At 47.1% G+C, this 288,011-nt stretch overlaps 3 protein-coding genes and 1 non-coding gene across 7 annotated transcripts; 3 read left to right on the forward strand and 1 right to left on the reverse strand.

Annotated features, from left to right (window-relative positions):
- Positions 1-15,676: 15,676 nt before the first annotated feature.
- TRPM7 (transient receptor potential cation channel subfamily M member 7) lies at positions 15,677-143,136 on the forward strand. Of its 2 annotated transcripts, none has more exons than XM_038767586.1 (40): positions 15,677-15,720; positions 62,480-62,559; positions 65,385-65,423; positions 66,630-66,828; positions 67,703-67,916; positions 74,284-74,408; positions 75,222-75,393; positions 77,317-77,491; positions 77,923-78,046; positions 79,362-79,434; positions 86,039-86,139; positions 88,479-88,613; positions 89,468-89,521; positions 89,985-90,125; positions 92,595-92,729; positions 94,191-94,471; positions 95,085-95,313; positions 97,888-98,040; positions 98,133-98,276; positions 101,695-101,823; positions 107,669-107,947; positions 109,481-109,655; positions 110,566-110,692; positions 112,187-112,371; positions 115,739-115,871; positions 118,874-119,595; positions 121,617-121,696; positions 124,080-124,139; positions 125,560-125,656; positions 126,136-126,206; positions 126,804-126,838; positions 128,316-128,341; positions 129,119-129,169; positions 129,265-129,330; positions 130,321-130,604; positions 130,769-130,851; positions 132,762-132,967; positions 137,486-137,537; positions 137,640-137,746; positions 141,808-143,136. In XM_038767586.1, exons 1-40 carry the CDS (start codon positions 15,718-15,720, stop codon positions 141,939-141,941), a joined length of 5,679 nt encoding a protein of 1,892 aa, XP_038623514.1. In that variant the 5' UTR covers positions 15,677-15,717; the 3' UTR covers positions 141,942-143,136. The 2 variants fall into 2 exon arrangements, with proteins under 2 accessions (XP_038623514.1, XP_038623515.1); XM_038767587.1 differs by having other exon boundaries at positions 141,855-143,136.
- A 3,417-nt stretch (positions 143,137-146,553) lies between these two features.
- Positions 146,554-165,258, forward strand: USP50 (ubiquitin specific peptidase 50). Its single transcript, XM_038767205.1, has 7 exons — positions 146,554-146,724; positions 151,580-151,771; positions 151,882-152,077; positions 154,159-154,371; positions 158,708-158,850; positions 163,518-163,650; positions 164,959-165,258. Exons 1-7 carry the CDS (start codon positions 146,675-146,677, stop codon positions 165,142-165,144), a joined length of 1,113 nt encoding a protein of 370 aa, XP_038623133.1. The 5' UTR covers positions 146,554-146,674; the 3' UTR covers positions 165,145-165,258.
- Positions 165,259-167,561: 2,303 nt separating this feature from the next.
- Positions 167,562-240,230, reverse strand: USP8 (ubiquitin specific peptidase 8). Of its 3 annotated transcripts, XM_038767071.1 has the most exons (21): positions 240,113-240,230; positions 231,212-231,328; positions 227,656-227,823; positions 224,441-224,585; positions 221,769-221,854; positions 219,569-219,731; positions 217,863-217,905; positions 213,993-214,152; positions 208,702-208,864; positions 201,101-201,245; positions 199,032-199,246; positions 197,693-198,250; positions 193,518-193,604; positions 192,698-192,778; positions 189,397-189,647; positions 186,153-186,365; positions 179,432-179,642; positions 173,751-173,987; positions 171,089-171,231; positions 170,277-170,409; positions 167,562-168,436 (listed from the first exon to the last, which is right to left on the reverse strand). In XM_038767071.1, exons 3-21 carry the CDS (start codon positions 227,757-227,759, stop codon positions 168,251-168,253), a joined length of 3,324 nt encoding a protein of 1,107 aa, XP_038622999.1. In that variant the 5' UTR covers positions 227,760-227,823; positions 231,212-231,328; positions 240,113-240,230; the 3' UTR covers positions 167,562-168,250. The 3 variants fall into 3 exon arrangements, with proteins under 3 accessions (XP_038622999.1, XP_038623000.1, XP_038623001.1); XM_038767072.1 differs by lacking the exon at positions 231,212-231,328; XM_038767073.1 differs by lacking the exons at positions 231,212-231,328; positions 240,113-240,230 and having other exon boundaries at positions 224,441-224,575; positions 227,656-227,718.
- A 23,525-nt stretch (positions 240,231-263,755) lies between these two features.
- TRNAK-CUU lies at positions 263,756-263,830 on the forward strand. The gene has a single exon. It is a non-coding gene; the product is annotated as a tRNA-Lys (tRNA).
- The last annotated feature ends 24,181 nt before the right edge of the window (positions 263,831-288,011 follow it).

The raw sequence follows: 288,011 nt of genomic DNA on the forward strand, positions 1-288,011 counted from the left end.
AAGTAAAATTGAGGAGCTGGATGTTCCCCAATACTGCAGTTGCGAGATCCAATTTTTCTTCATAAAACTGAGTAACTAATCAGAAGCCATCATGAAGCTAAAATGAAAGGCTTCTGCTGAAGCGGTAGCAAGCCGAGACTAGATGGCTCCATCTTCACGCTTCCTAAAGATGATTTCTTACTTTGTCATTGGCAGGCATTGACTTAAAACGTTTGTCTGTGGGGCGTGATGAAACCAATCCAATAATCTGTTTTTAACGCTCATCTCCTCCTCTAAACTCCTTGTGGGCAGGGGTCACATCGACCAACTCTGTTGGAGTGTACCCTCCCGAGCGTTATGTGCGGGGCTCTCCACAAAGCAAGCGAGCGCTCAGTATATACCAGAGATCAATCGATAACCATCGACAGATAAGCAGTATGGCATGGGGTTAAGGCACGGGCCTGGGAGTCAGAAGGTTTGCTGCCATTTCTCTGCTGCATAGGGTTAGGGCACGGGTCTGGGAGTCACGAGGTTTGTTGCCATTTGTCTGCTACATAGGGTTAGGGCACGGGTCTGGGAGTCACGAGGTTTGCTGCCATTTGTCTGCTGCACGGGGATAGGGCACAGGCCTGGGAGTCACAAGGTCTGCTGCGTGACCTTGGGCGAGTCACTTAACTCCTCTGTGCCTCAGTTCCCTCACCTGCAAAATTGGGATGGAGACTGTGAGCCCCACGTGGGATGGCGAGAGGGTCCAACGCAATTTGCTGGTTTCCACCCCAGCTCTTAGAATCAATCAATCAATCAATCAATCGTATTTATTGAGTGCTTACTGTGTGCAGAGACTGTACTAAGCGCTTGGGAAGGACAAGTTGGCAACATATAGAGACAGCCCCTACCCAACAGTGGGCTCACAGTCTAAAAGGGGGAGACAGAGAACAAAACCAAACATACTAACAAAATAAAATAAATAGAATAATAAATATGTACAAACATATATACAGGTGGTGTGGGGAAGGGAAGGAGGTAAGATGGGGGGATGGAGGGGGGATGAGGGGGAGAGGAAGGAAGGGGCTCCGTCTGGGAAGGCCTCCTGGAGGAGGTGAGCTCTCAGTAGGGCCTTGAAGGGAGGAAGAGATCGAGCTTGGCGGATGTGGGGAGAGGGGGCATTCCAGGCCAGGGGGTGTATGGTGGATGTGTAGCGGGTCAAAAGCGAGGAAAATTGAGGAGCTGGATGTTCCCCAGTACTGCAAGTGCCTGATCCAATTTTTCTTCATAAAACCGAGCAACTAAGCAGAAGCCATCATAAGGCCAAAATGAAAGGGTTCTGCTGAAGCGGTAGCAAGCCGAGACTAGATGGCTCCATCTTCACGCCTCCTAAAGATGATTTCTTACTTTGTCATTGGCAGGCATTGACTTAAAACGTTTGTCTGTGGGGTGTGATGAAACCAATCCAATAATCTGTTTTTAACGCCCAACTCCTCCTCTAAACTCCTTGTGGGCAGGGGTCCCATCTACCAACTCTTGTAGTGTACCCTCCCGAGTGTTTTGTATGGGGCTCTCCACAAAGCAAGCGAGCGCTCTGTACAATGCAGAGATCAATAGATAACCATCGACAGATAAGCAGTATGGCATGGCACGGGCCTGAGAGTCATAAGGTTTGCTGCCATTTGTCTGCTGCACGGGGATAGGGCACGGGCCTGGGAGTCACAAGGTTTGCTGCCATTTGCTGCATAGGGTTAGGGCAGGGGCCTGGGAGTCACAAGGTTTGCTGCCATTTGTCTGCTGCATGGGGATAGGGCACGGGCCTGGGAGTCAGAAGGTCTGCTGCGTGACCTTGGGTGAGTCACTTAACTCCTCTGTGCCTCAGTTCCCTCACCTGCAAAATGGGGATGGAGACTGAGCCCCACGTGGGATGGGGAGAGGGTCCAACCCAATTTGCTGGTTTCCACCCTAGCTCTTAGAATCAATCAATCACTCGTATTTATTGAGCGCCTACTGTGTGCAGAGCACTGTACTAAAGCGCTTGGGAAGTACAAGTTGGCAGCATATAGAGACGGTCCCTACCCAACAGTGGGCTCACAGTCTAAAAGGGAGAGACAGAGAAAAAAACCAAACATACTAACAAAATAAAATAAATAGAATAGATATGTACAAGTAAAATAAATAGAGTAATAAATATACACAAACATATATACATATATACAGGTGCTGTGGGGAAGGGAAGGAGGTAAGACGGGGGGATGGAGAGGGGGACGAGGGGGAGAGGAAAGAAGGGGCTCAGTCTGGGAAGGCCTCCTGGAGGAGGTGAGCTCTCAGTAGGGCCTTCAAGGGAGGAAGATAGCTAGCTTGGCGGATGGGCAGAGGAAGGGCATTCCAGGCCAGGGGGTGTATGGCGGATGTGTAGCGGGTCAAAAGCGAGTAAAATTGAAGAGCTGGATGTTCCCCAATACTGCAGGTGCCAGATCCAATTTTTCTTCATAAAACCGAGTAACTAAACAGAAGCCATCATGAAGCCAAAATGAAAGGGTTCTGCTGAAGCGGTAGCAAGCCGAGACTAAATGGCTCCATCTTCATGCCTCCTAACGATGATTTCTTACTTTGTCATTGGCAGGCATTGACTTCAGACGTTTATCTGTGGAGTGTGATGAAACCAATCCAATAATCTGTTTTTAATGCCCAACTCCTCCTCTAAACTCCTTGTGGGCAGGGTCCCATCGACCAACTGTGTTGTAGTGTACCCTCCCCAGCGTTTTGTACGGGGCTCTCCATAAAGCAAGCAAGCGCTCAGGACATAGCAGAGATCAGTCGATAACCATCGACAGAGAAGCAGTATGGCATGGGGATAGGCCACGGGCCTGGGAGTCAGAAGGTTTGCTGCCATTTGTCTGCTGCATAGGGATAGGGCACGGGCCTGGGAGTCACAAGGTTTGCTGCCATTTGTCTGCTGCATGGGGGTAGGGCACGGGCCTGGGAGTCAATCAATCAATCCATCGTATTTATTGAGCGCTTACTGTGTGCAGAGCACTGTGCTAAGCGATTGGGAAGTACAAGTTGGCAACATATAGGGACGGTCCCTACCCAAAAGTGGGCTCACAGTCTAAAAGTGGGGGCGACAGAGAACAAAACCAAACATACTAACAAAATAAAATAAGTAGAGTAGATATGTGCAAGTAAGAGTAATAAATATGTACAAACAGACATATACTCTGTACTGTACTCTGTACTGTACAGACCTTGGGTGAGTCAACTCCTCTGTGCCTCAGTTCCCTCACCTGCAAAATGGGGATGGAGACTGTGAACCCCACGTGGGATGGCGAGAGGGTCCAACCCAATTTGCTGGTTTCCACCCCAGCTCTTAGAATCAATCAATCAATCAATCGTATTTATTGAGCGCTTACTGTGTGCAGAGCACTGGACTAAGCGCTTGGGAAGGACAAATTGGCAACATATAGAGACGGTCCCTACCCAACAGTGGGCTCACGGTCTAGGAGGGGGGGAGACAGAGAACAAAACCAAACATACTAACAAAATAAAATAAATAGAATAGATGTGTACAAGTAAAATACATAGAGTAATAAATATGTACAAACATATATACATATATACAGGTGCTGCGGGGAAGGGAAGGAGGTAAGATGGGGGGATGGAGAGGGGGACGAGGGGGAGAGGAAGGAAGAGGCTCCGTCTGGGAAGGCCTCCTGGAGGAGGTGAGCTCTCAGTAGGGTCTTGAAGGGAGGAAGAGAGCTAGCTTGGCGGATGTGGGGGGGGGGGGGCATTCCAGGCCAGGGGGTGTATGGCGGATGTGTAGCGGGTCAAAAGCGAGTAAAATTGAGGAGCTGGATGTTCCCCAATACTGCAAGTGCCAGATCCAATTTTTCTTCATCAAACCGAGTAACTAAGCAGAAGCCATCATGAGGCCAAAATGAAAGGGTTCTGCTGAAGCGGTAGCAACTCAAGACTAGATGGCTCCATCTTCACGCCTCCGAAAGATGATTTCTTACTTTGTCATTGGCAGGCATTGACTTGAAACATTTGTCTGTGGGGTGTGATGAAACCAATCCAATAATCTGTTTTTCACGCCCAACTGCTCCTCTAAACTCCTTGTGGGCAGGGGTCCCATCAACCAACTCTGTTGGAGTGTACCCTCCCCAGCATTTTGTACGGGGCTCTCCAACAAAGCAAGCGAGCGCTCAGTACATAGCAGAGATCAGTCGATAACCATCAACAGATAAGCAGTATGGCATGGGGTTAGGGCACGGGCCTGGGAGTCACAAGGTTTGCTGCCATTTGTCTGCTGCATGACCTTGGGTGAGTCACTTAACTCCTCTGTGCCTCAGTTCCCTCACCTGCAAAATGGGGATGGAGACTGTGAGCCCCACATGGGATAGGTAGAGGGGCCAACATAATTTGCTGATTTCCACCCCAGCTCTTAGAATCAATCAATCAATCAATTGCATTTATTGAGCGCTTACTGTGTGCAGAGCACTGTACTAAGCGCTTGGGAAGGACAAGTTGGCAACATATAGAGACAGTCCCTACCCAACAGTGGGTTCACAGTCTAAAAAGGAGAGACAGAGAACAAAATCAAACATACTAACAAAATAAAATAAATAGAATAGATGTATACAAGTAAAATAGAGTAATAAATATGTACAAACATATATACATATATACAGTCTAGATGGTTCCATCTTCACGCCTCCTAAAGATGATTTCTTACTTTGTCATTGGCAGGCATTGACTGAAAACGTTTGTCTGTGGGGTGTGATGAAACCAATCCAATAATCAGTTTTTAACGCCCAACTCCTCCTCTAAACTCCTTGTGGGCAGGGGTCCCATCGACCAACTCTGTTGGAGTGTACCCTCCCGAGCGTTTTGTGCGGGGCTCTCCACAAAGCAAGCGAGCGCTCAGTACATAGAGATCAATCGATAACCATCGACGGATAAGCAGTATGGCATGGGGTTAGGGCACGGGCCTGGGAGTCACAAGGTTTGCTGCCATTTGTCTGCTGCATAGGGATAGGGCATGGGCCTGGTAGTCAATCAATCAATCAATCGAATTTATTGAGCACTTACTGTGTGCAGAGCACTGTACTAAGCGCTTGGGAAGTACAAGTTGGCAACATATAGATAGGGCCCCTACCCAACAGTGGGCTCACAGTCTGAAAGTGGGGGGGACAGAGAACAAAACCCAACATACTAACAAAATAAAATAAATAGAATAGATATGTACAAGTAAAATAAATAGAGTAATAAATATGCACCAACATATATACAGATATACAGGTGCTGTGGGGAAGGGAAGGAGGTAAGATGGGGGGATGGAGAGATAAGACAGATAAGCAGTATGGCATAGGGTTAGGGCACGGGCCTGGGAGTCACAAGGTTTGCTGCCATTTGTCTGCTGCGTGACCTTGGGCGAGTCACTTAACTCCTCTGTGCCTTAGTTCCCTCACCTGGAAAATGGGGATGGAGACTGTGAGCCCCACGTGGGATGGCGAGAGGGTCCAACCCATTTTGCTGGTTTCCACCCCAGCTCATAGAATCAATCAATCAATCAATCGTATTTATTGAGCCCTTACTGTGTGCAGAGCACTGTACTAAGTGCTTGGGAAGGACAAGTTGGCAACATATAGAGACAGTCACTACCCAACAATGGGCTCTCAGTCTAGAAAGGGGAGACAGAGAACAAATCCAAACATATTAACAAAATAAAATAAATAGAATAATAAATCTGCAAGCAATATAAGCAAGCAAGCGCTCAGTACATAGCAGAGATCAATCGATAACCATCGACAGATAAGCAGTATGGCATGGGGTTAGGGCACGGGCCTGGGAGTCAGAAGGTTTCCTGCCATTTGTCTGCTGCATAGGGATAGGGCAAGGGCCTGGGAGTCAATCAATCAATCGTATTTATTGAGCGCTTACTGTGTGCAGAGCACTGTACTAAGCGCTTGGGAAGTACAAGTTGGCAACATATAGAGACGGTCCCTACCCAACAGTGGGCTCACAGTCGAAAAGTGGGGGGGACAGAGAACAAAACCAAACATACTAACAAAATAAAATAAATAGAATAGATATGTACAAGTAAAATAAATAGAGTAATAAATATGTACAAACATACATGCATATATACAGGTGCTGTGGGGAAGGGAAGGAGGTAAGATGTGGGAGATGGAGAGGAGGACAAGGGGGAGAGGAAGGAAGGGCCTTGGTCTGGGAAGGCGTCCTGGAGGAGGTGAGCTGTCAGTAGGGCCTTGAAGGGAGGAAGAGAGCTAGCTTGGCGGATGGGCGGAGGGAGGCCATTCCAGGTCGGGGGTGCATGGCGGATGTGTAGCGGGTCAAAAGTGAGTAAAATTGTGGAGCTGGATGATCCCCAATACTGCAGGTGCGAGATCCAATTTTTCTTCATAAAACCGAGTAGCTAAGCAGAAGCCATCATGAGGCCAAAATGAAAGGGTTCTGCTGAAGCGGTAGCAAGACAAGACTAGATGGCTCCATCTTCACTCCTCCTAAAGATGATTTCTTACTTTGTCATTGGCAGGCTGTGATGAAATCAATCCAATAATCTGTTTTTAACGCTCAACTCCTCCTCTAAACTCCTTGTGGGCAGGGGTCACATCGACCAACTCTGTTGTAGTGTACCCTCCCGAGCGTTTTGTACGGGGCACTCCACAAAGCAAGCGAGCGCTCAGTACATAGCAGAGATCAATCGATAACCATCAACAGATAAGCAGTATGGCATGGGGTTAGGGCACGGGCCTGGGAGTCACAAGGTTTGCTGTCATTTGTCTGCGGCATGGGGTTAGGGCACGGGCCTGGGAGTCAGAAGGTCTGCTGCGTGACCTTGGGCGAGTCACTTAACTCCTCTGTGCCTCAGTTCCCTCACCTGCAAAATGGGGATGGAGACACTGTGAGCCCCACGTGGGATAGGGAGAGGGTCCAACCCAATTTGCTGGTTTCCACCCCAGCAGTGTAATCAATCAATCGTATTTATTGAGCGCTTACTGTGTGCAGAGCACTGTACTAAGAGCTTGGGAAGTACAAGTTGGCAACATATAGAGACGGTCCCTACCCAACAGTGGGCTCACAGTCTAAAAGGGGGAGACAGAGAACATAAACCAAACATACTAACAAAATAAATAGAGTAGATATGTACAAGTAAAATAAATAGAGTAATAAATACGTACAAACATATATACAGATATACAGGTGCTGTGGGAAGGGAAGGAGGTAAGATGGTGGTTTTGAGAGGGGGACGAGGGGGAGAGGAAGGAAGGGGCTTGGTCTGGGAAGGCCTCCTGGAGGAGGTGAGCTCTCAGTAGGGCCTTGAAGGGAGGAAGAGAGCTAGTTTGGCGGATGGGCAGAGGGAGGGCATTCCAGGCCAGGGGGTGTATGGCGGATGTGTAGCGGGTCAGAAGCGAGTAAAATTGAGGAGCTGGATGTTCCCCAATACTGCCGGTGCGAGATCCAATTTTTCTCCATAAAACCGAGTAGCTAAGCAGAAGCCATCATGAGGCCAAAATGAAAGGGTTCTGCTGAAGCGGTAGCAAGCCGAGACTAGATGGCTCCATCTTCACGCCTCTGAAAGATGATTTCTTACTTTGTCATTGGCAGGCATTGACTGAAAACATTTGTCTGTGGGGTGTGATGAAACCAATCCAATAATCAGTTTTTAACGCCCAACTCCTCCTCCAAACTCCTTGTGGGCAGGGGTCCCATCGACCAACTCTGTTGTAGTGTACCCTCCCGAGCGTTTTGTATGGGGCTCTCCACACAGCAAGCGAGCGCTCAGTACATAGCAGAGATCAATCGATAACCATCGACAGCTCAGCAGTATGGCATGGGGTTAGGGCACGGGCCTGGGAGTCAGAAGGTTTGCTGCCATTTGTCTGCTGCATGGGGTTAGGGCACGGGCCTGGGAGTCAATCAATCAATCAATCGAATTTATTGAGCACTTACTGTGTGCAGAGCACTGTACTAAGCGCTTGGGAAGTACAAGTTGGCAACATATAGATAGGGCCCCTACCCAACAGTGGGCTCACAGTCTAAAAGTGGGGGGGACAGAAAACAAAACCCAACATACTAACAAAAGAAAATAAATAGAATAGATATGTACAAGTAAAATAAATAGAGTAATAAATATGTAGAAACATATATACATATATACAAGTGCTGTGGGGAAGGGAAGGAGGTAAGATGGGGGGATGGAGAGATAAGACAGATAAGCAGTACGGCATGGGGTTAGGGCACGGACCTGGAAGTCAGAAGATTTGCTGCCATTTGTCTGCTGCATGGGGATAGGGCACGGGCCTGGGAGTCACAAAGTCTGCTGCGTGACCGTGGGCGAGTCACTTAACTCCTCTGTGCCTCAGTTCCCTCACCTGCAAAATGGGGATGGAGACTGTGAGCCCCATGTGGGATGGCGAGAGGGGCCAACACAATTTGCTGGTTTCCACCCCAACTCTTAGAATCAATCAATCAATCAATCATCATCATCATCAATCATATTTATTGAGCGCTTACTGTGTGCAGAGCACTGTACTAAGCTCTTGGGAAGTACAAATTGGCAACATATAGAGACGGTCCCTACCCAACAGTGGGCTCACAGTCTAAAAGGGGGAGACAAAACCAAACATACTAACAAAATAAAATAAATAGAATAGATATGTACAAGTAAAATAAATAAATAAATAGAGTAATACATATGTAGAAACATATATACATATATACAGGTGCTGTGGGGAAGGGAAGGAGGTAAGATGGGGGGGATGGAGAGGGGGACGAGGGGGAGAGGAAGGAAGGGGCTCAGTCTGGGAAGGCCGCCTGGAGGAGGTGAGCTCTCAGTAGGGCCTTGAAGGGAGGAAGAGAGCGAGCTTGGCGGATGTGGGGAGGGGGGGCATTCCAGGCCAGGGGGTGTATGGCTGATGTGTAGCGGGTCAAAAGCGTGTAAAATTGAGGAGCTGGATGTTCCCCAATACTGCTGGTGCCAGATCCAGTTTTTCTTCATAAAACCGAGTAACTAAACAGAAGCCATCATGAGGCCAAAATGAAAGGGTTCTGCTGAAGCGGTAGCAACCCGAGTCTATATGGCTCCATCTTCACGCCTCCGAAAGATGATTTGTTACTTTGTCATTGGCAGGCATTGACTGAAAACGTTTGTCTGTGGGGTGTGATGAAACCAATCCAATAATCTGGTTTTAACGCCCAACTCCTCCTCTAAACTCCTTGTGGGCAGGGGTCCCATCGACCAACTCTGTTGGAGTGTACCCTCCCGAGCGTTTTGTACGGGGCCCTCCACAAAGCAAGCGAGTGCTCAGTACATAGCAGAGATCAATCGATAACCATCCACAGATAAGCAGTATGGCATGGGGTTGGGGCACGGGCCTGGGAGTCACAAGGTTTGCTGCCATTTATTTGCTGCATGGGGATAGGGCACGGGCCTGGGAGTCAATCAATCAATCGTATTGATTGAGCGCTTACTGTGTGCAGAGCACTGTACTAAGCACTTGGGAAGTACAAGTTGGCAACATGTAGAGACGGTCCCTACCCAACAGTGGGCTCACAGTCTAAAAGTGGGGGGGACAGAGAACAAAACCAAACATACTAACAAAATAAAATAAATAGCATAGCTATGTACAAGTAAAATAAATAGAGTAATAAATATGTACAAACATATATACATATATACAGGTGCTGTGGTGAAGGGAAGGAGGTTAGAAGGGGTGATGGAAAGGGGGACGATGGGGAGAGGAAGGAAGGGGCTCGGTCTGGGAAGGCCTCCTGGTGGAGGTGAGCTCTCAGTAGGGCCTTGAAGGGAGGAAGAAAGCTAGCTTGGCAAATGGGCAGAGGGAGGGCATTCCAGGCCAGGGGGTGTATGGTGGATGTGTAGCGGGTCAAAAGCGAGTAAAATTGTGGAGCTGGATGTTCCCCAATACTGCAGGCTCCAGATCCAATTTTTCTTCATAAAACCGAGTAACTAAGCAGAAGCCATCATGAAGCCAAAATGAAAGGGTTCTGCTGAAGCGGTAGCAACCCGAGACTAGATGGCTCCATTTTCACGCCTCCTAAAGATGATTTCTTACTTTGTCATTGGCAGGCTGTGATGCAACCAATCCAATAATCTGTTTTTAACGCACAACTCCTCCTGTAAACTCCTTGTGGGCAGGGGTCCCATCGACCAACTCTGTTGGAGTGTACCCTCCCAAATGTTTTGTGCGGGGCTCTCCACAAAGCAAGCGAGCGCTCAGTACATAGCAGAGATCAATCGATAACCATCGACAGATAAGCAGTATGGCATGGGGTTAGGGCACGGGCCTGGGAGTCACAAGGTTTGCTGCCATTTGTCTGCTGCATAGGGTTAGGGCACGGGCCTGGCAGTCACAAGATTTGCTGCCATTTGTCTGCTGCGTGACCTTGGGCGAGTCACTTAACTCCTCTGTGCCTCAGTTCCCTCACCTGCAAAATGGGGATTTAGACACTGTGAGCCCCACGTGGGATAGGGAGAGGGTCCCACCCAATTTGCTGGTTTCCACCCCAGCTCTTAGAATCAATCAATCGTATTTATTGAGAGCTTACTGTGTGCAGAGCACTGTACTAAGCGCTTGGGAAGTCCAAGTTGGCAACATATAGAGACAGTCCCTACCCAACAGTGGGCTCACAGTCTAGAAGGGGGAGACAGAGAACAAAACCAAACATACTAACTAAATAGAATAGATATGTACAAGTAAAATAAATAAATAAACAGAGTAACAAATATGCCTGGCACGTGGTGAGTGCCTAGCAAACAAATAATAATAATAATAATAATAGCGATAGCATTCATTAAGCGCTTACTATGTGCAAAGCACTGTTCTAAGCGCTGGGGAGGTTACAAGGTGATCGGGTTGTCCCACGGGGGGCTCACAGTCTTCATTCCGATCTTATAGGTGAGGGAACTGAGGCGCAGAGGAGCTAAGCGACTCGCCCAAAGTCGCACAGGTGACAAGTGGTGGAGCGGGGATTTGAACCCATGACCTCTGACTCCAAAGCTCGGGCTCTTTCCACTGAGCCACACTGCTTCTCATACAAGTACCACAGTTATTATCATTATTATTAGTATTATCATTAATTGGGTTGCCCCTTGAATTAATTCAGTCCCAGCAGGAGGAAGGAAAGGATCATTGCTCCAAGCCCATTTCACAGATGGGGAAACTGAAGCTCAACGGATCCGAAAACTAAAAAAATTTTAGACTGTGAGCCCACTGTTGGGTAGGGACTGTCTCTATATGTTGCCAACTTGTACTTCCCAAGCGCTTAGTACAGTGCTCTGCACACAGTAAGCGCTCAATAAATATGATTGATGATGATGACTGTCTCTATATGTTGCCAGCTTGTACTTCCCAAGCGCTTAGTACAGTGCTCTGCACACAGTAAGCACTCAATAAATACGATAGATTGAATGAATGAATGAAGAGTCCTTGTCACATAATAAGCGCTTGATAAATGCCATCATTATTATTAAAAGAGGTTTTGTTTTGTGGGACTTTTTTTTTTTCCTTTTGACGACTGGGACCCGGTTTTGTTTAATCATCTCTGTTTATTTCTTTTTTTAATTTGGTGAGTTCCCCGGGAGGAAGGGGGAGCTGCGGTTGCGGGCCCCGAGGGCCCGACGCCTCAGGCGGCCGACATGGCGGGAATGGAGCGAGGACCGCCACCACCCCTGAAGGAGGGGGGGTGCGCATGCGCGGCCTTCCCTCACGTGACCCGCCCCCTTCCGCGCGGGCGGGAACGGGGCTCGCGCGCGTGCGCCTGGGCGCCCGTCACGTGATCCGGGCCCCCTCCCGCCCGAGGGGACAGGGCTCTCTCGCGCGTGCGCAGGTCCCCGTCACGTGACCCGGGCCCCCCGTCACGTGAGCCGACCCTCCTCAGTGGGCGGGAACAGAGCACGCGCCTAGACGTCCGTTACGTGGCCCCGCCCCCTCCACACCTTCCCTCCCTCGCGGGCGCGTCACGTTCATTCATTCATTCATTCATTCATTCAGTCGTATTTATTGAGCGCTTACTGTGTGCAGAGCACTGTACTAAGCGCTTGGGAAGTCCAAGTTTGCAGCATATAGAGACGGTCCCTACCCGACAGCGGGCTCACAGTCTAGAAGGGGGAGACAGACAACAAAACAGAACATATTAAAATAAAATGAATAGGATAGATATGTACAAGTAAAATAGAGTAATAAATATGCACAAACGTATACACATATATACAGGTGCCGTGGGGAAGGGAAGGAGGTAAGCTGGGGGGATGGAAAGGGAGGGGAGGGAGGGGATTCATTCATTCATTCAATCGTATTTATTGAGCATTACTGTGTGCAAAGCACTGTACTAAGCGCTTGGGAAGTCCAAGTTGGAAACATATAGAGACAGTCCCTACCCAACAGCGGGCTCACAGTCTAGAAGGGGGAGACAGGCAACAAAACAGAACATATTAACAAAATAAAATGAATAGGATAGATATGTACAGGTAAAAACAATAGAGTAATAAATCTGTACAAACAAGCAGCGTGGCTCAGTGCAAAGAGCACAGGCTTGGGAGGCAGAGGTCATGGGTTCGAATCCCACCTCCCCAAATATCTGCTGTGTGACCGTGGGCAAGTCACTTCACTTCTCTGTGCCTCAGTTCCCTCATCTGTAAAATGGGGATTAAGACTGTGAGCCCCACATGGGACAACCTCAGCTCCTTCTGTTCCCCCCAGCGCTTAGAACAGTGCTTTGCACATAGTAAGCGCTTAACAAATACCAACATTATTATACATATATACAGGTGCTGTGGGGAAGGGAAGGAGGTAAGGCAGGGGAGGGGATTCATTCATTCAATCGTATTTATTGAGTGTTACTGTGTGCAGAGCACTGGACTAAGCGCTTGGGAAGTCCAAGTTGGCAGCATCTGGAGACGGTCCCTAACCAACAGTGGGTTCACAGTCTAGAAGGGGGAGACAGACAACAAAACCAAACATAGAAACCAAATAAAATAAATAGAATTAATACGTACAAGTAAAATAAAGAGTAACAAATCCGTACAAACATATATACATATATACAGGTGCTGCGGGGAGGGGAAGGAGATGGGGTGGGGGTATTTGGTATATTCATTCATTCGATCGTATTTATTGAGCGCTTACTGTGTGCAGAGCACTGTACTAAGCGCTTGGGAAATCCAAGTTGGCAACAACTAGAGACGGTCCCTACCCAACAGCGGGCTCACAGGCTAGAAGGGGGAGACAGACAACAAAACCAAACATATTAACAAAATAAAATAAATAGAAGGGGGAGACAGAGAACAAAACCAAACATACTAACAAAATAAAATAAATAGAATAGATATGTACAAGTAAAATAGAGTAATAAATATGTACAAACATCGATACATCTATACAGGTGCTGTGGGGAAGGGAAGGCGGTAAGACAGGGGGGATGGAGAGGGGAACGAGGGGGAAAGGATATATGTTTGTACGTATTTATTGCTCTATTGATTTTACTTGTACATATTTATTCTAGTTATTTTATTCTGTTAATATGTTTTGTTTTGTTCTCTGTCTCCCCCTTTTAGACTGTGAGCCCACTGTTGGGTAGGGACCGTCTCTAGATGTTGCCAAGTTGGACTTCCCAAGCGCTTAGTCCAGTGCTCCGCACACAGTAAGCGCTCAGTAAATATGAATGAATGAATGGGTTCCGTCACGTGACCCCGCCTGCCGGCGTACACGAGGTTGGCGCATGCGCCTTGGCGGCCGACATGGGTTCCTGAGGGCACCGTGGGCGCAGACGGGGCGTGCGCAGGCGCGCGCTCTGGGGTTCCGTCACGTGACCCCGCCCGCGGGCCCAGACGGGTTCGCGCACGCGCGCGCCTGGGCGACCGTCAGTAGTCCCTGGGGTCCCCACGGGCGGAGACAAGACGCGCGCGCTCAGGGAGGCCGTCACGTGACCTCCCCCGCCCACGGGCGCAGACGAGGTTCGCGCACGCGCGCCTGGGCGTCCGTCCCCGGGCCCCCTAGGGCTGAGGCGGGACGCGCGCCCGCTGGGGTCCGTCACGTGTCCCGGGGGCGCGCACGGCGGCTGCCCTCACGCGGCCCTTGTCGCGGCCCCGTGTGAGGAGAGGAGGGGTCGGCGTAGTTGGTGTTCCCGCGGGAGCACGTCACGTGCCCCCCGCCCGACCACGGGCGCAGAAGGGTTCGCGCACGCTTTGGGGAGGGTCCGTCACGTGACCCTGCCCAAGGTCGCAGACGCGTTCGCGCAAGCGCGCGCCTGGGAGTCCGTCATTAGCCCACGGGGGCCCCCGCGGGCTGAGGCTGGGCGCGCGCGCGCTCTGGCGTTCCGTCACGTGACCCCCTCCTTGACCGCGGACGTAGACTAGTTCGCGCACGCGCGCGCCTGGGCGGACGTCACTGGTCCACGGGGCTCCCACGGGCTGAGGCGGGACGCGCGCGCGCGCGCTGGGGTTCCGTCACGTGATCCCCCTTGCCTGCGGGCAGAGGTTCGCGCACGCGCGCGCCTGGGGGCACGTCACTGGTCCACGGGGCCCCCACGGGCTGAGGCGGGACGCGTGCGCGCTGGCGTTCCGTCACGTGACCCCCCTTGCCCGCGGGCGCAGGGGCGTTCGCGCACGCGCGCGCCTGGGCCCACGTCACTGGTCCACGGGGCCCCCGCGGGCGGGGCGCGCTGGGATTCCGTCCCTTGCTCGCGGACGTAGACGCGTTTGCGCACGCGCGCGCCTGGGCGTCCGTCACTAGCCCCCGCGGGGCCTCCTGGGCTGCGGTGGGACGCGCGCGCGCGCTGGGGTTCCGTCACGTGACCCCCCTTGCCCGCGGGCGTAGGAGCGTTCGCGCACGCTCGCGCCCGGCCGTCTGTCACTGGTCCACGGGGCCCCCACGGGCTGAGGCGGGACGCGCGCGCTGGGGCTCCGTCACATGACCCCCCTTGCCCGCGGGCGCAGGCGCGTTCGCGCACGCGCGCGCCTGGGCGCACGTCACTGGTCCACGGGGCCCCCACGGGCTGAGGCGGGACGCGCGCGCGCTGGGGTTCCGTCACGTGACCCCCCTTGCCCGCGGGCGTAGACGCGTTTGCGCATGCTCGCGCCTGTCGCTCACGTCACTGGTGTACGGGGCCCCCGCGGGCTGAGGCGGGAGGCGCGCGCGCGCGCTGGGGTTCCGTCACGTGATTCCCCCCTTGCCCGCGGGCGGAGACTTGTTCGCGCACGCGCGCGCCTGGGCGTCCGTCACTGGTCCACGGGGCCCCCGCGGGCTGAGGCGGGACGCGCGCGCGGTTCCGTCCCGTGTCCCGGGAGCGCGCACGTCGTCGTCGTCGTCGGGGTCGCGCACGGCGGCTGCCTTCACGCGGCCCTTGTCCCGGCTCCGTGGGAGGAGAGGAGGAGGCGGCTGAGGCGGCGGCGGCGGCGGCGTGGGTCCCCCTGAGGAGTGGGTCGCACAATTATGAAAAGCGGGGCCTCCGCCGAGGAGGAGTCGGTCCCGAGGAGGTGCCCGCCCGTCCGGAGGACGGACCCCGCCGCCAACGCCTTCGCCGCCGCCGCCGCCCCGTCCTCTCCCTCCCCGTGCCGCCGGCCGCGGTGTCCATCGCGGGCGCGGGGGGAGGCGGCCCCCGATAGATGGCACCGGGACCACCAGGGACACCGGGAGGAGGAACACCGCCAGGAGGAGGAGGAGGAGCAGGAACACCGGGAGGACGACCGCCGGCCGACCCCTGAGGAGAATGGTGAGGGCCCACACGGACACACACACACGGGCACACACACACACACACACTCCTTCACGAACTCCTCCCTGTCCCTGCCTGCTTTCCTTCCCTCACCCGTCCCCTACGTGCTCCATAAATACGATCGATTGATTGATTGAAGTGGCGGAGCCGGGATTTGAATCCATCGATAAGTACGACCGAATGACTGAATGAATGACTAAGCGCTCAGTCCGGCGCCGTGCGCACGGTAAGCGCTCGATAAATACGATTGAATGAATGAATGAATGAATTGCCAAGCGCGTAGTGCGGTGCTCTGCACACGGTAAGCGCTCAACAAATATGATTGAATGAATGAATGACTAAGGGCCCACACACACACACACACACACACACACACACACACTCACACTCTCCTTCACCAACTCATCCCTGCCCCTGCCTGCTTTCCTTCCCTCACCCGTCCCCTACGGGCTCCATAAATACGATCGATTGATTGATTGAAGTGGCGGAGCCGGGATTTGAATCCATCGATAAGTACGACCGAATGACTGAATGAATGACTAAGCGCTCAGTCCGGCGCCGTGCACACGGTAAGCGCTCGAGAAATACGATTGAATGAATGAATGAATGAATTGCCAAGCGCGTAGTGCGGTGCTGTGCACACGGTAAGCGCTCAACAAATATGATTGAATGAATGAATGACTAAGGCCCCCCCCCCCACACACACACTCACTCACTCTCTTTCACCAACTCATCCCCGTCCCTGCCTGCTTTCCTTCCCTCACCCGTCCCCTACGTGCTCCATAAATACGATCGATTGATTGATTGAAGTGGCGGAGCCGGGATTTGAATCCATCGATAAATACGACCGAATGACTGACTAAGCGCTCAGTCCGGCGCTGTGCGCACGGTAAGCGCTCGATAAATACGATTGAATGAATGAATGAATGGCCAAGCGCGTAGTGCGGTGCTCTGCACACGGTAAGCGCTCGAGAAATACGACTGACTGAATGAATGACTAAGGGCCCACACACACACACACGGGCACACACACACACTCCTTCACCAACTCCTCCCTGCCCCTGCCTGCTTTCCTTCCCTCACCCGTCCCCTACGTGCTCCATAAATACGATCGATTGATTGATTGAAGTGGCGGAGCCGGGATTTGAATCCATCGATAAGTACGACCGAATGACTGAATGAATGACTAAGCGCTCAGTCCGGCGCCGTGCGCACGGTAAGCGCTCGAGAAATACGGTTGAATGAATGAATGAATTGCCAAGCGCGTAGTGCGGTGCTCTGCACACGGTAAGCGCTCGAGAAATACGACTGACTGAATGAATGACTAAGGGCCCCCCCCCCCCACACACGGGCACATACACACACACACACACACACACGCTCCTTCACCAACTCATCCCTGCCCCTGCCTTCTTTCCTTCCCTCACCCGTCCCCTACGGGCTCCATAAATACGATCGATTGATTGATTGAAGTGGCGGAGCCGGGATTTGAATCCATCGATAAGTACGACCGAATGACTGAATGAATGACTAAGCGCGCAGTCCGGCGCCGTGCACACGGTAAGCGCTCGATAAATACGATTGAATGAATGAATGAATGAATTGCCAAGCGCGTAGTGCGGTGCTCTGCACACGGTAAGCGCTCAACAAATATGATTGAATGAATGAATGACTAAGGGCCCACACACACACACACACACACTCACACTCTCCTTCACCAACTCATCCCTGTCCCTGCCTGCTTTCCTTCCCTCACCCGTCCCCTACGGGCTCCATAAATACGATCGATTGATTGATTGAAGTGGCGGAGCCGGGATTTGAATCCATCGATAAGTACGACCGAATGACTGAATGAATGACTAAGCGCTCAGTCCGGCGCTGTGCGCACGGTAAGCGCTCGATAAATGCGATTGAATGAATGAATGAATGAATTGCCAAGCGCGTAGTGCGGTGCTGTGCACACGGTAAGCGCTCAACAAATATGATTGAATGAATGAATGACTAAGGGCCCACACACACACACACACACGGGCACACACACACACACACACACACACACACACACTCACACTCTCCTTCACCAACTCATCCCCGTCCCTGCCTGCTTTCCTTCCTTCACCCGTCCCGTACGTGCTCCATAAATACGATCGATTGATTGATTGAAGTGGCGGAGCCGGGATTTGAATCCATCGATAAGTACGACCGAATGACTGAATGAATGACTAAGCGCTCAGTCCGGCGCCGTGCGCACGGTAAGCGCTCGATAAATACGATTGAATGAATGAATGAATGAATTGCCAAGCGCGTAGTGCGGTGCTCTGCACACGGTAAGCGCTCAACAAATATGATTGAATGAATGAATGACTAAGGGCCCACACACACACACACACACGGGCACACACACACACACTCACACTCTCCTTCACCAACTCATCCCTGTCCCTGCCTGCTTTCCTTCCTTCACCCGTCCCGTACGTGCTCCATAAATACGATCGATTGATTGATTGAAGTGGCGGAGCCGGGATTTGAATCCATCGATAAGTACGACCGAATGACTGAATGAATGACTAAGCGCTCAGTCCGGCGCTGTGCGCACGGTAAGCGCTCGAGAAATACGGTTGAATGAATGAATGAATGGCCAAGCGCGTAGTGCGGTGCTCTGCACACGGTAAGCGCTCGAGAAATACGACTGACTGAATGAATGACTAAGGGCCCACACACACACACACGGGCACACACACACACTCCTTCACCAACTCATCCCTGTCCCTGCCTGCTTTCCTTCCCTCACCCGTCCTGTACGTGTTCCATAAATACGATCGATTGATTGATTGAAGTGGCGGAGCCGGGATTTGAATCCATCGATAAATACGACCGAATGACTGACTAAGCGCTCAGTCCGGCGCTGTGCGCACGGTGAGCGCTCGATAAATACGATTGAATGAATGAATGGCCAAGCGCGTAGTGCGGTGCTCTGCACACGGTAAGCGCTCGAGAAATACGACTGACTGAATGAATGACTAAGGGCCCACACACACACACACACACACACACACACACACACACACACACACACACACACACGCTCCTTCACCAACTCATCCCTGTCCCTGCCTGCTTTCCTTCCCTCACCCGTCCCCTACGGGCTCCATAAATACGATCGATTGATTGATTGAAGTGGCGGAGCCGGGATTTGAATCCATCGATAAGTACGACCGAATGACTGAATGAATGACTAAGCGCTCAGTCCGGCGCCGTGCGCACGGTAAGCGCTCGATAAATACGATTGAATGAATGAATGAATGAATTGCCAAGCGTGTAGTGCGGTGCTGTGCACACGGTAAGCGCTCAACAAATATGATTGAATGAATGAATGACTAAGGGCCCACACACACACGGGCACACACACACACACACACTCACACTCTTCTTCACCAACTCATCCCTGTCCCTGCCTGCTTTCCTTCCTTCACCCGTCCCGTACGTGCTCCATAAATACGATCGATTGATTGATTGAAGTGGCGGAGCCGGGATTTGAATCCATCGATAAGTACGACCGAATGACTGAATGAATGACTAAGCGCTCAGTCCGGCGCCGTGCGCACGGTAAACGCTCGAAAAATACGGTTGAATGAATGAATTGCCAAGCGCTTAGTGCGGTGCTCTGCCCTTCCTTCCTCTCCCCCTCGCCCCCCTCTCCATCCCCCCATCTTACCTCCCTCCCTTCCCCACAGCACCTGTATATGTGTTTGTACATATTTTTATACTCTATTTATTTAATTTATTTGTACATATCTATTCTATTTATTTTATTTTGTTAGTATGTTTGGTTTTGTTCTCTGTCTCCCCCCTTTTAGACTGTGAGCCCACTGTTGGGTAGGGACTGTCTGTATATGTTGCCAATTTGTACTTCCCAAGCGCTTAGTACAGTGCTCTGCACATGGTAAGCGCTCAATAAATACGATTGATGATGATGATGATGATGACTGACTGAATGAATGACTAGGGGCCCCCACACACACTCACTCACACTCACTCACTCACTCCTTCACCAACTCATCCCTGTCCCTGCCTTCCCTCACTCGGACTCCTGTTTGAGCGCTCCCTGTGCGCGCATCACTGCGCCAGCCGCCCACTCAGGCCTATGTATTGAGCGCTTACCGTCTGCACAGCGCTGGACTGAGCCCTTAGTCATTCACTCATTCAATCATATTTGTTGAGCGCTTACCGTCTGCGCAGCGCCGGACTGAGCCCTTAGTCATTCACTCATTCACTCAATCATATTTATCGAGCGCTTACCGTGTGCAGAACACCGCGCTAAGCGCTTGGCAATTCATTCATTCATTCAATCGTATTTAGTGAGCGCTTACCGTGTGCATAGCGCTGGACTGAGCGCTTATTCATTCAGTCAGTCGTATTTATCGAGCGCCTACCGTGTGCAGAGCACTGGACTAGGCGCTTAGTAATTCATTCATTCTTTCAGTCCTATTTATTGAGCTCTTACCGTGTGCAGACCACTTGACTGAGCGCTTAGTCGTTCATTCAGTCGTCTTTATCGAGCGCTTACCGTGTGCACAGCACTGGACTGAGCGCTTGGCAATTCAGTCATTCATTCAATCGTATTTAGCGAGCGCTTACCGTGTGCACAGCGCTGGACTGACCGCTTAGTCATTCATTCATTCAGGCGTATTTATCGAGCGCTTACCGTGTGCAGAGCACTGTACTAGGCGCTTAGTAATTCATTCATTCTTTCAGTTCTCTTTATTGAGCTCTTACCTTGTGCAGACCACTGGACTGAGCGCTTAGTAATTCATTCAGTCATTCAGTCGTCTTTATCGAGCGCTTACCGTGTGCAGACCACTGGACTGAGCGCTTAGTCATTCATTCATTCATATTTATCGAGCGCTTACCGTGTGCAGAGCACTGGACTAGGCGCTTAGTAATTCATTCAGTCCTATTTATTGAGCTCTTACCGTGTGCAGGCTACTGGACTAGGCGTTTAGTCATTCATTCATTCAATTGTATTTATCGAGCGCTTTCCGTGTGCAGAGCACTGGACTGACCGCTTAGTCATTCATTCATTCATTCAATCGTATTTATCGAGCGCTTACCGTGTGCAGACCACTGGACTGAGTGCTTAGTCATTCATTCATTCAGTCAGTTGTATTTATCGAGCACTTACCGTGTGCAGAGCACTGGACTAAGCGTTTAGTAATTCATCCATTCATTCAATCGCATTTATTGAATGTTTACCGTGTGCAGAGCACTGTACTAAGCACGTAGTAATTCATTCATTCATTCATTCAATCGTATTTATCGAGCGCCTACCGTGTGCAGAGCACTGGACTGAGCGCTTAGTAATTCATTCATTCAGTCGTATTTTTGGAGCGCTTCTTACCGTATGCAGAGCACTGGACTAAGCGCTTATTCATTCATTCAATCGTATTTATAGAACCCTTACCGTGTACGGAGCACTGTACTGAGCGCTTAGTAATTCATTCATTCAATCGTGTTTAATGAGCGCTTACCGTGTGCAGAGCACTGGACTGAGCGCTTAGTAATTCATTCAGTCATTCAGTCATATTTATCGAGCGCTTACTGTGTGCAGAGCACTGGACTACACTTGGGAAGGACAAGTCGGCAACATATAGAGACGGTCCCTACCCAACAGCTGGCTCATGGTCTAGAAGAGGGAGACAGAGAACAAAACAAAACATATTAACAAAATAAATAGAATAAATATGTACAAATAAAGAAATAGAGTAATAAATATGAACAAACATATATACATAGATACAGGTGCTGTGGGGAGGGGAAGGCGGTAAGGCGGGAGGATGGGGAGAGGACACAGGGAGCGCTCAATCAAGAGGACGGAATGACTGTTAAGCACTTACTATGTGCAAAACACTACTCCAGTGGCTGGATTAGATGTCCATATTGATGATGCCAGTTAATTAACACTTGTCTGTCTGTAGCCTGTGGGCCTGGGGTTGGTGGGCCGTACCCCAATTGTAGTGTCCGAGTGTTTCATCCAGTGCTCTGCACGTGGTAAGCGCTCAATAAATCCGACTGAATCAATGTTAAGTGAGTGCTCACTGTGTGCGGAGCACTGCACAAAGCGCTCAGACGCTACCATGGGGCAACAGGTAGACACCGGCCCTCCCCAGCCCCGGGCCCAGGGGTTAGAAGGGGGCAGACAGACAAGGGTACATTGGCACACCGTGAGCGCTCAATCACCTCTCCCCCTCCCCATCCCCCCCGCCCTACCTCCTTCCCCTCCGCATCGCACCTGTCTAGATGTTTGTACAGTTTTATTACTCTATTTATTTTACTTGGACATATTTACTATTCTGTTTATTTCACTACTATGTTTTATTTTGTCGTCCGTCTCCCCCTTCTAGCCTGTGAGCCCGGTGATGGGTAGGGACTGTCTCCCTATGTTGCCAACTTGGACTTCCCAAGCGCTTAGTCCAGTGCTCTGCACACAGTAAGCGCTCACTAAATCCGATTGAATGAATGAATGAAATGAATGATGACGGAATGAATGTTAAGCGCTTACTACGTGTCAGACACTGCTCCAAGCGCTGGATTGCCCACTGTTGGGTAGGGACTGTCTCTATATGTTGCCAATTCGTACTTCCCAAGCGCTTAGTCCAGTGCTCTGCACATAGTAAGCGCTCAGTAAATATGATTGATGATGATTAGATGTCCACATTGATAAAGTCTGCCAATGTACCCTTGTCTGTCTGCCTCCTTCTAGCCCGTGGGCCCGTGATTGGGGAGGAACGATCTCTAGCTGTTACCCAGTTGTAGTTTCGGAGCGCTCCGTCCAGTGCTCTGCACACAAGGAGCGCTCAATAAATACGACTGAATGAACATTAAGCGCTTAGTATGTGCCAAGCACTGTATTATCCGTACATATTGATAAAGCCTGCCAATGTACCCTTGCCTGTCCGCCCCCTTCTAGCTCGTGGGGGGACGATCTGTTGCCCCACGGTAGTTTCTAAGCGCTTCGTCCAGTGCTCTGCACACAGTGAGCGCTCAGTCAAGACGACGGAATGAATGTTAAGCGCTTACTATGTGCCAACCACTGCTCCAAGCGCTGGATTAGATGTCCATATTTATACTACCTGTCAATTTATAATTGTCTGGCTGCCCCCTTGTAGCCCGTGGGCCTGGGGCCGGGGAGGGCCAGTGTCCACCTGTTGCCCCATGGTATTTCGGAGCGCTTCGTGCAGTGTTGCGTGCACGGGGAGCGCTCAATCAAGACGATTGAATGAATGTTAAGCGCCTACTTATTCATTGAGTGAATGAATGAATGCACGAAGCGCTCAGACACTACCATGGAGCAACAGGTAGACACCGTCCCTCCCTAGCCCCGGACCCAAAGACTAGAAGGGGGCAGACAGACAAGGGTAAATTGACCGGCATTATAAATACGTACATATAATCCAGCTCTTGGAACAGTGCTTGGCACATAGTCAGCGCTTAACATTGATTCAGTCGTATTTATTGAGCGCTCACCGTGTGCAGAGCACTGGACGGAGCGCTCCGAAACTACAACGGGGTAACAGCTAGAGACCGTTCCTCCCCAACCGCGGGCCCACAGGCTAGAAGGGGGCAGACAGACAGGGGTACATTGGCAGACTTTATCAATATGGGCATCTAATCCAGTGCTTGGAGCACTGTTTTGCACAGAGTGAGCGCGTAACAGTCATTCCATCGTTTTTATTGAGCGCCGGACGAAGCGCCCGGAAAGTACAGTTGGGGAACAGCTAGAGACGGTCCCTCCCCAACCCCGGGCCTATGGTCTAGAAGGGGAGAGATAGACAATTATAAATTGGCAGACATTATCAATATGTACATATAATCCAGCGCACAGACGAGAATGACCGACCGGACCAAGACCCGGGAGGAGGGAGAGGTCCGTCCATACACATCTTCAGGTTTGCTAAGCGCACCACACTGCGCTAAGCGCCCCAACGCCATGGACTGAGCGCTTCCGCCATCCTTGCGGAGCGGTGCCTGGCCGCTGCTAAGCACTCCGGCTGGTGGGAAGCGTTTGGCGGCTCCCGCGCGCCCTACTGAACGCTCCAGTCCTATTTTCCCAGGGCTTGGTGGGTGCCGACGCTGTGCTGAGCGCTTCAGTCGGGGGTATCAAGCGCTTACATCATCATCATCATCAGTCGTATTTATTGAGCGCTTACTATGTGCAGAGCACTGTACTAAGCGCTTGGGAAGTACAAATTGGCAACATAAAGAGACAGTCCATACCCAACAGTGGGCTCACAGTCTAAAAGGGGATGTGGAGGACTATGCTAAGCACTTCAGTCGTATTTATCGAGCGTTTACCGGCTGTGGACCACTGTGTTGAGCGTTTCAGTTGTATTTATTGAGCGCTTCACGGGTGAGGAATGCTATATTAAGTGCTTCAGTCATTTTGAGCTCTTATTGGGTGTGGAACGCTGCACTAAGCGCTTCAGATGTATTTATCGAGCCCTTACTGGGTGACGAGCACTTTACTAAGCGCTTCAGTTGTATTTATCGAGCGTTTACTGGCTGTGGACCACTGTGCTGAGCGTTTCAGTTGTATTGAGCACTTCATGGGTGCGGAATGCTATACTAAGTGCTTCAGTCATTTTGAGCTCTTACTGGGTGTGGAACACTGCACTAAGCGCTTCAGGTGTATTTATCAAGCCCTTACTGGGTGCCGAGCACGTTACTAAGCGCTTCAGTCATATTTATCGAGCGTTTACTGGCTGTGGACCACTGTGCTGAGCGATTGTTGTATTTATTGAGCGCTTCATGGGTGCGAAATGCTGTACTAAGTGCTTCATTTTGAGCTCTTACCGGGTGCGGAGCACTGCACTAAGTGCTTCAGTTGTATTTATTGAGCGCTTACTGGGTGCCGAGCACTGTATTAAGCGCTTCAGTCGTATTTATTGAAACTTTACTGGGTGCTGAGTACTGTATTAAGCAAATCAGTTGTATTATTGGATGCTTACTGGTGGCAGGAAAATAGACTAAGTGCTTGGGAGAGTACAGTATGACCGAGGTGGTTGACACTTTCCCTGCCCACAACGAATTTAGAGCGGGAGACAGACATTAGTCACAGAGTTGTGTTTATTGGGCGCCGACTGTGTAGGGAGCAGTGTATTAAGCACTTGGGTGGGCCCGTGCCTCGCCCTCGACGAGCCTACAGCCTGGGCCTGCGGGAGACGGGCATCGATATAAATAATGAATCGTGTTTAGCGCTTACTGTGTGTGGGGCACTGTACTAAGTGCTTGGGAGAGTACTATATAACAGCTGGGGGACAGGGTTCCCCGCTGTTAACGAACTTCCAGGCTGCGGGAGGCTGGGGGGTTTCAGGGGGAACAGACATTAATAGAAATAAATAAATGACAGATAGGAAATCAAGTGAGGTGGGGATAAAGGGAGCAAATCCAAGTGCCAGGGCGAAGCAGGAGGGAGTGGGAGGAGAGGAAACGAGGGCTTAGTCAGGGGCGGCATCGGCGGAGGGGAAAAACGTGGGCAGATCGTGGCACGCGGCGCTGCATCATCCCCACTCCTCCGGGGCTTGGCGAGGAACGGGGCCAGGGAAGCGGGAAAGGGATGCGATGCATTGCAGCAGTCCCCGCCTCGAGGAACGCGCTTTTGGAGCCGGAGAAGGAAAGCACGCTTCGGGGCTGGAAACGCCTCGTGGGCAGGGAATGGGCAGCGTCACATTGCCGTGCTCACGGGAAGGGCCAGCTCGGTGCCCATCCGCACCCGTCACCACGGCCTCTCCAGGAGGGAGCTCTGCGGTCCCCCCGGAGTCTCCCATCTTCCCGCTCAGGGACGTCTTTCCGCCCCGGAACGTGGGGGAGGGAATTGGCAGCGCCCACGGTGGGGTGGGCAAAGTCCGGGCACGCTGCTGGAGCGAGGTAAACCAGCCGGCGGCTGCAACCACAGACAAGTTCAGAAAGTGGCTCCTTTATTTCTAATAAAATAGTCTGCCTCCTTCTCTAGACTCTAAGTCGGGGCTGGACGGATCATTAATAATAACGATGGCATTTATTAAGCGCTTCCTATGTGCAAAGCACTGTTCTAAGCGCTGGGGAGGTTACAAGGTGATCGGGTTGTCCCACGGGGGGCTCACAGTCTTAATCCCCATTTTCCAGATGAGCGAACTGAGGCCCAGTGAAGTGACTTGCCCAAAGTCACCCAGCTGACAATTGGTGGAGCTGGGATTTGAACCCATGCCCTCTGACTCCAAAGCCTCTTTTCCAGGCTCTTTTCCATTAAGCCACGCTGCTTCTCATTCCGTTTTACCGTAGTCTCCCAAGCACTCGGGACGGTGCCCTGCAAGTAGTAAGCGCTCAATAAACGTCACTGAGGATGATAGATCGATACGATCGCTTGGGCGGACGAGCCGATGCCAGTCTCCCCCCCCAGGGAAGGAGGATTCCTGAGCTCCGTTCATACCGCCGGCCCAGTGCGGCCCGGCAGATTCATTCCAACTTGTACTTCCCAAGCGCTTAGTACAGTGCTCTGCACACAGTAAGCACTCAATAAATACGATTGATTCGTCGCCGTTCTCGTTAAAAGTTAGTTTTAGTACAGAAGCTGAGCTTTTGGCCCAAGAAGCTTGCCTGACGCTGGGGAACGCATTTGCATGGTTAATTTAAACATAACTTGTGATTGCCTCGGGTATAAGATCGTTATAGATAACGGAAGGGCCAAGCCAGAGCTTGCCAATTTAAAATTTCCGAGTGAAGAGATGTTAACTAATCGTGAGTTTTTTCCCCCTCCACTTTCTTTCAAGGCTCATTTAAGCACCTGATTAAATTTTATGACTCACCCCCCGGCCCTTCTGGCTCTCGTTTTCCTCTCTCCTGTTGTTCCAGAGCCAGAATCGGGAGGCCAAAGTTATTTTAGCCCTCGGGGATTTCGGTGCCGCACTGAAAGAAGCTGGGATCTAGCAGATCTGTTTGGGATTGGAAGACTTTGGCTCCTACCGAAACAGCACTGCTGAATCCCAAGTCACTCTCAAGTCGCTAAGGGTTCCATGTCCAAAATGGGCATGGCTTGTGATACCTCCCTCCACGGGGACTAGCAGAGCAGTGTGGGGACTTAATTAGTTCCGCCGGTCCCCGCGGTGGATTATATGTTGTGGATCATCACTAAGGATATTAAACTTTTAAGAGGAAAAGGAGCGCCGAGATGTGGAATTTGGTAAAAAGCGAACGTGACGCCTTTCCCTTGGCTCATTCAGAAGGAACAGTGTTTGAGAGACCCTCCCGATGCCATTCTTGCCAATAAAAAAAAATAGGTCAGACGTAATTGAGAATTGTTGTCCTCTGGCAGAGTGTTGGCATTTAGTGCATCTGACAGAGAGAGGTGGTTGGTGGTCCTTGGGTGAGTAGCTAGGGGAGAACCGAGAAGGGGAAGACTGAGTCCCAACCACCCGGCGGGGGTGGAGACTGGAGAGCTTCTAGGAGGCCCTGAGTTGAGAGGTCGAGGAAGGGACGAATTGGGGAAATAGTGGGGGAGATTTTCCCTGTCTTGCCCGTGATCCCTTGCCCATATTCTCCTTCCGGCCCGAAGCACCCGGGAGTCAGGAGGGCATCCCTTGTCGGTTGTGTGACCGTGGGTGAGTCACTTAACTTCTGTTCCTCAGTGGGCGCGTCGGTAAAATGAGGATTAATGCTCCGAGCCCCATGTGGGACAAGGACTGGAACCAACCTGATTAGCTTGTGTCTCCCCCAGTGCTTAGAACACATAACAATAATAATAATAATAATAATGGCATTTATTAAGCGCTTACTATGTGCAAAGCACTGTTCTAAGCGCTGGGGAGGTTACAAGGTGATCAGGTTGTCCACGGGGGGCTCACAGCCTCAATCCCCATTTTACAGATGAGGGAACTGAGGCACCGAGATGTGAAGTGACTTGCCCAAAGTCACACAGCTGACAGTTGGTGGAGCGGGATTTGAACCCATGACCTCTGACTCCAAAGCCCAGGCTGTTTCCAATGGAGCCACACTGCTTCTCTAAGCATGGTATGCAGCCTCCCGCAGCATGGTGCTTTAACAGATACCATCATCGTTAGTAATATTGTTATTGGGCAGACCCCCACTCTCCCTATCTTAAAGCCCTTGTAAAATCACATCTCCAAGAATCCTTCCCTGACTGACCTTCCATTTCCCCATCCCATTTGCCCCCCAATTCCGCATCACCTGCATGCCTGGTTCTTTCCCGCTTGGAAAGTTTGATACTCTCTCCTCACCCCCAGGACCCCGAAGCACTCTGACACCCCACCCCAGCCCCACAGCATTTAGGTACATCTCCTTATCTGAACCTATTTTAATGTCAGTCAATCAGTGGTATCTTTTGAGCTGGCTCTTTGGGCAGAGCACCGTATCAACCGCTTTGGGGAGTTCAGTATAGTGGAGTCAGTAGGTGCATTCATTCATTCAGTCGTATTTATTGAGCGCTTACTGTGTGCAGAGTACTGTACTAAGCGCTTGGGAAGTCCAAGTTGGCAGCATATAGAGATGGTCCCTACCCAACAGTGGGCTCACAGTGAGACAGAGAACAAAACATATTAACAAAATAGAATAAATGTACAAATAAAATAAATAGAATAATAGGTGCAGCCTGGCCTAATGGAAAGAACGCAGGCCTGAGAGTCAGGGGACCTGGGTTCTAATCCTGACTCCATCAACTGCTTGCCGTGTGACCTTGGACAAGTCACCTAACTTCCTCTACGCTTCAGTTCCCCCAATGGTAAAATGGGGATTCAGCGTCCTACTTAGACTGTGAGTGCCTTGAGGGACAGGGGACTATGTCCAACCTAATTAACCTGTAACTACCCCGGAGCTTAGAACGGTGCCTGACACCTAGCAATTGCTCAACATATTCCATAACCCCTGCCCCCTGCAAAACTGAAAAAAGACGGACATGAAAATAATCTATTTTATTTCCCGTCTTCCCTCCTAGCCTGTAAGGCCCTTGAAGGCCCAGGGATGTGTCTACCGACTTTATTATGTTGTCCTCTCCCAAGTTCAGTTCTCTGCACACAGTAGGCGCTCAATAAATACCATGGCACGGTGGATAGGCCACGGGCCTGAGAGTCAGAAGGTCATGGGTTCTAGTCCTGCTGGGTGACCTTGGGCAAGTTACTTCACTTTTCCGTGCCTCAGTTCCCTCATCAGGAAAATGGGGATTGGGACTGAGCCCCATGTGGGGCAGGGACTGTGTCCAACCTGATTTGCTCATATCCACCCCAACACTTAGCACAGTGCCTGGCACATAGTAAGCGCTTAACAAACACCTTAATTAATAAATTACCGTCTTGTGGCCCAGACGGGCCCAAAGGTGGCAGGGGTTGGGCAACCCAGTCCGCAGAGAAGTAGGAGGACAAACAGAGAGGATAAAGGTTTCAGCTTCCCTTAAATCCTTTGTGGAAGTCAGCCAGTTTAATATAAAAATATAAGAAATTTATGTTGCATAGACTTTGGCAGTGACTCACCCTCTTAAAACGTGAGGCTCCTTACCTTTTCGTGGTAGACACACGGTAAAAGCTCCCGGACGCCTGTCGGAATAGATGAGCCCTTTTGGAAGTTTCTAAATATTTTTGAGTGTGATAGGTTGTTTCTGTGTCTTCCCTCCCCTAAGTAGGATTAACAGATAAAATCAATCGTACATTATGCTCTAGTTTGACCAAAATAGCCTCTCGGACAGAGACTGTGTGACGGAGATCCCTCCAAAATTTGTTTTTTTGTTTTTAATGTGGAAGGGTTCATTAAGATCCGTCCTAGCCTGGTTTTGTTCTTTATATAACTAAGTATAATACTTAAAATACAGTTGCCTACTTGAATTTCATGTGCACGTTGCATTTTTTTTATTCGCCTTAACTTTTTCAGGGTTTATTTCATCAGGGAACTGTCTTCCCAGGCTCTGAAATGTACTTCGAATTTACATGGCTAATTATTTTCCTTCAAGACAATTGATGTGAATTCTAACTTAAAATGTACATTTCAGTTAACTTGGTGAAAAATCTGGTTTATCGTGGAAGGGTGACTATTTTATTTCCCGAGTAGCCCCTTGGTTTAAACTTAGGTTGTGATATTAGGCTGGGGAATGGCAGAAGGTGGCTAGCTAAGCTATTTTGGGCATCCATGGGAATCGGTGGCTGCCTTCTTGGGTCCAAGTCAGTCTGTCCGTTTGTCGTATTTGTTGAGCGCTTACTGTGCGCAGAGCACTGTACTAAGTGCTTGGGAGAGAGCAGTAGAAGAGACACATTCCCTGCCCCCAGTGAGCTGACAGTCTAGAGGGGGAGAAATGAATAAATAGAATATAATAATAATAATAATAATAGAAGAAATGAATAAATTACAGCTGTGGACACGAGCACCATTTTACTTCGGATGCGGACATATTACAGTTCTCTTATCTGGGCACCTCCAACTGTTTTTACTGTCTCTTCCACCGAAAGTGCCGAGGGAATTCGTGGTGCTCTGTACAGTTTTCTCTGCCCACAGACTTGCAATTAATAATCAGTGGTATTTATTGAGCACTTACTATGTGCAGAGCACTGTACTAAGCGCGTGGGAGGCTACAAACAGGAGTAGCAGCCATGCGTCATGCCCGTAACAAGCTTTAACGTTGGCTGATTGAGTGGTGGGGCAGAAGGTAGTAGTGATCCTATTAAGCGCTTACTGTGTGCAGAGGACTGTACTAAGCGCTGGGAGAGAATACACAGAATTAGACACGGGAAAGGGTTGGGGGTGGAAGGGTTCATGGTCCATGAGTAGAAGTGGGGAGAGGGGACTGAAGACAGATGCATCAGGAATGAAGAAATATTAAAATATGAAATAAAAATGCAGAAAATCAGTGGCACATAGTAAGCGCTTAACAAATGCTATATAAAAAAACAAAGCTTGTGGCAGTAGTTTTTATCCCTGACCTTGGGTGCACAGAGTGTAGGGAAGGGGGGGGTGGGGGAAGGGAGGAGGTGGCAGTTACCATGGACGCCTGCATTCTTTAAAGTGCTTAGTAATAATGGTGACATTTATTAAGCACTTACTGTGTGCAAAGCACTGTTCTAAGCGCTGGGGAGGTTACTACAATAATAATAATAATAATGGTGGCATTTATTAAGCACTTGCTATGTGCAAAGCACTGTTCTAAGCGCTGGAATAATAATAGTGATAGCATTTATTAAGCGCGTACTATGTGGAAAGCACTGTTCTAAGTGCTGGGGAGGTTACAAGGCGATCAGGTTGTCCCATGGTGGGGGCTCACAGTCTTCATCCCCATTTTACAGATGAGGTCACTGAGGCCCAGAGAAGTTAAGTGACTCGCCTAAAGTCACCCAGCTGACAATTGGCGGAGCCAGGATTTGAACCCATGACCTCTGACTCCAAAGCCCGGGCTCTTTCCACCGAGCCACGCTGCTTCCTATGTGCCAGCCGCTGTACTAAGCGCCGGGATGGATGCAAGATAATCAGATTGGACACATTCCCTTGCCCTCAAGGGACTCGCCATCTGAATCCCCATTTTACAGATGAGGGAACTGAGGCGTGGAGAAGTGAAGTGACACGCCCAAGGTCACACAGGAGACAGGCGGTGGAGCCGGAATTAGAACTCGGGTCCTTCTGATTCCCAGACCCAGGCTCTATCCACTTGGCCACACTGTTTCTGTCTGGGCGCAGCTCCTGGGAACATCTTAATTTCGGGGCTCCCCATTTCCTTACAACAGAATAGTAGGATTGTGTGCCGGGAATTGGGTTTTAATAATGTTGGCGTTTGGTAAGCGCTTACTAAGCGCTGAGCACTGTACTAGGCGCCGGTTTTGCCCTTGTAATTTCCTAAGCACTTTGTCGTTACTCAGGTGTCACTGACTGGCAGCCATGATGCCAACTTGTACTTCCCAAGCGCTTAGTACAGTGCTCTGCACACAGTCAGCACTCAATAAATACGACCGAATGACTGAATGAGTCTGAGGTCATGGGTTCAAGTCCCGGCTCCGCCACTTGTCAGCTGTGTGATTTTAGGCAAGTCACTTCTCTGGGCCTCAGTTACCTTATCTGGAAAATGGGGATTAAAACTGTGAGCCCCCCGTGGGACAACCTGATCACCTTATCACCTGATCAGCGCTTAGAACAGTGCTTTGCACATAGTAAGCACTTAATAAATGCCATTATTATTTTATTATTATTATTATTATTATTATTAAAAGTGATGTGTGAGCTTTTTGATCCGTTTTTATCCTAGAGCTGTGCATGGCCTAGTGGCTAGACCCCAGGCCTGGGAGTTAGAAGGGCCTGGGTTCTAATTCTGGCTCCTCCCCTTGTCTGCCCAGTGATCTTGGGCTAGTCACATCACTGCTCGGGGCTTCCTCAGTTCCCTAATCGGTAAAATGGAGATTAAGACTGTGAGCTCCCTGTTGGACAGGGACTGTATCCAAACCTGAGTAGCTTTTTTTTTTTTAATAGCATTTATTAAGCGCTTACTATGTGCAAAGCACTGTTCTAAGCGCTGGATCTTCTAAGTGCTTGTATCTTCCCCAGCACCGTGCCTCAGTTACCTCATCTGTAAAATGGGGATTAAGACTGTGAGCCCCGCATGGGACAATCTGACCACCTTGTACCTACCCTAATGCTTAATAATGCTTAGTGCTTAATAATAATAATGATGGTATTTGTTAAGCGCTTACTATGTGCTGTTCCAAGTGCTGGGGAGGTTACAATAATAATAATAATAATGGCATTTTTTAAGCGCTTACTATGTGCAAAGCACTGTTCTAAGCGCTGGGGAGGTTACAAGGTGATCAGATTGTCCCACAGGGGGGCTCACAGTTTTAATCCCCATTTTCCAGATGAGGTAACTGAGGCCCAGAGAAGTGAAGTGACTTGCCCGAAGTCACTCAGCGGACAGTTGGCGGAGCTGGGATTTGAACCCATGACCTCTGACTCCAAAGCCCGGGCTCTTTCCACTGAGCCACGCTGCTTCTGTTGCAGCACTTGTCTACTGTGTGACCTTGGGCAAGTTGCTTCACGTCTCTGGGCCTCAGTGACCTCATCTGTAAAATGGGGATTGAGACCGTGAGCCCTACGAGGGACAGAGTGCTTGATATATAGTAAGCACTTAACAAATTCCATTATTGTTATTATTAGATGTTGACTATTATTATTATTATTATTATTGTTAGATGTGGACCTCCTGATTTCCCCTCATTCAAGTGTAAAACTGAGCTTGGGTCTCCGCCCTGCCCTCTGGGCTCCTCCTCAGGCCTTTTTTTAACTCTCTGGTCGGTTGACCGTTGGAAGGAGCTGATGGCGTATGAGGTTAGAAAATGAGAATATTAGCCTCTCAGTATGACTCGCCCGGATACTGAGGGACCGGGCCTGGGCTGATGATCCTCGGGCTCTTAGGGCAGGAAATTATGCTTTGGGTACTTTTCTGTCTAGGGTGACTCACGATGTGGAATGACAGATTAGGAAACGATCGCTGCATAAATTCAGATTCCCCTTGGTGAAATTTTGAAGCTGGGGAGTTCGTTGCAGCCGAGAAAGACAGAAAAGCCCCTACTCTGAGAGAATTGACTGGGAAGAGGGGAGCAGCATAGGCCATAATAATAATAATAATGATAGTTTTTGTTAAGCACTTACTGTGTGCCAAGCACTGTTCTAAATAATAATAATAATAATGATGGCATTTATTAAGCGCTTACTATGTGCCAAGCACTGTTCTAAATAATGATAATAATAATAATAATGATGGCATTTATTAAGCACTTACTATGTGCAAAGCACTGTTCTAAGCGCTGGGGAGGTTACAATAATAATAATAATAATTGGCATTTGTTAAGCACTATGTGCAAAGCACTGTTCTAAGCTCTGGGGAGGATACAGGATGATCAGGTTGTCCCACGTGGGGCTCACAGTCTTAATCCCCATTTTACAGATGTGGTAACTGAGGCCCAGAGAAGTTAAGTGACTTGCCCAAGGTCACACAGCAGACATGTGGCGGAGTCGGAATTCGAACCCATGACCTCTGACTCCAAAGCCCTGGCTCTTTCCACTGAGCCACGCTGCTTCTCTAAGGTGATCAGGTTGTCCCATGTGGGGCTCACAGTCTTCATCCCCATTTTACAGATGAGGCCCAGAGAAGTGAAGTGACTTGCCCAAAGTCGCACAGCTGACAGTTGGCGGAGCTGGGATTTGAACCCATGACCTCTGACTCCAAAGCCCGGGCTCTTTCCGCCGAGCCACGCTGCTTCTCTGCAGCGTGGGTAAAGCACTGGGGTAGGCAAGGTAATCAGGTTGTCCCACGTGGGGCTCACAGTCTTCATCCCCATTTTCCAGATGAGGTAACTGAGGCCCAGATTAGTGAAGTGACTTGCCCAAAGCCACACAGCTAAGTGGCAGAAGTGGGATTAGAACCCACGACCTCCGACTCCTAAACCCATGCTCTTTCCACTGAGCCACACTGCTTCTCAGAAGGACCTCGATTCCATTCAATTCAGTCGTATTTATTGAGCGCTTATTGCGTGCAGAGCGCTGGACTCTGCACTTGGAAGAGGACAATGTTGCCACCTTGTACTTCCCAAGCGCTTAGTACAGTGCTCTGCACACAGTAAGTGCTCAATAAATATGATTGATTGACAATATAACAAGTTCTAGTCCGGGCTCCGCCTCTTGTCTGCTGGGTGACCTTGGGCAAGTCACTTCACCCTCCCTGGGGCTCCGTTCCCTCACGGGTAAAATGATGATGATGACATTTATAATAATAATAATAATAATAATAATGGCATTTATTAAGCGCTTACTATGTGCAACGCACTGTTCTAAGCACTGGGGAGGTTACAGGGTGATCAGGTTGTCCCACAGGGGGCTCACAGTTTTAATCCCCATTTTACCGATGAGGGAACTGAGGCCCGGAGAAGTGAAGTGACTTGCCCAGTCACTCAGCTGACAAGTGGCGGAGCCGGGATTTGAACCCTTGTCCTCTGACTCCAAAGCCTGGGCTCTTTCCACTGAGCCACGCTGCTTCTCCAAGCGCTTACTATGTGCAAAGCACTGTTCTAAGCGCTGGGGAGGTTACAGGGAGATCAGGTTGTCCCACGGGGGGCTCACAGTCTTCATCCCCATTTGACAGAGGAGGGAACTGAGGCCCAGAGAATAATAATAATGATGGCATTTATTAAGCGCTTACTATGTGCAGAGCACTGTTCTAAGCGCTGGGGAGTTACAAGGTGATCAGGTTGTCCCACTGGGGGACTCACAGTCTTAATCCCCATTTTCCAGATGAGGTCACTGAGCCGGAATTCGAACCCATGACCCCTGACTCCAAAGCCCGGGCTCTGTCCACTGAGCCACGCTGCCTCTCTAATGGGGACTAAAGGCCGTGAGCTCCCTATGTGACGTGGATTGGGTCCAAACCGATTATCTTCCATCTGCCCCAGCGCTTAGAACAGTGCCTGGCACATAGTAAGTACTTAATAAAAGTGAGAGAGGAGAGACCGATGCCTCAATTCTCCTCTGCCACTGGTCCTGGAGTGGGGGCGGGATGGGGGTGCCCTTTCAGGGGATTGTTTTGGGTGTGTTTGCTTCTGTTTCTTGATTATGTTGCAAATTTGATAAGGCTGCAGGCACATTGTAACCTGAGGAGAGAATGGGGGCAGTTGCCTGTTTGCCCGCAGGCTTAGCCTCCCAGTGAGAAAGCAGCCTGCTCTAATAATAATAATAATAATGATGGTATTTAAGCACTTACTATGTGCAAAGCACTGTTTTAAGCCCTGGGGAGGTTACAAGGTGATCAGGTTGTCCCACGTGGGGCTCACGGTCTTAATCCCCATTTTACAGATGAGGTCACTGAGGCCCAGTGAAGTGACTTGCGCAAAGTCACACAGCTGACAATTGGTGGAGCTGGGATTTGAACTCATGACCTCTGACTCCAAAGCCCGGGCTCTTTCCACTGACAATTGGCGGAGCTGGGGTTTGAACTCATGACCTCTGACTCCAAAGCCCAGGCTCTTTCCACTGACAGTTGGCGGAGCTGGGATTTGAACTCATGACCTCTGACGCCAAAGCCCGGGCTCTTTCCACTGAGCCACGCTGCTTCTCTGCTCTAGATGGACTTTTACCCTTTGGATCAAAGGGCAGGGAACGTGTCTCCCATCTCTCTTCCCTCTAGACTGTAAGCTTGTTGTGGGCAGGGAATGTAATAATAATTATAGTAATAATAATAATAATGGCATTTATTAAGGGCTTACTATGTGCAAAGCACTGTTCTAAGCGCTGGGGAGGTCACAAGGTGATCAGGTTGTCCCACAGGGGACTCTCAGTCTTAATCCCCATTTTACAGATGAGGTACTGAGGCCCAGAGAAGTTAAGTGACTTGCCCAAAGTCACACAGCTGACAAGTGGCGGGGTCGGAATTTGAACTCATGACCTCTGACTCCCCACTGAGCCACGCTGCTTCTCTGCTCTAGATGGACTTTTACCCTTTGGATCAAAGGGCAGGGAACATGTCTCCCATCTCTCTTCCTTCTAGACTGTAAACTTGTGGGCAGGGAATGTAATAATAATAATAATAATAATGGTATTTATTAAGCGCTTACTATGTGCAAAGCAGTGTTCTAAACGCTGAGGAGGTCACAAGGTGATCAGGTTGTCCCACGGGGGGCTCACAGTCTTAATCCCCATTTTACAGGTGAGGTACCGAGGCACAGAGAAGTGAAGTGACTTGCCCAAAATCACACAGCTGACAATTGGCGGAGCCAGGATTTGCACCCATGACCTCTGACTCCAAAGCTCGGGCTCTTTCCACTGAGCCACGCTGCTTCTCTAGAATGTGTCTGTTGATTGTTGTATTGCATTCTCCCAAGCGCTTAGTACGGTGCTCTGCACACTGAAAGCGCTCGTTAAAGACCATCGATTTGATGGAACACATCTGCTCCTCCTCTTGAGGAATTCTTGAGCTCGCTGAGAAGCAGCGTGGCTCCGTGGAAAGAGCCACTGAGTCAGAGGTCATGGGTTCTAATCCCGGCTCCGTCACTTGTCAGCTGTGTGACTTTGGGCAAGTCACTTCATTCATTCAGTCGTATTTATTGAGCGCTTACTGTGTGCAGAGCACTGTACTAAGCGCTTGGGAAGTCCAAGTTGGCAACAGAGATGGTCCCTACCCAACAGTGGGCTCACAGTCTAGAAGGGGGAGACAGAGAACAAAACAAAACACATTAACAAAATAAAATAAATAGAATAAATATGTACAAATATAATAAATAATAATAATAAATAATAGCTTCACTTCTCTGGGCCTCAGTTCCCTCATCTGTAAAATGGGGATGAAGATTGAGAACCCTACGGGGGACAACCTGATTACCTTGTATCTACCTCAGTGCTTAGAACAGTGCTTGGCACATAGTAAGCGCTTAACAAATACCAACATTATTATTAACTTGATGATTATTATTATGATGATGATTATCAACTTGTACTTCCCAAACGCTTAGTCCGGTGCTCTGCACACAGTAAGAGCTCAATAAATACGATTGAATGAATGAATGAATTATTAGGGAAAGTGTCTCCTAATTGTGCTGTAGTATAATCTTCTAAGCACCTAGTTCAGCACTCCACGCACAGTTAGCGCCCAATAAATATCATTGAGTGATCGACTGAATGTAATCCTTGTTCATTAATTCCATCCTAAGGGGTTGGGTGGGTTCAGTTGAAAATTTGGGGAAGATTTTTGCTAGGGTCATCTGGACGTAGAAAACTATGGCCCCTAGGGAGTCTCGACCGTTTGGATCATGAAGGCTTTGGGACTGAGCAAGTGGACGAAAGAATCGATGGCGGAGCTAGTGGTTGGGGCCGCACCATTCGCACCCTTCTCCTCGGCAGACACGCGTCTTCTGGGGTGGTGGGGTGCCACAGGCGAGGCAGGCAGGAGGTCAATACACTGGGGAGGACCTGCAGAAATTTTGCAGCATCGTAGTACCATAGCTTGGCAGGTACTCACCAGGGTAATAACAGTCAATCAGTCGTATTTATTGAGCGCTTACTGTGTGCAGAGCACTGTACTAAGCGCTTGGGAAGTACAAGTTGACAACAGTAATAACTGTGGTTGGTTTTAGGATATTTAAGTCTATACCAAGGACTGGGGTAGATACAAGCTAACCAGGTCGGACCCAGTCCGTGTCCCCCATGGGGCTCACAGTCTTCATTCCCTATAGTTGTCAGGGTAATAATAATAACGATAACTGTGTTTGTTCATGTTATGGTGTTTGTTAAGCACTAAGCACTGGGGTAGATACAAGTTAACCAAGTCGGACTCAGTCCGTGTCCCCCATGGGGCTCACAGTCTTCATTTCCTATAGTTGTCAGGGTAATAATAACGATAACTGTGTTCGTGTTATGGTATTTGTTAAACACTGCGGTAGATACAAGCTAACCAGGTTGGACACAGTCCCACATGGGGCTCACAGTCTTCATTCCCTGTAGTTGTCAGGGTAATAATATAATGATAACTGTTTGTTCGTGTTATGGTGTTTGTTAAGCACTAAGCACTGGGGTAGATACAAGCTAACCAGGACGGACCCAGTCCGTGTCCCCCATGGGGCTCACAGTCTTCATTCCCTGTAGTTGTCAGGGTAATAATAATAACTATAACTGTGTTTGTTCGTGTTATGGTATTTGTTAAGCACTAAGCACTGGGGTAGATACAAGCCAACCAGGTCGGACCCAGTCCGTGTCCCCCATGGGGTTCACAGTCTTCATTCCCTATAGTTGTCAGGGTAATAATAATAACGATAACTGTGTTTGTTTGTGTTATGGTATTTGTTAAGCACTGGGGTAGATACAGGCTAACCAGGTCGGACCCAATCCGTGTCCCCCATGGTGCTCACAGTCTCCATTCCCTATAGTTGTCAGGGTAATAATAATAACGATAACTTTGTTCGTGTTATGGTATTTGTTAAGCACTAAGCAGTGGGGTAGATACACGCCAACCAGGTCGGACCCAGTCCGTGTCCCCCATGGGGCTCACAGTCTTCATTCCCTGTAGTTGTCAGGGTAATAATAATAACGATAACTGTGTTTGTTCATGTTATGGTATTTGTTAAGCACTGGGATAGATACAAGCTAACCAGGTTGGACACATTCCCTGTCCCACATGGGGCTCACAGTCTTCATCCCTGTAGTTGCCAAGGTAGTAATAATAATGATAACGGTGTTTCACTCGTCTTTGGGTATTTGCTGTCAGGCACTGTGTTAAGCACTGGGATAAATACAAGCTAACCAGGTTGGACACTGTACAAGTCCAACATGGGGGCACATCGTTCATTCATTGTCGTATTTATTGAGCACTTACTGTGTGCAGAGCACTGTACGAAGTGCTTGGGAAGTACAAGGCAACGTGTAGAGACGGTCCCTACCCAACAACGGGCTCACAGTCTAGAAGGGGGAGACAGACAACAAAACAAAACATCGTCTTAGTCAATCAATCGTATTTATTGAGCACTTACTGTGTGCAGAGCACTGTACTAATCCACATTTTACAGAAGGAACTGAGGCCCAGAGAAGTGAAGTGACTTGCCCAAAGTCATTTAAGTGCTTATTTTGTGCCACACACTCTGGTAGATACCAGATGATCAGGTTGGACGCAGTCCACGTCCCATGTTCCACACAGTCTTAATCCCTATTTTACAGATTTGTTTTGTTGTCTCCCTGTTTTAGACCGTGAGCCCGTTGTTGGGCAGGGACCGTCTCTATATGTTGCCAGCTGTGTGACTTTGGGCAAGTCATTTCACTTCTGTGTGCCTCGGTTCCCTCATCTGTAAAATGGAGATGAAGGGCAGGGCAGGAACTGTCTCTATATGTTGCCGGTTTGTACTTCCCAAGTGCTTAGTACAGTGCTCTGCACACAGTAAGTCCTCAATAAATATGATTGAATGAATGGATAAATGAAATGAGGTAACAGGCCCAGAGAAGTGAAATGACTTGTCCAAGGCCAAACAACAGATGTGTGGCGGGGGCAGGATTCGAACCCAGGTCCGCCTGGCTCCCAGGACTGTGCTAATTGCTCTGTCTGATTGCTGTGCCAAATTGCTTCGGGACTAGTTTGGCCAATAAAATGTTGGGGCATAGCTTCTTAGAGTTTCCAGAGGCTTTCCTTATGAGTACATTAATTATGGCAATGGAGCATTTGGGAAGAGATCAAGAAGAATAAGGAAGATCTGCATTACCCTGGAAAAATTCATTTTGTAAATTAAATCGGGGAAGAGGAGTATTAAACTTTCAAAGTTATAGGGGTTCTTCTTTAATGATAATAATGATGATGATGATGGCATTTATTAAGTGCTTACTATGTGCAAAGCACTGTTCATTCATTCATTCAATCGTATTGAGCGCTTACTGTCTAAGCACAGTCTAGAAGGGGGAGACAGACAACAAAACAAAACATGTGGCTTAACAAATGCCATTATTATTTATTTATTTATTACTCCCAGGCCTGTGCTCCCTCCACTAGGCCACACTGCTTCTCCACCTGTGGCTTTGCCACTCCAGGGTCTTGCTGACTTGCCCTCTGCTCTGTGTCTCATTCCCAGGTGGATGCACTTTAATAATAATCATCAATGATAAGAGTTAATTGTGGTATTTGTTAAGCACTGACCATGCGCCAGGCACTGTACCAAGTGCTGGGTAGATAGAAGCTAATCAGTTTGGACACAGTCCCTGTCCCCCATGGGGCATACAGTCTGAATCCCCAATTTGCAGACGAGCAAGCTGAGGCCCAGAGAAGTGAAGCGACTTGCCCAAGGTCACCCAGCAGACAAGTGGCGGAGCCGGGATGAGAACCCAGGTCTTTCAGACGCCCCAGGCCCGGTATCTAGCCACTGGGCCACACTGCTCTACCAGTCCTCTGGTAAATAAATAATTCCTCTAGACGGTTAGCTCATTGCGGATGGGACATGGGCCTACCAACTCTGTTATACTGTTGTATTGTCATTCATTCATTCATATTTATTAAGTGCTCACTGTGTGCAGAGCACTGGACTAAGCGCTTGGGAAGTCCAAGTCGGCAACATAGAGAGATGGTCCCTACCCAACAGCCGGCTCACAGTCTAGAAGGGGGAGACAGACAACAAAACATATTAACAAAATAAATAAATAGAATAAATATGTACAAGTAAAATAAATAGAGTAATAAATCCGTACATATATACATATATACAGGTGCTGTGGGGAGGGGAAGGAGGTAAGGCGGTGGGGATTCCTTCACTCATTCAATTGTATTTATTGAGCGCTTACTGTGCGCAGAGCACTGTACTAAGCGCTTGGGAAGTACAAGTCGGCAACATAGATGGTCCCTATCCAACAGCGGGCTCACAGTCTAGAAGGGGGAGACAGGCAACAAAACAAAACATAGTAACAAAATAAAATAAATAGAATAAATATGTACAAATAAAATAGAGTAATAAATCTGTACAAACATATATACATATATACAGGTGCTGTGAGGAGGGGAAGGAGGTAAGGCGGTGGGGATTCATTCATTCAATTGTATTTATTGAGCGCTTAGAGTGTGCAGAGCACTGTACTAAGCGCTTGGGAAGTACAAGTCGGCAGCATAGAGAGACGGTCCCTACCCAACAGCGGGCTCACAGTCTAGGAGGGGGAGACAGACGACAAAACAAAACATATTAACAAAATAAAATAAATAGAATAAATATGTACAAATAAAATAGAGTAATAAATCCGTACAAACATATATACACATATACAGGTGCTGTGGGGAGGGGAAGGAGGTAAGGTGGGGGAGAGGAAGGAGGGGCTAAGTCTGGGAAGGCCTTTTGTCCTCTTCCAAGCGCTCAGTCCAGCGCTCTGCACACAGTAGGCGCTCAGTAAATACCACCGATGGATTGCTAAACGCAGTTCCAACTTCTCCTCAGTCTGGCGTCTGCTCGAAACTGTGTCTTGGTTTTGCAATGCAAAGAAGGCCGAAGGGCCAGCCGGGTTTTGGAGGGCCCAGGGCCCGCAGGAGGATAAGCAGAGGGTTAGAGCCACCTAATTACACTTTATCTGTTTAGGCCAGTTGCTCACTCATTCCTCCTCTCAGCAGCTATCTGGGCAGAGCGGAGCCTAAAGTCTCTCTACCTGGGGATCAGCTTCCTAGGATGGGCCCCTCTCCTGTCTCCCGGTTGAAGGAGCTAATAATAATGATGGTATTCATTAAGCGCTTACTGTGTGCAAAGCACTGGGGAGGTTACAAGGTGATCAGGTTGTCCCAAAGGGGGCTCACAGTCTTCATCCCCATTTTACAGAAGAGGGAACTGAGGCACAGAGAAGAGAAGTGAAGTGACTTGCCCAAAGTGCCACAGCTGACAATTGGTGGAGCCGGGATTTGAACCCATGACCTCTGACTCCAAAGTCTGGGCTGTTTCCACTTAGCTTCTCTGGCCCTCAGAATCAATCAGTCGTATTTATTGAGCGCTTACTGTGTTCAGAGCGCTGTACTAAGCGCTTGGGAAGTACACGTTGGCAATATATAGAGACGGTCCCTACCCAACAGTGGGCTCACAGTCTAGAAGAAGCCCCCCCCCCCCCCCAAGCTACTTTGAATTTACATATTATAAAATGTAAATTTTATGCTCTGTAAATATTACAGAAACCTGTTTCTGTTGCTTCCTCTAAACTGGGGGGATCGCAGCCTAGGGCTTGGAAGCTACATCCAGCTCTTCTTCGCAAAGCCAAATATATGTATCTAGCTGTAATTCTATTTATTGTGATGGTATTGACACCTGTCTTGTTTTGTTTTGCTGTCTGTCTCCCCCTTCTAGACTGTGAGCCAGTTGTTGGGTAGGGACCGTCTGTATGTTGCCGAATTGTACTTTCCAAGCGCTTAGTACAGTGCTCTGCACACAGTAAGCGCTCAGTAAATGAGTGAATGAGTGGGGGGCCCTCATTGAACACCCTGCAACGCCCATGCTGCTCCCCCTCTGAGGCAGCCAACCTTCCTTAATAATAATAGCAATATTTGTTAAGCGTGTCCTAGGTGCCAGGCACTGTATTAAGCACTGGGGTAGATGCGAGCTAATCAGTTGGGACACATTCCCTGTCCCAAATGGGGCGCACAGTCTTAATCCCCATTTTACAGATGAGGTAACTAAGACGCAGAGAAGCAAAGTGATTTGCCCAAGGTCACACAGCAGACAAGTGGCGGAACCAGATTAGCACCCAGATCCTAGGGGAAGCAGCATGGCTCAGTGGAAAGAGCCTGGGCTTGGGACTCAGAGGTCATTCATTCATTCATTCAATCGTATTTATTGAGCGCTTACTGTGTGCAGAGCACTGTACTGAGCGCTTGGGAAGTACAAGTTGGGGTTCTAATCCCAGCTCTGCCACTTGTCAGCTGTGTGACTTTGGGTAAGTCACTTCACTTCTCTGGGCCCGTTTCCTCATCTGTAAAATGGGGATTAAGACTGTGAGCCCCACGTGGGACAACCTGATCACCTTCTATCTATCCCAGCACTTAGAACAGTGCTCGGCACATAGTAAGCGCTTAACAAATACTATTATTATTATTATTTATGATTCCCAGGCTTGTGTTCTATCTGGTAGACCATGGTTTCTCCTGCTGCTCACCACACCCTTCCACCCCTCCTGGCTCCAGAGAGTCAGTGGTATTTATTGAGCGCTTACTGTCTGCCGAGCACTGTACTGAGCGCTTGGGAGAGGGCAGTAGAACAATAAACAGATATTCTCTGGCCGAAGAACCAGCAAGAGTCTGTGGGGGTTCCCCTCCGCAAAAGGGTAGGAACACCCTCCTTTTTAGGAGACATGGCATCTGTTAAAACGGGGTGCATAGCACTTGGGGGGGGAAAATAGTTATGAATTAGATTGGTCCAAGGGGCCCCAACCGCCTTGTCTTTTAGACTGGACGCTCCCTGTGGGCAGGGAGCTCTCCCAAGTGCTTAGTCCACGGCCCAAGGAGCTTACAGTCTAGAAGCGAGAAGGTGGACATTTGCAGAAATTATAGATGGGGAAACGGGAGAGTATTGTGTTACGGAGGTAAATGCTGTTTGGAGGTAGGATAGGGAGGGGCCATCTCTCTATGTTGCCAACTTGTACTTCCCAAGCGCTTAGTACAGTGCTCTGCACACAGTAAGCGCTCGATATTGCTCTATTTATTTTACTTGTACATATCTATTCTATTTATTTTATTTTGTTAGTATGTTTGGTTTTGTTCTCTGTCTCCCCCTTTTAGACTGTGAGCCCACTGCTGGATAGGGACTGTCTCTATATGTTACCAACTTTTACTTCCCAAGCGCTTAGTACAGTGCTCTGCACACAGTAAGCGCTCAATAAATACGATTGATGATGATAAATACAATTGAACGAATGGGGTGAGGATCAAGTGAGAAGCAGGGTGTTCTAGTGGATAGAACCTGAGCCCACAGTGGGGTAGGGACCGTCTCTATATGTTGCCACCTTGTACTTCCCAAGCGCTTAGTACAGTGCTCTGCTCACAGTAAGCGCTCAATAAATACAATTGATTGATTGATTGAGTCAGAAGGCCCTGGGTTCTAATTCCGGCTCTGCCCCTTTTCCGCTGCGTGACCTCGGGCGTGTCATTTCACTTCTGGGCCTCAGTTCCCTCTTCTGAAAATGGGAATTGAGACTGTGAAGCCCATGTGGGTCAGGGACTCTGTCCAACTGTATCTACTCCAGTGCCTGGTACATAGTAAGCGCTTAACTAATACCATTAAAGAAGTGCCTAAGGGGTACACATATCCATAATTTATTTACTTATAATGATGTCTGTCTCCCCCTCTACCCTGTAAGCTGGTTGTGTGCAGGGAACGTGTCTACCGACTCTGTTACACTATAATCTGCCAAGCATTTAGTACAGAGCTCTGCACACAGTAAGCGGTCAGTAAATACTGTGATTGATTGGTATGGATTGAAGGATGTACACGTTGCAGAAGGGAGGAGAACTGGGGGAATTGAGGGTTTAGTCAGGGAAGATCTCTTGGAGGGGATGTGATTTTTAAGTAGAGCTTCAAGGTGGGGAGATAAGTGGTCTTTTGGATTTGAAGTGGGGAAGGAGTTAGAAGCCCGAGGGAGGATGTGGGTGAGGAGACCACTGGCATTTGATAAGTGCCACTGCTTTTTCTGCAGCGGAACGATGCCATTTCAAAGGATTTCTTTTCAGGGGTGATCAGTTTTCAGTCTCACTCATCCTTATAAGAAATCTGTCCTCATTTTCCTGACCCTTGCTGAGAAGCAACTACAAGGACGTACCTTTCACCTAACTGATTTGCATCGACACTTGTCTCATTTAAAAGCTCAGTTGTCTGCCTTTTGATCAGAGTCATTTTGGTATCTTTTGGCCCCATATTGGTATCTCAGACTGGAATTTTCTATGTCAGTTCTTTTTGGCATTCGTGGAGGATTTTCTTCACTCGAGAGCCCTGCTGTCAGTCGAATGGGAGCCAAGAGATGTGTGTTCTAATCCTGGTTCTGTCTGTAGCTGGCTAATGTGGGGGAAGACTGCACAGGCAGCGTGGCTTTCTAGACTGTGAGCCCACTGTTGGGTAGGGACCGTCTCTATATGTTGCCGACTTGGACTTCCCTAGCGCTTAGTACAGTGCTCTGCACACAGTAAGCGCTCAGTAAATACAATTGAATGAATGAATGATTGAAATCTGAAGGGGTTATGCTTTGAAGGGTCATTTCACTGTGGTTTTTAACTCTGGAAAGAAGCAACGTGGCCTAGTGGATCAAACCCAGAACTGGGAGTCAGAAGGACCGGGGTCCGTCACTTCTCTGGGCCTCAGTTCCCTCATCTGGAAAACGGGGATTGAGACAGGGAGCCCCACGTGGGGCAGAGACTGTGTCCAACCCGATTATCTTGTATCTACCCCCGCGCTTAGTACAGTCCCCGGCATGTAAGTGCTTAACACATACTACTATTATTATTATCATTATTAGAGTTGTGTGTCGAGGGGAATGGGTCTCATGACAGCAGACCTACCAGGCTCACTTGGCAAAGCTCCATCACCCGAAAATGTAGTTGTCCTTCAGGCTCGCTGCTAACGGCAAGATTGTTATCAACGCGTGGAATGCCTGACCCCACAATTCCTTCCAAATCATGTGCTGGTCAAGATTGCCCTGTGCTGCCTTTTATGCTCATTACCTGCAGGGCCTGATGCCATTTTAGGTTTCTCTTGGGGTCACTCTCTCCCTGAAGCTCCTGCTAGAATAGAAAAGCGGGATCACCCTTGTTAATTGGAAATAGCATTCTATTGTTATGAGAAATAATCTGCCAAGCATCTTGCTTCCGTTTATTTTGGTCGAGCGCCGCGATCAAAGCACGTCGTCGTTTTGTGGTGTCACTGCAAAGTTAGAAAAAAAATTCAGTGTAAATCATTACTTCAGCATTCCTGCTGCACACATTTGACTTCAGACATGCTCACCTCTCCCATTTAATAATAACCATAATAGTCACTGTGGCATTTGTTAATCAGTGGTGTTTATTGAGCGTGTACTATATGCAGAACACCATACTAAGTGCTTGGGAGCATACAATATATACCTGTATATGTGTTTGTACATATTTATTACTCTATCTTGTACATATTTATTCTATTTGCTTTATTTTGTTAATATGTTTTGTTGTTTGTCTCCCCCTTCTAAACTGAGCCCGCTGTTGGGTAAGGACCGTCTCTATATTCATTCAATCGTATTTATTGAGTGCTTACTGTGTGCAGGGCACTGTACAAAGTCTCTGTATGTTGCCAACTTGTACTTCCCAAGCACTTAGTACAGTGCTCTGCACACAGTAAGCGCTCAATAAATACGATTGATTGAATGAATGAATGAATACAATAAAAGAGAATTAGCAGATAAATTCCCTGCCCATAATGAGCTCATAGTCAAGAGGGGGAGATAGACACTAATATGTGCTTACTCTGTACTAAGCACTGGGGTAGATACAAAATAATCAGCTTGAACCAGACTGTTTCTCACATGGGGCTCACAGTCCAAGTATGAGGGAGAATAGTTATTGACTCCCCATTTTGCAGATCTGGGGACTGAGGCACGGGGAAGTCAAGTGACTTGTCCAAGGTCACACAGGACAAGTGGCAGAGTCAGGATTAGAACCCAGGTCCCCTGACTCCCAAGCCCTCGCTCTTTCCATTAGGCCCCACTACTCCTCCACAAAAACGTCTCTAGATCCCACCGCATCCTCCAGCTCCCTGCCCCACCTCCCTGCTTTCGGTCCTGCCCAGACTGCTTGAATCAGTCAGTCAAGCAGTGGTATTTATTGAGCGCCTGCTGTGTGCAGAGCACTGGACTAAGCCTTGGGGGAGGACAATGCAACAGAACTGGTGGACACACTCTGCCCGCATTGAGCTGACGTAGAGTCTAGAGGGATGGTTTGTGTTACAGCCATCGCCTCCACCTGCTCTTCTCCGGCTCCCTTCTTGACCTTCTTCAGTCTGGTTTCCGCCCGCTTCGTTCCCCCGACATTGAAAGCCGGCCCTTCTTGCCGATCCTCCTCAACGGCTTTCGATACCATGATGGACGCCCCGTCTCCTGGCATCGCTATCCAACCTTGAGCAGCACAGTTCTCACTTAATTGTCCCGCTCTCCGGGATGCTTCTCGGTCTCTTTCCTTGATTCTCCCTCCTCCTCGGGCCCCCTGACTGTGGGTGTCCAGTAAGGTTCCGTTTTGGGTCCCCCTCTCTTCTCACTTTACACTACTCACCCCCATGGGGAGGGCATTCACCTTCCCCTCACCTCTGCAACCCTCTTCGCCCCTTCTGGACTGTAAGCTCATTATGGGCAGGGTATGTATCTCCTAATTCTGTCGGATTGTCCTTTCCCAAGCTCTTGCTTACAGTGCTGTGCACATAGTAAGCACTCAATAAATACCACTGATTGATTGAAATAGAAATCGGCTGATTAACCTTAAACTCCCTTTCTGACTGGGCTCCCCGTGTGGGACGGGACTATGTCTGTAATTACTCCAGTGCTAAGCGTGGTGCTTCTTTTGTTTTTAAAGGTACTCTTAAGCGCTTTGTGCCAGGGAATGTACTAAGTGCTGGAGTGGTTACTAGCTAGTCGGGTTGGACACAGTTCATGTCCCACTTCACTCTGCTGCGCGGGTCATCATTTTTTTTCAAAAAGAGTTCAGTCAGCATCTCCCCACTCCTCAGAAACCTCCAATTGGCTGCCCATCCAACTCCTCATTGAGCAGAAACTCCTTACAATCAGCTCCCCCTCCTGCCACAACCCAACCCACATACTTTAATAATAATGGCATTTATTAAGCACTGTTCCAAGCGCTGGGGAAGTTACGGGGTGACATTTATTAAGCGCTTACTATGTGCAAAGCACTGTTCTAAGCGCTGGGGAGGTTACAGGGTGATCAGGTTGTCCCATGGGGGGCTCACAATCTTAATCCCCCTTTTACAGATGAGGTAACTGAGGCACAGAGAAGTGAAGTGACTTGCCCAAAGTCACACAGCTGGCAGTGGAGCTGGGATTTGAACCCATGACATCTGACTCCAAAGCCCGGGCTCTTTCCACTGAGCCACGCTGCTCCTCTAACACAAACCTACTCTCTGTACCTCAGTCTCATCTATCTCTCTGCCAGCCCCTTACTCACATTCTCCCTCTGGCCTGAAACTCCGTCCCCTTTCATATCGGAAAGACCACCAATCTCCCCACCTTCAAAACTCCCCTAAAATCACATTTCTTCTCACGGGCCTTCCCTGACAGCCCTCATGTCCCCTAATTCATCCTTCCCCCTGCGCCCACTATTCACTTGGCGGTGTACCCTTTAAAAACTTTTTAATGGTATTTATTAAGCGCTTACGGTGTGTCAGGCACCTTACTAAGCCTTGGGGTAGTGTACAGGCTAATCAGGTCAGACACTGTCCCATCTCACATGGGGCTCACGGTCTCAATCCCCATTTTACAGATGAGATGACTGAGGCCCAGTGAAGTGACTTGAACCAAAGTCACGCAGCAGGCAAGCAGTGGAGCTGCGATTAGAACCCAGATCCTTCTGAATCCCAGGCTCATACTCTTTCTGCTAGGCCACACTGCTTCTCAAGCCTCGGTGCTTGGCACAGAGTAAGTGCTCAATAAATACTGTCGGTATTATGTTATTCATTCTATTGTGTTTATTGAGCGCTTACTGTGTGCGGAGCACTGTACAAAGCGCATGGGAGAGTACACTAAAACAAAAAACACATATTTCCTGCCCAAGCGAGCCTCATAGCACAAGAAGGAACTTTTTGTGGTTCAGTTGGGATTTAAATTAAATCCATCCAAATAATAATTGTAGCGTTTGGAAGCGCTTGATACCCACCGAGTACTGTACTAAGCACTGAGGATAAATACAAGACAGATCCGACAAAATCCCTTTCCCTCATGGGACTCACAGTCTTTCAAATTAAATTAAAAAGACAGCATTTTGTACAAGTTCTAAATGATGAAAAAGGCTTGTATGTTGTATTTCATACTTTCTTGTCTCCGAAAATCATTATTGAAAGAGTTTATTAAATGCTTATCACCACTAGGATGTTAAAAGCAGTTTAGCAGGTCTTCATCGGTGTTTATATATGAAAATACATGAGTGTAGCATGGTGTACTATCTATTCAAATGTACAGTAATTGGAGGTACAATGATGAAAAATTGCAGATATCTTTTTACGTTACATATATAGCTTAGTTGGGGCCCTCTCTTTCCTATTTTCTAGGATTGAAGTAGCCATAAATATTTTATGTTCTAGTCCTTGAGTCGACTGGGGACCTCAATTAGCGTAGCACAATTCTTCCTAATGGGATTTCCTTTTAAATGTTGAATTCATGGAAGATGAAGTAGTTCCTCCTGCTATTTTTTTAAAATGGTACTTGTTAAGCGCTTACTATGTCCCGGGAACTGTACTAGAGGTCATGGGTTCAAATCCTATTCTGTCAGTTGTCAGCCGTGTGACTTTTGGCAAGTCACTTAACTTCTCCGGGCCTCAGTTCCCTCATCTGTAAAAATGGGGATTAAGACTGTGAGCCCCCCGTGGGACAACCTGATCACCTTGTATCCCCCCAGTGCTTAGAACAGTGCTTTGCACATAGTAAGCACTTAACAAATACCGCCATTATTATTATTATTATTATTATTATTATTATTAATAAGTGCTGGATTAGGTAGAAGATAATCAGGTTGGACACTTTTTTATGATCTTGGTTAAGCCCTTATGTCTGTCTTCCCCTCGAGACTGTAAGCCCATTGCAGGCAGGGAATGTGTCTGTTACCTTGCTCTGTTGTAGGCTCCCAAGCGGTTAGTACAGTGCTCTATACACAGTAAGCTCTCAATAAATGTGACTGACTGACTGATTGGCTCAAAATCCACAGCCGGCAGTTGGCAGAACGAATTTGAACCCAGGTCCCCCCCACTCCCAGGTCAGTGCTCCGTCATTAGACCACGTTGCCTCTGTCGGGCTCCCCAATATATATTTTTTTCCTTTGCCCGTTCCCCAATGCTCCTCAATTCACCTCCACGTTCAAACTGAGACGTTGGCACCCCGAATCGTACTAAGGTCATCTTTAGCGATTTAACTTACCTCTAAGTCACGCTGCTTGCTCATTTATTAATTCCTGAGACTCATTGAGTGTAAATCGGTTGTACTTCTTGGAATGCCTCTGGAGATCCGGTGGAGATTGGGGTGGAATTCTGCCTCAGAGCGATGGTTCAGAAACCTGACCGGCAGTCAAGTGGGCTTGGATCACGGAATGGTCTCATGATGGATCACGTGTCCCTCTAATGGAAACTCCTCTTTTAACATATCAGATATTAGGATTAGGCCTCTGTTTTACGCAGCCAAATGATCTGTTACCTCTGTTTTACGCAGCCAAATGATCTGTTACAAGGGGAGGAAAGATATACTTGTAATGTCCCACAGATTGTTCTTGTAAAAAAAGGTTGTTTAGTGAGCTTTGATATATACGTGTCTTCAAGCTCTTTGTGCTTAACTGTGAGGCCGAAGCTCATGATTGTGTAAAATAACACATTTCATTCATTCAGTCTTATTTATTGAACGCTTACTGTGTGCAAAGCACAGCACTGAGCGCTTGGGAGAATACAGTGTAATAATATACAGACACATTCCCTGCCCACATGAGTTTTCAGTCTAGAGGAGGAGGGGTAAGGACATAATAATGATAACAAGAATAATAATTGTGATATTCATTCAGTCTTATTTATTGAACACTTACTGTGTGCAAAGCACAGCACTGAGCACTTGGGAGAATACACTGTAATAATATACAAACACATTCCCTGCCCACATGAGTTTTCAGTCTAGAGGAGGAGGGGTAAGGACATAATGATAACAAGAATAATAATTGTGATATTCATTCATTCAGTTTTATTTATTGAACACTTACTGTGTGCAAAGCACAGCACTGAGCGCTTGGGAGAATACACTGTAATGATATACAGACACATTCCCTGCCCACATGAGTTTTCAGTCTAGAGGAGGAGGGGTATGGACATAATAATGATAACAAGAATAATAATTGTGATATTCATTCATTCAGTCTTATTTATTGAACACTTACTGTGTGCAAAGCACAGCACTGAGCGCTTGGGAGAATACACTGTAATAATATACAGACACATTCCCCTGCCCACATGAGTTTTCAGTCTAGAGGAGGAGGGGTAAGGACATAATAATGATAACAAGAATAATAATTGTGATATTCATTCATTCATTCAATCAGTCTTATTTATTGAACACTTACTGTGTGCAAAGCACAGCACTGAGCGCTTGGAAGAATACACTGTAATAATATACAGACACATTCCCTGCCCGCATGAGTTTTCAGTCTAGAGGAGGAGGGGTAAGGACATAATAATGATAACAAGAATAATAATTGTGATACTCATTCATTCATTCAGTTTTATTTATTGAGCACTGAACTAAGCGCTTGGGAAATACAAGTTGGCAACATATAGAGGTGGTCCCTACCCAGCAACGGGCTCACAGTCTAGAATGGGGAGACAGACAACAAAACATAACATATTAACAAAATAAAAGAAATAGACTAGTAATAGAAGTGATATTAGTTTTTACATTACATTCCACCCGACTATAAGTATTCCCGCCCAGTTTTTGGATTCGAATTGAGCGTTCTTGAACTCTGAACTTGATGTCTTTGACCCACTCGGGACGGGAGGCGGTGAGTTTGTGGATTGTCTGCTGGTTGTAAGGCTGCTTATTGGGCATTTTGGAGGGGAAGGTTGTTACTGAACGCTTACTATGTGCAGAGCCCTGTACTAAGTGCTCGGGAGAGGACAAAACAACAATAGTCAGTGGTATTAGAATTAATAGGCATTAACGGGTGCCTTCAAGAGATGTGGCTTAGTGGCCAAAGCCACCAATCGCCGCTCCGCCGCTTGGCTGCTGTGTGATTTTGGGCAAGTCACTTCACTTCTCTGGGCCTCAGTTACCTCATCTGTAAAATGGGGATGAAGACTGTGAGCCCCACGTGGGACAGCCTGATTACCTTGTATCTATCATCATCAATCGTATTTATTGAGCCATTACTGTGTGCAGAGCACTGTACTAAGCGCTTGGGAAGTACAAGTTGGCAACATGTAGAGACAGTCCCTACCCAACAGTGGGCTCACAGTCCCCAGCGCTTAGAACAGTGTGTTGCACATAGTAAGCGCTTAACAGATATCATCATTAGTATTGTTATTATTAAAGCCTGGGCCTGGATGTCCGAAGGACCTGGGTTCTAATTCTGGCCCTGCCATTTGTCTGCCGTGGGACTTGGGGCAAGTCATTTAACCTCTCTGTGCCTCAGTTTCCTCATTGGTGCAGTGGGGTATAATAATAATAATAATAATGGGATTTATTAAGCGCTTACTATGTGCAAAGCACTGTTCTAAGTGCTGGGGAGGTTACAAGGTAACCAGGTTGTCCCACTGGGGGCTCACAGTCTTAATCCCCATTTTACAGATGAGGTAACTGAGGCACAGAGAAGATATATACATACCACAGTCACTTTGACTTTCTGCTAATTTCTAATTTGTAAATTACCTTAGAAACTAATGTAATTGTCCTTCTGAAGTGTGGACTTTAGAAGCATCTTACTGATAAGTTTGGCCTTCTTCTAGAAAACATTTTGTGGTCAAAAATACTTCAATGAAAACAGACTGACATAGCACCAAGTATAAGGCTAATATTTGTGATTACAGATCTCCCTCAAAGGAGTCTTAGACTTCATCTCCCACCAGCATCTAGTTTAAAAACATCTTCAGATCGTGGATATTAAGACTGAGCCCCATGTGGGACAGGGACTGTGTCCGACCTGACGATCTTGCATCTACTCCGGAGCTTAGAACAGTGCTTGGCATATAGTAAGTGCTTAGCAAATATCATCATTATCAATAAACGGGCACTTTCCCGGAGGCTCCGCTGAGGGAGGGGAGGATCAGTTAGAGCATGCTTCCTGGAGGAGGGGGTTTTTGAGGAGGCCTCTGAAGGTGTGGGAGGGTTGTGGTTTGGCTGGTTTTCGGGGAGGTGGGGAGGCAGGGAACTTTCTGCAAGGGGATTATTTGTTCCCACCCCCCGCTCTTGAGAGTGCTGTTTATTTTGTCGTTTGAGACACGTGGGCTGGTGACTCCCCAAGTTTATTTTCCCTTCTAGCCGGGGTCCCGGTTCCCTGTTCGGGGGAATCAGTCGGCCCGGCCGCTCAGAACAGCCTTTCGGGGATCGAGCCGGGAAACATAGGGTCCTGCGATGGTCAATCAGTGGTATTCATTGAACCCCTTCTTTGTGCAGAGTCCTATACTAAGCACTTGGAAGAGTCCAGTACAGTTATCCCCATTTTACAGATTATTTGTCGAGTGCTTACTGTGTGCCAAAGCACTGTCCCAAGCGCTTGGGAGAGTCCAGTACAACAGAACCAGCCGGCGGGTTCCCTTCCCACAGTGAGCTTACAGCGGAGAGGGGGAGATGGGTATCTAATAGATAACAGATAGCTAATAGATAACAAATGCCATCATTATTAATAGATATAACCGAGCAGCTTTCCGAACTTATCTGTCGTTGCCACCACGGGCTCGCAGGCCTTCTGGAGGGGATGTGACTTCAGAGTTACCCTCCCAAGGACCCTGAGCCGGGTAAATACGGGGCACCCGCCCTTTGCTGCTGGCTTGGGGGTGAGATGGGGCAGAGAGGACAGGCACCCCGTCTTTCTTTTCTCCCGCTTCTCATCACCCCCTCGCCCCCTCCACCCCAGTAGTGAATGGAAGGGAATATGCCCCTTCCCCTAGACTGTAAGCCCACTGTTGGGTAGGGACCGTCTCTATATGTTGCCAACTTGTACTTCCCAAGCACTTAGTACAGTGCTCTGCACACCGTAAGCGCTCAATAAATACGATTGATTGATTGATAAAGAGCCGAAGACGGCAAGGAATTAGTGTTGGCATGGTCCCCCTCGTCGGCCTGTTGGTAGACAGACGGTAATTCAAGAGACTCTGAGTTCTAGTGTGATTAAATAGGGTGGTCCCCGTCAAGACAACCATGCCAGTTGCTAAGATTCATTTCACACCTGATCTCCTGCTGTACTTTGCCATCTCCGGCTAGTAAGTGCTTAACAAATAAATACCATTTAAAAAAGGAAAGCAGATTGGTCTGGAATTGAATATTGGAAAAAGATTCAGTGCCAGAATTCCCTTCCCAGCTGGAATTGCTTCTAAGTGGATGGCTTGGTGGTTGGTTGGCACCGAGCTGCCCGGACCTCCTTTATAAAATGGGGATTAAGACTGCGAACCCCATGTTGAGCAGGGACTGTGTCTGTTTTATTGTATTATACTCTCCCAAGTGCTTAGTACAGTGCTCTGCACACATTTAAACCCTCAGTAAATACCATTCATTGATACAGACTGTGTCCAGCTTGTACTTCCCAAGCGCTTAGTCTAATGCTCTGGACACAGTAAGCACTCAATAAATACGATTGAATGAATGAATGAATGGCAGGGGCGGCTTGAGCACCTCTATAGATGTTTGTACAGATTTATTACTGTATTTATTTTACTTGTACATATTTACTATTCTATTTATTTTATTTTGTTAACGATGTGCATCTAGCTTTACTTCTATTCATTCTGATGACTTGACACCTGTTCACATGTTTTGTTTTGTCGTCTGTCTCCCCCTTCTAGACTGTGAGCCCGTTGTTGCGTAGGGACTGTCTCTATATGTCGCCAACCTGTACTTCCCAAGCGCTTAGTCCAGTGCTCTGCACACAGTAAGCGCTCAGTAAATACGATTGAATGAATGAATCTCGCTCTTGTCGAAACCTGCCATTGTGAAAAACCGTCCATTAAATCGACGGGTGTTATAAAATGGGGTCTGCAGACAAGCTTTCTATTTGTCATGGATTTTAGAAAAGATAAGATCAGAGGCACTTTGTACCTCCACCAGGTATCGCCAGCTTTTTGCGGGGGGGGGGTAGGGAGGAGACCTGGCGTTTTACTAGTTTAAAAACTTGAGTTGAAAACAGACTTTTCATTCATTCATTGTCGTATTTATTGAGCACTTACTGTTTGCAGAGCACTGTACTAAACGCTTGGGAAGTACCAGTTGGCGACATATAGAGATGGTTCCTACCCAACAGCGGGTTCACAGTCTAGCAAGACTGTCCCAGACTTGACAGCTACTTTCATAAAATGACATCTGCGTTCGTGGTCATCATTCAGATACAAACATCTAAATTTTCATAGGTATTTTTACTCGTTGAAAACTTAGATTTCAATATAATGCTTTCTTGGGATGTGAACTTAAAATGCTGTCCAAGTGAAACACTGACCAGTATTTAAATGTGGTAAATTCAGTGCTAGGTACTAGTCTTCTAAAAGCCTTTTAAAATTGAGCTTCCAAAGTCATGATTAATTTTTTATTTGGGCATTTGGTTGTATGAAACAGTTTTCTAGTGTGATAGAATGTTTTAAGTGGTTGAACCTGAGATATTTTGCTTTAAATCGTCATTTGGAAAGATGTGGTGTTTGGTTTCGCCTTATCCTTCGGCAGAACTGTGTTTCTTGGGGATTTATTTGAAATCCTTGAAAAAGTCCTCCTACTCGGAAGTTATTAGTGACCTTTAACTGAAAAGTTTAGTAGGTTATCTGTGGTATGGCTTATTCCTGGTTTTTTTTTCCATAGTGTGAGGCTTTGCACTGATTACATTTATATAGCGTTAGAGTCCAAAACACAAGCTGGTTTTATCTTGTTGTACATATCTATTCTATTTATTTTATTTTGTTAGTATGTTTGGTTTTGTTCTCTGTCTCCCCCTTTTAGACTGTGAGCCCACTGTTGGGTAGGGACTGTCTCTATATGTTGCCAATTTGTACTTCCCAAGCGCTTAGTACGGTGCTCTGCGCATAGTAAGAGCTCAATAAATACGATTGATGATGATGATGATCTTGGGCAGTTTACTTAAAAAGCAGGGGGCAGAGAGGGGAGCAATAACATGACCTAAAGAGGGATTTGCATTTTAATTGAATGTGAAGTGGCATTGCCTGCATCAGTCCATTGAGGAGAAATCCTGAATTTGAAGCGGATTGATATTAGAGTGGGAAGTTCCTGAATCCGCTGTATTCCGTTGAGAAGCGTTTTCCCACTCGGACTTGCAGGGGATGGCAGTGGTGTGGGGGAAGGAAATGCAACCACGGATTTTCCGAAGCAGCCGAGTCGTTCTTCGTCTTGGAGAGTCCGACCCCTTCCCTCGCCGCCTCTAGGATCCTCTGTGATGCCAAGGAGCGGGCAAACGGACCCTCTTTTTGGGGGAGGTGGCAGGGTTAAGAAGGGGGTGGCATGTGGGCCCTTTTTAGAGGTTGAGGGTGCCCTGACCCTCCTTGGACTTGCATATAAAGCAGCGAGGCTTGGTGGATAGAATCAGAAGGACTTGGGTTCTAATCCCGGCTCTGCCACGTGTCTGCTGTGTGACCCTGGGGAAGTCACTTCACTTCTCTGGGCCTCAGTGACCTCATCTATAAAGTGGGGATTGAGTGTGAGTCCCATGAGGGACAGAGATTGTGTCCAACCTGATTAGCTTTTAGCTGCTCCAGCATTTAGAACTGTGCCTGGTATATAGTAAGCGCTTAACAAGTACCGTTATTATTATTATTAGGGCCTTCTGACATCTTGGTGTTTATTTTGTTAGTATGTTTGGTTTTGTTCTCTGTCTCCCCCTTTTAGACTGTGAGCCCACTGTTGGGTAGGGACTGTCTCTGTATGTTGCCAATTTGTGCTTCCCAAGCGCTTAGTACAGTGCTCTGCACACAGTAAGCGCTCAATAAATACGATTGATGATGATGATGATGACTCCCTGGGCCACTGTTTCACTCGATGTCAGTTTCAGATCAGGCAGGTGGGCAGTGAGCTTTAACTTGACAGGGAAACGCGAGGCCAATTGTCTGCCGTGTGACTTTGGACAAGTCACTTCACTTCTCTGGGCCTCAGTTACCTCATCTCTAAAATGGGGATTAAAGACTGTGAGCCCCCCGTGGGACAACCTGATCACCTTGTAACTTCCCCAGCGCTTAGAACAGTGCTTTGCATGTAGTAAGTGCTTAATAAATGCCATTATTATTATTATTATTATTATTATTAAATCAGCAGGCACGTTCCCTGCCCAAGGTACAAGTGAATCAGGTCGGGCACAGTCCACGTCCCACATGGGGCTCGCCTTCTTAATCCCCATTTTACAGATGAGGTGATTGAGGCACGGGGAAGATAAATAACTTGCCTAAAGTCACACAGCAGACAAGAGAAGCAGTGTGGCTCAGTGGAAAGCGCACGGGCTTTGGAGTCACAGATCATGGGTTCAAGTCCTGGCTCCACCATCTGTCAGTTGTGTGACTTTGGGCAAGTCACTTAACTTCTCTGTGCCTCAGTTACCTCATCTGTAAAATGGGGATTAAGACTGTGAGCCCCACGTGGGACAACCTGATCACCTTATATCCCCCCAGGGCTTAGAACAGTGCTTTGCACAGAGTAAGCGCTTAACAAATACCATCATCATTATTATTATTATTAAGTAGCGGAAGAGGGATTAGAACCCAGGTCCTCTGACCCTCAGGCCCCCACTCATTCCACTAGACCAGAGAGCTTCGCTATCATAAGGACTCCAAAATTGGTCCTTTCAGTTGTGATAGAAGTTTTTTACTGTAATTAAATTTAAATACGCACCGCTCCAAGAATGCAGACCAGTTGAGGAAGAACACGGTCCGTAGAATTGTCACCGTTAATCTGCTGCCAAATTACCGCTTTCTTGTGAATGGCGGTTTACCCCCTGTGGGCGCTCAGCAAGCCCCGTTTGGGGTGGTGAAAATGGTTAAAATGCTTAAATCCTGACATTTTGAACTTTTGGTAATTTTAAATAACCCTTTAGAGTAAATGAAGCCAGCTATTTAAATTGTTTACTCGAGTATTTGGAAGAGCCCAGACAGTCCCCGCTAGCCGAATACTACTTTTACACCGTGGCTCCGCCTTTGAGTAATTCCTGCTTCTAAGCAGCATTTAAAAGGAAAATCTACTTTTCTATATATAGGAGATTCATTCATTCATTCAGTTGTATTTATTGAGCGCTTACTGTGTGCAGAGCACTGTACTAAGCGCTTGGGAAGGACAAGTCGGCACCATATAGAGACGGTCCCTACCCAATAGCGGGCTCACAGTCTAGAAGGGGGAGACAGACAACAAAACAAAACATAGTAACTAACTAAAATAAATAGAATATGTACAAGTAAAATAAAGAGAGTAATAAATATGTACAAACATATACATAAATGCAGACCAGGTGAGGAAGAACACAGTCCTTAGAATTGTCACCGTTAATCTGCAGCCAAATTACCGCTTTCTTGTGGATGGCGGTTTACACCCTGTGGGCGCTCAGCAAGCCCCGTTTGGGGTGATGGAAATGGTTAAAATGCTTAAATCCTGACATTTTGAACTTTTGGTAATTTTAAATAACCCTTTAGAGTAAATGAAGCCAGCTATTTAAATTGTTTACTCGAGTATTTGGAAAAGCCCAGACAGTCCCTGCTAGCCGAATACTACTTTTATCCCGTGGCTCTGTCTTTGAGTAATTCCTGCTTCTAAGCAGCATTTAAAAGGAAAATCTACTTTTCTATATATAGGAGATTCATTCATTCATTGTCGTATTTATTGAGTGCTTACTGTGTGCAGAGCACTGTACTAAGCGCTTGGGAAGGACAGGTCGGCAACATATAGAGACGGTCCCTACCCAACAGTGGGCTCACAGTCTAGAAGGGGGAGACAGACAACAAAATGAAACGTAGTAACAAACTAAAATAAATAGAATAAATATGTACAAGTAAAATAAATAAATAGAGTAATAAATATGTACAAACATATACATAAATGCAGACCAGTTGAGGAAGAACACAGTCCTTAGAATTGTCACCGTTAATCTGCAGCCAAATTACCACTTTCTTGTGAATGGCGGTTTACACCCTGTGGGCGCTCAGCAAGCACCATTTGGGGTGGTGAAAATGGTTAAAATGCTTAAGTCCTGACATTTTGAACTTTTGATAAATGCGATTTAATGAATGAATGAATGAATTATATGCCCCCAAGTGCTCTGAACACAGGTCCTTAAGTGCCATTGATTGAAGTGGAATAGGAGGAGCGTTGATGGCAACAGAAGAGAAGTCACTCAACTGAGCAACCCTTCGGTCGGTGGTTTTTATTGAGAGCTTTCTGTGTGCAGAGCACTGTACTAAGCGGTGGTGGTGGGGGGGTGTTCAGTACAAGAGGTTGGTGGACACGTTCCCTGCCCGCAACAAGCTGCCAGTCCAAAAGGGCACGTGAAGCAGCGTGGCTCAGTGGAAAGAGCCCGGACTTTGGAGTCAGAGGCCACGGGTTCATATCCCGGCCCCGCCACTTGTCAGCTGTGTGACTTTGGGCAAGTCACTTCACTTTTCTGTGCTTCAGTTCCCTCATCTGTAAAATGGGGATGAAGACGGTGAGCCCCCCGTGGGACAACCTGATCACCTTGTAACCTCCCCAGCGCTTAGAACAGTGCTTTGCACATAGTAAGCGTTTAATAAATGCTATCGTTATTATTATTATTAAGGGGAGACGGACACTAGCATCAATACATAAATTATAGTCGGGTACATAAATGCTGCGAGGCTGAGGGTGGGGTGAATACCAAGTGCCCAAAGGGAACAGATCCAGTGATGAGGAACGTTAGGAGCTAACAGAAAAGGAAGAAAGGAAACCTGCAAATAGGGACATTTTAAATAAGTGACAGCTTTGGGTCCAATCAGCCAATCTGTGGTATTTATTGAGCACTTGGGAGAGTACTGCAACCACATTAATCCGGTCCCTTATCCCATCCCGCCTTGATTATCGTATCAGCCTCCTTGCTGACCTCCCAGCCTCCTGTCTCTCCCCACCCCGGTTCGTACTTCCTTCTGCCGCCCAGATCATTTTTCTGCAAAAACAGGCAGTTCACGTTCCCCCGCTCCTCAGGAATCTCCAGCGTGGTTGCCACCCACCTCTGTATCAGACAGAAACTCCTCACCATTGACTTCAAAGCACTCAATCCCCTTGCCTCCCTCACTTCACTGTTCTCTTGCTACAACCCAGTTCGCGCAGTTTGCTTCTCTAATTCTAACCTACTCACCGTACCTCGATCCCATCTAACTCACCGCCCACCTCTGGTCCTCATATCCGACAGACAATTACTCCCCCCTTTTAAAGTCTTATTGAAGGCACATTTTCTCCAGGAGGCCTTTCCTAAGCCCTCTTTTCCTTTTCTTTTCCCTCTCCTCCCCCTCTCCATCCTCCCTGCCTTACCTCCTTCCCTTCCCCACAGCACCTGTATATATGTATATCCCCCTCTCCACCCCCGCATCTTACCTCCTTCCCTTCCCCACAGCACCTGTATATATGTATATATGTTTGTACATATTTATTACTCTGTTTATTTATTTATTTTACTTGTGCATATCTATTCTATTTATTTTAGTTAGTATGTTTGGTTTTGTTCTCTGTCTCCCCCTTTTAGACTGTGAGCCCACTGTTGGGTAGGGACTGTCTCTATATGTTGCCACCTTGTACTTCCCAAGCGCTTAGTACAGTGCTCTGCACACAGTAAGCGCTCAATAAATACGATTGATGATGATGATGTATATATGTTTGCACGTATTTAATTACTCTGTTTTACTTGTACATATTTATTCTATTTATTTTATCTTGTGAATATGTTTTGTTGTCTGTTTCCCCCTTCTAGACTGTGAGCCCACTGTCTGGTAGGGACCGTCTCTATGTGTTGCCAACTTGTACTTCCCAAGCGCTTCGTACAGTGCTGTGCACACAGTAAGCGCTCAATAAATACGATTGATTGATTTTTCTTCCGCTTCCTTCTGCATCGCCCAGACTTGCTCCCTTTACTCATCCCCTCTCCCAGCCCCGCACCACTTACGTCCATATCTGTCATTTATCGATTCATATTGAAGTCCGCCTCACCCTCTAGACTGTAAACTTGTTGGGGGCAGGGAATGCGTCAACCAACTCTTTTATCTTATACTCGCCCAGGCGCTTAGTACGGTGCTCTGCGTTCAGTAAGTGCTCAGTAAATTTGATCGACAGATTGATAGAACACCTTTTTCTCCGTTTTCCTCCCCCTAAATCTCTCGTTCAGGTTCTCGTCCCGTCTCGTGTGGCTCTTGTCACGTCTCGTGTGGACTGCTTAGAGCCTTAGTATTAGTCTCCTGGCGTTCAGCCTTTCCCCACTGCCGCAGAAAGAAACATTTTCCTGGCATACCGGTTCCATTATCAGTCTATATCTAGATTTGTTTATACCCGTCCTTTGGGGGTCAAAGATGACGTCGCTGATGGGGAGATTGGATCGCAGGATGTGGGTGTGCCTACCAAGACCAATGTGTCACTGACAGTTATTGCCACGTTTTGTGCGTGTGAAGCTTGCCTCTTGGCTGCCCTGCTGCCCTGTATTTTTTTTATTAAGTGCTTACTATGTGCCAGGCACTGTACTAAGTACCAGGGTAGATACAAGCTAATCGGGTTGAATCTCCTTTTCAAATCGTAAGTCCCTTGAGGGTGGGTACCTGGTCTGTTTTCCTAACATGTACCCTAGTGCTGTGAGCCTATGGAATTTAGTAAATAATAATAATAATAATAATGATGGTATTTGTTAAGCGCTTACTATGTGCAAAGCACTGTTCTAAGCGCTGGGGTAGATACAAGGTAATCTGGTTGTCCCATGAGGGGCTCACAGTCTTCATCCCCATTTTACAGTTGAGGGAACTGAGGCCCAGAGAAGTGAAATGACTTGCCCAAAGTCACACAGCTGACAATTGGCGGAGCCGGGATTCGAACCCACGACCTCTGACTCCAAAGCCCGGGCTCTTTCCACTGAGCCACGCTGCTTCCCGCGCTGCTTAAATAGTGGGAAGAATAACAGGAATCAGGGAAGAAAGCCCCACATATAATATTCCAATGTCCGTTTTATCCAAGGCGGCTGGCTTTATTTTTTTCCCCTAGAGATTTTGTTCTGGAACGCTCATCATGTAAAAAAACCAGAAGTAATTTCATTTGCCTTTTTGAATAATTTATCAGATGCTCTTATATTCTGATTCCTACATATATTGAAATGCTCTTTTCTTTTTTTTCCCCCCCTTAGTCCCAGAAATCCTGGATAGAAAATACTTTCACCAAGAGGGAATGTGTATATATTATTCCAAGCTCAAAGGACCCTCACAGGTAAGCAGGCTAATGGCTTTCCTCTGCGAATATCTAAGACCCTCTAACTCTTAGCATTTATGAAGGCCCGTAGTCTAATATACGTTAGGATACTGGATATTCTAGACTGTAAGCGCATTGTGGGGAAGGCAGGCTCGTCTGTTGTACTCTTATATTGTACTCTCCCAGGTGCTTAGTACAGTGCCCTGCTCGCAGTAATCACTCAGTAAGTAGGATTGACTGATTTTTAAGTATTGTGAATTATTTTCTATTATTGTGGGAGGGTAGGGTACACACTCTTGCATAGTCGGAGTGGTTCCCTGAATCAGTCGATCGATGGTATTTATTGAGCGCTTACTCTCTGTGCACAGCACTGTGCTTAGCGCTTGGGAGAGTACAGTGCAATGGAATTAGTGGACACGTTCCCTGCCGAGCTTACAGTCCCGAGGGGGGGACAGACATTCATAGAAATAAATGAATTTTGGATATGGGCGTAAGTGCTCTGGGGTTGAGGAAGGGGTCCCCTCCCCACAGCACCTGTATATATGTTTGTACGTATTTATTACTCTATTTTATTTGTACATATTTATTCTATTTATTTTATTTTGTTAATCTGTTTTGTTTTGTTCCCTGTCTCCCCCTTCTAGACTGTGAGCCCACTGTTGGGTAGGGACCGTCTCTATATGTTGCCAACTTGGACTTCCCAAGCGCTTAGTACAGTGCTTCGCACACAGTAAGCGCTCGATAAATATGAATGAATGAATGAAAGGGGTGCAAGACTACAAAGTACTCTTTTTAGCAACATTTTAAACTTCCCTGTTTTCACTGACGTGTGCCGTGAAAGCAAGCTACAGAGGACGACAGGCAAGTTAGACGCTAAGACCATGGACCACATCCCCTTTGGCCAGATCCACCACAGTCCTTCCAGCCCAAAATTCCCTTCCTGAGTGAATGGAAAACCGCTCGGAAGGAGAGCGTTAAGCCATCTTCGTGGCTCTGGATGGGCCTTCGCACAGCCTGACTTTGGCCCCTACCCCCCAGGCCAGGAAGGCCGAGGACCGGCTTCCAGCTCCACAAATGGCAGCTCAGGCCGGGCCCCGGAATTTTGGGTTCAAACAGCTTGTTTTTAATCAATCAATCAATCAATCAATCGTATTTATTGAGCGCTTACTGTGTGCAGAGCACTGTACTAAGCGCTTGGGAAGTCCAAGTGGGCAACATATAGAGACAGTCCCTACCCAACAGTGGGCTCACAGTCTAGAAAGTGGGCTCGCAGTCTAGAAAACAAAACAAAACAATACGAAAAAACACACACGCAAAATCAGAAAGCAGGATATTTTAACAGACCAGTCATTAAAGTGCTTAGAACAGTGCTTTGCACTTAGTAAGCTCTTAAGAAACACCATTATATAAAGCCCCCTCATCATGTTGCCCATCCTTCCCCTCTATAAAGCGAGAGCCTCGTAGGTGAGTCCAAGGTCTTTCATATTTCATATGCCCCCCTTCCCTCCCAACCCCTTTTCCTTTTCCAGTCCATCAGTGGTATTTATTGAGCTCTTACTGGGTGCACTAAGCACTTGGGGGAGGACAATATAAACAGAGTTGGTAGACATATCCCCGGCCTACAGTCAGCTTACAGTCCATTCATTCAATCGTATTTGTTGAGTGCTTACTCTGTGCAGAGCATGGTATTAAGCACTTGGGCACTACAGTTCCGCAACAGAGACAATCCCTGCCCACAATGGGCTCACAGTCTAGAAGCGGGGAGACAGAAATCAATAAAAATAAAAAGAATTATATATATAATTTATATATGTATTTATATAGATATACACACACATCAGAACAAGAGAAGCAGCGTGGCTCAGTGGAAAGAGCACGGGCTTTGGAGGCCGAGGTCATGGGTTCGAATCCCGGCTCCGCCACATGTCTGCTGGGTGACCTTGGGCGAGTCACTTAACTTCTTAACTTCTCTGAGCCTCAGTTACCTCATCTGTGAAAGGAGGATTAAGACTGTGAGCCCCACGTGGGGCAGCCTGCTCACCTTGTATCCCCCTGGTGCTTAGAACAGTGCTTTGCACATAGTAAGCGCATAACAAATGCCATTATTTTTATTATTATCAAGTAAACCAGGCATTAATATAAGTAAATAGAACTGCAGATATGAACATATATGCACAAGTGCTGTGGGGCGGGGAAGGGGGTAGAGCAGAGAGTGAGTCGGAGCAAGGATGTGGGGTTGGAGGAGCTGAGGAAAAGGGGGGATTAGTCTGGGAAGGCCTCCCGGAGGAGGTGAGCCTTCAGTAGGGTTTTGAAGGGGGGAAGTCTAGACGGGGGGGCTTATACGCTACTGTTTCCTTAACCTGGAATTTATTTTAATGTCCACCTCCCCCCGTGGACAGTAAGCTCCCTCTGGGCAAGAGTCCCGTCTACCAACTCTGTCATATCGTACCCACCCAAGGACCAGGCTCCGCGCACAGTCAGCGTTCAGTAAATACCCCGGATTGACTGATTCAGAGAAGGAACTGTCTTTTGCACGATTTATCGCACACAGAGGGTTTGGTCATCAGTGTCTTCAAAGCTCTCTATAAAATATACTGCCTGGTGTGGAAGTTCAGGGCTAGAGAATTGCATCGGGCAAAGGTAATGTAAACACGTGCAGATCAGCATGTACTCATTGCCGTCACCTTTGCCCCATGTTACTCTGGTCCCTTGTCCTCTGTTAAATACGATGACAGATCAAAATATCCCAATGAAAACGAGGCTCGAAGACCTTCTCTGGGAAGCCGGAGGGCTTTCTGCGGCATGGTAAATTTGAGGGCGTTTTTTTCTGTTTGTTTTCACAGATGCCTTCCAGGATGTCAGATTTGCCAGCAGCTTGTCCGGTAAACCGGCCTGTTTTCTTAATGACCTACCGTGACCCTTCGGGATAAAGAACTGTAGGAGGAGAGTGCATCATCACAATCAAAAAAAAAAATCTCACTTAAAAACCCAACATGACTCCCGTTAAATGGAGCGGGGTTTTCTTTCTCACTTAGCATTTGCGTCAAATGGTCCCAATAGCTGTGATGGTGTAACTTTTATCGTGCACTAATTCATTTGACTCTCTGCGAAGCCCAGAGCGCTACTAATTGGAGTTTCTGCTGTAAAGAGCGCCCTTGTCAGTCGAGGCGAAGAGAAGTTTCCACCGGCAGGAATTGGCCGTTGTCAGAACTGTGGGTGGGGGGCGGGTTTTTCTGGGAGTCGTAGTGAGGGTTTCGGGGATAGGGCTAATCTCATTAGCCAGCGATTGTCCTTCGAACAGGTTCAGGGCGAGGGAACTTGGAGGGGCAGGCACTCTGAACCCCTAAACTGAGCAAAGCCAGGATTCCGCTGGCAAGCTTCCCGAGGGCTTTGGTCCTAGTCATCTATCGTATTTATTGAGCGCTTACTGTGTGCAGAGCACTGTAGTCATGCGCATATTGAAAACCGGGCATCGGAACAGGCTACTAAAGTCAGTGCTTTAAAACAAAAAGCAGTGATCTGTGTGTTTCCGACCCACGGGGGCATTCATCCAAACCGGGCATGAAGCCAAAAATAAGCTCGGAGTTCCCCGGACCCCGCTGTCTTTCGAACCAGTCGGCTACTGACCCGTCGCCATGTGGACCCGGGCACGGAGATCAGCACACCGACACAGACACGTAGACATATCAGGCAGGCGCTTGGCCCGTCCAATAACCATTGTCCCTCCTCTTTATACCAGGCCCCGTGTGGACCGTGTCTAACCACCTGATCCTGATCCCTGCGCTTAGTACAGTGCATGGCACGGCGTGCTTAATAAATAGCCGCTATTATTGGCCCCCACGGTCCCCCACTTCAGACAGATAGACGGGTGCCCACGAACAAAGAGGACAGCAGACATCCTGGACGGCAGACAGCCCGTTCACTCCCACCCTTCTCGGGTCCGGGGAGAGGGAAGGAGAGACAGAGGTGGAAGGCTGGTGAGGGGAAGAAGGGGAGAAGAGAGATCATCTAACGGGCTGCTTCGTACTGTAGTCGCCTATAAAAATCTCACAAAAGCACGGCCCGCTGACGGTGACCGTCTCCTTCAGGTGCTTTTGCGGTCGCCTGGTCAGACAGCACGCCTGCTTCACCGCGAGTGTGGCCACGAAATACTCGGAGGTGAAACTGGGTGAACACTTAAATCAGGAAGTCGAGGAGTGGTCCGTGGAAAAGCACACAGAACAGAGCTCAACCGACGCTTACGGGGTCATCAATTTCCAAGGCGGTTCGCATTCCTACAGAGCCAAGGTATTCCGTCGGGATCCCTCTCCCGTCCTCCCCTTGGGGCGGTGGCACAAATGGAGAAGCAGGGGATCCGCGAGTCCTCGGCCCAATTCCGAGTTGGTCTCTGATGACTCTCAGCAGCGCTTTTTCTACCCACACCTCATTGTGTTGTTGCAAAGGAAATGTACACATGTATGGTGTAGTGGATGGGTTTTGTTCTTGCCTCCGCACTTGTCTGTGTGACCTTGGGCAAATCCCTTCCCTTCTCTGGGCCTCAGTTACCTCTTCTGTAAAATGGGGATTGTGTCCAACCCGATTTGCTTGTATCTACCCCAGCACTGGTACAGTGCCTGGCACATAGTAAGCACTTAGCAGATACCACGATTATTATTGATAATAAGCAGCGTGGCTCAGTGGAACGAGCACGGGCTTTGGAGTCAGAGGTCATGGGTTCGAATCGCGACTCCGCCACATGTCTGCTGTGTGAACTTGGGCAAGGCACTTAACTTCTCTGAGCCTCAGCCACCTCACCTGTAAAATGGGGATTAAGACTGTGAGCCCCCCGTGGGACAACCTGATCACCTTGTATCCTCCCCAGCACTTAAAACAGTGCTTTGCACATAGTAAGTGCTTAATAAATGCCATTATTATTATTATTATTATTGAACAAATGAATGAAGTGCCATTTTTTTAAAAAAGTTAGTTTTTTTAAACTAATATTGGCTTCATAAGAAAGCTAAATTTCCCTAATGAACGAGGTGACTCAAGTCATTATTGCTTCCAGTTAGGTAGTTTTCAAAGTCGTTTTTTGGCCCCTCTGTCCAACTGTTTTTCCAATCACGATTGCTGTGGTATGACGATGTAATATCCCCCCCGCCCCACCTTCTTTGTTCTGCAGTACGTGAGGCTATCGTATGACACCAGACCAGAAGCCATCTTGCAACTTATGCTGAAGGAATGGCAGATGGAATTGCCCAAGCTCGTCATCTCCGTCCACGGGGGAATGCAGAAATTTGAACTTCACCCGCGCATTAAGCAGCTACTTGGCAAGGGGCTCATCAAAGCTGCAGTCACCACAGGTGCCTGGATTGTGACCGGAGGAGTGAACACAGGTAACGTGGCGTAAAATCCCCGTCAATCACTCAGTCCATCGCATTTATTGAGCGCTTACTCTGTGCAGAGCACTGTACCAGGCGCCTGGGAGAGGACAGCACAGCGATCCAGCAGACACGCACAGTCTCAGTTTCAACAACCTCCTTGGGTTGAAATTCACGGCAGCAAAATCGGAATCCGCAAGTGAACCATGTTGCGTCCTGAAAGGACAAGTCTAGACACGCTCCCTTCGAGGGCGTGCGAACCCTTCCAGAAGGTAGCCTCAATTTCTTTAGTTTGCAAGGCCATTTTGGACACAGAAGGAAAACCGGGATTGTGCGGCTCCCAAAATGTAACTAGACCAGTCGGAGCACCGGCGTGAAGGTGTACGAACGGACTAGAAGCTCACTGTAGGCAAGGAATGCATCTAACTGTCGTATTGTGCTCTCCTTCGATATCGTTAAGTGACAGGGCCTTTTCCAAAAATTTGACTTAAAGCAGCAGGTAAAGCTTTTATACCCTTGCAAATTACAGAGTCTAGTCAAACCCTAGCACGGATCATCAGTTGTTGTGCAAAAGGGTGGAAACTGTCTGTTGTGTCTGCACAACAGTATAACCTAAAATGAATTGCCGCCCTAGGAGCCAACGAAGAAAAACAGGCTGTTTATGGTATCGCTATTGCGTTTTTTTGCAAACTTTTAAATTTTCTTCTTCCTGCGCTTTATATTCATTTGAAAGGAAAAATTATTTCTCCCCTGGCGAAAGCATTTTGCACCTTGCACGCTCCTGTTTACGGGTACACCAGGTTCACACCACCGCCCTATTTCCACTTCTTTTAGTGGAATTTGTTGTTTAATCAGTCAGTAGATCAGGGGTATTTAATGAGGGATTACTATGTGAGGAGCACTGTTCTAATAATAATAATAATGGCATTTATTAAGCGCTTACTATGTGCAAAGCACTGTTCTAAGGGCTGAGCGCTTTGGAGAGTCCAGTCCAACAGAATTTAGCAGACAGCACCTCTGCCAGAATGAGCTGACACTTTAGAGACCATAAAGTTTTGAAAACCCAGTTAAAGTACCAATCTTTTATCGCCTGGTAGACCGAGCACTTGGAAGATTCATTCATTCATTGTCGTATTTATTGAGCGCTTACTGTGTGCAGAGCACTGTAGTAAGTGCTTGGGAAGTACAAGTTGGCAACACGTAGAGACGGTCCCTACCCAACAGTGGGCTCACAGGCTAGAAGGGGGAGACAGAGAACAAAACCAAACATATTAACAAAACAAATAGAATAGATATGTACAAATAAATAAATAGAGTAATAAATATGGAAGATCTTTCATTCCTGAGAAGGACCCATCCTAACCTTCAATTGCGTGGATTTTCGGGGCAGGGCGGAGGTGAGAGACGGATTTATTTTAACGGTCTGCAGTCGTCCGGGGCCTAAAGTTTTCCCTCAACCCTTGAGAGGCAGCCTTGTCGACTGGGTAGAGCGTGGGGCCGGGAGTCAGAAGGTCTTGGGTTCTAGTCCCGGCTCTGCCACGTGTCTGCTGGGTGACCTTGGACTTCTCTGGGCCTCAGTTCCCTCATCTGTAAAGTGGGCCAGAGCACTGTACTAAGCGCTTGAGAAGTTAAGTCGGTTCCCCCTCCTTCCTCTCCCCCTCCTCCCCCTCTCTCCATCCCCCCTCGCCTTACCTCCTTCTCCTCCCCTCAGCACCTGTATATATGTTTGTACGTTTTTATTACTTTATTTCTTTTATTTGTACATATTCTATTTATTTCATTTTGTTAATATGTTTTGTTGTCTGTCTCCCCCTTCTAATAATAATAATAATAATGATGGCATTTGTTAAGCGCTTACTATGTGCAAAGCACTGTTCTAAGCGCTGAGGAGGTTACAAGGGGATCAGGTTGTCCCAGGGCGGGCTCACAGCTTTAATCCCCATTTTGCAGATGAGGTAACTGAGGCCCAGAGAAGTTAAGTGACTTGCCCGAAGTCACACAGCTGACAGTTGGCAGAGCCGGGATGTGAACTCGTGACCTCTGACTCCAAAGCCCGGGCTCTTTCCACTGAGCCACGCTGCTTCTCTAGACGGTGAGCCCACTGTTGGGTAGGGACCGTCTCTGTATGTTGCCAATTTGTCCTTCCCAAGCGCTTAGTACAGTGCTCTGCACACAGTAAGCGCTCAATAAATACGATTTAATGAATGAATGTGAGCCCCATGTGGGACATGGACTTTGTCCAGCCTGATTAGCTCTTTTCTACCTTAGGGCCTAGCACATAATAAATTCTTAACAAATGCCATAACAGCCCCCAAAAACCCCCTTTCTGCTCAGTGGTGCGGTTGCAACTCTGCATCCGGCAGGGCCTGACAGAACCTTGCCAAGGAGGTGGTATTAATAATAATAATAATAATAATAATAGCATTTATTAAGTGCTTACTATGTGCAAAGCACTGTTCTAAGTGCTGGGGGGGATACAAGGTGATCAGGTTGTCCCATGGGGGGCTCACTGTCAATCCGTCCGGGCGGGGCCAAGACCTCCACCCGTGTACTTCCCAAGCGCTTAGCACAGTGCTGTGCACACAGTGAGCGCTCAATAAATGCGATTGAATGAATGAATTAATGAATTTAGCTTTAATTCTGTCTGTTCTGACGACTTGACACCCGTCCACGTGTTTTGTTGTCTGTCTCCCCCTTCTAGACTGTGAGCCCGTTGTTGGGTAGGGACCATCTTTACGTGTTGCCAACTTGGACTTCCCAAGCGCTTAGTACAGTGCTTTGCACACAGTAAGCGCTCAACAAATACGAACGAATGAATGAATGAATCCCCATTTTACAAATGAGGTAACTGAGACACAGAAAATCAATCAGTCGTATTTGAGTGCTTACTGTGTGCCAAACACTGTACCGAGCGCTTGGGAAGTACAAGTTGGCAACATAAGTGAAGTGACTTGTCCAAGGTCACACAGCCGGCGATTGGCGGAGCCGGGATTTGAACCCATGACCTCTGACTCCAAAGCCCGGGCTCTTTCCACTGAGCCACGCTGCTTCAAGGAGGTGGCCCGAAGCACTGGAGTGCGCTTTGCAGAATCGTAGAACCGAAGAACCGTAAAGCACGTCTCGTTCGGGCTTCTCTAGATATGGAGAAAATCAGATAGCGTTCCGCCCTCCTGCTCACCATCCCATCAGAAAAAAGCCCCTCCCAAACGTGATGCAAAAGATTGGCCTTTTCTTCTCCAAAAATCCATTCCCCTCACCTTTTCTCCTAAAACTGATTTCCCAGCCCCCGCAGCTATTTGTATACCTCTCCTCTGCCCCCTCTCCAGTGAGAAGCAGCGTGGCTCAGTGGAAAGAGCCCGGGCTTTGGAGTCAGAGGTCGTGGGTTCAAATCCCGGCTCCGCCACTTGTCAGCTGTGTGACTTTGGGCAAGTCACTTCACTTCTCTGGGCCTCAGCTCCCTCATCTGTAAAATGGGGATTAAGACTGGGAGCCGCCCATGGGACAACCTGATCACCTTGTAACCTCCCCAGCGCTTAGAACGGTGCTTTGCACATAGTAAGCGCTTAATAAATGCCATTATTATTATTATTATTATTATTATTAGTATTACTTCACTTCTCTGCGCCTCAGCTTCCTCATCTGTAAAATGGGGATTAAGACTGGGAACCCCCCATGGGACAACCTGATCACCTTGTAACCTCCCCAGCACTTAGGACGGTGCTTTGCACATAGTAAGCGCTTAATAAATGCCATTATTATTACGTCCTTTATAAAGTTGTTAGGTGTAGACCCCAGGACCGGACAATTTTTGCATATTCTACGCTGCCAACTTGTATTTCCCAAGCGCTTAGTACAGTGCTCTGCACACAGTTAGGGCTCAGTAAATACGATTGAATGAATGAGTGAATATCCCGGATGAACTGTATAGTCTTCTAGGGGCCGGGCAGTGCTCTGGACTTGAGGTCACATCTCCTCCAAGGGGCCATCCCCGACTGTGTGACCGTGGGCAAGTCACTTCACTTCTCTGGGCCTCCGTTCCCTCGTCTGTCAAATGAGGATTACAACTAGAGAAGCAGCGTGGCTCAGTGGAAAGAGCCCGGGCTTTGGAGTCAGAGGTCATGGGTTCAAATCCCGGCTCTGCCACTTGTCAGCTGGGTGACTTTGGGCCTTCACTTCTCTGTGTCTGTTACCTCATCTGGAAAATGGGGATTAAGGCTGTGAGCTTCCTGTGGGACAACCAGATCACCTTGTAACCTCCCCCATGCTTAGAACAGTGCTTTGCACATAGTAAGCACTCAATAAATGCCATCAAAAAAACCCCTCATTATTACAATAGTATTAGAATTATACGTGCTTAGTACAATGCTCTGCACACGGTAAGCATTCAATAAATACAGCGGAGTGAATGAACTGTGAACCCCATGAAGGGACTGTGTCCAACGTGATTAGCTTGTCTCTGCTCCGGCGCTTAGTACCATGCCTTCTGAATCCCAGGCCCGTGTTCCGTCCAGTAGGCCACCCTGCTTCCCAGAGCTTAGTACAGTGCTTTGCACACAAGCACAGACAATCCTCCCTGGGGTAGGTACGTGTTTCCTCCCTTTCCTTTGGAAGCGATAGAGTTCGGATTGTCTTTGTGGACTCGTTCATCGTAAGAAGCGGAAGTCTCTGTGTGTTTCCGGAGGCTGCCTCTTGCCTTTCGGTCCTCTTGAAACGAGTAATAGAAAACGTCCGCGCAGCAAGTGAGGGCTAATTGTAGATAGCACCATTCGTTCATTGTCGTATTTATTCACCGTCCTTCTCGTCTCTCCAGCCCGTAACCTAGGCGCCGTCCTCCACTCATCTCATTCAACCCGTCACTAAATCCTGTCAGTTTGTTGTCTGTCTCCCCCTTCTAAACTGTGAGCCCGTTGTTGGGTAGGGACCGTCTCCGTATGTTGCCAACTTGTACTTCCCAAGCGCTTAGTCCAGTGCTCTGCACACAGTAAGCGCTCAATAAATACGACAACGAATGAATGAACCTTCACAACATTGCAAAACTCTATGCCCTTTCCTCTCCATCCCCACTACCACCGTGTTAATCCAAGCACTTATCCTTTCCCGCCTTGATTACTGCATCAACCTCTTCGTTGTCCTCCCCCCCACTCGAGTTCACATTTTACCCCGCTGGCCGGGTCATTTTTCTACAAAAACGTTCAGCTCACGTTTCGCCACTCCTCGAATGGTTGCCCATCAGACGGTTTCCACGTCAGACGGAAACTCCTCACCACAGGCTTTGGAGCACACGATCACCTTGCCCCCTGAAGCCCTACCTCGCTGCTCTCTTAATAATAATAATAATGGCATTTGTTAAGCGCTTACTATGTGCAGAGCACTGTTCTAAGCGCTGACTACAACCCAGCCCGCACACTTTGCTCCTCCGACGCCAGCCTACTCAGCGTATGTAGATCCCGTCTCTCTCATTGCCGCCCTCTCTCCCAAGTCCTTCCTCTGGCCTGGAACGCCCTCCCTCTTCATATTCGACGTATTTATGTTCGTACAGATTTGTTGCTCTGTTTTACTTGTACATATTTACTAATTATTTTGCTAATGATGTGCATATAGCCTTAATTCTATTTGTTCTGACGAACCTGACACCTGTCTCCATGTTTTGTTTTGTCGTCTGTCTCCCCCTTCAACACTGTGACTCCTTTGTTGGGTAGGGACCGTCTCTGTAGGTTGCTGACTTGGACTTCCCAAGCACTTAGTACAGTGCTCTGCACACAGTAAGCGCTCAATAAGTACGACTGAATGAATGAATGAATGACGGACAATTGCTCTCTCCCCCTTCAAAGCCTTACTGAAGGCCCATCTCTTCCCTGACCAAGTCCTCATTTTCTCTTCTTTCACTCCCTTCTTTGTCACCCTGATTTGCTCCCTTTATTCACCCCCCCACCCCAGCCCCGCAATATACCATACCGTAAGTGAGTTCTATTAATGTCGGTTTCCCCACCTAGACTGTACGCTCGTTGTGGGCAGGAATTGTGCTTTTAATAAGGCTTTAAGGTGGGAAGAGCGATGGTTTGTTGGATGTGAAGGTGAAGGGGAGTTCCCAGCCAGAGGCAGGACTCGGGCTGGGACCGGTGGTGAGGTAGAAGAGATGTGTGACAGGTAACCATTTTAGCCATCCCTCTGTCTCTCAGGAGGTTATATAAGCGCTTAGTACAGTGCAAGCGCTTAGTACAGTGCTCTGCACATAGCGCTCAATAAATACGATTGATGATGATAACCATATATCGTTATACTGTACTCTCCCAAGCTCCGAGTACGGTGCTCTGCACACAGTAAGCGCTCAATAGATGCGTCTGATTGAACTGAGCCCTGAAGCATTTTGATATGTCAACAGGTGTGGCAAAACACGTTGGTGACGCCCTCAAAGAACACACTTCCCGATCATCTCGGAAGATTTGCACTATTGGAATAGCTCCCTGGGGAGTTATTGAAAACCGAAATGATCTTCTCGGAAGAGACGTAAGGATGAGTACTCGGTCGGCGACCGTTGGGAGGTTTTTGTATTTCACTGTCGCCTTTGGGAGCTTCAAGAACTCGTACCACCAAAGGTTCAGCGAGAACCTATCTCGGGTACCAGTGCGGTAGTTAGAAGGGAAAATCCAGTGTTTACGTAGGGTAAGGGCTCCTTGTGATTCATTTAAAAGTCCTGTCCAGGAAGGTGTGGGATCGGAAATCCAATTAAGGAGGTTAGAGAAACAGCTCAGCATTTCTAATGAATTACACGAGATTGTTTGTAATATTTTTTCACAACGCTTTTCTGTGACCTCATTTTGTCCTCAACATCCCGGTGAGATTGTGCCGGGCAGCTCTTATTCTTATTTTAGAGTTTAGGTCCTGACAAGTTGTATGATTTGCCTAAGGCCTTAAGGAGAAGGATCGTGGCCCAGTGGGTAGAGCGCAGGCCTTGGGGGGGTCAGAAGGACCTGGGTTCTTATCCCGGCCCCCCCCACGTATCTGCTGGGTGACCTTGGACAAGTCACTTCGCTTCTCTGAGCCTCAGTTCCCTCATCTGGAAAACGGGTTTGGGGACTATGAGCCCCGTGCGGGACGGAGACCACGTCCAACTTGAAACCTTGTCCCTACCTCAGGGCTCTGATACAGTGCCTGCCACGTAATAAGCACTTTATAAATACCATTTTTTAAAAAACAGGGACATCTGCCTTCAGTTTCAATTAGAGCTATCCAAACCAGTCACTCTGTGGGATCGAAGGGAGCGAAATGTGGAATTTCTTTGCGGACCAGCCTCTGTTTCATTTTGGGTGTCTTGTTTAGGTGGTTGCTCCGTACCAGACTCTGTTGAACCCTCTGAGCAAATTGAATGTCCTCAATAATCTCCACTCCCATTTCATACTGGTGGATGACGGCACCGTTGGCAAGTACGGGGCCGAAGTGAGCCTGCGAAGAGAACTGGAAAAAACTATCAATCAGCAGCGAATTCATGCAAGTATGTGAGGGCCCGTGAGTTTGCCACCGTGGCTTTGGTTCTCTGCTGCTGACGTAGAGGGATCGGGCGACCCTGAGCAAGTCAGTTAATGTTGTACCTCAGTTTGTTCAAAAGTAAAATAAGGGTTCAGTGCCTGTTCTCCCCTCCTCCTTAAACGTGAGCACCATGAGGGACAGGGGCTGTCCGACCTTATTAACTTGTATCTATCCCAACGCTTGACACATAGTAAACACTTAATACCCTAATACCAATAATAATAGGATTTGGGAAAGCACTAAGAAAGGGAGAATTAAAACCAGTTCATCACCCGTGGCTTTAATTTCTCAATTTTTTAGTACTCTTACTTACTCTTTGACTCTCCTCCGGAGATCACATTGCTTAGTTTGTCTTTCCCAGAAACCCGTACCCGTGTAGCCTGCTGCTGGGAGGCGGTGATCGATCTGTGGATGTCCGCCTGGTTGCTGATTACTATAAACCAAGGGTGGACGATCCTGGGGACCCCCTCTCTAGACTGGAAGCTCGTTGTGGGCAGGGACTGTGTGTGTTATAGCCTTCTGTCGTTCTCTCCCAAGCACTTAATCCAGCGCCCTGCACACAGTGCTCTGTAAATATGATTATTTGACCCAACTGCATGGGTAACTAATAATTTAATGCAGGAGAAGAGGGGTCTTAGGTTGCTCCCAGAAACGGAAAGCATCCGGGCTTCAGCTTTCCACTCTTGGATCCCAAGGACTTGTTGCTGAGGTTTGTTGGATTACTAACCGCCCCTCTTCATTCCTTTGAAAATAAGTCTCTCTTCTGTGGCAGGTTCCAGTTGCGTAGTTCACTCGGGCATGGACTTTGGTTATTCAGCAAATGACTGTTATGTAAAAACTAGATCCAGGTGTAACGGGGTACTTCTTCCTGACCTAAACCTAGGGTTTGCCAATTTCTAAATTGTAGTTAGCCTTCTTACCGCCCCCAGTTTTTTTGTTTTAAGCACCTGCCACGTGCCAAACACTGTACTGAGCACTGGCGTTGATACAGGCTAACCAAGTTGGACACCGTCCCCGTCCCACATGGGGCTCACAGTCTCCACGCCCATTTTACAGATGCGGCCCAGAAAATTGAAGTGACCTACATAGCAGACGAGTGGCAGAGCTGGGTTTAGAGCCCAGGCCCCGGGCCCCATCCATTAGACCCCGCTACTTCTCCAAATCCCACACTAGATTGTAAGGTCCTTGGGTTTACCAACCCAATTTCACTGTTCCCTCCCGAGTTCTTCAGACAGTGCTCTGTATCTAGTAAATATTCAATAAATACCATTGCTTGATGATCATCATCATCATCAATCGTATTTGTTGAGCGCTTACTATGTGCAGAGCACTGTACTAAGCGCTTGGGAAGTACAGATTGGCAACATATAGAGACAGTCCCTACCCAACAGTGGGCTCACAGTCTAAAAGGAGGAGACGGAGAACGAAACCAAACATACTAACAAAATAAAATAAATAGAATAGAGATGTACAAATAAAATAAATAAATAAATAAATAGTGGATGGATGGATTCGCCAGCTTAAACCTTTGGAAAATGCCGCTCTCTCCAATAAAAAGCAATGAAAAGCAGCGTTGCCCATTGGATGGAGACAGGCCCGGGAGACAGAAGGGGGTTCTAATCCTGGCTCTTCCATGTGTCTTCTGCATGACCTCGGGCTAGTCACTTCACTTCTCTGGGCCTCAGTTCCAGCTTCTGGAAAATGGGGATGAAGACCCTGAGCCCCGTGTGGGACAGGAACTGTATCCAACACGATTTGCGTGTATCTACCTGCCCCAGTGCTTAGTTCAGCGCCTGGCACGTAATAAACGCTAACGGCTATTTGATTGGGAGAGTGATCACGATCTGCGGCGAACTGTGATGATGTCCGTTTTCCCCCCCTTCTTTAGGAATTGGCCAAGGTGTCCCTGTCGTAGCCCTCATATTTGAAGGTGGTCCCAATGTGATCCTCACTGTTCTGGAATACCTTCAAGAAAGCCCCCCAGTTCCAGTGGTAGTATGTGAAGGGACGGGCCGAGCAGCCGACATATTGGCATATATTCATAAACAAACGGAGGAAGGAGGGTAAGCGGAATCTTTTTTTTAAAAAAAATCACATTTTAATGATCAAAATGTTAATGTTGGTGAATTTCTTTCAGGCAACAAGTTTTGATCCACCAGGCACTGGGCGGGTATCTTCTTTATCTCTGGGATGCTGATTCCCACAGAACTTTCCCGGGCTTCTCAAAAGCCGCGAATCGCTAAGGCAAAGGAGAAACACTCAATCTTCAGGCACAGTTGAAAATTGCTGTGAAGAGAGTGTTTTGTCCAAAGAATTCTCCCTTGCTGGTCCTCAGAAAACATCTTCCACATTCTCCAGATGCACTTTGGCTTTAAAACCCTGGCAGGAATATTCAGTTTTAAGCTAAAGAACAAAAATGCCAGTGGTGACTGCAACGCTCTATTGAATTACAGTAACTGTTCTTTCCCAAATCTTGTATTTTTTTTAATCTTAGAAACCTCCCTGATGGAACAGAACCTGAAATCATTTCAACAATCAAAAAGACCTTCAATTTTGGTCAGAGCGAAGCCGCCCATCTGTTTCAGACGCTGATGGAATGCATGAAAAAGAAAGAACTGGTTAGTAGATTTCAGTGGTGGAAGTTTTTTCAAGTAAAACTTCCTTCATGTGTTTTTTTGTTTTGCTTTGTCTTTTTTAAAATGGTACTTCTCGAGCAGTGGGGTAGATTGAAGACGATCAGGTTGGAATCATTCATTCATTCAGTCGTATTTATTGAGCGCTTACTGTGTGCAGAGCACTGTACTAAGCGCTTGGGAAGGACAAGTCGGCAACCTATAGAGATGGTCCCTACCCGACAATGGAGTCACGGTCTTGAAGGGGGAGATAGACGACAAAACAAAACATGGAGACATTTGTGATCCCTGGCCCACATTGAGGCTCACAGTCTAGATAGGAGGGCGAAGTAGTTAATCCCCATTTTGCCGATGAGGAGACTGAGGCCCAGAGAAGTCTCGCTGGTTGTCCACGGTCACACAGTAGGCAAATGGCAGAGCCTGGATTAGAACCCAGATCCGCTGACTCGCAGGCTCAGGTTTTTCCACTAGTGATGCCGCTTGTCAAGAGAGGTTAAAATGGGACGGTGGCTAAATCAAAATTGGAAATCTGGGGAAACAGTGTGCTGTAGCAGGAAAGAGCCCAGGCTTGGGTGTGAGAAGACCTTGCCTACCTATTAATCCTGACTCCGCCACTTATTCACCTGCTGTGTGACACCCTGGGCAAGTCACTTAATGTCAGTTTCCTCATCTGCAAAATTAGGATTCAATCCCTGTTCTCCCACCTACTTAGACCACGAGTCCCATGTGGGGCCTGATTTGCCTGCATTTATCCCAGCGCTTAGTAAACCATATATATCATTTGAAATGCATTCGCCATAAGGGTTTGACAGCAAATCCAAACAGGGTGCACCTGAACTCCCAGATCTGACGAAAGTGTTTGTCATTTCCTGCCAAAACTCCCATTCATTCATTCAATCGTATTTATTTATTTATTTATTTTTAAATGGCATTTATTAAGCACTTACTATGTGCAGATCACCGGTACAGAGCACTGTACTAAGCGCTTGGGAAGTCCAAGCTGGCAACCTATAGAGACGGTCCCTACCCAACAGTGGGCTCACAGTCTAGAAGGGGGTGACAGAGAACAAAACAAAACATATTAACAAAATAAATAGAATAAATATGCACAAATAAAATAAATATTTATCCCATGTTCCCAACCGTCCTTTGCCGTTCCAAACATCTGTCCACCCTCTAGCTTTCGAAGGCTTCAAAAGACATTATCATCGACCTGGTTGCGTTTGGGCCAAGATTTGCAGTTTTCATTTGGCTTAGGGGCACGGAGTGGATTAAAATATGTGCTCTGCTCTCTAACCAGATTACCGTTTTCCATGTCGGCTCCGACGAACATCAAGATATCGACGTGGCAATACTCACCGCTCTGCTGAAAGGTGAGGTCCCTCCGTGACCCCCCCTTTTTCTTTTTTTACCAAAGGGTGACGTGGTCATTCCGGTTGAGAAGCAGCATGGTTTAGTGGAAAGAGCACGAGTTTGGGAGTCGGATTTTAATCCCGGCTCCGCCACTCGTCAGCTGGGTGACTTTGGTCAAGCCACTTAACTTCTCTGTGCCTCAGTTACCTCATCTGTAAAATGGGGATTAAGGCTGGGAGCCCCATGTGAGCTCACCTTATACCTGTTTACCTGTTATATCTTATATCTGTCTTATATCTCTTTGTGTCTGTTTATATCTCACCTGTTTACCTTATATCTACCCCAGCGCTTCGAACAGTGCTTGGCACGTAGTAGGCACTTAACAAATACCATTATTATTAATATCATTAATATTATTATTATCCCAGAGGAGCTGAGGAGATGCTGTTGCAGTTGGCCTCTAGTTTGAGCTGACCAGCTGGACCGAATTTTTGCCTCGTCAATCAGGTCGGCACTGTAGGCGAGGAGACTACAACTAAGCCACCAGTTTATGGGAAATTATTGGGACGTCGTCACTGAGACAAGGCCTTATGCGACAATAACCCAGTCAGTATGTCAACCTGTTTTTGAAAATTTAGGGATTAATTTATTTGAATCAGAAGCCACCCACCCCGGGCAGGGGATGTGTCTGTTGAAGATCCCGTTCAATCATTTATTCAGTGCTTCCTGTGTGCAGAGCACCGTACCAAGTGCTTGGGAGAGGACAAAATAACAATATAACAGACACATTCCCTGCCCACAGTGAGTTACAGTCCAGAGGGAGCTTACAGGCTAGTTGTGGTGTGCTCTCCTAAGCGCTTAGTACAGAGCTCCGCACACAGTAATCACTCAATACGAGTGACTGAGAAATAGTTTGAGGCAGTGAAGTAAAACCACAGACAAGCAAATATTATCCTGGACCATTAGGAGAGCGCTCGGCGCACGGTAAGCGCTTGATAAATATGATTGATTGAGACAGCAACATCTTTGAGAAATTAGATGGCTCGCTTGGCCTTATTTATTTATTTATTCATTCATTCATTCATTCATCTATTTATTTATTTGTTTATCTATTTATTTATTTATTCATTTATTCATTTATTTTCATTTGTTCATCCATTTATCCATTTATTTATTTATTTTTATTTTTTATTTATTGAGGATTTACTGTGAAGAGCACCGTGTTAAGCATTTGGAAGAGTTATCTATTTATTCATTTATTTTTATTTGTTTATCTATCCATTTATTTATTTATTTATTTATTTTTATTTTTTATTTATTGAGGATTTACCGTGAAGAGCACCATGTTAAGCATTTGGAAGAGTTATCTATTTATTCATTTATTTTTATTTGTTCATCCATCCATTTATTTATTTATTTATTTATTTATTTATTTTTATTTTTTATTGATTGAGGATTTACCGTGAAGAGCACCGTGTTAAGCATTTGGAAGAGTTATCTATTTATTCATTTATTCATTTATTTTTATTTGTTTATCTATCCATTTATTTATTTATTTATTTATTTTTATTTTTTATTGATTGAGGATTTACCGTGAAGAGCGCCGTGTTAAACATTTGGAAGAGCTCGTTGGGGGCAGGAAATGTGCGTCTGTGGTATTGTACTCTCCCAAAAGCTCAGCACAGTGCTTTGCGTGTAGTAGGCACTCAATAAATACGGATGAATGGATGCAGTACAACAGTAAACAGAGACAGTCCCTGCTTGCAATGAGCTTACGGCCTAGAGGGGAAGTAGTCACGGCATTCACGTACTGCCCACCGCCCGCAGTAAAAGCAGAGACACAGCTCGTGATTGTTTCTACATGTTCATGATGAGGAAGAGATTATTGGAGGTGCGTCAGTCTCTTCAGCCCAATTTACCTATATTAACATTCACGCAGCCTTTTGACATGGGCATGGGCATCTTTGAACTTGCCGGGGCTTTTAAGTAAATGGGATGGGGCTAGTAGCAGTGACTGACTCACAAGAACATCATCCTCTCCTTCCTTCTGGGATAAAACAAAGAGGTTTCAGCAAGAGTGAGTGATGAAACAGGCCCGGGAGTCAAAAGGACCTGGGTTCTTATCCCGGCTCCATCGCTTGTTCATTGTCGCATTTTTTAAGCGCTTCCTGCGTGCAGAGCACCGTACTAAGCGCTTGGGAAAGTGCGGTACAACAATAAAGAGTGACAATCCCTGGCCACAACGAGCTCAGTCTAGAGCCGGGGAGACAGATATCAGTACAAATAAATAAAATTGTGGATATATACCTAAGGGCTGGGGGGCTGGGGAAGAGAAAAGGCAGCAAGGCAGGGCGACAGAGAAGGGAGTGGGAGATGAGGAAAAGCGGGGCTTAGTCTGGACGAGAAAAAATGTGTGTGATGAAACACACCTGGAAGTGAGGAAACATATACTACATTTCTGAAACACAAGATGGTGAAACCCCAGCAGGGTAGGGTGTGGGGCAAATTCTTCTTTTCATTTGTTTTTTTGTTCGTTTTTTACGGTAACTGTGAAGCGCTTACTGTGTGCCAGGCACTCAGGCCTTCCCAGACTGAGCCCCCTCCTTCCTCTCCCCCTTGTCCACCTCTCCATCCCCCTCGTCTTGCCTCCTTCCCTTCCCCACAGCACCTGTATATATGATTGTACATATTTATTACTCTATTTATTGTATTTTACTTGTACATATCTATTCTGTTTATTTTATTTTGTTTATATGTTTGGCTTTGTTCTAGACTGTGAGCCCGCTGTTGGGTAGGGACCGTCTCTATATGTTGCCAACTTGGACTTCCCAAGCGCTTAGTACAGTGCTCTGCACACAGTAAGCGCTCAATAAATACGATTGACTGATTGACTGATTAATAAGCGCTAGTATGGAAACAAATTAAGCAGGTTGGACACAGTCCCAGTCCCACATGGGGCACACAGTCTTAATCCCCATTTTCCAGATGAGGGGCCCGAGGCGCAGAGAAGTGAGGTGACTTGCCCAAAGCCCCACAGCAGACTAGTGGCGGGGTCGGGATTAGAACCCAGATCCTTCTGACTCCCGGGCCTGGGTTCTACCCGCTGTACCACACTGCTTTTCTAATTTCCCCCTTGAAAAGCCTGTCCTAGGACGTAGGACAGTGCTCTGCATACAGTAAGTGCTTAAGGAAACTTGTCGGCTTAGGTCTATAATTCTGTTTATTTATATTAGTGCCTGTTTTACTTGTTCTGTTTCATATATATATATATATATATATATATATATATATATATATGTAAAATTCTATTTACTTATATTGATGCTATTGATGCCTGTTTACTTGTTTTGATGTCTGTCTCCCTCCCTTCTAGACTGTGAGCCCGCTGTGGGCAGGGATTGTCTCTCTTTGCTGCTGAACTGTACTTTCCAAACGCTTAGTCTGTTGTATCGTGCCCGCCCAAACACTTAGTACAGTGCTCTGTGCTTAGTCAGTGCTCAATAAATACTGTCGATTGACTGCCTGATTAATAAATACGGTTACGGCTATTCCAAGGGAAGCCACCCCGAAAGGTATGACAGAGGGAGTCTTTGTCCAAGATCCCGTGGAAATGAGCGCTGTAAAAAGGATGTAAAAACGTTGCCCGCAACTGAGCTTCTCTGTCGCCCTGCCTTGCTGCCTTTTCTCTTCCCCCGCCCCCCAGCACTTAGGTATATATCCATAATTTTATTCATTTATATTGAGGTCTGTCTCCCCGACTCTAGACTGGGCTTGCCGTGGCCAGGGATTGTCACTCTTTATTGTTGCATTATAATAATAATGATAATTTTGGTATTTGTTAAGCGCTTACTATGTGCAGAGCACTGTTCTAAGCGCTGGGGAGAATACAAGGTAATCAGGTTGGCCCATATGAGCCTCACAATCTTAATCCCCATTTTACAGATGAGGTAACTGAGGCAGAGAGAATAATAACCATGGCATTTGTTAAGCGCTTACTACGTGCAAAGCACTGTTCTAAGCGCTGGGGGGATGCAATGTGATCAAGTTGTCCCACGTAGGGCTCACAGTCTTAATCCCCATTTTTACAGATGAGGTAACTGAGGCTCAGAGAAGTTAAGTGACTTGCCCAAGGCCACACAGCAGACTTGTGGTGGAGCCGGGATTCGAACCCATGGCCTCTGACTCCAAAGCCTGGGCTCTTTCCACTGAGCCACGCTGCTTCTCTTCTCTGTACTCTCCCAAGCGCTTAGTACAGTGCTCTGCACACATTAAGCACTTAGTAAATACGGTTGAAGTTACAGAGAAGTGAAGTGACTTGCCCAAAGTCACACAGCTGACAGTTGGCGGAGCGGGATTTGAACCCATGGCCGCTGATTCCAAAGCCTGGGGTCTTTCCACTGAGCCGGGCTGCTTCTCTTCTCTGTACTCTCCCAAGCGCTTAGTACAGTGCACTGCACACACTAAGCGCTTAATAAATACAGTTGAATGAATGAACAGGTGATGGAGCCGGGATCTCCGTCTCCCCCTTTTAGACTGTGAGCCCACTGTTGGGTAGGGACCGTCTCTATATGTTGCCAACTTGTCCTTCCCAAGCGCTTAGTACAGTGCTCTGCACACAGTAAGCGTTCAATAAATACGATTGATGGTGATGATGATGATTAGAACCCACGTCCTTTTGGCTCCCACGCCCGTGCTCTACTCACTGGGTCATGCTGCTTCGCTCTGTAAGATTTATGAAATTAGCAGGATCTAAATATATGAGGCTTCACAGATTGAGAATTTCAGCTAATTTTTTTCAGTCTTGTTTCAGTGCTTATTCTTTGTCAAACACTGTTCTGAGCACTTGGGTCGATATAAATTAATTAGGTTGGACTCGGTCCCTGTCCCGCATGGGGCTCACAGTCTTAAATAAGAAGGGGAACAGGTATTTACTCCCCGTTTTACAGATGAGGAAACTAAGGCACAGAGAAGTTAAGGGGCTTAACCAAGGTGTACACAAGCAATTGGCGGAGTTGGGATTTGAACCCAGGTCCTCTGATCCCCAAGCCCGTTCTCTCTCCACTTAGGCCGTGCCGTTCCTTAAGGATTAAAACAGAAAACATTTTCTTGATTTAAATGCATCTCTCCCCAAACAAATCATTCATCCTATGTCGACCAAATGCATTTAATAAGTGTTATTACACTCTTGTTAAACTCTTACTCTGAGCCAAGCCCTGTGCTAAGTGCTGGGATAGATAAAATATTATCAGGTCAGACAGTCTATTCATGGTCTAAGTAGGACTATTAGATAGACTGCAGTTCGGAGTTGTCTGTTCATATCATTGCTCTAATTCTTCAAAAGTGCTTTGGCCAGTTGTGGAAGAGCAGAAATCTCAGTGGGCAAAGTGATTTCCCCAGCACGTAATGCTAATTAATCAAGCAATAATATTTATTGGCTATTTTCAGAGCACTATAGCGGGTATTTGGGAGAGCGCAATGGTTTTTGTTTTTGTTTTTGTTTTATGGTGGTATTTGTTAGGCGCTTACTATGTTCCCAGTACTCCATTCATTCATTCAGTCGTATTTATTGAGCGCTTACTGCGTGCAGAGCACTGTACTAAGCGCTTGGGAAGTCCAAGTCGGCAACATATAGAGGCGGTCCCTACCCAACAACGGGCTGTCAGTCTAGAAGGGGGAGACAGACAGTAAAACAAAATATATTAACAAAATAAAAGAAATAGAATAGTCAATATGTACAAGAATCGCCCGAGGTCCCCCAGCGCTCCTGTGGCGGAACCAGAATTAGAACCCAGGTCCTTCTCCCAGACCAGTGCTCTATCCTCTAGACCACGCGACCTTAGAAAAGGCAGTTGTTAGACAAAACAAAATATATTAACAAAATAAAATAAATAGAATAGTAAATATGTACAAGAATCGCCCGAGGTCACCCAGCGCTCCTGCGGCGGAACCAGAATTAGAACCCAGGTCCTTCTCCCAGGGCAGCGCTCTATCCTCTAGACCACGCGACCTTAAAAAAGGCAGTTGTGAGACAAAACAAAATATATTAACAAAATAAAATAAATAGAATAGTAAATATGTACAAGAAGCGACCAAGGTCACCCAGCGCTCCTGTGGCAGAACCAGAATTAGAACCCTGGTCCTTCTCCCAGGCCAGTGCTCTATCCTCTAGACCACGCGACCTTAAAAAAGGCAGTTGTTAGACAAAACAAAATATATAAACAAAATAAAATAAATAGAATAGTAAATATGTACAAGAAGCGACCAAGGTCACCCAGCGCTCCTGTGGCAGAACCAGAATTAGAACCCTGGTCCTTCTCCCAGGCCAGTGCTCTATCCTCTAGACCACATGACCTTAAAAAAGGCAGTTGTTAGACAAAACAAAATATATTAACAAAATAAAATAAATAGAATAGTAAATATGTAAAAGAATCGCCCGAGGTCACCCAGCGCTCCTGTGGCGGAACCAGAATTAGAACCCAGGCCCTTCTCCCAGGGCAGTGCTCTATCCTCTAGACCACGCGACCTTAAAAAAGGCAGTTATTAGGAGCTTCTGTTTGATTTGGGGGTCCTGGAGTCAGGGAGGTGAATTTTGAAAGCAAACATAACTTTCTTTATTCGATTTAGGTACTAATGCGTCTGCGTTCGACCAGCTTGTCCTGACACTTGCTTGGGATAGAGTCGACATTGCCAAAAATCATGTGTTTGTTTATGGACAGCAGTGGCTGGTACGTAAACCATCTTTTATGAAAATGGACACTTGGAAGTTATAGTATATATATATATATATATATATATATATATATACACACACATATATATATATACTATACTACTATCGATTCGATGCTCGATACTACTATATATATACTACTATACTACTATCGATTCGATGCTCGATACTACCGACTATATATATACACACTATCGAATAGTCGGTAGTATCGAGCATCGAATCGATAGTAGTCGATTCGAACTATATCGACTAGCATATACGACTATAAGCGAATAGTATATACGATTCATTCAGTTGTATTTATTGAGCGCTTACTGTGTGCAGAGCACTGTACTAAGCGCTTGGGAAGCCCAAGTCGGCAACATAGAGAGACGGTCCCTACCCAACAGCAGGCTCACAGTCTAGAAGGGGGAGACAGAGAACAAAACAAAACATATTAACAAAATAAAATAAATTGTATTTATTGAGCGCTTACTGTGTGCAGAGCACTGTCTTAGTTATGTCTGTTCATATCTGTGTCCCCCCTTTTATTATCGTGGTATTTGTTAAGTGTTTATTATGTCAGGCACCGTGCCAGGCGCTGGGGTGGATACAAGCAAATCAGGTTGGACACATTCCCTTTCCCCGTCCCCTGTGGGGCTCACAGTCTGTGTGTCCATTTTCCAGATGAGGGAACCGAGGCCCAGAGATGTGAAGTGACTTGCCCAGGGGCGCACAGCAGACAAGTGGCAGAGCCGGGATTAGAACCCATGACCTTCCGATTCCCATGCCCGGGCTCTAGCCACCAGGCCGTGCTGCTTCTAGACTGTGAGCTCGTGTGGGGGCTCACAGTTTTAACCCCCACTTTACAGATGAGGTAACTGAGGCCCAGAGAAGTGAGGTGATTGGCCCAAGGGCACAGCGGGCAATTAGGTTGCACACAGTCCCTGCCCCCTGGGGCTCACAGTCTAAGTAAATAATAATAATAATAATAATAATGGCAGTTAAGCGCTTACTATGTGCAAAGCACTGTTCTAAGCGCTGAAGCACTGTTCTAAGCACTGAAGAAGTGGGGCCCACAGATAATAATAATGATGGTACTTGTTAAGCGCTTACTATGTGCAAAGCACTGTTCTAAGCACTGAAGCACTGTTCTGAGCACTGAAGAAGTGGGGCCCACAGGTAATAATAATGATGGTACTTGTTAAGCGCTTACTATGTGCAAAGCACTGTTCTAAGCGCCGGGGAGATACAAGGTGATCAGGTTGTCCCACGGGGGGCTCACAGTCTTAATCCCCATTTTACAGATGAGGGAACTGAAGCCCAGAGAAGTGAAGTGACTTGCCCAAAGTCACCCAGCTGACAAGTGGCGGAGCCGGGATTTGAACCCATGACCTCTGACTCCAAAACTCTTTCCACCGAGCCACGCTGCCTTCCCCAAGATCGCACAGCAAGGAACTGGCCGCAGTGGGACTGTTAACTCAGGCCCGGCTCTTTCCATTAGGCCACACTGCTTCTCCTCAGTCATCCTCTTGCTCTTGACTAAGCTCATTCACTCATCCATTCATTCAGTCGTATTTATTGAGCGCTCACTGTGTGCAGAGCACTGGACTAAGCGCTCGGGAAGTCCAAGTCGGCAACATCTAGAGGCGGTCCCTCCCCAGCAACGGGCTCACGGTCTAGAAGGGGGAGACAGACAACAAAACAAAACATGTGGACCGGTGTCGTCAGAATAAATAGAAATAAAGCTAGATGCGCATCATTAACAAAATAAATAGAATAGTAAATATGGACGAGTAAAATAGAGTAATAAATCTGTACAAACATATATACAGGTGCCGTGGGGAGGGGAAGGAGGTAGGGCGGGGGGGGATGGGGAAGGGGAGAGGAAAAAGGCTCAAGAGTTATTGACCCTTCCGTGTTTTCATATGTGGTGACTAGTCAGCCAAACCCACCTCAACTGTCAATCAATCAATCAATCATATTTATTGAGCACTTACTGTGTGCAGAGCACTGTACTAAGCGCTTGGGAAGTACAAGTTGGCAACATAGAGAGACAGTCCCTACCCAACAGTGGGCTCACAGTCCGATGTGACACCTGTCTACGTGTTTTGTTCTGACGTCCGCCTCCCCCTTCTAGACTGTGAGCCCGTTGTCGGGTAGGGGCCGTCTCTATATGTTGCCGACTCGTACTTCCCAAGCGCTTAGTACAGTGCTCTGCACACAGTAAGTGCTCAATAAGTACGATTGAACGAATGAATGATCGTAGGGTTTTTGAAGGCAGCGCAACTCATCAGGCGACTGTCCCTCAATTCCTTTAAGTATCTGACGTTTCTCCCGGTGTTCTCGCAGGTGGGCTCGCTGGAGCAAGCGATGTTAGATGCTCTCGTAATGGATAGAGTGGCATTTGTCAAACTTCTGATCGAAAACGGAGTGAGCATGCACAAGTTCCTAACCATTCCCAGACTGGAAGAACTATATAACACCGTAAGTCCAACTTTTCATTGTGGGGAGATAAAAAGCCCCTCACTGTTTTTTTATGCGGACCGCGGGGCAGGCCCTGTACTAAGTATCGGGGTAGACACGAGCTAATCAGGTTGGACACAGTTCCTGGGGCTCACAGTTTTCATTCCCGCTTTACAGATGAGTCCCAGAGAGGTTAAATGATTTGCCCAAGGTCACACAGCAGTTACGCGGCGGGGCTGGGATTAGAACTCAGGTTCCCCCCCCCCCCCCCCCTTTTATTTTAAAAGGTATTAGTTAAGTGCTTATTTGGTGCCAGTTACTGTACTAAGCACTAGGGTAGATACAAGCTAATCAGATTGGACCCAGTCCCTGTTCCACACAGGGCTGACAAGCTTAATCCCCATTTTACAGATGGAGATTAAAAGTTAGTGGTATTATTGCCCCACTGTTTAATCCTTCAAGGTTTCTGTAAGTCTCCAACCAAATCCTTGACCCTGGACCTGACCGTTTCTAGTACGAATTGTTGTGTCAGTTTCTTATTCACTGATGTTCCGGCCCCAAGGATCGTTCACCCCTGAGTTTTGCAATTTCAAAAAAGGCTTTGCCTCCAGAGCGCATTTTTCTCCCGCTGCTACTCCACAAGGGTCTCTTCAGTTTCCTCAGAAAGCTTCCTCGTGCACTTTAAATGGAGGGGGGAAGTCTTTCCCGTCGGGAAGATCCCGTTCTATGGAAGGGCAAAATACTGTGAGATGAAGGAACCATTAACATTGGAGATTTCCCCGTTCTTTCTTGAAATTCCTTAAGTGAGTCATGCCAAGGAATTTTGACATTCACAATACCATTTCCTGTCTTTTTCTTTACTTTTAACTATAAAGAAACAAGGTCCGACTAACCCGATGCTGTTTCACCTGGTCCGGGATGCCAAACAGGTATGCTTGTGACAGAGACGGAAAACGAATTAAATTCATTCAATCGTATTTATTGAGCGCTTGCTGTGTGCAGAGCACTGTACTAAGCACGTGGGAAGTACAAGTTGGCAACATATAGAGACGGTCCCTACCCAACAGTGGGCTCACAGTCTAGAAATGACTAAAACGAGTGTCAAATTTATTCTGTTTGTTTTTGGTTTTTTTTTTTAAGAATTACCCAAAGAAAGATTGAGACTAAAGTCAGCGTTTAAAGATAGAGAAAACGTTTGAACGAGCCCAGCTTCAGCCCAGTTGGTTTTTATCTTCCGTCCTAGATTCCTAAATGACGTTTGTCTTCTCATTTGAGATCCCCGAATCAGAATTGAAAATCTGTTGGAAATAATGGCATTATTCTGCAGACACATGATAGTAAATGACGATTGCTGGGTCACACTGCCCACTCAAGGTGATGTTTTGTTTCTAGGGGAACCTTCCTCCAGGATATAAGATCACCCTGATCGATATAGGACTTGTTATCGAATACCTCATGGGAGGGACCTACAGATGCACCTATACACGGAAACGTTTTCGCGTCATCTACAACAGCCTCAACGGGAGCGATCGGGTACGTGGACTTCGTGCCGGCCACAAATCCAGTGAACCGTGAGGCGTTCATCAGCGTGCAGGGCACTGAACTAAGCGCTCGGGAGAGGACAGCCACAACAGAGTTGGTAGACAGGATAATAATAATAATAATGATGGCATTTATTAAGCAAAGCACCGTTCTAAGTGCTGGGCGGATGCAAGGTGATCAAGTTGTCCCATGGGGGGCTCAAAGTCTTAATCCCCGTTTTACAGATGAGGTCACTGAGGCCCAGAGAAGTGAAGTGACTTGCCCAAAGTCACCCAGCCGACCAGTGGCGGAGCCGGGATTTGAACCCATGACCTCTGACTCCAAAGCCCGGGCCCTTTCCACTGAACCACGCTGATCCCTGCCCACCAGGAGCTTATCGTCCAGGGAAAGGAAGACAGACGTTAAAATAAACTAGTGTTCGGGGAAATGACAGAGTAAGAATATGAGCATAAGTGCTGCGGTACTGAGGGCTGGTGAATGTTGAGTCCAGCGCTTAGAACAGCGCCTTGCACATAGTAAGCGCTTAATCAATGCCATCATTATAATTATTGAGTGCTTAGTGGGGCAGATCCAGATGAATAGGTGTTGCAGTTTGGGGAGCACCAGGAGAGGAAATGAGGGCTCAGTCAGGGAAGACCTCTTGGAAATGTGGTAATCAATCAATCAATCAATTGTATTTATTGAGTGCTTACTGTGTGCAGAGCACTGTACTAGGCGCTTGGGAATTACCAGTTGGCAACATATAGAGACGGTCCCTACCCAACAGTGGGCTCACAGTCTAGGCGATGATGTAGAAGGTGGGAAGAGTGGTGGTCTGTCATCATCATCATCATCAATTGTATTTATTGAGCGCTTACTGTTTGCAGAGCACTGGACTAAGCGCTTGGGAAGTCCAAGTTGGCAACATACAGAGACGGTCCCTACCCAACAGTGGGCTCACAGTCTGAAAGGGGGATAGGAAGAGGGAGAGAGTTCCAGGCCGAGAGGAGGATGCGGGCAGGGATTCAGCGACGGGCTAGATGAGAGTGAGGTAGTTTCTGAGGAGCTGAGGATGTGATTTTAGCAGGAGGTCCACGTGCCTTAAAGCCGTCGGTAATGCGGAGGTGAATAGGCAACCGTGGGAGATTTTGAAGAGTGGGGTGATACGGACTGAACCGTTTTTTAGAAAAATGCTCCGGGCAGCAGGGTGAAGTGTGGACTGGAGTGGTGGGGAGAGACAGGAGGCGGGGAGGTCCGCGAGGAGGCTGATGGAATAGTCAAGGCAGCACAAGAGGAGTTAGTAGACTGACGTGGGAGCGGGCCGGATGGGGAGGAAAGGGCAGATTCCGGAGATGGGGTGAATGTCGAGGCAACTGGATTTGGATTTCTCCCCCTTCTAGACTGTGAGCCCGTTGTTGGGTAGGGACCGTCTCTGTAGGTCGCCAGCTTGTGCTTCCCAAGCGCTTAGTACAGTGCTCTGCCCACCGTAAGCGCTCAATAAATACGATTGAATGAATGAATGGTGGCAGATTGCGTGGGTCGAATGGGAGAGATCAGGTGAGGGTAATGCCGTGGTTACCGGCTTGTGAGCTGGGGGAGGGGTGTTGCCTACAGTGTTGGGAAAGTCAGTCAGTTGTGTTTGTTGAGCCCTTACTATGGGCAGAGCATCACACTTAGCGCTTGGGAGAGTACAGTAAACAATAAACCGCGTTCCGTGCACATGGTGAGCTTACAGTTTAATAATAATAATAATAATAATAATGATGATGATGATGGCTTTTATTAAGCGCTTACTAGGGGGAGGCAGACATTGTTATAAATAAATGACAGATGTGTGCTTCAGTGATGTGGGGCTGGGAGAGAGGTTGAATAAAGGGAGCGAGTCAGGGTGATGCAGAAGGGAGTCGGGGAAGAAGAAAGGAGGGCTTAAGTCAGGGAAGATCTCTTAAGCGTTTAGTGCAGTGCTCTGCACACAGTAAGCGCTCAATAAATACGATTGATTGATTGCTTGATTGGAGGAGATGCACCTTCGATGAGGCTTTGAATGGGGATTGTCAGATATGGGGAAGGGGGGCATTCCAGGCCAGAGGCGGGACGTGGACGAGAGATCACTCGATCCTTCAATCAGTCTTATTTATTGCTCACTTCCTGCCTGGAAAGCATTGTCCTAAGCCTTGAGAAGAATACAATATAACAATATAAACGGACACATTCCCTGCACACAACAAGGACACAGACATCAGTATGATTGAATAAGCTACAGATAAATTAGAAATACAATTTACAGATATAAATTACAGATGGAGGTACAGTGAGTAGTTGAGTCAGGGGAAGGGCAGGGTTTGGGTGAGAAGAGATTCCAAGGGGGCCAGGGAAGAGGGGTTGTGCCATAGCGGTCATTTTCGTCGATCAAAACCTTCACCGGATTCCCGTAGTTGGCAGCGGAAGCCGTCGGAGAAAAATAGCTCTCGTTTTTTGCAGCGGTCCGGTCGCAATACGTCCAGCAGCACTCCTCAGTTGCGCAAAAGCCACGAGTCTTTCGGCAACAGGTTAGATAAGAAGGAGAAAATGCGTCACAACCATTTCATCAAAACCGCCCAGCCTTACAGGCCGAAGGTGAGTGAGATCCACCGACTCGGGACCCGGTTCGGCCCCATTCCGCAGAAGTCTCTGGAACGAGTCTTTACCTTTTCACGATTGCAGAGATGTGTGCAGTCTTGGGTGGTGAGAACAGACCCGGGAGTATCTTGAAACCCCTGGCGTTCCTTGAGGCTGTCTTGTTGTGGAATAATTGTGCTTTAAAATAATGCTTTTATTACGTTTTCCGTAGTGTCAACGGACACCACAAAATATGCATCTTTTTTGACCATTTAGGACGAATAATGCGTGCCAGAAATGAATTATGGTACTTGTTAAGCACTTACCGTGTGCCACGTACTGTTCCAAGAGCTGAGGTAGTTGCAAGTTAATCAGGTTGGACACAGTCCCTGTCCCCCATGGGGCTTACAGTCTTAATCCCCATTTTACAGATGAGGGAACTGTGGCCCGGAGATACTAATAATAATAATAATGGCATTTATTAAGCGCTTACCATGTGCAGAGCACTGTTCTAAGCACTGGGGAGGTTACAAGGTGATGAGGCTGTCCCACGGGGGGCTCACAGTCTTCGTCCCCATTTTACAGATGAGGGAACTGAGGCCCAGAGAAGTGAAGCGACTTGCCCAAAGTCTCACAGCTGACAGTTGGCGGAGTCGGGATTTGAACCCATGACGTCTGACTCCAAAGCCCTTGCTCTTTCCACTGAGCCACGCTGCTTCTCATGAAGCAGATGTGGTTGACATTCATTTTACTTGTACATATCTATTCTATTTATTTTATTTTGTTAGTGTGTTTGGTTTTGTTCTCCGTCTCCCCCTTCTAGACCGTGAGCCCACTGTTGGGTAGGGACTGTCTCTATATGTTGCCAGCTTGTACTTCCCATGCGCTTAGTACAGTGCTCTGCACACAGTAAGCGCTCAATAAATACGATTGAATGATTGATTGACTTGCCCGAGGTCATACAGCAGACACGTGGCAGAGCCAGGATCAGAACCCAGGTCCTCCTGACTCCCAGGGCCTTGCCGTCGCCAATAATGAGGCTGTAAAAAAAAATGTTTTAGCACATTTTCCGTAGTGTCAGGAGGTGAGACAAAATCTGCGTCTTTTTACTGTTCGAAACAAATAGTGTGTGCCAGAAATCTATTCCAATGTATAAGAGACTTGGTGTTGGTGAGTGGGTGGGGTGTTAGACAGCCTTTGATTATATACTTGAGTGTATTTATTCGAAGTAAAGCACTCAGGCCGCCGAACGGCCTAGGGTGGTGTAATTTCAGGAAACGGTAGGCTCAAGGATAAGAGATTCCAGGCCACCTAGCTTCAGTTTAATTAATTCGTTCATTCAATCGTATTTATTGAGCGCTTACTATGTGCAGAGCGCTTGGGAAGTACAAGTTGGCAACAGATCCAGATCTTCCGAATACCACAAGTTCCTCATTAAGCAGTTTTTCCCCTTTGCGTTGTTTTTTAACTTTTTCCCAGATCGACACCAGCACGGAAGAAGGAAAAAAGAAAAGGACCAAAGACGAAATCGTAGACATCGACGATCCCGAAACCAGGCGCTTTCCCTACCCGCTGAATGAACTGCTACTGTGGGCCGTGCTCATGAAGAGGCAAAAAATGGCCCTGTTTTTCTGGCAGCACGGGGAAGAATCGATGGCCAAAGCCTTAGTTGCCTGTAAAGTGTATCGCTCGATGGCTTACGAAGCAAAGCAGAGTGATCTTGTTGACGACACATCAGAAGAACTGAAGCAGTATTCCAAGTAAGGGCCCGTTTGCTCTCTTCGGCCCCGTTCGTTTGTTGTTCAACAGCAGTAGGTAAAAGACGGTGGCATTTAATAATCCCTTTTTAGTTTGTCCGGTAAGAGGCTGGAAAAGTAGAATCCCCGTCAATCTGTGCGTCTGTTTTCTCAGGTGCCGGGCAGTTGTGTATCTTCACGTGCATAGCGTTTAGCGGTAGTGCTTTCAGATAGTTGTCCTCATGAAAAGTATTTTTTTCATGATATTTAAGCGCTATTTAGCGGGCACTGGAGTAGGTACGGGATAATCAGGTTGTTCACAGGCCCGATCTCCATTTTACATCGGAGAGAACCAAGGCACAGCCAAGAAAGGGGACGTGCTCAAAGTCACTCAGGAGGCCAGTCCCAGGATTAGAACCCAGGGCCTGTTGCTCCCAGGCCCGTGCTCTATCCACTAGGCCACGCTGCTTCTCTGCAGTGTGTATTGTGACAAGATGAACATTTATGGATCCCGATTTGGAGGACAAAGACGTGCCCTCCCGAGTCTAGCAAACAGAAGGTACCTGGAAAGCGAGTTCGTTAATATATTTCCCTGGTAAAATTGGGGGTTTTTTTGTTTGTTTCTTCCCGCGCCTAGTGATTTCGGTCAGCTGGCAGTGGAGCTGCTCGAACAGTCCTTCAGGCAAGACGAAACGATGGCCATGAAGCTGCTCACCTACGAGCTGAAAAACTGGAGCAACTCCACCTGCCTCAAGCTGGCCGTGTCCTCGAGACTCCGCCCGTTCGTCGCCCACACCTGCACGCAAATGCTGCTCTCCGACATGTGGATGGGAAGGCTGAACATGCGGAAGAACTCGTGGTACAAGGTAACCACACCGTTCCCCACGCTGTCCCGTCCGTTCGGTGTTCACACTAACTGCCAGTGTGGTTTAACGCACGTGTGGGTGAGGAGACCAAACCGAAAAGGAATCGGGGTTTCCACGAGCGATTATCCCAGGCTTTTGAGGTGCCGTGTAATAATAATAATTGTGATATTTGTTAAGCGCCTACTACGTGCCAGCCACTTTACTAAGCACTAGTGTGGGGGGAACAAGCAACTCGGGTTGGAACACAGTCCCTGTCCCACATCGGGCTCACAGTCTAAATCCCCGTTTTGCAGGTGAGGGAAGTGACGTGACTTGCCCAGGGTCACCCAGCAGACAAGTGGCGGAGCCAGGATTAGAACCCAGGTCCTTCTGACTGACAGGCCGGGCTCCGTCCACTAGGCCATGCTGCTTCTCCACCACAGCGTGGCTCAGTGGAAAGAGCCCGGGCTTTGGAGTCGGAGGTCATGGGTTCAAATCCCAGCTCCGCCCCTGGTCAGCTGTGTGACTTGGGGCAAGTCACTTCACTTCTCCGGGCCTCAGTTCCCGCATCTGTAAAATGGGGGTGAAGACTGTGAGCCCCCCCCGTGGGACAACCTGATCACCTTGTAACCTCCCCAGCGCTCAGAACAGTGCTTTGCACATAGTAAGCGCTTAATAAGCGCCATCGTTATTATTATTATCCCATCCTGGTTGGCGTAATGGGGCAGAGAACAAGTCTTCACCCTTGGAAAAATGAACCTGGAACTCTCAAGGCGGTGAGCCAGTGGCTCAAGACTTGGACAAGAGGCAAGGGAAGGCTGGCAGGGAGCGGGACGCTCAATCAGTCACTCAGTGGTATTTATTGAGTGCTCGCTTGGTGCAGAGCACTGTACTAAGCACATGGGGACGTACAATATAACAGTCGGTAGAGGCGATCCCTGCCCACAGGGCGCTATTTATTGAGTAATGGCTCTGTGCAGGGCACCGTACTCAATAGTTGGGAGAGTGCAATAGAACAATATAACAGACAGATTCCCTGCCACAAGGAACTCCCAGTCTGTAGACTTCAAGGAAAAGGCACCAGCTCATTCGTTCCCAGTCCCCTCCTTTCGCTCTCCAAAACACTGACGATGGGGCCATCCAGGCCATCCCCCTTTGCCCAAGGATAGCAGTGGAAAGCTGAAAAAATGACTTTTTGTTGTGTTTTTTCCAGTGGAATATTTGCATTGCATCCCCGCCTCCTCATTCCAGCAGGAAACCTGAGGACTGAGGACGGGAATTCAGCCTTCTTCTGTCCATCCTGTTTCAATCAGTCCATCAATCGTATTCATTGGGCGCTTACTGTGGGCAAAGCTCTGTACTAAGCGCCTGGAAGGGCACGCCAAGCAGACGCAGTCCCTGCCCTCGACGAGCTCACAGGCTAGAGGGTTTCCAGGGTAACGATGCCAGAATCCATCCGGCTGTCCTGCAGGATCTGAGCAGTGGGGAGGAGGGAATCCCGATTATCCCGTGGTCCCCTGTGGCTGAAATTTACTCCATCCCATGACACTCCTCCCATCCCACCACCCAAGAGTCGAGGCCATGTTTTCATTGTTTCCATGCGTTTTGAGATGGCTTGAGATATATATATATATATATGTATACACACACACACATATATATGTATATATATGTACATATATACATATATATGTGTGTGTATATATATATATACATGTATATACATATATATTTTAAGCCTAAGAATTTCCTACAAAATATTTCTGCTGTATTTTTTTTTTTTTGTCTTGTCCCGTAGCCGGAAGCATTATCTTTAACGTTCCTTTTGATATGTCTTCCTAAATAAGGTACAGAAATGTAGAAGGCAGAAAACAGGCAAGTAGCGTTGAATCAGAGGCACACCTAGCTGAGTACGGATACTAATAAGTTACTAAAAGTAGTGACAGAGGATTAACCACCAGAAACACAGTTCCAAAACTACCGTTGCTTTGTGCCCTGCGGTTCGGCAAGGCAGCACGTCAAACTCGGTGTAGGAACGAGCCTTTTGTGTTGTGTTGCGTTTCATTGTCGAGGTGCACAATGGGCAAGCAAAGGACATACGGTGGAGCCTTTTCACAAAGGTTTTATTGAGGGGGGTTGAGACGATCAAGGAGCCACCGTCGCATCTGTCAGTTTTAGTCACCAAAAGTTGCCCGGCTTGATCCCGGGTGCCCTCTGATTATGAATTTTGGAAATCGGTAGCATCTTAACTGTGACCACGTAGTCCGCCAGGATAAAAAAGACTTTCTGCTTGACCATCAGTCGCCATGTAAAATCACAGGTTTAAAACGATTTCCACCGTGGCTTCACCGAATGTCCTTTGTAAAGCTCAATCTGGGCCTCGCTTTCAACTGCATAGATGAATAACCCCAAACTAATATTTCCTCCATCATCTTTTTTTTTGCTCACCACCCGAAAAAGCAAAAAACGTTCATTGTTGTTATAGCTTCGTCATTTCGGGGTGAACTGACTCATCTTCATGACTTCTTTCACTGAGTTGGAAATGAGTCTTATTTTTCCTCAGAAAATAAATCTGATCTCTCCCCCAAATTGTAGGTGATACTGAGCATCCTAGTCCCCCCGGCCATATTAATGCTGGAATATAAAACCAAGGCTGAGATGTCACACATTCCGCAGTCCCAAGATGCCCATCAGATGACCATGGAAGACAGCGAAAACAACTTCCAGAACATAGAAGAAATTCCAATGGTAACGGGGAAAGGGAGAGAGGAAAGCCGGTTTGAGGGGGGTAAAGCCTGCTGGAAATAAATGTCATAGATGCCTTTTTGTTTTGTTATTAGGAGATATTTAAGGAAGTCAGAGGTATGGAGAGCACCGAAGGGAAGCACGAGATGGAAACCCAGACGAAACCGAAAAAACTTCCCATCACCCGCAAGTTCTACGCATTTTACCACGCACCGATCGTGAAATTCTGGTTCAACACGGTGAGTGTTGGAAAATCTCGACACGGTTCATTTATTCATTAAGGAACAAAATGCTTTGGGCTTCGATGGGGGCAGAGGGGAACAGAACCAATGTGCCTTTCCTCTGTAAGTGCCTGCTATTCATGGGGCTCGGATCCTGTCTGGCCATTCAGATGTCCTCTGCCCAAGAACCACGTCACAAAAAAGGAGCTCACACTGGGGTGTGGAACATCCCATTTGCTTTCATTTGATGCTTGGCTCCCTCGTATATGAAGTAGGAAGAGAATGAAAAGTGCAGACGTTGGCAGCAATTTCTTAAAATCAAAGGTTTTTTTTCTCCCCCTCAGATGTGGATTTGGATTGGGCATTGAAAATTTCCATTTCTTCACGAATGATTCTTGAGGGTTTTCTTCATTATTTATCTATCTACCCATTGATTTATCTTTTGGGTAGAATGCATTCCTGAAGCATTTTCCCACCCTTCAACTCTGTTGGTCGCGGGTCCTGTTCCCGGCTCCGCCACTTGTCGGCTGTGTGACCTTGGGCAAGTCGCTTTACTTCTCCGAGCTTCAGTTTCCTCTTCTGTAAAATGGGGATTGAGATTGGGGGCCCCACGTGGGACCGGGACTGTGTCCAATGCGATTTGCTTGTATCCACCCCAGCGCTTAGTACAGTGCCTGGCACCCCGTAAGCGCTTAACAAATACCAGAATTATTGTTATTGTACTTTAAGGGCTTAGTACAGTGCTTTGTGCACAGTAAGCGCTCAGGAAGCAACACTGATTGATTGATGTTATATGCAATTTGATCGGATCACGTTATTAACGTAGAACCTTTCCTGTCCCTGGGCAGATAAAAGGTTGTAATGGTATAATCCAAATGTTCTCGGCTTGCAGGCTTTTAGTTAAATACTCAGTTGATTAGTTAGAGAGCACAGCAATTCAGGAACCTTACACTTTGCAAAGGTTGTGATTCTTAGGAGGAAAAAAATCTCTTGGGCTATAATGGTGGCCAGATTTAAGGAAATTTAATGCCATCTAAAAGCCCTAATATCAGAAACTAGTGTGTCTCCAGCTGCTCATAGTAGCGGTAGCATTTATTCATTCATTCATTCAATCAATCATATTTATTGAGCGCTTACTGTGTGCAGAACACTGTACTGAGCGCTTGGGAAGTCCAAGTTGGCAACATATAGAGACGGTCCCTACCCAACAGTGGGCTCAAAATTAAAGGTAGTAATGGTATAATCCAAATGTTCTCTGCTTGCAAGCTTTTAGTTAAATACTCAGTTGATTAGTTAGAGAGCACAGCAATTCAGAAACCTCACACTTTGCAAAGGTTGTGATTCTTAGGAGGAAAAAAATCTCTTGGGCTATAATGGTGGCCAGATTTAAGGAAATTTAATGCCATCTAAAAGCCCTAATATCAGAAACTAGTGTGTCTCCTCCAGCTGCTCATAGTAGCGGTAGCATTTATTCATTCATTCATTCAATCAATCATATTTTTTGAGCGCTTACTGTGTGCAGAGCACTGTACGAAGTGCTTGGGAAGTCCAAGTTGGCAACATATAGAGACGGTCCCTACCCAACAGTGGGCTCAAAATTAAAGGTAGTAATGGTATAATCCAAATGTTCTCTGCTTGCAGGCTTTTAGTTAAATACTCAGTTGATTAGTTAGAGAGCACAGCAATTCAGGAACCTCACACTTTGCAAAGGTTGTGATTCTTAGGAGGAAAGAACTTCTTGGGCCATAATGGTGGCCAGATTTAAGGAAATTTAATGCCATCTAGAAGCCCTAATATCAGAAACTTATGCATCTCCAGCTGCTCATAGTAGCCATAGCATTTATTCATTCATTCATTCATTCAGTCGTATTTATTGAGCACTTACTGTTTGCAGAGCACTGTATGAAGTGCTTGGGATGTACAAGTTAGCAACGTATAGAGACGGTCCCTACCCAACAGTGGGCTCAAAATTAAAGGTAGTAATGGTATAATCCAAATGTTCTCTGCTTGCAAGCTTTTAGTTAAATACTCAGTTGATTAGTTAGAGAGCACAGCAATTCAGGAACCTTACACTTTGCAAAGGTTGTCATTCTTAGGAGGAAAAAAATCTCTTGGGCCATAATGGTGGCCTGATTTAAGGAAATTTAATGCCATCTAAAAGCCCTCATATCAGAAACTAGTGTGTCTCCAGCTGCTCATAGTAGCGGTAGCATATTCATTCATTCATTCATTCAGTCGTATTTATTGAGTGCTTACTGTGTGCAGAGCACTGTACTAAGCGCTTGGGAAGTACAAGCTGCAAGTGCTTACTTGTGCAGAGCGCCGTACTAAGAGCTGGGAAAGAGTACGCAAGGGGGATTAGACTGTAGACTCTAGACTGTAAGCTTGGCGGCAGGGAATGTCTGTTATGATGTAGTTGTACTCGCCCAAGTGCTTAGTACAGTGTCATGCACACAGTAAGGGCTCAATAAATTGATGGATAGACATGGACCCTATTCCAAAAGGGGCTCTGAATCCACAAATAAAGGTGGAGGAGAGGAGTTGAGACAGACACACCAGGAGCAACGAAGCTGTGCCACTTTAAAACAGCGTAATAGAGGAGGTCAGAGACACCAAGTCAAAACAAAAGCCACCAAGGAGCAATGAAACAGTAAACCTTTAAAAGAGCACAAGAGAGAAGGTCAGAGACACACTATACAAAAGAGAAACAAAAGTCATTCATTCAGCCTTATTTATGGAGCGCTGAACGTCACCTGAGCCGTTTTTCACCCGGCTCTTGAGGCTTTTGAAATGCGGAGCCGTTTCATGCTTTAAATGGGAGCGAGGGAACCGATCGATCAATCAGCGAGTGGTATTGATGGAGAGCTTACTGCGTGCGCCACACTCTACTAAGCGTTTAGGGGAGTACAGTAGAGCAGAGTTGGAGAGTTGGGAGACACGTTTCCTGCCCGCAACGAGCTTCCCGTCGAGAGGGGGGACAGAGATGAATAGAAATAAATCAGTTCACAGATATGTCCGTAAGTGCTGTGGGGCCGAGGGTGGGGTGAATAACAGATGCCCACGATCAGTCAATCAGTCGAGTTTATCGGGTGCTTACTATATGCAGAGCGCTGTGCTAAGCGCCTGAGGGAAGAGTACAATACAATATGACCGAATGGTCACGTTCCCTGAGTGTAACAGGTTCGCGGTCCAAAGCGGGAGTCAGAAGGGAAGGAGAGTCCTGGGAAAGAGGGTTTAATCGGGGAAGGGCCCTTGGAGAAGGTGGAGGAAGTGCAGGTTAATATGTCTGTCTGGTTTGGAAGACTGGTTTTCACTGTATTTTGGGGTTTAAAGGATACAAATCATCCTCCAGAGCGCCTGTCTCTTTCCCTCTTAGTCCCCCCCTCCATTTTACCTCAGAACCACAGAATAAGCTCTCGATTTTTCTTGATTGCAGCTGGCCTATTTGGGCTTTCTGATGCTCTACACGTTTGTGGTCTTGGTAAAGATGGAGGAGCTGCCGTCCGTCCAAGAGTGGATCGTCATTGCTTACATCTTCACGTCCGCGATCGAGAAAGTCCGGGAGGTACGGTGGGGCGGTGGCGTGCTGCCCTTTGAGTCGGGCTAGAACTGTACGCCTGTTAACGGCCTCTCAAAATTACCCAGGCAGGTGAATTACCAGATGCCGACCAGGAGAAGCAGGGTGGTCTAGTGGTTAGAACACGGGCCCGGGAGTCGGAAGGCCCTGGGTTCTGATCCCGGCTCCGCCATCCATCGGCTGTGAGACCGTGGGCGAGTCGTTTCACTTTTCTGGGCCTCGGTTCCCTCATTTCCCAAACGGGGATTCAGTACCTGTTCTTCTTACTTAGACTGTGAGCTCCGTGTGGGACCTGATGATCTTGGATCTACCCCGGCGCTTAGCAGAGTGCCTGGCACATAGTAAGTGCCTAGCAGATACCATAAAAAAAAAAATCAACCGGTCGTATCTATTTCGCGCCAACTGTGTGCAGAGCACTGGACAAGCACTTGGGAGACAGAATAGAAAGGAGTTGGTAGATGCATTCCTTGCCCAAAATGAGCTGGCAGTTTGGGCATATAGATGGCTATTGTGAATCCTCCACCGGTTGGGCTGCGAAGCCTCAGCCTCGTGGAGAATCAGTGCCCATCCAGAAGATCCGGGGACCACTTGGCCCGAATTGTCTACTCCAGGGATCAGACAATCAGTCGGTGGTATTTACTGAGCGCTTACCGTGTTCGGATCCCTGTCCTAAGTGCTCGGAAGAGTAAAACAGAACGGAGTTGGTAGGCACGTTCCCTGCCCGCGACAGTCTAGAGGGGGAGAGATCAATCAATAGACGACAATCAATCCCCCCGGCCTTACCTCCTTCCCTTCCCCACAGCACCTGTATATATGTGTATATGTTTGTACGGATTTATTACTTTATTAATTTTATTCGTACATATTTATTTTATTTTGTTAATATGTTTTGTTTTCTGTCTCCCCCTCCTAGACTGAGTTGGGGAGGGACTGTCTCTATACGTTGCCAACTTGTCCTTCCCAAGCACTTAGTACAGTGCTCTGCACACAGTAAGCGCTCAATAAATACGATTGATTGTACTTCCCAAGCGCTTAGTACAGTGCTCTGCACACAGTAAGCGCTCAATAAAGACGATTGAATGACTGAGTCAATCAATCAATCAGTGGTATTTATTGAGCGCTTACTCTGTGTGTAGCACTTCTTAAGCGCTTGGAAGAGTAGAACAGGCCGAGTTGGTGGGCTGGTTCCCTGCCCACAGTGAGTTTACATTCTAGAAGGGAGAGATCACTCAATCAATCAATCAATCATATTTATTGAGCGCTTACTGTGTGCAGAGCACTGTACTGAGCACTTGGGAAGTACAAGTTGGCAACATATAGAGACGGTCCCTGCCCAACAGTGGGCTCACAGTCTAGAAGGGGGAGACAGAGAACAAAACAAAATGTATTAACAAAATAAAATAAATAGAATAGATATGTGCAAGTAAAATAAATGGAGTAATAAATATGTACAAACATATATACATATATCCACTGATCAAATTCGCTCGATCAGGTGAATTCACTGAGCGCGCCCCGTTTGGAGAACACCGTACTAAGCGCTTGGAAAATGACATATAGCCGAGTCAATCAATCAATCAATTGTATTTATTGAGCGCTTACTGTGTGCAGAGCACTGTACTAAGCTCTTGGGAAGTCCAAGTTGGCAGCATATAGAGACGGTCCCTACCCAATAGTGGGCTCACAGTCTAGAGTCGATAGGTTCCCTGGCCACAAGGAGCTTACCGTCCGGAGGGGGTGGTGGGGACCTCCCTAACTGACTCGGGGCCTCTCTGGTTCAGCAACCTTGTGGAGTTTTGGGGTCACTCGACTGCGTCAGTCAATCAATCGTATTTCTTGAGCGCTTACTGTGTGCAGAGCACTGTACTAAGCGCTTGGGAAGTCCAAGTCGGCAGCATATAGAGACGGTCCCTACCCAACAGCGGGCTCACAGTCGAGAAGTGTGAATTCACAGCGTGAATCACGGCTTATGCCAGCCCCGCGGAGAAATACCGGACGCTGACCAGTCACCCAGCTTGGTTTTCAAACCCGCCTGCCAAGATTCCCCGAGGGGAGACAAGGCGGCTGCTGTTCTTCCCCAGCCACCCGTGGTAATTGTAGCTACGGGAAATGTGGACTCTCCCTCCGAGAAACCCTTTCCACCTCTTCTCCGTGCCGACACACAAAGGGCAGGCACCCACCGAGTCAGTTTGTCCGACCTATTCAGCTTGCAGCCACCTCAGCATTTAGGGCGGCATTTGATGCAGAGCAAGTGCTTAGCAGATACCATTTTAAAAAAAGAATCAGTGATGTCTGTTGAGCGCTTGGGTAGATCTTAATCGTCCTAATCTTATTTAGATCGTAATTTTGGGGAATCAAGAGTATTGAGTCCTAGGTGGGACAGGGACTGGGTCCAACCTGATTACCTTGTATCGACCCCAGCTCTTAGAACAGTGCCTGGCACATAGTAAGCGCTTAGCACATACCGTTATTGTTACTATAATAATAACAATCCCCATTTTACAGGTGAGGTCACTGAGGCCCTGAGAAGTGAAGTGACTCTCCCAAGGTCCCTCCAGCAGACAGGTGGCAGAGGCGGGATTAGAACCCAGGTCCTCGTGATTCCCACGCCTGGGCCCTATCCACTAGGCTATGTGCTTCTACAAGACTTGGTTGTCTTCAATAATAACAATAATAATAATAATAACAACGGCATTTATCATCATCATCATCGTCAATCGTATTTATTAAGCGCTTACTGTGTGCAAAGCACTGTTCTAAGCGCCGGGGAGGTTACAAGGTGATCAGGTTGTCCCACGGGGGGGCTCACAGTCTTAATCCCCATTTTCCAGATGAGGTCCCTGAGGCCTAGAGGAGTGAAGTGACTTGCCCAAAGTCACGCAGCTGACAATTGGCAGAGCCGGGATTTGAACCCATGACCTCTGACTCCAAAGCCCGGGCTCTTTCCACTGAGCCACGCTGCTTCTCATGCAGGCCAGGGCTCGTGGGGAGGGGCCAGCCGGGACCGGGCATTCTCCCACCCCTGTTCCCTTCAGTGGTCACTTTCTTTGTTAAGTTCAATCAGTGGTATTTATTGACTATCAATCAATCAATCAATCGTATTTATTGAGCGCTTACTGTGTGCAGAGCACTGTACTAAGCACTTGGGAAGTACAAGTTGACTACTTACAGTCAGTCATATTTAGAGAAGCAGTGTGGCTCAGTGGAAAGAGCCCGGGCTTTGGGAGTCAGAGGTCGTGGGTTCTGATGCCGACTCCGCCACGTGTCTGCTGTGTGACCTTGGCCATGTCATTTAACTTCTCTGAGCCTCAGTTCCCTCATCTGGAAAATGGGGATTCAGTCATTCATTCATTCAATCGTATTTATTGAGCGCTTACTTTGTGCGGAGCACTGTACTAAGCGCTTGGGAAGTACAAGTACAAGCTTGGGAAGTACAGAGAAGCAGCGTGGTTCAGTGGAAAGAGCCTGGGCTTTGGAGTCAGGGGTCATGGGTTCGAATCCCAGGTCTGCCAATTGTCAGCTGTGTGACTTTGGGCAAGTCACTTCACTTCTCTGGGCCTCAGTTCCCTCATCTGTAAAATGGGGATGAAGACTGTGAGCCCCCTGTGGGACAACCCGATCTCCTTGTAACCTCCCCAGTGCTTAGAACAGTGCTTTGCACATAGTAAGCGCTTAATAAATGCCATCCTTATTATTATTATTATTACAAGTTGAAGGCTGTGAGCCCCACGTGGGACAACCTGTCTCCCCCCCAGCGCTTAGAACAGCGTTTCACACATAGTAAGCACTCAACAAATGCCATTATCATCATCATCATTATTATTATTATTATTATTATTATTATTATTATTATTATTATGATTCTTGAGAGCAGAGCTCTGTACTAAGCACTTGGTAGAGTACAAAGCAATAGTAAACAGAAACATTCCCTGTCCACAACGAACTTACAGTCTAGAGGGGGAGGTTGACATTAATAGAAGTAAATTGCAGTTCTATAAATTGCAGCTTTGTAAATAAATCACTAAGCGCTTGGGAGAGTGCCACGTACCAGAGTTGGCGGACTCATTCCCTGACCTCCGTCTAGAGGGAGAGACGGATGTGGATAGTCTCTGACCACAAGGAACTTAACGTCTAGAGGGGGAGACGGATGCGGATTGTAAGTGCCGTGGAGCGGACGGGTGGAAAAAGGGAAAAGTCAGGCGGATGCAGACGGGAGTGGGAGAAGAGGAAATGGCTTTAATAGGAAGCCTATTAAAGGGAAGGCCTTTAATAAAGCTCAGAAGGTGGGGAGAGCGATCATCTCCGGGATGTGAAGCATGGAGGACGGTCCAGGCCAGAGGCAGGACACGGGCGAGAGGTCGGCCGTGATATAAGCGTGATGGGAGCGGTTTCCTCTGGTACATGCACACAGAGCATTGAGGCAGCCCCCGAGAGACCGTAAATTCGTTCAAATTTTCCTGGCACACGTCTGCTTCCAAGTACTAAACAGTAGCTCTGCATCCTTGGAATAAGAATATATACTTTTATTATATTATAATATTATTATTATATGTATGGCTATTATATCATTAGATAGCATTATATTATTATATTATATATTATATTATATTATTATGCATTATATCACATCATATAATATATTATTATTGTATGTTATATTATATTACATTATATAATATATTATTATTATTACAATATCACATTACATCATATAATTTATTATATATTATTAATTATAATATATTATATAATGTAATGTGATGTTATAATATATAATATATTATTATTAGGCATTATAATATTACACTACATTATACAATATATTATTATATATTGTTAATTATAATATAATATATGATAATAATAAAGGCATTTATTAAGCGCTTACTATGTGCCAAGCACTGTTCTAAGCGCAGGGGAGGTTACAAGGTGATCAGGTTGTCCCACTGGGGGCTCACAGTCTTCATCCCCCATTTTCCAGATGAGGGAACTGAGGCCCAGAGAAGTGAAGTGACGGTACGGCAAAGAATAAACTGCTTCGTAGGGAGAGGTGTAGGGCTGGAAAGGTCCTTAAAATCCATCACATTTATTGAGCGCTCACTAAGCGGCAGGAACTGTACTATGCAGAGAAGGAGCGTGGCTCAGTGGAAAGAGCCCGGGCTTTGGAGTCAGAGGTCATGGGTTCAAATCCTGACTCCGCCAGTTGTCAGCTGTGTGACTTTGGGCAAGTCACTTCACCTCTCTGGGCCTCTGTTACCTCATCTGGAAAATGGGGATTAAGGGTGTGAGCCCCCCATGGGACAACCTGATCACCTTGTAACCTCCCCAGCGTTTAGAATGGTGCTTTGCACATAGTAAGGGCTTAATAAATGCCGTCATTATTATTATTATTATTACTAAGCGCTGGAGTAGATGCAAGCTAATCAGGTTAGACACACAGTCCACATCCCACATGGGGCTCAGAGTCTTCATCCCTGCTTTACAGCTGAGGAAACTGGGGTAAGTCACTTGACTTCTCTGTGCCTCAGTTCCCTCATCTGTAAAATAGGGATTAAAACCATGAGCCCCCCGTGGGACAACCTGATCACCTTGTAACCTCCCCAGCGCTTAGAACAGTGCTTTGCACAGAGTAAGCGCTTAACAAATACCATCATTATTATTATTGTCCGAGGTCGCGCTTCTCTGTGACCATGTGTTTTTTGGAGGCTGTCCTCCGAACGTGTGTTGTAAGACGCAGATGAATATTTTGGTGACGAGGGAAAACGATAACCTCGAATGGGTGATTATTTTTTTTTTTCCATGTTCATTTATTTCATTTATTTATTCTTGGCAGATCTTCATGTCCGAAGCTGGGAAAGTCAACCAGAAAGTTAAAGTGTGGTTCAACGATTACTTCAATATCAGCGACACCATTGCCATCATCACGTTCTTCATTGGATTTGGACTCAGATTTGGAGCCAAGGGGAACTTGGAAAATGCATACGATGATTACGTTTTTGTGGCTGGAAGGCTGACCTATTGCCTCAACATCATATTTTGGTATGTGCGTTTGCTGGATTTTCTAGCTGTAAATCAGCAAGCCGGACCGTACGTCATGATGATCGGCAAAATGGTAAGTTGATGGGGTTCTGACCTTACTCGGGCGTTCAGAATGTATTTTTTTCTTTTAATAATCGAAGGTGCTCATTTTTACCTGGAGGCCCATAAAGCAGAGCGGGCCAAGTCCTTGTTTTCACGTCCACTCTCGGTTTCGCCGTCTTTGACGCTACCGCTTTTAAGACTGCTTTATCAGGCCACCCGGGCAGATGGATGAGCGCTTAGAACAGTGCTTTGCACATACTAAGCGCTTAATAAATGCCATTATCATAAGCGCTTAATAAATGCCATTATCATTATTATGATAATAGACCTGGGGAGAAAGTAAATCCAGAATTTAAAAGTCGATGAAGTCTTTTGTGTAGTCTTTTGTTGCCTCGGTGTTTTGTTTTTTTAGCAGCATTTCATTCATTCAGTCGCCTTTATTGAGCGCTTACTGTGGGCAAAGCACTGTACTAAGCACTTGGGGGAATACAGTGTAACAATAAACGGACACATTCACTGCCCACAATGAGCTCCTACAGTCTACGGGGGAGACGGACATTAATATAAGTAAATAAATTCAGCCAGTCAGTCGTACTTATTGAGCACTTCCCGTGTGCAGAGCACTATACTAAGCGCTTGGGAGAGTACAATGCAGTAATAAGCAGACACATTCACTGCCCACAATGAGCCCTTACAGTCTACGGGGGAGACGGACATTAATATAAGTAAATAAATTCAGCCAGTCAGTCGTACTTACTGAGCACTTCCCGTGTGCTTAGCACTATAATAAGCGCTTGGGAGAGTACAGTGCAGTAATAAACAGACACATTCACTGCCCACAATGAGCTCTTACAGTCTACGGGGGAGACGGACATTAATATAAGTAAATAAATTCAGCCAGTCAGTCATACTTATTGAGCACTTACCGTGTGCAGAGCACTATATTAAGCACTTGGGAGAGTACAATGCATTAATAAACAGACACATTCACTGCCCACAACGAACTTACAGTCTACAGCGGGAGAGGCAGACATCAGTAGAAATAAATAAGTAAATGACAGATATGTACATAAGAACCGTTGGGCTGGTGGGTGGGGAAGACCAAAGGGAGCAAGTCAGGAAGATCAGCGCTTAGAACAGTGCTTTGCACATGGTAAGCGCTTAATAAATGCTATCATTATCATTATTATTATTATGCAGAAAGTGGGAGAAGAGGAAAGGGGGAAGGCCTCTCGGAGGAGGTGTGCTTTGGCTCTGAAACGGGGGGAGAGTAATTATCTGTCGGATTTGAGGAGGGAGGGCGTTCCAGGCCAGAGGCAGGATGTGGGCTAGAGGTCGGCGGCGAAATAGGCAAGATGGAAACACAGTGAGAAGGTTGGCACTAGAGGAGCGAAGTGTCTTGGTTTTGCTTTTTCACTATATGGCCAACGTGGTTTGTTTATAAGTGTATAGATCCCCTTCGCTTTATTGGGTAGGAGGAGACCCCCGTGAAGTCCTTGTTACCGTAAAAGCAGCAAAAAATGTGTCTTAGTTGTGGCCTGATGTTCTTTCGTTTTTTGACTAGGTGGCCAACATGTTCTACATCGTCGTGATCATGGCCCTGGTCCTGCTGAGCTTCGGCGTGCCCCGGCAGGCGATCCTCTACCCCCACGAGTCGCCGTCGTGGACGCTGGCGAAGGATATCGTTTTCTATCCGTACTGGATGATTTTCGGTGAAGTGTACGCCTACGAGATCGATGGTAAGAGCGGAGAGTGTAGGATTCATCTTTCCCGATCGGTCGGAACTGGAGCTAGAAGCAGCCCAGTTAATCCCCGTAGCTTCGAAGGAATGGCACTGCCAGCGAGTGTGGGGAGGGTGAAGAAAGGAAGGGGCATTCCATTTTTAATTCTGAGAGCTGGACTTCAATCAGTGGTATTTAATGAGCGCTTACTGAGTGCAATGCACTGTACTGAGCGATGGGGAGGGTACAGTATAACAGACATATTCCCTGCCCACAAGCTTACAGTTTAGAGGAGGGGGGCAGACATTAATCTAAATAAATTACGGATATGGACATAAGTGCTCTGCACACAGTAAGCGCTCAATAAATACGATTGAATGAATAAGTGCTCTGGACGTCTTAAAGGATGGGGTTGTGGTTTTGAGTCCAGAAAGCACGAAGCTTTAGAGACTGCAAGTAATTCTCCTAGCCTTTTTTTAAAAAAAACTGGGGAGTGGGGGCAGGGGAGAGTCTGTGAGGAAATGTTTTTGTGTTTGATTTTTTTCATTTATTTTATTTTTATTTATAAGAGCTCACGCTCTTAATTGGGCAAGTCGCTTGGCTTCTCTGGGCCTCAGTTTACCTCATCTCCTCCCCACAGCACCTGTATATATGTATATATGTTTGTACGTATTCATTACTCTATTTCATTTGTACATATTTATTCTATTTATTTTTTGTGAATATGTTTTGTTTTGTTGTCTGTCTCCCCCTTCTAGACTGTGAGCCCGCTGTTGGGTAGGGACCGTCTCTATATGCTGCCAACTTGTACTTCCCAAGCGCTTAGTACAGTGCTCTGCACACAGTAAGCGCTCAAGAAATACGATTAAATGAATGAATGAATTGCGATCAATTTGAGGTCTCAAAAATGCTCTCCCTTTTCTCCAAGTGTGCGCGAATAATTCCGAAGCGAAGGAGCTCTGCGGGCCCGGAACCTGGTTGACGCCGTTTCTTCAAGCTGTCTACCTCTTTGTTCAGTACATAATCATGGTTAATCTTCTGATTGCGTTTTTCAAGTGAGTGCGTCCTTTGTCGTAAATGGTTTCTTACGTGGGTGCCGAGGCGGGTTTCGGAGGGAGGCTTAAGCAAAACCCGGGGAAACCACGGCGTCCTGGCAGAGAAGCGGGTGCCGTTCAGCAGTTAACGGCGGACACCTGCTTGTCTCGATTAGGGAAAGTAAGAAGCACTGCAAAGATAGGACGCTTAGCTCCCGGAGAGAGGGGGTCGATGACTTTGCGTCTTCGGAAGGACAAGAAATCCCCCAAGGTTTAAGATCTTCGGGCGGTTTCATTTGAATTCTATTTATCCTGATGACTTGACACCCGTCCACATGTTTTGTTGTCTGTCTCCCCCTTCTAGACTGTGAATTTGTTGGGGGAGGGACCGTCTCTAGATGTCACCAACTTGTACTTCCCAAGCGCTTAGTCCAGTGCTCTGCACACAGTAAGCGCTCAATAAATACGATTGAATGAATTTGAAACTCGGTCCGCCTTCTGCGTCACCCTGACGCTTGGATTTGTGGACCCTTATCCACCCCCCATCCCTCCGTCCCAGGGCACTTGGGTCCGTAGCCATAATTCATTGATTTCTGTTAACGTCCGTTTCCTCCCCTAGAACGTAGGTTTGTCGTGGGCAAGGAAGCGTCTGCCAACGCTGTCCTATCGCCCTCTCCGAAGCGCTTAGAAAGCGCTCAATAATAATAATAATGATGGCATTTATTAAGCGCTTACTATGTGCAAAGCACTGTTCTAAGCGCTGGGGAGGTTACAAGGTGATCAGGTTGTCCCTCGGGGGGCTCACAGTCTTGTACTTCCCAAGCGCTTAGTCCAGTGCTCTGCACACAGTAAGCGCTCAATAAGTACGACTGAATGAAAAGAATAATGTTGGTATTTGTTAAGAATAATAATAATGTCGGTATTTGTCAAGCGCTTACTGGGTGCAAAGCACTGTTCTAAGCCCTGGGGTAGATACAAGGTAATCAGTTTGTCACACGCGGGGCTCACAGTCTTCATCCCCGTCAATAAATACTATTTAACTATTACTAATTACTATTAACTATTAATTAACTATTAATTAACTATACTATTACCTATATTATATATATTATATATTAACTATTATACTATATTATAATGTATTATATTATTAACTATTTAACTATTATACCATATTATAATATATTATTAGCTATATTATATTGTGTATTAACTATACGATTAACTATTAATTAATTACTATTAAACTATTACTAATGCTATTTAGTATTTAATAAATACTAATTTAAACGTTTGAAGGACGACCCTGGTGGTGGAAAGAAAGGAGAGGGCCGCCTTGGTAACTCTTTTGAGGAGCTATGCGGTCGGGCTCCGATTTGTGAGGTAGCTTCCCGTTTTTGAGCGGCCGCTCCCGAGGGCCGTCTAGGGGGAAAAGCAGGAGGACGGATGCCAATGGCTCGGCACCCCAGGGATTTCACCTCCTAAACTTGCTTGTCTCCTCTCTCCCCCTTCTAGCAACGTGTACTTACAAGTCAAGGCCATTTCCAACATCGTCTGGAAGTACCAGCGCTACCACTTCATCATGGCTTACCACGAGAAGCCTGTGCTCCCTCCCCCTCTCATTATCCTCAGCCACATGGCCTCCTTGCTCTGCTGCGTCTGTAAAAGAAGAAAAAAGGACAAGGCCACCGACGGGCCCAGTAAGAACACGGTCTATTGAACGTGATGCTTTTCCCTCCCAGCGTAGCGACAAGCCGAAGGCCAAATCGTATTTTGATGGGCCGGGCTCTCCGTTACGGAGTAGATCCCCAGCAGTGGCTTCTGTCGGGCGGGGGCCGATAGTAGGGATTAAAGGGAATCCCAAAAGAATTAGCATGGCCCCGGGGAAAGAGTCCGGTCTCGGGGGGCAGAGGACATGGGTTCTAATCGCGGCTCAGCCGCTTGGCTGCTGCGTAACCTTGGGCAAGTCGCCTCACTTCTCTGGGCTTCGGTTTCCTCGCTTGTAAAATGGGGACCTGTTCGCCCTCCCATTTAGGTTATGAACCCCATGTGGGCCAGGGACTGTGTCCAACCTGATTATCCTGTATCTATCCCAGTGCTTAAAACGGTGCTTGGCTCATTCATTCATTCATTCGTATTTATTGGGCGCTTACTATGTGCAGAGCACTGGACTGAGCGCTTGGGAAGTACAGGTTGGCAACATATAGAGGCGGTCCTTACCCAACAACGGGCTCCCAGTCTTGAAGAAGAACCAAACATGTGGTCAGGTGGCAAGTCATCAGAATAAAGAGAAGTAAAGGTCGATGCTCATCATCGACAAAATAAATAGAATAGTAAATATGTCGAAGTAAAATAAGTAGAGTAATAAATCTGTACAAACATATGTACAGGTGCTGTGGGGAGAGGAAGGAGGTAGGGTCGGAGGGATGGGGAGAAGGAGAGGAAAAAGGGGGCTCATAGCGAGGGCTTAAATGCCATCACAGTTACTGTTATTAACTTGAAGAAGAAGACATTCCGGGCCTCAAGCCATAATAAAAATAATAATAATAATAATAGTAATAATGATAATAACGATAATAATAATAATAATAATAATAGCATTTGTTAAGCATGTTCTATGTGCCAAGCACTGTTCTGAGCGCTGGCAATACAAGGCAATCAGGTTGTCCCACGAGGGGCTTACGGTCTCAATCCCCATTTTACAGATGAGGGAACTGAGGCACAGAGAAATTGTCACTTGCCCACAGTCACACAGCTGATAAGTGGCGGAGCTGGGATTAGAACCCGTAACCTCTGACTCCCAAGCCCGGGCTCTTTCCACTGAGCCGCGCTGCTTCTCTGCAAGTCTTACAGTCGTAAGGGGAGAAAAACAACATGCGATTGGCCAAAAAAGTGAATAGGTGGCAGAGCCACAAATCCCAAAAAGATGCAAGTAACAGAAATCTGCAAGCAGGATGCGCAGAGATAAACATCAGTGCTGAGGGAGCTGGATTGGATGGTTTAATCAGGGCAATGAGGAGAGGCCAGGGAAGATGGATAGTAATCTAGAGGGGTTTCAGATTTTAACGTGGGTTTTCTTGGGCAATTCTGTTTTGAGAAATGATTTATTTCCCATCTGGGCAGCTTGTCGTGGACAGGGACTATGTAATAATAATAACGATGGTATTTGTTAAGCGCTTACTATGTGCAAAGCACTGTTCTAGGCGCTGGGGAGGTTACAAGGTGATCAGGTTGTCCCATGTGGGGCTCACAGCTTTAATCCCCATTTTTACAGATGAGGTCACTGAGGCCCAGAGAAGTGAAGTGACTTGCCCAAAGTCACACAGCTGACAATTGGCGGAGCCGGGATTTGAACCCATGGCCTCTGAGTCCAAAGCCCGGGCTCTTTCCAGTGAGCCATGCTGCTTGGTTCCTAGTAAGCGCTTAATAAATACCATAATGGTTATTATGGGCTTACAGTCTAGAGTTATCTCAATAAGTATGATCTGATTGATAATGGACGGAACCCGGGCCTGGGTTCTAGTCCCTCCTCTGCCACTTACCTGCTGTGTGACCTTGAGCAAGTCACTTTTCTGGGCCTCAGTTTCCTCAGCTGTAAAACGGGGATGATGACTAGGAGCCCCATGTGGGACATGGACTGTGTCCAAACTGATTAGCTTCCCCCTGCCCCAGAATTTAGGAAGATAGCGCCTGGAACATAGTAAGCGCTTAGCAAACACCATTAAATAATTAAAAACAAACCAAAAAAACCTATCCGCCCTCACCTGTAAAGTAGGAATTATTACCGTGAGGCCCATGTACGACATGGACTTTGTCCAGTCTGATTTAGTCCAACCTGCATCTACCCAAACGCTTAGCACATCGGCACTTGACAAATGCCATAAAAACCCCCTTCGGATTTACCCGACTAAAGGCATATACGCATTTCACTACCGTCTGCCACATTTAACATTTAATCGAAGAAACACCCCTTTCGATACATTTTAGAGTAATACCGTACATTCCACTCACTGGTACCTTCTTTCCGGAGAGTTTGAGGGGCTAAAAAAAAATGTAGAAAGCAAACTGTCCCGGAACTTCTGGAGATCCGAATACGCCCAGAGAAAGAGGTGAGGATAAAACCAAGGTAGAACTTGTCCAGAATTGGGGAAAAGTTGTGACTGTGGGGAAAAGGCTGTGAGCCCCACGTCACCTGATCACCTTGTATATCCCCAGCGCTTAGAACAGTGCTTTGCACATAGTAAGCGCTTAATAAATGCCATCGTCATCATCCCAAGCGCCTAGTGCGGTGTCTGCACATAGCAAGCATTCAATAAGTACGATGGATTCACTATATTAGTGGCCTGTCTCCCCCCACTGTAGACTGTAAGCTCACTGTGGGTAAGGAGCGGGTCCGCCAACTCCTATTATATTGTGCTTTTAATGGTATTTATGAAGCGGGTACCACGTGCCAGGCGCTCTACGAAGCGTTGGGGTAGATAGAAGCCGGTCAGGTTGGACCCAATCCCCATCCCCCATGGGGCTCACAGTCTTCGATCCCGTTTTTGCAGTCGAGGTAGCTGAGGCACAGAGAAGTGAAGCGATTTGCCCAAGGTCACACAGCAGACAAGGGGCGAAGCCGGGCTTTGTATCTTTGCATCTCCCCTGCCCGGGCTGTCTCTACTCTTATCCTGTTCGACGTGCTGGGATAAAAAAGCAGCTCATCAGGTTGGACGCTGTCCCTGTCCCACACGGGGCCTCACAGTCATCATCATCATCATCAATCGTATTTATTGAGAGCTTACTATGTGCAGAGCACTGTACTACGCGCTTGGGAAGTACAAATTGGCAACATATAGAGACAGCCCCTACCCAACAGTGGGCTCACAGTCTAGAAGGGGAGACAGAGAACAAAACCAAACATACTAACAAAATAAAATAAATAGAATAGATATGTACAAGTAAAATAGAGTAATAAATATGTACAAACATATATACATACAGTCAACTTAGGAGCGAGCTGTATCTCAACAGGATCTCGATTGATTAAAACTAAACCGGTCCCGCCCGTGCCCTGTCTTGCCGTAGAACTGTTTTTAACCGAAGAAGACCAGAAGAAGCTTCACGACTTCGAAGAGCAGTGTGTGGAAATGTACTTCAGCGAGAAGGATGACAAATTTCACTCCGGAAGCGAGGAGAGAATCCGGATCACCTTTGAAAGGTGAGGTTAATAATGATGGTGACGATGGCACGCGTTAAGCACTTGCTACGTGCCGGGCACTGTACTAAGCGCTGGGCACTGTGCTAAACTTAATAGTGAATGGGGTTTTCATCCCTCTTGGCCAGTAATGAGGGAGAACAAGTTCTGAGTGCATGTTGCCGATTCATTGCACGACAGCTGAATTGTGAAAGTGCAGCGGGGTGGTATGTTTGTACATATTTGTCACTCTATTTATTTTACTTGTACATATCTATTCTATTTATTTTATTGTGTTAGCATGTTTGGTTTTGTTCTCTGTCTCCCCCTTTTAGACTGTGAGCCCACTGTTGGGGAGGGACTGTCTCTATATGTTGCCAACTTGGACTTCCCACGCACCTGTATATATGTATATATGTTTGTACATATTTATTACTCTATCTATTTATTTTACTTGTACATATCTATTCTATTTATTTTAATTTTGTTAGTATGTTTGGTTTTGTTCTCTGTCTCCCCCTTTCAGACTGTGAGCCCACTGTTGGGTAGGGACTGTCTCTAGATGTTGCCAACTTGGACTTCCCACGCACCTGTATATATGTATATATGTTTGTACATATTTATTACTCTATCTATTTATTTTACTTGTACATATCTATTCTATTTATTTAATTTTGTTAGTATGTTTGGTTTTGTTCTCTGTCTCCCCCTTTTAGACTGTGAGCCCACTGTTGGGTAGGGACTGTCTCTATATGTTGCCAACTTGGACTTCCCACGCACCTGTGTATATGTATATATGTTTGTACATATTTATTACTCTATTTTACTTGTATATATCTATTCTATTTATTTTATTTTGTTAGTATGTTTGGTTTTGTTCTCTGTCTCCTCCCCCTTTCAGACTGTGAGCCCACTGTTGGGTAGGGACTGTCTCTATATGTTGCCAACTTGGACTTCCCACACACCTGTATATATGTATATATGTTTGTACATATTTATTACTCTATTTATTTTACTTGTAGATATCTATTCTATTTATTTTATTGTGTTAGTATGTTTGGTTTGGTTCTCTGTCTCCCCCTTTTAGACTGTGAGCCCACTGTTGGGTAGGGACTGTCTCTATATGTTGCCAACTTGGACTTCCCACGCACCTATGTATATGTATATATGTTTGTACATATTTATTACTCTATTTATTTTACTTGTATATATCTATTCTATTTATTTTATTTTTGTTAGTATGTTTGGTTTTGTTCTCTGTCTCCCCCTTTTAGACTGTGAGCCCACTGTTGGGTAGGGACTGTCTCTATATGTTGCCAACTTGGACTTCCCACGCACCTGTATATATATATATATATATATATATATATATATATATATATATGTTTGTACATATTTATTACTCTATTTATTTATCTATTTATTTTACTTGTACATATCTATTCTGTTTATTTTATTTTGTTAGTATGTTTGGTTTTGTTCCCTGTCTCCCCCTTTTAGACAGTGAGCCCACTGTTGGGTAGGGACTGTCTCTAGATGTTGCCAACTTGGACTTCCCAAGCGCTTAGTACAGTGCTCTGCACACAGTAAGCGCTCAATAAATACGATTGATGATGATGATGGTACTCAGACGTATACACTGTCCGTACATCTTTTGTGAAGGTGTACACTAGAGTGTCAGTGTATACTTCTGTCGAACCGTTGAAATTAGACCCTGCAGCTGCGGGACATAGCAGCACGCTCTTGAAGCAGCATGGCTCAGTGGGAAGAGCGTGGGCTTTGGAGTCAGGGGTCATGAGTTCAAATCCCGGCTCTGCCAATTGTCAGCTGTGTGACTTTGGGCACGTCACTTCACTTCTCTGGGCCTCAGTTACCTCATCTGGAAAATGGGGATTGACTGTGAGCCCCCTTGGGACAACCTGATCACCTTGTAACCTCCCCAGCGCTTAGAACAATGCTTTGCACGTAGTAAGCACTTAATAAATGTCATCATCATCATCATTATCATTATTATTTTTACCTTCTCTGTAACTGAGGCACAGAGAAGTTAATAATAATAATAATAAGTCATTATTATTAACTTCTCTGTGCCTCAGTTACCTCACCTGTAAAATGGGGATGAAGACTGTGAGTCCCCCGTGGGACAACCTGATTACCTTGTATCCACCCCAGCGCTTAGAACTGTGCTTTGCACATAGTAAGCGCTGAACAAATGCCATCATTATTATTATTATTATTATTATTACTATTGAATGTTTGCACGTTAATGTTCCCAAAATCTTTTTTTCCAATTTTCTAAATCCAGAAATCGACGGGGGCAGGTTCGGTGTCTAGTCAACCTGATCACCTTGTAACCTCCCCAGCGCTTAGAACAGTGCTTTGCACATAGTAAGCGCTTAATAAATACCGTCATTATTATTATTACTATCTTTAAAAAAATTACCTAAGGCATGAATGTAGATGCTGCTGCAGAATGTGAGGTGTGTTTTTTTTCCTCCCCAAATAGGAAATTCCCAGGTTAACGTTTTTTTATGGCGTTTGTTGAGCGCTCACCACGTGCTTGGAACTGAATTAAGCCCAGGAGGAGGTACAAGCTAATCAGGTTGGCCACAGGCCCGTGTGGGGCACACAGTTTTAATCCCCATTTTCTAGAGGAGGGAACTGAGGCCCGGAGAATCAATCAATCGTATTTATTGAGCGCTTACTGTGTGCAGAGCGCTGTACTAAGCGCTTGGGAAGTACAAGCTGGCAACATATAGAGACAGTCCCTACCCGACAGTGGGCTCAAGTGAAGCGACTCACCCCAGGTCACCCAGCAGACAAGTGGCGGAGCTGGGATTCGAACCCGGGTCCCCCGGACCCGTGGTCTATCCAGTAGTCCACGCCGCTCCGTACGTCCCCCACTCCTCAACTCTGCGTGAGCTATCTGGCCCGTCGCCGCAAGCCTCGAATCACGCCGAGAATTTGCTTTCCACGTTCCCAACTTGAGAAAAAAAAACCCCCCACACGGGTCATTTTCCTTCCAGGGTGGAACAGATGTGCATCCAGATCAAAGAAGTCGGCGACCGAGTCAACTACATCAAGCGCTCGCTGCATTCCCTGGACTCTCAGATCGGCCACCTGCAGGATCTCTCCGCCCTCACGGTGGACACCCTGAAGACGTTCACCGCCCAGAAGGCCTCCGAAGCCAGCAAAGTCCACAACGAGATCACCCGCGAGCTGAGCATTTCCAAACACCTGGCCCAGAACCTCATAGACGAGGGTCCCCCGCATCCTTCCGTGTGGAAGAAGCACAGCGTGGGCAGCACCCTGAGTTCGTCTCTTCCCCAGGGAGGCGTCGAGGGGAGCGGCGCCTTCCTGGGCAACGTTTTCGCCCGCGACGAGCGGGACGCCCCGTTTAAGGTGTTCGGGCCGGACTTGGCTGCCGTCCCCCGGAGAGGAGAGCCCTACTTCCCGGAGCCCGGCGCCTCGAGCAGTGCCTTACTTCCAAGTGCCGTTTCCCCGCCGAGGCTCCGGCACCGAGCTCACGGGGAAGAAGCCGCCAGGGCGGTGGGCCGGACCCCGAAACTGGGCAACTCCTCCAGCAGCGTCCCCCACCCGGCGTCCCCGACGGCCAAGTTCTTCGTCAGCACCCCCTCGCAGCCCAACGGCAAGCACCAGCCGGGACCGCCGGCGGCTAAAGGCGAAGAGCCCGCCTGCTCCAAAGCCGTCCAAGGCGAGAGCGCCGTGGAATTCGGCGCCTTTGTGGGTAAGCTCAACCGGTAACGCGACAGTCTGTGCAACTATGGCCCGGTGCTCACGTAGCTATAATAAGGGTGACGGTATTTATTAAAAGCTTCGTATACGTCAAGCACCGGTCCGGGCGCTGGGGTTGTCCCACGGGCAGCTCACACAGTCTTCATCCCTTCATCCCAGTCTTCAGACTGAGCCCCTTCCTTCCTCTCCCCCTCGTCCCCCTCTCCATCCCCCCATCTTACCTCCTTCCCTTCCCCACAGCACCTGTATACATGTATATATGGTTGCACATATTTATTTATTTATTTTACTTGTACATTTCTATCCTATTTATTTTATTTTGTTGGTATGTTTGGTTTTGTTCTCTGTCTCCCCCTTTTAGACTGTGAGCCCACTGTTGGGTAGGGACTGTCTCTATGTGTTGCCAATTTGTACTCCCCAAGCGCTTAGTCCAGTGCTCTGCACATAGTAAGCGCTCAATAAATACGATTGATTGATTGATTGATTGATCCCCATTTTCCAGAGGAGAAGTGAAGTGACTAGACCAAGGTCCCACAGCAGCCAAGCGGCGGTGCCGGGATGAGGATCCCGGGCCTCTTCGCGGGAGAGGTTGAGCCCCGTGGACTGTAGTTTTGTCGCTCTCAGGAGGTCAGAGTTGACAAATCCGACCCCGCCTTCCTTTAACGGAGGGTGGCTCCGCAAGAACACGAGCTTACCCTTTCCACCGCCCCAGAAATGAAAACTCAGTCCCAGCCAGACCTGCCGTGGTGCCAAGCAGCGGAAGAGACAGCTTCCATCATACCATCATTATTATTCATGTTATTATTATTATTATTTATTGAAGCGCTTACTAGGTGCAAATTAAGTGGACCAGAATCCCTTGGGCGGGGAGGATAGGTGCTTGGGTTCAGCTCCACCGTTAGGAGCCTGGAGCTAACCTGGCTGGTGAAACGGGGGGGCTCCCTCCCTCGGATTCAGTGACCTTCAGTCTTTCAACCCCTGGCAACCCCAGAATAAGATAATAACAATGAACAGTAATAATTTTGGTACTCACTAAGCGCTCACTCTGTGCCAAGCACTCTTCTGAGCACTAGGATAATAATAATAATAATGATGGCCTTTGTTAAGCGCTTACTATGTGCAAAGCACTGTTCTAAGCTCTGGGGAGGATACAAGGGGATCAGGTTGTCCCACGGGGGGCTCCCAGTCTTCATCCCCACTTTCCAGATGAGGGAACTGAGGCCCAGAGAAGTGACTTGCTTACTGTGTGCAAAGCACTGTTCTAAGCTCTGGGGAGGATACAAGGGAATCAGGTTTTCCCACGGGGGGCTCACAGTCTTCACCCCCATTTTCCAGATGAGAGAACTGAGGCCCAGAGAAGTGAAGTGACTTGCCCAAAGTCACACAGCTGACAATTGGCAGAGCCGGGATTTGAACCTACGGCCTCCGACTCCCAAGCCCGGGCTCTTTCCATTGAGCCACGCTGCTTTTCTAGGTTGGACACGGTACCTTGTCCCACATGGGACTCACAGCCTTCATCCCCGTTTTCCAGATGAGGGAAATGAAGTGACTTATCCAGGGTCACACGGACGTGTGGCGGAGCTGGGATGAGAACCCAGGTGGTTTGGATTCCCCAGGCCCGGGCTCTAGCCACTAAGCCACCCTGCTCTTCTCAAATGCCACAAGACTCAAACCCCCCGGACACTAGGAAGCATTTTCTGCAGGCAGAAAACCTGCCAAGTTGCTAAGAGCCCGTCTGTATCCCTGCCTCCCTCAGGTGCAGTGAGGGGGAGGATATGGGAAACAGCCCACGGTATTACTGTGAGGAGATAATTCCCTGCTTCCCGGTATTCCCCCAAGTAGACCCGTCTTCCACCCCCATCCAAAAGCAGGTCACTGCGGTGGGCAGGCCGGCTGCGTTCCTCACTGTCCGTCTACTTAAGGCTGGTGGCCGCCAGCGACTGACCCTGGAGAAGCCCGCTAACAGGAGAGTTCTCCTTTCCTCACTTCTCTTATTTTCCTCTATTAATAAAGGTCACAGAGACAGCATGGAGTTGCAGAGATTCAGAGAGGCCACAAACAAGATGAAAGAAATCATAGCTGCGAAGACTCTGGTAAGGACTACATTTTTGGGGGGCGGTGGTTTTTTACAACCCACTAATCCAAGGTTCTGGTTACGTAAGGGCGAAAAATACGCTTTATTGGATCTCTGTCTCACTCAGAGATTATGTATCTCCCCCACCTTCAATCAATCAGTCAATCAATCGTATTTACTGAGCACTTACTGTGTGCAGAGCACCGTACTAATCGCTTGGGACGGACAAGTTGGCAACATAGAGAGGCAGTCCCTACCCACCAGTGGGCTCACACCTTTGAAGCCCTTCTAAAATCGTAGTTGCTTCAGGAGGCCTTCTTCTGTTCATTTATAATCACCCCACCTTATTTTCTTATCTGTCATTCATTCATTCATTCAGTCGTATTTACTGAGCGCTTACTGTGTGCAGAGCACTGGACTAAGCGCTTGGGAAGTATAAGTTGGCAACATATAAAGACAGTCCCTACCCACCAGTGGGCTCACACCTTCGAAGCCCTTCTAAAATCGTAGTTGCTTCAGGAGGCCTTCTCCTGTTCATTTTTCATCACCCCACCTTATTTTTTTATCTGTCATTCATTCATTCAGTCAGTCGTATTTACTGAGCGCTTACTGTGTGCTGAGCACCGTACTAAGCGCTTGGGAAGTATAAGTTGGCAACATATAGAGACAGTCCCTACCCAACAGCGGGCTCACAGTCTAGAAGGGGGAGACAGACAACAAAACAAAACATATTAACAAAATAAAATAAATATGTACAAATAAATAGAATAATAGATCCATACAAACATATATACATATATACAGGTGCTGTGGGGAGGGGAAGGAGGTAAGGCTAGGGGGATGGGGAGTAAGGGAGTAAGTTTGTCTAGAAGGGGGAGACAGACAAAAAAAAAAAACCCAAAAAAACCAAAACATATGTCCTGCTAGATTGCCAGCTCCTCGGGCAGGGATCAATTCACAGGCCATGGGTTCTAATTCCTGCTTCTCTGGTACTTGCTACTTGCCACTTGTCTGCCCTGGACAGGGAACGTGTGTGCTTAGTTCAGTACTCTGTAATAATAATAAATAACGGTGGTATTTATTGAGCGCTTACTATGTGCCAAGCACTGTTCTAAGCACTGGGGTAGGTACAAGGTAATCAAGGTGTCCTCGTGGGCCCAATCCCCGTTTTTATCCTTGAGTCTTAATCCCCATTTTACAGATGAGGTAACTGAGGCAAAGAGCTGTGAAGTGACTCGCCCAGAGTCGCACAGCTGCTAAGTGGCGGAGCCGGGATTAGAACCCATGACCCGTGACTCCCAAGCCCAGGCTCTTCCTGCTAAACCGTGCTGCTTCTAATAGGTACTAGATCAATACTTTTAATTGATCAGTTGATTGATTGAAGTTGTGGTGGGGCTTTAGGAGGGACCTTCTTAAAGGGGCGATTGAATCCAACCTTGCAAACAGCTACTGGGATTTCACTGGCCAGTGGAAGTCTTCCACTCGGTCTGCTTCCTCCGAAGCCGTAGAATAAATGGAATAAATGAAACCAGATTATTTTTTTTTTAACTCCTGGCCGGGTCTGATGATCTCCTGGGTTCTCATCCCAGCTCCGCCAGGCCTGTGACCCTGGATAAGTCGCTTCATTTCCCTCATCCGGAAAATGGGGACTAGGGCTGCGAGTCCCACGTGGGACAAGGTACCGTGTCCAACCTAGAGAAGCAGCGTGGCTCAATGGAAAGAGCCCGGGCTTGGGAGTCGGAGGCCGTAGGTTCCAATCCCGGCTCCGCCAATTGTCAGCTGTGTGACTTCGGGCAAGTCACTTCACTTCTCTGGGCCTCAGTTCCCTCCTCTGGAAAGTGGGGATGAAGACTGTGAGCCCCCCGTGGGACAACCTGATCACCTTGTAACCTCCCCAGCGCTTAGAACGGTGCTTTGCCCCTAGTAAGCGTTTAATAAATGCCATTTAGAAACAAAAAACCAAGTCCTCTGACTCTCAGGCTTGGGCTCTTTCCATTAGGCCACACTGCTTCTCACCAGTGTAAGGGTCATTAAAAATGTCCATCGAAGCACCCCTTCTCCGAGCTATCTCGTGGCTCCCGTTCTGGCAGCAGGACCTCAACAGGGCTTGCCACAGGAGGGTGGGAATGGAGATTTGGGTGGGTTTTTCTACCTTGAAATACCGTTGGTTCCGTGCAAAGCCCCCATCTCTTACTGCAGCTCGGAGAACGGGGAGCCCGTCAGAATTGTACTGGAAGGGATGTAAAATACGTCCCGGTGACGGAACAAGGAGAGTAGAATCCGGGCCCATTCCCTGAGGTTATTGTGGTCGCTGATATCTTGAAGGGAAATTCCCAGCACTCAGCCCTCGAATTCCAGTGCGTTTCGACTGGCAAGTTCCCTACTCTTCTCTCCTCGAATAGGAGGCGCAGAAGGACATAAGAAAGCCCATACTGGAGGACATCGAGATGACGAAACATCAGGTAAAGGCTGAAAGCTGAAATGAAATATCACAGTAATACTGATAATAATAATAATGCTGGCATTTGGTGAGCGCTTAGTATGTGCGAAGCACTGTTCTAAGCACTGGGGGGGATGCAAGGTGATCAGGTTGTCCCGCGTAGGGCTTGCAGTCTTAATCCCCCTTTTATAGATGAGGTAACTGAGGCTCAGAGAAGTGAAGCCTCTTGCCCAAGGTCCCACAGCAGAGAAGCAGCATGGCTCAGTGGAAAGAGCCCGGGCTTTGGAGGCAGAGGTCATGGGTTCGAATCCCAACTCTGCCAGTTGTCAGATGTGTGACTTCAGGCAAGTCGCTTCACTACTCTGGGCCTCAGTTCCCTCATCTGTAAAATGGGGATGAAGACTGTGAGCCTCCCCCCGTGGGACAACCTGATCACCTTGTAACCTCCCCAGCTCTTAGAACAGTGCTTTGCACATAGTAAGGGCTTAATAACTGCTATTATTATTATTATTATATGTGGCGGAGGCAGGATTAGAACCCATGACCTCTGACTCCCGCGCCCCCCCCGCCCCGCCCCCGTGGGACAACCTGATCACCTTGTAACCTCCCCAGTGCTTAGAACAGTGCTTTGCACATAGTAAGCGCTTAATAAATGCCATTATCATTATTATTAGTATATGTGGCAGAGGCAGGATTAGAACCCATGACCTCTGACTCCCAAGCCCCGGATCTTTCCACTGAGCCATGCCTGACGGCGCAGGGGAGGGCCGTGCGTCTTCTAAACGGTATTTGTTAAGCACGTTCTGTGCGTCAGGTACCGTACTGAGCGCGTGGGTAGCTACCAGCTAATCAGGTTGGTCACCGTCCATGTCCCACATGGGACTCAAGTCTCACCCCCCATTTTGCAGGTGAAGTCACTGAGGCCCAGAGAAGTCGAGTAACTGGCCCCAGGTCACACAGCCGGCATGTGGCGGAGCTGGGATTCGAACCCAGATTTCTGTCCAGAATTATGCCCCTCTTCAGGACCACCCTCCAGGGTGCTGACTGAATATTGCCGTCACGTTAGCTTCTTCTCTAACACATTTTGAGGCAGGCGCTCCTGAAACTGGTCTCTCTCTCTGCCGCTCTGCCTGGACCGTCGATCGATCTGCTGAGCCCGGCTGTCAACCCTCTGATGGGGATTCAATACCTAAATTCTGCTTCCTACTTAGATTGTGAGCCCTCATATGGGCAGGGACTTACCTTTTATCGACCCCGGCGCTCAGAACAGTGCCTGACACATAGTAAGCACTTAGCAAATACCATTAAAAAAAAAAACACCGAACCCAAACGGTACGCATGCCGTGGAACGTCAACTGGCTGTACTTCCAGAAGCGTAGGTGGGTGTGGATTCCAAGGTTTCTCGGGAATCTGGGGATAATGGAGCGCGTATCTCTCGGCAGAGCGGGACCTCCTTTGGCAGCCCCCTGAGACACGTCAGCTCCTACGCAGGGTTTACGGAGCTCCACAAAATCTCCCCGTCGCCTCGTTCGGAGCAAAGTGAGTCATTTTGCCTTTGAGGCGTCAGTCAGTGGCGTCGCGGGGGCCCGGCCCCCATCTCTGACTTCCAAGGATCTCGGGAAGGAGGGTGAAGCGTCGGGCACCTCTCCCGTTGAGCCCGAGGGCGAACGTGGGGATGGAGGGAGGAAGAAAAGGGATGGAGGGAAAGAGTGGGAGAGGGAGAGGTACAGAAGCTGGCAAGTTCCGCCGCCTGGCCCCTCTCTTTCCTTCCAGCGATATCTACGAGCTGAACCCGCGCCCTTACCGTAAACCTTCCTGCAGCCGTTTAAAAGGAAATTTTAAATGTCTTACTGATTTATTTTTTCGGTGGTGGGGAGGGGTTTGGGGTTTCATCTACGAGTATTGTGTATCTAGTACAAACTTAGGAAAACGTGGAAGTCGGTCGGAGATCCAGCGTTTGAGTCTTTCCAAAAACACAGGCCCAAACCTCAAGGCTAACGGGTTTTGTTTGACTCCAGTGCAGAGCAAGAGCGGGCGGGCGTCAGCAGAAGACCCTCACGAAGTGGACTCCAAGGCCGCCTTGCTCAAGGTCCGTACGGAGAAATCAGCCCTGGGGGGCACCTGGTGATCTTATATCTGCCCACTGCTTGGCACCTAGTAGGCCCATAACAAGTACCCCAATTATCAATGTAGTGTCAATGATTGTGATCGAATCCCCATTTTATAGCTGAGGAAACTGAGGCCCGGAGAAGTAGCACAGCAGGCAAATAGCAGAACCAGGAGTTCTGCTACTGAAATTGAGGGGCTTTCCAGGTGCCGTCACCCTTTGAAAAACGATGAGAAATGGTGCGCGGCTTTTAAAATCGGTGTTAAAAGACGTGATCCGTTTACGCACGCAGTCATGCGATTCAGACGGTAACATTACCGACTGTCAGCTGAGAAGCTCTAAACCTGTTAGGTCGCAACTACCGAGATCATCCATTTTACGATCTCTGTAATCCTCTGGAATTATGGTCAGCCGTTATTCGATTAGCGGGGCTTGTGTAAAGTGGCAGTTCTTTCCGAATGCGTTTGAGGAGTTTCAGGATATGAAGCAAAGCGATTAAGTAAATGCGTACTTGTCTCGAGGCTGTGATTTTTTTCCAAAAGCTTCTGACTTTTTTTCCCCTTCTCCCTTTCCCCGAAGGACTGGCTTCAAGAAAGACCGACAACCAGTCAGATGTGAGTAGGCTACTCGTCGATCCTGATAGACTCAGTGTCCCGTTCGTATTGCTTCTCTATCATCTCGGTTTTTCCTGGGTCCAGGGCACAGCAGAAGTCATGAAGTAATTACCTCGGGCTTTAATCCGGAAGGTTGACAGAGAAGTTACAAAATTTTCCAACTCAAAGAAGGAGGAAATGCAAATGTGCGGGGGATATGACCTGCATTGCTTAGAGGACCAGATTAGCACCCGACCTTTCTCCCGCTAGTTTACACTTGCGAAGAATTAGCGGGGGGCCTAAGATTTAGGATTTTCATCTGAATTCACCCATCTTCGTTTTCCGACTTCCCATTTTCCCCCCGAGGGATTGGCCTTTCGCGCCACTCCCTTCCCCAAATAACCCCCCACCGCCCCAACATCATTCATTTGCTCCTTCCCTCCTTGAGTGACTCCACTTCTTCCTTTGATTTCCCTCTGAGCTCTAAGCTGAATGACGGTTTGTCTCCTCCGGGTTTCTTATGCGGGCCGAGCGGTCCAAAGTCCCCAGGGATATAAAGATTCTCCTGGAAACCATGGCAACCGTGGGCTCTTCAATTCTGTAGGAGCTGAGTGGTTTGGAAGAAATGTAGAACTGTAATGGTCTCTCATTGGGGGATTTTTATTTTTCTGTGGTTGTGGTCAGTTTGTGTCCCGGTGAGTGGGTTTCTTCCGAAAGACTCCGTCTTAGTTACAGCGATGTTACGATTTCTTTTGCACAGACAGAGCTGAACCTATTAAACTACAGTCCTAGGCCTCTCTAGACTGTCAGCTCATTATGGGTGGGAAAGGGGTTTGCCAAATCTTCTATTGTCCTCTCCCAAGTGCTTAATACAGCTCTCTGCACACGGTAAGCGCTCAGTAAATACCATTAACTGATCTTCTAGACTGTGAACCCGTTGTTGGGTACGGACCGTCTCTATATGTTGCCGATTTGTACTTCCCAAGCGCACACAGTGAGCGCTTAGTAAATGAATGAATCGAATGTGAGCACGTAAGGGCTCTGGCAGGATTTAGCTAGGCTACTGGTGGCGTGAATGCTTAAAACCAGAAACGTATTCAAGTTTTTGGATGCCGTATGTCACTGACTTGGGATGTTATGAGAAAACCGATGACAAAATAGTGGAAACATTGCCCGGTTTTCCCAGTTCTCTTCCCATGCCCTGAGGAGATATTAGAACGGGCGGCCCGGCGTGTGGAGCGACGGCCGACGTTTCCTTGGGCCCAACCCCCTCCTCAAGTCGAGATATCCAGTTGTAGGGAGTTTTGCCTATATTATAGGGAATATTATACTATATATTATATATATTATATATGTTATAATATAGGGAATATTCACTGAGCGCCCAGGGGAAACCGACAGTCTGTTGTGCCGGGAGATCAGGGAATTAGTTGAGAGCCCAACGTAAGCGTCTTCGAGGAAGACGATCGCAGCTAACATCTCTGTGGCTTCTCCCCAGGCCTTCGGAAGAAGAAGCGTTAAATGGTAAGTTGGGAATTCTGTTCATTGTTCTACAGCTGGAATTTCCAGGTTCCCGGGTGAGGACCAGTTCTCGAGCTAATCTTTTAAGGCCTCTTTTTGAGGGACAGCCACAGACGGTTGAAAAGCAGCATGGCCCACGGGGTAGAGACCGGGCCTAGGAGCCGGAGGACCAGGCTCGGCCACGTGGTCTTCTGGGTGGCCTTGGACTTCTCTGGACTTCAGTTCCCTCGTCTGCGAAATGGGAATTAAACCCTCCTTCCTCCTCCTTAGACTGTGAGCCCCATGTGGAACAAAGGCTGTGTCCAAACCAGTTAACGTGTGTCTTCCCCAGTGCGTCGAACAGTGCAACAACAGTAATACAACAACGATAATAATAGTGATTATTATTACTTGTACTTCCCAAGCGCTTAGTACAGCGCTCTGCACACAGTAAGCGCTCAGTAAATACAACTGAATGAATGAATGATAACCTCCAAGAGCCAATTCCTGGTGCTCCCTCTGTTTGCCTGTGGAGCCCAGCTTCCTACAGTGAAGATCTTCTTGTTTCCATCCCCTTTGCGCATCCACCCCGTCGCTCCCCAAATTTATAGCGGTGCCCCAAACTCCGAAGCCCAGGAATGGCTTGATCCTTCTCTTCCTACCCAGAGTGTCTTCCCGCAACCCGCAGACGTTTCGGAGCAAACCTCCGGGCATTAAAGGCGCTTTAGGAGTTTGGTTAGCGATGAAATTGAAAGTCGTAAGGTAGTAATTGACCAGTGCGCCTTATTCCTCCCGTTCTAGGCATCGCGTCGCCTTTTAAGCCGATTATGGATACAAATTATTATTACTCGGGTAAGTCTGGACCACGCGGGAAAGATAAGAGAAAATAAAGAAGCCCGGGGGTAATCTCGTTGAAAGGGATTGATTTCTCTGTTGTTGTCCCGCAGCGGTGGAAAGAAACAACTTGATGAGGCTGTCGCAAAGTATTCCGTTCACTCCGGTGCCTCCGAGAGGTAAGTAAAGGCCGTTCGGTTCTTCCGAGCGCGCATTTTTACTGATGTTGTTGGAGAAAATGCTATCGTGGAGGTGGGAAGCGCTTTTAATAATAATAATAATAATAATAATAATGGCATTTATTGAGCGCTTACTATGTGCAAAGCACTGTTCTAAGCGCTGGGGAGGTTACAAGGTGATCAGGTTGTCCCACGGGGGGCTCACAGTCTTCCTCCCCGTTTTGCAGATGAGGTAACTGAGGCACAGACAAGTGAAGTGACTTGCCCAAAGTCACAGAGCTGACAGTTGGCGGAGCCGGGATTTGAACCCCCTGACCTCTCAGGCACTGTACTAAGCGCTTGGGAAGTACACGCTGGGCACACCGTAAGCGCTCAATAAATACGAATGACTGTAGAGGCGGTCCCTATGTATATATTTTATTCTATTTTATTTTGTTAATATGTTTTGTTCTCTGCCTCCCCCTTCCAGACTATTGAGCCCACTGTCGGGTAGGGACCATCTCTATATGTTGCCAACTTGGGCTTCCCAAGCGCTTAGTACAGTGCTCCGCACACAGTAAGCGCTCCACAAATCATCATCATCATTCGTATTTATTGAGGGCTTACTGTGGGCAGAGCACTGGACTAAGCGCTCGGGAAGTCCAAGTTGGCAACATATAGAGGCGGTCCCTACCCAACAGTGGGCTCACAGTCTAAAAGGGGGAGACGGAGAACAAAACCAGACGTACTAACAAAATAAAATAAATACGAATGATGATTGATTCTAGACCGTGAGCCCGTCGTTGGGTAGGGGCCGTCTCTATATGCTGCCGACTCGTACTTCCCAAGCGCTTAGTACAGTGCCCTGCACACCGTAAGCGCTCAATAAATACGACCGAATGAATGAATCTGTACCTATCCCAGCGCTTCGAAGAGCGCCTGACCCATTGTGAGCGCCCAGAGGGCCCCGGGGTCATCGTCAACGGTTTATTTTGTCCCTCGGCCCGGCAGGTGAGCCGGTGACCGTGTACCGCCTGGAAGAGAGCTCCCCCGCCATCCTCAACAACAGCATGTCGTCCTGGGCGCAGCTGGGCCTGTCGGCCAAGATCGAGTTCCTGAGCAAAGAGGAGATGGGAGGAGGGCTCCGCCGCGCCGTCAAGGTCCTCTGCACCTGGGCCGAGTACGACATCCTGAAATCCGGCCACCTCTACATCATCAAGTCCTTCCTGCCCGACGTGGTCAATACGTGGGCGGGGGTTTATAAGGAAGATACCGTCCTGCATCTCTGCCTGCGGGTAAGCCCGGCCCGCACCTCGCCCGCTGCTGCTGAGGCACCAACCTCGCGGCCCCGACCCGTCCCGGCCTCTCTCTGGGACCCCGGCGGTCCAGAAGAAGGAAAACGGGATGGCGCTTGGTCCCCTCACTGAACCGCCTCTTCCTCTTGTCTCTCGCTTCCAAGGAAATTCAGCAACAGAGAGCGGCCCAGAAACTCACGTTTGCTTTCAACCAGATGAAGCCGAAGTCCATCCCGTATTCCCCACGGTACATCCTTATTCATCATCATCATCATCATCATCAATCGTATTTATTGAGCGCTTGCTGCGTGCAGAGCACTGTACTAAGCGCTTGGGAAGTACAAGTTGGCAACATATAGAGACAGTCCCATTCCATGGCTCTGTCTCTTCACATAATCATCATCAGTCGTGGCGTCTGTGAATCAATCAATCAATCAATCGTATTTATTGAGCGCTTACTATGTGCAGAGCAGTGTACTAAGCGCTTGGGAAGTACAAATTGGCATCACATAGAGACAGTCCCTACCCAACAGTGGGCTCCCAGTCTAAAAGGGGGAGACAGGGAACAGAACCAAACACACCAACAAAATAAAATAAGTAGGATAGAAATGTACAAGTAAAATAAATTAATTAATAGAGTAATAAATATGTACAACCATATACACATATATACAGGTGCTGTGGGGAAGGGAAGGAGGTAAGACGGGGGGATGGAGAGGGGGACGAGGGGGAGAGGAAAGAAGGGGCTTACTACGACTTATTACTTATTACTTAAGGGGCTTATTACTGTGAAGCGCTTACTACATGCCAGACACCGTACTAAGGGCTGGGGTGGGGACGAGCGTGGCTCAAATTAATCGTGGTGTTTGTTAAGTGCTTACTATGTGCCAGACACCGTACTAAGGGCTGGGGTGGGGACGAGCGTGGCTCAGATTAATCATGGTGTTCGTTAAGCGCTTACTACGTGCCAGACACCGTAATGAAGGCTGGGGCTGGGGACGAGCGTGGCTCAGTGGAAAGAGCACCGGCTTGGGAGTCAGAAGTCGTGGGTTCCAATCCCGGCTCCGCCGCTTGTCGGCTGTGTGCCTTTGGGCAAGTCACTTAACTTCTCTGTGCCTGTTACCTCATCTGTAAAATGAGGATTAAGATTGTGAGCCCCCCATGGGACAACCTGATCACCTTGTATCCTCCCCCGCGCTTAGAACAGTGCTCTGCCGCTTGTCGGCTGTGTGCCTTTGAGCAAGTCACTTAACGTCTCTGTGCCTGTTACCTCATCTGTAAAATGAGGATTAAGATTGTGAGCCCCCCCATGGGACAACCCGATCACCTTGTATCCTCCCCAGCGCTTAGAACAGTGCTCTGCCCGTAGTAAGCGCCTAACAAATACCAGAATTATTATTATTATTATTAGCAGATCGGGTTGGACGCAGACCCTGTCCCACTCGGGGCTCCCAGTCTCAGTCCCCATTTTACAGATGAGGGAACCGAGGCACAGGGAAGTAAAGCGACCTGCCCTAGCAGACGTGTGGTGGAGCCGGGATTAGAACCCATGACCTGGGATGGATGCCGGAACGCGAGTTGGCCCGGGGTTGGTTTCCCAGGGTTTCTTAACCGGCCGGCTAGGAAGGGCCTTTTGAGATACCCACTAGGAATAATCACCTTAGGCTTAATAATTAGTCAATAGGTAGTATTAATTGGATTTTAATACTAGTTAGTAGTATTGCACTGGTAGTAATAATAATAATAATGATGGCATTTATTAAGCACTTATATGTGCAAAGCACTGTTCTAAGCGCCGGGGAGGTTACAAGGTGATCAGGTTGTCCCACGGGGGGCTCACAGTCTTCATCCCCATTTTCCAGATGAGGTAACTGAGGCCCAGAAAAGTGAAGTGACTTGCCCAAAGTCACCCAGCTGACAGGTGGCGGAGCCGGGATTTGAACCCACGCCCTCCGACTCCAAAGCCCGCTGCTTCTCTAGCGCAACGGAACCCGGCAGCCCGGACCGTCTCTCTAGGTTGCCAACTCGGACTTCCCAAGCGCTTAGTCCAGTGCTCTGCACACAGTAAGCGCTCAATAAATACGATTGATTGATTGACCGATTGCGGGACTGCCCGGTAACTTAACGATTCTAACGGGCGGCCGTCTCCGGCCTCAGGTTTCTGGAGGTTTTCCTGCTGTACTGCCATTCGGCCGGCCAGTGGTTCGCCGTGGAGGAGTGCATGACCGGCGAGTTCAGGAAATACAACAACAACAACGGCGACGAAATCGTCCCCACAAACACACTGGAGGAGATCATGCTGGCCTTCAGCCACTGGACCTACGAATACACCCGGGGGGAGTTACTCGTTCTGGACTTACAAGGTCGGTTAGTTTTTTTTATTTTATTTTATTTTATTTTCCCACGCTAGCGCAGAGGAGATGGTAAAATGGTGAAAGTGTAAAGTCACTGGGGGCGGGGATTCTGCTCCTTAACTATTTAGTACTCTCCTAACTCCTTTCTGCGTCGCCCTGCCTTGCTCCTTTTAGGCATCTCCCCCCCTGCCCCAGCCCCCCAGCACTTATGTCTCCATCTCTAACTTATTCATTTATTCTATTATTTATTTACTTGTACATATCTAATTCCATTTATTTTATTTGGTTAATATGTTCGGTTTTGTTCTCTGTCTCCCCCTTCTAATAATAATAATGATGGCATTTGTTAAGCGCTTACTAGGTGCAGAGCACTGTTCTAAGCGCTGGGGGGATACAGGGTGATCAGGTTGTCCCACATGGGGCTCACAGTTTTAATCCCCATTTTACAGATGAGGGAACTGAGGCTCAGAGAAGTTAAGTGACTTGCCCAAGGTCACACAGCAGGCATGGGTCGGAGCCGGGATTCGAACCCATGACCTCTGACTCCAAAGCCCGGGCTCTTTCCACTGAGCCAGACTGTGAGCCCACTGTTGGGTAGGGACCGGCTCTAGATGTTGCCCACTTGGACTTCCCAAGCGCTTAGTCCAGTGCTCTGCACACAGTAAGCGCTCAATAAATACGATTGATTGACTGATTGATTAATTATTAATATCTGTCACTTCCTCTAGACTGTAGGCCTGTTGCCAGTTGCATAGTCTGCCAGCTCTGTTATACTGAACTCTCCCAGCGCTTAGCACAGTAACCACTCCATAAACACGATGGATTGATTAATCGTCACAGTGAGTGCCTAACAACTACCGTTTAAAAGAAAAGCAAAAAGCAGAGCAGGCACTTCACAGATACCAATATCGTCCATTACATTCATTCGCTCAGTTGAATTTGCTGAGCGCTTACTGTGTGCAGAGCAAGCACTTCACAAATACCATTATCGTCCATTACATTCATTCATTCAGTCGAATTTGCTGAGCGCTTCCTGTGTGCAGAGCAAGCACTTCACAAATACCATTGTCGTCCATTACGTTCATTCATTCAGTCATCATCAATCGTATTTATTGAGCGCTTACTGTGTGCAGAGCAAGCACTTCACAAATACCATTGTCGTCCGTTACGTTCATTCATTCAGTCGAATCTGCTGAGCGCTTACTGTGTGCAGAGCACTGTACTAAGCGCTTGGAAAGTTCAGCTCGGCAACAGAGACAATGCCTCCCCAACAATGGGCTCACGGTCCAGAAGGGGGAGGATAGAACAGTTCTTTTTACGAAAAAGCTGATGACTTGGTAGTCCCCTATCAGTTATGATGTGGCCTAGTGGCTAGAGCCCGGGGCTTGGATTGGAGTCAGGAGGACCTGGGCGCTCTGCCGCTTGTCTGCTGTGCAACTTTGGGCAAGTCACTTGACTTCTCTGGGCCTCAGTTACCCCATCATGGGCAAAGTGATTTGGGCAAATCACTTCTCTGGGCCTCAGTTCCCTCATCTGTAAAATCGGGATTGACTGTGAGCCCCACGTGGGACAACCTGATTACCTTGCAGCCCCCCAGCGCTTAGAACAGTGCTTTGCACGGAGTAAGCGCTTAATAAATGCCATCATTATTATTATTATTATTATTATCATGATTATTATTACTGTCTGTCAAATGGAGATTAAGGCTGTGGGCCCTATGTGGGAAGAGGGACTGTGTCCATCATTCTTGACCTCAAATACAGTGCTTGGCACATGGTAGGCACTTACAAATGCCGTTTTTTGTGTGTTTTCGGTTTTTTTTAATATAAAATGTCCTGACCCTCCCACCACCCCACCCTTTGGGCAGACGTATCTTGGCCATCTTGCCCCAGCTCGGTCGTTTAGTGAGCGCTTTCTTGAGCGCTTACGGTGTGCAGAGCACTGTACTGAGCGCTTGGGAAGTACAATTCGGCGACATAGAGAGACGGTCCCTACCCAGCAACGGGCTCACAGTCTAGAAGGGGGAGACAGAGAACAAAACAAAACATGTTTAGTACAGTGCCTGGGATATAGTAAGCGCTTCCCCCCATCTTACCTCCTTCCCTTCCCCACAGCACCTGTATATATGTATGTTTGTACATATTTATTACTCTATTTATTTTACTTGTACATATCTATTTATTTTATTTTGTTAGTATGTTTGGTTTTGTTCTCCGTCTCCCCCTTCTAGCCTGTGAGCCCACTGTTGGGTAGGGACCGTCTCTAGATGTTGCCAACTTGGACTTCCCAAGCGCTTAGTACAGTGCTCCGCACACAGTAAGCGCTCAATAAATACGATTGATTGATTGCTTAACAAAGACCACAGTCCTTATCATCGTTGTTATCAATTATCAGTCAACTCTACTCAATAAAGTTGGTCCTGTTTTAGTTGGGCAGTTGGCTTTTTGCGATTTCTACTGCCTCCTTGTCGGTGCCAAGAGCAAGGCGGTTGGCTGTCGCCCCGAGTGCCATGCAGAACTAGTTGTTCCTCTTACCCAGTCAGGGACTTTAATAATAATAATAATAATAGTAGCATTTATTAAGCGCTTACTGTGTGCAAAGCACTGTTCTAAGCGCTGAGGAATTTACAAGGTGATCAGGTTGTCCCACGTGGGGCTCACAGTCCTTAATCCCAGATGAGGTAACTGAGGCCCAGAGCAGTGAAGTGACTTGCCCAAAGTCACCCAGCTGACAAGTGGCGCAGCCGGGATTTGAACCCATGACCTGCGACTCCAAAGCCCGGGCTCTTCCCACCGAGCCACGCTGCTTCGGCCTTTCACCTGGAGAAAAAGGCTCTTCCCCGCAGGCCCTTCTGGCGCTGTGGCGGGAGGAATAAAGGGTGTTATTTGGAGGGAAGAGCAAACCTAAAGACAATTCAGTCAGTCTTGGAGCCCTTACCGGTTGCAGAGATCTTGGAAGCGCTTGGAAAAGCACAGTTCAACAGAGTTGGTAGATGTTTTCCCAGCCCACAGGGAGCTTACAGTCCAGAGAGACGCTAAAATAAACCGCAGATGTGGACAAAAGTGCCGTGGGGCTCAGGGTGGGGTGGATATCAAATCATCACCATCAATCGTATTTATTGAGTGCTTACTATGTGCAGAGCACTGTACTAAGCACTTGGGAAGTACAAATTGCGCTTGGGAAGTACAATTGCAATATCAAATGCCCAAAGAATACAGATCCAAATGCAAGGGTGACACAGAAGGGAGAGGGAGGAGGTGAAATGTGAGGGCTTAGCTGGGGACTGCCTCCTTGGAGGAGATGGGATTTTAAGAAGGTTCTGAAGGCGGGGAGAGCCATTGTCCGGGTGCCACCATCATCATCAATCGTATTTATTGAGCGCTTACTCTGTGCAGAGCACTGTACTAAGCGCTTGGGAAGTACAAATTGGCAACATATAGAGACAGTCCCTACCCAACAGTGGGTATAAAAGGGGGAGACAGAGAACAAAACCAAACATACTAACAAAATAAAATAAATAGAATAGGTATGTACAAGTATAATAAATAAATAGAGTGATAAATATGTACAAACAGGGAGTTCCAGGCCAGAGGCGGGACGTGGGCGAGGGGTTGGCAGCCAGATAGGCGAGATGGAGGTTCAGTGAGTCGGCTGGCGGCAGACGTGCAGAGTGTGCCGTCTGGCTTTGTAGGAGGAGATCAGTGAGACGAGATACGAGGGAGCGAGGTGATGGAGCATATTAAAGCCGACGGGGAGGAGTTTCTGTTTGGTGTGGAGGTGGATGGTCAGATTATTGAGGAGGGGCGAGAATTGACGGAACATTTTTGTAGGTAACCAATCCGGGCAGCAGAGTGAAGTGTGGACGAGAGGGTGGGAGGTCTAGGAGGGATAGGATAAGCGTTTGGATCGACGGGGTAGCGGCTTGGATGGAGAGGAGAGGATGGATTTTAGCAGGGCGACCAGGCCAGTTTACTTCAGGGATGTGAAAATCCAGGGCAGGCAGTTCTCACGTGGACGAGAGGGTGGAAGGTCTTCAAAAACCCTGATCTCTTTTCCATCCTCGCACTGGAAGTGAAAAGTCAGTGTCACGAGAAGCAGCGTGGCTCGGTGGAAGGAGCCCGGGCTTTGGAGTCGGAGTTCACGGGTTCAAATCCCGGCTCTGCCAATTGTCAGCTGTGTGACTTTGGGCAAGTCACTTCACTTCTCTGGGCCTCAGTTACCACCTCTGTAAAATGGGGATGAAGACTGTGAGCCCCCCCCCCCCCCCCCCCCCCCCCCGTGGGACAACCTGATCACCTTGTAACCTCCCCAGCGCTTAGAACAGTACTTTGCACATAGTAAGCGCTTAATAAATGTCATTTAAAAAAAAGAAAAGGAGGGATAGGATAAGTGTTTGGATCGACGGGGTAGCGGCTTGGACGGAGAGGAAAGGATGGATTTTAGCAGGGCGACCAGGCTAGTTTACTTCAGGAATGTGAAAATCCAGGGCAGCAAGTTCTCACGTCTCTTTCTTTCGTACGTGTGAAGGTGTAGGTGAGAATTTGACCGATCCATCAGTGATCAAAGCAGGAGAAAAGAGGTAAGATCGGATTCTTTGGTTTGTCCTGCAACCCCTCGCTTCCTTGGTGGTTCGTGGCCTCCCCGTGGCTCCCGATCCCAACCGTCTTTTCCTCTCTGCAAGGTCCTCCGATATGGTGTTTGGGCCGGCAAATCTAGGCGAGGATGCCATCAGGAACTTCAGAGCTAAGCATCACTGCAATTCCTGCTGCAGGAAACTGAAACTTCCAGGTGAGCGCGTTCTCCGTCTCATCTCGTTGTCTTTTGAGACTCCTCCGGGCAGCTGCTTTGGGGAGCTGAAAGGAAGTATCTGGTTCCTCCGAGGGATTTTGCAATTTCGAGAGAAGCAGTGCGGTCCAGGGGGTAGAGCCCGGCCATGAAAGTCAGGAGGACCTGGGTTCTAATCCCGGCTCCGCCACTTGTCTGCCGTAGGACCCCGAGCGAGTCGCTTCACTTCTCTGGGCCTCAGTTTCCTCATCTGGAAAATGGGGATTGAGACTGCGGCCCCCAGGTGGGACCGGGACCGTGTCCAACCCAATTAAACTTGTGTCTGCCCCAGTGCTTAAGAACAGTGGGCAGGGAATGCGTCTGTTATAGTGTTAGATCGTACTCTCCCTAGCGCTTAGTACAGTGCACACAGTTAAGCTCTCGATTAATACGACTGGCTGGCGCTTAACAAATAGCATTGTATATATGTATATATGTTTGTACATACTTTTTTACTGTATTTATTTAACTTATTTGTACATATGTATTCTATTTATTTTATTTTGTTAGTATGTTTGGTTTTGTTCTCTGCCTCCCCCTTTTAGACCGTGAGCCCACTGTTGGGTAGGGACTGTCTCTAGATGTTGCCAGTTTGTACTTCCCAAGCGCTTAGTACAGTGCTCTGCACATAGTAAGCGCTCAATAAGTACGATTGATGATGATGATGATTAAAAACAGACAAAGAGCAAAATTCAGTGCAGAAACGTGATAAACATGAGAGAAGCTCCCAAGTCTGCCGGGCCTGACGGGTCTTCAGTTGAAGTCGAAGGCGTGAAATACACACAGATGCCCCGACACTAACTTTTCACTTCCAGTGCGAGGATGGAAAAGAGAGCAGGGTTTCTTAAAGGTAATGAGGACCAAGAGAGATCAGACTTCAGAGAGCTAATAGGTCAGAACGAATTTATTGAGCGCTCTCTGCGTGCAGAGCACTGTGATACGCGCTCGGGGGAGGACAACAGACGGGTGGAGTTGGCCGGCGTGTTCCTCGCCTACGAGGAGGCTAGATTTTAGATCTTGGAAACTCTCGGGGCTAGTCAGAGACCCCGGAATGAGCAAAGATGGGATGTGGTTGGAGATCTACCAAACCGGCTCAGGGCGTCCGCGACTTCGCCCAGTCGGGCTTGTTTCGATTTCACTGTCCCTTCAGCCTCAGCGGAAGCGGGTTTGGAACCCATCAAGATGGGCATGTAAATATTCTTAGACTCTACTGTTTCCCCCATCTCTAAACCTCCCCCTGTAGACGGTAAGCTCCTTGTGGGCAGAGAGCACGTCTACCGACTGGGTTGGAGCGAACTCTCTTAGACTTGGGAGCCCCGGTTAGGACAGGCACCGTGTCCAACCTAATTCACTTGTACCTTCCCCAGCGCATATAAACGGTATTTGACACACAGGAAGCACTTCACAAAAACCATAAAAAAAACCCAACCGCTCCCGAGCGCTTAGTACAGCGCTCTCTGCATGCTAAAGTGATAAATACTGTGGATCGATGAATCGATTTGGCGAAAGAGCTGTCGTCAGGGCATTGGCAATCGTAGTTATGCCGCACCTTAACCCTCGACGCATCTAGTGGTCTCGTTTGTAAAATTCTAGGGTAAATCCTATCCCAGTTTCTTTCTAGCTGGTGTGTCCGTTATTCTTAATAATAATAATAATAAAAAATGTGGTATTTGCTAAGCGCTTACTATGTGCCAGGCATTGTGCTATGAACCGGTGTGGATACAAGTAAATCGGGTTGGACACAATCGCTGTCCCATGAGGGGCTCACGGTCTCAATCCCTATTTTACAGATGAGGTGACTGAGGCCCAGAGAAGTGAATTAGCTTGCCCAAGGCCGCACAGCAGACAGGTGGCGGAGCCGGGATTAGGACCCGTGACCTTCTGATTCCCCGGCCCGGGCTGTAGCCACTAGGGCATATCACTACTACTACTAATAATGATGGCATTTATTAAGCACTTACTATGTGCAAAGCACTGTTCTAAGCGCTGGGGAGGTTGCAAGGTGATCAGTTTGTCCCACGGGGGGCTCGCAGTCTTCATCCCCATTTTACAGATGAGGTAGCTGAGGCCCAGAGAAGTTAAGTGTCCCAAGTCACACAGCTGACAATTGGAGGGAGGCCCAGAGAAGTGAAGTGACTTGCCCCAAGTTACACAGCTGGCAATTGGCGGAGCGGGATTAGAACCCACGACCTCTGGCTCGCAGTCTTCATCCCCGTTTTCCAGATGAGGGAACTGAGGCACAGAGAATAATAATAATAATGATGATAATAATAATAATAATAATGATGATGATGATGGTGATGTTGGTATTTGTTAAGCGCTTACTATGTGCCAAGCACTGTTCTAAGCACTGGGGGAGGTACAAGGTCATCAGGTTGACCCACGTGGAGCTCACAGTCTTAATCCCCATTTTACAGATGGGGTAACTGAGGCCCAGAGAACTGAAGTGACTTGCCCAAAGTCACCCAGCTGACAGTTGGCGGAGCCGGGATTTGAACCCATGACCTCTGACTCCAAAGCCCGGGCTCTTTCCACTGAGCCACGCTGCTTCCCTCTGCTTCTTCTAATCCCGGCTCTGCCACCTGTCTACTGTGTGACCTCTCATTCATTCATTCCGTCGTATTTATTGAGCGCTTACTGTGTGCAGAGCACTGTACTAAGCGCTTGGGAAGTCCAAGTTGGCAACCTAGAGAGACGGTCCCCACCCAGTAAGGGCAAGTCTAGACCTTGGGCAAGTCGCTTCACTTCTCTGGGCCTGAGTGACCTCATTCTATTTATTTTTGTTAGTATGTTTGGTTTTGTTCTCTGTCTCCCCCTTTTAAACTGTGAGCCCACTGTTGGGTAGGGACTGTCTCTATATGTTGCCAGTTTGTACTTCCCAAGCGCCTAGTACAGTGCTCTGCACATAGTAAGCGCTCAATAAATACGATTGATTGATTGATTGATTGATCTGGAAAATGTGATTAAGACTGTGGACCTCCCCCCATTCCCCAATGTGTCCATGTCAGGGACTGTGTCCAACCTGATTAGTTTGTCTCATCACCAGCGCTTAGTACATTGCTTAGCGCGTAGCTTTAACAGATATCATCTAAAAAAAAGTCCAATTGCACTCTCCCATCGGTGTAACAGAATTCACCTGCGTGTGAAAAGATTCCGTCGGTTTAGGGACTGTTCCGTTTGCCTCTGTATTTATCGCTCCCTCGTTTCCAAATGGTATCCGTTAGGCGCTTACTAGGTGCCAGGCACTGTGCTAAGCGCCGGGGTCGACACGGGCTCATCAGGTTGGACTCGGTTCCAGGTCCACGAGGGCCCCCCGGGAACCAGAGTAGGAGGGAGAACTTGTACCGAATTCCCATTTTACAGAAGAGGCAGCTGAGGCCCAGAGAAGGGGAGCTAGTCGCCCGAGGGCACACGGCAGATATCATCATCATCAATCGTATTTATTGAGCGCTTACTATGTGCAGAGCACTGGACTGAGCGCTTGGGAAGTACAAATTGGCAACATATAGAGACGGTCCCTACCCAACAGTGGGCTCACAGTCTACCAGGGCTCATGTGGCGCGGGCGGAATTAGAACCCGAGTCTCCCGACTCCGAGGCCCGGGCTCGTCCCACTAGGCCGTGCCGCTTCTCTTCTGCCGACGTGGATAACCTGTATATATGTTTGTACATATTTATTACTCTATTTCTTTATTTTACTTGTACATATCCATTCTATTTATTTTATTTTGTTAGCGTGTTTGGTTTTGTCTCCCCCTTTTAGACTGTGAGCCCACTGTTGGGTCGGGACCGTCTCTATATGTTGCCAATTTGTACTTCCCAAGCGCACACAGTAAGCGCTCAATAAATACGATTGATGATGATGATGCTGATAACTGGGAGTCGGTCGAGGGCGACGTTCCCGATTCCGCGTCTTTACCCGGGTGTCGCGAGAGCGGGTTCGGTGTCGGGCAGAGTGCTCTCTTTCCGGGCCTCGGGAATACTGACTCTCTTGGGACTTTTGTCTCCCCCGGGGGGTGAACGCAGACCTGAAGAGGAACGATTACACCCCGGACAAAATCGTGTTTCCTCAGGACGACAACCCAGACGTCACGATCCAGCCCGGCGGCGGCGGCACCAAAGAATCAGATCCTCCTAATTCCATCCGCCTGATGCTGTAGCTCTGACGGGACGCTGGGTCTTTTTTTTTTTGTTTTTTTTGTCTCCGCTTCACGCGCGTGTGACCCCCCCACCATCCACCCCCCACCCCACTGTTGCTTTCCCTTCAGCAGGAAGATACTGTGGTAACGGAGAACAGGGAGTGGCGAGTGGATTTTCCGTGCCCCGATCCCGGGACGGGCCCCCCTCCCACCCGCCCGGGGCGGTCAGTTGGAGGTGGCCGGAGGCCGCCCCGTTTCGACGGTAAAGGGATAAGTAGCTTCCCGGAGGGCTCTTTTCAGCGGAAGATGCCCCGCGTCCGGTTGAGCGAGGACCTCGGAAGAGGTAAGGCGGACGGAGGCGGGGAAACGGAGCCGAGGCGCGTCCCGGCGGCGTCCGGCGAAAGGAGGGGAGGCCCTCGGTGCAGAGAGCGGAATCGCCGGGGCTTCCCGAACCGGGCCGGGACCCGGGAAGCGAGCGCGGGACGATCCCGATTTTTATCCAGCCGCCCTTCGGCGGGAGCAGGTGAGACCCCCCCATCCCGAAAACCGGTCACCACCTCCGTAGCCGGAACGGTAGCCGGGCAAAAGAAGTTGCCTTGTAAGGGAAAAAGACAGACAAGAAAGGAAGGGCTTTTCCTGGCAGTTGGAGAAGTTGCTTTTCCAAGGATGGCCCGCGGCGGGGTCCCGAAGCCGAACGCGCCCGGCTCCGTTTAAAACGGCGTCGGAGCACGTCGAGGCGCGCGCTGCGTCGTTTATGGTACTTTATTTAAGAAATGGATGGAGTTTTGGACGATCGTTAACGTGACGTCGGGAGATTGCAATGCGACCGTAGGCCAATAAAAGTGTCATTTTAAAGCGTCCGCCGATATTGTCGAACGGCCAACAGGGAAGATCTGTTGTCGGACTGAAGTGTCATGCTTCAATTTTAGCTTCGGTTTTTTGGTTGTTTTTTTTTTTTTTTTCCGTCTGTTGGTTTTCTAGGTACTTCACTGTAATTTTTAATTGAGGGGCGGTGTACAGCTCTATATTTTTATCCTGTAGTGTATCTTATAGATACAGACGTAAGGCACGAACAAACTAGCTGTTGAAATGGACTTTTTCTGTTGATTGGGGGCGAGAGAGGAGAGGCGTGTTCCCGAGAGATGTAACACTGTATACATTTTGTATATCATTAAATCTTTAAAAGAATCTAAATAAATTTATTCTTGTTTACAGACTCCGGGCATGTTTGTTGTCCAAAATGGGTATCTCCCAGGTTTTAAGAGGAGGGAATTTGAGACCCCCCCCCCCCACAGTCATTTCAATAGAATTTCATTTCATTAGAATAGATTGTATATATCTATTCTATTTGTCCGTATCTATTCTATTTATTTTATTTTGTTAGTATGTTTGGTTTTGTTCTCTGTCTCCTCCTTTTAGACTGTGAGCCCACTGTTGGGTAGGGACCGTCTCTATATGTTGCCAATCTGTACTTCCCAAGCGCTTAGTACAGTGCTCTGCACACAGTAAGCGCTCAATAAATACGACTGACGATGATCTCAAGTCAGACTTGGACCGCATGAAAAGCAGCGTGGCTCGGTGGAAAGAGCCCGGGCTTTGGAGTCAGAGGTCGTGGGTTCAAATCCCGGCTCTGCCACTTGTCAGCCGGGTGACTTTGGGCAAGTCACTTCTCTGGGCCTCAGTTCCCTCATCTGGAAAATGGGGGTTAAGACTGTGAGCCCCCCGTGGGACAACCTGATCACCTTGTAACCTCCCCAGCGCTTTGAACGGTGCTTTGCACACAGTAAGCGCTTAATAAATGCCATTATTATTATTATTATTATTATTATGGAAAGCAAAGCCTCGATCAGCCCATCGCTTTGCCCAAAAGCGGCTGAGGATCATAAGACGTGCAGATCAATTGAGCGTGGCCTGCTGGGAGGAGCCCGGGCCCGGCTTCCAAGTCGGGTGCGCAACCTCGGGCGAAGTCGCTTCTCTTCTCTGGGCCTCGGTTTCCCCCATCTGTAAAATGGGGATTCAGCCCTCCTCCCTCCCTCTTAGCCCCACGTGGGACGGGGGACCGTGTCCAACCTGGTTAACTCGTATCTTCCCCAGTGCTCAGCACAGCGTTTGACACATAATATGCACATAACGAGCACCCTACCCCCCCCCCCCCAAAAAAAAACCCCCCAACTTCTCCCGCCGCCTGTCGGAAATGAACGCCCCGGATTAATCTGTTAAATCAGCCGGCCAACTCCCACCTTGCTGGTAGGAACGTAGGTGAAATGCAGTCGGCAGTCATCATCATCATCAATCGTATTTATTGAGCGCTTACTGTGTGCAGAGCACTGTACTAAGCGCTTGGGAAGTACAAATTGGCAACATGTAGAGACAGTCCCTACCTGACAGTGGGCTCTCCCACCCGCGACGCTCTCCGCCTCTCAGCCCCCCGTAACCTGGGGTTGTCCACGATCCCCAACTCCGACGACGGTACTCCGTAAGCGCTTACTACCCACTGTTGGGTAGGGACCGTCTCTCTCTGTTTCCAACTTGTCCGTCCCAAGCGCTTAGTCCAGTGCTCTGCACACAGTAAGCGCTCAATAAATACATTTGATTGATCGATTACTACGTGCCAGGCACTGTTCTGAGCCCCCGGGGTAAATCCAAGCTAAGCGGGTTGGACGCAGTCCCCGCCCCACCCGGGACTCGCAGTCTCCATCCCCGTTTTCCAAGGGCTTGGGAGTCGGAGGTCATGGGTTCAAATCCCGGCTCCGCCAGTTGTCAGCTGGGTGACCTTGGGCGAGTCACTTCTCTGCGCCTCAGTTCCCTCATCTGTCAAATGGGGATGAAGATTGTGAGCCCCCCGTGGGACAACCTGGTCGCCTTGTATCCTCCCCAATGGGGATTAAGAATCACGTGGGATCACCTTGTATCCTCCCCAGCGCTTAGAACAGTGCTTTGCACCAAGGAAGCGCTTAACAAATGCCGTCATTATTATCCTTTTTATTTGCAGATGAGGGAACGGAGGCCGGGGAGAAGCGAAGCCCAAGGTCACCCGGCGGACCAGCGGCGGAGCCCGGAGGAGATCCCAGGTCCTTTCAACTCCCAGGCCTGGGCGCTTCCCGAGCGCTTAGTACAGCGCTCTGCACACAGTAAGCGCTCAATAAATACAATTGATTGAATGGACCACGCTGCTTACCTGTCAGTCCCGTCACCCCGATGGATGGTTCTGTTTCACTCATCACGGGAGAGTGACCGGTTTCCCGGCTCTTAATAACTACCGTCATCATCATCATTATTATTAGACTGTACTAAGCGCTTGGGAGAGGGCAGTACAACCATCACCAGGCACGTTCCCTGCCCACATCGAGCTGGCGGGCTTAGAGGATCAACCGGGGTGAGTTTCCCAAGGGGGGTCTGCGTTCCCTCCGCCCACCGTCGTTCGGAAAACCGGACGACGCGGACTCACGGACTGTAGTAGATGTCGAAGTCGCCGTCCGTCGGCGGCCCGGGAGCCACCTCGGAGCGGAAAGGAGGAGGCGGTGGGAATGGCCGGCTGGATTTTACCTACGTTCGTACCAGCAAGGTGGGAGTTGGGCCAACTGGTTTAACAGATTAATCCGGGACATTCATTTCTGACAGGCGGCAGGAAAAATTGGGGATTTTTGAGGGGGGGAGTGGAGGGTAGGGTGCTCATTATGTGCGTATTGTGTCAAACGCTGTGCTGTGCACTGGGGGAGATACGAGTTGATCAGGTTGGACACAGTCCCTCGTTCCACGCCCACCCTTCCCCGGGTGCCATGTTCACGCGGCCGTTTGGGCAGAGAAAACCACTTTCACAGTGGAGATTAATCCACTTCTCGCCCCGAATGCCCCCCTCTAGACCGTCGGCTCGTTCTGGACGCGGAGCGTGTCCGCTAATTCAATCAATCGATCGTATTTATTGAGCGCTTACTGCGTGCAGAGCGCTGTACTAAGCGCTTGATTCTCATTGTAGAATTGTACTAATTCTGCCGCCTTGCCCGACGCTTAGCACAGTGCTCGGCCCATCGTGAGCACTCAGGAAATCCCACTGGATCGCGCTGCTTGAAGGCAGAGTCGGGGGCCGGAATCGGCCGCTGGTGATGGCCCGCGGCTGCACGGTCCCAAGCGCCTAGTACAGCGTTCCACACGCACGGCGCTCAGTAAATACCGGGGATTGATTGATCGAACGTAACGGGCGGGGAACGCGCCCACCGACACGGTCACACTGAAGCGCTCCGCACACGGCGCGCGCTCCGTAAACACCAGCGTTCGTTCATTCAATTGTATTTATTGAGCGCCTACTGTGTGCAGAGCACCGTACTAAGCGCTTGGGAAGGACAAGTTGGGTTGACCTCCCCTGAAAACTGGGGAATCTTTCTGCACTTCTTCTGCTTCCAGGGAGCCTGAAGGACAACCGAGGCTCAACCGAGGACCGGAGCCTGTTCCCCGGATTTCCGTGGGGAGACGTCGGGGGAGACCAGAGCCACCTCACAAAGCAGGTTTGTTCCGGAATCCCGCGGGGAAAACGGGGAAAAGGGGAAGGGGATTGTGACACCCGCCAGAAGGGGCCCCAGGAGGCCGGGGCGAAGCCACTCCGGGGCCGGGGCGGGCGGGGGGCCGGGGGGGACGACAAGGTGGCATCCCGGCGGGAAAGAATCGGCAGAAAAAGGCCAGCGAGCGAGAAATGAAGTTGCGGAGCCCCGGCCCGGCCTCCTGAACCGCGGCGGACGTCCTCCTTTTCCCCCTCCGAGATGGCTTCCGGGCCGCCCGCGGACGATGACTTCGACATCTACTACAGTCTGTGAGTCCGCGTCGTCCGGTTTTCCCAACGACGGTGGGCGGGGGGAGCGCAGACCCCCCCCCCTCGGGACACTCACCCCGGTCAACCCTCTAAGACCACCAGCTCGATGTGGGCAAGGGAATGGGCCTTACCTCCTTCCCCTCCCCACACCACCCGTTTGTACGTATTTATTGCTCTATTTATTTTCCTTCCCCTCCCCATACCACCTGTATATATGTATATATACAGGTATTTATATATTTTATATATGTATATATTTATATATTTTATATCTGCACGTATTTATTACTCTATTTTCTGTGTACATATTCATTCCATTTATTTTATTTGGTTAATGTGTTTTGTCTTGCTGTCTGTCTCGCCCTAGGGACCGTCTCTATATGTTGCCAATTTGTACTTCCCAAGCGCTTAGTACAGTGCTCTGCACACAGTAAGCGCTCAATCAATACGATTGATGGTGATGATGATGAATGTGAGCCCGCTGTTGGGTAGGGACCGTCTCTAGGTGTTGCCAACTTGGACTTCCCAAGCGCTTAGTACAGTGCTCTGCACACAGTAAGCGCTCAATCAATACGATTGATGGTGATGATGATGAATGTGAGCCCGCTGTTGGGTAGGGACCGTCTCTAGGTGTTGCCAACTTGGACTTCCCAAGCGCTTAGTACAGTGCTCTGCACACAGTAAGCGCTCAGTCAATACGATTGAATGAATGATTGTTGTATTGTCTGTACACGGTAAGCGCTCAAGAAATACGGCTGAATGAAGGAATGAATGATTGTTGGATTGTCCTCTCCCAAGCACTTAGTACAGTCCTCTGCACACAGTAGTGATGATGATGATGGTATTTAAGTGCTTACTATGTGCAAAACACCGTTCTAAGCGCTGGGGAGGATACAGGGTGATCAGGGTGTCCCACGTGGGGCTCACAGTCTTCATCCCCATTTTACAAATGAGGGAACTGAGGCCCAGAGAAGTGAAGTGACTCGCCCCAAAGTCACACAGCTGACAAGTGGCTCCTTCCCTTCCCCACAGCACCTGTATATATGTTTGTACAGATTTAGTCCTCCATTTATTTATTTATTTTACTTGCACATATCTATTCTATTTATTTTATTTTGTTAATATGTTGGGTTTTGTTGTCTGTCTCCCCCTTCTAGACTGTGAGCCCACTGTTGGGTAGGGACCGTCTCTATATGTTGCCGACTTGGACTTCCAAGCGCTTAGTACAGTGCTCTGCACATAGTAAGCGCTCAATAAATATGATTGATGATGATGATGATGATGAACCCGTGACCAAATACGATTGAATGAACGAATGAACCCTGTAAACACCCAGACCAAGCATTTTAGGGATCCCGACCCTCTGAACAAAACACTCCAGCTCATCGTGGGCAAGGAACGTGTCAACCAACTTTGCTACATTGAATTCTCCCAAGCGCTTAGTACAGCGCTCTGCTCACAGTGAGCGTTCGGTAACTACGATCGGTTGATTCTGTCGTCGCTTGGGAATCGGTTCCTCTCTTTTGGGTTCAGCCGACGGTTTTTACGGGGCGCGTTTGGGGCGCGAAACACTGTACTGAGCACTTGAGAGCACTTATATGTATATATGTTTGTACATTTTTTTTATATGTATATATGTACATTTTTTTTACTCTATTTTATTTGTACATATCTATTCTATTTATTCTATTTTGTTAGTATGTTTGGTTTTGTTCTCTGTCTCCCCCTTTTAGACTGTGAGCCCACTGTTGGGTAGGGACTGTCTCTATATGTTGCCAATTTGTACTTCCCAAGCGCTTAGTACAGTGCTCTGCACATAGTAAGCGCTCAATAAATACAATTGATTGATTGAGAGGGGGCAATGCAGTCGGTTAACATGAGCCCTCAAGCCAGCAGATTTGCCCCCGTCTTCATTCCTCACGTGCCTGCTTCTTTCGTGACGGTTTGCATCTTTATTCTGGTTTCTAGCTTCGTCTTCCTGTTATCTGCTTGCTTCCCGGTGGTGCGCTCCGAGCGATTCCTCTCGGGTGGGCTGGTTTCACGCTCCCGATCTCCGTTCCGTGCGGTTCTTCACGCGGAACCTTGTGTCGTGATTGGATTGTTTTTAGACTGTGAGCCCACTGTTGGGTAGGGACCGTCTCTATATGTTGCCGATTTGTACTTCCCAAGCGCTTAGTACGGTGCTCTGCACATAGTAAGCGCTCAATAAATACGATTGATGATGATGATGATGATGATAGCGTCCCACGGGTGTCTGACTTTTTGTCCGCGTTCCTTGAGGACAGAGGGTTTGGTTTACTCTCCCGCCGCCGCTCCCCGGAGGGAGCACTGTGGGGACGACGACTACTACGAGGAGTAATTAGAGGGTCGTGTCGAAGGCCCATCTCCTCCAGGAAGCCTTCCCTGACTAATCCCCCTTTCCCCCTTCTCCCACCCTTTTCCGTGTCGTCCCGATCTGCTCCCTTTCTTCCCCCATCCCACGGCTTTGACGTCCGTATCCGTAGTTTCTTAATGTTTCCGTTAACGTCTGTCTCCCCCTCTGGACCCTGGGCTCGTCGTGGGCAAGGAACATCCCTACCGTCCTATCGTCCTCATCAGTCATCATCGATCGTATTTATTGAGCGCTTCCTGTGTGCAGAGCACTGGACTAAGCGCTTGGGAAGTACAAGTTGGCAACATAGAGAGGCGGTCCCTACCCAAGAGTGGGCTCACGGTCTAGAAGGGGGAGACGGAGAACAAAACCAAACATACTAACAAAATAAAATAAATAGAATAGATAGGTACAAGTAAAATAAATAAATAAATAGAGTAATAAATATGTACAAATGTCCTCTCCCAAGCGCTTACTGCAGTGCTCGTCATACAGTAGGGGCTCAATAAATACCACTGACTGATGGCTTGATTGATTGGCCCACTGTTGGGTAGGGACCGGCTCTATATGTCGCCGACTTGTACTTCCCAAGCGCTCATACGGTGCTCTGCACACAGTAAGCGCTCAATAAATACGATTGAATTGAGGGGCTTCTGAACAACCTTTGTTTGAAAGCTGGAGAATTCGACAGCACAGACTCTCTCCCTAAAAATCCATGAGCTAGACCACCCTCTTCCCAGAACATGGGGTATAAAAAGGGCACGTTAACAAATTCATTTCGGCACCGTTATTTTCGCACCTTCCTTGGGGAGGGAATACAGATTTATTCCTCTCTTTATTTTACTTGTACATATTTACTATTCTATTTATTTTGTTAATGATGTGCATTTAGCTTTAATTCCGTCTGTTCTGACGACTTGACACCTGTCCACACGTTTTGTTTTGTTCTCTGTCTCCCCCATCTAGACTGGGAGCCCGTTGTTGGGTAGGGATCGTCTCTATATGTCGCCGACTTGTACTTCCTAAGCGCTCAGTACAGTGCTCTGCACACAGTAAGCGCTCAATAAATACGACTGAATGAATGAGGGGGAAGTGTGGAGGACCCGACAGCTGGTTTGGAGCCGGGTAAGGGAAAGATTCCTCAAATCCACCACGCTTTGCTTGATTTGCAATGAATAATTGTGGTGTTTGGTTAGCGCTTCCTCCGCGCCGAGCCCTGTATTAAGCGCCGGGGGAGATACGAGATCATCAGGTCGGATGCTGAGGTCACGAAGGCCCAGAGAAGTGAAGTGACTTGCCCGGGGTCACCCAGGAGACAAATGGCGGGAGAACAGGTTTCGAATCCTGCGAGCCCCACGTGGGACAACCTGATGACCTTGTATCTACCCCAGCGCTTAGAACAGTGCTTGGCACATAGCGCCCAACAGATGCTGTCATTATTATTTTCCGGACGAGGAAACTCAGAGATGGAGGTCACATGGCAAACGAGGGGCGGAGCCGGGATTAGAACCCTTTCATTCATTCAATCGTATTTATTATAATAATAATGGCATTTATTAAGCGCTTACTATGTCCAAAGCACCGTTCTAAGCGCTGGGGAGGTTACAAGGTGATCAGGTGGTCCCACGGGGGGCTCTCAGTCTTCATCCCCATTTTCCAGATGAGGCCCGGAGAAGTGAAGTGTGACTGTGAGCCCACTGTTGGGTAGGGACCGTCTCTATACGTTGCCAACTTGTACTTCCCAAGCGCTTAGTACAGTGCTATAATAATAATAATGGCATTTATTAAGCGCTGACTATGTGCAAAGCACCGTTCTAAGAGCTGGGGAGGTTACCAGGTGATCAGGTTGTCCCACGGGGGGCTCTCAGTCTTCATCCCCATTTCCCAGATGAGGCCCGGAGAAGTGAAGTGTGACTGTGAGCCCGTGAGCCCACTGTTGGGTAGGGACCGTCTCTATACGTTGCCAACCTGTACTTCCCAAGTGCTTAGTACAGTGCCATAATAATAATAATGGCATTTATTAAGCGCTTACTATGTGCAAAGCACCGTTCTAAGAGCTGGGGAGGTTACAAGGTGATCAGATTGTCCCACGGGGGGCCTCTCAGTCTTCATCCCCATTTTCCAGATGAGGCCCAGAGAAGTGAAGTGTGACTGCGAGCCCACTGTTGGGTAGGGACCGTCTCTATACATTGCCAACTTGTACTTCCCAAGCGCTTAGTCCAGTGCTCTGCACACAGTAAGCGCTCAATAAATACGATTGATTGAAGTGACTTGCCCCAAGTCGGAGCCGGGATTGGAACCCGTGACCTCTGACTCCAAAGCCGCGGCTCTTTCCCCTGAGCCCCGCCGCTTCTCTATTTACTGAGCGCGGAGCGCCGTAGGAAGCGCTTGGGGGGTCCAAGTTGGCTCTGCCACTCATCCATCCGTCCGGCCCCGCTCCTGGCCACCCCTTCCCGAACTGCTTTTGTTTTTCCTTTTGGACAGGAGCGAGGGCTCAAGCCCCGGGGCCGGCTCCCGGGAGAGGCCGGCGGGGGCCGGGCCGCGGGCCCCGGGCGTGACCGGCCTGCGCAACCTGGGCAACACGTGTTACATGAACGCCGTCCTGCAGTGCCTCGCCAGCGTCACACCTCTGGTGGACTATTTCCTCTCCGGGAAGTACGTCACGGCCCTGCACCAGTAAGTCCCTCCGTCCGTCCCTCCGTCCGTCGGTCCGTCCGTCCTTCCCGGGGCCGGCGCGGGAAATCCAAGCGGTCCCTTCCCTCTCCCCCCCCCCGCCCCGCGGCTAGGGACCGAGGCGAGGTGGCCACGGCGTTTTCCTACCTGCTGATGGACATGTGGCTGGGGGAGGCGGACTGCGTCGCCCCCGAAGTGTTCCGCCTGGCCGTGGGCAACCGCTGCCCCGCCTTCGGGAAGAAGAGCCAGCAGGACGCCCAGGAGTTTCTCAGCTTCGTCCTCAACGCGTTGCACGAAGCCCTGAGGAAGGTAAGGGCGGCGGCGGCTCCCCCAGCACCCCCCGATTTCATTTCGTGTGCGATCCCGCCCCGCCACCCCAGGCGAGCGCCGTCTTTCCCCTAGATCGTAAGCTTGTCGCGGCCAGGGAACGTGTCTGTTGGATGGCACTCCTCCGAGCACTCGGTACAGAGCCGGGCGCACCATCAGCGCTCAGTAAATCCCAGCCTATTCGCCCCCAGGGAACGTGTCTGTTGGATGGCACTCCCCCGAGCACTCAGTACGGAGCCGGGCACACCATCAGCGCTCGGTAAATACCAGCCTATTCGCCCCCAGGGAACGTGTCTGTTGGATGGCTCTGGTACGGTGCTCTGCACATAGTGAGTGCTCAATAAATACGATTGATGATGGTGATGATGATGGCTGTGACATTAGCAGTTCAAGGTAATAATATTAATAATATCGGCATTTATTAAGTGCTTATGTGCACAGCACTGTTCTACCCGCTGAGAAGGTTACAAGGTGATCAGGTTGTCCCACAGGGGCTCACAGTCAATCTCCATTTGCCCTCCCTCCGCACGTCCGCCAAGCTCGCTCCCTTCCTCCCTTCAAAGCCCTACTGAGAGCTCCCCTCCTCCAGGCAGCCTTCCCAGACTGTGCTCCCTTTTTCCTCTCCCCCTCCCCATCCCCCCCACCCTACCTCCTTCCCCTCCCCACAGCACCTGTATAGATGTTTGTACAGATTTAGCACTCTCTTTATTTTACTTGTACATATTGACTATTCTATTTGTTTTCTTAACGATGTGCATCTAGCTTTATTTCTATTTATTCTGATGACTTGACACCTGTTCACATGTTTTGTTTTGTCGTCTGTCTCCCCCTTCTAGGCTGTGAGCCCACTGTTGGGTAGGGACCCTCTCTATATGTTGCCAACTTGTACTTCCCAAGCGCTTAGTACAGTGCTCTGCACACAGTAAGCGCTCAATAAATACGATTGAATGAATGAATGGCACTCCTCCGAGCTCTCAGTACGGAGCTGGGCGCACGATCAGCGCTCAGTAAATCCCAGCGTATTCGCCCCCAGGGAACGTGTCTGTTGGATGGCACTCCTCCGAGCACTCAGTACGGAGCCGGGCACACGATCAGCGCTCAGTAAATACCAGCCTTTTCGCCTCCAAAGCCTTGAATTTACTGATGATTTTGAGCCGCAGCGTCCTCAGGGAACAAATGAGGGGGAATAACCCCTTGCTAGATTAACCCATCCCTCAGTCGGTGGTGTTTATGGGTTCGAATCCCGGCTCCGCCACGTGTCTGCTGTGTGACCTTGGGCAAGTCACTTCACTTCTGAGCCTCAGTTCCCTCATCTGTCAAATGGGGATGAAGACTGCGAGGCCCACGGGGGACAGACCGATCACCTTGTATCCCCCCCCAGCGCTTAGAACAGCGCTTGGCACATAATGAGGGCTTAACAAATGCCATCATCATCATCATCTACCTAGGCGCTTAGTAAAATGGGGATGAAGACTGTGAGCCCCACGTGGGACAACCTGATTACCTTGTATCTGCCCCAGCGCTTAGAACAGCGCTTGGCACATAGTAAGCGCTTAACAAATGCCATCATCATCATCATCCACGCAGGCGCTTAGTAAAATGGGGATGAAGACTGTGAGCCCCCCGTGGGACAACCTGATTACCTTGTATCTGCCCCAGCGCTTAGAACAGCGCTTGGCCCATAGTAAGCGCTTAACAAATGCCACCATCATCATTATTATTATTCTCTGGGCCTCAGTCACCTCACTGGTAAAATGGGGATGAAGACTGTGAGCCCCACGCGGGCCAACCTGATGACCTTGTATCTGCCCCAGCGCTTAGAACAGCGCTTGGCACATAGTAAGCGCTTAACGAATGCCATCATCGTCGTCCACGCAGGCGCTTAGTAAAACGGGGATGAAGACTGTGAGCCCCACGTGGGCCAACCTGATGACCTTGTATCTACCCCAGCGCTTGGCACATAGTAAGCGCTTCAAAAATACCAACGTTAATCATGATGGTTCTTATTAAATGGCGCGATTATTCTTAATATGAACCCCGTTTCTGAGTCGGTCCGTTGGCAGCCCCACAGGCGGAGGGCGAGCGAGAAGGTCTGCCGAGGGGGCAAGGCGGGTGCCGCCGCCACCGCCGCCGACTCGTCCATCGTCACCCAGCTGTTCGAAGGCCAGCTCAGCTACCACGTCGTCTGCTTGAAGTGCAACAGCTGCAGCTACAAGCGCGAGACCTTCACCGTGCTCTCCCTTCCCGTCCCCTCGCACTATCAGTGCTCTCTCCAGGTAAATCCCGGGTCTCCCCCAGGCCGGGAAGCCCGGGAGCGCGTCCGTCCGCGAGGCCGTGAGCCCCCAAAACTCCCAAATCCACGACGGCCTGGCCTCCGAGAGAGAGAAAAATCGACCGTGGGGAGGGAGTGTGTCTGTTGCATTGCCGTTTTGTGCTCCCCCAAGCACTTAGCACAGTGCTCCGTAAAGCAAGCACTCAATATTCATTCCTTCTGTCGGATTTATCGAGCGCTTACTGTGTGCAGAGCACTGTACTAAGCGCTTGGGAAGTCCCAAGTTGGCCACATCTAGAGACGGCCCCTACCCGACGGCGACTCACAGTCTAGAAGGGGGAGACGGACGACGAAACCAAACAGATTAACAAAATAATTAGAATAAACATGTACAAATAAAATAAATACACTTGACTGACTTGCAGGGGTCATCCTCATCGATTGTATTTATTGAGCGCTTACTGTGTGCAGAGCACTGTACTAAGCGCTTGGGAAGCACAAGTTGGCAACGTAGAGAGACGGTCCTTTGATTTTGTTTCTTTGTTTTTCTTTCCACGGCAAGGCCCCCGTGGACTCGGGAAATTTCTTGGCTGCCGAGTTTGAAAGTGGGCTCCCTCCAGCTGAGTGATGATGATGATGATGATGGCATTTATTAAGCGCTTACTATGTGCAAAGCACTGAAAGTGGGCTCCCTCCAGCTGAATGGTGATGATGATGGCATTTATTAAGCGCTTACTGTGTGCAGAGCACTGTACTAAGCGCTTGGGAAGCCCAAGTTGGCCACATCTAGAGACGGCCCCTACCCAACAGCGGGCTCACAATCTAGAAGGGGGAGACAGATGACAAAACAAAACATATTCACCGAATAAAATAATTAGAATAAACATGTACAAGTAAAATAAATACGCTTGACTGACTTGGAGGGGCCGAACGCCCATTTGATTTTTTTTGTTTGTTTGTTTTTCTTTCCACGGCAAGGCCCCCGTGGACTCGGGAAATTTCTTGGCTGCCGAGTTTGAAAGTGGGCTCCCTCCAGCTGAGTGATGATGATGATGGCATTTATTAAGCGCCTACTATGTGCAAAGCACTGAAAGTGGGCTCCCTCCAGCTGAATGGTGATGATGAGGGCATTTATTAAGCGCTTACTATGTGCAAAACACTGAAAGTGGGCTCCCTCCAGCTGAATGGTGATGATGATGGCATTTATTAAGCGCTTACTATGTGCAAAGCACTGTACTAAGCGCTCTCAGGAGAGAACAAATGAGGTAACTGAGGCTCAGAGAAGGGAGATGTCCTGCCCAGCCCCCCCTATTCATTCAATTGTATTTATTTATAGAGCGCTTACTGTGTGCAGAGCACTGGACTAAGCACTTGGGAAGTCCAAGTTGGCAACACATAGAGTCGGTCCCTACCCAACAGTGGGCTCACAGTCTAGAAGGGGGAGACAGACAACAAAACAAAACATATTAACCAAATAAAATAATTAGAATAAACATGTACAAATAAAATAAATAAATAAATAAGTAAATATGCTTGACTGACTTGGAGGGGCCGACCACCCCTTAGATTTTTTTTTTCTTTCTTTCCACGGCAAGGCCCCCGTGGACTCGGGAAATAATTTCTTGGCTGCCGAGTTTGAAAGTGGGCTCCCTCCACCTGAATGATGATGATGATGGCATTTATTAAGCGCTTACTATGTGCACAGCAGTGTACTAAGCGCTTGGGAAGCCCAAGTTGGCCACATCTAGAGACGGCCCCTACCCAACAGCGGGCTCACAGTCTAGAAGGGGGAGACGGAAGACAAAACAAAACATATTAACAAAATAAATTAGAATAATTATGTACAAATAAAATAAATAAATTAATAAATACGCTTGACTTGACTTAGAGGGGCCGAATGCCCGTTTTTTTTTTTGTTTTGTTTTGTTTTTCTTTCTTTCCACGGCAAGGCCCTCGTGGACTCGGGAAATTTCTTGGCTGCCGAGTTTGAAAGTGGGCTCCCTCCGGCTGAGTGATGATGATGATGTTGATGATGTTGATGGCATCTATTAAGCGCTTACTATGTGCAAAGCACTGTTCTAAGCACTAAGTATAGAGAGGCGCCCCCCCCCCCCCAAATCTATTAAATTATTTCTGCTCTCCCAAGAGCATAGTACAGTGCTGTGCACACAGAGAGCACTCAGTAGGCTTTGGAGTCAGAGGTCATGGGTTCAAATCCCGGCTCCACCACTTGTCAGCTGTGTGACTTTGGGCAAGTCACTTCATTCCTCTGGGCCTCAGTTCCCTCATCTGGAAAATGGGGATTAAGACTGTGAGCCCCCCCGAGGGACAACCTGATCACCTTGTAACCTCCCCAGTGCTTAGAACAGTGCTTTGCACATGGTAAGCGCTTAATAAATGCCGTCATTATTAAATGTGATTTTCTGGCTGACGTACATATCTATAAATTATATATTAAAAATTGCTTTTTCATATGAACGTCCGTGACCCCCTCTAGACTGTAAGCTCGTTATGAGCGGGGAACGTGTTGGCTAATTCTGGTGCTCTCCCAAGCGCTTAGTACAGTGCACGCAGCACTCAATACACGCGACCAAATGATAGCGAGGACAGAGAGACCGAGAGGCGCAACGTGTGAACATTTCTTTGCTTTATTGGGCCTCTTTTGAAGGGGAAAAAGGCGCCGTTTCTTTTATTTTCAATTAACACGATCCCAGCCGAGAGGAGGTTTATCGCAGAAAGGCTGTTTCAGTCACTCAGTGGTATTTATTGAGCTCTGACCGAGTGCAGAGAAGCAGCGTGGCTCAGTGGAAAGAGCCCGGGCTTTGGAGTCAGAGGTCATGGGTTCAAATCCTGGCTCTGCTGTCAACTGTGTGACTTTGGGCAAGTCGTTTAACTTCTCTGGGCCTCAGTTCCCTCATCTGTAAAATGGGGATTAAGACTGTGAGCCCCCCATGGGACAACCTGCTCACCTTGTAACCTCCCCAGCGCTTAGAACAGCGCTTTGCACATAGTAAGCGCTTAATAAATGCCATCATCATTATTATTATTATATGGGACAACCTGATCACCTTGTAACCTCCCCAGCGCTTAGAACAGCGCTTTGCACATAGTAAGCGCTTAATAAATGCCATCATCATCATTATTATTATAATTATATGGGACAACCTGATCACCTTGTAACCTCCCCAGCGCTTAGAACAGCGCTTTGCACATAGTAAGCGCTTAATAAATGCCATCATCATTATTATTATTATATGGGACAACCTGATCACCTTGTAACCTCCCCAGCGCTTAGAACAGCGCTTTGCACATAGTAAGCGCTTAATAAATGCCATCATCATCATTATTATTATAATTATATGGGACAACCTGATCACCTTGTAACCTCCCCAGCGCTTAGAACAGCGCTTTGCACATAGTAAGCGCTTAATAAATGCCATCATCATTATTATTATTATATGGGACAACCTGATCACCTTGTAACCTCCCCAGCGCTTAGAACAGCGCTTTGCACATAGTAAGCGCTTAATAAATGCCATCATCATCATTATTATTATAATTATATGGGACAACCTGATCACCTTGTAACCTCCCCAGCGCTTAGAACAGCGCTTTGCACATAGTAAGCGCTTAATAAATGCCATCATCATTATTATTATTATATGGGACAACCTGATCACCTTGTAACCTCCCCAGCGCTTAGAACAGCACTTTGCACATAGTAAGCGCTTAATAAATGCCATCATCATCATTATTATTATAATTATATGGGACAACCTGATCACCTTGTAACCTCCCGAGTGCTTAGAACAGCGCTTTGCACATAGTAAGCGCTTAATAAACACCATCATTATCATTGTTATTATAATTATATGGGACAACCTGATCACCTTGTAACCGCCCCAGCGCTTAGAACAGCGCTTTGCACAGAGTAAGCGCTTAATGAATGCCAATATTATTATTATTACTAAGCGCTGGGGACTGTGAGCCCATTGTTGGGCAGGGACTGTCTCTACCCAACAGTGGGCTCCCAGTCAGTTGAATTGTCCTCTCCCAAGCACTTAGTACAGTGCTCTGCCCCGGGTAAGTGCTCAATAAGTGCCATGGATTGATTCATTTCTGTCGGATTATCCGCTTAGTCCAGTGCCCATAGTCAGCGCTCAACAAATTACTCGGGTTAATGTCTGCCTTCCCCTCCAGACTGCCCGCTCGCTCCGGGCAGGGACCGCGCCTGCCAATCCCGCTGCGCCGGACTCTCCCAACCGCTTAGCACAGTGCCGTGCCCATAGTAAGCGCCCCCGAAGTAGCGGGGGACAGCGTGTGCGCCTCTCTCCCCGCAGGAATGTCTGGAGCGTTTCTTCCAACAAGACACCCTGCGGTGGAATGACCAGATTTACTGCTCCTGCTGCGGCGCCAAGCAGGACGCGGCAGTGAGGGCCGGTGTCGTCAAAGCGCCCAACGTCGTTATTTTTCATCTGAAGAGGTGGGTGCGAGGGCCCCGTCGGCCGCAGAGCCCGGGCCTGGGCGGCGGGAGGACCTGGGTTCTAATCCCGCTCTTCTCCGGGCCTCGGTTCCTTCATCCGTACAGCGGGGGTTAAGAGTGCGAGTCCGGTGCGGGGACCGTGGCCGACCTGGTCGGCTTGGATCTTTTAGACCGCGAGCCCGCTGTTGGGTCGGGACCGCCTCTCTGTGTTGCCAGTTTGTACTTCCCAAGCGCTTAGTCCAGTGCCCTGCACATGGTAAGCGCTCAATAAATACGATTGATGACGATGATCTATCCCAGCGCTTAGAACATAGTAAGCATCGTCAGGAGCTGGCCGGGAGGACTGTCTTCCCCCGCAGCGCTCAAAACTGGGATTGGGAGGGGAAAATCGAATCAAAAACAGGCGCATTTCCCGGCCCAGAACGAGCTCCTGATCTAGAGGGGGGGGATGGACACGAATAGAAAGAAATATAAATGAATATATATAATAATATATAAATAAGTGAATAAATTCGGTTTTCTCCCGTCTGTTCTCCTTCCGAGCCCGTGGTGGGGGACGGGGGAGAGGCTGGAGTGAGGCATAACCGGTTGTATTTATTGGGCGCTTTCCATGTGCGGAGCGCTGAGCTAAGCGCTTAGGAGCAGACCTATCAGTTCTGCGACCTGTTTCCCGCCCGCAGTGAGCTTATCAGTCAATCAGTGGTATTTATTGGGCGCTTAACCCCGGGCAGAGCACTATACTAAGCTCTTAGGGGAGTACGGGGCGGGGTGGAGTTGGTGGACACGTTCGCCGCCCACAAAGAGCTCACGGTTTAGAGGGAGTCAGATAGTGATGGTGATGATGGTCTGATTTGTTGGGCGCCTACCGTGTGCCGGGCACTGTACTAAACGCCGGGGGAGATTCAAGATCATCATCAATCGTATTTATTGAGCGCTTACTGTGTGCAGAGCACTGTACTGAGCGCTTGGGAAGTCCAAGTTGGCAACATCTAGAGACGGTCCCTACCCAACAGTGGGCTCACGGTCGAAAAGGGGGAGTCCATCATCAGGATGGACCCGGTCCTTGTCCCACACGGGGCTCTGTCTGAGACGGCGGGGGTGGGATGGGGGGAACCCGGGGGCCCCCGTCCCCGCCAGCTCTTCCGTGTGACCCGCCGTCTGGTCCCTTCTCTTCAGTCTCAAAAATCAGGCGGTCAGTCGTCTTCGAGTGCTCGCTTTGAGCAGAGCACTGAACTGAGCGCTTGGGAGAGCTCAGTACGGTACAGTGGGTAGGCACGTTCCCTAAAAAGTATTTACTTAGCTTAAAATCAAAGGCTCCGAAAGGATGTTGGAGGACGTGGTGTGATTTAGAGGAAAGAGGCAGGCCTGGGTTCTTATTCCCGCTCCACCACTTTCTTTCTTTTTTTTTTTTGTAGGTGCTTATTATGTGCCAGGCACTGTACTAAGCACTGGGATAGATAACAAACTAAGCAGGTTGTCCCGCATGAGGCTCAGTCTTCAGCCTCTATGTTGCCAATTTGTACTTCCCAAGCGCTTAGTACAGTGCTCTGCACATAGTAAGCGCTCAATAAATACGATTGATGATGATGATGATGATCCTCTGTCCTTCCAGGCAGGACAGTCCATCGCCACTGTGGGCAAGGAACGTGGCTCACAACTCTGTTGTAATAATAATAATAATAATAATAATAATAATAATAATAATAATAAATGGTATTTGTTAAGCGCTTACTATGTGCCAAGCACTGTTCTAAGTGCTAGGGGGGATACGAGGAGATCAGGTTGTCCCACGTGGGGCTCACAGTCTTAATCCCCATTTTACATTCACTCATTCATTCATTCAATCGTATTTATTGAGCGCTTACTGTGTGCAGAGCACTCTACTAAGCGCTTGGGAAGTACAAGTTGGCAACATATATTCATTCAATCATATTTATTGAGCGCTTACTGTGTGCAGAGCACTATACTAAGCACTTGGGAAGTACAAGTTAGCAATATTCATTCACTCAATCGTATTTATTGAGCGCTTACTGTGTGCAGAGCACTGGACTAAGCGCTTGGGAAGTCCAAGTTGGCAACATATAGAGACGGCCCCTACCCGACAGTGGGCTCACAGCCTAGAAATGAGGGAACTGAGGCACAGAGACGTTGTACAGTATCGTACTCTCCCGAGAGCCTTAGACAGTGCTCTGCACAGCGTAAGCACTCGATCGATTCCTTTGATTGATTAACTGAGGGCAGGGACCGTGTCTGCTAATTCTGTCGGTCCAACCCGATTTGCCTGCATCCACCCCAGGGCTTAGTACAGTGCCTGGCACAGAGCAAGCGCTTAATGCCACAATTAATATTATCATCACTTTTTAGCAATATAACAGAATTGTACTTCCCAAGCGCTTAGTCCAGTGCTCTGCACACAGTAAGCGCTCAATAAATACGACTGAATGAGTGAATGAACATTCCCTGCCCACAGTGAGCTTTCAGTGTAGATGGGGAGACAGGCGTTAATATAAATGCACAAATTACAGAAATGTACCAAAGTACTGTGGGGTTTTGTTGAGCGCTTGCCGTGTGCCAAGAACTGTACAAAGTTCTCCGGGGCACATAATACAAGATGATAATAATAACGGTATTTGTTAAGCGCTTACTATGTGCCACACGCTGATCGGTTCGGATACAGTCCATGTTGCACATGAGGCTCACGTATTTTTTTGATTGATTAATGACTCCCCATCTGCCGTTTTCCCTTGTTCAAATTAATGATTTTAAGTCACGGCAGACACGAAACGGGTCCGAGGGTCCGACTGATTGACCATCTCCCGAGCCTTTAGCGTGTTATCGGGTCCACCACACGTCTGCTGTGTGACCTTGGGCAAGTCACTTCACTTCTCTGAGCCTCAGTTCCCTCATCTGTCAAATGGGGATGGAGACTGTGAGCCCCACGGGGGACAGACCGATCACCTTGATCCCCCCCCGCGCTTAGAACAGCGCTTTGCACATAGTAAGTGCTTAACAAATGCCATCATTAGCATTTATTGAGCGCTTACTGGGTGCAGTGTACTAAGCAGTAGGGAGAGTACAATACAGCAGAGTTCCCGGCTAAGGTGTTTGCTTTAGTTTTCCGCTGATTTGTCCTGGTCCCGAAGTAGTAATAGCCTTCCATGTTTCCACCCGGACTGTCCCCCCATTTTTTCTTTTTTCTTCAATGGAATTTGTTAAGCGCTTGCAATGGGCCAGATGTTTTATTGAGACCATGGGACAGGGACTGTGCCCAACCCGATTTGTTTGTAGCCACCTCAACGCTTAGTACAGAGCCTTTTAGACTGTGAGCCCGCTGTTGGGTAGGGACTGTCTATGTTGCCAACTTGGACTTCCCAAGCACTTAGTACAGTGCTCTGCACACAGTAAGCGCTCAATAAATACGATTGATTGATCGACTGTCTCCATATATTGCCAACTTGTACTTCCCAAGCGCTTAGTACAGTGCTCTGCACAAAGTAAGCGCTCAATAAATGCGATTGATTGATTATCCAAAGGAAAATGACAACCTCTCCAAAACCCTGTGGGTGTTTTCTGTCTTTCGGCTGTCAGGGGCCCCCTGATGCGAGCAGGACTGTTCATTGTTTATCAAAACCAAGTTAAACCTGAGGGCGGGACCTCAGGTCACTTTCACAGCTCAAAATCCTAATCCCTTCGTCCTTGTTGTATTTCTGGGGTAAATACTGTACCAAAGGGGTGCTTTCTTCCTTATTGATTCTGTAAATCAATGCAGAAATGCACTCCTGCAGCCCCGAGTGGGGAGCAGCTTGGCCTCGTGGCCCTGGGAGCCCAAGGACCTGGGTTCTAATCCCGACGCACCTATGTGTGGGCAAGTCACTTCACTTTTTTGGGCCGCATTTCCCTCCTCTGCGTAATGGGGAGTCTAATCCCTGTTCTCCCTCTTACTTCGATCTGATGATCGTATATCTACCCCAGTGCTGAGTACAGTACTAGGCACACAGTGAACACTTAAATCAAACTATTATTATTATTATTATTATCCTAAAATCAAACCCAGCAGCACTAGGGCAGAAACTCGTGTCGGGCGAACTGGTTTTTCATTCTGTTTTCAGTGACAATTCAAGCAAACACCTCTAATAATAACAATGAATAGCAATTACGGTACGTGCTTGCTGTGTGCTCGCTCTGGGCCAAGAACTGTTCTAGGCCCAGGGGACCATCATCATCATCATCATGAGTCGTATTTATTGAGCGCTTACTATGTGCAGAGCACTGTACTAAGCGCTTGGGAAGTACAAATTGGCAACGTATCCACGTTTATCGAGTGGGATCCAGTCCCTGTGCCGCCCGGGGCTCACGGTCTTCGTCCCCGTCTTACAGGTGAGGAAACTGAGGCCCAGAGAAGTGAAGTGATTTGCCCAAGGGCACACAGCACGTAAGGGCCGGGGCTGGGATTGGAACCCAGGTCCTCCACTAAGCCTTGCTGCTTCTCTACTTGTCCAGACGTTTCTAGTTTGGGTTGGTTTGGTCACGAGGGCTCGATTTATTTCCTCCGTAGCGTCACCTGCAACATTCCTTCAATCTTACTGTGTGCAGGGCACTATACTAAGCGCCTGGGAAGTACAAGTTGGCAAGATAAGCATCATCTCCTTCCCATCTCCCCCCTCCAGGTTCGAGTGTTACGGCAAAATGAAAAGGAAACTGAGGACAAATATCCATTACCCCCTCGTCAACCTGGACCTCTCCCCTTTCATCTACCCGTCGTGTCGGAAGCATCCAAAATATACCCTCTGGGCTGTGGTGGTAAGTCGACCCGATTCTTCTCAGTTTTGGCCCCGAGGAACCGCGAACGACAGGTGGTGGTCGGTCAGTGGTGTTTATCGAGTGCTTACCGGGTGCAGAGCAGTGTACTAAGCGCTTTGGGAGAGGACAGTTTTGAGACAACTGCCTAGAGCCCCAGCCACCTGCACTTGGGTGGGGATTTGGGAGATGCCATTATCAGAAACGAAAAAAAAATGCTGGCCTGTGGACATTTACACAATGCTGCATTTAACTACCCAATATTTCTGTAAATAATGGTGGCAATGGAACTGATATTTTTCCCCCAACTAAACTATTTGCTGGGCTGCTGAGCAGGGAGGCCTTGCACAGCGATCGATGGTATTTGAGCGCTTACTATGGGCACAATCCAGCAAAATTAGCAGGTAGGAGTTTACAGTGCAGAGGAGCTCAGTCGTGCATTGAATGGGTGTGTTTATTGAGCACCCCTCCATCATCATCAATCGTATTTATTGAGCGCTTACTGGGTGCAGAGCACTGTACTAAGCACTTAGGAAGTACAAATTGGCAACATATACAGTCCCTACCCAACAGTGGGCTCACAGTCTCCAACAAAAAATACACCTGTGCCCCTTGGTCCATCCCTTATGATCCCAAGTTCTGGCCACTCTCTCCCATTTAATGCCTCTTCGGACGAAATTAGCCCCCTGCTAAAAGACCTGACCCATCCTGAATTGAAATTAGGCCTCTAAACTCTGATGCTTCAGTTTAGAAACCGAGTAGAATATCACCATCATCAATCGTATTTATTGAGCGCTTACTATGTGCAGAGCACTGTACTGAGCGCTTGGGAAGTCCAAATTGGCAACATATAGAGACAGTCCCTACCCAACAGTGGGCTCACAGTCTAAAAGAATATATTGTCTCGGCCTTCTCTGCTTGGACGCCGTGGCCCATCTTGTTCTTTGTTTTATTTCCAAGGCTTCTTAGGGGAGGGTGTGATTCCTTCGTTTCTGTTGGGGATAGGGGAAGGAGGGGAGGTTGCTCCCTTTCAAGTCGGAGGGAGGATGACAGGGATTGAAAGAGTAAGATAGCGGTGTGGTGGATGAGCACCGAGTCGTGCTGTGACAGGAAAGAGCCTGGAATCAGCGTGTTAAAGGAATTGCAGGCTGAGGTATCCCACTGAAGGCAGCCCTTTATATTCGGGGCTCAGGACGGGAGAAAGCGTCACAACCCCTAAGCCCGCGCTCCCTGACTTTACCCTGGAGTGGCTCGATCTGTGGCGGGGACAAAAACCAAGCTGAGCCGGGCTTTTCGCTCCGTCTGTTGCAGAACCACTTCGGCGACTTGGACGGCGGCCACTACACGGCCTTCTGCAAGCACGCCGGCACCCAGAGCTGGTTCAGCTTCGACGACACGCGGGTCCTTGCGGTGCCGGAGGCCGCCGTCCAAACCGCGGCCGCCTATCTCCTCTGCTACAGCTGCCAGCCCTTCTCCGCGCCCAGCCTCGGGTGCTAGGGGAAGGACGGCGGCGGAGACCCGCGGGCTGCGTTTTTCCGCATCCACACGCCGCCGGGGTTTGGACAGGAGGAGCCGAGAGGTCCTTGGCATTAAACCTGGGCTCCAACCACTGTCGCTCTCTCTGTGTATGTCTTCCCTGGGGTGTAGAACGAGCCACCTCCAACTTTTCTACGTGAGATCGCGCCTTCCTAAATGAAAAACTTCCTCTTAGCATCACTTTTATGCTAGCGCTTCCCCCATCAGAGGCCCTGTAGACTTGTTGTGGGGCACAAAACGTGCCTGTTTTTTGTTCCGTTATTCCCTCCCACGTGATCAGAACAGAGCCCTGCACACACAGTAAGTACTCAACAGATGACTGACTCCATCATCATCATCATCAATCGTATTTATTCAGCGCTTACTATGTGCAGAGCACTGTACTAAGCGCTTGGGAAGTACAAATTGGCAACATATAGAGACAGTCCCTACCCAACAGTGGGCTCACAGTCTAAAAGGGGGATATATATATAGATATATATCCATATATCCATATAGATCAGTCAGTGGTTATTTGAGCGCTCACTACCCGCAGAGCACTGTTCTAAGCGCTTGGGAAGTACAAATTGGCAACATATAGAGACAGTCCCTACCCAACAGTGGGCTCACAGTCTAAAAGGGGGCTATATATAGATATATATCCATATATATATATATATCCATATAGATCAGTCAGTGGTTATTTGAGCGCTCACTACCCGCAGAGCACTGTTCTAAGTGCTTCGGAAAGTACCCGACAGCATCGTTAGCAGACATGTTCTCTGCCCCCTAACAGGCTTATAGTCTCGGGGAAGACAGATATTCATTTCAAGACTGGCCGACTTCAGTCGTTTAGGATGAGGATGGTATTTGTTAAAGCGCTTACTATGTGTCAGGCCCTGTACTATTGGGGTAGCTATGAGATAATCAGGTTCCACGTGGGGCTTACGATTTAGTTTAAATTGCAGGGAGAACAGGGATTAAACCCCCCCATTTTGCCGAGGAGGGAAATGAGGCCCAGAGAAGTTAAATGACTTGCCCAAGGTCACTGAGCAGGTAAGTGGCAGAGCTGAGATTACAGCCCAGTTCCTTGGCTCTAACCCCCCGGCCCCCGCTGCTTGTCGGCCAGCGGGTTTTTCAGCTGGAGCGGATGGCCCACGGTTGAAAAGCATCCTTTTTAAAGCCCCTGGTGATAGGCTAATTCTACTTGAGCACCACTGGTCTTCAACTCCATTAAAATAATTAATGGAGTTAATTATTTAATAATTAAAATAATCTCTCTTGCAAAGCGACGGGAGACCATGGAAGGCCACAGCTGCGTCACCTCCAGCATTCAACAGCTTTAGTTCAGGTGCTCAGGGCGGCTCCATGAAAATCTGACCCCCCCATTAGGGGCACAGCATGGGTAAGTGGAGTCAGAAGGACCTGGGTTCTAATCCCAACTCGGCCACTTACCCACTGGGTGACTCGGGGCAAGTCCACTTCTCGGGCCCTCTGCAACCTCATCTGTCAAATGGGGATGAAGACTGGGAGCCCCAAGTGGGACACGGATTGTGTCCAACCTCTTACCCTGTACCTACCCCAGGGCTTAGAACAGCGTTTGGCACATAGTGAGTCCTCACAGCTATCACAGTGTTCATTTTTACTTTGTATTTACCCCAGCCCACAGTGAATGCTTAACGAATACCATAAGAAAATAAAAAAGAGCCAGTAGTTGTTGACTGCTTGCTCTCCAGCCAGGTGGGGAGAGATTCGCGTGACGTAAGGCGCCGAAGATTCCCAGGGTCGGAGCCTGGAGTAATAATAATAATAATAATTGGCATTTGTAGGCCTCTACCTACCTCTTTGACCTGTCTGGCGTTTTCTTGACCTCTGACCCCTCGGCTTTCAGAAGCCACAGGGAGCTTCGCCGCCGGCACGCAACGGTACGTTCACTGACCGAGTCTATAAACGTTTCTGAGGCATCTCGGGACTGGAAGCTCCTCGTGGGCAGGGAACCTGCGGGCTCGTTCTGTGGTAAAATACTCTCCCAAGCTCTTAGTACATAATAAGTGCTCAATACATACCACTGATTGCTTGACTGTAAGCTCGATATGAGCAGGGAGCCTATCTGCTAATTCTCCCAAGCACTTAGGGCACTGTTCTGGGCATAGAAAAGCGCTCAATAAATACAACTGACGCTCAGTGTGGGTGGGGAACATGCCTGCTAGTTCTGTTGTAGGCCTCTGCACATCACAAAAATACAACAACTCTCCTGCTTGTACCTCCCAAGCGCTTAGTACAGTGCTCTGCACACAGTAAGCGCTCGATAAATACGACTGAATCCACGGGACTTCCACCCTTTGGCCCCAGGGAACTGCGCGAGGCATCCACCGGAGAACGCAGGTTTGAAATGATGCTTTCCGAGTCCGATTTTAATGCAAGTGTACATTAAATTGCTCTTAAAAAAAATTAAAAGGAATGTTCTCGTTTTTCTTCGGAAGCCAGTCCAAGTGCACGGATGTAGCCCGGAGCCAACAGAAAAGGAGCTTTGCCCCGTGAGGTCTGTAAGAGAGCTTTGCAGCTATGTAGACTAGGCACAGGCGAAGCAATTCGGAGTGCTAATTTCATAAGAGAACCCCCCCGTTTCTTTTTATATCTATATATATATCTATATATATATACACACACAGAGTTCTGATGTGCAAGTACGCAATCGCTATATACACATTACATTCCTACCTGCTTTACATCAACCCTATTGTAGCCACTGCAGGAGTCACCTTAGGGTTAGAAATGTGAAAAGGCTACAGCGGGAGGGGCCGAGACGAAAGTATCCGATAGTATTAGAGTCTGGGGCTCTAATAATAATACTTCAGAGACTGGGAATCGCTAGGTTATAATTTGGGAGTCAGCCTAAAAATAAGTTGTTCCGATATCTGAAAGAGATTTTCTTTTTTTTTATTACTATTATTAGTACTGAATAGATGTCAGCAGCCGGCTTTCCGATAAAGTCCTTAGCACTGACCTGCGTTAACGGGGCTCCCAGGTGACGGCGAGAAGCCATTCTGCGTCGCGTGCGGCTGGGAAGATGGAGGAAAAGCCCCCCTTACGTGGCTACATCGGCCGCTCGCAGCTCCAGGGAGGTGTAGAAGAGGATGTAGGCGGCCGCCGACTTCACCGAGGAGACGGAGATGTCGGACACCTCGTGGTCGTCGAACTTGAACCAGCGCTGGCGGGCGGCGTTCTTGCAGTAGGCGGTGTAGTGGCCGCCGTCCAGGCCTCCGTAGTGGTTCTGCGGCCAAACCGGACCCCCGAACGCCCGTCAAAAAACCTCTCCCCCCGGGCCGTTTCTCTCTCCGGGTATTCGTTCGGCGCTTAACTATTTATCGATTTTACTTGTACATACCTATTCTATTTTATTTTGTTAATATGTCTCCCCCTTCTAGACTGTGAGCCCGCTGTTGGGTAGGGACCGCCTCTATATGACGCCAACTTAGAAGCAGCGTGGCTCAGTGGAAAGAGCGCAGGCTTTGGAGCCAGAGGTCACGGGTTCAAATCCCGGCTCCTCCACCTGTCAGCTGTGTGACTTTGGGCAAGTCACTTCACTTCTCTGGGCCTCAGTTCCCTCACCTGGAAAATGGGGATGAAGACTGTGAGCCCCCCGTGGGACAACCTGATCACCTTGTAATCTCCCCAGTGCTTAAAACAGTGCTTTGCACATAGTAAGCGCTTAATAAATACCATTTTTTAAAAAAAACTTGTACTTCCCAAGCACTTAGTACAGTGCTCTGCACCCAGTAAGTGCTCAATAAATACGGTTGATTGATTGCACTAAGTGTTGGGGCTCGGAGTCGTCACCCCCATTTCACAGATGTGGAAACCGGGGCCCGGAGAAGTGAAGTGACTTAGCCGCGGTCCCCCAGAAGATGAGGGGCAGAGCCGGAATTAGAACCCAGGCCCTCCCGCGCCCCCACTCTATCCCCTAGGCCATGCCACTTCTCGTTTCTCCGACTGCCGCTAGAAGCGTTATGGGTAGCAGCGTGGCTCAGTGGAAAGAGCCCGGGCTTTGGAGTCAGAGGTCATGGGTTCAAATCCCAGCTCTGCCGCTTCTCAGCTGTGTGACTTTGGGCAAGTCGCTTCACTTCTCTGGGCCTCAGTTCCCTCATCTGGAAAATGGGGGTGAAGACCGTGAGCCCCCCGTGGGACAACCTGATCACCTTGTAACCTCCCCAGTGCTTAAAACAGTGCTTTGCACGTAGTGTAAGTGCTTAATAAATGCCATTATTATTATAGCATCAATCCTCCCGCCACGTTTTACAGCGGACTGTGGCCGAAACTGTTCCTCTGGCCAAATTGACCTGAGCCTTATTACGTATTGAGAAGCAGCGTGGCTCAGTGGAAAGAGCCCGGGCTTTGGAGTCAGAGGGCATGGGTTCAAATCCCGGCTCCGCCACTTGTCAGCTGGGTGACTTTGGGCAAGTTGCTTCACTTCTCTGGGCCTCAGTTCCCTCATTTGTAAAATGGGGATGAAGACTGTGAGCCCCACATGGGACAACCTGATCACCTTGTAACTCCCCAGTGCTTAAAACAGTGCTTTGCACATAGTGTAAGTGCTTAATAAATGCCATTATTATTATTATTAAAAGCGTCAATCCTCCCGCCACGTTTTACAGCGGACTGTGGCCGAAACTGTTCCTCTGGCCAAGCTGACCTGAGCCCTATTACTTACTGAGAAGCAGCGTGGCTCAGTGGTAAGAGCCCGGGCTTTGGAGTCAGAGGTCATGGGTTCAAATCCCAGCTCTGCCGCTTCTCAGCTGTGTGACTTTGGGCAAGTCGCTTCACTTCTGTACCTCAGTTCCCTCATTTGTAAAATGGGGATGAAGACTGTGAGCCCCACGTGGGACAACCTGATCACCTTGTAACTCCCCAGTGCTTAAAACAGTGCTTTGCACGTAATAAGCACTTAATAAATGCCATTATGATTATTATTATTATAAGCGTCGATCCTCCCGCCACGTTTTACAGCGGACTGCGGCCGAAACTGTACCCCTGGCCAAGCTGACCTGAGCCCTATTACTTACTGGGGGGGAATTTTTACACTAGGCAAGGCCATAACGCTGGTCAGTACTCACGGAGACAGAAAACAGGTTGTATCTCTTCAAACCGCTCTTGGAGCCGATGACGTAGGGGGACAGGTCCAGGCTCTCCAACGGGAAATCGACCGACGTCTGTAGCTTTTGTTTCCACCGCCCCTCGTACGAGAAACTGCAGAGCGCAAAGGAACGGCCGGCGGAGTCAGAGAGCCGTGCGGAAAGAACGAGGGCGGACGGACGGGTGTCCGTCGCTACTCTAGAGCTGAAGGTCGTCCATTTCTTCAAGGCCCCGGCCGTCGGACCCCCCTCTCTACGACCCTCAGCCTTCTGCTTCGTGGGCAGCCCAGCCTCGGTCCCTCCCTCCCGGCTCTTTTCAAAAGCCGCGGCACTAAAAACACTTTTGAGGCCCCGGGTGCGACGGAGAAAGGATAACGGGAAGGCGAGCCGCCCCTCCAGATCCACGCTGGGGAACGGGCCGATGGAGTTGAGGGATTCCACGGGTTTGGCAGCCCAGGATTTTAGGCTGCTCGACGGTGACCGCGATGGGGAGGACAGGAAGACGGGAGGAATAACGTCCGGGATGCCCGTGAAAAACGCTCCGGTTTACCACACAATAACGACGATAAACTGCCGCATCTGTCCCACGCTCACTTTGTGTCAAGCACCGTTCTGAGCGCTAACAGGCTGGTGGGACACATTGCCCGTTCCGCATGGGGCTCACCGTCTTCATCCCCGTTTTACAGATGAGGTCACTGAGGCCCTGGGAAGTGAAGCGACTTCCCCAAGGTCCCGTCCCGCTTCCCCAGCCCTCAGCCGTCTGGGCCGCTCACCTCTCCCGCTTCGGCTCTTACCGTTTCAGGTGGACTAACAACACTGGGGGCAGCTTCCAGATTTCGATTTTTTTCAGGGAGTCTCTCCGAGTCTTGCAGTGACTGCAGTAAAATCGGTTGTTATCGGTGAGTTTCTCCTCTTTGGAAAATAACCGGAGGCAATCCTGCGGGGCCCAACACGGAAGACAGACAGTGCTGAGAGTTACGGGCAGCAAAATAAATGGCAGTGCCGAATGGCTTCAGAGGCAGACGAGCCCACGGAGGTATAATTGGGTGGGGAAATTCGGGCTCACGCGTTACGGATGATTGCTCTCCCTCACTTCAAAATCTTCCCGAAGACACATCTCAATCAATCAATCAATCAATCGTATTTATTGAGCGCTTCCCCGGCTAAGCCCTCCTCTCCTCTCCCTCCCTTCTGTGCCGCTCTTGCTTGCTCCTTCATCCATCCTCCCTCCCGTCCCCACAGCACATATGCATAGATCTGCAATTTATTTCTATTAATGTCTGTCCTCCCCCTTAGACTGTAAGCTTGTTGTGGGCAAGAATGTGTCTGTTGTTATATGGTACACTGCTCTGCACACAGTAAGCGCTCAATAAATAATAATAATAATAATAATAATGATGGCATTTATTAAGCGCTTACTATGTGCAAAGCACTGTTCTAAGCGCTGGGGAGGCTACAAGGTGATCAGGTTGTCCCACGTGGGGCTCACAGTCAATCCCCATTTTACAGATGAGGTAACTGAGGCACAGAGAAGTTAAGTGACTTGCCCAAAGTCACACAGCTGATAATTGGCGGAGCTGGGATTTGAACCCTTGACCTCTGACTTCAAAGCCCGTGCTCTTTCCACTGAGCCACACTGCTTCTCTGCGACTGAATACGGCTAAAATGAATGAATGAATACGGCTAAAATGAAATTATTTATAAAATAATAAATACGGCCGAATGAATGAATGAACTCTTCCTGAAGCTATTTAGAGCAACCGACAGATAGCATGGAATGAAAAACGGTTTTCTAATTTCAGTCTTTTTAAAAAGGGCCGAGTATACTATGCCTAAAAGGGTGTTCGTTTGTTACGAATTTAAACGTGGTTTCAACTTTGGGAAAGGTCAGATATCTTCGAATATGGAAGTTTTCCACCCCACACCCGAAAACAAATGCGCTCTCCTTTCATCCGCGGGCATCCGCGGAAAGAGGATTTCCGTCGGGTTGCATAATTGAATCTCCTTTACCCAACCGGGCGGAAACTCCGGATTTCCCAGCCAGGGGCCTTTAGAAGTTAGTTAGCGGTCGGATTTACGGAGCGTCCTCTTGGGAGCGTGCAGGGTGATTTAAGGGCTTGGGAAACACAGGAGCAAGAAGCGACATTCTCTGCCTGCCAGCAGTTTCCATTCGGAGGGAGACAACTTCTTTTTTTTTTATGGTATTTGCCTTAACAAATAATAATAATAATAATGGCATTTATTAAGCGCTTACTACGTGCAAAGCACTGTTCTAAGCGCTGGGGAGGTTACAAGGTGATCAGGTTGCCCCACGTGGGGCTCACAGTCAATCCCCGTTTTACAGATGAGGGGACTGAGGCCCAGAGAAGCGAAGTGACTTGCCCAAAGCCACACAGCTGACAGTTGGCAGAGCCGGAATTTGAACCCGTGACCACTGACTCCAAAGCCCGGGCTCTTTCCACTGAACCACACTGCTTCTCCATACTACAGCTTACTATGTACCAGGCGCTGTATTAAGCGCTGGGGTGGATACAAGCTAATCAGGTTGGACAGGGGCGCCCAGTCATAAAGAAGCATAGAGAAGCAGCGTGGCTCAGTGGAAAGAGCCCGGGCTTTGGAGTCAGAGGTCATGGGTTCGAATCCCGGCTCCGCCACATGTGTGCTGTGTGACCTTGGGCAGGTCACTTAACTTCTCTGAGCCTCAGTTCCCTCATCTGTAAAATGGGGTTAAGACTGTGAGCCCCACGTGGGACAACCTGATCACCTTGTATTGCCCCCAGCACTTAGAACAGTGCTTTGCACATAGTAAGTGCTTAACAAATGCCGTTATTATTATTATTATAAAGGCCCATTTTCCAGATGAGGTGACTGAGGCCCAGAGAAGGGACTTGCCCGAGGTCCCACGGCAGACGAGGCACAGAGCCGGGATGAGAACAGTGCTTTGCACATAATAAACGCTTAACAAATGCCAACGTTATTATTATTATTATTATTATAAAGGCCCATTTTCCAGATGAGGTGACTGAGGCCCAGAGAAATGACTTGCCCGAGGTCCCGCGGCAGACGAGGCACAGAGCCGGGATGAGAACCCAGCTCCTCCTGACTCGCGGGCCCTCGCTCTAACAGCTCGGCGAGACCGGAGAAGCCGCGTGGCGTTTCAGAAGGGGCACAGAGCACGGGCCCGGGAGTTGGGACGGCCTGGATCCTAATCCTGCGTGACCCTGGGCAAGTCACGTCGCCCCTCTGGGCCTCGGTTACCTCCTCCGGGAAATGGGGCCTGAGACGGGGAGCCCCACGTGGGGCGGGGACCGTGGCCAAGCTGACTGGCTCCTAGTACGCGCTTAACGAATACCGTTTAAAATAAAGCAACCCGGGAGGGGACGGGGGGGATGAATGAGCGGGCGCATAAATATGCACGTGAATATCGGGACGAAACGGGCTTTGCGCGGGTATTACCTGCAGTGAGCACTTGCTGGTGGACGCGAGCGGCAGAGACAAGTACATGAAGGCCTCGAACGTCCGCGACCGCTTGTGACACGTGAGGCACTGGACCGTCGACTTGAACTGGCCTTGGAAGAGTGCCACGATGATGGACTCGTTCAGCTGCTTGTGCTTGTGCCAGGCCAGCTCCGCCGCCCTGCAGTCGTCCAGCTGGTCGTTGGTCTCTTCCTTGTGCCTCTTCCGGTTGTCAGCCTGGAAAGGAGCGGCGGTGGGTGGGTTAATTATAATAATAAGGGCATTGATTAAGCGCTTTCTATGTGCCAAGCCCTGTTCTTCGCGCTGGGGAGGTTACAAGGTGATCAGGTTGTCCCGGGGGGGGACTCACCGTTTCCATCCCCATTTTCCAGATGAGGGAACTGTGGAGAAGTGAAGTGACTTGCCCAAAGCCACCCGGCTGACAAGTGGCGGAGCCGGGATTTGAACCCGTGACCTCTGACTCCTAATAGTAATAATAATAATGGCATTTATTAAGCGCTTACTATGTGCAAAGCACTGTTCTACGCGCTGGGGAGGTTACAAGGTGATCAGGTTGTCCCACGTGGGGCTGACAGTTTTCATCCCCATTTTCCAGATGAGGGAACTGTGGAGAAGTGAAGTGACTTGCCCAAAGTCACCCAGCTGACAAGTGGCGGAGCCAGGATTTGAACCCGTGACCTCTGACTCCTAATACTAATAATAATAATGGCATTTATTAAGCGCTTTCTATGTGCAAAGCACTGTTCTACCCGCTGGGGAGGTTACAAGGTGATCAGGTTGTCCCACGTGGGGCTGACAGTCTTCATCCCCATTTTCCAGATGAGGGAACTGTGGAGAAGTGAAGTGACTTGCCCAAAGCCACCCAGCCGACAAGTGGCGGAGCCAGGATTTGAACCCATGACCTCTGACTCCTAATAGTAATAATGATAATGGCATTTATTAAGCGCTTTCTATGTGCCAAGCACTGTTCTTCGCACTGGGGAGGTTACAAGGTGATCAGGTTGTCCCACGGGGGGCTCCCAGTCTTCATCCCCATTTTCCAGATGAGGGAACTGTGGAGAAGTGAAGTGACTTGCCCAAAGCCACCCAGCCGACAAGTGGCGGAGCCGGGATTTGAACCCGTGACCTCTGACTCCGAATAGTAATAATAATAATGGCATTTATTAAGCGCTTTCTATGTGCAAAGCACTGTTCTACGCGCTGGGGAGGTTACAAGGTGATCAGGTTGTCCCACGTGGGGCTGACAGTCTTCATCCCCGTTTTACAGATGAGGGAACTGGGGCCCGGAGAAGTGAAGTGACTTGCCCAAAGTCACCCAGCTGACAAGTGGCGGAGCCTGGATTTGAACCCGTGACCTCTGACTCCTAATAGTAATAATGATAATGGCATTTATTAAGCGCTTTCTATGTGCAAAGCACTGTTCTACGCGCTGGGGAGGTTACAAGGTGATCAGGTTGTCCCACATGGGGCTGACAGTCTTCATCCCCATTTTACAGATGAGGGAACTGTGGCCCGGAGAAGTGAAGTGACTTGCCCAAAGTCTCCCAGCTGACAAGTGGCGGAGCCGGGATTTGAACCCATGATCTCTGACTCCAAATAATAATAATAATAATAATAATGGCATTTATTAAGCACTGACTAGTTGCAGAACATTGTACTCAGCCCGTGGGATAGTAGTAATAATAATAATGATAGCATTTCTTAAGTGCTTACTATGTGCCAAGCACTGTTCTAAGCGCTGGGGAGGTTACAAGGTGATCAGGTTGTCCCACGGGGGGCTCACAGTCTTCATCCCCATTTTCCAGATGAGGGAACTGAGGCCCGGAGAAGTGAAGTGACTTGCCCAAAGTCACACGGCTGACAACCGCATGGCTCAGTGGAAAGAGCCTGGGCTTTGGAGTCAGAGGTCAGGGGTTCAAATCCCGGCTCCGCCAACTGTCAGCTGTGTGACTCTGGGCAAGTCACTTCACTTCTCTGGGCCTCAGTACCCTCATCTGGAAAATGGGGGTGAAGACTGTGAGCCCCCCGTGGGACAACCTGATCACCTTGTATCCTCCCCAGCGCTTAGAACAGTGCTTTGCACATAGTAAGCACCTACGAAATACCATCATCATTATTATTATTATGAACTGGCGGAGTCGGGATTAGAACCCATGACCTCTGACTCCAAAGCCCAGGCTCTTACCACTGAGCCACACTGCTGGGTTGTGGCAAACCGCTGATTAACCTGGAGGTTTGTGTGCGACTTCCCAAAGCAAGGTCACGGCCGAACTCTTTCCAGAGACTCGAGGGGCATGGATCTATCTATCTATCATCTATCTATCATCTATCTATCTATCATCTATCTATCTATCATCTATCTATCATCTATCTAATCTATCGTATTTGAGCGCTTACTGTGTGCAGAGCACTGTACTAAGCGCTTGGGAAGTCCAAGCTGGCAACACCTAGAGACGGTCCCTACCCAACAGTGGGCTCACAGTCTAGAAGGGGGAGACAGACAACAAAACCAAACATATTAACAAAATAAAATAAATAGGATATTAAAATCAATCAATCAATCGTATTTATTGAGCGCTTACTGTGTGCAGAGCCCTTCTCTGGGCCTCGGTTTCCTCAACTGTAAAATGGGGATTCAATCCCCGTTCTCCCTCCTACTTAATCAATCAATCGTATTTATTGAGCGCTTACTGTGTGCAGAGCACTGGACTAAGCGCTTGGGAAGTCCAAGTTGGCAACAACTTAGTGCAGAGTCTTGTACTTAAGACTCTGAGCCCCACGTGGGGCAGTGACTGTGTCCGACCTGACTTTCACCTACCCCAGCGCTTAGAACAGTGTCTGACGCAGAATAAGAGCTTAACCACTACCCAAAAAAACAAAAACAAAAAGCAATAAATGAGGTACGAGAGGTTTTGAAGGGTGAAAACACCAGCATGATCCAAAGGGGCTTTATGGATGAGGTGGGTAATGAGTCACTAGGAGGGAGAAAGAAAAGCACTGGGACGATACACGTACTAAGTGTACTTTCCCAAGGGTTTAGTACAGTGCTCTGCACACAGTAAGCGCTCAATAAATACGATTGATTGATTGATTGAGCCCTCAATAAACACACCTGATCGATGGTACCTTCAAAGACCCCAATCGCCCGAGTTCTGGGATAGATACACCACTGGTCTGACCAAAGTGAAGGCGTTTCTGATGCTGGCATCCAAATTATCTGGACAATTTGAACCCGCTTCCGCATTTCCCTACGCCCAGAATTCAGGGGATTGTCCGGGTGACCGAAGCCCCCGGATGATCAAGCGATGGATTTCTACCGCTCCGGGGAATTTGCGGGAGTTGAGATGACGGATGGCTAGGAATTAAACCTCTGCAACTCAGTTCTGTGAGTTCCTTTGCGGAAAAGGTGGATGAAAAATAGTTGCAGTCTTCTCTGGAGGAGACTGTGAGCCCGCTGTTGGGTAGGGACTGTATGTGTTGCCGACTTCTACTTCCCAAGCGCTTAGTACAGTGCTCTGCACACAGTAAGCGCTCAATCAATACGACTGATTGATTGAATAACAGGCTTTTGGTGAAAATCTTTAAGTTTTTCTCACCCAACTCAGCCTCTCTGTTGATTGGGACTTGGCCCTCGATTCTCCTGCCATAACCTTTTGGAACACTTACATAGAGGGTTTTTCTCCCGTAACACCGACCCTCTTTTTTTTTTTTGAATTGGTATTTATCATCATCATCATCATCATCATCAATCGTATTTATTGAGCGCTTACTATGTGCAGGGCACTGTACTAAGCGCTTGGGAAGTACAAATTGGCAACATATAGACACAGTCCCTACCCAACAGTGGGCTCACAGTCTAAAAGGGGACTATTTATTTTGTACCAGACACTGGTACATTTTGTACATTTATTTTGTACATTTATTATGTACCATCATCATCATCAATCGTATTTATTGAGCGCTTACTATGTGCAGAGCACTGGACTAAGCGCTTGGGAAGTACAAATTGGCAACATATAGAGACAGTCCCTACCCAACAGTGGGCTCACAGTCTAAAAGGGGGAGACACTGTACTAAGCACTGGGGTAGACATACGCTAATCAGGTTGAACACAGTTCCTTATCCCACCTGGGGCTCCCAGTCTTCCTCCCCATTTTACGGAGAAAGGAAGTGACTTGCCCAGGGTCACACAACACTGTGCGAAGTGCTGGATTAGATACAACCTAATCAGTTTGGACTCAGCCCCGGCCCCATAAAGGGCTCACACACTTAATTCCAATTTTACAGACTTAGTTTCTGAGACTTCTTTAAACTGAAGCTGGAGCCAGGATAATTCAGTCGTATTTATTGAGCGCTTCCTGTGTGCGGAGCACTGTAGTAAGCGCTTGGAAAGTATAATTCAGCAACAGATAGAGACAATCCCTACCCAACAACGGGCTTCGCACATAGTAAGCGCTTAATAAATGTCATCATTATCATTATTATTATTATCACAGTTTAGAATCCAGATCCTTCTGACTCCTGGGCGAGGCCACTCTACTTCTCAGCTTTGAGCAGAGCTGAAGCAGTCAAAACTGTCTCTGTGTGTTGCCGAATTGTACTTCCCGAGCGCTCAGTACAGTGCTCTGCACACAGTAAGCGCTCAATAAATACGATTGATTGATTAAAAAACAAAACAAAACAACAACAAAAAAAACCCCACACACACACACGCCCACCTCCCCAGGCTGAGAGAAGCAATGTGGCTTAAAGGAAAGAGCCCGGGCTTGGGAGTCCGAGGTCGTGGGTTCTAATCCCCGCTCTGCCACTTGTCAGCGGTGTGACTTTGGGCAAGTCCCTTCACTTCTCCGGGCCTCAGTGACCTCATCTGTAAAATGGAGACGGAGACCGTGAGCCCCACGTGGGACAACCTGATGACCGTGCATCCACCTCAGCGCTTACAACAGTGCTCAGCATACAGTAAGCAATTATGAAATACCATTATTATCATTGTTATTATTATTTAGAGGGTCATCATCATCGATCGCATTTATTGAGCGCTTACTGTGTGCAGAGCACTGTACTAAGCGCTTGGGAAGTAGAAATTGGCACAATATAGAGACAGTCCCGACCCAACAGTGGGCTCACAGTCTAAAACGGGGAGACGGACAACAAAACCAAACATACTAACAGAATAAAATAAATAGAATAGATATGTACAAGTAAAATAGAGTAATAGATATGTACAAACATATATACATATATACAGGTGCTGTGGGGAAGGTCACTAGAAGACTGCGCATCTCAAGGGAAACTGACCTCGCAGGTTACTGCGGCTTTCTGCATGCAGAATACAAGTTACTTGCATTTTCTTTTCCAGGGTCGTCGCCCTGCCCACAGCTAACTCTATAAACTCGCGGCTCAGAAAACGTTAACGCTTAATCCCGTATGATCGGTGGATGGCACTTTTATAGACTGTGAGCCCACTACTGGGTAGGGACTGTCTCTATATGTTGCCAACTTGGACTTCCCAAGCGCTTAGTCCAGTGCTCTGCACACAGTAAGCGCTCAATAAATACGACTGATGATGACGATGGCACCGATAACGCCGAGGAACTCGATTTCCCGGCAACACGTCTTGGGGCTCCTGAATCCCCCCGCTCCGCCTCTGGAGCCCTTACTTTATTTAGGTCTTCGTGAAGTCCATCCATGAGGAACAGGAGCAGCTCTTGGGAGTCTTGCTGGCTGTAGCCCGAAAACTGGTCGTTGATCTTCCCAATGGTGATCTTAAAGTCCTTTGGGCTGATGTACCTATACTGGCCGGTCCACAGGGCTTTCATGATGATGCCAAACTCCTCGGCCACCTCGCCTTTATGCCCCAGCAGGTTTGACCTTGGCCAACAGAGTGTCGAAGTGATCGAGAGTTAGCGGGCAGAGCCGTGAGGTGCTTCCAAAAAAACCAAACCCAAGCAAAACGCCTTCCTATCACTAATAATATGCTAAGGATCAGACATGCCAAAATCAAAATCATATCTGTTCTATTTATTTTATTTTGTTAGTATGTTTGGTTTTGTTCTCCGTCTCCCCCTTTTAGACTGTGAGCCCGCTGTTGGGTAGGGACTGTGTCTATATGTTGCCAATTTGCACTTCCCAAGCGCTTAGTACAGTGCTCTGCACATAGTAAGCGCTCAATAAATACGATTGATGATGATGAAAGAAATTCCTTCAGAGTACCGATAAAGAATACAGCACTCCCAAACACTCCACCCCTGATAATAACAATAATAATGGTACTTGTTAAGCACTTACTATGTACCGGTAAAGAATACAGGATCTCCCAAACACTCCACCCCTGATAATAACAATAATAACGGTACTTGCTAAGCACTTACTATGTACCGATAAAGAATACAGGACTCCCAAACACTCCACCCCTAATAATAACAATAATAACGGTACTTGTTAAGCACTTACTATGTGCCAGGCACTGTTCTAAGCGCTGGGGACGATACAAGCTCAGCGGGCAGAGCCTTGAGGTGTTTAAAAAAAAACCAACCCCAAGCAAAACGCCTTCGATTAACTAATAATATGCTAAGGATTAGACATGCTAAAATCATAAAGGAAATTCCTTCAGAGTACCGATAAAGAATACAGCACTCCCAAACACTCCACCCCTAATAATAACAATAATGATGGTACTTGTTAATCAATCAATCAATCGTATTTATTGAGCGCTTACTATGTGCAGAGCACTGTACTAAGTGCTTGGGAAGTACAAATTGGCAACATATAAGCACTTACTATGTACCGATAAAGAATACAGCACTCCCAAACACTCCACCCCGATAATAACAATAATAACGGTACTTGCTAAGCACTTACTACGTACTGATAAAGAATACAGGGCTCCCAAACACTCCACCCCTAATAATAACAATAATAACGGTACTTGTTCAGCACTTACTATGTGCCAGGCGCTGTTCTAAGCGCTGGGGATGATACAAGCTCAGCGGGCAGAGCCTTGAGGTGTTTAAAAAAAAACCCAACCCCAAGCAAAACGCCTTCGATTAACTAATAATATGCTAAGGATTAGACATGCTAAAATCTTAAAGGAAATTCCTTCAGAGTACCGATAAAGAATACAGCACTCCCAAACACTCCACCCCTAATAATAACAATAATGATGGTACTTGTTAAGCACTTACTATGTACCGATAAAGAATACAGGACTCCCAAACACTCCACCCCTAATAATAACAATAATAATGGTACTTGTTAAGCACTTACTATGTACCGATAAAGAATACAGGACTCCCAAACACTCCACCCCTAATAATAACAATAATAACGGCACTTGGTAAGCACTTACTATGTGCCAGGCACTGTTCTAAGCGCTGGGGACGATACAAGCTCAGCAGGCAGAGCCTTGAGGTGTTTAAAAAAAAACCAAACCAAGCAAAACGCCTTCGATTAACGAATAATATGCTAAGGATTAGACATGCCAAAACCATAAAGGAAATTCCTTCAGAGTACCGATAAAGAATACAGCACTCCCAAACACTCCACCCCTGATAATAACAATAATAATGGTACTTGTTAATCAATCAATCGTATTTATTGAGCGCTTACTATGTGCAGAGCACTGTACTAAGCGCTTGGGAAGTACAAATTGGCAACATATACGCACTTACTATGTACTGATAAAGAATACAGGACTCCCAAACACTCCACCCCTGATAATAACAATAATAATGGTACTTGTTAAGCATTTACTGTGTACCGATAAAGAATACAGGACTCCCAAACACTCCACCCCTGATAATAACAATAATAATGGTACTTGCTAAGCACTTACTATGTACCGATAAAGAATACAGGACTCCCAAACACTCCACCCCTAATAATAACAATAATAACGGTACTTGTTCAGCACTTACTATGTGCCAGGCACTGTTTTAAGTGCTGGGGACGATACAAGCTCATTCATTCATTCAATCGTATTTATTGAGCGCTTACTGTGTGCAGAGCACTGTACTACGCGCTTGGGAAGTCCAAGTTGGCAACATTTTTAGACTGTGAGCCCACTGCTGGGTAGGGACTGTCTCTATATGCTGCCAACTTGGACTTCCCAAGCGCTTAGTACAGTGCTCTGCACACAGTAAGCGCTCAATAAATACGACTGATGATGATGATGATGATGATGTAGAGACGGTCCCTACCCAACAGCGGGCTCGCAGTCTAGAAGAATCAGGTGGGACACAAGTCCCCATCCCACATGCGGCTCACGGTCTTTAATCCCCATTTTCCAGATGAGGTAACTGAGGCCCGCAGAAGTGAAGTGACTTGCCCCAGGTCCCACTGCAGACAAGCGGCGGAGCCGGGATGAGATCCCAGGTCCCTCTCACTCCCAGATCCGAGCTCTAGCCACTAAGCCGTGCTGCTTTAATCCATCAATGGCCTTTACTGAGCGCTTACTGTAGCAATAATAATAGCAGTAGTATTTGTTGAGCGCTTACTGTGTGCCAGACACTGTACAAAGCACTACGGTAGATAGAGGACGATTGGGTTGGACACAGTCCCTGTCCCACATGTGGCTCACAGTCTTTATACGGTGCGCAGAGCGCTGTTCTAAGCGCTGGGGGGGATACAAGGTGATCAGGTTGTCCCACATGGGGCTCCCAGGCTTCACCCCCATTTTCCAGATGAGGGAACTGAGGCCCAGAGTCACACAGCCCACAACTGGCGGAGCCGGGACTAGAATCCAGGCCGTTCTGACTCCCAGGCGTGGGCTCTAGTCACAAGGTCACAGAGAAGCAGCGTGGCTCAGTGGAAAGAGCACAGGCTTTGGAGTCCGAGGCCATGGGTTCAAATCCCGGCTCCGCCCACTGTCAGCTGTGGGACTTTGGGCAAGTCACTTCACTTCTCCGGGCCTCAGTAACCTCATCTGGAAAATGGGGATGAAGACTGTGAGCCCCACGTGGGACAACCTGATCACCTTGTATCCTCCCCAGCCCTTAGAACAGTGCTTTGCACATAGTAAGCGCTTAATCAATGCCATTATTATTATTAATAAATAAATCAATAGAATAATAGGTTCTAATCCCCGCTCCGCCACTTGTCGGCTGTGTGACCTTGGGTGAGTCCTTTTACTTCTCTGGGCCTCAGTTCCCTCATCCGTCAAATGGGGATGAAGACTGTGAGCCCCCCGTGGGACAACCTGATCACCTTGTAACCTCCCCAGCGCTTAGAACAGTGCTTTGCACAACAGACAAGACAAAAACAGACAAGGCCTCCAGGAGGCCTTCCGAGACTGAGCCCCTTCCTTCCTCTCCCCCTCGTCCCCCTCTCCATCCCCCCCATCTTACCTCCTTCCCTTCCCCACAGCACCTGTATATATGGATATATGCTTGTACATATTTATTACTCTATTTATTTATTTTACTTGTACATATCTATTCTATTTATTTTATTTTGTTAGTATGTTTGGTTTTGTTCTCTGTCTCCCCCTTTTAGACTGTGAGCCCACTGTTGGGCAGGGACTGTCTCTATATGTCGCCAATTTGTACTTCCCAAGCGCTTAGTACAGTGCTCTGCACATAGTAAGCGCTCAATAAATACGATTGATGATGATGATGATGATGAAGTTGTTCCTCCCCCTCCCCTATACCACCTCCTCCTCCTCTGTTCCTAAGCGGCATTTCCAGTAAAGTCGCCCATAGGACTCCAAATGCAGGGCCAACTGTAAGGTGCACTTCAACCCTGCCTTATAATAATAATGATAATAATAATAATAATAATGGCATTTATTAAGCGCTATGTGCCAAGCACTGTTCTAAGCGCTGGGGAGGTTCCAAGATGATCAGGTTATCCCACGGGGGGCACACAGTCTTAATCCCCATTTTCCAGATGAGGTAACTGGGGCCCAGAAAAGTGAAGTGACTTGCCCAAAGTCACACAGCTGACAACTGGCGGAGCCGGGATTTGAACCCATGACCTCTGACTCCAAAGCCCGGGCTCTTTCCATTAAGCCACGCTAATTCCGATCTTAAGTGCTTGGCTTGGTGGTTTGCATACAGTTAAGTGCTCACGGCGGGGGGGGGGGGGGCTCACAGTCTTCACCCCCATTTTACAGATGAGGTAACTGAGGGACAGAAAAGTTAAGTGACTTGCCCAAAGTCACACACCTGACAATGGGCAGAGCAGGGATTTGAACCCATGACCTCTGACTCCAAAGCCCGGGCTCTTTCCACTGAGCCACGCTCGTTCATTCATTCAATTGTATTTATTGATGCTATTTATTGATGACAAATTGATTTATTTACTATTGATTTATTGACGCTATTTATTGATGACAAATTGATTGACTGATTATTGATTGATGCTGTTTCTTGATGACAAATTGATTTATTATTGATTTATTGATCATTATTGATTTATTGATGGTAAACTTATTGATTTATTGATCGTATGCTCGTTGTGGGCAGGGAACGTGTCCACTAATTCTGTTGTACTGTGCTCCCCCAAGCACTCAGTACAGTGCTCTGTACATGGTAAGCGCTCAACGAATACCATTGATTGATTGATTCCATTAATGCCTGTGTCCCCCTCTAGTCTGTAGGTTCTCTATGGGCAGAGAATGTGTCTGCCATGTCTGCTGGATTGTCCTCTCTCAAGTGCTTAGTAATAATAACAATAATAATGGTATTTGTTAAGCGCTTGCTACGTGCGAAGCACTGTTCTAAGCGCTGGGGGGGATACAAGGTGATCAGGTTGTCCCACAGGGGGCTCACGGTCTTCATCCCCATTTTACAGATGAGGGAACTGAGGCCTAGAGAAGTTCAGTGGCTTGCCCAAGGTCACACAGCTGACGAGCGGCAGAGCTGGGATTCGAACCAGTGACCTCGGAGTCCCAAGCCCATGGTCTTTCTGTGTTCCGCACACAGGAAGGGCTCGATAAATGTCACTGATCGACGGATTAGATTTACGTAAACTCGTGACGGGCGGGGTTCCACGTCTGCCACCTTCCCAGACTGAGCCCCTTCCTTCCTCTCCCCCTCGTCCGTCCCCCCCATCTTACCTCCTTCCCTTCCCCACAGCACCTGTATATATGTATATATATTTGTACATATTTATTACTCTATTTATTCATTTATTTTACTTGTACCTATCTATTCTATTTATTTCATTTTGTTAGTATGTTTGGTTTTGTTCTCTGTCTCCCCCTTCTAGACTGTGAGCCCGCTGCTGGGTAGGGACCGTCTCTCTATGTTGCCAACTTGGACTTCCCAAGCGCTCAGTACAGTGCTCTGCCCACAGGAAGCGCTCAATAAATACGACTGATTGATTGATTCCTCTCCCTCTCCTCCCCCTCCCCATCCCCCTGCCTTACCTCCTTCCGCTCCTCACAGCACCTGTATATATGTTTGTACGGATTTATTACTCTATTTTTTGTACATATTTATTCCATTTATTTTATTCTGTTAATATGTTTTGTCTTGTTGTCTGTCTCCCCCTTCTAGACTGTGAGCCCACTGTTGGGTAGGGACTGTCTCTATATGTTGCCGACTTGTACTTCCCAAGCACTTAGTACAGTGCTCTGCCCACAGGAAGCGCTCAATAAATACGACTGATGATTGATTTTACTTGTACATATCTATTCTATTTATTTCATTTTGTTAGTATGTTTGGTTTTGTTCTCGTCTCCCCCTTCAAGACTGTGAGCCCACTGTTGGGCAGGGACTGTCTCTAGATGTTGCCAACTTGGACTTCCCAAGCACTTAGTACAGTGCTCTGCCCACAGGAAGCGCTCAATAAATACGATTGATTGATTTTACTTGTACATATCTATTCTATTTATTTTATTTTGTTAGTATGTTTGGTTTTGTTCTGTCTCCCCCTTCTAGACTGTGAGCCCGCTGTTGGGTAGGGGCCGTCTCTAGATGTTGCCAACTTGGACTTCCCAAGCGCTTAGTCCAGTGCTCTGCCCACAGGAAGCGCTCAATAAATACAATTGATTGATTGATTTTACTTGTACATATCTATTCTATTTATTTCATTTTGTTAGTATGTTTTGTTTTGTGGTCTGTCTCCCCCTTCTAGCCTGTGAGCCCGCTGTTGGGTAGGGACCGTCTCTAGATGTTGCCGACTTGGACTTCCCAAGCGCTTAGTCCAGTGCTCTGCCCACAGGAAGCGCTCAATAAATACGACTGATTGAATGATTGATCGCCACACTCTGCCGTAGGTAGGGGACTCTCCCAGAGCGTTCTCACACGGCAAATTCTCGCTCAATCCCACCGGCTGACTGGCTGACTTCCCAAGCGCCTCGTCCAGTGCTCTGCACACAGTAAGCGCTCAATAAATACGATTGATTGATGGATGGATGGATGGAGAGGGTACTCTTACCTGTTGATGTCTTCCTGGTAGAAGTTCCTGTTGAAATAATCGGCCAGGTGCGGGGCATTGCACAGGCACTGCAGGATGGAGTTCATGTAGCAGGTGTTCCCCAAGTTGCGAAGGCCGGTGAGCGCTGGGCCCGCCCCGCCAAACACCGGGTTCAGGTTCCGGATCTGAGAGGCGGACAGCCGGGAGATTTCCGCCTTCGGGTGGCACGGGGGCCTACAAGGAAAAACAAGGGGACATTTGGAAGTTTCTGTTTTCCCGACGGCATTCCTTAATTCCTTCCTTACGAGTTCAGACCCAGTCCCTGTCCCACATGGGGCTCACGGTCTTAATCCCCACTTTAAAGATACTAATAATAATGTTGGTATCTGTTAAGCGCTTACTATGCGCTGGGGTCGATACAAGGTCATCAGACTGTCCCACGTGGGGCTCACAGTCTTCATCCCCATTTTACAGATGAGGGAACTGAGGCCCAGGAAAGTTAAGTGACTTGCCTAAAGCCACACGGCTGGCAAGCGGCGGAGCCGGGATTCGAACCCATGACCCCGGACTCCTAAGCCAATGGATACAAGGTGATGAGGTTGTCCCACGTGGGGCTCACAGTCTTCAGCCCCATTTTACAGGTGAGGTCACCGAGGCCCAGGGAAGTGAAGTGACTTGCCTAAGGTCACCCAGCTGATAAGCGGCGGAGCCGGGATTCGAACCCGTGACCTCTGCCTCCTAAGCCAATGGATGCAAGGTGATCAGACTGTCCCACGTGGGGCTCACAGTCTTCAGCCCCATTTTACAGATGAGGTCACCAAGGCCCAGAGAAGTGAAGCGCCTTGCCCAAGGTCACCCAGCAGACAAGCGGCGGAGCCGGGATTTGAACCCATGACCTCTGCCTCCTAAGCCAATGGATGCAAGGTGATCAGACTGTCCCACGTGGGGCTCACAGTCTTCAGCCCCATTTTACAGATGAGGTCACCAAGGCCCAGAGAAGTGAAGCGCCTTGCCCAAGGTCACCCAGCAGACAAGCGGCGGAGCTGGGATTCGAACCCGGGTCCTTCTGACTGCCAGGGCTCTCTCCGTGAGGCCACGCTAACAGTGCTTGGCACAGAGTAAGTGCTTCAAAAATACAGTTACGATACATTTTTGACGCCTGTCTCCACGTTTTGTTTTGTTGTCCGTCTCCCCCTTCTAGACTGTGAGCCCGCTGTTGGGTAGGGACCGTCTCTATATAATAATAATAATGATGGCATTTATTAAGCGCTTACTATGTGCAAAGCACTGTTCTAAGCGCTGGGGAGGTTACAAGGTGATCAGGTTGTCCCACGGGGGGCTCACCGTCTTCATCCCCATCTTACAGATGAGGGAACCGAGGCCCAGAGAAGTGCAGTGACTTGCCCAAAGTCACACAGCTGACAACTGGCAGAGCCGGGATTTGAACCCATGACGCCTGACTCCAAAGCCCGGGCTCTTTTCCACTGAGCCACACTGCTTCTCTACCGACTTGGACTTCCCCAGCGCTCAGTCCAGTGCTCTGCACACAGTAAGCGCTCAATAAATACGATTGAGCGAATGAATGATATCACAAAAACAATCAAGAGTCAGGGCTCAAGGGCCCACCTTTAAATGCCATTATTCATTCATTCAATCGTATTTATTGAGCGCTTCCTGCGTGCAGAGCACTGGACTAAGCGCTTAGGAAGTCCAAGTCGGCAACATCTAGAGACGGCCCCTACCCGACAGCGGGCTCACAGGCTAGAAAGGGGAGACAGACAACAAAACATATTAAACAGAACATATTGTTGCCAACTTGGGCTTCCCAAGTGCTCAGTCCAGTGCTCTGCACACCGTAAGCGCTCAATAAATACGACTGAATGAATGAATGACAAGGCCGGGGTGCCTCTTCGGACTGTGGCGGGAACAGGCTGAGGAGGAGAGTACCTCCAACGCTTTTTGGGGCCACCTCTAATAATAATGTTGGCATTATTAACAATAATAATAATAATATTATTGTTTTATATTATATTTATATATTTTATATATTATATATTTATGCTGTATATAATTATATTATTACTATTATAGCGCTTAACAGATACCATCGTTATAGTAATAATAATAATGGCATTTGTTAAGCGCTTACTATGTGCAAAGCCGAAGGGAAGACAGGAGAGATCTTTTAGGCTGTGAGCCCACGGTTGGGAAGGGACCGTCTCTATATGCTGCCGACTTGTACTTCCCAAGCGCTTAGTACAGTGCTCTGCACACAGTAAGCGCTCGATAAATACGATTGATTGATTGATTGATTGATTAATATTACTACTCGTGGATTCCGGCTCCCGACTCGGCGACTCCGAGGTTTTGTTACTCTGTTTTGTTGTGTTCCCTGTCTCCCCCTTCTAGCCTGTGAGCCCGCCGTTGGGTAGGGGCCGTCTCTAGATGTTGCCAACGTGTCCTTCCCCAAGCGTTTAGTACAGTGCCCTGCACACAGTAAGCGCTCGATAAATATGATTGATTGATTAATATTACTACTCATGGATTCCGGCTCCCGCCTCGGCGACTCCGAGGTTTTGTTACTCCGTTTTGTTGTGTTCCCTGTCTCCCCCTTCTAGACTGTGAGCCCGCCGTTGGGTAGGGGCCGTCTCTAGATGTTGCCAACGTGTCCTTCCCCAAGCGTTTAGCACAGTGCCCTGCACACAGTAAGCGCTCGATAAATATGATTGATTGATTAATATTACTACTCATGGATTCAGGCTCCCGACTCGGCAACTCCGAGGTTTTGTTACTCTGTTTTGTTGTGTTCCCTGTCTCCCCCTTCTAGACTGTGAGCCCGCCGTTGGGTAGGGGCCGTCTCTAGATGTTGCCAACGTGTCCTTCCCGAGCGTTTAGTACAGTGCTCTGCACACAGTAAGCGCTCGATAAATACGACTGATTGATTGATTAATATTACTACTCATGGATTCAGGCTCCCGACTCGGCGACTCCGAGGTTTTGTTACTACGTTTGTTGTGTTCCCTGTCTCCCCCTTCTAGACTGTGAGCCCGCCGTTGGGTAGGGGCCGTCTCTAGATGTTGCCAACGTGTCCTTCCCCAAGCGTTTAGCACAGTGCCCTGCACACAGTAAGCGCTCGATAAATACGATTGATTGATTGATCGATTGATGCTCTGCACACAGTAAGCGCTCGATAAATACGACTGATTGATGGACCGATTGAAAACGGGACGGGATAGTCCCTCTCGGAGGGGTCGGAGCCGCTTACTTGGTCTCCCGATTGACGGCGGGCGTTGCGACTGGCTTCCTCTTCTCCTCCTCCTGAATGGCCTGGGTTATATCCGGGGACGAGTACGAGCGCTTCAGCTTGGACGGCTCTCGGTCGCGCTCCGTGGATACCTTGGGCTTGGCTTTGGGGGACGGCGGCGTGGACGGAGGGGCCATCTCGGGCGGGTAAATGTGAACCGAGTTGGTCGGTGAGTGGTAATAGCGAAAGGTGCCGGTGGTGGGATCCAGGAACTTCACGGGGGAAGGGGAAAGACACGATAAAGGTCGGAAAAAAAAGATACAACAAAGTCACCCTCTACATATAGACATCATCATCGATCGTATTTATTGAGCGCTTACTATGTGCAGAGAACTGTACTAAGCGCTTGGGAAGTACAAATTGGCAACATATAGAGACGGTCCCTACCCAACAGTGGGCTCACAGTCTAAAAGGGGGAGACAGAGAACAAAACCAAACATACTATCAAAATAAAATAAATATATATACATATACACACACGTCAAAAAAGATCAAACAAAATCCTACATCCTCCTCCTCCTCTCCATCCCCCCCGCCCTATGTCCTTCCCCTCCCCACAGCACTTGTATATATATTCATGCATTTGATCGTATTTATTGAGCGCTTACTGTGTGCAGAGCACTGTACTAAGCGCTTGGGAAGTCCAAGTTGGCAACATATATGTTTGTACAGATTTATTACTCTACTGTACTCTACTGAAGCAGAGTGGCTCAGTGGCTCTATTTATTTATTTTACTTGCACATATCTATTCTCTTTATTTTATTTTGTTAGTATGTTTGGTTTTGTTCTCTGCCTCCCCCTTCTAGACTGTGAGCCCGCTGTTGGGTAGGGATCATCTATGTTGCCAACTTGGACTTCCCAAGTGCTTAGTACAGTGCTCTGCACACAGTAAGCGCTCAATAAATACGATTGATTGATTGATTTTACTTGTACATATCTATTCTATTTATTTTATTTTGTTTATATGTTTGGTTTTGTTCTCTGCCTCCCCCTTCTAGACTGTGAGCCCACTGTTGGGTAGGGACCGTCTCTATATGTTGCTAACTTGTACTTCCCAAGCGCTTAGTACAGTGCTCTGCACACAGTAAGCGCTCAATGAATACGATTGATTGATTGATTGATTGGAAAGAGCCCGGGCTTTGGAGTCAGAGGTCATGGGTTCCAATCCCAACTCCACCACATGTCTGCTGTGTGACCTTGGGCAAGTCTGTTCACTTCTCTGCGCCTCAGTTACCCCGTCTGTAAAATGGGGATGCAGACTGTGAGCCCCACGTGGGACAACTTGATCACACTGCATCCCCCCAACGCTTAGAACAGTGCTCTGCACATAGTAAGCGCTTAACAAATGCCATCATTATTATTATTATTACTGATTTTACTTGTACATATTTACTGTTCTATTTATTTTGTTAATGATGGGCATTTAGCTTTAATTCTATCTGTTCTGACGACGTGACACCCGTCCACATGTCTTGCTTTGTTGTCTGTCTCCCCTTCTAGACTGTGAGCCCGTTCATTCACTCAGTAGTATTTATTGAGCAATTACTGTGTGCAGAGCACTGTACTAAGCCCTTGGGAATCAATCAATCGTATTTATTGAGCGCTTACTGTGGGCAGAGCACTGTACTAAGCGCTTGGGAAGTCCAAGTTGGCAACATATAGAGACGGTCCCTACCCAACAGTGGGCTCACAGTCTAGAAGGGGGAGACGGAGAACCAAACCAAACATGGGAACAAGGGAATCACAACTGCCTCGGAGGAAGAGCCAGCCTGGCTCACTACTTCATAAAGAAGGACGAGCCAAGGACTGGATGATAGCGCATAGTACTGTCCGTCTCCCTCTTTAGACTGTCAGCTCGTTATGGGCAGGGTACATGTTTGCTAATTCTTTTGAACTGAACTCAGGCAAAAACTCCTCACCCTTGACTTCCAAGCCGTCCATCACCTCACCCCCTCCTACCTCACCTCCCTTCTCTCCTTCTCCAGCCCAGCCCGCACCCTCCGCTCCTCTGCTGCCGCTCACCTCCTCACTGTGCCTCGTTCTCACCCATCCCGCCGTCGACCCCTGGCCCGAAATGCCCTCCCTCCCCACATAATAATAATAATGGCATTTATTAAGCGCTTACTATGTGCAAAGCACTCTTCTAAGCGCTGGGGAGGTTACAGGGTGATCAGGCTGTCCCACGGAGGGCTCACAGTCTTAATCCCCATTTTACAGATGAGGTCACTGAGGCCCAGAGAAGTGAAGTGACTTTCCCAAAGTCACACAGCTGACAGTTGGCAGAACCAGGATTTGAACCCGCGACCTCTGACTCCAAAGCCTGGGCTCTTTCCAGTGAGCCACGCTGCTTCCCCCACATCTGCCAAGCTAGCTCTCTTCCTCCCTTCAAAGCCCTACTGAGAGCTCACCTCCTCCAGGAGGCCTTCCCACACTGAGCCCCTTCCCCTCCCCACAGCACCTGTATATATGTTTGTGCGTATTTATTACTCTATTTATTTATTGATTGATTGATTTTACTTGTACATATCTATTCTATTTATTTTATTTGGTTAATATGTTTTGTTTTGTCATCCGTCTCCCCCTTCTAGACTGGGAGCCCGCTGTTGGGTAGGGTCCGTCTCTCTATGTTGCCGACTTGGACTTCCCAGGCGCTTAGTACACTGCTCTGCACACAGTAAGCGCTCAATAAATACGATTGATGATGATGATGATGACTCTAGAGCCCGGGCCCGGGAGTCAGAACGACCTGGGTTCTAATCCCGGCTCCGCCACTTGTCCGCTGCGAGACCCCGGACAAGTCGTCATCATCATCATCATCGATCGTATTTATTGAGCGCTTACTGTGTACTTACTGTGGGAAGTCCAAGTTGGCAACATATAGAGATGGTCCCTACCCAACAGCGGGCTCACAGTCTAAAAGGGGGAGACAGGGAACAAAGCCAAACATACTAATGAAATATGTTAAAAAGTCGCTTTACTTCTCTGGGCTTCAGTTTCCTCCTCTGCAAAATGGGGCTTACGGACGAAGACAGGGACTGTGTCCAATCTGACTAGCTTGGATCTACCCCAGTGCTTAAAGCTGCGCTTGACACAGAGTAAGCGGTGAACAAATACCGTCGTTATTGTTATTACCATTATCCCAAGCGCTCAGTACAGTGCTCTGCACGCAGTAAGCGCTCTGTCCATACCACTGATTGAACCAACACAGACACACGCCCCACATTAATCTTCTTGCCGCTTTGTTGTCGTCTTGACACTTACCTTGGCCCAGCCTGCAGGCAACCCAGGTACTACCCTTCCCATTTCTTCACTTCGGGCTCTTGTCAGGGGCTCTCGTTGAGACTTTGGGAAAAAGAAAAGAAAAAAGGCATCACCACACACAATTTCAGTTTACGGTCATCTGCTCCTAACACCCTCGTGTTAGGCAGAACACCATGCCGACTCCATCTTTAGTTCTACCTGAGTCCAGTGAGGGTCCTCCCCCGTCTCAACTGTTCTTCCTTTGTACGTACTACCCACCCGTCTCTCCGTTTCATCAGAAGAACAGAAACTTTGGAGAAACCGCGCTGGTTCCTCCGGAAAACCGAGAGGTCTGCGATTATTGCTTCAACTCGCCTCCTCCACACGACTTATCGTGCATCACTGGGGAAGAAAATGAGCGAGTACGACTCCATGATAGAAAAAGTCTTTAAGAGAGCTCGTGTTTCTTGGTGCTTATAAAAAAAACACCGACTGCCTCCATCCTCACACGGAGATAACCCAAGGGCAAGAGGCTACTTACGGACTGCCGAAGAATTACAAACGAGCCGGTACTGTTAAGTACCATCAAAGTTTCAAAACGTTGGACTTTTGGAGGGAGGCCATAAGTTTGCTTCGCCTCCTCATCAAAAACAGGGCAGTCGTAGACAGTTAACAAGAAACAGCTGCCGAAAATGACACAGATCCATCTTGGGTGGATTTGAAGAAACCAACCCAGGATTCCCGAACATGGAGTGAAGATAAGCATATGTTGCTGCACTCTATGGTGATTTCTCTGGTTTTCATTTCTTTCCCCCGGCGTACTGAATTGAACTTCACTCACTTTGTATCTTTCGGGATCTTCGGGCGTATCTTTAGAGGTTCCGGCTTGGGGCGCGTCACTTTCTGGCTGCTCTTTAACTCTAACATGCTGGCAAACGGTTGGAATAGAAAAAAATGAAAGAAGCGCAGCTCCTCCCCGCCCGTATACACACGAATTCCCGAAAACTTCAAAAGGGGGGAAGGGACCCGTCTGGCGGATGGGTCAGAATCCAACTGCTCCTTCTCGCTGAGGGCAGGGAGGCTGACTCGGGCTCTCCTTGGGACTCGATCTGGGAATGGGGGATGTTTGACAGATGGGGCTGGAAAACCAACACGGATGACGAAACCCTGTCTCGGTCAACCAGGGGCCGGGAAGAGAGAACACAGGCGCTGAGGGCTTAGGAAACTGGCACAAACAACAGCTGGATGTCAACACTGGGAAGGTTTCATGGGATGCCCGTGGCCTGAAAAGGGAATGTGCTATTACTCTACTTATTTATTTATTTTATTTGTGCATACCTATTCTATTTATTTTATTTTGTTAGTATGCTTGGTTTTGTTCTCTGTCCCCCCCACTTTTAGACTGTGAGCCCGCTGTTGGGTAGGGACTGTCTCTATATGTTGCCAACTTGGACTTCAAAAGCGCTTAGTCCAGTGCTCTGTACACAGTAAGCGCTCAATAAATGTGATTGATGATTGATTGATTGATTGAACCGGCTTCTTGGTCTCGGAGGAAGACTCGGTCGTTTTGTATGCAAAAGCCCCGGGACGGCTAACCGGGAAGAACTGTGACTCCTTTTAAGCAAAATTTGGGTTTGTCTAGAAATGAGCCTTTCTTCCGGAATAATAATGAGGATGATGGCATTGATTAAGCGCTTCCTATGTGCCAGGCACTGTTCGAAGCGCAGGGGAGGTTACAGGGTGATCAGGTTGTCTCTCGGGGGGCTCACAGTCTTAATCCCCATTTTACAGATGAGGGGACTGAGGCCCAGAGAAGTGGAGCCGGGGTTCGAACCCATGACCTCTGACTCCAAAGCCCGGGCTCTTTCCACTGAACCATGCTGCTTCTCAGGAATGGATAAACTTCTTGATATGACTTTGATATGACAGTGAGCCCACTGCTGGGTAGGGACCGTCTCTATATGTACCAACTTGTACTTCCCAAGCGCTTAGTACAGTGCTCTGCACACAGTAAGCGCTCAATAAATACGATTGATGATGATGATGACTATCCTTAACTTCCCGGGCAAGCCTAAAGCACCGTTTTCAGAAAGACGAGGAAACCGGTGACATCTGTGCTGCTGTTTCTGCCTTCCATTTGAGACTGTCCAAACCCAGCGATGGAGTCTTCTTTGTTGTTGTTGTTGTTGTGGTTTTTTAATGGCATTTGTTCAGCAGCACATGCTGCAGAGCAGCTTGGCCTAGTGGGAACAGCCCGGGGCTGGGAGTAGGAAGGACCTGGGTTCTAATCCCGGCTCTGCCACTTGTACGCTGTGTAAGTCGCGTCACTTCTCTGGGCCTCAGTTACCTCATCCGTAAAATGGGGATGAAGACCGTGAGCCCCTGTGAGCCGGGGATGGTGTCCCACCTGATTAGCTTGCACGTACTTAGAACGGTGCTTGGCACATAGTAAGCGCTTAACAAATGCCATCATTATTATTATTGTTATTATTATTATACTCCAGTGCTAAGAACAATGCTTGGCATGTAGTCAGCACTTTACAAATACCATAATTATTATTATTGGAATAATAATATATTTATTATAATATATTAATAACATAGTTCAATATAATAATATTATTATAATACTATATTATAATAATGTGATTAGTATGATTATTATAGTAATATTAATAATAATAACAGTGCTTACTATATGTCAAGCACTGTCCTCCGTGCCAAGGTGGATACAAATTCACCAAGTTGGACACAGTCCCTGTCCCACCTAATAATAATAATGATGGCATTTATTAAGCGCTTACTATGTGCAAAGCACTGTTCAAAGTGCTGGGGAGGTTACAAGGTGACCAGGTTGTCCCACGGGGGGCTCACAGTCTTCACCCCCATTTTCCAGATGAGGTCACTGAGGCCCAGAGAAGTGAAGTGACCTGCCCAAAGTCACACAGCTGACAATTGGAGGAGCCGGAATTTGAACCCATGACTTCTGAGTCCAAAGCCCGGGGCTCTTTCCACTGAGCCACACTGCTTCTCTAGCAGCGTTGTACTTTACCTTTCTTTTATCCTACGACAAGAGAAATGTATCGGTAGGTTTTTCCCTAAAAACAAAAGCCAGCATGATTTCGATCCGAGCGCTTCGGTTGCACTGAACGGAGCCCGTTCATTCATTCAATCGTATTTATTGGGCGCTTACTGTGTGCAGAGCACTGTACTAAGCGCTTGGGAAGTCCAAGTCGGCAACATCTAGAGACGGTCCCTACCCGACAGCGGGCTCACAGTCTAGAAGGGGGAGACGGACAACAAAACAAGACATATTAACGACTGATTGATTGATTGATTTTAGACTGTGAGCCCACTGTTGGGTAGGGACTGTCTCTATATGTTGCCAATTTGTACTTCCCAGGTGCTTAGTACGGTGCTCTGCACATAGTAAGCGCTCAATAAATACGATTGATGATGATGATGATTGATTGATTAATAACACAAAGGGAACTAACAGGGATTGAAGAGTGCCCGCGTTGAAGCGTGACTTTTTGACATACGATCAAGTTCCGTTAGAGCAATCTTCACCGAGACAGAACCATCTGTCTGCCTCGCTCGAGCCACGCTCGGATCATCCAAACTAAGTCCGCGTGGCTCAGTGGAAAGAGCCCGGGCTTTGGAGTCAGGGGTCATGGGTTCAAATCCCGGCTCCGCCAATTGTCAGCTGGGTGACTTTGGGCAAGTCACTTCAATCAGTCAATCAATCGTATTTATTGAGCGCTTACTGTGTGCAGAGCACTGGACTAAGCGCTTGGGAAGTACAAGTTGGCAACATACAGAGACAGTCCCTACCCAACAGTGGGCTCACAGTCTAAAAGGGGGAGACAGAGAACAAAACCAAACATACTGACAAAATAAAATAAATAGAATAGATATGTACTGGTAAAATAAATAGAGTAATAAATATGTACAAACATATTTATTCATTTCACTTCTTTGTGCCTCGGTGACCTCATCTGCAAAATGGGGATTTATGACTGTGAGCCCCAAAATGGGACAACCTGATCACCTTGTAGCCCCCCAGCACTTAGAACAGTGCTTTGCACATAGTAAGCGCTTAATAAATGCTATTATTATTATTATTATTATTATTATTATTATTATTAATTCCTCCATCCCCATACTCACGAGACCTGACAACCCGTGTCTGCTGTGTGGTCCAAGGCGGCTGTTTAACTTCTCAATGCCCCGATGTCCTCATCCGTTAAATGGGCATTCGACCCCTGTTCTCCTCCTACTTAGACTGTAAGCCCTCGGTGGAACAGGGACTGTGTCTGATCTGATTGACTTGAATCTATCCCGGCGCTTAGTACACTGGCACAGAGTCGGCACTTAAAATGAACCAGACTTCCTTATTATGATCATCATCATCATCAGTCCTTTTAGACTGTGAGCCCACTGCTGGGTAGGGACTGTCTCTATATGTTGCCAACTTGTACTTCCCAAGCGCTTAGTACAGTGCTCTGCACACAGTAAGCGCTCAATAAATACGATTGATTGATCAACAGGTCCACTTTGTACATCAATCAGTGGTATTTACCAAGCACTTACTGTGTGCAGAACACTATACTAAGCGCTTGGGAGAGATTAGCAGCCCCGTTCCCTGCTAGTAGGGAGCTCTCCATTCATTCGATCGGATTTACTGAGCGCTTTCTGTGTGCAGAGCACTGTGCTAAGCGCTCTCCATCTCCATCCCAGATGAGATGAAGTTGCCAAGGCCACTTCACCGTCTAAGGGCTGGGCTCTTGACGCCTCAGAGCCATCAGGCAAGAGAGGGAATGGGCCGCTGGTGATTTGGGGGTTCGCATTCGGCCTCCCGAAATCATCATCATCATCATCAATCGCATTTATTGAGCACTTACTACGAGCAGAGCACTGTACTAAGCGCTTGGGAAGTACAAATTGGCAACATACAGAGACATATGGCTTCTCTATTTCCCTCGGGGGGCGATCCGTCCGTTCTTCCCCACTCACCTTGCTGGAGCTTGGCTCTTCCATCCCAGAAGGTTGGGCCGGACCTCCTACGGGCTTTTTCGGCATTTCTGGCGTTTGAGGACCCGTTTCTCTATCTTCCGTGGAACCTCTGTCGGATATTTCGGCTTCTGGGCTCTCATGGTCGCTCTGGTTTTGCCTTTTTGCTCCCGCGCCTTCTGCGGGCCTTCCCTCCGGCGTTCCCTCCTCCTCTCCTCCCTTGGCCTGCCCGCTCTCTCGCGGTTCTCTCCCTTCCCCTTCCCGGTTCTCCGGGATCTTCCGCTCCTGCTCTTCCCGCCTGAGCTTCTCTCTCTGCTCCTCTTGCTGCCTTTCCCGCCGCTCCTTTTCTCGTTTGCTCTTCTCGATCAGGGAGGCGGTCTCGGCGTGAATGCGGCTTTTCTCTTCCTCCGTCAGGACGGCGGCCGGGTCAAATGCGGGCTTTTTGGAACGGTCGGGAACCATCTTCCCGTTCTGAAGAGCCCTCGGGTCGGGCTCGGCGCTCTCGGCCCTGGCTTTATGAGCATCGGGCGGTTTGGCCGTGGGCTTTTTAGAACGATCAATCTGGAGCAATAAAAACAATGGCAGTGTTCGTAGAAGACCAGGCAAGAAGTCCTGTTCTCGAAACCCCGTGTTTTGATAGAAAGAGAGGTCATCGTGACTCCTCGGATAATTCTTCCCAGCTGCATCGCTTTGGGCCGGGATCCGATACCCATTTGCCTTTAATTCCACCCTTCCCCAATAATCTGTCCCGACCTAACGGGAAGGGCAGGGGCTGGGAGCGTGTGACCTTGGGTAAGTCCTCTGAGCCTCAGTAACCTCATCTGTATCCCCCCAGCGCTTAGAACAGTGCTTGGCACATAGTAAGCGCTGAACAAAAGCCATCATTATTATAGAGAATAAACCGTTGCAGGAGAGGTGTAGCGGGGCCTGATTGTTTTATTTTGTTGCCTGTCTCCCCCTTCTAGACTGGGAGCCCGCTGTTGGGTAGGGCCCGTTTCTATATGTTGCCAACTTGGACTTCCCAAGCGCTTAGTCCAGTGCTCTGCACACAGTAAGCGCTCAATAAACACGACTGAATGAATGAATGAATGAATCTGTAAATTGGGGATTAAAACCGTGGGCCCCAGGTGGGACGGGGACTGTGTCCAACCTGACGTGCATCTACTCCAACGCTTAGAACAGTGCTTGGCACATAGTAAGCGCTTACCAAATACCATCATTACCATTATTACTCTGTATCCGTCCCGGCGCTTAGAACGGCACCCGAAACGCGGTGAGCGCTTCCCAAACGCCCTAAAACAAACGCCCGCCGGCAGCTCTGACTCGGTTGTAAACCACCCACCTGAGGAACGTTCTTCACAGTACTTGTTGCCTGAATCACAGGGGAACCGCGAGCCGCAACTGGTCCTCCTGAAGTTGAAGTATCGAGCGGTCCCGTTCTTTCTTCCCGGTTGCTTTGCCCGTCCGGATTTTCATTTCCCGTTACAGGAGACGGCTGGACCGGGGCAGCCGGGGCAGGAGGGGCCGGCTCTTCGAGAGACGGGTACGTGAAATCCACTGAAACCCACAAGAATTGGTCCTGAGTTCCGTCTGCCCCAAAGAAGAGGGGTGATTTATTGACTTTGCAAGGGTAGAACAGTGCTTGGTACATAGTAAGCACTTAAATACCACCATTATTCATTCAATCGCATTTATTGAGCGCTTACTATGTGCAGAGCACTGTACTAAGCACTTGGGATGTACAAGTTGGCAACCTATAGAGATGGTCCCTACCCAACAGTGGGCTCACAGTCAAGACGATTATTATTATTAATAGTAGTAAGTTTATTATTATTACTATTATTATAATCTAACAGTCGGAATAGCAGATGTTGAAAATGAAATCCGGAAAACGGCCCTTCGAAAGAGATCCCGCCAGACATTGTTAGAGAAGCAGTGTGGCTCAGTGGATAGAACATGCGCTTAGCGCTTAGGACAGTGCTCTGCACACAGTAAGCGGTCAATAAAGACGACTGAATGAATGAACACGGGCTTGGGATATAATCTAACAGTCAGAATAGCAGATATGTTGAAAATGAAATCCGGAAAACGGCCCTTCGAAAGAGATCCCGCTGGACATCGTTAGAGAAGCAGTGTGGACCGGTGGATAGAACATGCGCTTAGCGCTTAGGACAGTGCTCTGCACACAGTAAGCGGTCAATAAAGACGACTGAATGAATGAACACGGGCTTGGGATATAATCTAACAGTCAGAATAGCAGATATGTTGAAAATGAAATCCGGAAAACGGCCCTTCGAAAGAGATCCCGCCGGACATCGTTAGAGAAGCAGTGTGGACCGGTGGATAGAACATGCGCTTAGCGCTTAGGACAGTGCTCTGCACACAGTAAGCGGTCAATAAAGACGACTGAATGAATGAACACGGGCTTGGGATATAATCTAACAGTCAGAATAGCAGATATGTTGAAAATGAAATCCGGAAAACGGCCCTTCGAAAGAGATCCCGCCGGACATCGTTAGAGAAGCAGTGTGGCTCAGTGGATAGAACATGCGCTTAGCGCTTAGGACAGTGCTCTGCACACAGTAAGCGGTCAATAAATACGACTGAATGAATGAACACGGGCTTGGGATATAATCTACCAGTCAGAATAGCAGATATGTTGAAAATGAAATCCGGAAAACGGCCACTCGAAAGAGATCCCGCCAGACACCGTTAGAGAAGCAGTGTGGCTCGGTGGATAGAACATGCGCTTAGCGCTTAGGACAGTGCTCTGCACACAGTAAGCGGTCAATAAATACGACAATGAATGAACACGGGCTTGGGATATAATCTAACAGTCAGAATAGCAGATATGTTGAAAATGAAATCCGGAAAACGGCCATTCGAAAGAGATCCCGCCGGACATCGTTAGAGAAGCAGTGTGGCTCAGTGGACAGAACATGCGCTTAGCACAGTGCTCTGCACAAAGTAAGCGGTCAATAAATACGACTGAATGAATGAACACGGGCTTGGGAGTCAGACGGACCTGGGTTCTAATCCTGGCCCTCCCACGTGTCTGCTGTGTGACCTTGGGCAAGTCATTTCACTTCTCTGGCCCTCAGTGACCTCATCTGTAAAAATGGGGGATTAAGAGTGTGAGCCCCACAGGGGACAGGGACTGCATCCAACCTGACTTGTATCTACCCCAACGCTTAGAACAGCGCTTGGCACATAGTAAACCCTTAACAAATACCATAATTATCACAATAAGCGCTTAACAAGTACTATAAATGTGGTTAGTTATCACTGCCGTTACGGAGCGGATTTCTTGCTCTCAAATATGAACGCGCAACAGAGAAACAGGGATATTTGGTCCAGACTTCCTAGCCATTTCTGAACGGTGTTTGGTTTAAGCGAGACCCGAGCACTCACGTGAGATGGAAATCTCTTCCCCCTTGCCACGGGGAGGTGGTGTTACTTTGGCGTTCGTGGTGAACTGAGGGTAACAGAGCAGCCAGTTTTCATAGCCTCCTTCCAAAACTAAGGGCTCGTTCCGCAGGACGGTCGGACTTTCCCACTACGACAAGGAAAAACGATTTGCATGATGTACATTTGACACCCCCCTTTGAAAACTACTTCCTGATGTGCTAAAAAACAGGAAAGACGCTGAATTCTGAACACTGTCAGAGCACCTGAAGAAACTTGCAAAGTTCATTCATTCAGTCGTATTTATTGAGCGCTTCCTGTGGGCAGAGCACTGTGCTAAGCGCTTGGGAAGTCCAAGTTGGCAACATATAGAGACGGGCCCTACCCAATCAATCGTATTTATTGAGCGCTTACTGTGTGCAGAGCACTGTACTAAGCGCTTGGGAAGTCCAAGTTGGCAACATCTAGAGACGGTCCTGACTCAACAGTGGGCTTACAGTCTAGAAGGCGGGGGAGTGGGTACAATTTACAGCTTTTCGGTAGCAGTCAGACTTTCCTACAACAAACACTGCCCTAAAATGCTCAGTGAGCTCCATCGGTTTACGGATGGGCAAGACTAACCCACAACGTCCCGTAAGAAAGCAGAAGGGATGCTCCGATCCAAAAATATGGGATTCAAATTCTCTTTATTCCCCAAAAAGACGAAAGCGACCAACGGGCTTCAATACCCTGCCCACAGAGAGCGGTTTTTACCCCGCAGCCCACATCTGTCACTAAAGGGTGAACGTCACCACGATTTGCCTCGCCTGCTGTGGCCTCTGGACCCAAAGAACTCTACCTCTGTTCCTCACTAAAAGATCTTAACAAGACAGAAGTTAAACCAGAGAAAATAAGTCCCAAATCATACGTGTGGTTTTTTTTTTAGCTCCTTCTTTGAAAAGCGACATCGGATTTCACTTTTTCGTATTAAAAGGAGAAGCAGCGTGGCTCAGCGGAAAGAACACGGCCTTTGGAGTCAGAGGGCATGGGTTCAGATTCCGGCTCTGCCAACTGTCAGCTGTGTGACTTTGGGCATGTCACTTCACTTCTCTGGGCCTCAGTTCCCTCATCTGTAAAACGGGGATTAAAACTGTGAGCCATACCCATAATTTATTCATTTGTACGGCTGTCTGTCTCCCCCTCTAGACAGTAACCCCACGGTGGGCAGGGAATGTGTCTGCCAACTCTGTTACATTATACACGGTAAGTGTCCAATAAAGGTGATTAATTGATTGGTCTAGAGGTCCGCAGGCTGAGGCCAGTGCTGTCCTACAGAAGCATCACCTCACTCAAGTTTCAGTCAAGACAGACTCTTTCCTAGAGTCCTCGCCAAACATTCAGTTTTGCGAGTGTCTCAATGCCCCTAGGTCATAAGCTCGTTGTGGGCAAGGAATAGCTCTGTTTATTGTTCCCATTACAATGAACGCTCAAAAAATGCTATCGAGTGACAGGCCGCCTCCCCATCGCCGAATACCTCTGCCGTGACAACCGGAAAAAGGACTGCATCCTGAACTTGTTTGTTCTTGACGACTGACTGGATAATCAGGCCCCTCCACTGACCTGGATTTTTAGAGTTATTAGGGTGGACACCAGTGTCATCAGAGGAGATGATGAGTTATCTGCCCTCCTGCTCCACCCGGCCTCACCCGGGCATCAACTTGGACGTTTGATCGCGTTATCTCTGATCGCTCTACAATCCCTAACCTCCCCAACTCTGAAACCCCATTCCCTGACCAATCTCCTCACCTGCCTTCTCTCCCCTTCCCCGCAAAAGTTATCCTGTTCCCCAGAGATCTCCCATGCCCTCTCCCATCCCCTCTAGACCGTAAGCTCATTGTGGGCAGGGAATGTGTCTGTTTATTGTTCTATTTTACTCTCCACTCAGTAAGCACTCAATCAATACGACCGCCTACCCGAGGCATCTTGTCCGCTGTGGTCTCCCTACCCAAGCTGCCCTCTCGACACACAAATCCAGGTGCTCGACCCCGCCTTCTCTTCCAAACTCAAGTCCCTCGCACGACTGCCTCTCCGTCGATCTTTCGATCCCGCGGCCCTGGATCACCTCCCCGGGATGGCCTCCGTTCAGACGTTTGCGCCACGGAGCGTGAAAAGGCAGGAACCCAGGCCTCACCTGACTCAAATTCATCCTCACCTGCTAAAACCCTGCCCTCTCCTCGGCCCAGTACCGATACTTCTCTTCCATTCCTGACCCTCCCTCCTTAAATCCCGCGGAGCTCGGCCTCTTCCATCTCTGACCTCGGCTTACCAACTTCCGTATCGACTAAATTGAAACCATCGGGGATGAGCTTCCACAAATCTCCCCAGACTCCGTCCAATCCCCACATCCACTGTCATCCTTCCCAGATGCCTCCCAAAAGATCTCCCTTCTTTCAAAATCTTCCCCATCTATGTGCTCCTCCAGCCCCATTCCCTTCTCCCTTGTGTCTACCCTTCTTCCCTCCCTACTGCTATCTCAATAATAATAATTAAAAACAATTGTGGTATTTGTTAAGCGCTTAGATACAAGTTAATCAGGTTGGGCACACCTACTCACACTCCAGTGATTCCTTACCTGCTTTGAGAGACTCCTACTTATCTACTATGATAAAAAAAACCCTCCCGCCACCCCACTGCCCCTTCCACTTGTCACCCCAAATGCTTCCTGTCATTCCTGTCCAAACTCCTTGAACGAGTTGTTCACTGCTGGCACCTCCACTTGCTCTCCTCCATCTCCCTTCTCGCTTTGGGCAGGGAATGTGTCTGTTCTACTTTGTTGTCCGTCTCCCCCTTCTAGACTGTGAGCCCGCTGTTGGGTAGGGATCGTCTCTATATGTTGCCAAATTGGACTTCCCAAGCGCTTAGTCCAGTGCTCTGCACACAGTACACGCTCAATAAATATGATTGAATGAATGAATGACTGTCTCTGTGGCCGACCGTACTTTCCAAGCGCTTAGTACAGCGCTCTTACACAGCAAGCGCTCAATAAATACGATTGAATGAGCGAATAAATGAGTAAGTGCTCAGTAAATATGACTGATTGGACTACCCCCTTCTCCTGGAAAGATGATCACATTTCATTCATTCATTCAATCGTATTGATTGCGTGCTTACTGTGTAAGAGCACTGTACTAAGCGCTTGGGAAGTACAAGTCGGCAACGTGTAGAGACGGTCCCTACCCAACAATGGGCTCACAGTCTAGAAGGGGGAGACGGACAACAAATCAAAACATGTGTATGGGTGTCAAGTCGTCAGAACAAATAGAATTAAAGCTCTGTGCACAAAATAATTAGAATAGTAAATAATCATTCAATCGTATTTACTGAGCGCTTACTGTGTGCAGAGCACTGGACTAAGCGCTTGGGAAGTCCAAGCCGGCAACATATAGAGACGGTCCCTACCCAACAATGGGCTCACAGTCTAGAAGGGGGACACAGACGACAGAACAAAACATGTAGACGGGTGTCAAAATCGTCATTACAAAAGAATCAAATCTTGTATTCATGGACATGGTCCACTTCCGATTCTGTGGCCTCGCCTTTATGATCTCTTAATAAAGGCAACACAAATAATAATAGTGTTTACTACTATTATTATTATGGTAATTGTTAGGCAATTACTATGTGTCAACCAGCGAAGCAGCGTGGCTCAGTGGAAAGAGCCCGGGCTTTGGAGTCAGTGGTCATGGGTTCAAATCCCGGCTCCGCCAATTGTCAGCTGGGTGACTTTGGGCAAGTCACTTCACTTCTCTGGGCCTCAGTTACCTCATCTGGAAAATGGGGACTGACCGTGAGCCCCCCCCAACCGTGGGACAGCCTGATCACCTTGTAACCTCCCCAGCGCTTAGAACAGTGCTCTGCACATAGTAAGTGCTTAATAAATGCCATCATTAAGCACTGTTCTAAGTACCGGGAGAGAGACTAGTTAATCAGGTCGGACACGGTCCGTGTTCTACAGGGGGCTCACAGTCTAAGGAGGAGGGAGAAAAGGCACTGGATCCCCATTTTTACAGATGTTGAAACCGAGGCACGGGGCAGCAGTAAAGTGACTTGGCCAAGGTCACACGGCAGGCAACAAGGTAATCGGGTTGTCCCACGTGGGGTTCACGGTCCTCATCCCCATTTTGCAGATGAGGTGACGAGGCACAGAGAAGCTAAGTGACTTGCCTAAGGTCATATCCCTCCCCATCCCCCCCGCCTTACCTCCTTCCCCTCCCCACAGCAACTGTATATATGTATATATGTTTGTACGGATTTATTACTCTATTTATTTTACTTGTACATATTTATTCTATTTATTTTATTTTGTTAATATGTTTTGTTTTGTTGTCTGTATCCCCCTTCTTGACTGTTAGCCCGTTGTCGGGTTGGGACCGTCTCTATATGTTGCCAACTTGGACTTCCCAAGAGCTCTGCACACAGTAAGCGCTCAATAAATACGATTGAATGAGTTGTACATATTTATTACTCGATGTATTTATTTATTTTACTTGTACATATTTCTTCTATTTATTTTATTTTGCTAATATGTTTTGTTGTCTGTCTCCCCCTTCTTGACTGTGAGTCCGCTGTTGGGTAGGGCCTGTCTCTATATGTTGCCAACTTGGACTTCCCAAGCGCTTAGTACAGTGCTCTGCACACAGTAGGTGCTCAATAAACACGATTGAGTGAATTGTACATATTTATTACTCTATGCATTTATTTATTTTACTTGTACATATTTATTCTATTTATTTTATTAATATGCTTTGTTTTGTTGTCTGTCTCCCCCTTCTTGACTGTGAGCCCGTTGTCGGGTTGGGACCGTCTCTATATGTTGCCAACTTGGACTTCCCAAGCGCTTAGTACAGTGCTCTGCACACAGTAAGAGCTCAATAAATACGACTGAGTGAATTGTACATATTTATTACTCTATGTATTTATTTATTTTCCTTGTACATATTTATTCTATTTATTTTGTTTATATGTTTTGTTTTGTTGTCCGTCTCCCCCTTCTGGACTGTGAGCCCGCTGTTGGGTAGGGACCGTCACTAGATGTTGCCAACCTGTACTTCCCAAGCGCTTGGTCCAGTGCTCTGCACACAGTAAGCGCTCAATAAATACGACTGAATGAATGAATGGAAGTGGTAGAGCCAGGATTAGAATCCAGGTCCTCTGACTGCCAAGCCCACGGTTTCCCCTCGGTCCCGCCGCCGACTCCCCCGCCTCTCACTCCAAACTACGGGGGTCCCTCAAGGCTCAGTCAGTTCTGAGCCCCCTTTTATTCTCCTTGTAGATGAATTATTTCAGTTACTTCATCTGTAAAATGGGGATTGAGACTGTGAGCCCCGTGTGGGGGCCGTCCCAGACTAAGCCCCACTTTTCCTCCTCTTCCACTCCCTCCTGCATCACCCTGACTTGCTCCCTTCGCTCTTCCCCCTGCCTCAATCCCACAGAATTTATGGATATATCTGTCATTTTCTTGATTTAGACTGATGCCTGTTTCCCTGACTTGCTCCCTTCGCTCTCCCCCCCCCCTCAATCCCACAGAATTTATGGATATATCTGTCATTTTCTTGATTTAGATTGATGTCTACCTGTACTGATGCCTGTCTCCATTCATTCATTCAATCGTATTTATTGAGCGCTTACTGTGTGCAGAGCACTGGACTAAGCGCTTGGGAAGTCTAAGACGGCAACATCTAGAGACGGTCCCTACCCAACAGCGGGCTCACAGGCTAGAAGGGGGAGAGAACAAAACCAAGCATATTAACAAAATAAAAGAAATAGAATAAATATGTACAAATAAAATTAATTAGTAATAAATCCATAATAAATACATCAATAAATTAGTAATAAATCCGTACAAACATATATACAGGTGCTGTGGGGAGGGGAAGGAGGTAAGGCAGGGGGGATGGGGAGAAGGGGAAGAGGAAGAAGGGGAGCTAGACTAGTCTCTAGACTGTGAGCTTCCACTTGTCACCCCAAATTCTTCCTGTCATTCCCGTAGACTGTGAGCTTGTTGTGGGCAGGGATTGTCCCTCTATTTTTGTTCTGTACTTTCCTAAGCGCTTAGCAGAGTGCTCTGCACACAGGAAGCGCTTAAATACGACTGAATGAATGAATGAATGACAGGGACTGCGTCCAATCCGATATGGCTGTATCCACCCCAGAGCTTAGAAGTGGTAATAATAATAATAATAATGTTGGCATTTGTTAAGCGCTTACTATGTGCAAAGCACTGTTCTAAGCGCTGGGGGGATACAAAGTGATCAGGTTGTCCTACGTGGGGCTCACAGTCTTACTCCCCATTTTACAGATGAGGTAACAGGCTCAGAGAAGTTAAGTGACTTGCCCAAGGTCACACAGCAGACATGTGGCGGAGCCGGGATTCGAACCCATGACCTCTGACTCCAAAGCCCGGGCTCTTTCCACTGAGCCACGCTGCTTCTCTGGGCTTGGGAGTCGGAGGATGTGGGTTCGAGTCCAGGCTCCGCCACCTGTCAGCTGTGGGACCTTGGGCAAGTCGCTTCCCTTCTCTGGGCCTCAGTTACCTCATCTGTACAATGGAGACGAAGAACTGTGAGCCCCATGCGGGACAACCTGATTACCTTGCATCTACCCCTGGGCTTAGAACAGTGTTCGGCACGTAGTAAGCGCTTAACAAATGCCACAATTAACAACTGAGTAAAGACCCTCTGCTTCGGGGATCTCACCCACCCCGACGGGTTCCACTATGCCGACGACCTGCATCTGCATCTCCGGCCAACCTTTCCCCCTTTCTGCAAATCTCAAAGCGTCTCTTTTGCCCAGTACCCGTTCATTCCGAGCCCCACATGGGACCTGATTATCTCGTAACTTCCTCAGTGCTTAGTACTGTGCCTAGAACATACTAAGCACTTAAATACCACAATTACTATTACTATTATTGTGTAGCCCTTATATACCTATCTTTAAACTCTGTTGCTAACCCTTACCTGTAACATTAATGCCTGTCTCCCCCACTTGACCCTGCTAAATCTATACTAAATTTACTAAATCCACTAACTAAACTTTAATACTTACTAAATAACTAGTTTACCTAATTTACCATACCATCTCAAACACTTATGGCAGTGCTCTAGACGGTAAACTCATTACGGGCAGGGAACGTGCCTGCTAATTGTTGTACTGTACACTCCCAAGCATTTAGTACAGTGTTCCGCACACGGTGAGCGCTCAATAAATATGCCTGAATGAATGAATGAGCACACACTCAATCTCCTTAAGGGCTGGGACCCTATCTGATTCTCTTGTACTAAGCACTTAGTACAGCGCTACATTCTAAGTCGGTGCTCAATAAATACAATTGACTGATTTTAGTCCCACGGCATTTATGTCCACATCCTCAATCTGTTCATTTATATTAACGCCTGTCTCCCCTTCTGGACTGTAAGCTCCTTGTGGGCAGGGAAGGTGACCACCACCTCTGTTATACTGTACTCTCCCAATAAATACCACGGATTGACAGCACGGGGATGACTGTAATCACGATCCTTGCTCAACCGACTGACGGCACGAGGACGAATAATACCGCGCTCCTCACCGACCTTAAAAAGTGCATCTTTCAGGCTGCGTAGCGTTGTTCCGAGAAGTAAATCTTTCGCCGAGCTAAACCAGTCAAGCAGCACCACAAAGTCCACCGAGCCCCGATTTTTCCAGGTTTCCTTCGAAGTCTCTGGGAGGTTCGCTTCGATCCGATGCGTGGTCGTTCTGAAAGTTTTGCAAAAAGCTCGTCAGACGGCTGGCCCTCCCGATGCACCCCGAGGCTGACGCACGTTGGACCATTAGCTCATTGTGGGCAGGGAATGTGTCCGTTCATTATTCTACAGTGCTCGCCCAAGCACTTAGTACAGTGCTCTGCACATAAAAAGAGCTCAATAAGTACGCTTGACCCAACGAGGATTATAGAGTGCGGTCCGATAGCTAGAAAGTGCGGCCAGGAATCGAGACTATCGGACGATGCAATGAAGTTACCTCCCAAAGTATAAACGACAAGACTGTCCTGGGAACTTAAGCCTTCAAATGTTTGGACCATTCCACAGTAGGACGAAAAGCAGCGTGGCTCAGTGGAAAGAGCCCAAGCTTTGGAGTCGGGAGGTCATGAGTTCCAATCCCGACTCTGCCACTCATCAGTTGTGTGACCTGGGGCAAGTCACTTAACTTCTCTGGGCCTCAGTTACACCATCTTCTACACTGTGAGCCCGCTGTTGGGTAGGGACCGTCTCTATATGGTGCCAACTTGTACTTCCCAAGCGCTTAGTACAGTGCAATGCACACACTGAGTGCTCAATAAATACGATTGATTGATTGATTAATCTGTAAAATGGGGGTGAAGACTGTGAGCCCCACGGGGGACAACCTGATCACCTTGTAACCTCTCCAGCACTTAAAACAGTGCTTTGCACCTAGTAAGCACTTAATAAATGCCATCATCATCATTATTATTATTTCGTGAGATTTCTGATTCTCCGACAGACGTGCTCTTTCTATATCGGAGTCTACGCGTTATGGTGGCTAAGGCCCTGCCAGAAATAACAGGAAGATTTAGGAGATGCAGCGTGGCTTGGTGGAAAAGAGCAAAGGCCTGAGCGTCGGAGGACCTGGGTTCAACTCCCAGGTCTGCCAACTGGTTGCTGTGTGACCTTGGGTAAGTCACTTACCCTTCTCTGTGCCTCAGTTCTCGTGTTCTCCCTCCCCTTTAGAATGTGAACCCCAGGGACAGCGTTCAACCTAATTAACTGGTGTCTATCCCACCGCTTAGAACAGTGTTTGACACACAGCAGGTGCCTAACAAACACTATTAAAAAAACCCAACTCCAAACTCTTCCCAGAAACCTGGCTATTCCTGGTTGGATAGGGGATCCACACAGGCACGTCTTCCACCACTTTTGCCTGGAAACGGGCAAGTAAACAGTTTTTCATCCGGGGGGTGGTACTGAAAAATTTGGGAAGGGCAGGTTAAAAATTTGGTAGGCTAGTGAAAATACTTTGCGACCCCATCTACGAGGTTGCCATGTCATAATTCCATTATTTTACAATGCGATTTATCATCAGCCTTCTAAGAGCCTTTTAGAACAGGCAACCAGTCGCCTGAAATTATACGGTTGGAAGGGGACCTGGGTTCTAATCCCGGCTCTGCCAAATGTCCCCCCTCTCCATCCCCCCCATCTTACCTCCTTCCCTTCCCCACAGCACCTGTATATATGTATATGTTTGTACATATTTATTACTCTATTTATTCATTTATTTTACTTGTACATATGTATTCTATTTATTTTATTTTGTTAGTATGTTTGGTTTTGTTCTCTGTCTCCCCCTTTTAGACTGTGAGCCCACTGTTGGCTAGGGACTGTCTCCATATGTTGCCAACTTGTACTTCCCTAGCGCTTAGTACAGTCCTCTGCACACAGTAAGCGCTCAATAAATACGATTGATGATGATGATGATGACCGTGGGCTTGTCATTTAACTTCTCTGGGCCTCAGTTTCCCTCCTGCTTGGAGCGTCCCATACGGGACAAGAACTGTGTCCAACCTAATTCACCTGCATCTACCCCGGCGCTTAGAATAATAATGATAATAATAATAATAATGGCATTTATTAAGCGCTTACTATGTGGAAAGCACTGTTCTAAGCGCTGGGGGGGATACAAAGTGATCAGGTTGTCCCACGTGGGGCTCACAGTCTTCATCCCCATTTTACAGATGAGGTAACAGGCTCAGAGAAGTTAAGTCACTTGCCCAAGGTCACACAGCAGACATGTTTGACATATAGTAAGCACGTAAATACCATCTAAAATAAAAAGGCAAACAGTCATCTGGCCTTATTACCCTAGCTTTGTCAAACAAAAAAGCACAAATCGCCTATCAAATTAAACTGAAAGGAGCAGGAAGTGGGAAGAGTCAAAGCTGTCATTAACTATCATCATCAATCATCAATCGTATTTATTGAGCGCTTACTGTGTGCAGAGCGCTGTACTAAGCGCTTGGGAAGTACAAATCGGCAACATATAGAGACAGTCCCTACCCAACAGTGGGCTCACAGTCTAAAAGGACCAACTATCATTGGTCTTCCCCCTCCCTCGCCTTCAAGGCTGATTCCAGGGGGAAGAAGCTTGGCTCAGGGGAAAGAGTCCGGGCTTTGGAGTCAGAGGTCATGGGTTCGAATCCCGGCTCCACCAATTAGCTGTGTGACTTTAGGGAAGTCACTTCACTTCTCTGGGCCTCAGTTCCCTCATCTGTAAAATGGGGATTAAGACTGTGAGCTCCCTGTGGGACGGCTTGATCACCTTGTAACCTCCCCAGCGCTCAGAACAGTGCTTTGCACATAGTAAGCGCTTAATAAACGCCATTATTATTATTACTGATTGGGACCACCAAAATGGGAAGATGCCTCCCATCCATCCATCCATCCATCTATTCATTCAATGGTATTTATTGAGCGTTTACCACGTGCACAGCACTGTACTAAGTGCTTGAGTCCAATAAACAGAATAAGCAGACGTGTTCCCTGCCCGTAACAAGCTTACAGTCTAGAAAGGGAGGCAGAAACACGAAGAAATACTTTCTAATATATAATTTTAAAGATATGTACATAAATGCCGTGGGGTCCTTTGACTCCCACTGAATGAATCCACTAGCATTCCCCACCCCATTCAGCAGGTACCCCAGGCAGCACGGCCTAGTGGATAGCACCCAAATGGGAGTCAGAAGGACCTGGGTTCTAATCCCGGCTCCACCACCCGTCAGCTGTGTAACCTTGGGTAAGTCACTTTATTTCCCAGGGCCTCAGTTTCCTCATCTGGAAAATGGGGATTAAGACCGTGAGCCCCGTGTGGGATGGGGCCTTGATAATAATAACAATGATGGCATTTGTTAAGCGCTTACTCCGTGCAAAGCACCGTTCTAAGCGCTGAGGGGATACAAGGTGATCAGGTTGGCCCAGGTGGGGCTCACAATCTTCATCCCCCATTTTACAGATGAGGGAACTGAGGCACACAGAAGTGAAGTGATTTGCCTCAAGCTGACAGGTGGCGGAGGCGGAATTAGAACCCATGACCTCTGACTCCCAAGCCCGGGCTATTTCCACGTTGCTTCCCAGGTTGTGTCCAACCTGATCAACCTATATCTACCCCAGTGCTTATCATCAATCGCATTTATTGATTATTTATTATTATTATTATTTATTGATTATACGATTGATGATGATGATGATGCTTAGAAGAGTGCTTGGCACATAGAAAGCGCTAAACAAGTACTATTATTATTATTATTATTGTTGTTATCATTATTATTATTCACAATGGCACCATCCAGGCCCGGAAACATCACACGCCTGTCATTTCTACGGCGGCAAGTGTTCCTTAGGTGGGCGGACAGGAAAAGGAAGGGAAAAAGAAATGGGAAACGAGGAAGGATGGGTCTCCGCTAACCCAAAGGTGAGTCTCCGACGTGGTCCACTGTCATTCGGTCGGTCAGCGGTATTTACTGAGCGCTTACTGGATGCAGAGCACTGTACTAAGCCTTCCCAGACTGAGCCCCTTCCTTCCTCTCCCCCTCATCCCCCCCATCTTACCTCCTTCCCTTCCCCACAGCATCTGTATATATGTATATGTTTGTACATATTTATTACTCTATTTATTTTACTTGTACATATCTATTCTATTTATTTTATTTTGTTAGTATGTTTGGTTTTGTTCTGTCTCCCCCTTTTAGACTGTGAGCCCACTGTTGGGTAGGGACTGTCTCTATGTGCTGCCAACTTGTACTTCCCAAGCGCTTAGCACAGTGCTCTGCACATAGTAAGCGCTCAATAAATACGATTGATGATGATGATGATGATATGACACATCCATGTGACCTTGGTGACAATCACCTGTGACGGCCTGTGTGGCTCAAAGGGTCAGTGTGAGACCCCAGTCCATACTGAGCACCCATACACCTGCCCCTTGGGATGCCGTTATTCTTCATGCTGACGGAGCCTGATTCCATTTCCTCACTCCTTACGAAACGTTTGCTGAAAAATGGTCCCTCCTTTTGTGGTAGAAGGAGGTTAGGAGGTGATTTTTTCTTGTTTTTAGGTATTTGCTAAGCACTTTCTACGTGCCAGCCGCCGTTCTAAGCCCCAGGGCAGACGGAAGGTGATCGGGTTGGACACGGTCCACGTCCCACATGGGACTCCCTATGTTGGTCCCCAGAGAAGTGACTTGCCCGTAGTCACGCAACAGATAAGTGGAAGAGCCGGGACTAGAACCCGGATCCTTCTGATTCCCAGCTGTGAGCCCGTTGTTGGGTCGGGACCGTCTCTATACGTTGCCAACTTGTACTTCCCAAGCGCTTAGTCCAGCGCTCTGCACACAGTAAGCGCTCAATAAATACGACCGAATAATGCTCCATCCACAAGGTCATTAGTTAATTATAGTACCTGTTAAGCACTTACTATGTGCCATAGTATTTGTACATATTTATTACTCTATTTATTTTACTTGTACATATCTATTCTATTCATTTTATTTTGTTAGTATGTTTGGTTTTGTTCTCCGTCTCCCCCTTTTAGACTGTGAGCCCACTGTTGGGTAGGGACTGTCTATGTTGCCAACTTGTACTTCCCAAGCGCTTAGTCCAGTGCTCTGCACACAGTAAGCGCTCAATACGATTGATTGATTGATTGCCAAGCACTGTTCTAAGCGCTGGGGCAGATACAAGGTGATCAGGTTGTCCCGCGTGAGGCTCACAGTCTTAATCCCCCTTTGACAGCTGAGGGAACTGAGGCCCAGAGAAGTGAAGGGACTTGTCCAAGGTCACGCGGTTTCCCATCCCGCTAGAGCCACATTCACCTACCCTGGTTTGATGGCTTCCTCGGGGACACTCAGAGAGCTGACAATAGAGGAAGCTTGAAAATCTTTCACACTGCGGGCATCCATTATGATCAAACTGACGCTCTTATCCGTCATCATTGTGAACAGTTTCTCAGCTGTAACTGCTCCCCGGGATACGGAGTCTGGAACAGAAATAACCAGAAATCAGTCCAATTTTGACCGTTCGCTCCTTTCCCTGAATGAAAAGGAAATTTGCAATGTCAATCCTGTTACACCCATTCTATTTGCTAAGGAAGATCTACTGATGTATACGAGGTATAACGAAAGAAATACTGAACATCCGTCAAGCCACCGCATTACCCGGTATAGTAATACGGATTTTTAAATGTTTAGTGCTTCGGGTTTTTAATGATTTGAATGAATGTAGGCTAGATAGTAACGATGGCATTTATTAAGCGCTTACCATGTGCAAAGCGCTGTACTGAGCGTGGTATCACTTGAGGCTCAAGACCACCCATTCACTGCTGGGCAGGTTGGTAAAGCGGGGCTTGAAGGGAGGTTAAAAAGAGTCAATTTGGGGAATTTTAGAATTCGGATTAATCCATTTTGAGCACCTGCAGTGAGCAGCGCACTGTACTGTGTGCAATGGATGTAAAAGACATAATCCCTACCCATGAGAGGATGATATTCCCATTGGAGGGAACGTTTTTACCAACTCTGTTATACTGTATTTTCCCAAGCGCTTAGTACAGTGTTTTGCACACAGTAAGCACTCAATAAATTCACCTGATTATGATTTACAGATGGGAGAAAGAGCTTAAAGACTGTAAGCCCACTGTTGGGGAGGGACCGCATCTATATGTTGCCAACTTGTACTTCCCAAGTGCTTAGTACAGAGCTGTGCACACAGTAAGCGCTCAATAAATACGATTGATTGATTGCGGGCAGGGAATGCGTCTGTTTATTGTTCTATCGTACTCTAACAAGCGCTTAGTACAGTGCTCTGCACACAGTAAGCGCTCAATACGATTGATCGATTGACTGATTAAAGCGCCTGATACTTTTTTTTTTTAATGATGGCATTTATTAAGCGCTTACTGTGTGCAAAGCACTGTTCTAAGCGCTGGGGTGGTTACAAGGTGATCAGGTTATTCCACAGGGGGCTTACAGTCTTAATCCCCATTTTACAGATGAGGCAACTGAGGCCCAGAGAAGTTCAATGACTTGCCCGAAGTCACAGAGCTGCCAACTGGCAGAGCCGGGATTTGAACCCATGACCTCTGACTCCAAAGCCCGGGCTCTTTCCACTGAGCCATGCTACATTGCTTGCGTCGTGAAAAGAAAAAATGATCTGACCTATTTCTCCTCCTTAGCCCCGTGTGGGATAACCATGTGGGATATTTAGCGGGCCGAAATAGCTCAGTTGGGAGAGCGTTAGACTGAAGATCTGAAGGTCCCGGGTTCTGGCACGTGTTGTATTTTAGGGGAGGTAGCGTGGCTCAGTGGAAAGAGCCCGGGCTTTGGAGTCAGAGGTCAGGGGTTCAAATCCCGGCTCCTCCAATTGTCAGCTGGGTGACTTTAGGCAAGTCACTTCCCTTCTCTGGGCCTCAGTTCCCTCATCTGGAAAATGGGGATTAAGGCTGTGAGCCCCACGTGGGACAACCTGCTCACCTTGTAAACTCCCCAGCGCTTCGAAAAGTGCTTTGCACATAGTAAGCGCTTAATAAATGCCATCATTATTATTATTATAACGGACAGTGTCCACCCTGATTAGCCTGAAGCTACTCTGGCACCTAGTAGACTGCCTGGTTCCAAGAAAGAGCTTAACAAATACCATTAAAAATAAAAAAGGCGATGGTGAATCTCAAGCGGCAGAAGACGGCCGGGCGCCTGGATTTTTGGCACCCGGTAAAAGAGCGGTATATTTCAGAGTTGGTGAGATGAGAGCCATCATCATCAATCGTATTTATTGAGCGCTTACTGTGTGCAGAGCAGAGCCAGCGTGGAGACTAGTGATGATCACATCTAGTGTGGCTCCAAGTTGGAGAACTTGTGAGTGGCAAGAGGTAAAAATAATAGACAATGATATTTGTTAAGCGCATACTACGCATCAAGCACTGTTCTAAGCGCTGGGGTAGATACAATCGAATCCGGTTGGACACAGTCCCTGTCCCACATGGGGCTCACAGTCTTAAAATCCCCATTTTTCCGGATGAGATCAGTCAAGTGACTCGTCCGAGGCCACACGGCAGGCAAGTGGTGGAGCCGGGATTAGAATCCAGGTCCTTTTGACTCCCGGGATGAGGCTCTATCTACTAAGCCACGCTGCTTCTCCAAATAATAATTTTGGGAAGGAAGCCTGGCGGAAGTTGGGAAGGGGGAGGAAGCGGCCGGTTGGCGGGACGTGGAGAACACACGTATGGCACGGACGTTCCTGAGGTGAAGGAGAGGAAAATGAACAAAAAATGAACAAAATGAATGAAAATGAACACTGAAAATGAACAAAAAGTCAGTCCTCGTGGTGGGCAAAGAACGTGCCTGTTATAGTGTACTCTCCCAAGTGCTTAGTGCAGGGCTCCGCACACAGTAAGCACTCAATAGTCAACCGTATTTATAATAATAATAATAATGATGGCATTTATTAAGCGCTTACTATGTGCAAAGCACTGTTCTAAGCGCTGGGGTAGCTACAAGGTAATCAAGTTCAGGCGTAATCGCCATTTTCCAGATGAGGTAACTGAGGCCCAGAGAGGTTAAGGGGCATGCCCAAAGTCACACAGCTGACAAGTGGTGGAGCCGGGATTTGAACCCATGACCTCTGACTCCAAAGCCCGGGCTCTTTCCACTGAGCCACGCTGCTTCCCCTAGTGCTTGCGGTGTGTGGAGCCCCGCAATAAACGCTTGGACGAGTGCAATATAACCATCTAAAGGACACACTCCCTGCCCACAACGAGCTTCCATTCTAGAGGCCGCAGAGACGGGGCGGGGTAAGGCGCTAGATGACGACCGATACTTGTCGGTCCTGGACGGAAGAGGGAGATCAATCAATCAATCAATCGTATTTATTGAGCGCTTACCGTGTGCACAGCACTGTACTAAGCGCTTGGGAAGTACAAGTTGGCACCATATAGAGACAGTTCCTACCCAACAGTGGGCAAAAGCTTTGTGGCTCAGTGGAAATAATAATAATAATATTGGCATTTGTTAAGTGCTTACTATGTGCAAAGCACTGTTCTAAGCGCTGGGCACTGTTCTAAGCGCTGGGCACTGTTCTAAGCGCTGGAAAGAGCCCGGGCTTTGGAGTCGGAGGTCCTGGGTTCAAATCCCAGCTCCGCCAATTGTCAGCTGGGTGACTTTGGGCAAGTCACTTCACTTCTCTGGGCCTCAGTTCCCTCATCTGTAAAATGGGGATTAAGACTGTGAGCCCCCCGTGGGACAACCTGATCACCTTGTATCCCCTCCAGCGCTCAGAACAGTGCTTTGCACATAGTAAGCGCTTAACAAATACCATCATTATTATTATTATTATTAAAAAGAGAAGGTGAAGGAGGGTGAGGTGAAGAGAGGGGACGAGAGGCCGTGCGGCTCCTTGGGGGAGCGGGGCGGGGGGACGCGATGGCGTCTACGGTGTAACGGGCCTCGGTGACTGTTGGGGAGACGGTGACCGGGGGGCTTCCCGAGTAGCCCAGACGGTCCTTGCTACTTGGGGTTGGTCGGGGGAGCGTCTATCTGGGGCCCGGACAATCGGGGTTTGGAACAAGTGGATCCGAACGGAAGACATGAATGAAACATTTAATTAAAGGGGCTGACCCGATTCTGATGATTGAAAAAAAAGAACAGAAAAGTCAAATAATGGATACTGATTTGGGTGAACAAAGCAAACTTCACTGACCTTGCTCAACTTTTTCACTTCTTTCCTTCTTTTCCCCATTGATCTGTTCCAAAGAAACGGGTAATTAGTAAATAAAACAGTAGGCGGTAGGCATTTTATAAAACCAAGGCTAAAATACCACGGGCAAAGCATCTGGACCGTCTCTAGATGTTACCAACTTGTACTTCCCAAGCGCTTAGTACAGCGCTCTGCACACAGTAAGCGCTCAATAAATATGACTGAATGAATGGACATTAACAGAAGGCTGAAACTCTGACCAGTTTTACCACACTGACTATTTGTACTTCCCAAGCGCTTAGTACAGTGCTCTGCACACAGTAAGCGCTCAATAAATATGACTGAATGAATGGACATTAACAGAAGGCTGAAACTCTGACCAGTTTTTACCACACTGACTATTTGTACTTCCCAAGCGCTTAGTACAGTGCTCTGCACACAGTAAGCGCTCAATAAATATGACTGAGTGGACATTAACAGAAGGCTGAAACTCTGACCAGTTTTACCACACTATTTGTACTTCCCAAGCGCTTAGTACAGTGCTCTGCACACAGTAAGCGCTCAATAAATATGACTCAGTGAATGGACATTAACAGAAGGCTGAAACTCTGACCAGTTTTTACCACACTGACTATTTCTTTAGCTTTCCTATTTACTTTTCCGCCTGACGCCTCGAACGCAGTGTGAGAATACCACAAGAATATTTTACAGATCCTCTCTTTTGCCGAACTGTCGGAAAACAGGGGTGCGATTCTATACAAAACGGATGAGAAAAAACTTTTCCCAGGCCAGCTACTGCACTAAAATTTCAAAGAGAAAGATTAGGAGGGTAGTTCAAATACAATCAGCAGTGGTAAAAAAAAAACTGACCGTTTCGTGTTTTAAATCAATAGCTATTTCGCCTACTTCAACTGCCCGACTACAGGACAATTTGAGAGCACTGTTCTAGAATAAAAGCTCATATTTATAGGAATTGGGCTTCCGCTTGTGGCATTTAAATCCCTTTAATTTTAATTGTCTGGGATCAAATCAAATCAGATCAAATGACAACTGATCGATTGTCGTACAACACAATGGGCCCGCACCTTGTTGACCCCATTGCCGTCTCTTCCAAATTCTGGTCAACTCTGTCTCACGCGCCTTTTCTGCTCTACTGCTGTCAAGTCAGCTTTTCTCCAACTTTCTGGCTAGCTTCTCATCACCTCCAAAGCCTGGCTGATTCTACCACGGACACTACTGCCCTTTTTTTTTTAATGGCATGTATTAAGCGCTTACTACGTGCAAAGCACTGTTCTAAGCGCTGAGGAGGTTACAAGGTGATCAGGTTGTCCCACGGGGGGCTCACAGTCTTCATCCCCATTTTAGAGAAGCAGCGTGGCTCAGTGGAGAAGAGCCCGGGCTTTGGAGGCAGAGGTCATGGGTTCAAACCCCAGCTCCGCCAATTGTCAGCTGTGTGACTTTGGGCAAGTCACTTAACTTCTCTGGGCCTCAGTTCCCTCATCTGTAAAATGGGGATTAAGACTGTGAGCCCCCCGTGGGACAACCTGATCACCTTGTAACCTCCCCAGCGCTTAGAACAGTGCTTGGCACATAGGAAGCGCTTAATAAATGCCATTACTATTATTATTTTCAAAATGCCTTTTTTTTTTTAAACATAAAACAGTCTCAGAGTCACTGCCAATTCCTTCAGTTTACAAATTTCACAATACCTTCTGACTTCTGCCTTTTGGGTCCAAAACCTTCTCCGAAGTAGTCTTTGTTGAAACCTTTCCACCATCTCTTCCCGCTTCCTGCTTTTTCTGCTGTTGCAGCTGCTGTTCGGCCTGTCTGTCCTTTTCTTCGAGCTTCTTCCGAACTTCGGCCTCCTCGTATCTAGTGGAAAAGAGAAGTCACGTTGTCGTTTGCGTGACAACCGTAGTTTTGTGCCTGGATTTCCAGGGTTCTAGAAACTTCGCATCTCCCGTGAAACCCTTCTGTAGTCACGTGCACCCCATCCCCAGTTTAAATTTGTAAAAATCGACAATGCCAACGGGGTTCTCTTTCAAGCTGTTTATTAATATGCTGTTCATCAGCTTCTTCTCGGGAACTATGTAGTGATAAAAAAAGCGCTTGGAAGTAAATTCACCACCTCAAACTGAAGCTGTTCAACACCCCCCTGGCTCTCCCTTAATAATTCTGCTTCAGTTTCATAGAAAGGGCGCTTTCTCTCTCTGTGAGGAAAATAATCCAAGTTTTGAGAATCTGGCAGCTGGCTCTGAGTGGGAAATGATCAGAACGATTCCCCGAAAAACAATCCCTGACAAAGGGTCGCCCTAATTTTTCTCTCCGAACAAGGAGGTGAATTGTTAGGGATGAGAAACGAAATGAAGAAAACTGAAAGGGACCTCAGCTTTATTCAGTTCCATTCCTTATTCCAACTTCCAAATATACAGTTCCAACACCACAATCCCATACAAGCCAGTGAAGCTTCGAAGCATTAGTGAACCAATCAATCAATCAATCGTATTTACTGAGCACTTACTGTGTGCAGAGCACTGTACTAAGCGCTTGGGAAGTACAAGTTGGCAACATATAGAGACAGTCCCTACCCAACAGTGGGCTCACAGTCTAGAAGGGGGAGACAGAGAACAAAATCAAACATATTAACAAAATAAAATAAATAAAATAGATATGTACAAGTAAAATAAATAGAGTAATAAATACAAACATATATACATATATATACAGGTGCTGTGGGGAAGGGAAGGAGGTAAGACACTTGAAAGTACTGTAATTAAATAAATGAATAAAAAATGAACAAATACGAGGAGGAGATAGCATTAACTTCCATTGCTGTTAGACCCTCATAATGTGGCAGGCCGTAATCTGGTCCAGAAATGTTCTGCTCAGTTCACTGAAGCTGTATCATTTGCTCCTAAAAGTTGAGGTGAACTGGTCAATCAATCAATCATATTTATTGAGCGCTTACTGTGTGCAGAACACTGTACTAAGAGCTCATGAGGGTATAATAAAACGGAGTTGGGAAGACGCGCATCTGGCTCCACGCCCGTTTTACCAAAGTCATGCGAACATAGTAAATCATAATAATAATGATCGTGACATTTGTTAATAATAATAATGGCATTTATTAAGCGCTTACTATGTGCAAAGCACTGTTCTAAGCACTGGGGAGGTTACAAGGTGATCAGGTTGTCCCATGGGGGGGGGGGGGGGGGCTCACAGTCTTAATCCCCATTTTAGAGACGAGAGAACTGAGGCCCAGAGAAGTAAGTGACAGCTGACAAGTGGCAGGGCCGGGATTAGAACCCATGACCTCTGACTCCAAAGCCTGAGCTCTTTGCACTGACCCACGCCGCTTCTCAGCAGAGAGGGAAAAGGTACATTTCTCCCCGTTGGGAAACCGACCCCCGGTCTCCCACGTGACAGGTGGGGATACTCACCACTATACTCCTCATCCCCCTCTCCATCCCCCCATCTTACCGCCTTCCTTTCCCCACAGCACCTGTATATATGTTTGTACATATTTATTACTCTATTTATTAAACCACAAGGATGAGGAGAAATACCAGAACGAAGGCTCAAATAGAGAAGTAGGGTACCGTGGCTAGAGGAGCTGAGTTTTGGGCTAGGGGCGGGTCACTTTCAACTTCTCCATCTCTTTTCCTCAATTTCAAAATCGGGATCAGGTACCTAGACTTCCTCTTTCTTAGGCGTCTCAGTATTGGACTGTCTCCAACCCGATCGTCTCTCTAGCGTTCAGCTCAGTGCCAAGCGCCTGATAAATACCCTCGTTAGAAATGTACGTGTCTGGCAGAGCGTCCCCCGACCCTATCGGGGGCGGATTTAGGGGCGGATGTTTTCGGCTACCTCATTAGCACTATTTGGCAGAGTTCATAATAACATCTGTACCTGAGTTTAAGGCTTTCAGAGAGTCTTTCAGCTTCTTCGATGGCTTTCCTGATGTTCGTAGCTCCGAGGATTGAATGGAAGTAGTCCTAAAATTATAGGAAAACCCCCCCAGAATGTTAGTACTGTCCAATGGCAACCTCCAATAGAAATTCTACAAGTACTATAATTTTAAAAGGAGAAAAACGCCTATGCCCGGACGGTAAAATGTCTTGGGATGCCTCACTGTTACGGCTTTAAATAAGGCACGAAACTTGGATTTGCTTTCCAGTGTTTAGACCCCGAACATCACTATTTAAATGCAAGGCTAAAATAGTTAATCTATAAAATGTTCTGAAGATATTGCCTCAAAGTTACCATAAAAACTGCCTTTCGTATCATTATTATTAAAAAAAAAACCCTTCCGTAGATTTACCTATGAGCTGCTCTTTGATTCAGTGGAAAAAGCGCTGGTTTAAAAAGCCTGGGTTTTATATTTTAAGACGTTATCATGCGGAATGCTTTCATTCAGGGAGACATTATAAGCAAAATTCAGGACTACATCTCCACTTTCATCATCATCATCAATCGTATTTATTGAGCGCTTACTGTGTGCAGAGCACTGTACTAAGCGCTTGGGAAGTACAAGTTGCAAACAAGGAATACATCTGCTGTATTGTTCTTTTGTACTTTCCCTGCGTAGCTTAGTGGAAATAGCCCAGGCTCGGGAGTCAGAGGTCGTGGGTTTTAATCCCACCTCTGCCACTTGTCAGCTGTGTGACTTTGAGCAAGTCACTTCACTTCTCTGTGCCTCAGTTACCTCATCTGTAAACCGGGGATTAAGGCTGTGAGCCCCCCGTGGGACAACCTGATCACCTCGTAACCTCCCCAGCGCTTAGAACAGTGCTTTGCACATAGTAAGCGCTTAATAAATGCCATTATTATTATTATTATTACTGTTATTATTATCTAGGACTTTGAACAATCTTGCTAGTTGGAGAATTACTAATAGCAGAGACTAAAACAATCATTTATTGTCCTACCTGCCTAAAAGCACAGTGAAGGACTGATTAGTGTTCTCCTTTTCATTAATAAATCGGATGCAGTTAAAAAAATATTTCAATTACAAGGAAAGCTGGTGAAAAGTTCATTTTCCCTTTCAGGTCACTGCAGCGATTTTACTGCAATAACTCATTCACTGGAACCAGTACATCTCGCTGTCTATGCCATTTTCATGCTGACAGATAAAATCACGGTTTCCTTTTCATTTCCTTCTTTAACCACGGCCTCATAAAATTACAGATACTGCACTACAAAATTCGACCAAAAGCCTGCTATTTGCTACCCACTTTTTTCAGTTTATAAATAATCTAATGCTGTGGCCCTGAAAAATTAATGATCAACCAACTGCCGGCTGTCTGACTATGGACAAGTCACTTCACTGGGCCTCAGTTACCTCATCTGTAAAATGGAGATTAAGACTATGAGCCCTCCGTGGGACAATCTGATCACCTTGTAACCTGCCCAGCGCTTAGAACAGTGCTTTGCACATAGTAAGCGCTTAATGCCATCATCATTATTATTATTATTATTATCGATACTACAAGTCATACATGATTTTTGGTGGCAACGCATTTGACTCAGAACCTCAGAGGTACTTAAATCTAACCCAGTACAACACAAAAGCAAAATAAGAGAGTTGAGAACAGATAGTATATATTAGTAGCCTTTGGGTAATTTTATTTATTAGGCAGATCCTAATTTATTTATTAGACAGATTTATTAGGTGACAATCATCATGGTCAGAACGAAGTTAACCTCCTGCTAAGATGCTCTGCACAGCAAGCTATAACATTTAGCTTTACAAAATGGGTTGTTTTGAGAGGAAAAACAAGTTTGTCTCATTTTAACCAAGGCAACCCAACCCTGGAGGCAAAGAATAATGCACATTTTCCTAGTATATTAGGGCAGGACCTACAGCCTGCAGTCAATATTTTCCCTCAGCTCTGATGCTTCTTAATCCTCAACACCCTGCCAACTCCCTCGTCTGCCCTGTATCCATTTCTTCTTGTTTCCACTTCCCACCTCACTTTATTTATCGTTGCGGCAGTTCAGCAGTTCCCTTCTCTTACCCATCTGAATTTCCTCTCCCCGTTCCCGGGAGAGGGCACGGATCGACTGGCTAGAGAACTCAATCCGACCCAACACAGAGAGCTAATCCTGACCGAGCACAGTGAGAAATGGGATTGATGGATGTGGGAACCTACTTTAGAAGTTATAAAAAAAAATAGACTTTTTATTTTTTTTAAAAAAAAAGCAAGACCACCAAACTTCAGGGCTTGAACCCTGAATCTTGGAAAAGGATTATCGTAGGGGAGCGTGTCCGTAAATGTTTCACGTGCCTGGTGAGAAGTTTGTCATTCAATGTCATTCTTGGGTTGCAGGTGGCAGAGGTCCATTGCAATAGAAAGCAAATTTGCAGGTTGGTGCTAATTTGTTTCCTCAGTTACTGGGGCATTTTTATTTATAAAAATATAAAAACAGACCAAGACCTGAGTTGCTTTCCCTAAGTCTCAAGAGCATAAGTTTTACTTGGCTACGCAAGGTTCCATCGAAAATTCATAAAAATTAGACCTTTAAGTAACTCCATTAGGTAAATATCCCCTGAGCACAGAAGACAATGAAATGTAATATACCTGCTGCTGCTTGAAATCAGGTCTTATTTTTATAAGATTATACACAGCCACGTATTTCATATATAGGACATAGGCCTTCTCTTCATCACGATCCAACCTGCTTTCTTCTGCTGCCTTGAAGATTTTCAGGGCGCTCTGCACGTAACTTGAAATTGAGAAACAGTTAATTACACAGAGCCAGGCAGAACCTACAAAATATACTTTGGGTCATCGCAATCATAATAATTGTCCCTGATAAGTCCTGACTATGTGCCAGGCACTGTACTAAGCGCTGGAGTAGATACAAGCAAATATTTATTCTATTTATTTTATTCTGTTAATATGTTTTGTTTTGTCGTCTGTCTCCCCCTTCTAGACTGTGAACCCGCTGTTGGGTAGGGACCGTCTCTAGATGTTGCCGACCTGTACTTCCGAAGTGCTTAGTACAGTGCTCTGCACACAGAAAGCGCTCAATAAATACGACAATGAATGAATGAAGCAAATCGGGTTGGACACAGTCCATGTCCCACATTGGGAAGCAGCGTGGCTCAGTGGAAAGAGCCCGGGCTTTGGAGTCAGAGGTCATGGGTTCAAATCCCGGCTCTGCCGGTTGTCAGCTGTGTGACTTTGGGCAAGTCACTTCACTTCTCTGGGCCTCAGTTACCTCATCTGTAAAATGGGGATTAAAACTGTGAGCCCCCCGTGGGACAACCTGATCTCCTTGTAATCTCCCCAGCGCTTAGAACAGTGCTTTGCACATAGTAAGCGCTTAATAAACACCATCATTATTATTATTATTATTACATTGGGTTTACAGTCTTTTTTTTTAATGGTAAGCGCTATGTGCCAGGCGCTGCTTGAGCAATTACATAGAGCCAAATAGAACCTACAAGATATATTTCATCATCATCATCATAACTGTGGTATTTAAGTGCTTACTAAGTACCAGGCACTGTACCAAGCGCTGGGGTGGATACGAGCTAATCAAGTTGGACACAGTCCCTATCCCGCACGGGGCTCACGATCTAAATACTTTCCAAGCGCTTAGTACAGTGCTCTGCACACAGTAAGTGCTCAAATAAATGCCACTGAATGAATGAATGAATAAATAGGAGGGAGCAAATTTCAATCCCCATTTCACCAAGGCAGGAACTGACGAAGTCAAGCCACAGAAACTGCATTCCCCTGCCGACGTCCCCCAAAACCCGTCCCGGCCCTGGAATCCCGAGAGTTTCTACTGGACCTCGCTGTCGGGCAGGGCCTGGGGGAGACACCCTCCGACCTGTATATATGCTTGTACATATTTATTACTCTATTTATTCATTTATTTTACTTGTACATATCTATTCTATTTATTTTATTTTGTTAGTATGTTTGGTTTTTGTTCTCTGTCTTCCCCTTTTAGACTGTGAGCCCACTGTTGGGTAGGGACTGTCTCTATATGTTGCCAACTTGTACTTCCCAAGCGCTTAGTACAGTGCTCTGCACACAGTAAGTGCTCAATAAATACGATTGATTGATTGATTGATTGACAGACAACTCACCTCCTCCAAGAAGCCTTCCCTGACTAAGCCCTCCTCCTTTCCTGGTCTCCCACTCCCTTTTCTATCGCCCTGACTAGCCCCACAGCACTTATGTCCATCTCTGGAACTTATTTATGTCTATTAATGTCTATCTCCCCCTCTAGACTACACGCTCACTGTGGGCAGGGAACGTGCCTGTTTACTGTTCTGCTGTACGGCCCCACATGCTTAGTACAGTGCTCGGCACACAGTAAGTGCTCAATAAATGACTGACTGGCCTTCCCTTAAAGTCAATCTAAATGAGACTGTGAGCGCTCCTTTTAGACTGTGAGCCCACTGTTGGGCAGGGACCGTCTCTATATGTTGCCAACTTGGACTTCCCAAGCGCTTAGTACAGTGCTCTGCATACGGTAAGCGCTCAATAAATACGATTGATTGATTGAGGAAGAGTTCTATTCCTCATGGTTACAGATGTCAAAAGCAACAAATGAACTCCAGACTGTAAGCTCTCTGTGGACAGAAGGACTGTCTCTATATGTTGCCAATTTGTACTTCCCAAGCGCTTAGTACAGTGCTCTGCACATAGTAAGCGCTCAATAAATACGATTGATGACGACTGATGATGACAGGGAATGTATCCACCTACTCGACTAGACTGTTCTCTCCCCAACACCGAGTAGTGAGCGGCACCCAGTCGGCGCTCAATAAAGAAGCAGCGTGGCCTGGGCTCTATCCTGGGAGACAGAAGGTCCCGGGTCGTAAATCCGGCTCCGCCACTTGTCTGCTGTGCGGCCTGGGGCATGGCACTTCTCTTCTCTGAGCCTCAGTTATCTCATCTGTAAAATGGGGATTCCACCGTGAGCCCCGAGGGGGACGGGGATTGTGTCCAACCTGATTAGCTTGTATAGTAAGCCCTTAAATACCATTTTAAAAAATAAATACCTCTGACTGAAGGGATCATGTCTACCTACTCCGGTGCACTGTACTCTCCCAAGTGCTTAGTTCAGTGTTCTACCCACAGTCAGCGCTCAGTCAGCGCTTAGAACAGTGCTTTGCACATAGTAAGCGCTTAATAAATGCCAATCAAAAAAATTAAAAAAAAAATACCACTGATTTACAGAATTAAATACCACTGATCGACGGAATTTGAGTGGGTGTCATTTTATTTCTCACCTAAGGCTTCCCAGCCCCAGAAATACTCAGTTTACTCTAGTACGAGTAAACTCTGTGCATGACTGAACTTTTTTAAAAATACTCATCCCACAATATTAGAAGCTTAACATTAACCCAAGAAGCAGAGCTATCACTTTATTTACAAAACTGCTTATCTTTTCAACTACTATCAAATGAACTGAATGGCTCCTCTGGCTTTTGATAATAATAATAATAATTATAATTGTATTTGTTAAGCACTCACTACGTACAAAGCACTGTTCTAAGCACTGGGGAGGTTACAAGGTGATCAGGTTGTCCCATGGGGAGCTCACAGTTTTAATCCCCATTTTACAGATGATGGAACTGAGGCACAGAGAAGTGAAGTGACATGCCCAAAGTCACACAGCTGACAGTTGGCGAAGCCGGGATTTGAACCCATGACCTCGGACTCCAAAGCCCGTGTTCTTTCCACTGAGCCACGCTGCTTCTCCTTTTAATAAGAAAAGGTGAAATCTGGTGTCGCTTTTCAAAGTAGGATCTAAAAAAAACCATACGTACGATTTGGTACTGATTTTCTCTGGTTTAACTTCCGTCTTCTTGTTGAGATCTTTTAGTGAAGAGCAGAGGTAGAGTTCTTTGGGTCCAGAGGCCACAGCAGGCATGGCAAATCGTGGTGACGTTCACCCTTTAGTGACAGATGTGGGCTATGGGGTAAAAACCGCTCTCCTGAAAGAAAAAAAAAAACGGGGGAAAAAATATATTTTGATCCCTTAAGATGATACTTGAGAGTGAAACCTTTTGGAGTTACACTTTACTGAAATGAACTCTATCTACCCTTTATCAATTTCCTTTGATTCACTCATTCAATCGTATTTATTGAGGGCTTACTGTGTGAAGCGGAGGCCTTCCAGACTGAGCCCCTTCTTTCCTCTCCCCCTCGTCCCCCTCTCCATCCCCCCGTCTTACCTCCTTCCCTTCCCCACAGCACCTGTATATATGGATATATGGTTGTACATATTTATTACTCTATTTATTTATTTATTTATTTTACTTGTACATTTCTATCCTACTTATTTTATTTTGTTGGTATGCTTGGTTCTGTTCTCTGTCTCCCCCTTTTAGACTGTGAGCCCACTGTTGGGTAGGGACTGTCTCTATGTGATGCCAATTTGCACTTCCCAAGCGCTTAGTACAGTGCTCTGCACATAGTAAGCGCTCAATAAATGCGATTGATTGATTGATTGATTGATTGAAGCGCTTGGGAAGTACAAGCAATCAATCAATCGTATTTATTGAGCGCTTACTAAGCGCTTGGGAAGTACAAGTTGGTAACTTATAGAGACGGTCCCTACGGGCTCACGGCCTTTGATCTTCTCTCCAGTTTCTCCAAACTTGTCTAAATCTTGGAGGCCCAAGGGCGGTCCGTTAAGAGCTGAAGAGATCGTAGACCCACCGGCTCAGGTGATAAAATTTTTCAAAAGAGAGTCATCATCATCATCAATCGTATTTATTGAGCGCTTACTGTGTGCAGAGCACTGTACTAAGCGCCTGGGAAGTACAAGTTGGCAACATCTAGAGATGGTCCCCCTCTCGCTCTTCGCATCACACTACGATTGGGTTGGTGCTCAGCCGCAGGCAACCCGCCTCGCTCCTCACCCTACGTTTGGCTGGGTTACGGGCAGACCCATTCCTCAACACCAGCATGGCCCGGGCATCAGGAGGCCCTAGGTTCTCATCCCGGCCTCCGCCACTTAATAATAATAATAATAATAATGGCATTTATTAAGCGCTTACTACATGCAAAGCACTGTTCTAAGCACTGGGGAGGTTACAAGGTGATCAGCTTTTCCCACGGGGGGCTCACAGTCTTCCTCCCCATTTTACAGACGAGGTAACAGGCACAGAGAAGACTTGCCCAAAGTCACCCAGCTGACAGTTGGCGGGGCCGGGATTTGAACCCAGGACCTCTGACTCCAAAGCCCGGGCTCTTGTTTGTCCGCTGTGTGGCCTTGGGCAAATCGCTTCGCTTCTCTGGACCTCGGTTCCCTCACCTGGAAAATGGGGATTAATCAATCAATCAATCAATCGTATTTATTGAGCGCTTACTGTGTGCAGAGCACTGTACTAAGCGCTTGGGAAGTCCAAGTTGGCAACATATAGAGACAGTCCCTACCCAACTGTGGGTTCACAGTTTAAATAAATACGATTGATTGATTGATTATTATTATTATTACAGAGATGAGCTTACGGGTCCAGAGATGAGCTTACAGCTTAGAGGTTAACTAAAGCCCAGAGAAGCCAAGCGAGTTGCCCAAGGTCACAGAGCAGGCAGGTGGAGGAGCCGGGACTAGAACCCAAAACCTTCCGACTCCCAAGTCTGCGCTCTATCCACTGGGCCATGCTGCTTCTTCAGTACAACTGTAGTACAAACCTTGGCCGAGTTTAACACGGAGAGCTCAGCTCTTGAGCCCGCCCCTCCATCCCGGGCAGTCAGTCCTATTTCCTGAGCGCTTTTACTGTGTGCAGGACGCTCAACTAAGTGCTGGGGAGAGGACAACAGAACGGACACGTCCCCTGCCCACAACAAGTGTACAGCCTGACGGCTGTGAAACCTCACTCACTGGAAAGAGACTGAGAGAGCAGAGATTGGGAACCTCTAGACTGTAGCCTCACTGTGGGCAGGGAATGTGCCCACTAATATTGTTATAATAATAATAATGGCATTTATTAAGCGCTTACTATGTGCAAAGCGCTGGGGCAGATACAAGGTCATCAAGTTGCCCCACGGGGGGCTCACAGACTTAATCCCCATTTTCCAGATGAGGTAACAGGCACGGAGAAGTGACGTGACTTGCCCCAAGTCACCCAGCTGACAAGTGGTGGGGTCGGGATTTGAACCCATGACCTCCGACTCCGAAGCCCGGGCTCTTTCCACCGAGCCACACTGCTCCTCCTTGTTATAAGAGAAGCGGCGTGGCTCAGTGGAAAGAGCCCGGGCTTCGGAGTCAGAGGTCATGGGTTCAAATCCCAGCTCCGCCCACTGTCAGCTGTGGGACTTGGGGCAAGTCACTTCACTCCTCTGGGCCTCAGTTCCCTCATCTGTAAAATGGGGGTGAAGACTGTGAGCCCCCCGGGGGACAACCTGATCACTTTGTAACCTCCCCAGTGCTTTGCACATAGTAAGTGCTTAAAAAATGCCATCATTATTATGGTTATTATACTGTACTCAGCAAGCACGAAGTACATAGCGCTCTGCACATGGTAAGCACTAAATAAATACGACTGACTCCTTTACCCAAACTCTTCATTCTGAGTTGGGGGGTAAGGAGATTCATACCCTGGAACCCATGGAGAGAGGGAGAGACAGAGAGGCACACATATTCATATTATTTCTCTCTCTCCTTCCCAAGAATGCAATAAGGATCTGAACTGAGAAGGAATGGATAGATAATTGCACCTGTTTATTGAATGGCCTCCGTGCCTCCGGCCTTTTCCCACTTCCAATCAATCAATCGTATTTATTGAGCGCTTACTGTGTGCAGAGCACTGGACTAAGCGCTTGGGAAGTACAAATTGGCAACATATCGAGAAAGTCCCTACCCAACAGTGGGCTCACAGTCTGTCTACACCACACACTCTCCATCGCCTCAAAAGGCGGCTCGGGATTCCGCTATCTACTCTTCAAGAGCCTTCGTGGACCTCCCGCTGCCCTGGGCATCGAGCAACAACTCTTCACACCTGGTTTCAAGGCTCTCCACCAACTCTCCCCACCTGCTACATAACAACTAATAATAATAATTGTGGTGTCAATCAATAAATACGATTGATGACGATGGTGTCTGTTAAACGCTTACATCGTGCCCGGCCCCGCGCTGACGCGCTGGGGAAGATCCGAGGTAATCGGGTTGGGAACGGGTCCCACGTGCGGCTCAATCCTCATTTTTAGACTGTGAGCCCACTGTTGGGTAGGGACTGTCTCTATGTGATGCCAATTTGTACTTCCCAAGCGCTTAGTACAGTGCTCTGCACATAGTAAGCGCTCAATAAATACGATTGATTGATTGATTGATTGACAGAGGAGGTGACTGGGGCCCAGAGAAGTAGAGTGACTTACCCAAGGTCACCCAGCAGACGTGGACACAATAGGAGCCGGGGCCTTCTGACCCGCAGGACCGTACTCGATGGAACACCAGCTGATTTCCCAGCTGACTCTTTCGGTTCTTCCAAACTCCTAAACCAGAAGTGAAAATGAAACTTGCCTCAAAAGAAAACAGGGGGGCAGGGATCAAGGCTCTTTTAAGAGAGGAAGCAGTGCAGCGTAGTGGAAAAAACCCGGTGCCTGAGAGTCAGAGGACCTGGGTTTTACCCCTGGCTCTGTCATGTATCTGCTGTGGGACCTTGGGTCACTCCCTTCCCTTCCCTTTCCCTCGGTTCTCCTGTTCTCCCCCCACTTCTCGACTGTGAGTCACTTCAATCAATCAATCGTATTTATTGAGCGCTTACTGTGTGCAGAGCACTGTACTAAGCGCTTGGGAAGTTGGCAACATACAGAGACAGTCCCTACCCAACAGCGGGCTCACAGTCTAAAAGGGGGAGACGGAGAACAAAACCAAACATACCAACAAAATAAAATAAATAGAATCACACATCCCAGGTTTAGAATTGCTTTCCATTCACTCAACAGAAAAGGAAATTTCACCAACAGTCTTTCTGCCTGACTGGTAAAGCAAAGGCAGAAGCAGCATTGCCTAGGGGGTGGACCTGGGTTCTAATCTCAGCACTGCCCCGTGCCTGCTGGGTGACCTTGGTAAAGTCACTCAGCTTCTCCATGCCTCAGTTTCCTCATCTGCAAAATGGGGATTCAATACCAGGTCTCCCTCCCCGTTCAATTGTAAATCCCACGTGGGGTAGGGATTTTGTCCAATAGGATGATCTTCACTTCATCATCATCATCGTCAATCGTATTTATTGAGCGCTTACTATGTGCACAGCACTGTACTAAGCGCTTGGGAAGTACAAATTGGCAACTTCACTTCTCTGGGCCTCAGTTCCTTCACCTGTAAAATGGGTATTAAGATTGCGAGCCCCCCCGTGGGACAACCTCATCACCTTGTAACCTCCCCAGCGCTTAGAACAGTGCTTTGCACAGTGTAAGTGCTTAATAAATGCTATCATTATTATTATTATTATTAGGGACCATCTCTGTATGCTGCCAACTTGTACTTCCCAAACGCTTAGTACAGTGCTCTGCACACAGTAAGCGCTCAATAAATACAATTCATTGATTCTCCCTCCTAATTAGACTGTGAGCCCCAAGCGGGATGGGGACTGTGTCAACCTAATTTGCTCATATCTACCCCATAATAACTATGGTATTTGTTAAGCCCTTACTAGGTGCCAAGCACTGTTCTAAGCACTGGGGTAGATACAAGTTCAACAGGTTGGACACAGTCCCTTTCCCACATGGGGCACACATTCAAATCCCCTTTTACAGATGAGGTAACTGAGGCCCAGACGAGTGAAGTGACTTGCCCACGGTCACACAGCAGACAAGTGGTGGAGCCGGGATTAGAACCCAGTTCCTTCTGACCTTCCAGTCCCGGCATACATAAGGCCGACGTAATCATTCATTCATTCATTCAATCGTATTTATTGAGCGCTTACTGTGTGCAGAGCACTGGACTAAGCGCTTGGGAAGTACAGGTTGGCGACATATAGAGACGGTCCCTACCCAACAACGGGCTCACAGTCTAGAAGGGGGAGACAGACAAAACAAAACATGTGAACAGGTGTCAAGTCATCAGAATGAATAGAAGTAAAGCTAGATGCACATCATTAACAAAATAAAATAAATAGAATAGTAAATATGTACAAGTAAAATAAATGGAGTAATAAATCTGTACAAACATCTATAGAGGTGCTCAAGCCGCCCCTGCCATTCATTCATTCATTCAATTGTATTTATTGAGCGCTTACTGTGTGCAGAGCACTGGACTAAGCGCTTGGGAAGTACAAGTTGGACACAGTCCGTATCAATGAATGGTATTTACTGAGGGTTTAAATGTGTGCAGAGCACTGTACTAAGCGCTTGGGAGAGTATAATACAACAATAAAGCAGACACAGTCCCTGTTCAACATGGGGTTCGCAGTCTTAATCCCCATTTTATAAAGGAGGTCCAGGCAGCTCGGTGCCAAACAACCACCAAGCCATCCACTTAGAAGCAATTCCAGCTGGAAAGGGAATTCTGGCACTGAATCTTTTCCCAATATTCAATTCCAGACCAACCTGCTTTCCTTTTTTAAATGGTATTTGTTAAGCGCTTACTAGCCAGGGGGGCAGCAGGATGGGGCTGTCCGAACCCTAGCGTCTGGGAAGAGTCTCTTAAGAGAAGCAGCGTGGCTCAGTGGAAAGAGCACGGGCTTTGGAGTCAGAGGTCATGGGTTCAGATCCCGGCTCTGCCAGTTAATTAATTAATTAATAATGGCATTTATTAAGCGCTTACTATGTGCAAAGCACTGTTCTAAGCGCTGGGGAGGTTACAAGGTAATCAGGTTGCCCCACGGGGGGCTCACAGTCTTAATTCCCATTTTACAGATGAGGTAACTGAGGCCCAGAGAAGTTAAGTGACTTGCCCAAAGTCACACAGCTGACAATCGGCAGAGCCGGGATTTGAACCCATGAGCTCTGACTCCAAAGCCCTGGCTCTTTCCACTGAGCCGTGACTTTGGGCAAGTCACTTCACTTCTCTGGGCCTCAGTTCCCTCATCTGTAAAATGGGGATGAAGACTGTGAGCCCCACGTGGGACAACCTAATTACCTTGTATCTCCCCCAGTGCTTAGAACAGTGCTTGGCACATAGTAAGCGCTTAACAAATGCCATTCTCATCCTACCCAGACTGGATTACTGCATCAGCCTCCTCTCTGATCTCCCATCCTCCTGTCTCTCCCCACTTCGGTCTATACTTCAAGCTGCTGCCCGGATCATCTTTGTGCAGAAACGCTCTGGGCATGTCACTCCCCTCCTCAAAAATCTCCAGTGGCTACCAATCAATCAGCGCATCAGGCAGAAACTCCTCACCCTGGGCTTCAAGGCCGTCCATCCATCCCCTCGCCCCCTCCTCCCTCACCTCCCTTCTGTCCTTCTCCAGCCCAGCCCGCACCCTCCACTCCTCCGCCGCTAATCTCCTCACCGTACCTCGTTCTTGCCCGTCCCGCCGTCGACCCCCGGCCCACGTCCTTCCCCAGGCCCGGAACGCCCTCCCTCCTCACATCCTCCAAGCTTCCTCCCTTCAAACCCCTACTGAGAGCTCACCTCCTCCAGGAGGCCTTCCCACACTCAGCCCCCCTTCCCTCCCCCCCTTCCCATCCCCCCCGTCCTACCTCCTTCCCCTCCCCACAGCACCTGTATAAGTTTGTACAGATTTATTACTCCATTTATTTTACTTGTACATATTTACTATTCTATTTAATTTGTTAATGATGTGCACCTAGCTTTACTTCTAATAATAATAACACTGATAGCATTTATTAAGCGCTTCCTATGTGCCAAGCACTGTTCTAAGCGCTGGGGAGGTTACAAGGTGATCAGGTTGTCCCACGGGGGGCTCACAGTCTTAATCCCCATTTTACAGAGGAGGGAACTGAGGCTCACAGAAGTGAAGTGACCTGCCCGAAGTCATACAGCTGAAGCAGCGTGGCTCAGTGGAAAGAGCACGGGCTTTGGAGTCAGAGGTCATGGGTTCAAATCCCAGCTCCACCAGTTGTCAGCTGTGTGACTTTGGGCAAGTCACTTAACTTCTCTGTGCCTCAGTTACCTCATCTGTAAAATGGGGATGAAGACTGTGAGCCCCCCGTGGGACCACCTTATCACTTTGTAACCTCCCCAGCACTTAGAACAGTGCTTTGCACATAGTAAGTGCTTAATAAATGCCATCATTATTTATTATTATTTATTATTATGTGGCGGAGTTGGGATTAGAACCCATGACCTCTGCGTCCCAAACCCATGCTCTTTCCACTGAGCCACACTGCTTCTCCGTACTTGGACACAGTACTTGGAAAAATATAACCACAGACACAGTCCCTGCCCATAATAAGAGGTGGGGGGGGGGGGTTGGCACATAGGAAGCGCTTAGCAAATACCATCATCAACCAACGTGCCGTTCCTCCAACACTGGGGCCAAACTGTTATAACAATACAGCATTGTGCACTTCTGCCCTTTCCATTTATAAAGCTTTACCGCGTTTCCACTGGCGCGAAAAACACAACGCAAGCAACGACCTAAGCCTAACCGGGCTTGGGTGAATTTCCAACTTCCCGGAATTCCCAGGCAGCTTTCACTCTGTGCCACTTTGCTCCCTGCTGACTCACATGACCACCACAGGAAGGCATAAAGAACTTTTTAGATTACATGTACCTTTTTCTTAAAAAAAAATGAAGGCTGGTATACTGCGCTTTGAAGTTTCCTCCTGTTACGCTGTCAGCCCTCAGACCGCCCTCACATCAATTTTAATCGGATTTTATTCACTGCGGCAGAGCCATCTTCCTGCATAATTCACGGGATACATTTGAGCGTGCCAGTTTATAGAGGAGTTCACATTTCCAGGAAGTATTACTGCCTGGTGGAGACCTTGTGTGATCTGTTCCTCTTCCAGTCGAGCGCGTTGACGGAGAATTATAAGTCCCCAAGGAAACGGGGACCCTTCCCAAAGCCACCTGGGATTTGTTCCCAAAAGCATCTATAGCATCAAAACGCACAGTCCGCTTGTTTGGCAAAACCACGGAGGCGAGGGAGACTAAACTTCTTCCTCAAATCTGACGTTCTTCAATGGCTGCAGCACAAACCCCGGACGGCGCTGGGGCGGGCCCGCAATCAATTAATCAATCAATCAATCAATCAATCATAGAAGGAGGCCATCTTACCTCCTTCCCTTCCCCACAGCACCTGTATATATGTTTGCACATATTTATTACTCTATTTATTTTACTTCAATTGCATTTATTGAGCGCTATGTGCAGAGCACATAGTACATACTATAGTAGATATATATAGTACATGCTATAGTACAAGTACACAGTACTTGTACATATCTATTCTATTTATTTTATCTATTCTATTTATTTTATTTTGTTAGTATGTTTGGTTTTGTTCTCTGTCTCCCCCTTTTAGACTGTGAGCCCACTGCTGGGTAGGGACTGTCTCTATACGTTGCCAACTTGTACTTCCCAAGCGCTTAGTCCAGTGCTCTGCACACAGTAAGCGCTCAATAAATACGATTGATGATGATGATGATTTATTGGGCGCTTACTGTGTGCAGAGCACTGTACTAAACGCTTGGGAAGTACAAGTTGGCAACATTCATTCATTCATTCAATTCAATCATATATATAGACAGTCCCTACCCAACAGTGGGCTTACAGTCTAGAAGACCCGCAGACCTCGAGTGGGTGTGAGGCTTCAGGGCAAACCCGCGATCCGTCGGGGGTACTGTCTGAGCGCTTACTGTGTGCGCGGCACTCTACTAAGCGCTGGGGAGAGTGCGATCCAACAGAATTAGCAGGCACGTGCCCTGCCCCCAGTGAGCTTACGGCCCGGATAATAATACGTTAAGATGGGTAATTTATGATATAAATTAGGATATAGAGTGCAGTAAAGGCTTCCCACTGCCCCTTACTGCAAAATGCTTCAATTCCTCAAACTCTGCCACCCTGCCAGGGAAGGGGAGCCCCTCAAGGTCACGGCATGGCCTGAGAAAAGGACCCAAGGGTTCCCCGGTCCCCTTTAGAGGGGCAGCAGCGTGGCCCAGCGTGGGAGTTGGAAGGACCTGGATTCCCATTCCGGCTCCACCACACTTGCCAGTTGTGTGGCCTTGGGCCAGTCACTTCCTGTTCTCCGGGCCTCGGTTTCCCTCCTCTGGAAAATGGGGATGAAGTCCGTGAGCCCTGTGAGGGACAGGGGTGGTCCAACCCCACTTGGCTCCACTCTGACACTCAACGCAGTACCTGGCTCATAGTGAGTGCTTAGCGAATACCAGAAGAGAAAATTCGAAAAAGAGGGATGCCCTGAAATGGCAATGCCTTCATTCATTCAATCGTATTTATTGAGCGCTTACTGTGTGCACAGCACTGAACTAAGCGTTTGGGAAGTACAAGTTGGAAACATATAGAGACGGTCCCTACCCAACACGGGCTCACAGTCTATAAGGGGGCGACAGATGACAAAACGAAACATATTAACAAAATAAAATAAATAGAATATCTACAAATAAAACAGAGTAATAATGGGGAGGCAGACGTTAAGATAGGTAATTTATGATATAAATTAGGATATATAGTGCAGTAAAGGTTTCCCACCGCCCCTTACTGCAAAATGCTTCAATTCCTCAAACTCTGCCACCCTGCCAGGGAAGGGGAGCCCCTCAAGGTCACGGAATGGCCTAAGAAAAGGACCCAGGATTCCCATTCTGGCTCCACCACACTTGCCAGTTGTGTGGCCTTGGGCCAGTCACTTCCCTTCCTCCGGGCCTCCGTTTCCCTCCTCTGGAAAATGGGGATGAAGTCCGTGAGCCCTGTGAGGGACAGGGGTGGTCCAACCCAACTTGGCTCCACTCCTACGCTCAACGCAGTGCCGGGCTAATAGTGAGCGCTTAGCGAATACCAGAAGAGAAAATTCGAAAAAGAGAAAAAGAGGGATGCCCTGAAATGGCAATTCATCCATTCATTCAATCGTATTTATTGAGCGCTTATTGTGTGCAGAGCACTGTACTAAGCGCTTGGGAGGTACAAGTTAGCAACATATAGAGACGGTCCCTACCCAACAGCGGGCTCACAGTCTAGAAGGGGGGGGACAGACAACAGAACAAAACATATTAACAAAATAAAATAAATATGTACAGATAAAATAGAGTAATAAATACGTACAAACATATATACAGGAGCTGTGGGGAGGGGAAGGAGATAAGGCGGGGGGGATGGGGAGTAAGACAGTAAGTTTGTCTGTCTAGAAGGAGAAGAGATATATATATATACACGTATATATGTATATATGTTTGTATTTATTACTCTATTTTACTTGTACATATCAATTCTATTTATTTTATTTTGTTAATATGTTTTGTTCTCTGTCTCCCCCTTCTAGACTGTGAACCCGCTGTTGGGTAGAGACCGTCTCTCTATGTTGCCAACTTGTACTTCCCAAGCGCTTAGTACAGTGCTCTACACACAGTAAGCGCTCAATATATACGATTGATTGATTGTACTTCCCAAGCGCTTAGTACAGTGCTCTGCACACAGTAAGCGCTCAATAAATACGACTGAATGAATGAATGAACGAGACAGACAACACAACAAAACATATGGACAGGTGTCAAGTCTTCTAAACTGTGAGCCCAATAAATACAAATGAAGTCTCGGCTCCGCCAGCTGTCAGCTGTGTGGCTTTGGGCAAGTCACTTCACTTCTCTGGGCCTCAGTTCCCTCATCTGTCAAATGGGGATTAAAACTGTGAGCCCCCCCGTGGGACAACATGATCACCTTGTAACCTCCTCAGCACTTAGAACAGTGCTTTGCACATAGTAAGCGCTTAATAAATGCCATCATTACCATTATTATTATTCTCTGGGCCTCAGTTACCTCATATGTCAAATGGGGATGAAGACTGTGAGCCCCCAGTGAGACAACCTGGTCACCTTGTAACCTCCCCAGTGCTTAGAACAGTGCTCTGCACTGTTATTATTATTATCATTATTATTATTATTATTCTCTGGGCCTCAGTTACCTCATATGTCAAATGGGGATGAAGACTGAGGGCCCCCCGGGGGGCAACCTGGTCACCTTGTAACCTCCCCAACGCTTAGAACAGTGCTCTGCACATAGTAAGCGCTTAATAAATGTCATCATTATCATTATTATTATTCTCTGGGCTTCAGTTACCTCATCTGTCAAATGGGGATGAAGACTGTGAGCCCCCCAGGGGACAACCTGGTCACCCTGTAACCTCCCCAGTGCTTAGAACAGTGCTCTGCACTGTTATTATCATCACTATTTTTATTATTATTATTCTCTGGGCCTCAGTTACCTCATATGTCAAATGGGGATGAAAACTGTGAGCCCCCCGGGGGACAACCTGATCACCTTGTAACCTCCTCAGCGCTTAGAACAGTGCTTTGCACACAGTAAGCGCTTAATAAATGCCATCATTATCATTATTATTATTCTCTGGGCCTCAGTTACCTCATATGTCAAATGGGGATGAAGACTGGGAGCCCCCCGGGGGACAACCTGGTCACCCTGTAACCTCCCCAGTGCTTAGAACAGTGCTCTGCACTGTTATTATCATCACTATTTTTATTATTATTATTCTCTGGGCCTCAGTTACCTCATATGTCAAATGGGGATGAAAACTGTGAGCCCCCCGGGGGACAACCTGATCACCTTGTAACCTCCTCAGCGCTTAGAACAGTGCTTTGCACATAGTAAGCGCTTAATAAATGCCACTATTATTATTATTATTATTCTCTGGGCCTCAGTTACCTCATATGTCAAATGGGGATGAAGACTGGGAGCCCCCCGGGGGACAACCTGGTCACCCTGTAACCTCCCCAGTGCTTAGAACAGTGCTCTGCACTGTTATTATCATCACTATTTTTATTATTATTATTCTCTGGGCCTCAGTTACCTCATATGTCAAATGGGGATGAAAACTGTGAGCCCCCCGTGGGACAACATGATCACCTTGTAACCTCCTCAGAGCTTAGAACAGTGCTTTGCACATAGTAAGCGCTTAATAAATACCATCATTATCATTATTATTATTCTCTGGGCCTCAGTTACCTCATCTGTCAAATGGGGATGAAGACTGTGAGCCCCCAGTGAGACAACCTGGTCACCTTGTAACCTCCCCAGCGCTTAGAACAGTAGTTGGCACATAGTAAGCGCTTAATAAATGTCATCATGAAGTCATCAGAATATATGGAAGTAAAGCTGGTTGGTTCTCGCGGCCGTTTGTGGCTTACCGTGGGCAGGGCCCCGCCTCACTGGGGTCTCCCCGGGAGGGCCTGGCCCAGGCTGAGGCCCCGGCCTCGGTGGGCTGAGGCGTTGGTGGCCATGGCGGCCATGAAGGCTTGGGCGGAAGTGTAGGCCTCTTGCTCCCTCTTCGCTCCCGGCCTGCACCGCGCCTGCCCAGCAACTGCCCGCAGGAGGGAGGGGGGCGCCCGGCCCCGCCGCCGACCAATCAGGAGCGTCCGAGGTGGGGCGCCACTCTGGTCGTACGCATGCGCGAAGGATAAGGCCCTGAGGGCGGGGGGAGAGGAGGGCGCGCGGGGAGCCCCGCTCCCGCCGCCGACCAATCAGAAGCGTCCGTCGCGGGGAGGGGCGGGGCGCCACTCTGGTCGCGCGCATGCGCAAAGCTTGACGCCCTGAGGGCGGGGGGAGAGGAGCGCACGAGGGAGCCCCGCTCCCGCCGCCGACCAATCAGAAGCGTCCGAGGCGGGGCGCCACTGTGTTCACGCGCATGCGCGAAGGTTGAGGCCCTGAGGGCGGGGGAAGAGGAGCGCACGAGGGAGCCCCGCTCCCGCCGCCGACCAATCAGGAGCATCCGTGGCGGGGAGGGGCGGGGCGCCACTGTGTTCGCGCGCATGCGCAAAGCTTGACGCCCTGAGGGCAGGGGGAGAGCAGGGCACGGGGAGAGGAGGGCACGGGGGAGCTCCGCTCCCGCCGCCGACCAATCAGAAGCGTCCGTCGCGGGGAGGGGCGGGGCGCCACTCTAGTCGCGCGCATGCGCGAAGGGTGAGGCCCTGAGGGCGGGGGGAGAGGAGCGCACGAGGGAGCCCCGCTCCCGCCGCCGACCAATCAGAGGCGTCCGTTGCGGGGAGGGGCGGGGCGCCACTGTGTTCCCGCGCATGCGCTAAGGATGAGGCCCTGAAAGGGGGGGGGGAGAGGAGCGCACGAGGGAGCTCCGCTCCCGCCGCCGACCAATCAGGAGCGTCCGAGGAGGGTGGGACACCCTGGTCTCGCGCATGCGCGAGGGATGAGGCCCTGAGGGCGGGGGAAGAGGAGCGCACGAGGGAGCCCCGCTCCCGCCGCCGACCAATCAGGAGCATCCGTGGCGGGGAGGGGCGGGGCGCCACTGTGTTCGCGCGCATGCGCAAAGCCTGACGCCCTGAGGGCAGGGGGAGAGCAGGGCACGGGGAGAGGAGGGCACGAGGGAGCCCCGCTCCCGCCGCCGACCAATCAGGAGCGTCCGGGGCGGGGCGCCACTGTGGTCGCGCGCATGCGCGAAGGGTGAGGCCCTGAGGGCGGGGGGAGAGGAGCGCACGAGGGAGCCCCGCTCCCGCCGCCGACCAATCAGAAGCGTCCGTCGCGGGGCGCCACTGTGTTCGCGCCCATGCCCGAAGGATGAGGCCCTGAGGGCGGGGGCAGAGGAGCGCACGAGGGAGCCCCTCTCCCGCCGCCGACCAATCAGGAGCGTCCGGGGCGGGGCGCCACTGTGGTCGCGCGCATGCGCGAAGTGTGAGGCCCTGAGGGCGGGGGGAGAGGAGCGCACGAGGGAGCCCCGCTCCCGCCGCCGACCAATCAGAAGCGTCCGTCGCGGGGCGCCACTGTGTTCGCGCCCACGCCCGAAGGATGAGGCCCTGAGGGCGGGGGCAGAGGAGCGCACGAGGGAGCCCCTCTCCCGCCGCCGACCAATCAGGAGCGTCCGAAGAGGGTGGGACACCCTGTTCTCGCGCATGTGCGAAGGATGAGGCCCTGAGGGCGGGGGGAGAGGAGCGCGCGCGGGGAGCCCCGCTCCCGCCGCTGACCAATCAGGAGCGTCCGAGGCGGGGCGCCACTGTATTCACGCGCATGCGCGACGGATGAGGCCCTGAGGGCGGGGGGAGAGGAGCTCACGAGGGAGCCCCGCTCCCGCCGCCGACCAATCAGGAGCGTCCGAGGCGGGGCGGCACTCTGGTTGTGCGCATGCGCGGAGAATGAGGCCCTGAGGGCAGGGGGAGCGGAGCGCACGAGGGAGCCCCGCTCCCGCCGCCGACCAATCAGAAGCGTCCGTCGCGGGGAGGGGCAGGGCGCCACTGTGTTCGCGCGCATGCGCAAAGGGTGAGGCCCTGAGGGAGGGGGGAGAGGAGAGCACGAGGGAGTCTCGCTCCCGCCGCCGACCAATCAGAAGCGTCCGTTGCGGAGCGCCACGTGTTCACGCGCATGCGCGAAGGATGAGGCCCTGAGGGCAGGGCGAGAGGAGCGCACGAGGGAGCCCCGCTTCCGCCGCCGACCAATCAGGAGCGTCCGAGGAGGGTGGGACACCCTGGTCTCGCGCATGCGCGAAGGGTGAGGCCCTGCGGGCGGGGGCAGAGGAGCGCACGAGGGAGCCCCGCTCCCGCCGCCGACCAATCAGAAGCGTCCGACGCGGTCAGCCACTGTGTTCACGCGCATGCGCGGAGGATGAGGCCCTGAGGGCAGGGGGAGAGGAGCGCACGAGGGAGCCCCGCTCCCGCCGCCGACCAATCAGAAGCGTCCATCGTGGGGAGGGGCGGGGCGCCACTGTGTTCGCGCGCATGCGCGGAGGATGAGGCCTTGCGGGCGGGGGGAGAAGAGCGCGCACGGGGAGCCCCGCTCCCGTAGCCGACCAATCAGCAGCGTCCGTCGCGGGGAGGGGCGGCCCCTGTGGGACAGCCTGATCACCTTGTAACCTCCCCAGCGGATAGAACAGTGGTTTGCACATAGTAAGCGCTTAATAAATGCCATTATTATTATTATTGTAACCTCCCCAGCTCCTAGAACGATGCTTTGCACATAGTAAGCGCTTAATAAATGCCATCATTATTATTATTATTATTGTAACCTCCCCAGCGCCCAGAACAGTGCTTTGCACATAGTAACCGCTTAACAAATGCCATTATTATTATTAAATTAGGAGGCCCTGAGGGCGGGGGGAGAGGAGCGCACGCGGGGAGCCCCGCTCCCGTAGCCGACCAATCAGGAGCGTCCGGGGCGGGGCGCCACTCTGGTCGCGCGCATGCGCGAAGGATGAGGCCCTGAGGGAGAGGGGAGAGGAGCGCGCGCGGGGAGCCCCGCTCCCGCCGCCGACCAATCAGGAGCGTCCGTGGCGGGGAGGGCGGGGCTCCACTGTGGTCCCGCGCATGCGGGAAGGGTAAGCAGTGTGCTCAATGGAAAGACCCCGGGCTTTAGGGTCAAATGTCATGGGTTCAAATCCCGACTCTGCCAATTGTCAGCTGTGTGACTTTGGGCAAGTCACTTCGCTTCTCTGGGCCTCAGTTACCTCGTCTGTAAAATGGGGGTTAAGACTGAGCCCCACGGGGGACAATCTGATCACCTTGTAACCTCCCCAAAGATTAGAACAGTGCTTTGCACATAGTAAGAGCTTAATAAATGCCATTATCATTATTATTATTGTAACCTCCCCAGCGCTTAGAACAGTGCTTTGCACATAGTAAGCACTTAATAAATGCCATCATTATTATTATTATTGTAACCTCCCCAGGGCCTAGAACAGTGCTTGGCACATAGCGCTTAATAAATGCCATCATTAATTATCATTAATGGCATTTATTAAGCGCTTACTATGTGCCAAGCACTGTTCTAAGCGCTGGGGAGGTTACAAGGTGATCAGGTTGTCCCACGGGGGCTCACAGTCTTAATCCCCATTTTACAGATGAGGTAACTGAGGCATGGAGAAGTTAAGTGACTTGCCCAAAATCACACAGCTGACAATTGGTGGAGCCAGGATTTGAACCCATGGCCTCTGACTCCAAAGCCCGGGCTCTTTCCCGTGAGCCACGCTGCTTCTCCGATGAGAGAGAACACAAATTATTTTCCAGTTCTTGTTAGATGCATAATTGCTCCTTGTTAGCTATAATCGTCAGAAATGGCTATAATAGCTATGCCACTTGAGAGTTTTTAATGGTATTCCACAGAGATCAGATTTGCCGCCTGCCAGTTTTATAACTCCACTGCCTAGTCCCTTTCCTCAAAACCAAACCAAACGGAGATTTGGTAATAATCTGGTAATTATTATTATATTAGGAGGCCCTGAGGCCGGGGGGAGAGGAGCGCGCGCGGGGAGCCCGCTCCTCTAGCCAACCACTCAGGAGCGTCCGGGGCGGGGCGCCACTTTGGTCGTGCGCATGCGCGATGGTTGGGGCCCTGAGGGAGGGGGGAGAGGAGCGCGCGCGGGGAGCCCAGCTCCTGCCGCCGACCAATCAGGAGCGTCCGGGGCGGGGCGCCACTCTGGTCGCGCGCATGCGCGAAGGATGAGGCCCTGATGGAGGGGGGAGAGGAGCGCGCGCGGGGAGCCCCGCTCCCGCAGCCGGCCAATCAGGAGCGTCCGGGTCCGGGCGCCACTCTGATCGCGCGCATGCGCGAAGGTTGAGGCCCTGAGGGGGGGGGCAGAGGAGCGCGCGCGGGGAGCCCCGCTCCCGCCGCCGACCAATCAGGAGCGTCCGTCACGGGGAGGGGCAGGGCTCAAACTGTGGTCCCGCGCATGCGCGATGAGGCCCTCGTTGGAAGGAGGGCGGGGGGACCGGCCTCTCGTGGTCGGCGATGGCCACCAGGGGGCGCTGGGCTCCCCGTGCATCCGGACAGGCCAGGGGCGCCGACAGATTCATTCATTCATTCAATCGTATTTATTGAGCGCTTACTGCGTGCAGAGCACTGTGCTAAGCGCTTGGGAAGTACAGTTCGGCAACAGTGACAACCCCTACCCAACAACGGGCTCACAGTCTAGAAGGGGGGAGACAGACAACAAAAAAAGAGGCATAATAAACAACAAAAAAAAGGCATAATAATAATAATAATAGCATTTGTTAAGAGCTTACTATGTGCCAAGCACTGTTCTAAGCGCTAGGGAGGATACAAGGTGATCAGGTTGTCCCTCAGGGGGCTCACAGTTTTCATCCCCATTTTACAGATGGGGGAACTGAGGCCCAGAGAAGTGAAGTGACTTGCCCAAAGTCACCCAGCTGACAATTGGCGGATTCGGAATTTGAACCCATGACCTCTGACTCCAAAGCCCGGGCTCTTTCCACTGAGCCACGCTGCTTCTCTATCAAAACGGATAAAGTAGATTTATAGCTATATACACATCATTAATAAAATTAATGAGTGATAAATACGTACAAATATACACAGTGCTGTGGGGAGGGGAAGGGAGTAGAGCACAGGGAGGGAGTGGGAGTGATAATAATAATAATGATGATGGCATTTGTTCATTCATTCATCCATTCAATCGTATTTATTGAGCGCTTACTGTGTGCAGAGCACTGTACTAAGCGCTTGGGAAGTACAATTCAGCAAAAGGGACAACCCCTACCCAACAAAGGGCTCACAGTCTACAAGGGGGGAGACAGACAACAAAACAAGAGGCATCAATACCATCAAAACGGATAAAGAAGATTTATAACTATATACACATCATTAATAAAATAAATAGAGTGATAAATAGGTACAAATATACACAGTGCTGTGGGGAGGGGAAGGGAGTAGAGCACAGGGAGGGAGTGGGAGTGATAATAATAATAATGATGATGGCATTTGTTCATTCGTTCATTCATCCATTCAACCGTATTTATTGAGCGCTTACTGTGTGCAGAGCACTGTACTAAGCGCTTGGGAAGTACAATTCAGCAAAAGGGACAACCCCTACCCAACAAAGGGCTCACAATCTAGAAGTGGGGAGACAGACAACAGAAAAAGAGGCATCAATACCATCAAAACGGATAAGTAGATTTATAGCTATATTCACATCATTAATAAAATTAATAGAGTAATAAATATGTACAAATATACACAGTGCTGTGGGGAGGGGAAGTGATAATAATAATGATGATGGCATTTGTTCACTCATTCATTCATCCATTCAATCGTATTTATTGAGCGCTTACTGTGTGCAGAGGGGGAAGGGAGTAGAGCACAGGGAGGGAGTGGGAATGATAATAATAATAATGATGATGGCATTTGTCCATTCGTTCATTCATCCATTCAATTGTATTTATTGAGCGCTTACTGTGTGCAGAGCACTGTACTAAGTGCTTGGGAAGTACAATTCGGCAACAGAGACAACTCCTACTCAACAAAGTGCTCACAGTCTAGAAGAGGGGAGACAGACAACAAAACAAGAGGCATCAATACCATCAAAACGGATAAAGAAGTTTTATAACTATATACACATCATTAATAAAATAGTGATAAATATGTACAAATATACACAGTGCTGTGGGGAGGGGAAGTGATAATAATAATAATGATGATGGCATTTGTTCATTCGTTCGTTCATTCATTCAATCGTATTTATTGAGTGCTTACTGTGTGCAGAGCACTGTACTAAGCGCTTGGGAAGTACAATTCAGCAACAGAGACAACCTCTACCCAACAAAGGGCTCACAGCCTAGAAGGGGGGAGACAGACAACGAAAAGAGGCATCAATACCATCAAAACGGATAAAGTAGATTTATAGCTATATACACATCATTAATAAAATTAATAGAGTGATAAATATGTACAAATATACACAGTGCTGTGGGGAGGGGAACGAAGTAGAGCACAGGGAGGGAGTGGGAGTGATGATAATAATAATAATGATGATGGCATTTGTTCATTCATTCATTCATCCCTTCAATCGTACTTATTGAGCGTTTACTGTGCGCAGAATCAATCAATCAATCAATCGTATTGATTGAGCGCTTACTGTGTTTAGAGCACTGGACTAAGCGCTTGGGAAGTACAAGTTGGCAACATAGAGAGACGGTCCCTACCCAACAGTGGGCTCACGGTCTAGAAGGGGGAGACAGAGAACAAAACCAAACATATTAACAAAATAAAATAGAATAGATATGTACAAGTACAATAAATAAATAGAGTAATAAATCCGTACAAACATGTATGCATATATACAGGTGCTGTGGGGAAGGAGAGGGGCTGCCCGGATCATTTTTAGACTGAATGATCTTTTAGACTGTGAGCCCACTGCTGGGTAGGGACTGTCTCTATATGTTACCAACTTGTACTTCCCAAGCGCTTAGTCCAACGCTGTTGGGTAGGGACTGTCTCTATGTGTTGCCGACCTGTACCTGTACTTTTATATATATTCTTGTACATATTTATTACTCTATTTATTTATCTTACTTGTACATATCTATTCTATTTATTTTATTTTGTTAGTATGTTTGGTTTGGTTCTCTGTCTCCCCCTTCAAGACTGTGAGCCCGCTGTTGGGTGGGGACTGTCTCTATGTGTTGCCGACCTGTACTTCCCGGGCGCTTAGTACAGTGCTCTGCACACAGTAAGCGCTCAATAAATACGATTGATTGATTGATTGATTGATTGATTCAGAGGCCTTCCCAGACCGAGCCCCTTCCTTCCTCTCCCCCTCGTCCCCCTCTCCATCCCCCCCGCCTTACCTCCTTCCCTTCCCCACAGCACCTGTATATATGTATATATATGCTTGTACATATTTATTCCTCTATTTATTTATTTACCTTACTTGTACATATCTATTCTATTTATTTTATTTTGTTAGTATGTTTGGTTTGGTTCTCTGTCTCCCCCTTCTAGACTGTGAGCCCGCTGTTGGGTAGGGCCTGTCTCTATGTGTTGCCGACCTGTACTTTCCAAGCGCTTAGTACAGTGCTCTGCACACAGTAAGCGCTCAATAAATACGATTGATTGATTGATTGATTCAGAGGCCTTCCCAGATCGAGCCCCTTCCTTCCTTTCCCCCCATCCCCCTCTCCATCCCCCCATCTTACCTCCTTCCCTTCCCCACAGCACCTGTATATATGTATACATGTTTATACAAATTTATTACTCTATTTATTTATTTATTTATTTTACTTGTACATATCTCTTCTATTTATTTTATTTTGTTAGTATGTTTGGTTTTGTTCTCCGTCTCCCCCTTTTAGACTGTGAGCCCACTGTTGGGTAGGGACTGTCTCTATATGTTGCCAACTTGTACTTCCCAAGCGCTTAGTACGGTGCTCTGCACACAGTAAACGCTCAATAAATACGATTGATTGATTGATTGATTGATTGATCGATCATTTTTCTACAAAAACGTTCAGTCCACGTTTCCCCGCTCCTGAAGAAACCCCCGTGGTTGCCCACCCACCTCTGCATCAGACAGAAAGTCCTTTTCTTCGGCTTTGAAGTGGTCAGTCACCTTGCCTCATCTTAACTCATCTCCCCCTCGTCCCCCTCTCCGTCCCCCCATCTTACCTCCTTCCCTTCCCCACAGCACCTGTATATATGTATATATATGCTTGTACATATTTATTACTCTATTTATTTATCTTACTTGTACATATCTATTCTATTTATTTTATTTTGTTAGTATGTTTGGTTTGGTTCTGTCTCCCCCTTCTAGACTGTGAGCCCGCTGTTGGGTAGGGACTGTCTCTATGTGTTGCCGACCTGTACTTTCCAAGCGCTCAGTACAGTGCGCTGCACACAATAAGCGCTCAATAAATACGATTGATTGATTGATTGATTCAGAGGCCTTCCCAGACCGAGCCCCTTCCTTCCTCTCCCCCTCGTCCCCCCTCCATCCCCCCATCTTACCTCCTTCCCTTCCCCACAGCACCTGTATATATGTATATATATGCTTGTACATATTTATTACTCTATTTATTTATTTACCTTACTTGTACATACCTATTCTATTGATTTTATTTTGTTAGTATGTTTGGTTTGGTTCTCTGTCTCCCCCTTCAAGACTGTGAGCCCACTGTTGGGTAGGGACTGTCTCTATGTGTTGCCGACCTGTACTTCCCAAGCGCTTAGTACAGTGCTCTGCACACAGTAAGCGCTCAATAAATACGATTGATTGATTGATTCAGAGGCCTTCCCAGACCAAGCCCCTTCCTTCCTCTCCCCCTCGTCCCCCTCTCCACCCCCCCATCTTACCTCCTTCCCTTCCCCACAGCACCTGTATATATGTATACATGTTTATACAAATTTATTACTCTATTTATTTATTTATTTATTTTACTTGTACATATCTATTCTATTTATTTTGTTTTGTTAGTATGTTTGGTTTTGTTCTCCGTCTCCCCCTTTTAGACTGTGAGCCCACTGTTGGGTAGGGACTGTCTCTATATGTTGCCAACTTGTACTTCCCAAGCGCTTAGTACGGTGCTCTGCACACAGTAAGCGCTCAATAAATACGATTGATTGGTTGATTGATTTATCATTTTGCTACAAAAACGTTCAGTCCACGTTTCCCCGCTCCTGAAGAAACCCCCGTGGTTGCCCACCCACCTCTGCATCAGACAGAAAGTCCTTTTCATCGGCTTCGAAGCGGTCAGTCACCTTGCCTCATCTTAACTCATCTACCCCTCGTCCCCCTCTCCATCCCCCCATCTTACCTCCTTCCCTTCCCCACAGCACCTGTATATATGGATATATGTTTGTACAGATTTATTACTCCATTTATTTATTTATTTATTTATTTATTTTACTTGTACATATCTATTCTATTTATTTTATTTTGTTAGTATGTTTGGTTTTGTTCTCTGTCTCCTCCTTTTAGACTGCGAGCCCACTGTTGGGTAGAGACTGTATATGTTGCCAATTTGTACTTCCCAAGTGCTTAGTGCAGTGCCCTAAACACAGGAAGCGCTCAATAAATACGATTGATTGATTGATTGATTGATTAACTCACCTCGGTACTCTCCTGCTACATCCCAGTCCACACACTTCGCTGCTCTTGTGCTAACCTTCTCACTGTACCTCATTCTCATCTACTGAGCATCTGACTTCTTGCCCGCGTCCTATCTGTGGCCTGCACATGGTAAGTGCTCAATAAATAGGATTCAATCAATCAATCAATCAATCAATTGTATTTATTGAGCACTTACTGTGTGCAGAGCACTGTACTAAGCGCTTGGGAAGTCCAAGTCGGCAACATAGAGAGACAGTCCCTACCCAACAGTGGGAATGACTCTCCCCCGCCTTCAAAGACTTATTGAAGGCCCATCTCCACCAAGAGGCCCCCCTTTCCTCTTCTCTCACTCCCTTCTGTATCGGCCTGACTCGCTCCCTTTATTCATCCCCACTCCCAACCCCACAGCACTAAGCCCACATCTATTTATTTATTTATATGAATGCCCGTCTCTCCCTCTAGACTGTAAACTCATTGTGGGCCGGGAATGGGTCTGTTATATAGCGTTGCATTGTACTCTCCCAGGCCTGACTCGCTCCCTTTATTCATCCCCACTCCCAACCCCACAGCACTAAATCCATATCTATTTATTTATTTATATGAATGTCTATCTCCCTCGCTAGACTGTAAACTCGTTGTGGGCCAGGAATGGACCTGATATATAGCGTTGCATTGTACTCTCCCAGGCCTGACTCACTCCCTTTATTCATCCGCACTCCCAACCCCACAGCACTAAATCCATATCTATTTATTTATTTATATGAATGTCCGTCTCTCCCTCTAGACTGTAAACTCGTTGTGGGCCGGGAATGGATCTGTTATATATCATTGCATTGTACTCTCCCAGGCCTGACTCGCTCCCTTTATTCATCCCCACTCCCAACCCCACAGCACTAAATCCATATCTATTTATTTATTTATATGAATGTCCATCTCTCCCTCTAGACTGTAAACTCATTGTGGGCCGGGAATGGGTCTGTTATATAGCGTTGCATTGTACTCTCCCAGGCCTGACTCGCTCCCTTTATTCATCCCCACTCCCAACCCCACAGCACTAAATCCACATCTATTTATTTATTTATATGAATGTCTGTCTCCCCCTCTAGACTGTAAACTCGTTGTGGGCCGGGAATGGGTCTGTTATATATCGTTGCATTGTACTCTCCCAAGTGCTTAGTAATAACAATAATAATAATGGCATTTGTTAAGCCATTATTGGGAAACAGCGTGGCTCAGTGGAAAAGCGCACGGGCTTTGGAGTCCGAGGTCATGGGTTCAAATTCCGGCTCCGCCAATTGTCAGCTGTGTGACTTTGGGCAAGTCACTTCACTTCTCTGGGCCTCAGTTACCTCATCTGTAAAATGGGGATGAAGAATGTGAGCCCTCCGTGGGACAACCTGATCAGCTTGTAACCTCCCCAGTGCTTAGAACGGTGCTTTGCACATAGTAAGCGCTTAATAAATGCCATCATTTTTTTTAAGTGCTTACTATGTGCAAAGCACCGTTCTAAGCGCTGGAGAGGATACAAGGTGATCAGGTTGTCCCATGTGGGGCTCACAATCTTAATCCCCCATTTTACAGATGAGGTAACTGAGGCCCAGAGAATAATAATAATAATGATGGCATTTATTAAGTACTTACTATGTGCAAAGCACCGTTCTAAGTGCTGGAGAGGATACATGGTGATCAGGTTGTCCCATGTTGGGCTCACAATCTTAATCCCCCATTTTACAGATGAGGTAACTGAGGCCCAGAGAATAATAATAATAATGATGGCATTTATTAAGTACTTGCTATGTGCAAAGCACCGTTCTAAGTGCTGGAGAGGATACATGGTGATCAGGTTGTCCCATGTGGGGCTCACAATCTTAATCCCCCATTTTCCAGGTGAGGTAACTGAGGCCCAGAGAATAATAATAATATTGATGGCATTTATTAAGCACTTACTATGTGCAAAGCACCGTTCTAAGTGCTGGAGAGGATACAAGGTGATCAGGTTGTTCCATGTGGGGCTCACAGTCTTAATCCCCATTTTCCAGATGAGGTAACTGAGGCACAGAGAAGTGAAGTGACTTGCCCAAAGTCACACAGCTGACAAGCAGCGGAGGCGGGATTAGAACCCATGACCTCTGACTCCCAAGCCCGGGATCTTTCCACTGAGCCACGCTGCTTCATACTAAGTACCATAATAATAATCTGGTAATATTATTACAAGTACCATAATAATAATAATAATAATTGTTATTATTATTATTACTATTGCACATTGAAACTCACCCCATCCCCACAACACTTTATGTACCTAGCCGTCCACTCAATTTCCCCTACCTGTAATTTATTTTAATGCCTTTCATTCATTCATTCAATCGTATTTATTAAGCGCTTACTGTGTGCAGAGCACTGCACTAAGCGCTTGGGAAGTACAAGTTGGCAACGTATAGAAACGGTCCCTACCCAACAGTGGGCTCACAGTCAACCAACTCTGTTGTATGAATAATAATAATAATAATAATAATAATAATAATAATGGCATTTATTAAGCACTTACTATGTGCAAAGCACTGTTCTAAGCGCTGAGCACTGTTCTAAGTGCTGAGCACTGTTCTAAACACTGTACTGTTCTAGTACAGTGGTCTGCAAACAGTAAGCGCTCAATTAATACAACCGACTATCTTTGAATTCCTCCCTCTCATTCAACCTACATATTCAATCCATCACTAAATCCTGTCCAACCTTCACAACATTGTTAAATCCATATTTTCCTCTCCATTGACTATCTTTGAATTCCTCCCTCTCATTCAACCCACGTATTCAATCCATCACTAAATCCTGTCCCACCTTCACAACTTTGCTAAATCCATATTTTCCTCTCTATTGACTCTCTTTGAATTCCTCCCTCTCATTCAACCCACATATTCGATCCATCACTAAATCCTGTCCCACCTTCACGACTTTGCTAAATCCATATTTTCCTCTCCACTGAAACGGCTACCACGTTAATCCAAGCACTTATTCATTCATTCATTCAATAGTATTTATTGAGCGCTTACTGTGTGCAGAGCACTGTACTAAGCGCTTGGGAAGTCCAAGTCGGCAACATATAGAGACGGTCCCTACCCAACAGCGGGCTTTCAGTCTAGAGGGGGAGACAGACAATTACCGCATAGGAGGAGGAGGAGGAGGAGGAGGAGGAGGAGGAGGAGAAGGAGAAGAAGAAGAAGAAGAAAAAGAAGAAAGAAGAAGAAAGAAGAAGAAAGAAGAAGAAGACAGAAGAAATAAGAAGAAGAAATAAGAAGAAGAAGAAGAAGAAGAAGAAAGAAGAAGAAAGAAGAAGAAAGAAGAAAGAAAGAAGAAGAAGAAGAAGAAAGAAGAAGAAAGAAGAAGAAGAAGAAGAAGAAGAAAGAAGAAGAAAGAAGAAGAAGAATAGTGGTATTTATTTAGTGCTTACCACGTGCCAAACACTGTTTTAAGTGCTGGGATAGAAACGAGGTAATCGGGTTGTCCCACGTGGGGTTCACAGTCTTAATCCCCATTTTACAGATGAGGTAACTGAGGCACAGCAAACTTAAGTGTCATCATCAATCGTATTTATTGAGCGCTTACTATGTGCAGAGCAAGTGTCTTGCCAAAGGTCACACAACAGACAAGTGGCGGTGCTGGGATTAGAACCCATGACCTTCTGACCCCCAGATCCGAGCTCTAGCCACTAAATCATGATGCTTCTCCAATAATAATAATAATAATTATGATATGGGTTTTGTTCTCTGTCTCCCCCTTTTAGACTGTGAGCCCACTGTTGGGTAGGGACTGTCTCTATATGTTGCCAACTTGTACCTCCCAAGCGCTTAGTACAGTGCTCTGCACACAGTAAGCGCTCAATAAATACGATTGATGATGAACTACCCGCGCCTTCCACTCAAGAGCAAAAACTCTAGCCACCGGACTTGTTTAATATACACACTGCGTGACTCAGAGTTGAAAGTTTCCCTACTTGAAAGCACCGAGTTTCTGAATAATTTTTTCAGGCCTGGCCACGCTTCTCCCCTTCTACCCCAGTTATATCTCCTGAAATACTGCCTCAGCACTTAACGTGCTGATGACACAACTGTAGACTCACAACTACCTGCGCCTTCCACTCGAGAGCAAAAACTCTACCCACCGGACTTGTTTAATAGGCACACTACGTGACTCAGAGTTGAAAGTTTCCCAAGTAGCCTGTAGATAATAATAATGATAATAATAATAATAATAATAATAATGGCATTTAGTAAGCGCTTACTATGTGCAAAGCACTGTTCAAAGCACTGGAAGTTGATACAAGGTGATCAAGTGGTCCTATGTGGGGCTCACAGTCTTCATCCCCATTTTACAGGTGAAGTCACTGAGGCACGGAGAAGTGAAGTGACTTACCCAAAGTCACACAGCTGACAATTGGCAGAGCCGGGATTTGAACCCATGACCGCTGACTCCGACGCCCGTGCTCTTTTCACTGAGCCATGCTGCTTCCCCTCTATTTGAAAGCGCGTAGTACAGTGCTCTGCACACAGTAAGCACTCAGTAAATACTTTTGATTGATTGATTGAAAGCACTGAGTTCCTGAATAATTTTTTCAGGCCTGGCCACGCTTCTCCCCTTCTACCCCGGTTCTATCTCCTGAACTACTGCCTCAGCACTTACGTGCTGATGACACAACTGTAGACTCACAACTACCTGCACCTTCCACTCAACAGCAAAAACTCTAGCCACCAGACTTGTTTAATAGACACACTGCGTGACTCAGAGTTGAAAGTTTCCTAAGTAGCCTGTACATCTATTTGAACGCACTGAGTTTCTGAATAATTTTTTTCAGGCCTGGCCACGCTTCTCCCCTTCTACCCCAGTTCTATCTCCTGAACTACTGCCTCAGCACTTACGTGCTGATGACACAACTGTAGACTCACAACTACCTGCGCCTTCCACTCGAGAGCAAAAACTCTACCCACCAGACTTGTTTAATAGACACACTGCATGACTCAGAGTTGAAAGTTTCCCAAGTAGCCTGTAGATCTACTTGAAAGCACTGAGTTTCTGAATAATTTTTTCAGGCCTGGCCATTCTTCTCCCCTTCTATCCCTGTTATATCTCCTAAAATACTGCCTCAGCACATACGTGCTGATGACACAACGGTAGACTCACAACTACCTGCGCCTTCCACTCGAGAGCAAAAACTCTACCCACCAGCTTGTTTAATAGACACACCGCATGACTCAGAGTTGAAAGTTTCCCAAGTAGCCCGTACATCTACTTGAAAGCACTGAGTTTCTGAATAATTTTTTCAGGCCTGGCCACGCTTCTCCCCTTCTACCCCAGTTCTATCTCCTGAACTACTGCCTCAGCACATACGTGCTGATGACACAACTGTAGACTCACAACTACCTGCTCCTTCCACTCGAGAGCAAAAACTCTAGCCACCAGACTTGTTTAATAGACACAGTACGTGACTCAGAGTTGAAAGTTTCCCAAGTAGCCTGTAGTTAATAATAATAATACTAATGATGGCATTTATTAAGCGCTTACTATGTGCAAAGCACTGTTCTAAGTGCTGGAAGGTGATACAAGGTGATCAGGTTGTCCCACGTGGGGCTCACAGTCTTCATCCCCATTTTACAGATGAGGTCACTGAGGCACGGAGAAGTGAAGTGACTTGCCCAAAGTCACACAGCTGACAATTGGCAGAGCCGGGATTTGAACCCATGGCCACTGACTCTGACGCCCGTGCTCTTTCCACTGAGCCACGCTGCTTCCCCTCTATTTGAAAGCGCTTAGTACAGTGCTCTGCACACAGAGCACTGTTACGTTATGTTCTGTTATTTAATGGTTTGTATGCATTTATTACTCTATTTTACTTGTACATATTTATTCTATTTATTTTATTTTGTGAATATGCTTTGTTTTGTGCTCTGCACACAGTAAGCACTCAATAAATACGATTGATTGATTGATTGAAAGCACTGAGTTCCTGAATAATTTTTTCAGGCCTGGCCACGCTTCTCCCCTTCTACCCCTGTTATATCTCCTAAAATACTGCCTCAGCACTTACGTGCTGATGACACAACTGTAGACTCACAACTACCTGCGCCTTCCACTCGAGAGCAAAAACTCTACCCACCAGACTTGTTTAATAGACACACTGCGTGACTCAGAGTTGAAAGTTTCCCAAGTAGCCTGTACATCTATTTGAATGCACTGAGTTTCTGAATAATTTTTTTCAGGCCTGGCCACGCTTCTCCCCTTCTACCCCAGTTCTATCTCCTGAACTACTGCCTCAGCACTTACGTGCTGATGACACAACTGTAGACTCACAACTACCTGCTCCTTCCACTCAAGAGCAAAAACTCTACCCACCAGACTTGTTTAATAGACACACCGCGTGACTCAGAGTTGAAAGTTTCCCAAGTAGCCTGTACATCTATTTGAACGCACTGAGTTTCTGAATAATTTTTTTCAGGCCTGGCCACGCTTCTCCCCTTCTACCCCAGTTCTATCTCCTGAACTACTGCCTCAGCACATACGTGCTGATGACACAACTGTAGACTCACAACTACCTGCGCCTTCCACTCGAGAGCAAAAACTCTACCCACCGGACTTGTTTAATAGACACACTGCGGGACTCAGAGTTGAAAGTTTCCCAAGTAGCCTGTACATCTACTTGAAAGCACTGAGTGTCTGAATAATTTTCACCGGACTTGTTTAATATACACACTACGTGACTCAGAGTTGAAAGTTTCCCAAGTAGCCCGTACATCTACTTGAAAGCACTGAATATTTTTTTCCGGCACGTCTCCTCCGCTGCGGATGCGGCCTTCCCCAAAAGCTCGCATCCATCATGCAAAGGATTTTTTATTTTCTCTCACACAGAAACAACTCCGGTCCTGAGAGCAAAATCAGTATTTTTTGGCAGTTGCATTCTGGCATCTGCATTGTTTCATTATGGAAAGAATGACATACCTCAGCCCCGGCTCGCAGCCAGCCGGATCCTTGCCGACTTGGACTTCCCAAGCGCTTACTACAGCGCTCTGCACACAGTAAGCGCTCAATAAATACGATTGATTGATCCCCAGTGCCTTGAGGGTCTCTCACACCGAGGTCCGTGGGTCTTTTTTCATTCCAGATGGGAAACTGGGAAGTCTTAGCCGCTAAACCGGCTCCGTGAGCTTCGGTGCCTTAAATATTCTTCCAGGCAAGCAGCAGGACTTTGGGCTGCTTGCATTCCCGTGAAATTTGGAGAGTGTCTGAATTTCTGGAAAAGCAATTTTGGAAGCAGCCAGTCCATCTGGATTAAGGGCTTGGGAGAGGACAATATAACCCAGGGCTTAGAACAGTGTCCGGCATATAGTAAGCGCTTAACAAACACCATAATAATAATAATTTCATTCATTCATTCATTCATTCATTCAATTGTATTTATTGAGCGCTTACTGTGTGCAGAGCACTGTACAAGCGCTTGGGAAGTACAAGTTTGCAACATATTAATTCATTTATTCATTCAATCGTATTTATTGAGCACTTACTGTGTGCAGAGCACTGTACTAAGCGCTTGGGAAGTACAAGTTTGCAACATATAGAGACGGTCCCTACCCAACAGCGGGCTCACAGCCTAGAAGTCACATCTAATTATCTTAAAACGTCTTAATCTAATCTAATCATCTTAAAATTTCTGGATTGGAAGCAGCCAGTCCATCTGGATTAAGGGCTTGGGAGAGGACAATATAACCCAGGGCTTAGAACAGTGTCCGGCACATAGTAAGCGCTTAACAAACACCATAATAATAATAATTTCTGGATAAGCAATTTGGAAGCAGCCAGTCCATCTACTCTATTTATTTATTTATTTTACTTGTACATATCTATTCTATTTATTTTATTTTGTTAATATGTTTGGTTTTGTTCTCTGTCTCCCCCTTCTAGACTGTGAGCCCACTGTTGGGTAGGGACTGTCTCTATATGTTGCCAACTTGGACTTCCCAAGCGCTTAGTACAGTGCTCTGCACACCGTAAATGCTCAATAAATACGATTGATTGATCTGGATTAAGGGCTTGGGAGAGGACAATATAACCCAGGGCTTAGAACAGTGCCCGGCACATAGTAAGCGCTTAACAAACACCATAATAATAATAATAATTTCTGGATAAGCAATTTTGGAAGCAGTCAGTCCATCTGGGTTAAGGGCTTGGGAGAGGACAATTTAACCCAGGGCTTAGAACAGTGCCCGGCACATAGTAAGCGCTTAACAAACACCATAATAATAATAATTTCTGGATAAGCAATTTTGGAAGCAGCCGGTCCATCTACTCTATTTATTTATTTATTTTACGTGTACATATCTATTCTATTTATTTTATTTTGTTAATATGTTTGGTTTTGTTCTCTGTCTCCCCCTTCTAGACTGTGAGCCCACTGTTGGGTAGGGACTGTCTCTATATGTTGCCAACTTGGACTTCCCAAGCGCTTAGTACAGTGCTCTGCACACAGGAAGCGCTCAATAAATACGATTGATTGATCTGGATTAAGGGTTTGGGAGAGGACAATATAACCCAGGGCTTAGAACAGTGCCCGGCACATAGTAAGCGCTTAACAAACACCATAATAATAATAATAATTTCTGGATAAGCAATTTTGGAAGCAGCCGGTCCATCTACTCTATTTATTTATTTATTTCACTTGTACATATCTATTCTATTTATTTTATTTTGTTAATATGTTTGGTTTTGTTCTCTGTCTCCCCCTTCTAGACTGTGAGCCCACTGTTGGGTAGGGACTGTCTCTATATGTTGCCAACTTGTACTTCCCAAGAGCTTAGTACAGTGCTCTGCACACCGTAAGCGCTCAATCATCATCAGTCGTATTTATTGAGCGCTTACTATGTGCAGAGCACTGTACTAAGCGCTTGGGAAGTACAAATTGGCAACATATAGAGACAGTCCCTACCCAACAGTGGGCTCACAGTCTAAAATAAATACGATTGATTGATCTGGATTAAGGGCTTGGGAGAGGACAATATAACCCAGGGCTTAGAACAGTGTCCGGCACATAGTAAGCGCTTAACAAACACCATAATAATAATAATTTCTGGATAAGTAATTTTGGAAGCAGCCAGTCCATCTGGATTAAGGGCTTGGGAGGGGACAATATAACCCAGGGCTTAGAACAGTGCCCGGCACATAGTAAGCGCTTAACAAACACCATAATAATAATAATAATGGTACGTATTTAATGGTTTGTACCTATTTATTACTCTATTTATTTTACTTGTACATATTTATTCTATTTATTTTATTTTGTGAATATGTTTTGTTTTGTGCTCCGCACACAGTTAGCGCTCAATAAATACGATTGAATGAATGAATGAATGAATCCCCACCGCCTTACCTCCTCCCCCTCCCCACAGCACCTGTATATATGTATATATGTTTGTACGGATTTATTACTCTATTTATTTATTTTACTTGTACATATTTATTTTATTTTGTTAATATGTTTTGTTTTGTCGTCTGTCTCCCCCTTCTAGACTGTGAGCCTGCTATTGGGTAGGGACTGTCTCTATGTGTTGCCAGTTTGTACTTCCCAAGCGCTTAGTACAGTGCTCTGCACTTAGTAAGCGCTCAATAAATACGATTGATTGATTGATTGATTGACCGTCTCTGTTGCCAACTTGTACTTCCCAAGCGCTTAGTCCAGTGCTCTGCACACAGTAAGCGCTCAATAAATACGATTGATGGATGGACAGGCAACAAAACATATGGACAGGTGTCAAGTCGTCAGAATAAATAGAATTATAGCTATATGTACATCAGAGCTGGGTTCGAATTCCGGCTCCGCCAGTTGTCAGCTGTGTGACCTTGGGCAAGTCACTTCACTTACCTGGGCCTCAGTTCCCTCATCTGCAAAATGGGGACTAAGAACGTGAGCCCCACGTGGGAATCAGAGGACGTGGGTTCTAAACCCAGCTCTTTATTGAGCACTTATTGTATATATCAGTGCTCAGGATCCATTTAAATAATAATAATTATAATAATGTTGGTATTTCTTAAGCGCTTACTATGTGCCAAGCACTGTTCTAAGCGCTGGAAAGCGCCTCGGTACAAGGCTGATGAGCTTATCGGACTTCTCCTTGTGGGCAGGGAATATGTCTATTTACTGTGAGTCCACTGTTGGGTAGGGACTGTCTCTATATGTTGCCAACTTGTACTTCCCAAGCGCTTAGTACAGTGCTCTGCACACAGTAAGCGTTCAATAAATACGATTGATTGATTGTAGTATTGTAGTTTCCCAGTGCTTAGTAGAGTGCTCTGTGCTTAGAACAGTGCTTGGCACATAGTAAGCGCTTAACAAATACCATCATTATTATAGTAAGCACTCAATAAATACAACTGAATAAGAGCCCGGACTTTGGAGTCAGAGGTCATGGGTTCAAATCTCGACTCCACCAACTGTCAGCTGTGTGACTTTGGGCAAGTCACTTCACTTCTCTGGGCCTTGGTTCCCTCATCTGGAAAATGGGGATGAAGACTGTGAGCCCCCCGAGGGACAACCTGATCACCTTGTAACCTGGCTCAGTGGAAAGAGCCCGGGCTTGGGAGTCAGAGGTCATGGGTTCAAATCCTGGCTCTACCACTTGTCAGCTGTGTGACTTTGGGCAAGTCACTTCACTTCTCTGGGCCTCAGTTCCCTCATCTGTAAAATGGGGATGAAGACTGAAAGCCCCACGTAGAACAACCTGATCACCTTGTAGATTCCCCAGCGCTTAGAACAGTGCTCTGCACATAGTAAGCGCTGAATAAATGCCATTATTATTATTATAACCTCCCCAGCGCTTAGAACAGTGCTTTGCACATAGTAAGCGCTTAATAAGTGCCATTCTTATCTTATTTAGCATGGCTCAGTGGAAAGAGCCCGGGCTTTGGAGTCAGAGGTCGTGGGTTCAAATCCCGGCTCCACCACTCGTCAGCTGTGTGACTTTGGGCAAGTCACTTCACTTCTCTGGGCCTCAGTTCCCTCATCTGGAAAATGGGGATTAAGACTGTGAGCCCCCCAAGGGACAACTTGATCACCTTCTAACCTCCCCAGCGCTTAGAACAGTGCTTTGCACATAGTAAGCGCTTAATAAGTGCCATTCTTATCTTATCTTATTTAGCATGGCTCAGTGGAAAGAGCCCGGGCTTGGGAGTCAGAGGTCATGGGTTCAAATCCCGGCTCTGCCACTGGTCAGCTGTGTGACTTTGGGCAAGTCTCTTCACTTCTCTGGGCCTCAGTTCCCTCATCTGTAAAATGGGGATTAAGACCGTGAGCCCCCTGAGGGACAACTTGATCACCTTGTAACCGCCCCAGCGCTTAGAACAGTGCTTTGCACGTAGTAAGCGCTTAATAAATGTCATTATTATTATTATTAACTGAATGAATGAAGGAATGAATTCGGCTTGGGATGCTCGAAACCCACAGGCCCATAGAGGAGCCCCAAAATGACGGAGAGGCCCGGCATTTCTGGACAATTTACGGAGGAAAAATAGCCTGCAGCTTTGGGCCTTCTTACGTTTATTCCCTCGGAAGCAAAACCAAAATCGGTTCCAGACACTGAATCATTCATTCCTCTCTGCTCCCCGGCCACTCCTGAGTTATACGGCTTTTAATTTTCCATCCCACCCAAAAACAAAGGAGGATCATTTCAATCTCCCGACGGTTTGGGGATTTTTTTGCTCCCAAGCAACCCCCCAGAAGCGTAGAGCTAGGGCGGACGGAGAAGCAGTGTGGCTCAATGGAAAGAGCATGGGCTTTGGAGTCGGAGGTCATGGGTTCAAATCCCAGCTCTGCCAATTAATAATAATAATAATGGTATTTGTTAAGCGCTTACGATGTGCAAAGCGGTGGGGAGGTTACAAGGCGATCAGGTTGTCCCACGTGGAGTCACAGTCTTAATCCCCATTTTACAGATGAGGGAAGTGAAGTGATTTGCCCAGTCACACAGCTGACAATTGGCGGAGCTGGGATTTGAACCCATGACCTCTGCCTCTCAAGCCCGGGCTCTTTCCACTGAGCCACGATTACTTTTTTATTCGTATTAATATCTGTCTTTCCTTCTAGACTGTCAGGTTGTTATGGGCAGGGTACATGCCTGCTAATTCTGCTGTATTGTACTGGCCCAAGTGCTTAGTACAGTGCTCAGCACATAGTAAGCACTCGATAAGCAGTGTGGCTCAATGGAAAGAGCACGGGCTTTGGAGTCAGAGGTCAGGGGTTCACATCCCAGCTCTGCCAATTAATAATAATAATAATAATAATAATAATAATAATAATGATATCAAGCGCTTACTATGTGCAAAGCACCGTTCTAAGCGCTGGGGAGGTTACAAGGTGATCAGGTTGTCCCACGAGGGGCTCACAGTCTTCATCCCCATTTTACAAATGAGGGAACTGAGGCCCAGAGAAGCGAAGTGACGTGCCCAAAGTCACACAGCTAACAGTTGGCGGAGCTGGGATTTGAACCCATGACTTCTGACTCTAAAGCCCGGGCTCTTTCCACTGAGCCACGCTGCTTCTCCGATTATCAGCTGTGTGACTGTGGGCCAGTCACTTCTCTGTGCCTCAGTTCCCTCATCTGTAAAATGAGGATGAAGACTGTGAGCCCCCCGGGGGACCACCTGATCACCTTGTAACCTCCCCAGCGCTTAGAACAGTGCTTGGCACATAGTAAGCGCTTAACAAATGCCATCATTATTATTATATCTGTCCCCCCCACTTCTAGACGGTAAGCTCGTTGTGGGCAGGGAATGTGTCTGTTCTTTTAGACAGTGAGCCCACTGTTGGGTAGGGACCGTCTCTATATGTTGCCAACTTGTACTTCCCAAGCGCTTAGTACAGTGCCCTGCACACAGTAAGCGCTCAATAAATATGATTGATTGATTGATTATTGTATTGTCCTCTCCCAAGTGCTTAGTGCAGTGCTCTGCACACAGTAAGTGCTCAATAAACATGATTGAATGACTGATTGAATGAAATTCACCTTTGATATGAAAGCTTCATCCCCTACACTTCTTTTCCAAAGTCTGCCTTCTGCCAGGCTAATAATAATAATAATAATGACATTTGTTAAGCGCTTACTATGTGCAAAGCACTGTTCTAAGCGCTGGGGGTGATCAGGGTGTCCCGCATGGGGCTCACAGTCATCATCCCCATTTTCCAGATGAGGTAACTGGGGCTCAGAGAAGTGAAGTGACTTGCTCAAGGTCACACAGCAGACATGTGGGGGAGCCGGGATTCGAACCCATGACCTGTGACTACAAAGCCCGGGCTCTTTCCACTGAGCCACGCTGCTTCTCTGCTAATCTTTTGACTCTCCCAAATTCCCAAGCCTCCTGTCCCTCTGGGCTTCCCATCGCTGGACTCCTAGTCCGCTCCCTTTCACTGTCCACTCCAATCAATCAATCAATCAATCAATCGTATTTATTAAGCGCTTACTGTGTGCAGAGTACTGTACTAAGCGCTTGGGAAGTCCAAGTTGGCAACATGTAAAGACAGTCCCTACCCAACAGCGGGCTCACAGTCTAGAAGGGGGAGACAGACAACAAAACAAAACATATTAACAAAATAAAATAAACAGAATAGATATGTACAAGTAAAATAAATAAATAAATAGAGGAATAAATATGTACAAACATATATCATCATCATCATCATCAATCGTATTTATTGAGCGCTTACTGTGTGCAGAGCACTGTACTAAGCGCTTGGGAAGTACAAGTTGGCAACATATAGAGACGGTCCCTACCCAACTGTGGGCTCACAGTCTAGAAGGGGGAGACAGACAACAAAACCAAACATATTAACAAAATAAAATAAATAGAATAGATATGTACAAGTAAAATAAATTAAAAAATAGAGTAATAAATATGTACAATATATATACATATATACAGGTGCTGCGGGGAAGGGAAGGAGGTAAGATGGGGCCCTCTTGCCTTCGGATGGCTCAGTTGGTAAAGCGTGAGATTCTTAATCTCAGGGTCGTGGGTTCGAATTCCACTTTAGGCGCAGTTCTTAAAAGCAGCATAGCCTAGTAGAGCATGGGCTTGGGAGTCAGAAGACGTGGGTTCTAGTCATTCAATCACATTTATTGAGCGCTTACTGTGTGCAGAGCACTGTACTAAGCGCTTCCCCGGGTCTGTCATCTGTCTGCTGTGTGACCTTGGGCAAGTCACTTCACTTGTCCGGGCCTCAGTTCCCTCATCTGTAAAATAGGGATTAAGACTGTGAGCCCCATATTCATTCATTCATTCAATCGTATTTATTGAGCGCTTACTGTGGGCAGAGCACTGTACTAAGCGCTTGGGAAGTACAAGTTGGCAACATATTGAGACGGTCCCTATATGGGACAGGGACTGTGACAAAAATGATACCTTGTATCTACCCCAGTGCTTAGAACAGTGCTTGGCAAGGAGTAAGCGCTTAACAAATCCCATAATAATAATAATAATAATAATAATATAATAAATAATAAATAATTATATATAACATAATTGATATAATATATTACATATAACATCATTAATAGAATTATAACATATCATTATATGTATAATATGATATATTATAAATATATAATATAATTAATATAATTATAATATATAAGTGTGTATATAATATAATATATTATAAATATATAATATAATTAAAATGATTATAATATATGTGTGTTTAATATAATATATTATAAACATATAATATAATTAATATAATTAGAATATATAATTGTATGTATGATATATTATAAATATATAATATAATCAATGTAATTGTATTATATATTTATAATACATTATACATACGGCAATAATTAATACAATTATGATATAATCGTATGCATGATATGCTATATTATAAATATATAATATAATTACTATAATTGCACTGTATAATTGTATGTATGATATAATATAGTAAAAATATATAATATAATTATAACGTATATATATCTATATGTAATATAATATATATTATAAATATATAATAATAAGTCGATAATGGCATTTTTATTAAGTGCTTACTATGTACAAAGCACTGTTCTAAGCGCTGGGGAGGTTACAAGGTGATCAGGTTGTCCCACGTGGGGCTCACGGTCTTCATCCCCATTTTCCAGATGAGGTCACTGAGGCCCAGAGAAGTGAAGTGACTTGCCCAAAGTCACCCAGCTGACAAGTGGTGGAGCCGGGATTTGAACCCATAAATGGTTTTTATTTTGAGTAGTTTTTTTTGTGGGGGGAGTGTTATGGTATTTCTTAAGCGTTTACTATATGCCAGGCCTGCTCTGCACACAGTAAGCGCTCAATAAATACAATCGAATGAATAAATGGTGAGGATTTTTTTTTTGTTTTCATTAATGGTTTTATTTTGTTAATGGTTTTTATTTTGAGTAGTTTTTTTGGGGGGGGAGTGTTATGGTATTTGTTAAGCGCTTACTATGTGCCAAGCACTGCTCTGCACACAGTAAGCGCTCAATAAATGATTGAATGAATGAATGGTGAGGATTTTTATTTTGTTTTTATTAATGGTTTTATTTTGTTAATGGTTTTTATTTTTAAGTAGTTTTTTTTTTTTTGGGGGGGGGGGAGTGTTATGGTATTTGTTAAGCGCTTACTATGTGCCAGGCACTGCTCCTCACACAGTAAGTGCTCAATAAGTACGATTGAATGAATGAATGGTGAGGATTTTTATTTTGTTTTTATTAATGGTTTTATTTTGTTAATGGTTCTAATTTTGAGTAGTTTTTTGGGGAGGAGTGTTATAGTATTGTACATATCTATTCTATTTATTTTATTTTGTTAGTATGTTTGGTTTTGTTCTCTGTCTCCCCCCCTTATAGACTGTGAGCCCACTGTTGGGTAGGGACCGTCTCTATATGTTGCCAACTTGGACTTCCCAAGCGCTTAGTACAGTGCTCTGCACACAGTAAGCGCTCAATAAATACGAATGATTGATTGATTGATGTGCCAGGCACTGCTCTGCTCACAGTAAGCGCTCAATAAATACGATTGAATGAATGAATGGTGAGGATTTTTATTTTGTTTTTATTAATGGTTTTATTTTGCTAATGGTTTTTATTTTGAGTAGTTTTTTGGGGGGGAGTGTTATGGTATTTGTTAAGCGCTTACTATGTGCCAGGCACTGCTCTGCACACAGTAAGCGCTCAATAAATACGATTGAATGAATGGTGAGGATTTTTATTTTGTTTTTATTAATGGTTTTATTTTGCTATTGGTTTTTGAGTAGTTTTTCGTGGTGGTGGTGGGGGAGTGTTATGGTATTTGTTAAGCGCTTACTATGTGCCAGGCACTGCTCCTCACACAGTAAGTGCTCAATAAATACGATTGAATGAATGAATGGTGAGGATTTTTATTTTGTTTTTATTAATGGTTTTATTTTGTTAATGGTTTTTATTTTGAGTAGTTTTTTTGGGGGGGAGTGTTATGGTATTGTACATATCTATTCTATTGATTTTATTTTGTTAGTATGTTTGGTTTTGTTCTCTGTCTCCCCCTTTTAGACTGTGAACCCACTGTTGGGTAGGGACTGTCTCTATATGTTGCCAACTTGTACTTCCCAAGCGCTTAGTCCAGTGCTCTGCACACAGTAAGCGCTCAATAAATACGATTGATTGATTGATTGATGTGTCAGGCACTGCTCTGCACACAGCAAGCGCTCAATAAATGATTGAATGAATGGTGAGGATTTTTATTTTGTTTTTATTAATGGCTTTTTTTTGCTAATGGTTTTATTTTGAGTAGTTTTTTTTGGGGGGGGAGGAGTGTTATGGTATTTATTAAGCGTTTACTATGTGCCAGGCACTGCTCTGCACACAGTAAGCGCTCAATAAATACGATTGAATGAATGAATGGTGAGGATTTTGATTTTGTTTTTATTCATGGTTTTATTTTGTTAATGGTTTTTATTTTGAGTAGTTTTTTGTGGGGGGGGGAGTGTTATGGTATTTGTTAAGCACTTACTATGTGCCAAGCACTGCTGTGCACACAGTAAGCGCTCAATAAATACGATTGAATGAATGAATGGTGAGGATTTTTATTTTGTTTTTATTCATGGTTTTATTTTGTTAATGGTGTTTATTTTGAGTAGTTTTTTGTGGTGGGGGGGAGTGTCATGGTATTTGTTAAGCGCTTTCTATGTGCCAGGCACTGCTCCGCACACAGTAAGCGCTCAATAAATACAATTGAATGAATAAATGGTGAGGATTTTTATTTTGTTTTTATTAATGGTTTTATTTTGTTAATGGTATTTATTTTGAGTAGTATTTTTTTGGGGGGTAGTGTTATGGTATTTGTTAAGCGCTTACTATGTGCCAGGCACTGCTCCGCACACTGTAAGCGCTCAGTAAATACGATTGAATGAATGAATGGTGAGGGGTTTTATTTTGTTTTTATTAATGGTTTTATTTTGTTAAAGGTTTTTATTTTGAGTAATATATTTGGGGGGGGGAGTGTTATGGTATTTGTTAAGCGCTTACTATGCGTTATGGTATTTGTTAAGCGCTTACTATGTACCAGGCACCACTCTACACAGAGTAAGCATTCAATAAATACGATTGAATGAATGAATGGTGAGGATTTTTATTTTGTTTTTATTAATGGTTTTATTTTGTTAATGGTTTTTATTTTGAGTAGTATTTTTTTTTGGGGGGGGGAAGTGTTATGGTATTTGTTAAGCGCTTATTATGGGTTATGGTATTTGTTAAGCGCTTACTATGTCCCAGGCACTGCTCTGCACACAGTAAGCGCTCAATAAATACGATTGAATGAATGGTGAGGATTTTTATTTTGTTTTTATGAATGGTTTTATTTTGTTAATGGTTTTTATTTTGAGTAGTTTTTTTTAGGGGGGGAGTGTTATGGTATTTGTTAAGCGCTTACTATGTGCCAGGCACTGCTCCGCACACAGTAAGCGCTCAATAAATACGATTGAATGAATGAATGGGGAGGATTTTGATTTTGTTTTTATTAATGGTTTTATTTTGTTAATGATTTTTATTTTGAGTAGGGTTTTTTGGGGGAGGGGAGTGTTATAGTATTTGTTAAGCGCTTACTATGTGCCAGGCACTGCTCCGCACACAGTAAGCACTCAGTAAATACGATTAAATGAATAAATGAACTGTTTGCCATTCCTCTTTTGGCTGGAGAGAAAAAGATGCAGAAGATGTGGGTCATATTTTTAAAAATGTGCATTTGGGGATGATTTTTAAGTATTTTTGCCTTGCAATGTCTTTCCCAAACCTTACTCAACTCCCACCTCACCTGCATCTTCCAGCCCTTGGCAAGGCTTGCTGTCACCAGACCGTGATTCATTCATTCAATCGTATTTATTGAGCGCTTACTGTGTGCAGGGCACTGTACTAAGCGCTTGGGAAGTCCAAGTTGGTAACATCTAGAGACGGTCCCTACCCAACAGTGGGCTCACAGTCTAGAAGGGGGAGACAGAGAACTGAACAAAACATATTAACAAAATAAAATAAATAGAATAAATATGTACAAATTAAATAGATAAATAGAGTAATAAATTCGTACAAACATATATACATAAATGCAGGTGCTGTGGGGAGGGGAGGAGGGAGAGAGGAAGGAGGGGGCAGAACAGTGCTTGGCACATAATAATAATAATAATAATAATAATGATAGCATTTATAATGATAGCATTTATTAAGCGCTTACTACATGCAAAGCACTGTTCTAAGCACTGGGGAGGTTAACAAGGTGATCAGTTTGTCAATCAATCAATCAATTGTATTTATTGAGCGCTTACTGTGTGCAGAGCACTGCACTAAGCGCTTGGGAAGTCCAAGTTGGCAACACATAGAAGCGGTCCCTACCCAACAGTGGTCTCACAGTCTAGAACGGGAAGACAGAGAACAAAACAAAACATATTAACAAAATAAAATAAAAGAATAAATATGTACAAATAAAATGAATAGAGTAATAAATCCATACAAACATCTATACATATATACAGGTGCTGTGGGGAGGGGAAGGAGGTAAGGCGGGGGGGGTGGGGAGGGGAAGGAGGGAGAGAGGAAGGAGGGGGCAGAACAGTGCTTGGCATATAATAATAATATCATCATCATCAATCGTATTTATTGAGCGCTTACTGTGTGCAGAGCACTGTACTTAAACGCTTGGGAAGTACAAGTTGGCAACATATAGAGACAGTCCCTACCCAACAGTGGGCTCACAGTCGAAAAAGGGGAGACAGAGAACAAAACCATACTAACAAAATAAAATAAATAGAATAGATATGTACAAGTAAAATAAATAAATAAATAAATAGAGTAATAAATCTGTACAAACATACATACATATATACAGGTGCTGTGGGGACGGGAAGGAGGTAAGATGGGGGGATGGAGAGGGGGACGAGGGGGAGAGGAAGGAAGGGGCTCAGTCTGGGAAGGCCTCCAATAATAACAATAATAATAATTATTATTATTATTGTTATTATAGCATTTATAATGATAGCATTTATTAAGCGCTTACTACATGCAAAGCACTGTTCTAAGTACTGGGGAGGTTAACAAGGTGATCAGTTTGTCAATCAATCATATTTATTGAGCGCTTACTGTGTGCAGAGCACTGTACTAAGCGCTTGGGAAGTCCAAGTTGGCAACATATAGAAACGGTCCCTACCCAACAGCGGGCTCACAGTCTTCATCCCCATTTTCCAGATGAGGTAGCTGAGGCCCAGAGAATAATAATAATAATAATAATTGTCATTTGTTAAGCGCTTACTATGTGCAAAGCACTGTTCTAAGCGCTGGGGAGGATACAGGGTGATCAGGTTGTCCCACGTGGGGCTCACAGCCTTAATCCCCATTTTCCAGATGAGGTAACTGAGGCCCAGAGAAGTGAAGCGACTTGCCCAAAGTCACCCAGCTGACAGTTGGCAGAGTCGGGATTTGAACCCATGACCTCTGACTCCAAAGCCCGGGCTCTTACCACTGAGCCACGCTGCTTCTCTGGTCATAATAACAGGCACTGCTCCACACACAGTAAGCGCCCAATAAATACGATTAAATGAATGAATCAACTGTTTGCCATTCCCGTTTTTGGCTGGATGGAAAAAGGTGCAGAAGATGTGGGTCATATTTTAAAAAATGTGCATTTGGGGATGATTTTTAAGTATCTTTGCCTTGCAATGTCTTTCCCAAACCTTACTCAACTCCCTTCCTCACCTGCATCTTCCAGCCCTTGGCAAGGCTTGCTGTCACCAGGCTGTGATGAAACAATTAAAAATGAGAGAAAATTAACCTTAATCAACTCCCTCCTCACCTGCATCTTCCAGCCCTTGGCATGGCTTGCTGTCGTCAGACCGTGGTGAAACAATTAAAAATGAGAGAAAATTAGCTTAGCCTGTCAAAACTTGTCAGTCTTGTTGCCAATGCCTAGGCAGGCCAAAAAATCCTTTTGAGAACACGGTTAAAAGGATAAAACCGAACAGGATTGTGTTTTTTGTGACACCCGATTCGAGATTTTGCATTTTTCAAAACTACGCTTCCAGTGGAAAGCAAACCAGGACCATTGAGTTCATTTTGAGCTAATAATAATAATAATGTTGGTATTTGTTAAGTGCTTACTATGTGCAAAGCACTGTTCCGAGCGCTGATATTTTTATTATTATTTGAGCGGGTGGGATCGCTGACTTGTGGATATGTCAGTCAGAGGGATCTGGGTTCTAATAATAATAATAATAATAATGGCATTTATTAAGCGCTTACTATGTGCAGAGCACTGTTCTAAGCGCTGGGGAATTTACAAGGTGATCAGGTTGTCCCATGTGGGGCTCACAGTCTTAATCCCCATTTTACAGATGAGGGAACTGAGGCACAGAGAAGTTAAGTGACTTGCCCAAAGTCACACAGAATCCCGGCTCCTTCACTTGACTGCTGTGAATTATTATTATTATTATTATTATCATTATTATTATTATTATTATTATGTGCCAAGCACTGTTCTGCCCCCTCCTTCCTCTCCCCCTCCTTCCCCTCTGCCTTACCTCCTTCAATCAATCAATCAATCGTATTTATTGAGCGCTTACTGTGTGCAGAGCACTGTACTAAGCGCTTGGGAAGTCCAAGTTGGCAACATCTAGAGATGGTCCCTACCCAACAGCGGGCTCACAGTCTAGAAGGGGGGGGACAGAGAACAAAACCAAACATATTAACAAAATAAAATAAATAGAATAGCTATGTACAAGTAAAATAAATAAATAAACAGAGAATAAATACGTACAAACATATATACATATATACAGGGGATCTTCCCCACCCCACAGCACCTGTAAATATGTATATGTGTTTGTACATATTTATTACTCTATTTATGTATTTTACTTGTACATATTTATTCTATTTATTTTATTTTGTGTATTTTTTTCTGTAAAATGGGGATTAAGACTGTGAGCCCCACGTGGGACACCCTGATCACCTTGTAACCTCCTCAGCGCTTAGAAAAGTGCTTTGCACATAGTAAACGCTTAATAAATGCCATCAAAAAAGTCACTTCACTTCTCTGGGCCTCAGTTCCCTCATCTGTAAAATGGGGATTAAGACTGTGAGCCCCACGTGGGACAACCTGATCGCCTTGTAACCTCCCCAGCGCTTAGAACAGTGCTTTGCACATAGTAAGCGCTTAATAAATGTCATCAAATAAAAGGCACTTCACTTCTCTGGGCCTCAGTTACCTCATCTGTAAAATGGGCATTAAGACTGTGAGCCCCACGTGGGACACCCTGATCACCTTGTAACCTCCCCAGCGCTTAGAACAGTGCTTTGCACATAGTAAGCGCTTAATAAATGCCATCAAAAAAAAAAGTCAGTTCACTTCTCTGGGCCTCAGTTCCCTCATCTGTAAAATGGGGATTAAGACTGTGAGCCCCACGTGGGGCAACCTGATCACCTTGTAACCTCCCCAGCGCTTAGAACAGTGCTTTGCACATAGTAAGCGCTTAATAAATGCCATAAAAAAAAAAGTCACTTCACTTCTCTGGGCCTCAGTTCCCTCATCTGTAAAATGGGGATTAAGACTGTGAGCCCCACGTGGGACACCCTGATCACCTTGTAACCTCCCCAGCGCTTAGACCAGTGCTTTGCACATAGTAAGCGCTTAATAAATGCCATTTTTTTTTTAAAAAAAGGGAAGGAGGTAAGGCGGGGGCGGGTGGAGAGGGGAAGGAGGGGGAGAAGAAAGAGGGGACTCAGTCTGGGCCCTTACTGTGTGCGGAGCACTGTACTAAGCGCTTGGGAAGTACATGTCGGAGGGGTTATTTGCTGGATTTGTCCACCTTACTTTATTTTTATTATTTTGGATGGTGATGATGATGGTGTTTGTTAATAATAATAATAATAATAATAATGATAATACTAATAATAATAATGGCATTTATTAAGCGCTTACTATGTGCAAAGCACTGTTCTAAGCGCTGGGGAGGTTACAAGGTGATCAGGTTGTCCCACGGGGGGCTCACAGTTTTAATCCCCATTTTACAGATGAGGGAACTGAGGCCCAGAGGAGTGAAGTGACTTGCCCAAAGTCACCCAGCTGACAATTGGCGGAGGCGGAATTTGAACCCGTGACCTCTGACTCCAAAGCCCGGGCTCTTTGCCCTGAGCCACGCTGAGAGTAGAGGGCAAGGCAAACTACTTGTTTTTGAGACGCTTTTGGTGGGGGAAAGAAAAAGCCAGCATGCTTCTAAATAATATTTAACTCAAAATGTGTTTGTTTTGTAAGAGCTCTGCCCTGAAAGGTCCTTAGTATCATTTACGTTTACTGTGATTTACGTTTAAAGGTAAAAATTTGGGCCCCAAATTCCGGACCTTTCCATCAGAAAGACGTGCGACTTCTCTATTCATTCAGTCGTATTTATTGAGCGCTTACTGCGTGCAGAGCACTGTACTAAGCGCTTGGGAAGTCCAAGTTGGCAACATAGAGAGACGGTCCCTACCCGACAGCGGGCTCACAGGTTCCTGTTACTCACAGACAGATCCCGGGGTCAAAGGATTACATTCCTCCTCATTTGGACTTATAATAATAATAACAATAATAATAATAATAATAATAATAATGGCATTTATTGAGCGCTTACTGTGTGCAGAGCACTGTACTAAGCGCTTGGGAAGTCCAAGTTGGCAACATATAGAGACGGTCCCTACCCAACAGTGGGCTCACAGGTTCCTGTTACTCACAGACAGATCCCAGGGTCAAAGGATTACATTCCCCCTCATTTGTACTTATAATAATAATAATAATAATGGCATTTATTGAGCGCTTACTGCATGCAGAGCACTGTACTAAGCACTTGGGAAGTCCAAGTTGGCAACATAGAGAGATGGTCCCTACCCGACAGCGGGCTCACAGGTTCCTGTTACTCACAGACAGATCCTGGGGTCAAAGGATTACGTTCCCCCTCATTTGGACTTTAATAATAATAATAATAATAATAATAATAATGGCATTTATTGAGCGCTTACTGTGTGCAGAGCACTGTACTAAGCGCTTGGGAAGTCCAAGTTCGCGACATAGAGAGACGGTCCCTACCCGACAGCGGGCTCACAGGTTCCTGTTACTCACGGACAGATCCCGGGGTCAAAGGATTACGTTCCCCCTCATTTGTACTTATAATAATAATAATAATAATGGCATATATTGAGCACTTACTGTGTGCAGAGCACTGTACTAAGTGCTTGGGAAGTCCAAGTTGGCAACATATAGAGACGGTCCCTACCCAACAGTGGGCTCACAGGTTCCTGTTACTCACAGACAGATCCCAGGGTCAAAGGATTACATTCCCCCTCATTTGTACTTATAATAATAATAATAATAATGGCATTTATTGAGTGCTTACTGTGTGCAGAGCACTGTACTAAGCGCTTGGGAAGTCCAAGTTCGCGACATAGAGAGACGGTCCCTACCCGACAGCGGGCTCACAGGTTCCTGTTACTCACGGACAGATCCCGGGGTCAAAGGATTACGTTCCCCCTCATTTGTACTTATAATAATAATAATAATAATGGCATATATTGAGCACTTACTGTGTGCAGAGCACTGTACTAAGTGCTTGGGAAGTCCAAGTTGGCAACATATAGAGACGGTCCCTACCCAACAGTGGGCTCACAGGTTCCTGTTACTCACAGACAGATCCCAGGGTCAAAGGATTACATTCCCCCTCATTTGTACTTATAATAATAATAATAATAATGGCATTTATTGAGTGCTTACTGTGTGCAGAGCACTGTACTAAGCACTTGGGAAGTCCAAGTTGGCAACATAGAGAGACGGTCCCTACCCGACAGCGGGCTCACAGGTTCCTGTTACTCACAGACAGATCCTGGGGTCAAAGGATTACGTTCCCCCTCATTTGGACTTTAATAATAATAATAATAATGGCATTTATTGAGCGCTTACTGTGTGCAGAGCACTGTACTAAGTGCTTGGGAAGTCCAAGTTCGCGACATAGAGAGACGGTCCCTACCCGACAGCGGGCTCACAGGTTCCTGTTACTCACGGACAGATCCCGGGGTCAAAGGATTACGTTCCCCCTCATTTGGACTTATAATAATAATAATAATAATAATGGCATTTATTGAGCGCTTACTGCATGCAGAGCACTGTACTAAGCGCTTGGGAAGTCCAAGTTGGCAACATAGAGAGACGGTCCCTACCCGACAGCGGGCTCACAGGTTCCTGTTACTTACAGACAGATCCCGGGGTCACAAGATTATGTTCCCCCTCATTTGTACTTATAATAATAATAATGGCATTTATTGAGCGCTTACTGTGTGCAGAGCACTGTACTAAGCGCTTGGGAAGTCCAAGTTGGCAACATATAGAGACGGTCCCTACCCAACAGCGGGCTCACAGGTTCCTGTTACTCACAGACAGATCCCAGGGTCAAAGGATTATGTTCCCCCTCATTTGGACTTATAATAATAATAATAATAATGGCATTTATTAAGCGCTTACTATGTGCAAAGCACTGTTCTAAGCGCTGGGGAGGTTACAAGGTGATCGGGTTGTCCCACAGGGGGCTCACAGTCAATTCCCATTTTCCAGATGAGGGAACTGAGGTCCAGAGAAGTTAAAGTGACTTAATAATAATAATAATGGCATTTATTAAGCGCTTACTATGTGCAAAGCACTGTTCTAAGCGCTGGGGAGGTTACAAGGTGATGAAGTTGTCCCACGGGGTGGGGGCTCACAGTCTTAATCCCCATTTTGCAGATGAGGGAACTGAGGCCCAGAGAAGTTAGAGTGACTTGCCCAAAGTCACACAGCCGACAGTTGGGGGAGGGAGGATTTGAACCCATGACCTCTCTACTTATATACTGTATATCAATCAATCGTATTTATTGAGCGCTTCCTGTGTGCAGAGCACTGTACTAAGCGCTTGGGAAGTACAAGTTGGCAACATATAGAGACAGTCCCTACCCAACAATGGGCTCACAGTCTAAAAGTGTACTTATATACTGTAGTTTACTTATATACTGTAGTTGTAGCCAACTTGTACTTCCCAAGCGCTTAGTACAGTGCTCTGCACACAGTAAGCGCTCAATAAATACGATTGATGGATTGATTGATTGATTTCAGTCTCCAAACCCTCTGAAATTTGGCAGGGGGGATAGGGGAGAGGAGCGGAGGAGTAACAATTTACTGGCGAAATACAATGATTGACCTGTTTGCTTAATTGTCTCCCCCTTCTAGACTGTGAGCCCGCCGTCGGGTAAGGACCGTCTCCAGATGTTGCCAACTTGGACTTCCCGAGCGCTTAGTACAGTGCTCTGCACGCAGTAAGCGCTCAATAAATACGACTGAATGAATGAATGGAAGTGTCGCTGAACAGAGAATCCCCGGGTTGGTAGACCCTTCGATATCTGGTAAAATAGCATCCAAACTGGTAAAAAAAAAAAATGTCATCATTATAATAAGCACTTAACAAATACCAACATTATTATCTTCTAGACTGTGAGCCCACTGTTGGGTAGGGACTGTCTCTATATGTTGCCAACTTGGACTTCCCGAGCGCTTAGTACAGTGCTCTGCACGCAGTAAGCGCTCAATAAATACGACTGAATGAATGAATGGAAGTGTCGCTGAACAGAGAATCCCCGGGTTGGTAGACCCTTCGATATCTGGTAAAATAGCATCCAAACTGGTAAAAAAAAAAGTCATCATTATAATAAGCACTTAACAAATACCAACATTATTATCTTCTAGACTGTGAGCCCACTGTTGGGTAGGGACTGTCTCTATATGTTGCCAACTTGTACTTCCCAAGCGCTTAATACAGTGCTCTGCACACAGTAAGCGCTCAATAAATACGATTGATTGATTGATTCATACAGTGCTCTGCACCCAGTAAGCGCTCAATAAATACGACTGAATGAATGAATGGAAGTGTCACTGAACAGAGAATCCCCGGGTTGGTAGACCCTTCGATATCTGGTAAAATAGCATCCAAAATGGTAAAAAAAAATGCTATCATTATAATTAAGCACTTAACAAATACCAACATTATTATCTTCTAGACTGTGAGCCCACTGTTGGGTAGGGACTGTCTCTATATGTTGCCAACTTGTACTTCCCAAGCGCTTAATACAGTGCTCTGCACACAGTAAGCGCTCAATAAATACGATTGATTGATTGATTCATACAGTGCTCTGCACCCAGTAAGCGCTCAATAAATACGACTGAATGAATGAATGGAAGTGTCACTGAACAGAGAATCCCCGGGTTGGTAGACCCTTCGATATCTGGTAAAATAGCATCCAAAATGGTAAAAAAAAATGCTATCATTATAATTAAGCACTTAACAAATACCAACATTATTATCTTCTAGACTGTGAGCCCACTGTTGGGTAGGGACTGTCTCTATATGTTACCAACTTGTACTTCCCAAGCGCACAGTACAATACTCTGCACACAGTAAGCGCTCAATAAATACGATTGATTGATTGATTGATTAGTACAGTGCTCTGCACCCAGTAAGCGCTCAATAAATACGGTCGAATGAATGAATGAAATTTACACTTGGAAGGAGCCTTAGAGAAGTTCCACAACCTTCCTTCTGAACTCAAGCCGAGGGGGGAAGAACTTCAGGAAAGGATGCATTTAATCCGTAATTCACACTATAATTCAGGTTAATTTCCTCTTATTCAGTATCCAGCAATCCAAAACCAGGAGACTACGGCAAATCGAGCAGGATATGTGCTCAGAGTTGGAGGTGGAAGTGTGCCTTTTTTAAAAAAAAAAATGGTAGAGCCCGGGTTTGGGAGTCTGAGGTCGTGGGTTCTAATCCTGCTCCTCCACTTACCAGCTGTGTGACCTTGGGCAAGTCACTTCACTTCTCTGGGCCTCCGTTGCCGCATCTGTAAAATGGAGCGGAAGACTGTGAGCCCCAAACAACCTGATCACCCAGCACCTAGAACAGTGCTTGGCACAGAGTAAGAGCTCAACAATCAATCAATCAATCAATCAATCAATCAATCGTATTTATTGAGCGCTTACTATGTGCAGAGCACTGTACTAAGCACTTGGGAAGTACAAATTGGCATATATATCTTTAAATGATAATAATGGGATTTGTTAAGCGCTTACTATGTGCAAAGCGCTGTTCTTAGGTGATCAGGTTGTCCCACATGGGGCTTACAGTCTTAATCCCCATTTTACAGATGAGGGAACTGAGGCCCAGAGAAGTGAAGTGACTTGCCCAGTCACACAGCTGACAATTGGCGGAGCCGGGATTTGAGCAACAAATACCAACATTATGATTATTACTGCCATCATTATTACGATGATGGGTTTTGAAGCATTCATTCATCCAATCGTACTTATTGAGCGCCTACTGTGTGCAGAGCACTGGACTAAGCGCTTGGAAAGTACAATTTGGCGTATATATCTTTAAATGATAATAATGGGATTTGTTAAGCACTTACTATGTGCAAAGCGCTGTTCTTAGGTGATCAGGTTGTCCCACGTGGGGCTCACAGTCTTAATCCCCATTTTCCAGATGAGGGAACTGAGGCCCAGAGAAGTGAAGTGACTTGCCCAGTCACCCAGCTGACAATTGGCGGAGCCGGGATTTGAACCCATGACCTCTGACTCTCAAGCCCGGGCTTTTTCCACTGAGCCACGATTACTTCTTTATTTATCATCATCATCATCATCATCATCAATCGTATTTATTGAGCGCTTACTATGTGCAGAGCACTGTACTAAGCGCTTGGGAAGTACAAATTGGCAACACATAGATACAGTCCCTACCCAACAGCGGGCTCACAGTCTAAAAGGGGGAGACAGGGAACAAAACCAAACATACCAACAAAATAAAATAAATAGGATAGATATGTACAAGTAAAATAAATAAATAAATAGAGTAATAAATCTGTATTTATATTAATGTCTGTCTTTCCTTCTAGACTGTCAGGTTGTGATGGGCAAGGTCCATGCCTGCTAATTCTGCTGTATTGTTATGCCTGTAATAACAATAATAATAATAATAATAATTATATTATATTAATAATGTATTATTATTATTGTTGTTGTTCTTGTTGTATCTACCCAAGCGCTTAGTACAGTGCTCTGCACATAGTAAGCGCTCGATAAATACTGGTGATTGATCGATTGATTGATAGTAGGGTGCAACTACTCCATTGTTTTTGAAACTAGAGCAAACCAGTCCCTTCTCCAACGATAATAATAATAATAATGGCATTTATTAAGCGATTACTCGGTGCAAATCACTGGTCTAATTGATGGGTGACCCTTTTGGGTTTTATTTTTGATGATGATGATGATGATGACGGTGGCCTGTGTTAAGCGCTTACTATGTTGCGAAGCACTGTACTAAGCGCTGGGGTAGATACAACAACAATGATGATAATAATAATAATAATAATGACATGTATTAAGCGCCTACTATGTGCAAAGCACGGTTCTAAGCGCTGGGTGTCCCTTTTGATTTTTATTTTGGATGATGATGATGGTGGTGGCATGTGTTAAGCGCTTACTATGTTGCGAAGCACTGTACTAAGCGCTGGGGTAGATACAACAAGAACAACAACAACAATAAAAATAATAATGACATTTATTAAGCGATTACTAGGTGCAAATCACTGGTCTAATTGATGGGTGTCCCTTTTGGGCTTTATTTTTGATGATGATGATGGCGGTGGCCTGTGTTAAGTGCTTACTATGTTGCGAAGCACTGTACTAAGCGCTGGGGTAGATACAACAAGAACAACAACAACAATAAAAATAATAATGACATTTATTAAGCGATTACTAGGTGCAAATCACTGGTCTAATTGATGGGTGACCCTTTTGGGTTTTAGTTTTGATGATGATGATGGTGGTGGCCTCTGTTAAGCGCTTACTATGTTGCAAAGCACTGTACTAAGCGCTGGGGTAGATACAACAAGAACAACAACAACGATAAAAATAATAATGACATTTATTAAGCGATTACTAGGTGCAAAGCACTGGTCTAATTGATGGGTGTCCCTTTTGGGCTTTATTTTTGATGATGATGATGGCGATGGCCTGTGTTAAGCACTTACTATGTTGCGAAGCACTGTACTAAGCGCTGGGGTAGATACCACAAGAACAACAACAATAATAATAATAATGACATTTATTAAGCGATTACTAGGTGCAAAGCACTGGTCTAATTGATGGGTGACCCTTTTGGGTTTTATTTTTGATGATGATGATGGTGGTGGCATGTGTTAAGCGCTTACTATGTTGCAAAGCACTGTACTAAGCGCTGGGGTAGATACAAGAACAACAATAATAATAATAATAATAATAATAATGACATTTATTAAGCGATTACTAGGTGCAAATCACTGGTCTAATTGATGGGTGACCCTTTTGGGTTTTAGTTTTGATGATGATCTGTTCTAAGCGCTGGGTGTCCCTTTTGGGTTTTATTTTTGATGATGATGATGGTGGTGGCATGTGTTAAGCGCTTACTATGTTGCAAAACACTGTACTAAGCGCTGGGGTAGATGCAACAAGAAAAACAACAACAATAATAATAATAATGACATTTATTAAGCGATTACTAGGTGCAAATCACTGGTCTAAGAGGTGGGTGTCCGTTTTGGGTTTTATTTCTGATGATGACGATGGTGGTGGCCTGTGTTAAGCGCTCACTATGTTGTGAAGCACTGTACTAAGCGCTGGGGTAGATACAACAACAACAATGATAATAATAATAATAATAATAATAATAATGACATGTATTAAGCGCTTACTATGTGCAAAGCACGGTTCTAAGCGCTGGGTGTCCCTTTTGATTTTTATTTTGGATGATGATGATGGTGGTGGCCTGTGTTAAGCGATTACTATGTTGCGAAGCACTGTACTAAGCGCTGGGGTAGATACAACAAGAAACAACAACAACAATAATAATAATAATAATGACATTTCTTAAGCGATTACTAGGTGCAAAACACTGTTCTAAGCGCTGGGTGTCCCTTTGGGGTTTAATTTCTGATGATGGTGGTGGCATGTGTTAAGCGCTTACTATGTTGTGAAGCACTGTACTAAGCGCTGGGGTAGATACAACAACAACAATAATAATGATGACGATGACATTTATTAAGCGCTTACTAGGTGCAAAGCACTGTTCAAAGCGCTGGGTGTCCCTTTTGGCTTTTATTTTTGATGATGGTGATGATGGTGGCCTGTGTTAAGCGCTTACGAGGTGCAAAGCACTGTTCAAAGCGCTGGGTGTCCCTTTTGGGTTTTATTTTTGATGATGATGATGGTGGTGGAATGTGTTAAGTGCTTCCTATGTTGCGAAGCATTGTACTAAGCGCTGGGGTAGATACAACAAGAACAATAACAACAATAATAATAATGACAATGACATTTATTAAGCGATTACTAGGTGCAAAGCACCGTTCTAAGCGCTGGGTGTCCCTTTTGGGTTTTATTTTTGATGATGATGATGGTGGTGGCATGAGTTAAGCGATTACTATGTTGTGAAGCACTGTACTAAGCGCTGGGGTAGATACAACAAAAACAACAACAACAACAACAATAATAATAATGACATTTATTAAGCGATTACTAGGTGCAAAGCACCGTTCTAAGCGCTGGATGTCCCTTTTGGGTTTAATTTCTGATGATGGTGGTGGCATGTGTTAAGCGCTTACTATGTTGTGAAGCACTGTACTAAGCGCTGGAGTAGATACAACAACAGCAATAATAATAATGATGATGATGATGACATTTATTAAGCGCTTCCTAGGTGCAAAGCACCGTTCTAAGCGCTCGGTGTCCCTTTTGGGTTTTATTTTTGATGAAGATGATGGTGGTGGCATGTGTTAAGCGCTTACTATGTTGCGAAGCGCTGTACTAAGCGCTGGGGTAGATGTTTGTACCTATTTATTACTCGATTTATTTATTTTACTTGTACAGATCTATTTATTTTATTTTGTTAGTATGTTTGGTTTAGTTCTCTGTCTCCCCCTTTTAGACTGTGAGCCCACTGTTGGGTAGGGACTGTCTCTATATGTTGCCAATTTGTACTTCCCAAGCGCTTAGTACAGTGCTCTGCACATAGTAAGCGCTCAATAAATACGACTGATGATGATGATGATTGAGCGCTTACTGTGTGCAGAGCACTGTATATGTTGGCAACATATATGTTGCCAACTTGTACCTCCCGAGGGCTTCGTCCAGTGCTCTGCACACAGTAAGCGCTCAGTAAATACGATTGATGATTGATGATGATGATACAAGTTCTTCGTTTCTGGGACTCTATAAGCTCCCCCAGATTTCTTATGGCCCAAAGGACCCAGCTGTCGGAGAAAATGCCTGATTCTCATCTCTTTATCAGATCTCCGCGCGTTCCTCCGATCTGTCCTTGGGGATGATCCATCTTAGGAAACATTTTCACCGTGTCTGGATCGGTCCTACTGGTCGCCAGTGTGGTCCTGTATATATGTATATATGTTTGTACATATTTATTACTCTATTTATTTAACTTGTACATATCTATTCTATTTATTTTATTTTGTTAGTATGTTTGGTTTTGTTCTCTCTCTCCCCCTTTTAGACTGTGAGGCCACTATTGGGTAGGATCCGTCTCTATATGTTGCCAACTTGTACTTCCCAAGCGCTTAGTACAGTGCTCCGCACACAGTAAGCGCTCAATAAATACGATTGATGATGATGATGATGATGGTCCTAACAGAGGAGATGATCAAGGGATCGCCCGGCGACTGCAAAAGCCCAGGCCCAAGAAGAAGACAAGAAGAAAACCAGTGGGATAACACCTTTCCTTTGCCAAGGACAGACCTTTCATCATCATCATCATCAATCGTATTTATTGAGCGCTTACTATGTGCAGAGCACTGTACTAAGCGCTTGGGAAGTACAAATTGGCAGCATATAGAGACAGTCCCTACCCAACAGTGGGCTCACAGTCTAAAAGGGGGAGACAGAGAACAAAACCAAACATACTAACAAAATAAAATAAATAGAATAGATATGCACTAATAAAATAAATAAATAAATAAATAAATAGGGTAAAAAATATGTACAAACATATATACAGGTGCTGTGGGGAAGGGAAGGAGGTAAGATGGGGGGGATGGAGAGGGGGACGAGGGGGTTGTCCTTTAAGTCTCATGTCATCTAGAGGCAGTTTCTACAGAAATTCCGGAGGGGTGCAGGAGTCATTTTATTTGGATCACAATAAGGATTATATAGAGTCTCAGGATCACCAACTGATTATTATTATTATTCATTCATTCATTCATTCAATCGTATTTATTGAGCGCTTCCTGGGTGCAGAGCACTGTACTAAGCGCTTGGGAAGTACAATTGGGCAACATACGGAGAGGGTCCCTAACCAACAGCGAGCTCACAGTCTAGACGGGGGAGACAGAGAACAAAACAAAACATATTAACAAAATAAATAGAACAGATATGTACAGGTAAAATAAATAAATAAATAAATAAATAGAGTAATAAATATGTACAAACACATATACATATATACAGGTGCAGTGGGGAGGGGAAGGAGGTAAGATGGGGGGGATGGGGAGAGGGAGGAGGGGGCTGAGTGTGGGAAGGCCTCCTGGAGGAGGTGAGCTCTCAGTAGGGCTTTGAAGGGAGGAAGAGAGCTCACCTCCTCCAGGAGGTGACAAGAAGCCTTGGGAAAAGGTGTTATTTCTGATAATGGCATTGGTTATCAAATCCCAATCGGATGTGGTCAATAAATACGATTGATGATGATGATGATGATGATGTGGTGACCTAGAACGGGGCTTTTGTCCATAGAATATACAATTGTCAGTAAAGAGATTCAATCCATCAATCAATCGTATTTATTGAGCGCTAACTGCGTGCAGAGCACTGTACTAAGCGCTTGGGAAGTCCAAGTTGGCAACATATGGAGACAGTCCCTACCCAACAGTGGGCTCACGGTCTAAAAGGGGGAGACAGAGAACCGAACCAAACATACTAACAAAATAAAATAAATAGAATAGATAGGTACAAGTAAAATAAATAAATAGAGTAATAAATCTGTACAAACATATATGCATATATACAGGTGCTGTGGGGAAGGGAAGGAGGTAAGATGAGGGGGATGGAGAGGGGGAGAATACATCCCCATAGACAGCGATCCCATTTGCCGATGATGTATTAATTTGTCTGTGGTCACACAGTCTGGAGTGTACTTTCAGTAGATAATTCGTCGAGTCCTTTAACGTGAGCCGCACAGATAATAAAATAATAATAATAATAATAATAATAATAATAATAATGGCATTTATTAAGCGCTTACTATGTGCAAAGCACATAGTAAGCCCCTCCCTTCCTTCCTTCCTCTCCCCCTCGTCCCCCTCTCCATCCCCCCATCTTACCTCCTTCCCTTCCCCACAGCACCTGTGTATATGTATATATATGTATATATGTTATATATATATATATGTTATACATATATATGTATATATATGTATATATGTATACATGTATATATGTTTGTACATATTTATTACTCTATTTATTTATTTATTTTACTTGTACCTATCCATTCTATTTATTTTATTTTGTTAGTATGTTTGGTTTTGTTCTCTGTCTCCTCCTTTTAGACTGTGAGCCCACTGTTGGGTAGGGACTGTCTCTATATGTTGCCAATTTGTACTTCCCAAGCGCTTAGTACAGTGCTCTGCGCATAGTAAGCGCTCAATAAATACGATTGATTGATTGATTGATCCCCATAGACAGCGACTCCATTCGCCGGTGATGTATTAATTTGTCTGTGGTCACACTCAGTCTGGAGTGTACTTTCAGTAAATAATTCGTCGAGTCCTTTAACGTGAGCCGCACAGATAATAATAATAATAATAATAATAATAATGGCATTTATTAAGCGCTTACTATGTGCAAAGCACATAGTAAGCCCCTCCCTTCCTTCCTTCCTCTCCCCCTCGTCCCCCCTCCATCCCCCCATCTTACCTCCTTCCCTTCCCCACAGCACCTGTGTATATGTATATATATGTATATATGTTATATATATATGTTATACATATATATGTATATATATGTATATATGTTTGTACATATTTATTACTCTATTTACTTATTTATTTTACTTGTACCTATCTATTCTATTTATTTTATTTTGTTAGTATGTTTGGTTTTGTTCTCTGTCTCCCCCTTTTAGACTGTGAGCCCACTGTTGGGTAGGGACCGTCTCTATATGTTGCCAATTTGTACTTCCCAAGCGCTTAGTCCGGTGCTCTGCACACAGTAAGCGCTCAATAAATACGATTGATTGATTGATTGATTGATTGTTCTAAGCGCTGGGGAGGATACAAAGTGGTTAGGTTGTCCCACGTGGGGCTCACAGACTTAATCCCCATTTTACGGATGAGATAACTGAGGCATAGAGAAGTGAAGCGACTTGCCCAAGTCACCCAGCTGACAATTGGCAGAGCCGGGACTTGAACAGTGCTTTGCACCTAGTAAGCGCTTAATAAATGTCATCATCATCATTATCATTATTATTGTTGTTGTTGTATCTACCCCAGCGCTTAGTACAGTGCTTTGCAACATAGTAAGCACTTAACACATGCCACCACCATCATCATCATCAAAAATAAAACCCCAAAGGGACACCCAGCGCTTAGAACCGTGCTTTGCACATAGTAAGTGCTTAATAAATGTCGTTATTATTATTATTATTGTTGTTCTTGTGGTATCTTCCCCAGCGCTTAGTACAGTGCTTCACACCATAGTAAGTGCTTAACACATGCCACCACCATCATCATCATCAAAAATAAAACCCAAAAGGGACACCCAGCACTTAGAACCGTGATTTGCACATAGTAAGTGCTAAATAAATGTCGTTATTATTATTATAATTATTGTTGTTGTTCTTGTGGTATCTTCCCCAGCGCTTAGGACAGTGCTTCACACCATAGTAACACATGCCACCACCATCATCATCATCAAAAATAAAACCCAAAAGGGACACCCAGCACTTAGAACCGTGCTTTGCACATAGTAAGTGCTTAATAAATGTCGTTATTATTATTATTATTGTTGTTGTTGTTGTTCTTGTGGTATCTACCCCAGCTCTTAGTACAGTGCTTCACACCATAATGAGCGCTTAACACATGCCACCATTATCATCATCAAAAATAAAACCCAAAAGGGACACCCAGCGCTTAGAACAGTGATTTGCACATAGTAAGCGCTCAATAAATGTCATTATTATTATTATTGTTGTTGTTGTTGTTGTTCTTGTGGTATCGACCCCAGGGCTTAGTACAGTGCTTTGCAACATAGTAAGCGCTTAACACAGGCCACCATCATCATCATCATCAAAAATAAAAGCCAAAAGGGACACCCAGTGCTTAGAACAGTGCTTTGCACATAGTAAGTGCTTAATAAATGTCATTATTATTATTATTATTGTTGTTGTTGTTCTTGTGGTATCTACCCCAATGCTTAGTACAGTGCTTCGCGACATAGTAAGCGCTTAACACAGGCCACCACCATCATCATCATCAAAAATAAAACCCAAAAGGGACACCCAGCGCTTAGAACAGTGATTTGCACATAGTAAGCGCTTAATAAATGTCATTATTATTATTATTGTTGTTGTTCTTGTGGTATCGACCCCAGGGCTTAGTACAGTGCTTCACACCATAGTAAGCGCTTAACACAGGCCACCACCATCATCATCATCAAAAATATAAGCCAAAAGGGACACCCAGCGCTTAGAACAGTGATTTGCACATAAGTGCTTAATAAATGTCATTATTATTATTGTTATTATTGTTATTGTTGTTCTTGTGGTATCTACGCCAGCTCTTAGTACAGTGCTTCACGCCATAATAAGCGCTTAACACAGGCTACCACCATCATCATCATCAAAAATAAAAGCCAAAAGGGACACCCAGCGCTTAGAACAGTGCTTTGCACATAGTAAGTGCTTAATAAATGTCATTATTATTATTATTATTATTGTTGTTGTTCTTGTGGTATCGACCCCAGGGCTTAGTACAGTGCTTCGCAACATAGTAAGCGCTTAACACAGGCCACCATCATCCTCATCATCAAAAATAAAAGCCGAAAGGGACACCCAGCGCTTAGAACAGTGCTTTGCACATAGTAAGTGCTTAATAAATGTCGTTATTATTATTATCATTATTGTTGTTGTTCGTGTGGTATCTACCCCAGCTCTTAGTACAGTGCTTCACACCATAATAAGCACTTAACACAGGCCACCATCATCATCATCAAAAATAAAACCCAAAAGGGACACCCAGGCTTAGAACCATGCTTTGCACATAGTAAGTGCTTAATAAATGTCATTATTATTATTATTATTGTTGTTGTTGTTCTTGTGGTATCTACCCCAGCTTAGTACAGTGCTTCACACCATAGTAAGCGCTTAACACATGCCACCACCATCATCATCATCAAAAATATAAGCCAAAAGGGACACCCAGCGCTTAGAACAGTGATTTGCACATAGTAAGTGCTTAATAAATGTCATTATTATTATTATTATTATTGTTGTTGTTGTTGTTCTTGTGGTATCTACCCCAGCTCTTAGTACAGTGCTTCACACCATAGTAAGCGCTTAACACATGCCACCATCATCAAAAATAAAAGCCAAAAGGGACACCCAGCGCTTAGAACTGTGCTTTGCACATAGTAAGTGCTTAATAAATGTCATTATTATTATTATTGTTGTTGTTGTTGTTCTTGTGGTATCTACCCCAGCTCTTAGTGCAGTGCTTCACACCATAATAAGCGCTTAACACATGCCACCTTCATCATCATCATAAATAAAACCCCAAAGGGACACCCAGCGCTTAGAACACTGATTTGCACATAGTAAGTGCTTAATAAATGTCATTATTATCATTATTATTGTTCTTGTGGTATCTACCCCAGCTCTTAGTACAGTGCTTTGCAACATAGTAAGCGCTTAACACATGCCACCATCATCATCATCATCAAAAATAAAACCCAAAAGGGACACCCAGCGCTTAGAACACTGATTTGCACATAGTAAGTGCTTAATAAATGTCATTATTATCATTATTATTATTGTTGTTGTTCTTGTGGTATCTACCCCAGCTCTTAGTACAGTGCTTCACACCATAGTAAGCGCTTAACACATGCCACCATCATCATCATCATCAAAAATAAAAGCCAAAAAGGACACCCATTGCTTAGAACAGTGACTTGCACCTAGTAAGCGCATAATAAATGTCATTATTATTATTATTATTGTTGTTGTTGTTCTTGTAGTATCTACCCCAGCTCTTAGTACAGTGCTTCACACCACAGTAAGCGCTTAACACAGGCCACCATCATCATCATCATCATCAAAAATAAAAGCCAAAAGGGACACCCAGTGCTTAGAACCGTGATTTGCACCTAGTAATCGCTTAATAAATGTCATTATTATTATTATTGTTGTTGTTATTGTTCTTGTGGTATCTACTCCAGCGCTTAGTACAGTGCTTCGCGACAAAGTAAGCGCTTAACACAGGCCACCATCATCATCATCATCAAAAATAAAAGCCAAAAGGGACACCCAGCGCTTAGAACAGTGATTTGCACCTAGTAATCGCTTAATAAATGTCATTATTATTATTATTATTGTTGTTGTTGTTCTC

The sequence above is a fragment of the Tachyglossus aculeatus genome, chromosome 26, assembly GCF_015852505.1.
Source record: "Tachyglossus aculeatus isolate mTacAcu1 chromosome 26, mTacAcu1.pri, whole genome shotgun sequence".
Taxonomy (NCBI): domain Eukaryota; kingdom Metazoa; phylum Chordata; class Mammalia; order Monotremata; family Tachyglossidae; genus Tachyglossus; species Tachyglossus aculeatus.

Coding starts and splice junctions, on each gene's coding strand:
- USP50 (XM_038767205.1), top strand. CDS start 146,675: ATGGCTTCCGGGCCGCCCGCGGACGATGACTTCGACATCTACTACAGT. Junction 146,725..151,579: donor TTCGACATCTACTACAGTCT/GTGAGTCCGCGT, acceptor CCTTTTGGACAG/GAGCGAGGGCTCAAGCCCCG. Junction 151,772..151,881: donor TACGTCACGGCCCTGCACCA/GTAAGTCCCTCC, acceptor CCCCGCGGCTAG/GGACCGAGGCGAGGTGGCCA.
- USP8 (XM_038767072.1), bottom strand. CDS start 227,759: ATGCCTGCTGTGGCCTCTGGACCCAAAGAACTCTACCTCTGCTCTTCA. Junction 193,605..197,692: donor AAGAGCCAAGCTCCAGCAAG/GTGAGTGGGGAA, acceptor ACCGTTTGCCAG/CATGTTAGAGTTAAAGAGCA. Junction 171,232..173,750: donor CCAGCAAGTGCTCACTGCAG/GTAATACCCGCG, acceptor TGGGCCCCGCAG/GATTGCCTCCGGTTATTTTC.
- TRPM7 (XM_038767586.1), top strand. Junction 77,492..77,922: donor AAACAAACGGAGGAAGGAGG/GTAAGCGGAATC, acceptor TTTTAATCTTAG/AAACCTCCCTGATGGAACAG. Junction 129,170..129,264: donor TACAAATTATTATTACTCGG/GTAAGTCTGGAC, acceptor GTTGTCCCGCAG/CGGTGGAAAGAAACAACTTG.